Here is a 206,956-nt window from a genome sequence, read left to right as displayed (position 1 = left end):
GTGCAGCTTCAAACATTGTCCAACTCTGATGTTGTTTAGGAATGTGCACTCAGCAGACCTGTTCCCCTCCATTTCCTCAGCTTCCCTTTTCACCCTGTAATAATCAATAGCAGGCGCTGGGCTCTGCTGGCACATTGACAATAGATAGCTCAACATTACATTAGAGATAAGGATTGTCACCAGCCTGTGGGGACTGCCGACTCAAACACACTTCACTCTCCTGCTCGCTTTAGTCACTCTTATCTTATTCTCCTGTCTCCCAGTCCAATGGCTGTCCAGTATCAGTGCTATTTGATGACTCTTTTGCTGTTTAATTGTCCATAGAATTCCCACTTATTTGATAGTAACAGGTAAAAAATGTGACTTCTATCAGACTGTTGATACTTTACAGTGACATGCTGGGGTTTTTCTATATCTCATTTCTATTGGTGGAATGTTCATTAGTAAGCAGTTACCATGGTGACATAATACACACATGAGCAAACTTGGACAAAAAAGTTTTAAAATCGTCTTTAAAACTCAAGAAAAAAATACAAATTAGATTTAAGCACATTTTCAGGAGGGTGTTCATGGTCCTGTAATGCTAGCTAGCTTGTGACTGTAATTTTATTTATTGCTAGTTCTAAGCAAGTCAGCTCTTTCTAGTCCGATTGTGTTAAAATAAAGCTCAGATTAACATTCAACTTGAGTAAGAGAGCTTCTAACAGAGTAGTGCTTCCTCTTAGTTTCACACCCCCAGGGAACACTGATGACATCAGCTGCAGAAGATCAATACAGCATATATAAATATTTTGTCTTTCTATACCAAAATTCACTAGGTCCCAGATTTGGGATTTGCACACTTGAGTCTTATTGATTCCATGGTATTTTCTTTTGGAATATCCAAAATTCCAGAAAAAAATATTTGTGATGCAGTCTGAAAAAAATACAAATAAAAAAAAATAATAAAAAAAATTAAAATGCACCAACACATTTTGGTCTGTCATGACTCTCTCTTCTTTAACCCTCATGCTGGTTTGTCTAATCCTATTTTCATTCCCAAAAGAAGCACATCTTAATTTCCAATGATTTGTCAGTTAATTAAAAGTATTAACATTTTATGTATCTCCAGTTTAAATAATTTACAACCAGCTACAACAATTCAATATTCACATTTCTGAACTCTAGATCGTGCAGCTATTCTTAGCAATATCTGAATAAAACAAAGCCTCTGCTCCCCTATGTGGAGGATGAACATAATAATGCAATTTGTGTTTATATGAAAGTGTATTTTCAACAATACATAAATCATTTTGTGGGTATATCTATCTATCTATCTATCTATCTATATATCTATCTCTATATCTATCTATATATCTATCTATATATATAATATATTATTACATTAGAGATATATAACATATTGTCAGCTTTGGTAAATACGCTCCTAATAGGTGTATGCTGTGCTGCTGTTGTGGCTTGAGTCTCTTCATTTGTATGAATATTTTAGCTCTACAGTGGGTCTTACGTAGATGAATTATGTAACGCAGAGAAGCCAAGAACAGAAGAACCATTTCCACTTCATCGCAGTCTCATGGAGAAATCTCTCTCTCTTTTTTTCATTATGTTGGAAATATAATAAACTACTCCTCACCTTGACACCTCACCACCTCCATATTGATTGAAGTTTAGGATAGGCCTCCAGGGTGTATAGATAAAGCTCATATATTTCACAGTTGCACTCATCCATGGAAAAAAACAGCACTGAAATTTCATCAGCATGATTTTTATTGGTAGCAGCGTTTGATGTCAATTCATATACAGTTGTATTGCATGGAGCATATCAGTCATTCACACTAGGAGTTGAATGCTACAGCTGCATGGAGTTATGAAGAAAGTAAGAGGTGTATACATTTTCCAAAGATTAGTTGTTCAGTTTGTAGTACTTTTGTCAGTAGGAAAATGAAAAAAAACGATGACTCCCTTGTTATTAATCTTACTAGCAAACAAATAAAATATTCTATGCTATGTGAAATGACCTGGGAAGACTTTACAAAGATGTATAGAGACTCTTTGACCAAGCAAAAGACATACTCCTATCATTGCAGTTTTAGATTTCCATGTAGGGTTCAGAAGGAGACACAAGCCTGTTTACATCAAGTCCCAAGCCTGAATATATCAACGTCTCTGTCAGAAAGAGAATACAGCCTTTAAGCATTTACCAAAATAATTATTCACAAAAAATTTATAGAGAAAAAATAAACTCTGGAGTCAAAAAATGTAAAATATTTTCAATCAATCAAAAATATACTATGCTTCTTTTAGTTTGGTACACCTTGACCTGCCTGACCAATGTGGGATGACATCACAAACTTTTTGTGAAATTAACACAAGAGAGTGCAGCCAACTGAACGATACAAGCACCATGTTTCAGATGTTTTAGGAAACAGACTGCTGATCTAGAGTTTGCTTTCCTTTGCAATGCTAATGAATAAGACACTCAAGGGGCCTTGGCAGGGGGCCCACAGCAGCACAGAAAAGCGGGAAGGCCCAAGTACAGTACATATAATAATAATTCCTGTCACATACAGTGCAGTGGTCTCTCAGTGTGTGTGCAGCTTTGTTCAAACATCTGTCACTCCTAGTCCCTGGTACAACCTCAATATGCAGAATCACAAAGGGCAGCTTTCCAGTGCTTTTTTTGAATACTAATCTGACTATATGGTGGTTATAGGACTCATAGGTGCCCATACACTTTGATCTGTTGAGGTATGATTTTTACCTTTTTTACACAATTATAGTTTCACACATTTAAAATAAATCTTTTAAGCTTTTAATAAAATGTATGCAAATAAAAGAATAGCAATGTTAGTAATAAAGATAATATAGCACAAAATAGTTATATTTTAAAAAATACAATATATTAACTTCAATTTTTTTTAAATGTAAGAATAATTTAAGCTTTTAATGTTTAATGTCTCCAGAAACTGTACCTTAAAAACGCCCACACCTTCATTATACCCTGTTCTCTGCAGCTGGGGTTTCCACACAACTGCACTCTTGTTTATGTGGAGTTTTTATGTTTATGACGTTACATCTGGAGGACTCCACAGACAAGGTCTTGAAGGAGCTTGGTCTGTCTTTGGGTGGTTTGGAGGACTTCCTCATGATTAGCTTTTTCTTTGCTGTCATAGTCTGTTACCACTTTGTTTGTGATAAGAGACACTCCCAGGACACGCAGGCCACAGTGACGGGCCACCAGTACCTCAGGGACTGTGCTCATCCCTACGACAAAATATATACATTATTAAATACATTGTTTTAAGTTCTGTTCTATTTTTGCTTTAGGTGGCATAGGCTTAATTAATTATATTCTACTACTAATGTCCATTACACTTTCATATTTCCTATCCAATTCTAATAACTAAAGTGAATATGGATGCATTTACAGTATATTTATACTGTACATGTGGAATATGCAATTGATTCAACACATGGTGTTTAAATTATATTTACCAACAGCATCAGCTCCCAGTGTCTGCATGAATTTGCACTCTGCAATGGTCTCGTATGAGGGACCAGCCACCATGCAGTAAACACCTTCTTGAAGGAAGTGGACTACCCCCATGGCTTCAGCTGTAGACCTCAATTTGAGCCTCAGATCACGATCATAAGCATCTGACATGCAGGGGAATCGCACTCCAAACCTATACGAGGAAAGAAACATGTCATTTCAATACAATTTAATGTCCAATGATTACTATACAATAAAATCTATCAGTGAAATAAAGAGAAACCTTTCATCATTTGGTCCACACAATGGATTTTGTCCTGCAAAGCCTGGCATGTTAATGTGATCCTTAATGATCATAATATCTCCAACCCTGTAGCTGTCGTTGAGTCCTCCTGCTGCATTTGTCACGATCAGGGTTTTCACTCCCAGCAGAGAGAAGACACGCACAGGGTATGACACCTGGAAAAAACAGCAAGTCAACATCACTGCGATGTAAGAAAGGGAAGCCATTTTACTGTTACACTTTCACTTATATTTGGTGTTAGTTTACCTGTGCCATGGCTTTTGTAGTTGAAATGTTTTATACATGTTGTCTTAAAAACAGAGAGCACATGCAGTTTTCCTGGCTCGACATTCTTATTTTTGTATGTCACTGATGGAAATAAAATTACTCATAACATTAAATAATGTTTTTGATTTTAAAATGTTCACAGATTTTATATTATATTTCACAATTACAGTTTACTTTGAGATGCCATTTAGTGTTACACTTTTGTGGTACATTCTTATATGTGTGTTGATGTGATACCTCACGAGTCTGTGTTTAAATTATTAACACATTTTTGTGTAATTTCATTGTCATGTGACTTGTGTATTTATGTGATGCAGGAAGGGTATAAACCACCCGCTGAAACAATAACTCGGTTTTATGATTAAATTAAGTTAGTTGTTCATCTGTAAATATGCATCATAAAAAGAGACAAAGGTCCAAGCTCATGCTCCTGCTCATGACAGCAACACTGTGACATAGCAGGTATAAACCTTGAGCCAATCCCAACAAATCAGGCTTTGTTCTGTATAAAGGAACTTTTGAATCCAAAAGGCAGATCAGTCTGAAGTGGCACTGAATCTGAGGCAAGCAGTGGCATAAAGATCACACAGTTCTCATATAGTCTGTCTGGTTTTACATTTTAGCAGTAAAAAAATAAATAAAACACTAAGCAATGCATATCATTATTTTACAATATCTTTTATAAAGAAGAATTTTATGGAGCTAAATTATTCATGTTTTATTTTTTCAATTTTTCTTGAGTGATGCAGAAAAGAGGGAGCCACTGTCTGTGTGAATGTTCATGTATGTTAGCTCATCCATATTTTTTAATAAAAATATATAGTATGACTCTTACCGTGTGTATGCTGTAGCCCTCATAGAAATGAAATCTTCCCTGCATGCACACACAATCATGTCCCACGAGTCTTCCAAAAACCAGCTTACCAGCATGACCTTGGACTACACAGGTGAGAAAAAGCCATAAGATTAAATAAATATATATAAAAATGTATAGTAATAGTATATAGGGTACTTTTTTCTAACTGGATACACATTTGAGTAAAGGGAGTACTATACCAGTGCTAGTAGGAAATCGAGGGATGTCTTCATATTTGAATGTTACACTGTCCTCCAGTCTGTCAGCCAGACCACCTAAACCAGAGCCACAGATGATGGCCACTACTGGACGTAACTTTGTTTGGCTCAACAACCACTCTGCTGTTTCTTTGTACTCTTCAAAACTAATGAAAGAAAACATTGTTATTATTTAAATTTATCCAAACATGTTTCAATTCTGAGTCTGAACATGGTAAAAAAAAAAAAAAGTTAGATATAGAGCTAGGAAAACTGTGTGTGCACTCTGTTTTTTATTCCAGTATTTATAAGTGACACTTTAATTAGTCTGGATTAGAACAAAAAGTAATCAGACTTGTTTTACCTGTTGTTACCACACATTGCTCTGTGGGGAAGTGGCATTTCTGGCATAGATGTCACTTCTGCTCTTTAGGTCCACAGGTGTCAGTGGTACCAGGACCACCATGTAACAGTAGAATTTAGATAGCAAAATACCGTGGCCAATGAATAACCACAGTCTCAGTTTTAATAGATGATCCTTCAATCCAGGAGGTTTATCAGAAACCCAAAGACACAGTCAACAAAACTGAATACATTTCAGGCAAAATTATCAATAGAAATAGGATAATTTAAAAAAATGATTAGTTGGTTTACAAAAATTTTAGCAATACTAAAGGTGTGTACTATAAGATGTATTTGTTGGTGCAGTAGTTGGCTGTGTACAATAATACGTTACTTTCACTATGTTCAAATGCTTTGTGCTACGCTCTGTTAACATTACATAAGCGAGCCACCTTATGTAAGAGAAGAGGATTTTCCTCCAGAAGGAGGTGAGCTGAAGTGAGTGGCTGTTGCTCGGAGCTGTCCGTGGTACTGCTGAGAACTCAAAGCCCCCTTGACCTGAACATAAAGAGAAGCCTGGCGAGATTGTAAAGTTTTTTTGACTAACAAAAAAACAATGCAGCGCAGGCAGTTTAACTTGCTGCTACAGCTCAAAGGCAAACGTGAATGCGGAAAGACTAGACTAGTCACTTTAAACATGACAAGGTTATTACATAGGGGTAATTAGTTTGTCAACAGATTGACAAGCTAATGTCGGGTAGGCTAGCCAAAGACGCATCACATCAGAATAGTTTGTTAACGTGTAAAGTATTCGTCTGCCATCGATACCCTACATTTTAGGCAACTTTTATGTTCTGCTTTGTTAACGCTAGTTTCATTGACATGATATGATATGATGAGGCTATGGAGCAGCCTTGGAAACCATGAGGCTCAGTTAGCGTTAAATGCCCCTGGCTTCCGAGACTAACGTTAGCATCATCACGTACCTGATGTGAGGGGAGGGCGCGTCCATCTCCAGAGACAAGCGGCACTTGCTGAATGGTCTTCAGTTGAGTTTACCACAGGAGTTACCCGTCCCCAGTTCACACAGGATTAGTGGTTTAGTGGTTTGGTGGTTTCGGGAGAGTCGAGGTTTTACTGCGTGGTGGCGTCACCGCGCGTTGAGCGTGTGGGCGTGGTTTGGGGGTGCCGGTCTCTTTGAAGTGGACAAATCCTATTTTCTAGCAGAACGCACTGCTCAGTCAGCCGTTCTCTGACTCTGATAGCAGGGGAAACATGCTGGAACAGATCGTAGTTAGAGAAACATTAGGTCAAGATGCTTGCTAAAGATACACTTATTTTTATTTATTTATTTTCAGTGTCTGTGTAGACCACAAATGCGACGAAGTTCTGTGTAGACTTTTTGTATCTGAATGATAATAAAGCCTGTCTAAGTCAATAATAAATCTATTTAAGTAAACTACTGATAGATAAATGTCTTTGAGCCTTTCATTTCAAGTATTTTATATTCCCTCTATCTCTATGAGTTTCAGAATGATGAAAACGTAGCTCTATTGTCATAGTGACAAAAATATGACATCTTTTTAAAGGGAAAAAGTCCTTAAAATGTTTATTACTACAGTCCGTTAGCCTAATAGAATAATTGCCTAGGTAATTTTTTTGGTCAGACGTGCTATGCCTAACTTTTCAATGTGTTTGCTAAAAAAAAATGTTTTTCTTGTTTTCCGAAAACGTTCAAATATGACTTAGGCAACTATGCGATAGGCTAACGATTAAGTTGTTGCATATGTTACTGTTTTGTTTGTTTGTTTGTTTGTTTTTGTTTGTTTGTTCGTTTTGAACAATGAGAAATGCGCACATGGCCTCGGTTTTTACCAGTATTATTGGCCCTCGCCCCTAAGTATTGTTCTTCGTCGGTTTCTTCCGCTCTTTTATTATTATTTTTCCTTGCAAACGATTTTCAACATCGACGAAAAGTCCCCAAACCGGGGTCCAGATCGACCGGTCCGGCGAAAAATTCGATAAAACGGGCATCGCGACAATGCCCAAAGCCCCCCCACTCTACAGCGCCCCCTAGAAATTTCAAAATTTTGAGATGAATGGGAGGCTGACACGCATAATTTGTCGTACGGTCACGAAATTCGGAGCAGTGATAGAGCTCAAGGAGACAAACAAAAAAGCCAATCATTGTGCACCCCTATGACGAACAGGAAGTCGGCCATATTGGATCAAAAATTCGGCGCCGTTTTGACTTGGGGGTCTACAAAAAGATTCCAGTCCCCGGGGTTTAGTCCAAATGAGCTCAGATTTGACATGTCACATCTACAGACATAAACTCACAGAAATTTTCAACTTTTTTTGAGATACTCCTTACGGTTCGCCCGTAGCACGCCGGCGAATAACGCCTTCATTTCCTGTTTTTTCGGTGACCTGTCACGGCCACAGGCATTGTCCTAGAGAATTCAAATTCAAATCACAATTGTGTGATCCCGGCCTGAATGTGATGAAATATGAAATTTAATAAAAGTGAACTCTATAGCGCCCCCTAGCATAGACGTGAAACGTCAACATTATCGGATTAGTACCAAATTCGGGACATAAATTCTATGTATGATGACAAGCAAAAAAGTCTATTACGGACATGATGCATTTTCCACTACTGGCCAGCAGGGGCGCAAAGACTCCCCCAAAAATAGTTAAAAAATAATTACACACACAGGCTTAGTCCGATCGTGCTGAAATTTGAATCACTAATGCCTGATCATGGCCTGAATATAATACACTATAAAACATATGAAAAATGAACTCTATAGCGCCCCCTAGCATTGACAAACATCAACATTATCGGATTAGTACCAAATTCGAGGATTAAATTCTAGACATGATTACAAGCAAAAAAGTCTATTATGGACATGATGCATTTTCCACCACTGGCCAGCAGGGGCGCAAAGACTCCCCCCAAAAATAGTTAAAAAATTATTGCAGCCACAGGCTTAGTCTGATCGTGCTGAAATTTGAATAAGAAATGCATGATCACGGCCTGAATATAATACACTATAAAACATATGAAAAGTGAACTCTATAGTGCCCCCTACCCTTGACATGAAACGTCAACATTGTCAGATTAGCCCCAAATTTGGGGATTAAATTCTACGCATGATGACAAGCAAAAAAGCCAATCATTGTGCACCCCTATGACGAACAGGATGTCGGCCATATTGGATCAAACATTCGGCGCCGTTTTGACTTGGGGGTCTACAAAAAGATTCAAGTCCCCGGGGTTTGGTCCAAATGAGCTCAGATTTGACATGTCACATCTACAGACATGAACTCACAGAAGTTGCCAATTTTTTTTTTTGATACTCCTTACGGTTCGCCCGTAGCACGCCGGCGAAAAACGCCTTCATTTCCTGTTTCTTCGGTGACCTGTCACGGCCACAGGCATTGTCCTAGAGAATTCAAATTCAAATCACAATTGTGTGATCCAGACCCGAATGTAATGAAATATGAAATCTAATAAAAGTGAACTCTATAGCGCCCCCTAGCATAGACATGAAACGTCAACATTATCGGATTTGTACCAAATTCGGGACACAAATTCTATGTATGATTACAAGCAAAAAAGTCTATTACAGACATGATGCATTTTCCACTATTGGCCAGCAGGGGCGCAAAGACTCCCCCAAAAAATAGTTAAAAAATTATTACACCCACAGGCTTAGTCCGATTGTGCTGAAATTTGAATCACTAATGCCTGATCATGGCCTGAATATAATACACTATAAAACATATGAAAAATGAACTCTATAGCGCCCCCTAGCATTGACAAACATCAACATTATCGGATTAGTACCAAATTCAAGGATTAAATTCTAGACATGATTACAAGCAAAAAAGTCTATTACGGACATGATGCATTTTCCACCACTGGCCAGCAGGGGCGCAAAAATACTCCCCCAAAAATAGTTAAAAAATGATTACATGCCCATGTTTAATCGGATCGTGCTGAAATTTGAATCACTAATGTGTGATCTCAGCCTGAATATAAAACAGTATAAAACATATTAAAAGTGAACACTATAGCGCCCCCTACCATTGACATGAAATGTCAACATTATCAGATTAGCACCAAATTTGGGGATTAAATTCTACGCATGATTACAAGCAAAAAAGTCAATCATTCTGCACCCCTATGACGAACAGGAAGTCGGCCATATTGGATCAAACATTCGCCGCCGTTTTGACTTGGGGGTCTACAAAAAGATTCAAGTCCCCGGGGTTTGGTCCAAATGAGCTCAAATTTGACATGTCACATCTACAGACATAAACTCACAGAAGTTGCCAAATTTTTTTGGGATACTCCTTACAGTTCGCCCGTAGCACGCCGGCGAAAAACGCCTTCATTTCCTGTTTTTTCGGTGACCTGTCACGGCCACAGGCATTGTCCTAGAGAACTCAAATTCGAAATCACAACTGTGTGAATGTAATGAAATATGAAATTTAATAAAAGTGAACTCTATAGCGCCCCCTAGCATAGACATGAAACATCTACATTATTGGATTTGTACCAAATTCGGGAATAAAATTCTCATGATTACAAGCAAAAAAGTCTATTACGAACATGCTGCATTTTCCACGTTTGGCCAGTAGGGGCGCAATGACTCCTCTGAAACAGGTTCACGGCGCCGATGACATCATACATGTAAAGTTCCATAAAGCCTTGTTACCATGGCAACTCCGGAACTCAAAGCTAAACTTCAAAGCTTTGTGGGCTTTAACTCAAAGCTTTGTTTGGCCTCGGGGAGATTATAAGAGTAGGCAAATCGCAAATCACAAATCGAAAATAACATATCGCTTAACGGAAAAGGCACATTTAGCTGAGCTTGACAGAGCAAATCGTACAAAGATTTCAAACAGTAGACTTCACAGAGGAGACTTTACAGAGTAGATTTCACAGAGTAGGTCGCACTTTTGATCTGCGTAACAGTAAGTACAGCAACACTTACAAAACAACTCAATTATAAAACAAAAATGGCCAGAAATAACAGAGGAAATATACTCTTGACCTTAAACCATGACCTTAAACTATGGTCTGTGGTCTTCGTGTGTGATAAAGAGTAGAGGGGTGTGCAAAAATATTGAAATATCGATATATCGTATCGTTTAATGTGATGACACAGTATCGATATTGTGGGCTGCTCTATCGATATATCACCAAGAGTATTTTTGGTTTATTTTACTAAATGATTTTGTTACAGCTACAGTTTCGTTGTTTGTTTAGTGGAAGGAAACTCGTTTGACATTTTCGCTGTTTTGAGGATTAAAATGTTTGTGTTTCATATGAACTTTGCACAAGAAGTGGTTTAACAAAGATTTTCCATGATTTAGCCTTTATTTTTTACTGAACCGTATCGAATCGAAAGCGCACTGTATCGAGGTTTGTCTCATATCAGTGACTTCTTAACAACACTCGGCCTCAGTCAACAGGGAAACGTGGCTCTTGCCCCGTCTGGGAGTATGACATCATCACATTCTAGAACCTGAAAACCTCCCAGTTCCATCAGGTTCACGGCGCCGATGACATCATACATGTAAAGTTCCATAAAGCCTTGTTACCATGGCAACTCCGGAACTCAAAGCTAAACTTCAAAGCTTTGTGGGCTTTAACTCAAAGCTTTGTTTGGCCTCGGGGAGATTATAAGAGTAGGCAAATCGCAAATCACAAATCGAAAATCACATATCGCTTAACGGAAAAAGCACATTTAGCTGAGCTTGACACAGAGCAAATCGTACAAAGATTTCAAACAGTAGACTTCACAGAGGAGACTTTACAGAGTAGATTTCACAGAGTAGGTCGCACTTTTTATCTGCGTAACAGTAAGTACAGCAGCACTTACAAAACAACCCTACCCTTGACCTTAAACCATGACCTTAAACTAAAGAACTGTGGTCTTCGTGTGATAAAGAGTAGAGGGGTGTGCAAAAATATTGAAATATCGATATATCGTATCGTTTAATGTGATGACACAGTATCGATATTGTGGGCTGCTCTATCGATATATCACCAAGAGTATTTTTGGTTTATTTTACTAAATGATTTTGTTACAAGCTACAGTTTCGTTGTTTGTTTAGTGGAAGGAAACTCGTTTGACATTTTCGCTGTTTTGAGGATTAAAATGTTTGTGTTTCATATGAACTTTGCACAAGAAGTGGTTTAACAAAGATTTTCCATGATTGGCCCTCGCCACTAACAAAGTTAGGGGCGAGGGGTATTGTTTTTCGTCGGTTTCTTACGTTTGTTTGTTTATTATTATTGGCCCTCGCCGCGCCGGGGCGAGGGCCACCATCGCCGCGCGCGGCTTTAATTACCAGTTATATTTTTCTCTTTGTTATTTTAATGTATTGTGACGTGCGACCTACTGTGTTCAAGTAATTTTCCTTGTGGATAAATAAAGTTTGTCTAAGTCTAATTTCGCAAGAAAGAGGTCACAAATAATATTAAAAAGGTCTAAAAGCTTTGTGTAGATATCTTTATGGATTCCAAACATGGCAGAACACTTCTTCAGGCAATAATCACATGCCCGTGATTTTAGTGTTATTATCTCCCTTAACGCCTTATATTGTGTACAAATGATTCAATAAAACACATTTTTCCGATTTCAGACACTCAGAAGCAGCTTGTTTGAAGAAAAGGTGGCCCAGCCGATCAGAGCCGCACCAGTTGTCGCGGCCAATCAGAAAACAGGTTGGTAGACAGTGGTTTGGTTGCCAGGGCAACAAACCACAACTGAGTACAGTTTAGTCGAGTTTATGCGCTATTGAGATGCATGAGTCCCATTACAACCACAATAACCGCGAGAATACGGTAACACTTCTTTTTTTCCCCCCTTTTTCTAACAATGCAATGATTAACACCGTTAGCTAAATATTTACCTGAGTAGTCGTTTTAAAGCGTGAGAGAGTAGTAGGAGGAAGGATCATGATGCTAAATATATTAGCACTAAGTTGGTTAACTAGTTAGCTTACGCCTAAACAATTAGGTTATAATTAACTAATTTATGGAGAATGTAATGAAAATAACGAATCCAAAAGCTATGGGTTTTAACTGGACTCTCTACATTTGTGTTTTTGCAAGTAAAAGCAGCATATAAGGCAAGAAAGATGTCAGCAACAGAGATCCCATCAAAAAACAAGATGATAAAAACAAAAGTGTCTTTAAATCCCAAAATAGTCTTGAAGGATGAAGAGAAAGTTACAAAGGTATCAGCTTCTAACTCACAATGTACTAACTGCACAGCTATATTGCATTGATTAAGTTGTCACTACTTGAACATGTCACTAGTATAGGAGAAGATATTTTACTCTGAACCAACTGGATTTCATCCAGATCTTTGAAATGACCTGTGTCAAATGACAGACTGTTCTAATAATTACTTTGGCTTAGGGTGCACCAAAATCAATATCTGACTGCAGCTTTTTGTTGCGCTGCTGAGCTCACTTCTGCAAATTTTCAGACCCCTGTGTTCTTGATGATGATGATGTGATGATTCTTATGTTATGTGTATGTCTAGCCTGTTATTCCTTTTTTCGTACCACTAACTTGCCATTTATTTATCTTCTAGATGACCCCAACAACTTACTCACAAGAAATGTTACAATCAACTGAGGAGCGCTTGGCCAACACCATGAAGATGACAAACACATCTTTTCATAAAGTAAATATGTTAAAACAATCTCCAATATTAATAATATTGATTTATAATGATAATAGTAATAAATACATTATAAAGTAATTAAAAAGAAAGTGCTTGAGCACACTCATTATTCAAATGTATTCCTCCTGCATAAAGATTATTCAGAGGTCATTATACCGTATCAAAGTTGCTGACTTAGCTGCCACTAAGTGACGGACTGAGGGCAAGTGATACTGTGTGCATGGTGCCTTGAGTTTTAGTTTGAATTGTGTTTACAGTTACCAATATTTCCATTATAAATCAATAAAAACAGTAATTGTGATGCATGTATCTTTTCCTGGATCAGGCACTTTTGCGACCATATCCAGAGAAGCTTGTTTTCCAAAACTTCACCCCAGGAGAGACATACAAGTTGCCTCTGCAGTTTTTTAATAGAGACAAGGTATGTGTTTCTGTTGTATGTTTTTTTTTGTGTTTGTTTTAAGTGAATGGAATAACAATTGTTCATGTATTAAAATAAAATATTTGTGGATACTCATCAGTGTGTTTAAAGGCTGCATGCTGAACAAACGTTTAGGACATGTTGACTAAAAAGGTCAAAAGGGATTGAGGAAGATTTATCTTTGCCATTTCTACAAGACACTGTCTTGAGATGATGAATAAATTATCAGTGGTATATGTACCTGGTTGTGTGCGATTTGCTGATGCAGTCTCTGTTTTGTGAAGGTCTCGAGATATGTTAAGGTGGAGCTACAGGAGTCAGAGTACTTCCATGTAGTTGGCCCAGAGGATACGAGTGGCAAAGTTGCACCTGGATTGTCTGCAAGTTATACAGTTTTATTCACTCCACAGGACAACAAGGTATATTTACTAATTGCAGAAAAAGAAAATAATTGAAATGGGCAATTAACTGAAAATTATTAATTATTTATAAATAGACCAAAATCATTACATTTATGTTTGTTGGTTAATGTTAAGACAACATGCTTATCAAGAGTCATAATTTGAAGGGTCAAAGGCCAAGCATTAGGCTGCACCATAATATCGTTTATCCATATCTCACTGATACTGTAAGAAACTAATCTGAGAAGCAACCTCAAACTGAAATTTAGCATCTCTAATTTGGGGGTAGCCTTATGACATTATCCCAAGTGTGTTTAATGTGTACTGTAGTCAATGCACTACGTTAGACCACATAGAGTAGTAATATGCTGTCTATATGCAGGACTATCAACATCTTCTGGTCTGTGTGACTGAGAGGGAGCGCTTCAGGATCCCAGTTGTTGCCATTGGGCCCCGTGCCATCCTTGACTTTCGAGATCACTTCCTTTTACCTGTCTGCCCCGTGAAAGCAACTACAGAAAAAACTCATCTTGTGCGCAACATTGGAAACAGCAAAGCCAACTTCAAGCTACACACCAAAGAGTCAGTTACAGCTCAATTAAGAAGTCAAAATTAGTAAAGGATTTATGTGTTATTTCTAACATTATTATTTTGCAGCCCTTTCTCTGTGACACCTTCCTCTGGGAGTTTGGCTGTTGGGGAAAGCGTGCAAGTGACTGTAACATTTAGCCCCATGAGTGTCGGTGACCACAGACAGGACCTACTGCTCTATTATCACACTGGTGAGACATACTCTGCTGTCTTAAAACATTTGTGTTGTTTCAAACAGATGAGGGGCAATGACATTAGCATTCTAAAGAAGCATGTATCCAACATTCCTCCAAGGATGCACCTCTGCTGGTGTGCTGAGGAGGGAAGCAGTTGCTGGAATCATAATCAGCTGTGTAGTGGAGGCAATTTGAGTTTGTTGACGTGTGTACAAAGAGGGGTTGGGCTTTTGAACTCTTAACACTTAAAAGAATAAGACAGGACCATATAGGGCCATTACTATCATAGCAACTGTCATTACACTTACATTCTTATTGAGCAATCCCTCACAGTACATAGTAATTAACTCTCAACAAAGTCCTGGTAATTGAATATTCATTTAAATATTATTCAGTGAATGTATGCTTAAGCCTCAGTGGGAGGCACATTTCATGAAGCTGTTGCAACCCATTTTGTTGTCCAACTGGTGCTGATTGGAACTCCTCTGTAAATTTACTGTTGCACTCCACCCTTTTCAAATGACTATTGAGTATAGCTCCTTGATTATTTACATACTAGAGCCCACAATGGTGCATACTACAAACCACCAAACCATTTCTGGTTTACAGTCTCTATCCAATCTTGCATGCGTTTAAAGATTTTGCAGTAAATGTTGAAAAGAAATCAGTAATATGTGCGGTAAAGTAGAAATGGGCTATAAAATAATAGCAAAATGTATCTCAGCTTGACATTTTGTCAATAGCAATAAGAAGATGGTTTAGGGGGAGGCCATCCAGCACAATATTAACTCACATTCTATGGAGCATTCATAGGTTTGGTTGTGCAAATGTTGTAAACTCATTAGCTTGCATGTGGATTATTGGCCATGTTTTATATATATATATATATATATATATATAAAACTCTCAAGCTCCCAGGCCTCTGGTAATAGAAACTATATATATATTTACTTCAAAACAAGCCCCTGCTTAGTTCCACGTGACACTGTAAAAAGAGTGTGCTGAACAGTTGAGCAAGTTAGAACATGGTATGGCGTTAGTGTTTTTTTTTTTATTGCATCTATCAAAGACGAATCTTTCTCTTTTGCGTTTACCGTGTACAGAAGCTCATACACAAAAAATTGACTGCAACCGTAGCCCGTCCTTGCAATTACCCTTCACATCAAAGCGTAATGCTGAGACTTAAGACTTGTACGTATACTCTTGGGGATCAATTAGAGTTTAAAGAACTTGATAAAAGGGGTAGCCATTAGCAGTGGTTGCAGATTTTAGTCAAAATTTGTGTTCTTGTAGTACATGACCTAACAGTTTATGCTTGTCCATTGTCAATAAAGTGTCTTGCTGCTCTATAATACTTTGCAACATGCATCACACCTTTAGAAGTTTGTTTTGATTTCATTTGAAGTGATGTATGGTGTTTGAACAAGAGCTGCTGCTGCCACTAAATTTAGCATCAGTTAGGAAGGATTAAAGACTGATTAATTTAATGACAGGTTTTATAATCACTATAATCTAACCAACTTGTCCCACTTTCAAAGTTCTTTCTAATGCTGAATTGAACACCTCAAGAGAATCCGACTTTTATTAGCAATGCATCACCCTCTTTTAGAGAGCAGAGCAGAAGGAAGCCAGAAATGTGAAAGAATGCTGACTCGATCAGCTGTTATCAGTGCAAAGTCACCTTGCCACACTAAAGTTCTTCTTTTTGGAAAAATAATTTATTGAACTACTTTGGATTCAAATGTATTTCCTAGTTACAGTTTTATGATATTTAATACGCTCCTTGCGTTGAGCCCAAAACCAGATATAGCTTATAGCAGGTTTATGTTTTAGACTATTTCAAATGACAGGTTTTAATGTGACTCCCTGTATGCCCTGCAGTGAGGTACCTTTTTCTCTGCATGTGCGTGATCCAGGGCAGTTTGCAGTGCAGCCATGTAAACAGGAAAGCCTGCTAAAGAAGTGGGACCAGTAGCGAGCAGCCGCATTAAGCATTTATAATGGGAGGGCCAGCTTGGGTCCAGAACACCACTTACAGCCCATCAAGACACTATCATTTTTAATTTAGCACCCCGCCCTCTCTCTCACTCTGTCATGTATGTTTCAGCTTAGCTTGCTGCCAAAGTTCCACTATACTGTTTGCCCTGATGGTGACTTCAGTGGATATGAGATTTACACACCATTTTCCACTAACATGCAACTGAGTCTCAGAAATATAATTGCTGTCATTTGTTCCCTTCTATGCTTTGTTTGTCACATCTTTTTGAGTCCCCCCTCTTCTTTCTTCTGTCACTATATAGAAAGGTAGACAGCTCCACTGGAACTGCTTTGACGGATGAGCACCGTGGGGACTCTAGCACTAGCATTTAAAAACACGAAATACACATAAATAAATACAAGAGGCTACGATCAAAGACAGAAGAGGGGGTTGAAAACATAACTTTGCTGTTTACAGAGAAAACTAATTGCAAAAACACAGAGCCAAGGAAGGGCTGGGTCAGGCACACGGTCATGAGGAAAGTATTAACAATACGCTGCAGCTCTCCCTGTCTGTCAGCCACTGTCATAGCATCCGGATGTGAGCAGATAATTGCTTTTCTTTACTCCCTGTTCCCGCTCGCTCATTTCCTTTCCATCACTCATTGTCGGACTTGGCTATTCTCGCTCTCATCTGTTTGATATGGGCTTTGTAGTCGTTTTTACCAAAGTAAAATAGCAAAACATTGCACCAACCTGCTCTTTTTTTCCCCTCACTTACAATGTAAATCTCAGTGATAATTGTCCCACGGAAATGAGCACCACTGCTTGGTGAATAGTCAGATTTTTACAGTTGTGCATGGTCGGTGTGAATCTTAGAGGTTTACATTTCCTCAGAGAATAGTCTGTTGTGTTTTTTTAATCCGGGCAGGGTCAGTGTGTTGTTGTAGCGTGTTAAGGCAACAAAGCACAATGGGGGAATTTTAGCGCGACCTGAGACTTACATGTTGCCCAGTTGCTCAGTTGTCTCAGGTCCTTATTAATCCCTGGTGTTAAAGCTCAACCACATGGATTAAATGTTATTCTATTCACTTGGTACTAGCAAGGGCATTGGGAATTTGGGTTTAATATGTTGAGTGCAAGTTTTAAGAATCATTTGTATTTGCATTTTACAAGTGAAACCCAGAGATCTGAGGCATTTAGGCAAACTGTAACATTTCCATTTCTGTAATATTTCCATAAATGGGACTTTGTATGTTAAAAGAATCATTACTTATTAGCGTTTTAAAGTGTATTCCAATTGTAAAGTGAATCGGGATCTGTTAGGGTATGGTTTTGCTTCTGTTACAAAGCTCTGATAAAACCTAGACTCACCCCGGAAGCACCCGCAAAACCAGAAATGCATGACCGGATTCATGTTTTGTAAGTTAGATCTATAGTAGCCTCTATGCTATCAAGATGTGTCATAGCACACTGCACAACCTAAAGTACAGCTCCTGCGGAAGAGGCGAGTGTTTTGGCTTAATTACACTATATTTCTTTTTAAACGCTGCCTCTCACATCAGGAAAAAAGACTGTGCAGCATTTGTTCACTGTTCAGTGTTTCATCTTGGCCAAGGAAAGCAACCCCCTTTCATCAATCTGCAGGGCTACGGTCGGCTACACATTTATCACCTGATAGAGTTATTTCAGACTGGTTACAAATCTTATACAAGCTTTACTCAATGTGACCCTGTAATTGTATTATGTGTTTTAATTAAACCTTGGTGAAATATCAGTCAAACTCAACTCCAAATGGAGGGAGGAAAGCCATTGTTTGTAATCGCTTCCACCTCAGGTCCTATACAAATTCCCTGTATTGGCCCATCATCCTATACAAATAGTAATAGTAAGAGTCTTTACCCAAGATATTGCTTTCGTCCCTCTGATTTGAATTTAAACAAACATTCAGCTCATTTACATATGTCTGGCCTCATCGGAAACCTGGCTTTGCATTGCACATGTTTTCGATTAGTTGGTCTGTACCATGACCTAGATCCCCAAAAGATGACATAGTTGCATTAGTGTGTAGACCTTTGTTTGTTCATTGCGATGCAGGACAGTTGCAACGTTCTTTAGGATTGTCAAGTCCTATCTGTCTCAGGAGAATCTTTCCTAGAAGTTCATATTGAAGAATTGAGAATATGTGTCTCTTCTGCCATGATTTTTATTAATTTTTTCTGTCACTTGGTTAGACTAGGTGGCCATTTGTTTTAGATGCCACTCAGACTGGTTATGGAATGTAAATTTGACTTTGCAGCTGATGTCGTCAACATTCCGTGGGGGTGTGAAGCTAACTGAAAACACTACTCTGTTAGAAGCTCTGTTGCTCAAGTTAGACTTAATCTGAGCTTTGTAACACAATCTTAAATCAAAAATAAATAATAAAAAACAGACTTAGTTGGAAGTACAACAGATGAGCTGATTTGTGCTGTTAAACAAGTCTCTCACATTCATCACAGTTTTTCAGTAGCAATGGATTATAGAACACCCCCAGTGTGATGTCTCTGCAGAGTATCAATTCTCTTTTACTGTCTATCATTTCTATAAGCTTGGACACACTAATCACTCACACAGAACTAAACTGAGGTGTCCCGTTAGCTCAACTCATTACCGCATATTTTATTTGTTCTCTATGGATTCAATTATGAACAAACGTCAACAGAATATCAACAGAATATACTTTCTCTTATCTCTTTCTAACATACTTGACTGTCATTTTACCAAAGTGTGCATTTGCATGTGAATTAAAGCAGTTTATTTTTGACAGGTGAAGTTGTTTATATCAGTTTGTTTGGAACTTGTGAAGAATTGATCATCCATCTTGAGACTGACCTGGTTCAGCTGGACAAGACTTACATATCTTTGTCCAGTGTTCAGACAGCATCCCTCAAGAACACCAGCGACATCCCACTGCGGTACTTTTGGACTACACAGCGCAGCCACAGTGAGCAGGAGAAGGACAGGTAGACCTTCATTTATATACATGAATAACTAAGGTAATAAAATACAAACCCCAAGATTATGTCAAAACCCAGTGCAATCTTTAGTCCAAATCTCTTTAAATTTTCTTTTTTTTTAAAAATATATCCAGGTGTAAAACATACATAATTGGGATATGTTTTTCTTGTTCCAATTGGTCATTCCTTTTTTTTTTTGGAAAATCTGAAAAAAATATCAGAAAAACTATATTGCCATTGTCAAGAAATAAGATTCAGAACTAGGTATGGGGTTTGGTATATTATGGTGAACAAATAACTAAGAATAATAATATAATAGACATATGCATACATTATAAAATACAATTACAGTTAAATGACCATAGATCTAAGTTAAACTAGATTGAAAACCAAAGATACTATTTGTAGAATTGCAGTCCTGTTGAAGTCTAAATACCTAATTTAACCTAACTCTAATTCTGACAAACACTGCAACTTGTGTTTGTTTTTGTTGTCTTGTACTGTCAGTTGCTAACTTTTCTCATCTCCCTGACCTCTCTTATCCCGTGTGCTGCATTCTCAGGGGCACCCTGCTCCACCCAAGGGAACAGGAGGAGGGCTTTCAGACTGAGTTCAACCCTGCAGCCATCCATCGCTCTGGGCCTCTGTCCACCACAGCACCAGACCCTGCTGACCTTTCAAATGAAGGTGCCATTATTCTGGAACCAATGGTGTGTATATGTCTTGTTTACAGATTTACCATGTCCTCATTTGCCATCGTCACAGTATCATTACATCATTCTGCCATTTTGTGTTGTTCTTTTTACTTGAACTGACCTGTTGAACTGACCTGTGTGATAAATTTCTGAAAGCTCAAGACTTCATAATCATATTCAAAATGATATTTGTAATAAACTTTGCATTATTTGAAGTGAACAAAACCAAATTTATAAGACACAAGTAAAATAAAACAGCATTTGTCAGATTATAATATTTTCTAACTGAAATGTCTCAAGTTAAAAGACATAAAAAAGTAAATTGTGTGCTCTCTGGAAGAGTACTTCTGTAAATCCATATTTATTAGACAAAACAAGATTGTGACGGTGCCCCCTTTGAGCCCCAGGGCTGTCAGATAATTTTTCACCACTGCCACTGCTAGTGTCTCCTTAGTTCAACTCAATCAACCTCTCAGGGCGTAGAAAGATAAAAGGTGAAAGAAAGAGTCGGCCAATAACAACACAAACTTTAAAAGGACTGCTAAAAAAAGAGTTTACTATTCTGCTCATGCTCCTGTCCACCTAGCTAAGCACTTAAAAAAGGGGAGATCTTGGCCTGGGGTCAGTAGCGATTGGGGCATCTAAAGATGACGTATTATTCTACATTGAATTTCAAGATCTTTGAACATGTTATAATGATTCTTCCACATTATTATTTCACACAAAGTTGTATTTTTACTGATTCATTCAAATCAGCTGCAGTGAAATTCTATTATGAAGAGGCGGGGCCAACAGTAGGGAAACAGTTTTGAACAGGAAGGACCGTTTTCTATGATTAAGTTGTGTTAAATCAGTATTATGGTTTACAATAAAAAAAAAAAAATAAATAAGAATGTGGACATGTTATAGTTTACTACAGAATACCTTCCCAAAACATAATACGGCCTCTTAAAAAAATAACTCAAAGTTATAATAAATATAACTGTTTTTTCCATATTTTTTTAACACTGTTTCCTTAGGCGGGTGAAATATGGCCAAATGTTACAAGGAAGTTCAACATCATCTTCAGACCAACAGCAGCCACTCTTTACCAGCAGACCCTGTACTGTGATATTACAGGTCAGTGAGTGAGTTTTGAGAAGACAAACAGAAATCCTCGTACTTCGATCTTTTTCCGGAATCCCCAGCACCTCGATTTTGGCTGTTTGTTCTTCCAGACGACTCTTCCCCCCTGCTCGAAATCAATAGCGTTCTCATATCAGATCCTCACTCTGAGTTTGGTGCAGAGTCAGACAAAGGTTAACATGTCTGACTCACAAACTTTGTAGGCCTTTAATTGTCTTTTCGAGGCACAATATAAACAAATATTACTTGTAAAATCAAGCTAACTCTACTTGAAGTGTTTTGCAAAAATACGCTTTACTACACAAAACAGTCCAAATGCCTAAAATTAAGTAGTAAAAGGTTGTTGGTAAATTTGCATGTGGCCTTCACTTGTGTCTTCTTAGCCGGATGGACAAATTTACATTAATTTCCATGCTTTCTAAGGCAGACCTGACCTGACGAGTGAGGTCAAAGGCAACCTAACTGGAGAAGTGGGCACACATTTTTACTGTACCAATCTTTTTCTCTCGATGTTATACTATTATATATCTGAGCTCTGAAACATGGCTTTTTAACATGTAATCATTATATTTAAATATACTTTTCTAGGTTGTGAGTCTCCTTTATGCCTAACAATAAAAGGTGAAGGCCTGGGACCAAAGCTCAAACCCAGTTTCAATGTGTTGGACATGGAAAATATATGTATTGGTGACAAAGATTGGTATGAGGTATGCTACAACATGATGCATTTAGAATTTAATTTATTTAATTATTATTTATTAAGACAATATGTGTTGTTTTCTAGGTGACATTAACCAACAAAGGCTTAATTGATGCCCCTTTCAAGATGTCCAGCCCCAACACCACTTTTGGACAGTTTTTTTCCTTTAGTCCAGTTGAAGATGTTGTTCCTCCTGGGGCCTGTCAGACAGTTAAAGTCACCTTCTCCAGTTCAGTTCTTGGAAAATTTTCTGAGGATTTACTCCTTACAGTGAAAGGACAGCCTTATCCTCAAATCTTGAATTTCAGGTAGTATGTTGTAATCTTTGTTTTTTGACACAATGAATAATACATACAAGTTTTCAGTTTTAAAAATCCAATATCAACAAGAAAGAATACCGAAGCACAAATACAGCCCTATTCATATATGCTAGAACCATGAAGCAAGAAGCTAATCAGCTAGTCAACTAAAAACTTAGACAACTGACATTTTTTTCAGATTCACACATGCTATACATTTTGTGATTTCTTTTTCAGGGGTTGTGTCACTGGTCCAACCTTTGACTTTGATGTGACCGAACTAAATTTTGGAGATGTAGTATTTGGTAAGCCTTTTCCTATTTGTTATGATATACAAAAATAGTAAAGCACCCTTCCTCAAAGCTTTTCTGCTAATTCTGTGTTAGTTCCACTTGCATTTATCTTAACATGTTTTTTTCTTTGTTGCAGGGTTTCCTCAAAGTACTATTTGCACACTTTTTAACAGATCATTTGTGCCAATGACATTTTCCCTGCGCGTGCTGGGGGATGGATTAGGCCCTCCCAGTGTGTCTTGTGTCCAACAGGTGAATGACAGATCCAGAAGCCAGTGGCAGGGCTGTACTGCTAAAGACCGTCATGTGAGGCCCAAAGAATTCACTGTCAGTCCTGAGGCCGACTGTGTTTTGGCCATGTCACAAGTCCCCATAAAGGTACATGTACATATGCTAAAAGCCCCATTTTATTATTCATTGATCCTTGGTTAGAATCTGCTATTCACTGGTCCTTCTTTGCTTAGTACTGACATATTTGCTTTACCAAGATAACTTATGAATTATCCGTATTGTAAAGGTGACGCTATGCTCCAATACAATCAAACAATATAAGATGGCTTTGGCTGTAGACGTGGAGGGTGTTGGGAAGAAGATCAGGACTTTACCACTTTATGCAAGGTTTGTTTCACACATAATCACACATAAAGCAACAGAAATAATTATATGAATTGGATCTATTACATCACAATCACAATGTTTTGTACACTAGTCTGTCACAGCTGAACAAAAATAAACCATTGTCTAATTTCTCAGTAACTATAACAAGGCACTGTATTACATAAAGAGTTTGTTTGAAATTGTGTTTGCCTTGAATTTTGCATTGAAGTAGATGTGTGTGGGGGGGGGGGGGTCTGCATTCTTTTATTAGCATCATAAAACATTAGAATGTCATCCTACTGTAACTCTAGACTGGCAATGTTAATCTGACTTCCTCAAGCAATCACTGTCACATAGAATTTATGAATCTTCTATAATGAACAGCCTGCCATTTTGGCAGGCCCTGACTGATATACGTCATTGTGTTAAAAAATAATCTCTCTGTTTGTGTTTTTATGTTTAGGTGTGTTGTGCCTAACCTTGCGGTAGACACTCCACTTCTGGACTACAAAAGTTGTTTCCTCAATCTCCCTTATAAACAGGAAATACATTTAGTTAACACAAGTTCTCTTCCTGCCTGTTATGGTGTTTTAGAACAGGTGAGGACAATTTGTTTAGCCCCATTTAATAATAGCATCTGGTAACTTGCACAGTGCTATTATATTTTGTATGATGTTTTCTGTGTACATTCTAGGAGCTGGAAGAGAATCCATCAATATATTTTGAGAGTCTCATACCCAGAGGTGTCATTTTACCCAACAGCTCAGAGGATATTCCTGTATGTGTCACTGCAAAGGCTGTGGGAAAATTGCATTGCAATATGCGTATCGCTGTGTTTGGCAGTACCCAGCTACCTCTGGTCAGTCACAGAATCGTTTTTAAGCACATGTGCCATACGATATCATGCCATTCTCTAAAATCATATTGATTACCCAATTTCACTCTATCATCCACCTTACACTACAACCATCACATTGTATTTAAATTTGACTGCTTTGAAATGTAGGACCATCCTCTTTGGTTTCTTTTTACCACTACAACAAATACATTTCCAGAAAATACTGCTAATACTTATGCCCTATTTGTGTTTTCTGTAGGATGTTGTGTTGTCCTGTACTGGGCAAGGACCAATTGTTTGTGTTCAAAGTACACATCTTGACTTTGGCAGAATCCCAGTATTGAAAGACATCTCAAAATCATTGCACCTTCTAAACCAGTCACCAATTCCAGCACATTTCTCTGTATGCATGGTAAGTACCAAATATACAGTATATTAAGTGTTTTTTAAATTACATCACAATCAACTTGAATGGACAGATTTGCTTTTGAATTCTAAGAAATACATAGATGAAACAGCTGTCCTGATTGTTGTATAAAGGCATTTGTGTGACCCTGAGGCACATTTGAGGAGTTTCTCCTAGCACTCTCAGCAACAATCAATGCAGATTCTTCTAGAATGATATTACATTGCAATCAATAGGTTGGCAGTGCAGCACACAAATAGACCGGATGAGTAGAGATCATGGGAGCCTTGCAGTTGCTCAGAATTGCTTGCCATAATGTATATGTTTGTTTTAAATAATAATAAGTCATATTAACATAGCAACAAAATGTACTATGCATCATGTTTGACTCAGTGACTCCTGTTTGACTGATCAAACATTTCTACCATTAATGCTTTCACAGCTCAGTTAAAGTGTAGTTTACTGCGGCAGGGATTTAAATTATTTTACTTGCTGCATCAGATCAATGCAAATTAAGCTGGTGAATGAAGCAGGTGTAATGTGATTGAAAATGCTTTTTTCATTCTCCTGGAGGGGGCTACTGCTTCTTCTGTTTCACACCCATCACAATGAGCTGACTCTTATTCTTAAACACATTATGACTTTAAACACAGGGAAAGACAACATACCCATGAACTTCATTTACCAAGAGTTTATTTTCTAGTTATTCATCAGCACCACAATATATAGAGCACTGATTGTAAACATAGCTGCTGCTTGGCCAAATGCATGAAGAGTGAGCACTGTAAAGCTGATGATGAATAACTGCAGATGAATGTTTGATTTATATATTTTTCAAAATATAATCGGAACTCAAAACAGGGACCTTTTGTTACTAAAATTCAAATTCAGGTCTCTGTACTGTTGCATTAATTGCTGAAATTAAAACAATGAACAGGGTGATCTAGCAGTGGTTCCCACACTTTATGTATTTGTGTAACCACTGAGACTTTTCATTACCAGTTGCATTTCCTCTACCCCCTGTGTCTGTGGTTTCATGTTATGCAATAATCAAATAAAGACAAAACGCTCCTTGGGTGTCTCCTAGGTCATTCCATGCACTACCTGGGCTACATGTGCGACAATTTGAAAACCACTGATCTGCAGTATTGAGAGTAGATTATAGGTTTTATCTTTCTGAGAGTAGAAGAGCGGTCAGACTCATAGCACTCTAAACAGTTGATATGATTATGTAGTCATTTGATATACACATTTATCATTGTAAATCTGTCAGTGTATTCTGGCCACAGATCACAATGTGAAGAAAGTACCTCCACTATTGAAATAGTGTTAAGCATCACATTTCAGTCCTCTAAAGTCTGCCTAGACTGTTTATGCCTCTGTTTCCACTCTGTGGGCATGCTGTAGTATACCACAGACACTCTGATTATATTTGCTCCTCCGCAGAGGCAGAGAAAGTCCTTTTGGCATGTGGAGCCCAAAGAGGGGAAGGTGCCAGCCCAGGGCCGGCTGGAGCTCCAGGTCGTGGCTCATCTGAAGGACACGCTTCACTTTGAAGACCAAATGGAAGTGTCTGTCCAGGACGGTGGCTTGCTCACTGTCTCAGTGTGTGGAAGAGGCACTGGCACCACTATTGTCAGTGACAAGGCGTTTGCCCCAAGCCTCGATCTCGGGACACACATTAGGTGAGCTGTTACCGAAAGGAGACCAGTTATTTTTGCGAACATGTGTGATATATTACTCTGCAATACTGAATATTCAACAACTGTAAAAAAAACAAAAACTTTTTTCATCTGTACATCTTCATGGAGAGATACTACTACATAATACACACCATATACCAAATTTTACAGATGAATTATATGCATAAGCTATAAACTATATGCATAATCTATTATTTTAATAACTTGTGCTTTGTAGTCATGGGTTATACCAGTACCACTTCAAGCTGACGAACCTTGGTTTAAGGACCCACCGTATGTATTGGCGGACCGATGGCTTTTTGAATAAAACTCAGAGGGTGAATAAACTTGGGAGTCAAACATCACTTCCCCCCATCTATCCTCCTAAAAAAAAGAACCTCCTCCCCAAGCGGGGGTCCTCAAGGTCTTCGAGGGCCTCTCTCCCGGAGAGGCCAGTGTTTAGCCTAAACCCTGCTCGTGTGGAACTCTTCCCTGGTCATTCAGTGGACATGGTTTTAACAGGATCGTGTAATATTCCCAAGGTGAGAATGACTTTTTTTTTTCATTCAGTGCTAATATCAATGAACAATATTAATATTATGTATTTTTGGTTCTAGGTAGTGCATGAACGTCTAGTGTGCCACAGTGTTGTGGGTAACGCTGGCTCCTGTGACAGCATCATGACTGTAGATGTCACTTGCTGCTTTGTGGCCCCTATGCTCAGTATTTCTCCCAAGAAGTTACATTTCAACTTAAAAAAGGTCTGCAAGACAAAACAAAATAAACACAAAACAAATTGACATGGTACTAAATGTAAATATTTTTTGTATGTTTAAGGTCCCAGGAAAGAGCATCGTACCACAATATAAAAAGCTGCTACTGAAGAATGTTTCCAGTCTCACTTTATTTATAGATCTTCAAACTGTTGAGCCATTCTCCCTGTGTCATGTAGAGGGTTCCCAGGGCTCTGCCACTATGAAGGTACATTTGTCTCACAAATATTAAGTATAATAAGATGTTGAAATTTTTCTGTGGTTTTGGTCTTTTGAAAACTTGTTTTTGATCTTTTTTCTAGATGATGGCTCTAGATGAGGGAAATCACACGGAGCTGTGGGTATGCCTTAATCCTAGCTTTTGTGAGGATCGGGTGTCACGAGTGCTTCATGAGGTAACATTTTTCATAGTATTACTTGATGCTCATTCATTTCACCAGGCATGAGTGCACACGTCAGTACAGCAATGAGCAAGAGAATTCAAAGCTACAATATAATGTAGTTTGCATTCTTAAGATTGTTATTTTTTATTATATGCAATTTGTTTTATTTCTTTCTCTCAAGTTCCTTGAGATAAATTACCAAGGACATCCCCAGCAGGATGTTGTAGAGCTGCATGGAGAGATCCACTTCCCCAATCTGCTCCTTTCAAGCACATCAGTGGATTTTGGTTGTGTGCTTAACTCCACTGAAACTCAGAGAGAAATCACAATAACCAACTGCTCACCTCTGCCTGTGGCGTACCATTGGACATTTCTGGATCAAAAGCCCAGTGACCCTAGGTATGTAAACACAAAATAAAATGGCCTTGTAATTCAATATCAAAATACTTACTTGAGAAAGAAAGCTTCCAGGGGCATGCAAGCAAATTTTCACTTTTGTATGGTAACATCATAAATGCACAATAGACGCGCAAGTAAGGTAGTTTTACTGATATTTCAGAATTGTATGTCGATGAAATTATTTTTTTTCATATTAAGAAAAAATATTATTCAATGTGCAAACATTATATGTTTAATTAATATTGTTGAATAAATAATGACTCCTAAAGCCACCTGCTTTGCTCTTTAAAATCTATCCATGTGAAAGAGCCAGAGCTGATGCGAGTGGTACTGACTAAACAAGTTTCTGAGACAATAACAAAATGGGTCCAGGCCATATATTTAAACTGTCTGCAGGGATAAGTTAGTACAGTAGCTATAGATTTAACCCTCTGAATTGAAAGCCAAATCCATTATAAATGCTCCAGGGAGGACAAATCTACTGATTGTGTACTTTACAGTGCTCCAGTGTGCTTCTTTCAGGACTCTGATCTAGCCACTCTCCTTTGAAAATGGACAGTGGATCCTATAGTAGTTGCTCAGTCCATGGCCTTGAACCAAGTTAATGCTGCAGCTCTACAAGATTTATCACTCCAGTCCACATACCACTATCTTCTCCTTTCACCCATTAGTAGTCCTCCATTTTGCTCTTGTCACCTCTCAAAGTTTAACATTCCCTATTTACCTTTTTCTTTTCCTTTGCGCTCTCTCACTTCTGCTGCTTCTGCTCTGTACTAAGCCTTATCAACCTCCTCTCTTCCTCTCTCCCTCTGCCTGTCACTCTGATTGTGACCTCCCTTAACAGCGCATTTCAGAGGCTATCCCACTAATTAAATGGAGACCTCTCCCGCTTTCTAAAATCTGCGTTTCTTACTGACTAAACCTGTGCTATCGAGCCATGTCCAGCTAATTACATCGCTATCAGTAATTACACCAGGGCCTGTGGAGAAGAGAATTTCAATAGAGCTTACTCCAAACTCTATCCATCTGTTAGGCTGAGTGATAGTGGCAGAACAATGCACTTAAATACCATTGCCTATCGTTCTTCAAGCATCTACAAAAGCTACTCATAATCTGTCTCTTCTGGTGCTTCAGAATGACAAATCACTTCTTGCATTTAGAATTTGAGACTTCAGTCAACCATGCAGTGTGTCTTTAAATATAGTCCACATGCATGAAATATCCAACAACTGTGAGATGTAAAAGGTCCTATATTACACAAACTTGAGTCTTGTGAGCTGTAAGCCATGTTATAATGCTATTACAGCATCATAAACATACCTGAAGTGATGTTTTAGTTCATTCACACGTTTGGGTAATCCTTTATTATTAGTGTGTCTACATCTCCAAAGCTCAAAATGCTCTTTTCCAGCTTGTGATGTCATGAATCTTTTACCTTTTGTTTAGTAGAGATAAATATCAGCGCTAAAATGACCCAAATGATTTTAGTGAAGTTGGATGGAATTCAAAAACACTGTATTACATGACATCACAAGGTGGAACAGAGTGAGAACTAAGCCTAAATATGCAGGAATAGTGTGTTAAACATGTGTGAATGAAACAAAACACAATTTCTGGTATTTTTTTATTTATTTTAATTTTTTTTTTGTGAGGAGGAAACAACATAGATGAGAAAATAACGCAATATGGGTCCTTTAATAAAGCCTTAGGCGAATTAATAGACATTATCCATATTATCCATTTTCCGTGGTCAGTTTGATTGGAGTGATTAAATACACTTGTGTGGTTTGTAGAACAGATTATATTTTAAAGCAAGCAACTCCTTTCAAATTAATTAAATGTAAATCTTCTACAAACTAATTTGCATCAAGGCAAATACACTAACACACTATCTTAATGGTCCAGGTTTAGTGTAGAGTGCGTAGAAGGTGTTGCATAGCAGAAATCAGTTTATACTTATCCTATATTAAATCTTAAATCATCTTTTGCCTGTTCGATTGCACTGTAAATCTTTTAGACACTCTCATTCACACATGCACACACCTCTGTCCTGGCAGTGCAGTGGAGGGAGTTGTTTGCGCTTCAGTAGGTTTTCGATGATTTTCTTGGGAGACTCAATACCGGCGAATGGACAGAATAGATGTGTGCATACTAGAACATCAGAGCAGGCTATTTCTGTTTGGAGATGGGCTCTCGTGGAGTCATCATATGCTGTTGTGCCATCTGTTCCATTGTCGGCTTCAGTGGGTTTAAAATCTCTCTTGAAGGACCCACAATATGAAATGCTTAGTTAACGGTGAACCAACATTATTAACTTTTTCATCAAGGTTCCTAAATGGTTCATATTAATGTCTCAATTAAAAACACATCACATTACTGAAAAGTGTATGATCTGTCAGTAGGCTGGCTAGTTTCTTAACATACCTAATCCTTTGTGCAAGACTAATCGTGCAGTAGTGCCCCCTGCTGGTTGCATTGTTAATATAGATAGCTACGGTGGCTTTTAGAGGAAGTATTTTTAATGCTTTCTTACATGAATGAATGCATATAACGAAGTCAGACACAGTGTCTGTTAAGTGGACTCTCAAACTTGTTCAGGTCAGCTCTGAGATCACTCAATCTCTTTCATTCGCGTCCATGTTTATTCAGCACTTCAATGCAATCTATCCTGACCTGTTTCCTGCCTCTTGCCTATTAAAATTCCTCTTAATTATAGAACACTCTGTTTAATTAACTTGATGGATGCATCCCGTCTGATCCCACAGGGAATGTAAGAGCCAGAAGACTGAGAGAAAATTAGAGTTAGAATCTTGGGGTTGTGGATGCTAAAGATTTTCTACCCCAGTGTGGTTACCATAATGTGCAAATGATATATTCCAAATACAATAGATGGTAACTTCATTTGTAGTTGTAGTTCACTAGTTAATCTGCTCAAAGTTTGTGCCAAGTGCTGAATTGATTGCTTTTTCCTACTGATCTCTCCATTTTAATAGTCCTGGAAAAGAGACAAAAGCGTTCAGATTTTCAGATATTCAATGATGATATAGCAGATATATCAATCAGATATTCAATGAATGTTCAATGATTTGCTTTGTTTCCCATTTTATGAATTGAATTTGAATATGAATTATGAAAAAAAATATTTGGATTCTCTCATTATAGAGAGGTGGAGGAGCTGAGTCTTTCACTGGAGGATATAAAAAAGCATCCGAATGAAGACAGCGAGAACACTCTTTCTTCTGCCTCATTGCTCCAATGTAATCCTGTATCTACAGACAATGAGCAAAGAAGTATTTACTGCCCAGTCAAGGTGGAGGAGGTAGGCAAATACTTAAACAAATTGATGCTTTTCTTTGTCTCCCTCTTCATAAGGCGCACCCAAATATTTACAGGTAAAAGAAAAGGTAAAAGAATGAATGGTTATTAGTAAATTTCCCATAGTGCCCTGTGTTAAACAAGTTAAAAGCAGTCTTTGTAGCATCTACTGTTGTCACGATACTAAAATTTCAAACTTGATTTCGATACTAAGTAATATCCTCAATACTCAATACAGATACAAAACACTTTCTTTAGACAGTAGAAGACAACAGAATGTAACTGAGTGTATAATAGTCTATGGTCTTATATTTTTTGTGATACAGCCCAAGATGATTCTAAAACTCTTTAGGAAAGGTTCATTTCTGTTCTGAGAATGTGACTTTGTTTTAATGTTAATACTTGATTGACTATCTCGTTTCGATACTAGTTTTACTATTGGTTAGTATCTTATTTTCTATACTTTTGACAACCCTAGTAGCACCACTGTATGCTCCATTATTTTGGGTACGAAAAGAAAATTGTGTGTATTAATTTGCCTATTCTATTGAGTATGGTTTTTTTAATCTCTTATCTCTTACTTTCTCTTTATATTTGTTGACAGATGTTTGATGTGCTGCCAATTTATGGTCATCTGCAACCTGGAGAGCAGCAGGTGACCTCCTTCTCTTTCTATGGCCATAATAATGTGAGCAGAGAAGTGGTCGCCCAGTGCCACGTGGAGGATGGGCCTGTGTATGGAGTCACACTTAAAGGGGAAGCCTCACAAGTCTCCTTCTGTCTTGACTACACCTGTGTCAATTTTGGCCAAAAGGTACTCACTACATGAAGCCCTTCACATTGATAGCTGTTTTGGTTTCGGTCTTGTGCTTTATAGGCTACAGGTCACCAAAGAGCCTCTCTGTGTTCTTGTCACATTAATAACCTAAGATATTTGCAAGCAATTTTTGGGAGGGATTGCCACAGATAGTTGGCAGGGTTTTCTTTACATCCGTCACATTTCTCTCATTGGAGGGGGCAGTGAAGCAACTATAGTTTGTGCTTGGATGAGATACAAACTGCCAGCTCCCTGACAAATGCCAATACCACTGCATCACTGCTTCCCCAAATGCATACAGTGTATACAGCACAGATTTACATAAACTGCTTCATAGCACATTTTGTCATAACTAATTTTGATGTTTGTAACATAAACATGACATGATAACAACATAAATCAATTAGCAAATGTACAATATGAACCATACACTGCTATAATGGAAAACAGAACAGATGTGCCTAGTTTTGATTTTTTTTAAATGAAATGTTTACTTCATTATGATTTTGTATTTTCATAACACTCAGCTTTCTGCAAAAAAAAAAAAAATGAGAAAAGGCAAAATCTTCTAATCCTATTCTGAGAAAATGGGATTAACTAGTCCACATTGTTCTGTTATCTCAGTTTCTTGTCCTCACTTTTCCTCTGCCATCTGCTTGCTCATCCGTGTGCGACACACAATATCAGGCCAGACTAATTCGATCCGAATAAACTTGGGGGTCTGATGCGTTTTTGTATCGGACACTGGCCAGCCTGAGTGGGGCTTATGTGTCTGATTGTGAATGATAGAGTGTTTGGACACTCGGTGCAATGTGATTTGTCATATTCAACTTTATCATATTAGAGAAAGCACATCAGCTCTAAATGTCACTGAGCGATTTGTTACCCCTTCTCCGAGCATGTGCTACTACCCCCCCACCACACACACTTTAGGTATACAAGCAGTCTGAAGCAGTTATCATTGATATTCAAAACAGGGACATATTGATTTTTGATTTGGGTGATATCAGCGATTCAGCACAACATGTCTCAAACCTTCCTGTGGCTTCAGCACTCTTCCCTCTTCTGCATTTTTCTCACTCACTTGTTGTGATTTTGCAAAGTTTGAACCAATTTTTAATTTCGGTTTTACACAGACATTCTCTATTTTTCAGCTGTTTGATCATGTTGGAGAAGCTGAAATAATACTGAAGAATACTGGAAAAATGAGTTTTAATTTCAAGATTTGGAGTGTTGATCAAAATGAGAACAACGTTTATGATCCTTCTGAAAAAAAACTGGATATTCATTCAAGTCATAAAAACATAAAACAAAGTGATGAAGACATTGAAGTAATACCTGGTCAGCCACTGGTTCTCCCCTCTGAGGTAAAATCAATTATATAAATAACACTTATTTATTTGTATTGTCAATGTTAACCAACAACATGGTTAAGCAAAAAACAGAATTGTGTTGTTTATTTTTTGGTCTATTGAATCTTGTCAGGGGTACGTTGAAGCTGGCACAGCAACATTCCTGCGTGTACTGTACCTCCCCGGGGTCCCTGAGAAGTTTGAAAAGAGACTTCAGCTGCAGGTAGCCTATTTGCTACCGCAGCAGATCACTGTGATTGGAGAGGGAGTTTTTCCACGGGTCATTCTGAATTTGCCGCGGAACCTTTGTATGACTAATTTCTTAAAATATGATTTATGACTGTTATAGGCATTATAGGCTCTTTGATTATTTCTGGTTGTCAGCAGCACAAGACAGTTACAGCAATCTGATGGAGCAAGCTAAAGAGACTTTGAAAACTAATGGACACTTTGAGGGATTTACCACTGAGAACAGCACCGAGGATGCAACAGAAGCCAGCTATACCCCAACAGTCAGTTATCACAATCATTCATGCTGTATTTACTCATTGTCAGGTTTTTATTGCACCTGATATGATATGTTCTAATTCTTGCTGAATCTCTATGGCTTAGAATGAGGAACTGCTTCAAATGGAAATGGAAAGGATCCTAGTTAAAGAAAATGCTCTATCTGTGACTGGCAGCTTCCTGGAGTTTAAAGAACAGCGAGGGCTCTTGAGAAGGTGGAGCAGACTCACCAAGTAGGTACCAATTTAATATAAGACTGAACAAGATTGTCCAGTCATATTCATAGTACCAACCCAATTTACATAGATTATCAGCTAAAACAAAATACTGCAGTGTTTTTCTGTTTGATCATCATTAGCAAATTGCTAACTAGGATTTGGAAAAAATGCTGTAAGTTCTTTAATACAGTTGGTGTGTGTAAAAATCCTAATGATACAAAGAAGTAATAATTCATCACACATTATATACATAAAATCTTAATCACAGAAAATTGAAAATCCCAGTGCATCCATCAAAACAATTTTTTAACAAAAGCATAACCAAGGTGAATGAGAAAATGCTGTTTTCCTGGTCTGTGTTTTTACTGAATCTTTTCATAATTTTAAATTAATGCCCAAATGCAAAAATGGGCCTTCAGGGTCACTGTTGACCCTGTCACATGTTGGTGTACAAAAATATCTTATTTATTGGAAAAAGAAAGAGTACAGGTAACTCAACAAAATCGTGGCAAATCTTAGTGTTATGTCTAAGCATATATGGACAGTTATTAGAGTTGTTTATTATTGTTTATTATCAATCATTTTGTTGTAATTGCATTTTTCCAGGTGCCTGCTTCCAGAGTATAATTTGGATTTTGGCTCAGTCATCCTTGGCAGAACACCTAGTCAAACTGTGCATATCAGCAACAATGGATCAGTGACTGTCTCATTAACTGCTAATCACAAGGTTTTGGTTGGCACAGGTGAGGCCTGTTAAATTTGTATAAAGCAAAATCAAATATCATACCATCCAAGGGTAATTATTCCTTTGTGTTAAAGGTTTTAGTATTGACTTTGAAAAAGTCAAGAACCTGCCCTGTGGAGAGACACATGTCTTTACTGTTATGTTTGACCCTCAAGAAGCTAAACTTCCCCTGGGAAGTGTGGGTGTTGTCCTGCCAATACAGGTACAGTAGAGGAGGTGTAATCACCATCATCATCATCATTTACTTGTATAGTATAGTTCACCTAGATGTCTCTGTTTACATGTGGACTTCTAGGTAAAGGGTGGTCCCACTGTCCAGGTGCATCTATGTGCTGTGGTAACTAAGCCAGGCATCACAGTTTCAACAGAAAAACTTGAGTTTGAGACTATCCCATGTGGCATGTGCCAGGTAAGATATATGACAATTAAACTGTTCTGATTCTGAAATCAGACAATACAGGGGGAAAAAATCTTTGTAATAAAAAATTGCAAATGTTTCTTTTTACACATGTATTATATGATCTACATGATCCATCCATCAGTATGGACAGTATTTATGACATTAAAGTGATACACTCTAACCTTTCCTCTTAGATGAAGACAGTACAGCTCTTCAATCATGAGTCGGTGCCCTGTCAATGGAGCATAGCTGAGGAGGTGAAGCTGAAGAAGGTATGACCTTATTAGAAATATTCATGCTTAGCCCTGAATGTCACCATCATTCCTTTGTTTTAGGTAAATAAATTCCTTCCTTTCTACAAACGAAAGCAGCTACCTCCTCCAGTGGTGTATGAGATGCTTCCCAACTCTGGGTTGCTGTCTCCTGGTGAAAGGGTCAATGTTCAGGTCACGTTCACTCCATTAGCAGAGGTAGGAATCAACAAGTGTGATAACAAACACTGAAATACTGTACATCAGGGGTGTCAAACATACGGCCCGGGGGCCGTATCCGGCCCACCAAAACCTTTAATCTGGCCCTCAGATGATGTTCTACTAAAATATTTAAATTATATTTTCTATTAAAATATTGGTAATTTTCTGTGCAGCTTAGCATAGCAGCGTCTCCATCGTCTCTGTGCCTCTTTCCTCTCTTAAACGCTATTAAAGGACTATCATTTGACTGTAGACCATGACACCCTCATCAGCGAAATGTCAAAAATGAGATAAGTGGACGCCAAGTGCAGGATTTTCCAAGAAAATTTGACTTATTCCTGTTTATTTGCATACAAGTTAATGTCAAAACATTGTGTAGAAATTGCATTTTTCTTAAAGATTCTGGTTGTTTATAGTATTATTATCATCAATTAAAAAAGATTTCTGTTATAGATTTGCATTTCTCTGCACAAATATTTGAACATATTGCTATTTTTGGGGTATATATGCCATGAGTTTTCTGATCCAATCCCTTTGGGATCAAATTAGGTTGGATACGGCCCCTGAACCAAAATGAGTTTGACACCCCTGCTGTAGATGTTTATTTACATGTTCATGATTTCTATAAATTATTTCTTAGGAGGTTTACAGCAAAAACCTTGTGGTCAGTGTGGCTGAAAGCTACCAGAAAGTGTTGATCACAGCACAGGGTGAGGGTGAAGAGGCACGACTGGACTTCTGCCCACCTGTGCTGCAACTCAGACCTTGTCTGCCTTTTAGCACCGACGTGGAGGCTGAGGTCACAGTCAAAAATTCACGTTCCTTTCCCATTGAGTTTTACTGTCTGGAACTCGACACACAATACCTTGAAGAAGAAAGGGTATGTGTTTTGTAATACTGCATATATGGAGTATTGGAGATGTAATACATATTATTTGTTTGATGTTAACACCGCATTGCACTCTCAGGTTGCAGATGTCAGTAGGGTTATTAATTTTAAGAGTTGTATCTACAACCAGAGAAATCATGCTGTGTTTCAAATTGTTTTGTCCTTACATCTACACTTTTCTGGCGTGCATTACTTTATTCATAATTGGCATTATTATTTTGCAATATGGTTATATCCTCTTTATTCTTTTGTGTAGATATTGCGTTCAGTGCAGGGTTATGATGAGAACAACAGATTGCTGCTCCCTCCAAGGATCCCCGGAGAAGGACTTCCTCATGAACTGCTAGAATTCTACCAGCACTATAACACAACAGAGAATGGTATTACTGGGCAATGTATTTATTATCAATATGATCTGTAAGACAAAATAAAAAACTAAAAGTTAAACTTTGTTTTCTAGCAGACAATGTCCCAAAATGTGATATACAGATGAGGCAACAAGAAACCTTTGAAAATAAAAGACCTCCTACAGCCCTGGAGCAAGCTGAATTCTGTAAGTTCAACCAACCACAAAACTGCCTTATAATTTCCTACTTAATAATATACACTCTAGATATTCCTCTTCATTCTGAGCCTCTGACTCTGCCTGTGCTGTGTGCAGTGCTTTCAGAAATTAACAGAGAGGGCTTACGTAAAGAACTAGGCCAACTGCTCTTGGACCCAGTCTCCAGAGCCATTGCCCGTCACATGGGTATTGACCTGTCTCCAGACAGTCTGGCTGCACTCAACCGCAGGGGCATCGCCATTATTGTGTATGGAGCCCCAAAGACAGGTGAGTTAGTACTTTGTAATATTCATCTATTTTTATCTAAACATACATCCCACAAAATAAAGCATTACATTATTTGATTCCTGGAAAAGAATATACTATTCCATGTCTTCCATAGGTATAAATGGCACAGCAATGTCTCTGGCCCAGTACTATGGAGGGACATTAGTAAGTATTGATGCTGTGGTGACTGAGGCACTGTTAGAAGGGACTTCACGAGCTGCCATCACTGCCAGACAGCTCTTTGATCAGGCTGCTGCAGAGTATGCAAAAACTGTGGGAGAACCATGTAAGTCAAGTACAAACTGGTTTATTTCAGTAAACTCAAAAAGTCCCCTTTACTTATAGTTATAATTGAAAGTTATAAATTGATATGATCTGCAGTGCCTGAAGTCATGGAAAAGACTGCAAGCTCTTCTTCCAATGGAGAACCAACTGACACTGAAGCTACCCAAATCGCTCTTTCCTTGGTATAATTTCAAATACAAACTGAGCAACTCATAACCGATCTTTTAATGTATTTTAACTAACTACAGCAAAACATTATTTATTCTTTAGGGAGGGGACATGGCATCACTCAAAACTCTTCTACCTGAACCTGTGCTAATTGGTATCTTAACTGAAAGATTTCAAGTAAGTTGAAGTGACTGTAACTCTAGTTCCGTACTCATTATAAAAAAAAAAAAGTAAACAATTTTCTGTCTGATTTACTATACATCTGTTGTCCATGTTTTCTAATATCACATCACATGTTTTTTTTCTTTCCATAATTGCTCTGTCTATAGTCAAGTGACTGTCATCGTGGCATAGTGGTCAGCGGATTGAAGTCTGCTTTTGCTGCAACAGTCACACATACACTGCAAGCTGTCCTCAAAGCCCTCAACAACAGGAAACACATCTATGTTGTGAACATGTTTGATTCCTATTTTGCATTGCAGAGCAGAGAGAAAGCACAAAAAGATGCTAAGGGTAATCTTAATACTATTTATTTTAAGCAAAATTGTATTAGCCGGTCACAGTGTATTTTGAGACATTTGCCACCACTTTGTTCTCTCTGTCAGAAGCCCTGCAGCAGGAGATGGCTGAAAATGAAAAACAGTGGCTGCAAGAGTTGGATGAGGATGAGTATGAGGCTTTACCAGAGGAGAAGAAACGCATTATTGAGCAACACAGACAGAGGCTCACAAAAGAACAAATGAAACTACCCAAAGAACAAGAGCGGCAGCGGCAGCAGGAGGACCTGAAACAGCTTAAAGAGGAGGAGCTGAAGAAACATAACAAAAAAGCCCCAAAGAAGGACATCCAGAAGGAGACCCCCAAAAAGAAGTTTCTTGAAGTGAAAGTGGTATGTCTAAGCATTAATGTTAATATTTTTGGGGAGGACTGTCAAGATACCCTTGTTTTTTGATTAATTTGCAGTCCAATGAAAAACTGACTCAGAAGAACCCTAGAGAGAGTGAAGCCAGTGACCTAAACATTTCAAGAGAAGGCCAAAACAACTGTAAGTTTTTCTATGGTTATGAAATACACATTAAAACATTCAGCATGACATATTATTAGTATTATATATGTTGTATGAAATCAGTATTCAAAATCACAAGCATAATTTATTGTTTTCTGTTCTGTTTCTGTTTTTTTTTTAATATAGCACTTAGCAAAGAGGATAATGATTGTCAAATAGAAGAAGCAAAGGCATTAGGAACTGAAACTCCTGCAAATACTGAAAACCTGGACAGACATAAGGTTAAGATTACTTTATATGTAGAAAAATATCCATGCAGTCTTTTTATGTAGTCTGGTTTACCTATTCTTGGCTCTCAATCCCATTACTTTTCTCTCTTAAACTCATTGATATGCCAAAAAACTGTTCTGATCACTGTTTTGTCCCTTTAGTCTGAGGTGAATGAGTTGCAGACTGAGTTCCTTGCATATGAGCAAAGTCAGGTGCAGGTGGAGCACATTCTGCAGCACTGGGACCGTGTCCAGGGAGTCCTGCTGGTGCCAGTCCCTGGAGAAGACATGCCAGGTTCCGAAGAGATAACAACTGAAAAAATAGTAACTTACAAGTTTACTAAAAGTGCTTATAATCAGTACTATATAATATCAGACTAATATCAAAACAATATCTATATTAATTCAGAGCCCAGTTGGAAAAGGCAAGGGGAAGAAAGCCAATTACAAAGGTCCAAAATACAGTCACACTGAAACTGTTGAAGACAAGTTGAGTCCAGTTGATGTCATCCCACACCTTGTTATAAATCTGATGGAAAAAGAAGGCATTTTAACAGAGCTTCTCAGACATGCTCTGCCTTCAGTAGAAGAGGTATCCCAATGTTATGGCCCATTACATCATTTACTTTTTGAAAATACAATTTATGTTGTCTGTTTTATTTTTAGGTCTTGAATGAACTGGGCTTAGGGCCAAGTGGTCCACCTCTCCCCCCTCCTGCTACATTTTCTCTGGTTCCATTTCCCAAAAACAGAACTTTGAGTCAATTAAACAACAAGTGCTTCACATTCCTTGTTCCCTCTGACCAAGATGAGCAAAATGATGAGCGAAAAGATGAGGAGGAGGATTTACCAACTGCATTAAAGGTAAGATTTTGTAAAAGATGGTTATCATAACAACATAATCACATGTGTTCTTTCAATGTGGAAAGCCTAAGGCACCAACTAAAGGGTGGGGCAAAAGCGCCATCAAGGAGACCAGTTCACCAAAAGACAAAGACAAAAAGACCAAAGAGACGCAAGAGGGCAACGGAAAAAACTCAGCAAAAACAAAACCCGCAGCGTCATCTCTCACCTCACTGAGCAATGAAGACCAGCACCAGCTGAATGTTGAGCTGAAACGCAACCAAAGGTACATAAATAGTTAACATGCTATAATGTTAGAGATCATGTCATTCTATTTTGGCTTATTCTGTGTTTAACATTTGTTATGTCCAGTCTGACTAAGTTCCGCTGGACTGTACCTGCTAATGGAGAAATCATCTTGAGGATCTGGTTCTATTCAGAAAGCCCAGGGATTTTTGAACAGAAGTTTAACTTTGAAATGACGGGCACTCAAACTCAGTGGCAGCTTCTCTGTAAAGGAATTTGTTCATATCCTTCCATCAGCAAAGACTATAAGTCAGTGCACATCTTTAAGATTAAACCCATTGTTTTAATTGTACACTTATCAATCAATCACGTATCAGTCAAATTACATTTTACCTTTTTCTCCCAGGACTCTTTTTGTGTACAGTAAAAAGACACAATATGAAGAAACCGATGTCCACAAAACATATATTATTAATCCTGGGTACTTTGAATTTGGACCTTTGATCTGTAGCAAAACAAGAGACGGGTAAAATAGAATTGAATTCTTTCTAATATAGCTAAACCTGTCCAATATTTCATGTATGTATGTTTGTGTGTTTTTGTAGATACAAAGAAAGCAAGTATCCAGATAATACAGAAAAGCTTCTCATCCATAACACATCAGGAATAGAAGCTGAAATTCAGTTCAGCTTCCAAAATGACACCCAGGCAACTACGTATCTGTTAGAACCTCCAGCTATGACTCTGAAACCAAATGAGAAGCAGGTATCAAGAGAATCCCACTAGACTGTTTAGCAGTAAGTAAATAGCCAGGTTATCATATAAATGACATATTAAATATATGTTTTGTTGCTTAGGAATTGATGATATGGGCCTATCCAACTAAAGTGGGACAAATAAAGGATAGCATTGTGTGCCATATTAAAGATAATCCTGAACCTGTACTTATCAACGTTTCTTGTTGGGGAGTTCGGCCAGAGTTAGAGCTTGATACCAAAAGCTTGCCCTTTGACAAGACTGTAATACACAGGTAGAAATATTCTTAATATTACAGTATATATTCTGAAACCATGAGTGAGAAGAAGATTTTATGTGTGCTTGCTTTTGTAGACGTGTCAGCCGCACTGTGAACCTGCACAACAAGACAGCTGTCCCTGTGTCTTGGAAGTTGCAGGGGATAGATGACCTGGGGGATTTATTCAGTGTGCCACAAGATCAGGGCATTGTTCCACCTCGGTCAACTTTTCCTTTAACTTTGCACTTTAGAGCCAAAAAGCCGTTACACATTAAGAAGACCCTTCGCATAGAGGTGAGACTTCTGTAGCTGCTACACCACTATTTGAGTTACTCAAGATTCACTATAGTTGAAGTTCTTGATATTTCTTTTCTTGAATTTAGGTTTCAGATGTGGAGAAAATTTTGGGCATTATTCATACTGAGAATATTTCAGTCTCAGCTGAGGCCTATGATGTATCAATAAATATAGAACCGGGTAAGAAATGTTATCAGTTTCCTGAAAGGGACCATACAGAACTTTTCTTTGTACTGCATATTTAGTTTATTACATTTATACGTATGATAAAATATTTTCTCTTTGCTTTACTTTGTCTTTACCAGGTTGTTTGGATTTTGGAACTATTAAAGTCTTTGATGAAGCCAAGCCAACTCTCAGGATACGAAATCACGGGAAATATGAAATAGCTTATAAGTAAGGCTAACTGTGTGTTGTTATTGTGGTGTACAATACACGAAAATGACGGTATACTAACCTATGTTTTTACAAGGTTTACACTCGAGAAGACCCACCCAAATCAACCAAATCTAGATTCCCTTTTCAGCATTTCACCTCAAAGTGGTAAAGTTATGCCTCATGACAAGTCAGCAACTGTCCAGATAATCTGTAAGCCTAAGACTGAACTCTGCATCAGAGAGCAACCCATACTTCTCTGTCAGGTCAGTTTACACTACTTCATCACCAGTAAATACTCTGATGTTACTAGCACTAATGATTATGTACACTCTTTCTACAGGTTATTGAGCCTAATATTGGAGAAAAAGGGGAAACCATCGTCACTTTAGTAACCAAGGTTTCAGTTCAAGCAGTCTTCTCCAGGTTTGAGAGATCAATTTTGTATCTCACAAATAATTGTATTGTATATCTAGTTAAACTGTTGGATTGGTGCCTCCAGGTTCAAAATCTCACCAGCCTGTGACATTAACTTTGGTCCCCTGGTGTTTGGGAGCAAGAAAACCCAGTGTTTTCTTTTTGAGAACATTGGAGTGTTTGAGACACGCTTTTCAATCCACCGCAAAATCATAAGTTCCCTTGAGCGGTCAGGGTAAGTTGACACATACTGATGTAGTAGTTAATGATGAAAAAACAAACAAACAAACACTTCAAAGGTTTTAATTAAGTATAATGTAGTATTTTTATTATATATATTATAATAGATCTTTTTTATATGGAGATTATACTATTCTATGCTTTAATGACTGGAAATATTTGTTGTTTTTTAATTATTAAGGGTGTGTCTGTATTTTAACTCCTCAATCAGGTTCAATCCTGTTCCTGGTGGCAAAGTGAAACCTGAGGGTATACAAAAAGACATGAGCACAGTACAGGTAAGCCTTCACAGGGACCTCTATGTACTGTTAAAGTTAACAAGAAGCTCATAAGGATCTGTTGTGTACTTAGACCCGGCTGACGATAGGGGTGTTCTCCGTATACCCCTGCACTGCCGTGGTGTTGCCAGGCTGTCAGCAGGTGGTCACTGTTGAATGTAGTGGAGATCAGCTGGGCATCTGTGATCAGGATTTAGCCATAGATATATATGACCGTGATCCCTCGGACCATCCTGATGGCATACCATACAGACTACTGGCTGAAGTATACAAGACAGGTACTTTCAAGTGCAATGTTACAAGACTGAGAAACACATGGTTTAAAATTAATTGTAGTAATTGTATGTTTTTTTCTCTTTTGATTTGGTCAACTATCTGTGTACCTGACTTTTCCTGCATAACTTTTTCAGGCATTTTATTGGAACCAAGCTCTATCTTTGAAGAGCACTTTTTGTGTCAAAACAGCCATCAGCTATCTTCCGAGCAGTTTGCCAATGCTAAGAGCCTTTATGTCACGGAAGAAAACAAGTTCATTTTCAACAAAGTTTTAGTGGGACAAACTGCAAGTGCTCGCTTCAAACTTACAAATAATACCAAAGTCCCTTGCAGTCTCAACGTTGCTATTAGATATATTGGTCCAAAGATGGAGAAGGTAACTTTTTTGTTGATAATATTTGACTATTGTTTCACATTAGATGAATCAGCATGTTTTTATCTCTTAACAGATGCCACTTCATGAGGAGATCTTTCATTTATCTCCTTCAACTCTGTCTATACCTAGTCAGTCACACTGTTTTGCTGAGGTCACCTTCACTCCGCTTGTGATGACGACATACCATGCGGTGCTTGAGGCCTCAATGGATGGAGCCACACAGAGGAACAGGTATTATGTGGTGTTTACTTGTATTTTATCATACAATTAAAAACTTTTGTCATCAGCATGTATTTACTTCTAATTAAGAATGACGCCCACAAATAAAAGCAAGGTGCTGGAGTTTGATATTCTCGGTGAAGGGACTCTGCCTCGTGTGTGTGTGGTTCATCCTCCCCTTAAGAACAGCTCTGGTGACCCACTGCTGCAGTTTAGACGTTCTTTATCGGACAAAGAAAAACACGATCATTTGTGCTGCTAAATGATGGAAATGCCCCAGCTCAAGTAAGATTCAGCCTTATACAAGCAACTGCTTTTCACACAAAGTAAAATATAAACCAGTGTATTTTTAATGAATCTTATTAATGATTTAGGTTCAAATTGATATGCCTGACAAAGATGGAGTGTTTACCCTCAGTACAGCGCCAGGCAACAACTGCAGTTCCATTGGCACTGTAGTACTTAAGAACAACTCTGACCCAGGTATCTGTGCACTTTCGTTGTGTCAGAATTAAACACAATATATTTGTAACCACGTGTTGTCTTTTTAGAGCCCCAGTCTGCGTACAGAGCCATCACCCAACTAAATGTTCAGGAGAAAGCTGAGTTTGAAGTCAGCTTTTGTTCCAAAAAGGTCCAAAAATGTCATACCGAGGTGTACTTAGATGACACCCAATACAACAACATCACAATATTTGTTGCTGGAGAGGCCTACCAAGAAATTGTCTCACTGGAGAACATCAAACAACCTTTAATTGAAACAGATCACATTGTCGATGGTTAGTATGTTGAGAATATGTAAATGATGATAAATAAATAACTTTAACTTTTTTTATTTAAATATCCCCAATTGGCATATAGGAAATTATGAAATTCTGGATTTTGGTGAGTGCTATGTAGATGTGACAAACCAAGAAAGCTTTACTATGGTCAACCACAGCAAAGACAAAGTGCTGCGGTTTGAATGGCCTCCTGCGGGGCCCCAAGTCAGTTTTTCTCCACAGGTAATTTGATTTGAACAAACTAGATTTTTTTTTATTAATTAACTTAACTATTACTTTTTATTAGTTAGCATAACTTTAAAATGGTTGCATAAACATAGAAGGTAATCGTGCTTTTTTCCAGGTTGGCCATCTTCACCCTGGATGCTCAAAAGATGTGGTTGTCTCATTTCACACCAGTCAGCCCTTCAGTCTGAAAAGTAAACCAATGAAATGTAAAGTGACTCAGGTGGTGTTCGAGGAGCCTCTGGAGCAAGTGTTGGACTGGGATGACCGGCAAAAGACACTTCACTCCACGAGTGCTGATAAACCAAACGATAAAGCAGCCTCTGCCGCATCGTCGCCACAACCTGCCAACAAGAAGGTGTGAGCTCTGTTCCTCCATATTCACACAGCCCCTTTACTACAAATGACTCATACACTTTTTATTTTGCAGGGAATAAAGACAGATCCCGAGCCCAGCTGCTCTGTGGTAGATGGCTGGCATTTGGACCTAGAATTGCGCATCAATGCAATTTGTGACTATGCCAAGTTTAGCTGTAGCGCTACCACTATAAACTTTGAAGACACTATGCTTTATCAGACCAGCCTTCAAAAGTAAGTCAGACTAGCTTTATAAATATTAAATTTTGCTGACAAAACCCTTATAAGTCAATGTCAATGTTTTAACAGATTGCAACTATCTAATGAGGGCAATGTGAGCCTGGCATTTTCATGGAAAGTTCAAATGGATCATGACAAAACAGGTTCAGTGACATGATAATCTAAATTTCAAGTTTAAAGGTTTTTAGTTTGGATCTGAAGGATTAAAACTGTGTGGTTATGTATTACCTTTTAGATGAGACCTCTCGTCCGAACTCTGGGTCCTCAAATGTTGTGACGCGTCCTTCCAGTGCAGCTGACAGTATGGTGTCCTTTCTAAGCATTAACCCAGAGCTGGTCCCCTTCACTGTGGAGCCCTGCATAGGGACTATTAAGCCCAGAGCTACACAAGAGTTTAACATCCGCTTTTCTCCCTTGGAAGTGTCGCAATTTGAAGGCATGCTTAAATGCAGGTAAATCTATGTTAACTTATTGGTATTTTATTGTATGTATATATAATATTTATATATTATACTGCATTAATTTGGTTCTAACCTTCCAACATGCTGTATTTTTAACTCTGGGTGTTTTGTGTGTCTTTTCTTCAGTATCCCTAACTTGCAGAAAAAGGACCAGCCTCCCTCTGTTTCAGTGTGCGGTCTCAGCATGATGCCAAATTGCCACTTTGACCTTGAAGACTCAGACTACATCAGTGGAAGACGTCGTAATTCTGAGTTTAGAAGTCCCTTAGACCCTAAGACAAGAGTTGTTGAGTTCGTTGCTGTTGGTTTATCTGCGTCATCTACAAAGTAATTGAAAAAACTACTTTAAAGAACACTGTTTGAAAAGGATAACTGTTTTATCATGCACACTCCCTTTTCAGGCGTTTCTTTGTGTTAAACCCAACAAACAAACCATACTCATTTAAGTGGAGATGTGAGGATTCCAGTGGGTGCTCATTTCGATGTTTGACTCCAAGTGGTATTCTTGAGCCCAAGGAGAAAGCAGAGGTGAAATGAAAAAGCTGTCAATTAAACACTTGACATGTAAAATGTTTACTTGATAACAGTGTGTGTTTGCAGGTTCACTTGGAGTATGTGTCTGAGCAGATGGATGTGGTGGAATCATCATGGAGCTTTGTGATTGACACTCTGTCAGTGTCTGTTCCATTTCTGTTTGTGGGAACCACAAGAGCACCACTTATCTATCTTGATAAAGCTCTGATCAACTTTGGAGATTTACTTGTTGGTATGTGTTCATTTGGATATGCACATCAAGCTACTGGCTTCATAAACGTAATAGATAAATAAATAAACGTAAATAATATGGGCAATCTTAATATGTGGCACTCATAGGAAATAAGGCTGAGCAAACAGTACATTTAGTAAACGGAGAGGAAGAGCCTTTTCACTTCTCAGTGTTGCAGCCATCTCTTCTGTGTGAAGATCAGCTCTCCAGCCTCGTCATGCAGCCCATGAGTGGCTCACTGGGACCAAAAGAAAGGTTACATTTACATTTTCCCAAAGTTTAACTTTTCAGCCTTTTACATACAGTGTTTTACATCTCTCAAACAACTACCCAATAGTTATCTTTTATCACATAGTTTTGTTATGTTCTGTGTGTTGTTAAAATTACATATACATACACCTATGTTTGTGCTGTAGGTGTCCACTGTCTGTATCGTTTGCACCCAATCGCCAAGGCTATATGAGCTTCAGGGTGTTTCTGAAGGTGAAAAGGATGCTAGAGCCACTTGCCCTAACTGTTAAAGCTGACTGTTTTTCCATGGGCATGCTGGTTCTAGTAGAAAACCCAAATGGTGGTTTGAGAGAGCTCAGACCTGACCACATTGAGAGCATCGACTTTGAAAGGGTCAGGAAACTGCTTCACTTGCACAATAACTTCACGTCTACAGTTTCTGCTTAACATTTCTTTGTTTATCACTTTAGGTTGGGATTTCAGAACAATCTTCTTTCCGCTTCCTGGTTTCCAGCCTTGCAAAATGTGAGCTGGACATCACCTTTGACACAGCAGGCCCCAGTAACCTGCTGCAGTATTTAAGAGCTGAGCCAAAGCACGCAACTGTGGAGGTCGACAAGCAGCTGCAATTATCACTTTTCTTTTGTCCTCTGAGTATCTGTAACCTTCAAGATGTTAAACTGAGTATCAAGGTGAGCCAGGTGTATCCAGACTTGCCCTTAAAACTAGTCCAACTTAGCACAAAAAAAGAAAATGAAATAAATAATGAATAATGGTATTGTATCCTGAATCCCGGCAGGTGAAAAATGGAGCAACTTTTAATTTAGACGTTAAAGGCAAAGGCACAGCGCCAAGCTTTGACTTTTCTTTCACTAAACACAATTTTGGAAAGTGCTTCGTACAAAGTCCAGCGATGCTTTCTCCCACACAAACTCTAGTAATCAGAAATAAAGACAAAAGGGACATCAGGTGGGTCCTTGTACTATTAATACTATATTCATTCTACTGCATGGTGTTTTAACATTATTATATTTTGTGTACACAGTGTCCAATGCCAGTTTGCGAACACATCTTATCTGGAGCTTGCCTTCCAACCCACAATTCTGGCTGCAGGTGCAGACTTGAAAATTCCCATCACATTTTCTCCTCAAGAGGCGCGCCGTTACCAGGAAAACCTGGACTTTATCCTCAACAGCTGTGTCACCAAACAAGTGGAGATTCTGGGGCAGGGTATAGAGATCAAGGTGAGGATGAGTAAAGCTGAAGTAGTAGTAGTGTGTGTGTGTGTGTGTGTGTGTGTGTGTGTGTGTGTGTGTGTGGTGGGTGGGTGGGGGGGGGCCCTTATCCAAACATGTAGAGCTGGGAATAATGTGGAAAATAGAAATCTTTAATCAATTACCTTATAGTCCTATCATAATGCTCTCTGTGTATTTCTATATACTTGTACATGTTCCATTCTCTAGCTGGAAGTAAAGGATCCAAAACACAGAAAAATCAACTTTGGATCACTAACACTTGGAAAAAAAGTGAAAAAACGTGTTGTTTTGGTGAACCGCAGCTGTGTCAACCTCTCTTTTTCTCTTCATCTCAACTGTAACACTCCACTTGACCCAAAGGTAGTAAGCGCACGAAGTAATAAGCAATTTCTACACAACAGCACTACTTAAACCTTTGTGTGTTTAGGATTTGTCAGTATTGCCGACTGGACAGCTGAACCTTAAAGCTGGTGAATCATGCTCTGCAGAGATCCAGTTCGCTCCTCAACAACATGTACCAAAGTTTACTGTGGAGCTGCAGGCGGAAACACTGGGCCTGTTACACCCCCTACTGTCCATTCGAGGGTCCTGCCAGGTAGTGTTCATAAAGCAACTCTTTAAAATGTTTATACTGAGCATTTGTCATGTCACAAAGATGTTGGTCATGTTTGTGAAATAATATCGCTAATGCGCTTGTGTCAAACAAACAGGGAGTAGAGGTTCACTTGGATCAAAACCACATTGCATTTGGAGCTATAGTCCAGCATTGTAAAACCAGCAGAAAGATTGTCATGATAAACACTGGTGATATTGGTGGGAAGTAAGTTGTGTTTTCACCTTTTAGTTTCTTAGCTATACTTGTATTTCCTCGCTTTCCTTAAACATTAAAAACCATAAAAAAGTGTTTAAACCATTATTTTGTACCTCCAGTCTCATTTGATTTTCAGTTATGTCAGTGAGCTACTTTCAACATTTTATTGACATTGAAGCTAAACACTAAGCTACTTTTGTTTCCTCCTCACTAGGTTTTTCTGGAAAATGGAGAAATTTCCTCCTTCATTGTCCATTTCTCCTAAGAAAGGTTCTATTGGTCCAAACATGGAAGTTCCCTTTGAACTTGTCTTTGCCCCTGTGCATCTCAGCAGTGACAGCAGGTTTGAGAATCTGCCTTGTGTTGTGGAGGGTCGCAGCGCACCCTTAACCCTTACTGTCACTGGCTCCTGTGTAATGGCCTCTAGCAAAGAGGTAAATACTCCTGTATATAACTCAATTTTATTAAGGTGCATTGTATAACTTTTCTGGTGGGGGGTCCGTCATCTGCTTGTTTTCATGGTTATGTCATTGCTCTGCCTGGAATGTTCCACATAACAGTATGACATTAAACAGCTCTACCTTACATTTATTCAATTACGGATGGTTTTCTTGCTCAAAAATATCTAGAAAAACAAGCATTCTGACCATGAGTGGGGTTGTCTCTCCACAGATCTGATCTGTAAGTTGGTCTCATTTTGGTCCCTATGAAGATAGAAAGGTTTAATACCATACTGTCCTTCCACCAGAAAAGTTACCCGATGCATCTTTAAGCATCCTTTAATAAATATAACTCTAATCAATGTTCTTGAGGGAATGATACATCATGCTTCCTATTAAATAATTACTGGACTTTGCGTCTTGTCTCCAGGTGGTAAATTTTGTTTGCCCAGTGCGTAGCTCACACACCCAGAGCCTGTCTGTGCAGAACCCCACAAACCTGAGCTGTACCATCAGACCCGTGATCGAGGGAGAGCAGTGGACATGTGCACCAGTTATAGTGCTGGAACCTCTTCAGCATAAGATGTTTGAATCACATACAGCCCTCTTACTATGACCATTGAGGGGAACAAGCACCTGGTATATGATTTTCTTTATTCTAGTTATTAGTATGACATCTTGACAAACTTATGTTAATACTAAATCCTTTCTTTAGGGTTCAGTGTTTTTCTCCTTCCCGGATGGGACAGGCCTGCTCTACTCTCTTCAGGGTACAGCTGAGGCTCCTAAGGCTGAGGACACTATTGTGCACGAGCTGCCAGCCAAATGTCACCACACAGAGCTCCTCTCAGTGCACAACTGGCTTATGAAACAACAACGGTAAAACTATTTGTACAGTATATACCATTTCAATGAGCTCAATAGTTCATTGAAATGGTATATACTGTACATTTTGTCTAACTTAATCCATTGGTGCTAACAGTTCGCATATGGTTGAGCCTATACAAGTCTATTTTGAAGCCATTAAATGATTTTCAAAGGAATTTACAGAAGTGACAAAGAATGTTATTTTTTCTTTTCACTTTAGATTCCATGTTCTGTTGGAGTTTATTAAGCCAGAAAGGCCTGATGCTACAGTCTCTTTTAGTGGCCTACATTTCATTGATGTTCCTGCTTTGAGCAATCGTGACTATAAACTGTCCTTTTTCACCTACAAAACTGGTCAATACAACACTAAGGTTCAGTTTCAGACTCTAACTACGTACTTCTTTATGGGAATCGTACTTTTTGCAAATTAGCAATACAACTTGTTCTATGTTTCTTCAGGTGACATTTCGTAATGACATCTCAGGAGAATATCTGTTTTACCTGATCACTTTCAAGGCCACATCTTACCAGGTTCAGTCCACTATAGAGCTGGTGACTACTGTCCGCCAGCCGGTCTCAGCCACAGTGCACATAGAGAACCCCCTCCCCACGAATGTCTATCTCACTACTGAGTGCAAAAGCTCTGAGATCAGTCTGCCAGTCCAGCACACTGTCCCGGGACACTCTAAAGTATGTGTTTATTTTTCTATGTATGATGTGTCTGTGTTAAAATTATTAAAAACAGCTATGTTTTTCAGGATCCTCTAAGCTTTGAATACCTGCCCTTACAAGCTGGGAAGACTACAGCACGGCTAACTCTGAGCAATAATGAATTAGGATATTTTTACTATGATTTGCTCCTTCAAGCTTTGCCTCCACCTTTGGAGAAAACTGTCCACTTTACTGCATCTCTTGGTACCAGTCACTCCGTCAGTGTCAAGTTTACCAACTTTTCTCGCACCAGGGCTGAATACTCTTGCAAGGTATGAATAGTTCAAACCCTCAAGTGTGCATAATGTGCCTATAATAGTAATTGATGACATGCTCTTCCCAATAGACGGATTGCCCAGATTTTCTTGTTGACAAGAGTGTGACTGCAGTGGCGGGATTCCAGGCAGGCTCTGAGGCCAGTGTAGATGTGGTCTTTGAGCCTCACCAGCTGGGAGAAGTGAGAGCTCAGCTGACTCTGTTCTCTGCTGCTGGAGGTGAATACATTTTTCCTCTGCATGGAGTGTGCCAGTCCCCCAAAACACAAGGGCCATTCAGCATCAGTGCAGGACGGGTGTTGTCTATACCTTTCAAAAATGTGTTTTTGCAAAACACTGAGTTTTCTTATCAGGTATGGCACTTTTCACCTGCACAATTGTATGTTATTCATGTAGAATCCATACTGCATAGTTGCATATTATATTTTACTTAATATTTTATCAATATTTTATTTTATCTTTTTTATTCCTATTTTTAGGTAAACAACCCATTATTTACTGTTAAAGGAGCAGAGACAATAAACTCCAAGAGGACACAGAATGTGATGGTGTCCTTTGAGCTTCCTCCTAGAGGTGGTTCTGGGCCATGGTTTGGCAGACTGACCATTTCCAGTCGGCCCTCAGACCCCCACGCCAAGCCCTGCTCCTGGGTCTTCTATCTGAAAGGATACAGACCGGTTTCTTCATAGAAGACAATATGTATACAATATGTATAAGATATATGTACTTCATTTATAAATATGCGTAAACAACACATCTTGTTTTGGTGTTGTTATTGGTGAGTTTTTTATAAGCTGTAAATGCCCACAAATTATTATATCCAAGTATTTAAACTGTCAGATCGAACCTCAAAAAGTGACTTTAATTTGAGAAACATTTCAGTGAATATTATTTCCCTGAGCCTATCAATATTCAATAAAGCCATATCGCCACATGGGGGCGGTATTCTCTAGTTGTAGAAAACCCTGCCCTCGTAGGTGACAGTTGGAGACAGTTGAGTTTGTTGCAGTTTAATAATGCTATTACTTTACACAGTGCAGGAGTGCACGAGGGCATACCCACTGTGCTGTTGGACACATGGTGGCGGAAAGGGCACGGTCACGGGAGTGACTTATTACAAAAGGTTACATCTCCATCTCTCTCTCACTCTACTCTAATGAGCACTTTGACTGACAGTTCTCCTGCTCCAAAATCCTTTGATGTTCTCCTGACACTGAAGGCAACGGGGATACACCACACTGCCGCACCCACTGTCAGCTGTCTTTAGGCTACAGCTCCATTTATCCATAGTGCTTTAATTAGTCCAGACACCGTACAGTGTATCACAACGGCTCTGCCTTTATTTAATGGGAGCATACTGTTAAGCAATAGGTTTACCTCCCATAAGGGAAAAGGACAAAAAGTAGTCTGCCTCCGTAATAATGTCAGATAAATGGACAAAGTTGTTAAATGTGGTATTTAACATTTTGAGAACACCTGTCCCTGATACAGTGTCTCAGACTGGGAAGAAAGAAACCAGTGGGTGTGTTTTGGGGTTGGTGCGATGATGTAAGAAGGAGGCAGGGGCTTCTCTCTCTCCCCCATAGAGCGCAGCATGAGCGCTCCGCGGCAAAAGGATGTGTGAGCAGGCAGCGCGTTACTGTAGGGACGGTGTCCACAAACTGCTTAACAAAGAACAACCCAAACTTCGCGCTCAGGAAAGCCGGGACCAGCCTAAACCCGTAGCCGGTCAGGACAGCGAGTCCGCAACGGCAGCGCAGTCCGGAAACAGCGGCGCTCAGCCCGGTGGAATCGACGGGCTCGTCCGCTGGATAGTCACCAAAATGAGCGACAACAAGAACGCCCCCACCCGGGAGTACGCCGCCAGTAAGGAAGAGGTGGCCGTGGCTCAGGAGCAGTTCTTCGCCCCGGAGCCGCGGAGAGGCATCTCGGTGATTTTAGATGTAAGTAGAGCTGTGCGCACTGGACGGGGCAGTGCGCACTTACGCACAGACCCGGCGAACAACTGTAGACTACTGTAACATCTTTAAAGGTTTCTTCTGTCAGTTTAACACTGTATGCACATTTGTAGTTCATCTTTACGAACCATGAACATCAAAAACAGTTGTAAACACGATTGGAAGGAGTCGCCTTTATTGGCAACTGTACTGAATGCACTAAGAGACGAACTGCACTGCACAGCCCGTCGCTTCTTGTGCGCTCTTTTGGGAGTCGGTCTGTTTTTTGTTTTGTTTTTTTGTGTTTTTTTTTTTGTTTTTTTTTTTTTTTCAGTTTTAAAAATGCTTAATTATTCACGACTTAACTTTGTATCTATAGACCTAATAACTGCCTGGTAAAATGGAAACACTGATTTTTATATTGTGACTTGGTGGAATGGTTAAAGCCGTTACAAATGCGGCTGGAGACTGCCTAAAGCTGCATGGATAAAGTGAAAAGTAGTTCATTTACTTCAGAATGACCATGACCCAGATATTCTGCTTGAGTGATAAGTAAAAAGGGTGCACAAAAATCTCATTATCATTGCAAAAACACCAGAGGGCCATTAGTATCCTACTATCCTATAAAAGACATTGGAACAAACCAGCAAGCGAAAAAGTAGAGCATTTTAAATAATTTTGGTGTGGGTCAGTGTTTAATCGGGCTGTGGTCTATTTTAAACTTAATTTCCTCAGTAAAAATTGGGCTAAACACCAATAAAGAATGTTGTGGCGTTTGTATGAATCCTTCTCCATCAGTGCAGGGTTGAAGGAGCTGCAGTTCACCTCCTCAAAGCTATTCCCAGACCAGCAAGTAGACATTCTCAATTTTCCCTCAGTCTTCCACTATCCCCCTTCCACTTGACGTAAAGACGCTCAAAAGGCAGAAGAGCTGTTCAAACCGCCTCAGTTAGGTCTGTCACAATAATTACTATATCAATTCATTGTTCAAACGAAACTGGAACAAGATTTTCGGGTGTGTGCTTTTCTTTGCACTACTGGGAAGTTTTTTTTGTAAATTTTTGGCTATATGATAAGATTTGAGCAATAAAATGTTGAATTCATAACATCTATGACTCAGATAGAAACAATATAAGTACTTCATTCTGTTATTTATTTATTGTAGCTCATGATTTTTAACAATATTGTACATTTAGGATAGTTTTTTTTTTTTTTTAAATCTGCTCTTGAGTTATTGAGTCAGTAGCATAAAAAAATAAAAATCAGAATTATCTTTTAATGTCTATATTTACTTACAGCTAAATATCAAACTTAAAAATGCAGTGTGACAGGCCTAACCTTAGTTGCTTTGGAGGAGCAGTGACTCTATTCCAAGCTCTCCCCCAAGTGACTGAGCTCTGGACAGCGCTGTCTCCGTAGCCCGCACACTGTGACATAATCTGCTTTTGACTGTCAAAATCCAAGATGTGTCTTTTAAATCATGTCCCAAAGTGTACTGACATATTAATATGATCTAGTGGGACCACAGACAGTATATTATGAGGCATGTGCTTCATCATACACTCATACAGCCGCTGTATTCCTCCAGAGGACACTGTTCCTTCCTGTTCTGAATAGTTATTCTGCCTCTGTTTGGTTGAACATCTGCATAATATCTGCTTTAAATCACCAGGGATTAGACTAATTTTTGTACAGAAAAGAAACATACAGGATAGTTGGTCATGCTTTATAGTCTACCACTTACAGAAACACAACTTCAGCATGCTCTCTCTCTCTCTCTCTCTCTCTCTACTCTCTACTCTCTGTCTCTCTCTCTCTCTCACCTCTCTCTCTTCTCTCTACTCTCTCTCACACACGCTCTACTCTCTCTCTCTCTCTCTCTCTCTCTCTCTCTCTCTCTCTCTCTCTCTCTCTCTCTCTCTCTCTCTCTCTCTCTCTCTCTCTCTCTCTCTCTCTCTCTCTCTCTCTCTCTCTCTCTCTCTCTCTCTCTCTCTCTCTCTACTCTCTCTCTCTCTCTCTCTCTCTCTCTCTCTCTCTCTCTCTCTCTCTCTCTCTCTCTCTCTCTCTCTCTCTCTCTCTCTCTCTCTCTCTCTCTCTCTACTCTCTACTCTCTGTCTCTTCTCTCTCTCTCTCACCTCTCTCTCTTCTCTCTACTCTCTCTCACACACGCTACTCTCTCTCTCTCTCTCTCTCTCTCTCTCTCTCTCTCTCTCTCTACTCTCTACTCTCTCTCTCTTCTCTCTCTCTCTCGCTACTCTCGCTACTCTCTCTCTCTCTCTCTCTCTCTCTCTCTCTCTCTCTCTACTCTCTACTCTCTGTCTTCTCTCTCTCTCTCGCCTCTCTCTCTTTCTCTCTACTCTCTCTCACACACGCTCTACTCTCTCTCTCTCTCTCTCTCTCTCTCTCATGCTCTCTAGTCTCTCTCTCTTCTCTCTCTCTCCTCTCTCTCTTCTCTCTCACTCTCTCTACTCTGTCTCTCTCTCTCTCACACACACATGCTCTAGTCTCTCTCTCTCTCTCTCTCTCTACTCTCTCTCTCTCTCTATTCTCTTCTCTCTCTCGCTCTCACTCTCTCTACTCTCTCTCTCTCTCTCACACACACACACTCTAGTCTCTCTCTCTCTCTTCTCTCTCTCTCTCTCTCTCTCTCTCTCTACTCTCTCTCACACACGCTCTCTCTCTCTCTCTCTCTCTCTCTCTCTCTCTCTCATGCTCTAGTCTCTCTCTCTCTACTCTCTCTCTCTCTCTCTCTCTCTCTCTTCTCTCTTTCTCTCTCTCTCTCTCTCTCTCTCACACATGCTCTAGTCTCTCTCTCTATATATATATATTCTCTTCTCTCTCTCTACTCTCTCTCTTCTCTCTCTCTCTCTCTCTCTCTCTCTCTATTCTCTTCTCTCTCTCTCTCTATCTCTCTCTCTCTCTCTCTCTCTCTCTCTCTCTCTCTCTCTCTCCTCTCTCTCTTCTCTCTCTCTTCTCTCTCACACATGCTCTCTCTTGTCTCTCTCTCTCTCTCTCTCTCTCTCTCTCTCTCTCTCTCTCTCTCTTCTCTCTCTCTCTCTCTACTCTCTCTCTCTCACACACACATGCTCTAGTCTCTCTCTAGTCTCTCTCTCTCTCTACTCTCTTCTCTCTCTCTCTTCTCTCTCTACTCTCTCTCTCTCTCTAGTCTCTCTCTCTCTACTCTCTTCTCTCTCTCTCTTCTCTCTCTACTCTCTCTCTCTCTCTAGTCTCTCTCTCTCTACTCTCTTCTCTCTCTCTCTTTCCCCCTCTACTCTCTCTCTCTCTCTACTCTCTCTCACATGCTCTAGTCTCTCTCTCTCACATGCTCTAGTCTCTCTCTCTACTCTCTCTCTCTACTCTCTCTCTCTCTCTCTCTCTCTCTCTCTCTCTCTCTCTAGCTACTCTCTCTTCTCTCTCTCTACACTCTCTATCTACTCACTCTCTCTCTCTACTCTCTCTCTCTCTCTCTCTTCTCTCTCTCTCTGTACTCTCTCTCTCCATCCCTCTTCTCTCTCCCTCTTTATCATTTTGTGCACAGTTTCTGTTCATTCAAGGCTTTCCCATCTCTCTCTTCAGTCTCTCTTTCTCTCTCTCTCCCTCTATCTTTACCCCCTCTCCCTCCCTCCCTCTCTCTCTGTTGTATCTCCCTTTCTCTCTCTCTCTCTCTCTCTCTCTCCCTCCCTCTTTTTTGTATCTCCCCCTCTCCCTCTCCTTCCTTCTCCATGTCCCTCTACATTGTATCTCCCTCCCTCTGTTGTATCTCCCCCCTCTCCCTCTCTCTCTCTCTTCTGCCCCCCCCCCCCCCCCCCCCCCCCCCTCCCCCCCTCTCGCCCCTCTTCTCGCTCTCTTGTCTCCCTCCCTCTCTCTCTCTCTTCCTCTGTCTCCCTCCCTCTCTTGCTCTCTCTTCTCTCCCCTCTCTCTCCCTCTCTCTCTTCCTCTCACTTTGTGCACGGTCCTTGTTCATTCAAGGCTTTCTCTACATTCCCCCCCCTCTCTCTTTTCCCTCCCCCTCTTTCTCCCTCTCTCCCCCTCTCCTTCTCTCTCCCTCTCTCTACCCCTCCCCTCTCACTCATTCTCTCTCTCATTTTGTGCACGGTCCTTGTTCATTCAAGGCTTTCCCATTTCCCTCTCTCCGTCTCTCTCTCTCTCTCATTCCCTTGTTCATTTAAGGCTTTCCCTGCGTCCCCTCTCGCTCTCGGCCTCTGCTGGTTTCAGACGAGTGTGTTTTGCGTGATTGTGCCCCTGGGTGCTGTAGTGAGGCGGAACAATGTAGCGCAGCATGTCGTTTCAAACTTCTCAGCTGTTAATGATTTTCACTTTGGCCTGCTCCAAATTCACATCCCCAGTTCAAGCCCGCAGCTCTCAAGAGACCGCTGGTTCAAACTCTGTGCTCTGTTTAGTTTAGATATGTGCGCTGGGAGGGCTAGTAAGAAAATGTTGTTTTTCGGTTATAAAAATGCCTACAGGATATTACAAATGTAAACACAAACCGTCTGAATGTAGCTTGACATCAGTGTTATGCCAGATGCCCTTCCTCACACCGTCTTCATTTAACTGTGATTTGGACAAGCACCAAGATTGACTTACATATCCCCCTCATCCTGACTGCAGAATCACGACCATAAAGTTCATTTGCACCTCAAAAGTTAATTATTACTCACACAATATTCAATTACTTATAAAATGACTCATCTCCAACTTATCACCTTTAGAAGACAAAGAACGTGAACTATGGGCCTTTGGGAGGGTTTGTCACAGGGATGACAGACAGTGAGACAGACTGTCCCTCCCTCACTAGACGCTCTGCACATGCTTGTGTTTGGACAGTGAGGAGGAGGCGGATGCCCTGTAATGGGAAGGACATGTTAATTTAACTTTTAGACTCTGCTATGAAGAAAAAAAAAGAAGCAATATCTTCAAATGAAGCTTCTACTTCTGGTGTGTTGTGTTGATGCTTTAGGGATGTATGGGTAATGCTCCATCTGGTGTAGATGAAATATGTAATATTAAAAGAAGTTAAACTCACACAACATCACTTGCAGTCTCTAAAGAATGCCTTTGTAATTTAAAATTATACTAATTCACTTGTGGCATGGATTTGGCTATGGGGTCCAATTTTAGGCCTCTTAGGCATTATCTGCACAGCACTGTGACAGGGACACTGTGAAAAAAAACAAGGTCGAAGTAGGCTATGCATTGTTGCACTGCATATTTGTAAAATGCATTTACAAAATGTGGGTATCTTAAATTATACAAACAAATATAAAGTTGTATAAATAAAAAAATATTTGGATAAAGTACTATCCTTGACCACTAGGGGGCAACAACTCTGTCTATAGATCGTCACTTTGAGCTGTACTCATGGATCTGCCATATTGAAACATTACACGGAAACACTGACCTACAATTCTTTATTATTCTGAATTTATTTTGGGATTCAGTTGTTTGTTCGGTACGAGGTGAAATTCAAAATATATTTTTCCCCTTGAGCGACTTAGTTGGAGCTTTGGTGATACCACTAAATCTGAGAATAGCACTTGAGCTAACAAAACCATTTGCTGTGCTGCTGTGGCGTGTCTAAAGGTGATTAAAGTGAAGTGGAGTGACTGAGTTTGTAGATGACAGTAAACTGCTATGTTTTCATAGTAAACTTCAATGCTTGATCTCAATCTGTTCTAATCTAATTATTTGTGATTCTCTTTACAGATATTCAGAAGAGCTGACAAAGATGGTAAGTGCATTTATTATTACACATACAAGTACATATCATGCAGTATATCCTGTATCCTATGTACTGTGGTGTATAGACTGCTCTGATGGTGTTCAGGACCCTCCTCTGTTCTGTATTTTCTCTATCACTCATGTGTTGATTATAGATTATAGTTTGGATTTCTTTTGTTTTTAACCTCATTGAAACAAACTTTTTCTGTCTACTCTTCAAGATATTCAGTCTGGGCCCCAGTGTTATCTCCCTGAGTTCACAAATACAGACAAATTAGCCCTTCAGAGAAATAGTTGGTTTGTATCAAAACCAACATGACTGTTAGCAGGTAAAAACGAGCAAATCACTAGGTGATTTGAGGTGTTCTGTTTTGTTCTGTATGGCAAATGACCAGTGAGCTTCATCGTGAGCTTGTCATGTGACACTGAAATGAATGAATCTGATAGGATGGCTCTGTCTGAGTTTGGCCTTATACACAGGAGAGGCTGTGCTGACCACACTGGGAGACCTTCTTAGGAAATATAGAGAGAACCAGACTCCTGATATAGCCTCTATTTATCATGTAAAAATAGTAATGCTTATGCAATGTCATGTCCAGTGTTCAGACTACATAACTTCAGTTTTGCTTGGGTCAACAATGTTTTACTTTTTGGTCACAGTTTAAAGTTGTACTGTGTAGTTTTTCTTGTGGGGTTTGACGCTTGCTTCTCCTCATGCAGATTGCCATTGCTTTGCCTGGTGACATGTTTTGCTCCTTTATGTAACATTAATTACAGATGCCTTTGTTGCTTAAATGTGAGCAGGGTCCTCTCCACAGATCTGACTTGTAACTTGGCCTTGTCTTCATGAGTATCAATAGTTTAACGCCATATTGTGTAACATTCCAGCAGTTTAAAGCTTATTTATTATCCCATTGCTGCAACTGATAGTTTGCAGTGACTTCATGCTGTGGGTGGGTGTGACACAATGGACACTTTAGTAAACACATACAAAAAAGTTATAAGATCGTCTGAAAACTTACATTTTAAAATTTACAAAAAGGATTTAAAAAACACATTTTCAGGAGCCTGTGATCAATATGAGCATTCATGGTCCTGTTTAACTGCTTGATTTTTAACAAAAAGGTGAGAATGAGTAACTGAAAAACTCCTGGGACTGTATTTTTATATATGAGAGACTGCTCAAGTCAGCTCACCTGTTGTAGTTCCAACTATGTCAGCTCTTTCTGGTCAGACTTGAGTAACAGAGCTTCAGACAGAGCAGTGCTTTCAGGTAACTTCACACCCCCCGTGAATGTTGATGACATCTGGTGCAAAGTATCAATACCTGCACTGACTGTAGACTGAGACTGTACCTGCAAGCTTCAAACTTACAGTGCAAGTACTTTGAATTGTGATTTCATAGCACTCACTTTTGTTTCTTGATGCAAAAATCCAAGGCCATTTTCTCTCAAAATTGAATCAGATATTCTGCCTCACGTTACAGTTTAGTGCTGTGAGAGGGCTGCATTGATTCAGCTCTGAGGGAAAAAGACTCCAGTATAGTTTGCGGTATGTATTTTAGCATGTTTTTAAAGTTTACCCACAAAAACTAGAAATATTTATAGCCGTTGGCACTCACAAGCCTCCTATGTCTAGTTTCAGTTCTCTTCATATTATCTCCCCTTATTCTTGCTCACTCCTACACTGCACTGTCGACAAAAACTATTTAACTAATGAGAAGGTAGAATTAAAAGCTTTGCCTGTGCCAGATGGATGTTTGCTTCCACTCCAAAATAGAGCTTACCCTGGTTTTTTGAGACTACATAATTTGACTATCAATCAAATTCTTAAATCCGAATTGCCCAAAATCTAATCTTTATGATAGTGCTGTCACAATACTGAAATTTCAACTCTACTTTGGTGCTAAGAAATAGACACGAAACTCAAATCTGATACTCAAATACTCTTTATTTAGGCAGTAGAAAGTCATTTTTAGCATTAAATCGTAGTTCATCCTAGTCCTGCTCTGACTCTTGCTCCAATTCACTTTGTATTGAAAAAAACATCTCCCCTCTTACCCTCTTACCTTAACTGCTGCTATTAGGCTCTTTATTTTGATCTTAAAATCTTCGTATTGAAGCACTCTACATGAACCTGGAGTTTAGGGATGTAACAATAACAGAAACATCGTGATATTGTATCGTCAGAATTCTCACAGTAGTATCATGGACCATCACAATATATTGAATTACATGTCTCTTTGCTTAAATGAAGAGTTATCGTGCAGCAATAGCTAAAAAAAGACAGAGGGAACTACATAGACCATGATCCTTTGTTCCATTTAGACTAGATGTAGAAATAACAGTTCTAAGCACTTTTAAGTTTTAGTTCTTTGGATTAAGTCTTGTTAAGGCATTTAAGAGGAAAAGTAGCACATTAGCCTCCACCAAATATTGCAATAAATATCATACTGTGAAATGTATAACGTGAAAATATCGTACCGAGAGATTTGGATATCGTTACATCCCTAATCGTGAGCCTCCACACCATATTGTGAGCTTTCCCACAATATCACAATAAATATCGTACTGTGAGGTTCATACCATGACAATAAAGTATCGTGAGACTTGAATATCGTTACACCCTGACTGGTGTTTTTATTTCGCTATTTTGTCCACAGTAAATTCCTATTTCTAATATAGATCTCTGCTCCAAATTTGCTCTTATAACTGCTAAGCTTGGTGAGCTTCATTTGACTGGAGCCGAACGCTAACTAATGGTAACTGGTAACTAATGACCACAAGACCAGATCATCTTATTTAAAATCTGTTTCTGAAACTTTTAAAACCTCAAAGTTGTTAAAGCATTTCACCAAATCTTGCGTTGGATATTAGACTCTGACAAACTTTATTGATCCACAAGGAAAATTATTTGGACACAGTAGCTCACACATCACAAAATAACATAATAACAAAGAGAAAACATATATAAATGGTAATAATAAATTCTAAATAAGTAACAAAAAAGTTGGCAAGAGACCGGTGTCAAATAAGGCATAATTATGTAAATGTATATGTAGAAAATAAAATAGAAAAATAAGTAATTAAATAAAATCTCAGCTATGTACAAGAGATATGTACAATTAGTTATCAGCGCACGTAGCTGGTTTGCCTCCACGATGCTTTTGAACTCTTAATATTTGAGTTTTTCTATGGGAAAAATGAATGGAAAATTTACTCAAATGGGAGTGGGCAGGCACTGCAGAGCTTCCTAGTCTCTACACCGCATCAACAATTTCTTCTCTTCCCCATCACCTTTATCAAATATTACCAACTCTCCCTGCTCTACTTGTTCTTCATTGTTTTGCCAACTGTGGTGTAAACTATGAGCAGCCATTTCATTCACTGCTAACTGTAAATAATGACAAAGCTACATATGGGCAAACATACTCAGTCTCCTTTTATAATGCTTTGTTAATTGTAACTGAGCACTTGGACACCTGGAGAGTCTAGACACTGCGTCATTTTACCTCATTCCTCATGTGAGCAGAATTGGCACAAGTTTAGTTGGGAGTCAGTCAGTTTGGCACAACCACACAAACGTAAATCATTTGATCTACTTTAAAAGTGCATGGTGTAACTTTGCTGGTGGAAGGTTTGTCAAGCTTTACTTCATGGTGATGTTATTGCTTTGTCTGGAAAGTTTCACATTTCTACTTTCATGGAGACCAAACCAGACCAAGTTAAAAAATCAGGTCTGTGGAGAGGCAGCCCCACTCACAGTGAAAATGCCTGTTTTATAGCCAGGGGTGTAGTGGGCGTGGTATGTGGGGGTACGCCGTCCACCCATTTCTCCCAGTGTGAGATATAAAAAAATAACAAATATAAAATAGCTACAACTTAAATGTCAAATCAGAGCTATTGGCAACAGTGAAAACAACCTGCATAGGCTCATGATATCTGCAGTACTGTCCTATAGTGACCTGCCACATGAGGGACCAGGACTGAACCAGGACTAAACCAGAACTGAACCAGGTCTGAGTGCCAGGACGGGCCCGGAGCTATGCCTGCATAGACTGTTGGGTGACCACAGGTGAAAGGACCGGTGCAGAGCTCTGCGCCCCACGGGGCTAAACGCAGCCGTCACCCGATCGAACTCTGTGGTGCTCCGCGGGCTCTCTCGCTCTCAAGTCCAAGATTAGTCCTGGTTTACTCTAGGTATAATCCTGGTTTAGTCCTGGTTTAGACCTGGTTTGTCCTGGTTCAGTCTTGGTTCAGTTCTGGTTTAGTCCTGATTTAGTCCTGGTTTAGACCCGGTTTAGTTCTGGTTCAATTCTGGTTTAGTCCTGGTTCAGTTCTTGTTTAGTCCTGGTTTAGTCCTGTTTTAGTCCTGGTTCAGTTCTGGTTTAGTCCTGGTTTAGGTGGCAGGTGGGTAGGATTCATCACATCGATGACGTCACGAGTCACATATCCCCACTTAAAAAATCCCCACTACATCACTGTTTATAGGTATTTTTGAATTGTATAAAACCACCTGTAATTTAATAAATGTACAGCCGTTTAATTTCATATTGTGGAACATTCCAGGCAGAGCAATGACCAGGGTACTCACAGTCCCACAGGGGTCCCACAGAAATCCTGGAAAAGTCATGGAAAGTGAAAATTTCATTTTCCAGGCATGGGAGAGTCATGGAATTTTAGAATCTCTTTCACGTATCTACAGCTTTCTGTTAAGTTATCATTAGAGTGTTATGATTATCTCCAAATGTATGCACCTCTTGTTAAAAAGAGACGGCAATAAATGCACTGACAGTGTTTTGAATGTTAAAAAACTATAATACCAAACTATAAAGTGAGTAGAAAGAGTTAACATTTCATATTTAGCCCTAAAATTATAATCAATTCTACACATGTAGGGTGCCATAAAGTCATGGAAACCTGTGGGAACCCTGAAAGACATTTTCATAGAAACAAGCAGGTGACCCCCAACCAGAAAGTTGCACCTTTAACTAAAGATATTTGTATTTGTAAATGCATAAAATAACCAATTACGCTGCTGACTTTCAGAGACTCACACATCTTAGCCTGAAAGAACAGGATTATAAATGAGAACATTGGAGAGGTTCATGGAGAGGCCAGGTTCAGATTGTGTGGATGCAGTGTGATACGTTTATTAAAAAATGTTTAGCAAAAGGTCTCCGCTAGTCTAAATAATAGAGGGTGTGAAGGTTGAGACAGAATTGAGAGAATGGAGACCTGAAATTCATTCATACCATACTCCATGCAACTGTACAACAACTCACCCTTATGGAAGAGATGACCCTAAGTCGTGTCAATCATCATATCATCTTTCCACAGTTTTCTCTTTATGACCTCTTGTACGTAGCTGAGTTATATTTCTATATTTCTATATTTTATTTTTACTTGTAAACATGTATATAATTTTGCCTTATTTGACACCAGTCTCTTGCTATTTTTGCTACTTATTTAGAATTAGCATTATTTACATTTATATTTTTGCTCTTTGTTATTATAATATATTGATGTGAGCTAAATAATTCTTCTTGTAGATCAATAAAGTTTGTCTAAGTCTAAAATAGAACAAAAGAAAGCGCTGGAGTCACCAATGGTAGTAACCAGAGCAGAGGAACTTAAGTAATTTCCCCAACCAGGCCTTCTCTCACTAGTAACACCCAAGTAGATTTAAACTACATTTTAATTGTGTGTAAACCAGAGCCATTCCTCTAATCACAAACTCAGCCAACTAAAGTGTGAAAGTTTAGGTGTCACCTGGGGCATGCAGTTCTCCTCGGTGCAAAATGAAAACTTTAAGGAGCCCATATAAAGCTCAGCCAAGCGGCACCAAGCAGGCATCAGTGAAGACTATGCAGAGATGGTTATTATGGAGAAAGGCTGTTACTGCTATTTGATGTGAGGAACACAGAGAGGCAGCTAGCACAGAAGAAGAAGGAGCTATTTTTATCTGAATCTCTCTTGGGAGCAGACCAGGGAAGAGCTTTAATGAGTGGGAGAGGGAGTGGAGAGATGCTAACGGCCAGAGCAGCCGATTGTTAAAAAGAGGAGAAGGTGCAGAGAGAGAGAAAGAGAGAGAGATAGAGGGGAGGAACTCGGTGTGTAACAGAACGAGCGGCACAGGCAGAGTGAGAGAATAAAAGCAGTGATTTTGTCTGTGACCCTAGGGCAGTAATTGAGCTTTAATTGGCTCACTTGTGTCTTCATATTCAGAGCAGACAATGCAGGCCTAGCCCCTCTCGCTTCAAGCAGGTGGAGGACCAAGCAGCCACATGGACCCATTACACTTCTATAACTAACGTACAGTTGAGTACAAGTGATGTGGCAGAAGTCAGGTAGGAGGAATAGTTAGTAAAGACACTGACAAGTGATTATAAAAGGGTGCAGGTGATATACATTGGAAATATATTACTACATTTTGGGGTTTGTAACATTGAGCACATTTGTTTTCTGTTCAAATAGATGTAGCTCTCATTAAAGGTGATATGTACCAAATTTTTCGGACTAAGTCGCTCCGGACTATAAGTCGCACCAGCCAAAAAAACATATAAGTCGCACTTTATGGGGGAAATTTATATTATAAAATCAGAGACCAGGAACCAACATTTCATGTTGAAAGGCAAGTTATAGTAATATAACAATAGAACAGAGATCAACAGGCTGTTAAAGTAACATATGAAGAGTTATTCAGATAACTATAGCACAAACAACATAACAGATTTACCAAACTCTCCATCTCACTCCAAATCACTAAATCAGGGGTGCTCACAGTTTTTCAGCATGCGAGCTACTTACAAAATGACCAAGTCATAAAGATCTACCTAATACAAAGCCAAGCAAACTGCACTGAAACACTCTGTCCCCATTTTTTGGACCGTCACCCACAGTTTGAGAACCCCTTCTTTAAGAGAACTTCCTCTGGCACTTTACACAAAACTGTGAAAAAAGTGAAGGAAGATTTTTAAACCTGTATTTTAAAGTTCCAAACTGGAGTTGCATTCTTTTCTGGTTTTGCAGTGATATTTACCAGCCTCTGCACATTTACCAAACCAAACACACATCGTGACAAACACAGATGCATTTGTGCACTTTTTTTAGGCGAACTTCAACCAAATGTGGCAGTAGGTCTGTTCTGTAGATCTGCTCTATGCTGTAGACCTGCTTTGTGCCAACACTGTAACACAAATTTAGACTCGTTTTTGCTTCATGTTTCGTCTTGCTCTTCTAATCAGCCGCACTGTGGAAGGGGCTTGTGTTTGCTGTACACAGGAAGGAGCGAGAGCGTGAAAAGGCGAGGGGCGGCGTGCTGACGTGAGGCAGGTGGACAGGTAGGATGTTTAGGAAGTTTAACCTGCCCTGTGATGCACGCTGGTACACGAGGGCACACGCTGTTGCAGACAAGCCGTGCATAGGGAGCGTGTGTATTTGTGATGTGCCATAAAGTCTCCGCGGGTTTCAAATGAGCACACAGGCTGCACTGAGACGCCCCACACGCTCCTGCACCCCGATACAAGTTTATTGCCAACAGCAGCGGCCGTAATGAAATATGATCGCACTTGTTGAGTGTCAGACCTCGAGTGAGAGACAAGACCAAGTCCAAACGCGATCGAGTCCAAGACGAAACACGGTGATCTACCCACACGACCTTGGCGATCGACTGGTAGATCGTGATCGACGTATTGAGCACCCCTGCACTAAATCCATTGAATTCTTCATCCTCGGTTTCACGTCTGAGCAACTCTGCGACCGCGAGGTAAACGGAGCACTGCTTCCTCTTCTGTGTAGCTGTCATCAGACTCAGCATCAGTTCCAGTTAGAATAATTCCAGCCTTTCTGAATCCCAACAGGATGGTTTCGGTTGTCAGTGAAGTCCATGCTTTGTCAAAATCCAATGACTTCCAGGAAAGTTGCATAGTGCACCCTCCCAGTTCCCATGAAGCTGTGTTCTCCATCCCTGCCTTTCACCAGTCCCTCATAAATTTCTCTCTCACTCCAAACTTTCTTTCTGCTGCTCAATTATTGTTTTCGGCTGAATATTTCACTACTTACAGCAGGTCAGAGGCCCTTTCTGCAGGAGACATAGGCAGTAGAGGATGAAGTGACAGAGGTGCAGAAGTTATAGGCTGTCAGTAGGGATGGGCAGGATTAGTCGATTAATCGATAATTGATCATTAAGAATTTCATCGATTACGTTCATTTTCATCGACAAACCGAATGCAGGTTGCTGTGCGTAGCGTGACCAAACAGGGGTCCATACATGTAGCTCTGCACTCAGAAGGAGCGAGCAAACACAAACAATCGATCAGCCTGCAACGTGCTGAAGCACAAATGCGTATTTAAGGATGACTTGTACAAAAACATTCCATGCTTTCCGTTCCGGTCGGGACAAGTGTGAGGCCATGTGCACAGTGTACAAAGCAGGCAGATATGTTTCGGTGTCCAGTGGAAAAAAGCTCACCAGGACACCGAAAACATGAAAAAGCTTTGCCAGGTGAGAGTCGCGCAATGTCGATGACGAGTCCCCACCTCCCACCCCCCGTATGGTGTCCTGGTTTTGACAAACGCAAATATGGTCACACTAACCTGTATTCCACTGAGCCGTGTACTTCAATCTGACAGAAGTTGACCGCATCAGCGCACAAGCGCTGTTTTTTTTCCTTCGCTTAGTTTATGCAAATTAGTCATGCAGTTTAAGTTTCGTTTCTGTGAGAGTTGCGCAAATCTTATAATCTCAAATAGGCTGATGTGGCTCTAGAGTGGTTACGGTTTATATGTCGTAAAGTTGAATTTATTTATGCAGATTAGTAGTGCAGATATAATAATGATGATACATTTTAATATAAAAAACATTAATGATTAATCGATAATTGATTGTTAATTTTCCCGACGATCGATTAAGAAAATTTAATCGAATGCCCATCCCTAGCTGTCAGTGTGAAAATTTTAATATATAAGTCACACTGGAGTATAAGTTGCGGGATCACACAAACCATGAAAAAAAGTGCGACTTACATTCCGAAAATATATGTTAACTTATTTCTGGTAGACAGTCCACCACCTTCTTTTTTTGCATATATATTGTTTTAGATTGAACAAAATACTCAACAAAATAATAACAATACAAACATTAGCCCATTCATATATTAGACACAGTTACACCCATTTCAAAATGTAAATACCCTCTTCATAATATTGAAATGTCAAGTCCAGTATACATCAAAAAAGGTTCCCAAGTCTTTTTAAAAATATTATCCTTATGATGAAGCCGACATGTCAGGTAATCGAGAGAAACAAAACCAAGAACCATCTTCTGCCGTTGAGTTTTAAAGGGGGTCTGGTCAGATATCCAATTCATTAGTAGACTTTTTCTAACACAAAAAGCCAGCATCTTGTACAGTTTTCTATTATACTTGTCCTTCACAACAGGGTTAATTACACCAAGCAATGGAAATAAAGGACTATTAGTCAAATTTACAGATAGATTTTTTTTTCTTTTTTGACAAGACCAAAAACAGTAAGGGTACCAGTCTTGCTCTTGCACTTCAAACACAATGGTGAAGAGCTAGGTTTAAATTTATTGTGTCGATAAGGGGAGACATGAGCTCTGTGGAGAATCATAAGCTGAGTTGCTTTAACCCTGTTGCAGACTCACAGTGTTTTCACATTACTCCAGATGTTTTCCTACTCATCATCAGTAATTGTACAGCTAAGTTCACTCTCCCAGCGTTCTTTCAGCTGAGACGTGTCTGTAGTACAATACCTCTTAAGGATATTGTAAAATATTTTAATGGAAGCAGTTGATTTTGTGAGGAAGATCTGTCTTTCCGTGTCTGATATTTCTCCAAACACTAGATATGCAGTATCTTTCCTAACAAAATCCCTCACTTGTAAATATTGGTAAAAGTCTTTCCTTGGAATATCATATTTCTCAATCAGCTGACTGAATGACATTAGGTTTTGCCCCTCTAAGAAATCATGCAATTTGGATAGGCCTTTTTGTGCCCAAATTTGAAACCTACCACCACCTTCTTGCCTGCATGCAGATGTTATTGCTTTGCCTGGAGGTTCCACAGTATGGGTAACCTTATCTATCCCCATGGAGACAAGCAGGTGATGCCACTAGGCCAAGTTACAGGGCAGGTCTGTAGAGAGGTGACCCACTCACAATAAGAACACATTCTTTTCAGCAATGAAAATACCCACAAGAAATTGAGTAAAATGGCGTATTGTGGAAGATTCCTGGCAGCAAAATGTGAATCCATTCTCCCAGAATTAATTAATTTTCATTAAATTTTTAAAACTCAATCTCAATAAAGAGCATTTATCAAAATGTCCATGTGTAGGAATTGTATCTTTGTGGCCTTTTCAAATGATGAAAGAGAGAGGCTTAGTCATCAACATATTGTCAATTACTCTGATTAGCTTTTATAGCAAATTGTACTTTTTAGTGAACATGGCAATCTTAATAAGTTAATTTGCCTTTTCCTTCTAAGTGCATTATTTAAGGCCCTTCACATTTGGACATTTGCCAGCAGTTTGACTTGGTAATCCATCACACAAGCTTGCCCAACAATATGCACCAAACACTATTTTCTCTTAGGCCTCATTTTACATTGTCATTTTGATCTGTACTTCTGCTCACTCCTCTGGGTGTTTTAACGGTCACTAATTATCATGAGGAAGTTTGACAAAGACGGAGAGCAGATGGAGTTTGGGGAGCTTTGTTTATTGGCTCTGTCAGGACTCAAGTCATTTTAGAGCCACAGCAAGTAACAGGGTCCAGCTACTGCGTTGATTGCAGCCAGAATGGGCCTATTACAACAACCAGCCTAATGAAGACCCTGCGTGTGCTTTGGTTAGCTGCTACACATTTGCCATTAACAGTGGGTGAGTTTTTCCATCATTGCTTTGTATGCTGCCCTGGTTAAAGGTATATTATGCAAAATTAGCTCTTGTTGTTATCATGTTGTTACCTCACCAAAAATATACCAGGAGTTGTGTTTTGTTTTACTCATACATGTTTAACCCTTTATTATTAGTCTGTCTACAGCTCCAAAGCTCAAATTGCTCTGTCTGTTATCTATATCAGTGGTCCCCAACCTTTTTTGTGCCACAGACCCGGTTTTATATCCCACAATGTTTCACAGACTGGAGGGGGTTGAAGGGGGCTAAATCCTGTTTTAAACCCTGTTTTAGACCTGTTTTTAGACCTGGTTTAGTCCTGGTTTAGTCCTGGTTTAGACCTGGTTTAGACCTAGTTTAGACCTGGTTAACTCCTGGTTTAGACCTGGTTTATTTCTGTTTTAGTCCTGGTGTAGACCTGGTTTAGTTCTGTTTTAGTCCTGACTCCTGGTTAAGTCCTGGTTAAGTCCTGGTTTAGGCCTGGTTTAGACCTGGTTTAGTTCTGTTTTAGAGGCGCAGCCCGCCCTACTTATGGAAGGGTGTACAGGAGGAGGGACGTTCCACGCGACATACGGGAAGGGGGTACAGTCCATGTGCGGTATGGGAGGGGGTGTTCGATATTTCGTGGCCCGTTACGAAATGACCTGCAGCCCGGTACCGGTGCCCAGCCCGAAGGTTGGGGACCCCTGATCTGTATGACAAGATTCAATCCATAGAAGTTTACTTACTAACTTCTATGTAGCATTACAGTTGTTCATTTATTGCAGCTCAGGATTTTTTAACAATATTGTATATAGAATAGTTTTTGTGCTCCCTAAAATGTGTTGTTTAAATCCATTTTGTATTTTTTCTTGAGTTAGCAGATCTTTTTTGGCTGTGTTTGCTCTCATGTGCATTGTGTTTCCATGGTAATTCGTGAACATTCTGCCATACACGTACATTCAGAACACCCCCAGTGTGATCTCACTGCAAAGTATCAATACCCTGTGTGCTGTGACCAAACTATTTGGCCATCCAGCTTAACTTTTTGGTACAAACTCTGTAGCACAAAACATCACGCTGGTCTGACTCTGAGCTGATGCTTTTATTCAAACCAAATCCTCCACAGCGGTCCCTTCCTCACTGCAGAGCGCTCCATGCTCTGATATACATTTGCGCTCCATCTGGTGCATTATTAGCCTGAGTTCAGTGCCAGTATTCCTCTCACTGTCAGACTCTGCAGCCTGACAGTTACTCACAACTGTGTGCTGTGTGTATCTAATTACCTGCAGTCTTTAATCACTGACAACAGCGCTAACAAGCCCCAGAGCGCTGCACATCCAGGGACTCCACCGTCAGGACCAGGACTTCTGGAGTTTCAGACGGAAGGATGAGACTAAGGCCAGGCTTTTATCAGTGTAACTCAAGCAGAACTGATTTTTGAGCAGCACAAGTTTCTATTTTTGGATGCGTTTTTGTTTTGTGAAAGGGCCAATATTACGTTATTTTCTGATCTGTTATCATTTTGTTTCCTCACAAAAAAATATACCTGTGGTTGTGTTTTGTTTCGTTCACACATGTTAAAAACAAATGCATATTTTGGCTGAGATTTGCTCTCCAACAGAAAACACCCTGTGATGTCATGTGGTAATACAGGATGTGATCCTGGGCGGCAGTAGCTCAGTTGGTAGAGCATTTGCGAATTCACTGATCTGAAGGTTGGCGGTTCGATTCCAGCTCTTGACATAAACATCACAGTTTGAGCGGTCAGATCCACTGACCCACAGGTTGGCTGGTGTGATTCCAGCTCCCACAGATGAATGCTGTTGTTGTGTCCTTGGGCAAGACACTTAACCCACCTTGCCCACAGTGTCTGCGTACACTGGTGTATGAATGTGTGTGTGAATGGGTGAGTGGTTCCTTGTTGTAAAGCACTTTGAGTGCCTTGAAGGTGGAAAAGCGCTGTAGAAAAATGTGACCATTTACCACCCACTGTGTTTTTAAACTCCATACACCTTCAATAGAATAATTTGGATACATTCAGTCCTGGAATTGCCAGTCTCTACTGAACAAAAGGTTAAAGGTAGCTGTCAACTTGAAAACTACCACTACATGATATCACAAGGTAGAATAGAGTATTTTGAGCTTTGGGGATGCAACTAGAAAGGATTACTCAAACATGTGTGATTTAAACAAAACACAGCTCAGAGCAGGTATGGTTTTGATGAAGTAACAACATTGTATTATGGGTTAAAACTCACCAGAATCCATTTTGTGTTATATAGGACTTTAAAAATGCATGACACACTTTGTTGTTAGATGTGCAAAACTTGAGGTTGCTGCTACCTGCATCTCGACAAAGATATTGTTGTGCATATTTTGTCTTGAAATTTGCAGTTCTTATCACTATTTTGGTATCCTCAGTATATAAATATGTAAATCAAATTTTAAATGTTAATTTTGTGACAACTCCAGAACAAATATACCAATTCTGTTCTGTAGGTTAGCAGGTGCATTTGTCCCTGAATGTTCCAGTGTTTGACTCACAGGTTTCTGGTTGGTGGTCTTCAGGAGAAAAGGACTAAATAGGATTGAGGATCTGGTGTGGTCTGGATTTGGATCAAAGGGTGAGATTTAAGACTGCCTTTGAGGATTCTCCTGGTTCTGCACATTGGCCTTTATACACTGGCGTTTACAGGACAGCCTTTTATAAAAATTTTCATGCTACGAAAAACGACTTTGATACTTAATCTGTATCAGTTTAACAAAGTTGCAACTTGTGACATGTTTGCACATTATATGTTTTTTGAACTCTTGGATGTGAATGTCAATCTACAAGAAAATGTAATTCATATTAGTTATGTTTTTTGTCCTTTGACATTTGTTACAATGGAACAGTTTTATGAGCCATCACGAGAGTCTGATCAGGGTTGATGTTTTAAGTTGATAGGCTTGGTAGGCTTGTCACGAATATTCATTTTTGGGAGTTCATATTTATCACATTTTCCTTTCACTAGTGGGAAAATTGTGGTTATCTTTATCTACTATAGTCTCTACAATGAGCTTTGAGCTGTAGAAGGTTGAATTATGAACTACTGTGACTCATTATAGATACAAATTAACCAGTTAAGTGCTGCATTCTGTTATTTGTTTATTTATTGCAGTTCATATTTTAATAATAATGTACATTAAGAATACTTTTGGGGGATACTTCTGCTTTATGATTTGGGTTCCTATGTGCCAGCTTAACAACAGTGCTGAGGCTGTTACCCTGTTTATTATATGCTGAGAGAGTTTTGTTTTTGGCTCATGCATGTATGTGTTTATGAAACATAAAGAATAGGAAAGTACATTTTAGTTCTGGATACCCCCCTCAGTTCTCTGCAGAGACTGAACACTGCACCATTACTCTGTAGCTCAGTGCAGAGTGGTGGGGCTTTGGCTCCAGTCGACTTTGGCAGTTTTTCTGAGACCGGGCTGAGCTGCTGCTGGGACTTAGGGCCAGTTGGCATCTTCCTCCTCTCCCATTTCAACTTTTTTAGTTCACGAATCCTCATATACCCGGATAATCCTCCCATACCATATAAGCCATACCAGACTTATTTGTCTGACACGGTAATCCTGTCGTAAAGTGTGCATTTTGTCAGTGATGAAGCCTCAAAATCCTATTCATCTCCACACAAAGCTTCTGAGAGGCGCTTTAAACAATGTCCTCCCCATATATCCAATAGAGGCACTAAGAATGTCTCACCCTGTAACATGCACTCATGCAGCTATCTGCTTGATGATTGTAATGGTATTATATGTTTTTTTTTAGTTAATGACAACAGAATATAACATTTAACAAAATACAATAATTAACATAAAACAAAAACACAAAAACATAAAGGAACAGCAATCCCCCCATTTCCCCCCCGATCACACACACCGACACAAATTTAGTTAAATAAAACAAAAGTAATGTGGTAGTGCAGCATAAACACACCGCTAGGCCCCCTTACATTGATCTATTTTGGACAATTTATAATTGAAATTCCTTCATTCTTAATATTGGTCCCAAAAAATTTAGTCAGACCCTAGTTTTATGTAGAGCAAAGATTTGTATTGCTCAATGATGCGATGAAAAATGAATCACTGTTTTTTACTCATATTCATTAAAGGTCCTATCTTACGCAAAACTGACTCTTGTTACCTCCTCAAAAACATACCTAGAGTTGTGTTCTGTTTCATTCACATGTTTGAGTAATACTTTATTATTAGTCTGTCTACATCTCCAAAGCTGTACATACTCCACCTTGTGATGTCATGAAGCAGTAGTTTTCCAGTTCACAGCTGCCTTGTACTTTCAGATGAGTAGAGATCAGCAATTCCAGGTCTGAAATCATCCAAATGACTCCAGTGAAGGTGTATGGAGTTTAAAAACACAGTTGAGCACTTCTTGTATTACCACGTGACATCACAAGATGCAACAGAGTGTTTTCTGTTTGAGAGAAAAAGTCGAAGAGCTAAATATTCAGGATTTGTGTGTTAAACATGTGTGAATGAAGCAAAACACAACTCCAGGTTTGTTTGATGAGGAAACATGACATAGATCAGAAAATAGCATGATGTGGGTCCTTTAATATTGATCAGTTTCTTTTCAAACCAAAATAAAATTGGTTTTCAGAATTTTGTATATAAAAATAAAAACCATCTAATGTCCTCATCTAAAGTGAACTCTCTGAACTCTCTCAAATCTTTTAAATGTGGAGCATCCATTTCTAATATTCGTGGCACTATACAGCAAAGCAGCATCTCCTTGTACCTCTCTCAATATCCCTGCATCAGTATTGATCAATAACATGTGAATAGACCAAACAGGAAGTAAAGGGCAAGAGAACGAGCGTGTACTGAAGTGAAGAGGCGCTGAGGTGTCTGTGTAATTAGTGAGGCCATATTCCGGCTTTAAAGCAGCGCAGGTGTGAGAAGCAATCATCGATCCACAGATGTGACCTTTCCAACCACTCGCTTACTCAAACAGACACGAAGGCACAAAGGCATCCGAACAAATGAAATCACAAAGCCCCAATCAAATCAGACCGGGGAGTGTTTGTAGTGGGCTAAGAGTGCTGTGTGGAGCGAGAGGTTATGCAAAAGAACAATGCGAGTCAAGGGCAGCCCGAGTAAACTACAGTGTTAAAGCAGAGATCACAGTGGAGACAAGTTGGATTTAATGAGTTAGAGAAAACTTTTGAGAGTTCAAGAGTCAGGTATGGTACAGGTTAGATAGATAAATAGATAGATCATACTTTGTTATCCTGAAGGAAATCCATTAAATTCTATCAGTTTATATTAAAGTGATCAGAACAACAGAAAGTAAGCTGCCCCTTTATACCTTTATATAGGGGTGGGCAATCATTTTTTCCATGGGGCCACATGAGAGACAGAAAATATTGTGAAGGGCCGGGCCAAAACTCAATTCTGCATAATATTAAGTGAATTTCTTTATAAAGAAGCAGTAAATAGCATTGTTTTGGCAAGCTGGTAAGACTGGTAAGAATATATATTATGACTAAGCAATGAAAAAGTGAGGTTGTCTTACAAAAAAATGTCATTTATTCAATCAAATTTAGCAGTCCATTAAATGAGCTGAAATTTCTGAGGGCTAAAGTCATCTGACCTGCTTGTGACAATGGTTCAGCCACGCACACGCCTTCATTTACAGTTTACGTCATTTTGTACATGGATTTAAAAAAAACACCTCTAAAATTAAATATTGCAGCTCTAGTCCATGCATGAGGTAACATCATAAAAAAGTGTTTATTTTGTAGTTCCAAATTAGAAAGGGGCCGGTCAGAGTCAAACAAAGGGCTGTATGTGGCTCAGGAGCTTTACAATGCGCAGGTCTGGTCCCACCAGAAATAGTTCATTTTTAAATCTGACAACCTTTTGGCTGCCCATGGGTGTTCAAAGCATTACTTATTTCTATTTTAGCATTTGAATCCTCACTGACCATGGTATAGGCCTAATACAAGTTAAGTTATCTGATTTAAGCATTAGCATCGATCCTCTCAGTTGCTTTGTGTACAGTAGTCCCTCGTTTATTGCTGGGGTTACTTTCTAAAAATAACCCGCAACAGACGAAATCCGCAAAATAGTCAGATTTATATTTTACAATTATTATATTTGTTTTAAGGCTGTAAACCCCTCATCACACACTTTATACACTTTTCTCAGACAGGACACTTACAACCTTTTTTGCATCCTTCTTAAAACTTATTGCTGCTGTCATGCTTATGTTATTTTCCTCCTCCTTCATGTAATGAACCGAAGCATATTACTGTACTGACATGCAATGAATAGGCTAATACATAAAATTTTGCTCACTTCATTGCAGTTGGTCAAAGCCTTTGAGCACAGAGTTGGATTCAAGAGAAAATTAATAAACGACAATATGGTTATGGAGATTACAGTTAACATGTTATTACCACCATCCAGCTCTACATTACAGTATTAGTTCACAATTATTTTATTGATGGAGCAGCATCCTACGTTGTTTTCTATGTTCTGTCTTTTGTCTATCCAACTCTACAATTTTAAGCAACAACAAGCCAAAATATTTCCCTCTTGTGCAGTAGCTTTGCGGACTTAAGCGTGATTACCAAGATGCCACTCCACAATATGAAAACACCGATTCACTGCACTAATTTGGTGTAAAAAAATGTTCATTAACTTTTTGAAATGTGGTCTGATATGGTCTCAGGGGTGTTTTTGACAGAAATGGCAATTAAAAGATGCTGTGTGCTTTGAGAAGTATTATCCATTATCTCAGCGTGAGGCAGAGACAGCGGAGGAAGTACCTGCTCCAGTGGCGGAGGAGAGTGGGCCCGTACTTCAAACAACCCTGGGAGATTTCCATGGCGATGGGAGCAGATGATTGGCAGAAACAAAGACGTACAAGTGCCTGTTTGTTCTTTTATAAGAGAGAAGGAGGGACAGAGATAGAGAGAAAGAAAGAGAGACAGAGAAAGGAGAGAAATCTAATGAGCAGCGGTTGGGAGCTGCCACTCAGAGTCTGTGTGTATGCAGGGGTCTGTTGTTAAGAGCCTGAACACACCAGGACCACTTAAAGCATGACATTTACATGGCCCATAATTAACACTCGAGCCGTGATGGGCGTGTTCCAGTGTGAGGATGAACAACTTTCATCTGTTTTGTTTTCTTTTTTTGGGCTGTGGAGGATAAAGTACTCCATTTTGATACTTAAGTAAAAGTACAGTTACAGAGGAAAAATGTTGCAAAGTATCACATGAACAAATTTAAAGGTGCATTGCGCAACTTTTCTGGTGGAGGGTCACCTCCTTGTCTACATGGAGATGTTATTGCTTTTCCTGGAATGTTCCATGGTATGACATTAAGCACATCTATCTAGCATTTATTCACTGCAGGTGTTTCTATTGCTTAAAGTACAACAATTCTCTGTGTAAATAGGGTTGCCTCTCCACAGATCTGACCTGTAATGTATCCTATAGTTTCTATAGTCTATAGTCTCCCTTGAGATAGACAGGTATAATCTCTACCGTGGAACATTCTAGACAAAGCACCACCAGAAAAAATGTAAAGGTATTCAAGTCCTTGTTTATAAATATATTTTAAGAGTAAAAAGACAAAGTATTTCACACAGGTTTGTGTTGTTGATTTATTAAAGTGTTAAATTTAGTGATATTGAAAAAATAGAGATTTTGGTCAGCAGTATCAATATGAATCATTTTCTTAATTTTCTTATGAATTTTGTGTATTTATTTTTGTTTGCTGAAAGCCAAAGCTTAAATGTAAACCCGCAGTCTGGATGTTACCATAAACATGGTAAAAGTAACCCCTAAAATCATATGAAAAGTCCCTTTTACTTTTAAGTCTAGTTAAAAAATGCAGTGGAGCAGAAAGTACAGATATACATCTCAAATGTAGTGTAGTACTCACTGTAAAATGTACAGAAAGTACAGATACCTAAAAATTCTACTGAAGTGAAGTTTTTCACTACTTTTACTTTGTCACCTTCCACCACTGTTATTGGGGCATTGCTAAATTGGGTTGATTAGTTGTGTGTTTTGCTTTTCAGAAATTTTAAAAGTTGATGTCCTTCTCTTTTACTCCAAAACTTTCTCGTCTGTAAACATGTTTACTCGACTTCAAATAAACCGGGGCATATGGGAGTGGAGGATTTGCCTGCTCCCAAATGCAAAACTCTATATGGACCAGTATTCTAGATGTTGGCATTTGAGTCTAACCTGTTGCCCATGGTTACAGCATCTCTGGTCCATCCTGTGGGGCTTGCTGTTGCCATGACACCAAACTTCGACCCCTCTGCACTTCCCCCAACTGCACGACTCCCTCCTGACTACACTCGTGACACAGTTTTGCAGTTCTTCACAAGCATTCAAGTTACAGACATACTTCTACTCCATCCTGATATTTTTCAGCTCAGGAACAAATGCTCCTCTCATTTTACCACTGAATAAAGACACATATCTAACTATCTATATATCTATTGTTGAAGTTGGAAGTTTTGATTATATTATACATTTCATAAATTCTGTTAGTATCTTTAAGTCTGTCACACTCCCTAAACATAACAATTATTAGATTTATACATTAAAGCCAAGTTATTGTTTCCTAAAGGCAATAGACAGTCACTTTTGTTAAAATAGTAAAACATAAAATAGCCAAATATTACAATTAAAATTAATTAAAATGATTTTTATATGTAGAATATTTCAGTTTGTGGCAATGTTTTAATATTTATCATGCCTCAAAGTTAGCGTTAGCATTGGGACATAATAGGGTGACCAGATTTTCAGAATAAAAAACTGGGACAGCCCCGGTTATAGTCACATTTTCTTTATGCTTTGGTCATTTTTAAGCAGTTTTTCTATATTTTACCTAAACAAATGCCAGTTTATGCCTCTTTTTACTGTTGACGGGTATCAAATTAGTCAAAAATAGGGACACCTGACATTTCTTGTATAAAACAAATCATTGGTTTTAGATAAATCTACTGGGAGAGGGGACACGGGGCTCAGAACTTGGTCTGTCCCGGGTAAACAGGGACGTCTGGTCACCCTAGACATAAACATTTCTCTTTCTAAACACAGCAGTGTCCTCCACTAAAGTATTAATTTGATTTGTGTACTTTTTTATATGTTGTCAGTGACATCCACCCACAGCTCCCTGTTCACTGCCTGGTCTTTAAATATTTATTTATTTTAGCACGACTCAGCAAAAACCCATAGAGATAAAATTGGACAGGAAGCAGGTTTATGTTTGATATGGATGAGCTCACAGCTGCTCCATGTGGACACAAATGAGTGCTTTACAGGCATGACATTTTCTGCTGCAGCTGAAATGTTGTTCAACATCTGTTTCTCTGTGACTCCATAACAGTGATTTACTAAAATATAGAATGAACAAATGTAGGCACGAACGGGCACTCTGTATGGTGAGATCTCGTCCACATTTACATATTTCTAGCAGCTTCACTGAGGCTTAATTGTCTTGACAGAGTTTAGCCTATGGTCTCATAAAGCAGTTGGATCCTTTTGTTAGGAATGGATAATATCGCCAAAAATTAAGAGATTCTTGGATTATCACACAGGTTGTTTTATTTTTAGCGCCTTTTTCTAGTCTTTCAATTATGTATTATTCTATCTGAAACAGCCATTGTCATATTAATATTTTCTCTGCTGCCTTGTATTGCTTCTCTGGGTTACAGACCAGTGGGCTGTTCTTGTGTAGTGTTTTTCAAATATATTTTTACCCTCTGACATGTGCCAAGCTCTGGCCCACTTTACACAATAGCCTTCTTGAAACATGTCCTGTGGTATTTCTTATGTGGTGTCTGTTTTGTCTGAATCTGAGCCCAGGCTGCTCCTAAAAGCAAAGTCTCTCTAATAATGTCTGCTTTATTTTTATTATGCTGCTCTGGCTGTGGACTGGCTTATGTGAACTTGGTGGACAACTATATTGTAGTCTTAACTTAATCATTGCATTGTCATGAGTATTCTGCAATACATTTGTGTTCATGTAACAAAATAACAAAGAGTCTGTTTTAAAACTGAGGTGGGGGACAGCTAAGAATTCTAGAAATTGCTCTACATACTTGTTGCCAGTATGTAAATATCTCCACAGTATGTATAAGCTTATCTATCTCGCTTTTATTCAGTTCCAGGTGTTTTATTGATAAAAAAGAATACCTGGTGAATCACTTGGTTGCCTGATGGCTTTACCTACATGTAAGTTTAATGCCATACTGTAAAACATCCCAGGCAAAGCAAAAACCTATCCATGGAGTCAAGCAGGTGTAAGACTTTCCACCAGAAAAGTTACCCAGTGCCCCTTTAATCACCTTGCTCCGTTAACACTACAGTTGTATTAGTTCAACTCTGTACATGACCAGAACTGGCTGTGCACAGATGAAGGCTCAGATGAGAGCCACAGGGCAGGTTCACATCAGATTACACTGTCTCCAAATTACAGTGGAGAATTGTGACTTTGAGCTTTCTTTATGGGTCAAAAGTGACACGGCTGTTTCTCATATCTGCAATGATCCGCTCCCATTGGTTTTCAACCGCTCTGGGCACGGCTTCAGTCCCATAGAAATGCAATTAAATTTTTGTCCCTGCTCAAGTCTGTATTTGTCATATCTGATAAGGACATAGCACAGCTTTTGGCTAATTCAGTCAATGCTGCAATTATTTTATTGCTTTGAATTAAACACTGAAATGGAAATTATTGTTCCATGAGCCAAAGATGTTTTTCACCATTCTTAATTATGTGCTGTTGTGAGATGTCTTTTGATATTGACTGCAGCTACAACAACTACATTTTCTGTAGCAAGTCTGGACTGAATGTTGGTCAGTGTGCTTTTTAGTTGCTGAAAATGTCAATATTTAGTGGGCCAAATTTTTCTTGCTGTTGTCATGAAAGTCAATTGTTTAAAAGTAACTTTAAATCATCTACTGCCCTTAAAAACACTTAATGGTGAATGATTCCCTCTGATTCACATTCTAATCTGTTCAGCACATAGAGGAGATATTACACATCTAGTGTCTCATGTGTCTTTAGACCATGGGTCCTTTCATGTGCCCTGGCCTTGGTTTTCCATTCACCCATTTGACCATGACATACCTTTCAGAGGTTCAAAGAAGATTGAGTATGTTAGAGAGTATAAACACACAGTGGACAGCCTTCTTAGCATGCCTGTTAAACTGTCAAACCACAAGAATACTGCGTGACAACATTACCAACAAAAGAGTCCGGCGCTACGAGCGGGATGACCTCATTTAACGCACTGCTGTTCTATTATCCATCATTAAACGCCATCTCGCCACATCAAAGGGACACCTCTGAGTGAATCACTGCTGTAAAAGTAACATATGTGTGTAACTGGAGCCATAAAACACCTTTGTGCAAATGTGGCCTTCCCAACATGATGGAGAGCGAGAGGCTGTCTCAGTGTGTGTGACAGATAACTGAATGTATTATGTGCTAGGACAAAACTCTATTATCTGAAATTACTCATCATTAGAAAAGCCTGCACACACAAGGCCCTACACTGTACACAGGTCTAATAACAGTATTATTATTTAGCTCCAGATGGATGGTGATTACATGTCATTCCACTCTGCTCAGACACAAAATAGATAAAAGAGAGTGATGGTAATCCACACACACAACTGTCACTGGCTCATTAAGACACACTACTTCATGTATAATGTTTATTTGACTCTTGTGCTGCACAGTGACCTGTTGGGAAAGAACACCTCATACATTTAATGAAATATTAATGCACGTTTACATTACTGTCTCTAAGGCAACATTAGCTTACATCATTTCATTGCCTGGTGTTTTGAAGGTATTTGAGTGTTCACTGTCTGAAATGCAGTGATGCTGGTTTGAGAGACAAATCAGACACGTTTACTGACTTCATATCTTCGCATCGCATGCCTATAAATGTTTAAAGGCTTTGTACGCGTTTTTCTGATCTATGTCATAATGTTGTTTCCTCATCACAGTCATACCCGGAGTGGTGTTTAGTTTCATTCACACTTGTTTAACACACAAACCCTGCATATTTAGACAGTTCTTCTCTCAAAACACCTTGTGATTTAATGTGGTAATACAAGAAGTGCTCCACTGTTTTGTTTTTTTTTTTGTTTTTTTTTAACTCCACTTTCACTATAATCATTTGAATGCTTTCAGCCCTGGAACTGTCAATCTCAACTAAACAAAAGGTGAAAGGAGCTGTTAATTTGCACTTTGGAGGAGATGTAGAAAGCTTGATAATACAGGATTACTCAAACAACATGGCTTAAAACTCACCAGTCAGTTTTGCATAATATAGGATGTTTATATTATCTTAGTAAAGATAGACGTGACATATTGGTTGGCCAGTATATCAGGCCCGCATTTGCAATTTTAGTGTATCTCTGTCAGCCTCAAATCTCCAGCACAGGCTGATATTTTGTTTGGCCCAACCAGCTTCCTAAATATGCATGAAAAAATATACGCATAAAGTTTTATTTGAACACTTTAGTCTAAAGAGGGTACTGCAAAAAGTGACTACGCTGCTTTCTACACAGTTTGTAGTAAAACAAGGATGTAGATGAGTTCATATTGGCCCAAAAATATCAGCAGAGAAATATTGTCCATATGTTCCTCTGGTTTCTAAATAATCAGTATCAGTATCCTCTGTGAATATATGCTCAATCTCTAGTTTAAAGCAGTACATTTTTACAAATTCAGGGGCAAAGTGAAAGTAACAGGATCAATATTTTTTGTGGTATATGAGAATATCACCGAGATTTACGAGATGAGGAAATGATGGAAGATCTTTGTACAGAGAACCTTTTGTAGTGACATTTAGAATAGTTTTAGTCCAGCTATCTCATCTCAGAAAACATCTCAGTGCTGATCACATAGATGAGCCTAAAAGCCCTAACCTCTGTATGAATGAGAGAAGATGTGTTTTTGGCAAATGTCAAACTAAAACCACCAAGGCACAAATCAATAGTGATTCAATACCTGAATAATGTGCTTCTTTTCTCAGGTAGAAGACAGATGAAGTCTTATCTAAACAGATGGCTTAAATACAGGCATTAAGTGGACCGTTTGTGGATGTGGATGTATTGGAGATGATTCGATGAGCATGTGCAGATGGTTCTGGAGTGATGGATAAAGAAAAGGGACAGAGAAGACAGCTCTGTTAGAGTGACTTCTGCTCCTCATTTATCATTTAGGTAGAGGTTTTAAGAGAAACATATATCAGTGCTGTAAAGGTTATAGACAGGCTTATAAATGTAGTATAATAATTGTTAGGAATGGGACAAAATTTCCACAAGATTGTGCACAGTTGAGGAAAATTATCTGGTGAGATTTTTTTTTTAATCATATTTTACTTTTGTCTTATATAAATAAAACTTTGCCGAGTAACTCTTTTTGAGAAGCTGTAATACCAAAAAGCAGTGGTACAATGAGAGTAAAACTATAAAATTAAATAAATAAAAAAATGGGAAACCAAAATTGTGAACTCAGTGGCTTAAATCCCAAATCTAATCAAAGGACCTTTCTTCTGTCAAACTGAGTGACATCCTAGCTTTGGCTCTTCTGAACTTTGCTTACTCAGGGGATCTTTTAACTATATTTTAAAACTGTCTCCTTCTTTCTTACCTTTTCTGTTTCTATCTTACACTTTTTATTTATTTACAGAGAGAGTTGTATGCCAATGATAACGGCCAGAACATTACTCAAAATGGGGGTCTTTTAGTTCTGCTTCAAGATTTTATCCATTGATGTAAAAGAAAAATGTCCCCTCCTCTGATTGTATTTTTGTAAATAGTTGGAGGATATCGTTATACTGTAGATAGATATATAGATATAGATATTAGGGATGGGCATTCGATTAAATTATCTTAATCAATCGTCAGGAGAATTAACAATCAATTTTCGATTAATCATTAATGTTTTTATATTTAAATTATCACCATTATTAGTACTATTACTCATCTGCATAAATCAACTCAACTTTACAACATATAAACCAACCACTATAGAGCCACATCAGCCCTGTTTGAGATTATAATGTGTTTACTCCAGCTTTGCGTACATTTGTTTATGTTTTACAGAAACTAAACTTAAAACTGCATGGCTCATTTGCATAAACTAAGTGCTGAAAAATAAAAACAGCTCTGTCCTTGTGGGCTGATGCGGTCAGGTTCTGTCGGACTAAAGGACACAACTGAGAGGGATGTTGATGAAGCCGATGGCGAGTCTGTTCTGTGTGTATATTGTGTTGGAGATGGTTCATATTTTCAGAGATCATACGTGTGAAGATTTAGTGCAGCTCTTTATTTAACATTTCACTCACTTTATGTTGATCACTTTATTTATTTTGGCTACTGTTGTGAAGAAAAGACTGAAAAGTGTTTGTCACTGAGTGGTATACTCAACTTCAGTGTTTGCGCTGTCAGACGCAGCCTCGTCTCCTTACGCATGCCAACCTACATTTGGTTTGTCGATTAAAAATGTGATAGATTAAATTCTTAATGATCAATTATCAATTAATCGACAAATCCTGCCCATCCCTAATAGATATAAATACAGAGATATAGATATAATTGAGGCTCTTTCCCCTTATCTCGTTACTATGACAACAAGCCCTCTTAGAAAGTGATATCCCAAACAGGGTGGAGTTTCTTTAGTAGCAGAAGACATAATAAAAGTGGAGTCCGCTGAAGCGACAGAGGGACAGAGCTGTCAGCAGTCTCCTCTCCACAGGGGGCTGCACGGGCACCGCTCAGCTCGACCAAGGCCTGCTAATTGCTCCTCTTTATTCTGCTGTGAAAATGGGCCGAATACAGTGGTTAGCACAGTGGGTTAGCTGCTGCTTTAGCCCTGCGGTGGTACAGAGAGCTAAAGCAAAGAGGACTTCTGTTCTTGGCATCCACAAAGTATCACTATGAAATTAAGTGACTGAATTATTTCAAAGTGGGACCAATTTTACGGGCTTGGAGAGACACATTTAGAACTACTTTGTGAAAATTGTATGTAATTTATTCCACCAGGTGACTTCATGGGTGGCCTACATGTTTTTATTTCATTTTAACCGGAATTTTACTTTACTATTTCTACATCCGCTCAAAGTTGAGACCTTATTTTAAGATATCCTGCCAGCTATTCCATTACAAAGATACGCAGCAAAATATGGAGGTAATTTTATTGATTTAATGATGTTTTAGAAACTTCCTTCCTTCCTCAGTATTTCTTACACTGTCCAACGGCAACATTTACTGGCAATGGCATCGATAGAGCGTAGAGTATCCCCACCAACCTCTTGTCCAGTGCTTAGTTAGCACTTAGCACTTCATTTCTACAGCAGATAGTTTAGTTTAGTGGTTTAGTGCCTTACGTATATGTGACCCATCGAATACTGTTTCTGTTGATTAAATTACTGCAACTATTAGTTAGTGTATCATTTGTAGATAATTACTCAGATCAGAGGTAGGGACTTGCAAGTCGTGACTTGGACTCGAGTCCGACTTGAGTCACTGTTTTTAGGAGACTTGAGACTTGACTTGATAAAATAGACAAAGACTTGGGACTTGACTTGGACTTGAAGGTCATTGACTTGGTACTTGATTTGGAATTGAGCCCTGTGACTTGGGAAGATTTGATGCTTCTCCTAAAAAAATGTATGTTTTTAGAAAATACTTTTCTCTTTACAGTCGATACGTGAGGTGCTTAATTTTACAGGAACAAACTGGAACATGTCCCTCCCACTTCTCTTTGATACTTTGGATGTAACTGAAATACTGTGAGATGGTATCCTCAAATGTACTACAGTATTATACAGTACAAACAGTAAAACAGAGGGAACTTCATAGAACGCGGTCCTTCTATTTCAGTGCAGACTACATGATAAAATAACTGTTATTAAGCACTTATAATCTTAATTCTTTCTATTCTGACCGTAATAATTGACACTCTTGTCAAGACATTTAAAAAGGAAAAAAAATCACATTTCTACAACTCTTATATAAATATTCATATTCCATGACTTTTTACGTACAATTTAGTTAAAAGTCATATAAATTGCAAAAATCTCGTACTTTTTTGGTTTAAAGACTTGAAATGACCTGAAGCTCAAAGCAGATGACTTGGACTTGACTTGGACTTATAGGCCAGTGACTCGAGAATCGACTTGGACTTGCTTCTCTTTGACGTGGGACTTGACTCGGACTTGAGGTCCGAGACTTACTTGAGACTTGCAAAACAATTACTTGGTCCCACCTCTGACTCAAATAGATTGTTGCATGATGTGGATGATCAGAAATAGCAAAAAAACTCACATGTCACAATTTTGGTAAACTAAAGTTCTCCCTGGATACAGACGCTCACCCTTCACTGTTGACGGTTGGTTTATTGCTCTTTTTTAATGTGATCTTTAAATAATATTATTCTGACCACATTTTGAGTATTCATTTTACCTTTTCATTTCAGTGTTACTAATGAAATTCTGCAGCTAGATTAAAATATGCAAAATTAATTCAGACTCTTTGATGATATGCTTTAATCCACCAGGTCAAGTGAAGTCTCAGGCTTTGGTCTCATCTCAAGTAATGTCCACTTCTGTGTACAAGTATGTACAATGTTTATTTGTATCTCTTTGTGTAAAAGTATCTCTTATTTATAAAACACAGTTGTTGGTTGAGTTAAAATGCACATACACAGATATCAATGACAGCTGGCTTGTACAATGAGACTGTTGAAGTGGAAAAGAAAATATTTCACAAACCACTCAGCAGCGTCTATTCACTCAGAACAACATTGTCAAGGTCCAATCCAATTAAAACTTGTGCCGTCACTTTCTCTGCCACTGAATCAGCTTTGACTTCATTTAGTCATTATGCCTCTCACATTAGAGGAGGCTCACTCATCATTGTTTTCTCCACTTTTACAAAGTATCTGCAAGTCTTACATGTTGTGCTGGCACGGTGTTAAGATTTCAAACTCAATTTCATCACAAAGGAAAAGGATCAATACTTGATACCGAAGTGTTTTTGTTTTGTCAGTGTTGTCACGTGTCTGTATCAAGAAAGACGTGTAAATGTCTATCTACTTGCTAGTTTTGATTCTAGTTTTAATATCAATTAGTGTCTGGGTATCGATTCTTTTTGACAGTTCTACATAAATGTAAGTGTGTTTAAACTGTGGATCTCATGAAACTGGAAGCTTGCTATTGATTGCTCTTGGTTGTGCCACTGGAGTCTTCTGTATTTGACTGCACGGCTATTGATTTCTTAGAGCACTTCAGAAATAAGTGTAGATATATTAAGGTGGTTAAAATGTACTATTTGATACTATCTGAACTAGTATGACCACAAGATCTAATATTGTTTGGAATTGAATATTACATTGTGTTGTCTAAAAAATGTTTGGTATTAAATTTGGTTTTGATGATTCAGCTTTTCCTTTAGTTCAATGTTGAATCTTTTGTATCGTGACGACATCAATGTACTGTGCTAACCTTTGTAAGTGCACTATGCTGTATTTTCTCAGCTTTTCTACTATTTGTTAAAGCCATGGACTTAATTTGGACTACCTGGCTCACACACTGAGCAGCTTTTGAAACTTTTTGTTTTTGAAATTTTTTGTGTTTTGAGCTCAATAGAATTTTAACCAACAAAAAAGTGCAGCATGTGCAGTTCAAAGGACACAAGTAAGGAACTTGTGCAAGAGGCTAACTCAGGAGCTAGCTATGGACATTTGAGATGCCATAGGCTTTTAACACCTTATGTGGCAGAAGATCTTCAGAGGAAATGCTTTGAGAGAACGAACACAAGGGCCTATTGCATTGTGTGACTTTTTGTTTTCCCGTTACTCTCCCTGACCAGTCCTCCTGTTAAACTGCACGGAGACCTTTGACTGAGACATAAAGGCGTCTGAGAAGCGCAGTGTAAATGTTGCTGCAGCAAAACTTGAATTTCCCTCAGGACCAATAAAGTATCTCTCTCTCTCTTTCTCTTATTCTTCGTTGACTCTATCCACACTGTGTTACAATACACTTTTCAAAGCTTAGTGAGCCACCAAGCCTGCAGCCTTGTCCCAGCACTATTCATATCAGTTCCTTAGACGGCTCTTTTATAGATTACAGTTGACTCTAAAGAACAGTGTAATTTCGAGTTACCTTGGGCAAATAGCAGTGGTTGGAGTTATGAAATATCTCTATTAGGACTTAAAGGTACGATGAGACTGCTGAGGTCTGTTCTATCACAATGCTTGTGGCTTCTCTCGTTGTGAATATACTGTACACTCTAATGGGGTGCACAGGGAGCTGGTGGGCTCTGGACTCAGATAACGGGAAGCAGTTAAAATGCTTCATGGTTGCTTTCGAGTAGGGGACCATTATGCAACAAGGCACAAAGACGATTTTCCACACGAGGAACAAGGGAGAGGCACGTTACATCGCTCACATGCAGCAGGCTTCATACACTATGCATGCCAAGGCCCATAGAGAGAGGTGGACTTCATTTGGGCTACGTGTCTCTGAAACTGGGTTAGCTCTGCGTCCATGTGTTGCTGGTTGTTCCACTCTGGGTGTTACATGGTTAATTGGGTCAGTGCTCCATTAAAATCTGTTGTGTTCTTTTGCTGTCAGAAATAGGGGTGAGCAAAAATATGGAAATATCGATATATTGTATCGTTTAATGCGATGATACAGTATTGATATTGTGGGCTGTTGTATAGATATATCACCACGAGTATTTTTTGATATATTTTACTAAATTATTTTGTTACTGTGCTACAGTTTTGATTAAAATGGTTGTGTTTCATATTAACTTTGCATAAGAAGTGGTTTAACATAGACAGGCGTGATTTAGCCATTATTTTTTATTGAACAGTATTGGATCGTTTTGAAATATATCATATTAAATCCAAAGTGCATTGTATCGAGATATGTATCATGGCCTATGTATGGAAGTATGTATCGTATCTGCAACTTCTTAATGATACCCAGCCCTAGCAAGAAATGGATCAAATAAAATGTCAAAATACCTCAAAGTAACAATTGATCAAAGTTCCAGTCAGTGATGGACAGGTTTTTGTTTCCTAGGATCCAGAATTCACTATACACCCTTCTCCAATACTTTATAAAAATGTAAGTCTGGTCTCCTAATTAATGTATAATGTGTAATTGACAGATTGGATTAGTCACTTAGTCAATCATGATCTGTCCTTATCAAAACAAATATGGCTGCTTACGAGGAAAAAATAAAGAAAAATAGGAAAGGGAATGCAAGGGACTGAATGAGTGGAATATTAAACTCTAAATGTGAGTTGTGTTTGATTTTTTTTCAACATTATACATAGAAGTGCCATAAGCTCATTTGTTTCACATGCTTCACTAAAATAAATGAATCTGATTGTACAGAACTGTCTGAATGTAGCTCGAGGCGCGACAGAGAGAGTGATGACAACAAGACTGATATCCCTCTGCTTAGAAAATACAGAGATCCAGGGATGCACCGATCCAGCTTTTTCAGTTCTGATACCGATTTTGATACTATAGCAATCTACCAATATCTGATATCAACCGCTGCCAGTGCAGAGACTGAAAACAGCATTTATTTCCTTAAAATTAAAATAAAATAAGACAAAACTGATCCAAATGTGTTATTTAGCTATTATTTATCTCTTAAGTGCTTACAGAACAACTTTGTATAAATACATTTTCAAACATTATTTGATTTTGTGGGTCATGTTACATCAATTTATATGTCCAACAAGGATATCAACTGAACCGATACTTGGAAGTTGATATCTGATCCAGTACATTTTTCAGGATCGGCACCGATATCCAGTACCAATATCAGATCATTCTGGACATTCCAGGCTTAGGATTTTATGCACAATATTAACACAAAGCAATAACTATATTCTTGTGTAGTTCTGTGTTCCTTTTCTCATGCACTAATACTATAATACTATCATACTGTAATATTAATAGGGTCATCTTAAACAGTTGACGAGACCTGCGTATTTTTATGCAGTGGGAAAACTTGCCTCCCATTGTGAAAAGGTTAAGCCTAGGGAAAATAACATTGTAGAGACAGAGCAGAGAGACTACATGATGAAATCAACATGGACCAGTGGCATCAGCGTGTGAGAATGAGGGCTCAGCAGAGAAGCGGGGCGGTCAAGACTGTTGCAGAGAAGAAATACAACTTGTCAAAGAACTGTGATTTTCAACTTTGATCGGCCTGTTTGATTGCCACTTTGATTTCGTGAACTATATTAGGCCAAATAAATCTCAACAGAAACAACTCAATATTAGAATTTCTACATAACATTATTACTGCACTATGTAACATTTCTAGTGAAGGATCTGCCTGCTGCTTGTCTCCATGGAGATGCTACTGTTTTATCTGGAATGCTCCACAATATTAGCCAGGCTGGCGCCACCTAGTGCCTCTGCTCAATTTCATTTCTCTCCAGTGACTAGGTCAGGAATCGGAATACACTAGACAGTGTGGAAGAACCCCTGAAGTTGTAGACCGGCCAATCAGCAAAGTGCTGTGAAGCCATGACTGGGTCCCCTTTTGTGGAACAGCACAACAGTAAACAAAGCGATCGAGATGGATGTAGAAAAAGCTATACATTCTGTGTTGGCAACAATTCCCGAGATCGAGGATTTAAAGCCAGAACAAAGAGAATGTTTGATGAATTTTATAAAGGGGAAAGACGTTATTGTCCTTCTTCCTAAGGGATTTGGGAAAAGCTTAATATACCAGTTAGCCCCATTAGCAGAGCATTACATACGCCATGACCAAATAGTAGTGATTTAAATAAAAAAAGTACCCGCCTACCATCAAGTGAACAAATCCTAATGCTGCGAGGTCTAATGAATCAGGCTACCACAATATAGCTTTGAACTAACCTGTCTGCCAGTTATTCAGGTATTTTTATTGTTCAAAAGCGCCTTGAAACACGTCCATTCTTACAGTCTGACTTGTAACATGCCCAAAAAGGTGTGATGAAAATAGACAAGTGTAATGTCATACTGTGGAACATTCTGGGCAAAATGTTAAAATTTCATGGAGACAGCAGATGCCAGACCCTCCACTAGAAAAATGATGTAGCACCTCCAGTCCCTTCTACATTCTGTTTGAATACAGAATGGACTGGAAGCGGACAATAGTGCGTGAAAAACCTCTCTCCAAACTGGAGCTGATCCAAACTCCAAAATCCAAAATGCGGAAGACATCTCCTCTCCGAAATTCTCAGAGGCTTTAGAACAAAATATATAACTTATTTTTGTTTGGTGGTGAACTCTGAAAAAATCCACACTGTTTTTCAGTCCTTTATGTTGCTTTTTTACGTGTTAGCAGTCATGTTTTCTTTTCTTTTGACGTGAACAGACTATGCATCTTTCTGATATGCCTGTCAGTCACTCCCTCTGAAATAATGGAGACAGGATACAGCTCCAGATCCACCACTCTTTGTAAGGTTTTGTCAAAGTGTGTGGTTTTGGCTGGCCAGGTAACTATTGTCCCTGAACAGAGATGCCCTCAGAGGAGTACATGGTTTTGGGTGTAGCCTGCATTCTGTTCATTTGTCAGTAGTTTCCAGGCTCTCTCTGCAGCTCTATCCCTCACCCTGCTGCAGCCTGCCACACTCAAGGACAAAGAGTTTGAGGGCAGTGGGATTAATATTTTATATGTAGCTCTGCATCATGTGGTGAGGCAGACACTCAAGCATAACAGCAAAAGCCTACATTAAAGACAGGAGCCCCCTTTGCTTCTCAATGGATGTGGTGCACTTCATATGAAACATTGATGGTTTCAGACAGCATGGCCCTGTTTCCACCAGCTCTTTTCTTCTTCTACTCTACTAAGCACTCTACTACCCCTTTGGAGCGTAATCATTGTCCCTGCTTTACTGGTACATTATTACAGTTCCAGTCAGGCCAGGGTTCTAACCAGGCTAAGCAGCTTCTAAATGGACTGCTGGTGCACGATAACACATTTATTGCCTGACCAGCCAGTCCCTTCTAGATTCTATTCAAATTCAGAAGGGACTGGGACCAGACCATAGAGCGTGAAAAACCTCTGTTCAAAATGGAGACACTAATTTGTTGCACCAATTCCTTAAATGTTTGACGTGAACAGAGTATGCGCCTCTCTTATTGTTTAATCCATCTTTCAATCATGCACAGTGAAATCAGTGAGACAGGATACGGCTCCAATTCCACTTGTCTTTGTAAAGTTTTGTCAAAGCATGTGGTTCTGGCAGGTCAGGTAATAAAAACTATGACAACTACTGTTAAAAAATCATGAGCTGCAATAAATAAACAGCAGAATGAAACACACTTATTTTACATCTATAATGAGTCATAGAAGTTATGGCTCTTGTCATATTGCCCAAAAATAACAAAAAAATTCCCAGATGTGGAAAAAGTACACATGATAAATATTGACCCCAGAAATATATTTCATATATTGATCAAGTTATCATGACAGACCTATTGGTGGTTAATGTTTGGTCAAAGTGCTTAATCTGTGGATTTCTGTGGAAAAGAAGAACTAGAGAAGATACTCCATGCTTTTATTTCCTTGTGGTTAGACTACTGCAATAGTCTCTTTACCTTGAGAAGAGAGAGCTGTAGTAACAAAAAGGAGGGCACCTGTTCTAAAAGGGCTTCACTGGTTCCCTGTTTTGCACCGTGTCCACTTTAAAAATCTTGTTTTGACCTTTCGGGATCTACATGGACCGGCTCTCGTACAGATCTGACCAAATCTTCAGAGCAGAACCCGCTGATGGTCCCTCCTACATGTGTTAAAACTGGAGGAGACTGCTTCTTTAAAGTTGACACCCCTCGACTCTGGAACACACTCCCTCTCTCCCTTTGTTCTTTGGACTCTGTGGGTGTCTTTAAAAAACACCTAAAGACTTACTTCTTTGAGTAAATATTTTAACCTTATTGTTAGTGACTGTGTTTTTGCTGCACACTTCTTTTGATGACAATTTTACTGTGAAGCTGTGACTATATGCCTGTGAAAAGTGCTATATAAATAAAGATTACTCACTTACTATTTGCTGTAGGCATTCTGGATGGATATAGCATCAGATGCAGCAGAGTAATGGAAACAGCAACAGGCCGAGTGTAGTCAAGTACAAAAGACTTAGGAGCCTGTGTGTTTATAATTTTTCAAAGTATTCCATTGGTCCAGTTCAAATTATTTTGAGATTTGGGGCATTTTAGTAACTTTACTGTATTTTCCGGGCTATTAGACGCGCTCTTAAGACTCTAACCCCATCAAAAAACAACCGCGCACCCCACAATCCAGAGCGCCCCATACACAAATCCACTCGGGTGTCCCAGCACGACTTCAGTAAACTACAAAGCCGCACCACCCGCAGAACACGCAAACACGCACGGAGCAGACAGCAACCGCGCAGCGAAACACACCCGCAGCCACACTCATCACTCCACACAGACGAGGAACGGAACGGAGGAACGAACGGAAAAAGCGAGTCCAATGTGCCTTTCTGAGCCACAACTGAACAACTGAGTCACTGCGAACACGACAACAATCCAGCGGTCCCAGACAGCACCCTCCCTACACGCCACAACTGAACAAAGCCGAGAGTCACCGTGAACGCGCCAAACAAAGTCCCACTGACCCATCGAACTGTTGTGTTTCGAAGTCCAGTGCGATTTATTTGTGAAAAAAGTTCGAAAATAGACCATTTAATGATAGTGCGTCTTATAATCCAGAGCGCCTAATAGCCCGTAAAATACGATACTTATGTAATGCAAGTACAGCTTAAACATTTTTAAACTAGGGATGCACTGATCCAGCTTTTTCAGTTCCAGATTTTGATACTATTGTTAAAAACAGCATTTATTTCCTTAAAAAAATAAAGTAAGACAAAACTGATCCAAATGTGCTATGTAGCTGTTACTTATCTCTCAAGTTTTTTTTGTTTTTGTTTTAAGTCTGTAACTATTGGTGCTGATGTCCAATACCAGTAAACATTTGACCCTGTACTGTTATAGAATACAATGCTAAAGAAAGTATTGTGTCTCAACTGCCTCAAAAAATGTAAGAAGCTCACAGCCTCTTTGTGTTTGTGTAATATATTGTGCGTGGTGTGCACTTCCAGAGAGTGAGAGACGGAGGCGGAGACGGCAGGGTCCAGCTGCAGGTCGGTGCCAGTCTGAGCATCGATTTCACACGGACTCGGAAGCTCTGATCACACTGAGCATCTGAGTACATTTTAGACACGTGTGTAAAGAGGATACTACTACAAAATGAGGACAGCATGTTGTAGTACTATCTAGGCCTGTGTGATCTATATTAGGCCAAAAAACTCAAGAGAAACGGCTTGACTGGTTCTGCAAAATATTAGAATCTCTGCATAACAGCATTACTACATATACTGTATTAAAGGTGCGCTATGTAACTTTTCTAGAGAAGGATCTGCCTGCTGCACGTCTCCCTGGAGATGCTACTGTTTTACCTGGAAAGCTCCACAATATAGCTTTTACCAAACCTGTCTGACAGTTACTCAAGTGCTTTTATTGCTCAAAAACAAATAGGAAAATGTGCATTCTTACTGTATGTAATATGCCCCAAAGGTCTGATGAAAATAGTGTAATGCCATACTGTGGAACATTTCAGGCAAATGTCACGCTGTCACAATTAGGCCTTGACTTATTGTTCAGTATATGAAACCTGGAACAATTTTTTTAGGTCATTATTTATCCTGTATACTTTTTCTTTGCACTATTGGGAAATTTATGGTTATTTTTTGGTTTGATAAGATTTGAGCTGTAACTTCTATGACTCATTACAGATACAAACTAAGTACTAAAGTGTTTCATTTTGCTGTTTATTTATTATTTATTACAGCTCATGATTTAAAAAAATAAAAAAATAATAATCAGGAATTGAAGTTATCCATCAACATGCTGCACTTTGTATCCTGGAAAATGTTATAATCTCAGAATGTCTTGAGTTTAGTTTAGGTATTTTTTTAGGTCTTAAAAAAGAAAAGTTGATGTGTACCAGATTTAGCCACTGCTACTTGCCATCTGCAGTTTTTGGGCAGGTGAACACACACTAAAAATACACATTACATTACAACATTAACTTGGCTCATTATTAATATTAGCAGTAAAATACAATAAAATGTCACTATTTCAATGTTATGCTTCCTATGAGCCATACAAATATTACACAACATACAGTATGTTGATAAGACTGACTGTTATCTGTAAATCATGGAAAAGATGAAAACAAAAGTTGAGTTGTACAGATGAAATAAATAAGTACAAAAAATGCCACTTTTTATCGTGAATACAGTACACATTAACTTGACTTATGGTGACACTTGTGATCATCTAAATGTGCTTTTCCAATTTTCTAGTGAAATGAACAGAATGATTCGACCGTCTGATGGTTTGAAAAGAAAATGCTGACTGTTATCGTTTATATCTCAGTATTTGGTAAAATTGTGTTTGTGTTTGCAGATGACGGGAAGCTGTCTCTGGATGAGTTCCAGGCCTTTTTCTCTGACGGCACGCTGAATGAGGAGGAGCTGGAGAAACTGTTTCACACCATCGACTCGGACAACACCAGGTCAGCACTCACACTGCGGAGTGGAGACATATAGTTCTCTGTACTATAGATTATATGGACTGTCTGCAACACGTGACGTTGCATTGTACTGCATGAACTAACTCCAATTATATGTTAGGACTGTACAAACTTGGAAAAGCATGTAATTATTTTTTAAATGTTTTAAAGTAGGGAAGGGTGCTATGCCAAAAATCATATTTTCTATTCTCTATCTTCTATCTATGTTATAATGTTTCTTCCTCATCAAAAACATACCAGGTTGTGTTTTGTTTCATACAAACCCTGCATATTTAGGCTTAGTTCTTCTTTCAAACTGTTCCACCTTGTGATGTCATGTGATAATACAGGAAGTGCTCCACACCTTCACCAGAATCATTTAAATACCAGTACTTTCAGTCCTGGAATTATCAATCCCCAGTAAACAAAAGTTAAAACTTTTTATCTTGAACACTTCCACTACATCACTACGTGGGACAGAGTATTTTGAGCTTTGAAGATGAAGGCAGACTAATAATGCAGGATTAATCAAACATGTGAGAATGAAACAAAATACAACTCCAGGTATGTTTTAGAAGAGGTTAAAGCATTTTAACATGGCTTAAAGTTCAATTTTGTGTAATATAGGACCTTTAAAATGAGATCACGATTTTATTATGATCCATGTAGACTTTGTATATGAATATTACCTGCCTGGAGCTCAAGTCATCACAGAGGCTGACCAGTAGGAGGAGTGGGTGAGGAAAAAAGTCTGTCTTTAAGCCTGTAACTGCAGTAAAGAGAGAATTTCTGAAAACAAAATTGCACATTGTTAAAAGAATTTGATTACAATAGAATTTTTATCGCCATACCGCCCAGCCCTATTTCAAAGTATACATAGTAAACAATCCCTGGTGCATTAACATTTAAAAGAAGACTGAAACATATGAAATACTAATAAACTAAAACAACTCCATGCATTTGTAAAGCCCTAAACTCCAGGTTCAACAAGATTTTTTGATTGCGATATATTGGCCGGCTTTAGTTCTTCATCACATCCACAGAATCGATTATGGAAAAGAGCAGCAGCTGTTTTCCTGCTCACAGCCTCGAGAGCTACTATGCGTCTCCATTATTTGACAGAGTTTGTGCACACTTATTTAAAATGCATGCAATTTATACTGCAGCTGTGAAGGCTCCATCTAAACCAGGGATCTTTATGTGAAGTAGCGACTCCAAGACAAAAGCAACTGGCTCTTTTCGTGTACACACTTTAAAGGGTTGTTTTGTGAGGGCCAATTCAAAACTTTATAATTTTTTATTTATTTATCATTTTATCTCAATGCCAAACAGTCTGGGCTGCCCTCAGTAGATAACGTGGACACCAACAACCCCAATAATCATGAGCCAGTACTGAAATATATTTTTTCACCATTTTTTCATGACATCTGTTTTATGTTAAGAAAAAAATAAATATGTAATAATATACTAGATAGAAAGATAATATTGAAAATACGTCATGCCACTAACACAAAGCAAGATAAATCCCATCAAGAAATGTTTGAATAGACGGCATCATTAAATGTCCCATATTACGCTATTTTCTGATCTGTGTTTCATCATCAAAAACATACAGAGAGTTGTGTTAAGTTTCATTCACACAAGTGAGGTTTTTCTCTTAAAAGGAAAACATTCCTTGTGATGTAAAGTGGTTAAAAAGGAAGTGCTCCACTGTATTTTTAAACTCTATACACATTCACTAGAATCATTTGGATGATTTCAGCCCTGGAATTGCCAATCTCTACTAAACTAGGTAAAAGTTGCTGTTAACTTGGAAACTATCGCCTTGTCCCATCTAAGGTGGAACAGAGCATTTTGAACCTTGGAGACGTAGACAGACTAAAAATACAGACAAACAGAGATAATACAGATGTTTTTGATGGGGTATAAATATAACCTCATCTGTTACCTCATCAAAAACATGGCCTATAGCTCACAAAAGTCTATTTTGTATAATATATGACCATTTAAAAAACCTGAGCTGCAACAAGTAAATATCTGAATGAATGGATAATTAGTCATAGCAGTTATTCATTCTACCCTCTGCTGCTCAAATCTTACATTATTATATAAAAATGGCAAAAAATCTTCTCACCATTGCAAAGAAAATAACCGACAATAAATACTGAGCCCTAAAATATATTTTCCATGCCATTTGTTTTATGTTTTTCTAGTTTGGGAAAAGCTATTAAGATTTAGAAGTGGAGATCAATGGATACCAGGAAAAACAACATTGAGTTTTGATCGTAATAATTGACTTGATTTGACTTAACCCTGCCAGTAAATGTCCTATATAAACATTATTATTATTAAACAGTGATGGGAAGTTGAGCATCAAACTCCTAAACAGGACAATGAGCGCTTCTTCAGGTTCTTGAAAATGTGCTGCGTAATTCTATTTTGTATTTTGTCTTGAGTTTCTTGAGTTTTCAGTCAATCTGAAAACTTTTTTGGTAGTTATTGGTAATGTGTGCAGTGTGTCACTATGGTAACTACTGAACATTTCACTAATAGAAGTACGTAGTAATACACGCCCTGCATGATGCCACAGTATCAGTTGACCCTTAATCAGCTGATCAGAGCTCCCTGATGGAGAGAGGATGGGAGGAAAGGGGTTCTCTACACTTGTGTTTCAGTCATTTAAACCTCCCTCTGAGTCCTGTGGTGATAAAATGAATGGAGCAGAACAAAAGCTGACCTTTATGACTGCAGAAGAGATTGAATTAGGTTCAATATAAATCCTGCGGCGGGCTCAGTCATTATGGAGATCTGTTAGTTAAATCAGTGCGGCAGAACTGCAGCTCTGTCCCATCGCTGTTACACTGTGAAATAAATCTGAATGAATTACAACCCTGGGACCTCTTTAAACTTTCAGTGATGAGATAAAACCTTAGATTCAACACAAAACACTGAGTGAATAATGTCACACAGACAAATATTGATGACCAAATGAAGTGATAAATGATAACGTAGAAACACGGATTTCACTCTGTCCAAATGTACACTAGTGTTAAAGGTCCCATATTATGCAAAATTGACTCTTTTGAGCTTTAAGCTGTGTTATAGTGTTGTTACCTCCTCTGAAACATGCCTTTAGCTGTGTTTTGTTTCATTCACCCATGTTTGAGTAATCCTTTATGATTAGTCTGTTTCCTTCTCCAAAGCTCAAAATGCTCTGTTCTACTTTGTGATGTTATAAAGTGGTAGTTTTCAAGTTAAAAACTACCTTTTATTTTCATTTCAGTAAAGGTTGGCAATTCCAGGGCTGAAATGATCCAAATTATTCAAGTAAAGCTCTATGGAGTTTAAAAACACAATGGAGCACTTCCTGTATTATCACCTGACATCACAAGTTTTTCAATTTCAAAGAAGAATGAAACAAAACAAAATTCCAAGTATGTTTTCAGTAAGGAAAATGTGAAAATAGCGTAATATGGGCCCTTTAAGAACTAAGACTTGCATTAGTCTTTTACACATTAGACTTTTGAAATTTATTGATCCACAATAGAAGTTACTTGGTCAACTAAAAGTCTGACAGGTGAGGAAATGAGCTGAAATTGCAGAAAAGTTGTGTTTTCTGGTTGAGATGAGGCGGTCATTGGTCACGGGGCTGCACTGGAGGCAGGTGGTCCGAACAGAGTAAGTGTGTTCATACATCAGGTTGTGGAGGGCAGTGACAGGGGGTAGGGGTGGGCTCTGGTGAAGGTGGAAGCGTGTGATTGATGAGGAGGACAGGGTCCATCTGAGGCGTGCAGGCAGCTCCCATTTCCTCCTTACACCAGACTGAGGCTCTATCTGTGTTTCTGTCAAACCATCACTTTCATCAGCCCATCCTCCCTCCATCTGCCACTTATCTGTCCCCCAACTCTCCCCACAAACCATCTCATCTAAAGCACTTCAACTTTTCCACTACTTATCTTGGTCTTAAGCTCAAAATCCTTATCTTTGCAGTGAGTGGTAAGAACTTTTGCCTAAATGTCAAACGTGGGTATAATTTAAAAGATGTTGCTACAAAAAGACTTGAATATTTTTACATGCACATTGACATTTGCAACCAGATGTTTCTGTCCTGACAAAAATTTAACTATTGAACTCATTAGTTTATGGCTAAATGTTCACTCTGGCCAAACCTCCTTGCCAAAGCCTGATCCCATCTGATCTCAGAGGCTTAGCAGGGCCAGGCCTGGTTAGTACTTGGATGGAAGACCGCTGGGAATAGCAGGTGCCACAAACTTGTATTACTCCAAAGCAAACTACCGCAACTTTGCTTCTCAAGGGTGGAGTCAGATGACAATTATGACAGTCATAAATTCATAGCAGATTTTAGCAGATGTTAGGGTCCTGTTTACATGAGAATGCTTGTGGGTAAAAACAACAAAATATTTTATCAGAGGTGCCTTTCGTTTAGACGGTGATGGCATTTTTGAGGCTTAAAAACGCAAAAATCTGAAACCACCTTATAGAGTGGAAAAGTGGTTCCATCTACACTGCCCAAGAAGCAAAACTCTGGACAGATTTGCTCACGTCACGTACGCATTTACGTCACATACATACAGTACACAGAAACCTGGCATGCATACCCAATCGAATTCCACACACTTTTCCGTCACCGTATGCACACGTATTTCCTCCTGAAAATGCTTGTCTAAACGTGGAATAAAAAGTGAAGACGTGACACCACTTTTGCGTCTTCTGTTCAGACCGTCACCATAAAAACATAACCTAAGTTAGTTTTTTATGCACCAGTTGAAAAAACAAGCCTCTCCTTTCTCCTTGTTTGCGCTGGATGTACATCTGAATTAAATAGGCTGGTTGTGTAATGGAGGATAATTGGTTGGAAAGCCTGGAGTAAAGTAGTGTTTTTGCTAAACAAATCACTCTCATCCTCGTTTACACATTTCATTGTCCACAGGCATTTTATTGTAACAGCCATTTGTGAATCAGATGAACAGATGGGATCTCTCTCTGTCCCTCAGCCCTCTGGATCCTTTGGCTGCTCAACCACCCTCCACAGTTCCCATTAGCTCTCATTCAAAATTCAAAAACAGGACTATTTTGAAGCTAATATATATAGATCAGATTGGTTCATTGAGGAAAATATGACCTGAATTCTTTTACTATATACCCGGTGTTAGTCTGTTAGTGAATTATGAGCTAGGACTGGGCGATATGACTAAATAAGTGAATACATACATAAAAATAATAATCACATTTTTGATTACGTTTTACATTTGTCTTAAAGGTGCACTATGTATCTTTTCTGGTGGAGAGTCCGCCGTCTGCTTATCTCCATGGTGATGCTATTGCTTGTTCCACAGTATGGCATTAAACAAGCGTATCTTGTATTTAGACGGGCCCACTTTTCCACAGACCTGACCTGTAACTTGGCCTGGTGATGTAGCCTGCTTGTCTCCATGGAGATACTTTAAATAAATAAATTAAATGCCATATTGTAGAACATTCCAGGAAAAAAAAAAAAAAACATCTACATGGAATAAAAAAAAAAAGAATACATGCATAAAAATAGTGATCAGACTTTTTCCCCACATTTGAACACATGTTACATTGTGTTAAAGGAAATAAAATAGCTTTGAATATTCATTTCCTGAGTACAAACAAGATCGACTTTTAATACCACTTGATTAAAAAGAGCTAAGCTGATCATTGACTGAATCTCGAACTTGATTAAAACTAAATTAATTGCGCAGCCCTGTTATGAGCTTATGATTCTGGGCATTTCTAGCTCCTAAGGTGTTACCAACTTTGCTCATGCATCCAGTCTGCATGATCTGTGAATGTTGAGCGGTTGTGATGGTGTGTATCTATATAACAGCATGCAAACAAACTTCTCCTGTGTCTCTGACCCTGCTCCTCTCCACCCCTCTTCTTCTTCTCTTCCCTTCTTCCCATCTCTCTCTCCCTTTGCTGCTCCTCTGCTTTGATGCAATAGTAATGTTGACACCAAGGAACTTTGTGGTAAGTATAACTAAAGCACACTCACAAACAAGCTTCATAGTACATCTCTTCTTATATGGCTTATAAATTCATTGTAGTTTCTTGATTTCAATTCAACCAATGTATGCTATTTGGTGTATGTTTACTTTTACTCAGATAGAATAATGTTCTAACATAAGTTATAGTAATACAGTAGCTCTCACAATTTCACAGCAGATGGCAAAAGGAGAAATTACATTTGTCAGCTGGACAAAAGTTTATTTTGGTCGAATATGTTTCACAGCTCATCCAAGCTGCTTCTGCAGTTTTGGTCAAAATGCTGGTGGACACAGCAGGTGTTGTTTATTAATTTACAAGTTATTAAAGCATTTTCATTTTTGTATTATGAACATCTATAACCACATGTATGTTTTTTATAGTTGTACACTCATGTAAGTTAGTGTTTTTAGCAGGGATGCACCAATCCAGCTTTTTCAGATACCAATATAAACAGTGGCTTTATTTGCCGATATCCAATATCATCTAATACCAGTGCAGAGACGGAAAATGTAATCTATTTCCTTTAAACACAAATGGTGTATGGTGACACATTATCCAAATGTATTTCGTAACTACAGCACGACTTTGTAAGAAATACAAGTTCAATATTATGAGACGTGAGCCTACGTTGTCTAGTAAATCATCTTATTACATCAGTTTATAGACCAAAATGGGATATCTGGGAACCTATATCTTGGAACTGATATCTGATCCATGAAAAAAAAAGCAATATCAGTGCAGATATCCGATATCAGTATCGTATCGGTGCATCCCTAGTTTTTAGTAACAGTAGCATGCGCGTTGCTTTATATGTGTTGCTTTATTGAAAAGAAAGCTCAATATTTCTATTTACATTTACTCTGCATTTTTCAAATATATAACACTCTATAGATAAGTGAATGAGATGTTCTTGTGTGTTCTGTATTTGTGCAGACTATTTTGCCAAGCACATGGGAGAGTATGAGGGGGTCCTGGCCTCACTGGAAACACTCAACCTGTCCATTCTTAAAGCCATGGACTTCACCAAGAAGGTACGCCAACACCAACCTGTATTATCTGAGACGTATTATGCACATGTTCAACTGTTATTACCAGATACATGGACAGTTTTATTGGACTGCAAGAAAAAGCACTACCATAACATTCAGTCAGAAGTTTTAAACTACACCAGTGCTGTCCTCCTAGCCGTCCTAGCAGCTCTGTTACACTATTTGTTATAATGGACAATGGAATACACTCAATAACTCACACAAACTGATATCCTCCTGTCCTTTTTGTGTGTAGAACTATAGCCTACATGACAAGCTGATGATAAATCGTACAGTGCAGTTGTGGATATGAAAGCGCTCATGCCACCCGTTGGTCCAGCTCCAGTAAACTGTGCTAGGACCATATTTGTGCAGTGTGCTATGAATAATGCTATGTCAAGTCAGTCCCTTGTGCTGTGACCAGTGGCTCCTCCGCTCAGCATACACAGCCTGAGCCTCATTCAGCGCCGAGCAGCACCAATGTGTTATCCTACTTTTTGCCTGGTGCTATATATAGCAGCTGGTCCACAGTCGCACCAGTCATACTCCAGCCCTGCCTGTGCTCGTGCTAGAAATGGCAGAAATATCGAAGAATCTCATATATCGCTGTTAGAATTTGAATATCGAGTACAGGAAAACTTTTGCGGGCTAATTTATAAAATAAGAGTATAATGGGATTTTTCTGCACCTTCTTTGGTTAATCTTACAGTTGGTTTATTTGTCTCTATGGAGATGTTATTGCTTTCCCTGAAATATTCCATAGTATAACATTAAACATTTCCATCCAGCATTTATTCATTATGGGTGTTTCCGTTGTTTAAAATACAGTAATTCCTTCTGTGAATAGGAGCGAATCTCCGCAGATCTGAATTGTAATGTAGCGTAGTGCTGTAACCTGCTTCTCTCCTTTGTGATGGATGGGTTTAATTTATACTGTGGAACATTCAAGGTAAAACAATAAAATTTCCATGGAGGCAAGCAGGTAGTGAACCAGCCACCTATAAAGGGCCCATATTATCCTATTTTCTGATCTATGGTGTAATTTTATTTCCACATCAAAAACATACCTTGACTTATGTTTTGTTTCATTCACACAAACCCTGCATATTTAGACTGAGGTCTTCTCTCAAACAAAAAACACTGTTCAGCTTTGTGATGTCATGTGGTAATAAAAACACCTTCACTAGAATAATTTGGATAATTTCAGCCCTGGAATAGCCAATCTGTACTGAACTAAAGATAAAGAGGGTTACTCAAACACGTGTGAATGAGACAAAACATAACTCCAGGTAGATTTTTGATGGGGTAGCAGCATTATAACATGACTTAAAGCTCTCATGAGAGTCAATTTTGCATAATATGGGGCTTGTAAACCAAAAAGAATTGTTCTGAATCACCACTACCAAAACTCCTGAACCTCCAGCCAATCATTAATAAATGCTTGTGCAGGAGGTTCTAAGGATTCTGGAGGCTTTCACATGAGAGATGTTGCATTGTGTTCTCTTTTATGCTGGTTAGAAGCTGGCAATTCAGGTTCATTTGTGATTATAATACCTTTTCAAAATGGTAAGAGCGCAGGGTACGTACAGTTCCTTTAACAAAGACACTTGCAGGCATGCCCTAGCACATGTCTGATGGATTATAATAATATCGTCTGCATATTGTCATCGAGATAATTCCAGAATATATTGAGATTGATTGAGTTTGAGATTCATTTGTGTCACTGCCCTCCCCTGTTGTGCATTTGTGTCTATCTCTGTAGAGCAGCTCTGTCTTTATCTCCCCACCTCGGGCTCGTACCTCTGTAATGAGCAGCTATTGTTTAATCAATCAGCCAAGTGTCCCTCTTGTTCGGCCGCTGTATCTGCCACATCCACTCTTATTCAAGCTGATTTGTGACATTCAGAGTCCCACAAAGTGTCTCATCCTGCCTCTGATGTCAGTATAGCGGATATAGGCAGTGCTGTGTTCATGGGAGACAGGCTTAAGAGGTGAAAAAGTCAATGTGCAGATCTCACACTGCTGACCAGCCACTTATTGACGGAGGGTTTGTGTGTGTGAGCCAAGTTAGAGACACTGTAGGAGTCCGAGTGTGGTATTAAATCGTCAGAGGTGTACATCTGGTGCTGATGTTGCCAATATTTATACGTCACACTGGGGGTGTCGTACATGTATGTGTATTGGCAGAATGTTCACCATTCACCACGAGACACAGTGTACACATTAGCAAATACTTAAAATAAGTTTTAGAAAAAGAAAATTATACAAAAATGGATTTAAACAACATATTTTGCTTGGGTGTTCATGGACTAACTAACAAAAGGTTGGCTCATGTTATTTGAGAGGGATTTGTTTAAAGGGACAGTCCGCAATTTTGGACATAGGACCTCATTTCCTAGTTAACTGGAGTGTTGGAGACGTGTAGAGACACTTTTTTAAAATATTCCATCCAGTCCTTGTATTTGCAGAGGTCACTGTTGCTAGGCTAATGCATGTCAATGGCCATAGTTATCCTGTCACAAAAAACAGTCTTACCCACTCCACAGAGCACTCAACGCAAATCTGTTATTACGCCAGATTGTTGATGTGAATGTCTGTCGATAGAATAATGTTTGAACTAAAACTAATCTTGCATGAATCATCGCATGTTGAGGGACTATTTTCTCAGCAGCAGCAGAATTTTACTTTGCCGGTAAGATAGATGCTAGGTGATATTAGTCCGCCGCTGCCAAGCTTTGTATCAAGAAGTACAACTCGCTGCTGCTCAGACATAAATCCTTCAAATGCAAGGTTTTACTGGTTTTTACATTTACATCGACAGTCTGGTGTAATATTAGATTTGCTTTGGGTGTTTTGTGGAGTGGATAAGACTGTTTTTAGTGGCAGGCTAAGTATGGCCATTGACATGCATTAGCCTAGCACCAGCGACCTCTGCAAATACAAGGACTGGATGGAATATTTTATTAAAAAGTGTCTCTACACGTCTCCAACACTCTGGCTCATGAGGAAATGAGGCCCTATGCCCAAAATTCCACACTGTCCCTTTAACAATACAAAATCAGTTCATCAGTAATTTCAAATAGGTCTGTCCTTTATGGTCAGATTGTGTTAAATTGTGTTAGATAATTGTGATCAGATTAAAGTTTTACAAGCCTCAGACAGAGCATGCCAATAGTTAGCATCACACCCCGAGGGAATGTAAATGGAAAGTATCAATTGTCACTACTTTTACCACTTATAAAAAGCTATAGGAGGCTGTAAGCTGAGTATGAGTAATGAACAGAAATGTCTCATTAAATATGCAACTGCAAGCACTGGCCCTCTCCTGCTCAGTAATCTTCCCTTTTCAAATCAATTGCATTAGTTTAATTTCATAGCTCCTCAACTCGTTTGGAAAAGAGTGATATCAATTTTCCTGTGTAAAAATTAAATAAAAATTAACATTATGGCCTCTTAAAGTTTAACTGTTTGAAACAGTGCAGCTATCATAGACTGTATAAAGACCTGGACTAAGGGAGTATAACATCACCCACAGCGTTTGGCTCTAGTCAAATGAAGCTCACCAAGGCTGGCAATTATAGGGAAGAATTTGAAGCTGAATTCCATATTAGGAAAAGGATTTTGTTTACGGACTACATAATGAAATAAAAACCAGGATCACATAGAGTGGGTTAATATGAACATTTTAAAACCAAAAGTACAAGGCTCACTACTACAGTTACAGAGAGAGGAGTGACAGTTTTTCAGTGTAAAGTCAATTGGAGTCAAAGTTGATGGACGCGGAACTTCCCCATGCTAACTTCCTCTTTAGAACACGGCGTCTAGCAGGTTAACTACTGTATGTTCATTTATATGTACAGTCTGTGGTAGCTATCTAACTTATTAAATAAACCCTTAAAGTGTTCAACATGACATATAGCGCTCTATTAAAGTGCAACTGGGGCTGGTATGTTCACTGTAACAGTAGTGTGTCCTGGGCATGTACACTTGACGGTGGTTGATAGATTGGTTGCGGTGTGCCGTGTCTTAATGGAGCTCTGAACCTTATCGGCTGCTCAGCAAAGCCTCTAAGTGGACAGTTTGAAAACTAATCCCACTGTAAGAATAAGAGCTTAAGCCCCAGCACGCTCTGTGATAGTGGAATAAAACACATGTGGTAAAATACTATCAGCCCTCTCCATAACACCTCACTAATTACTTCCTCTCTTGAGCCACGGCCTTCTCTCTCCATAGGAAGACTTCATTACAAGCGTTATGGCATGATACTTTTCATTTTTCTACTGTTGCCATCAAAACTCGTGAGATGAGAAAGATTTCAACCAAAAGTGGATTGATGGCAAGAGTTACTCTTTAAAGGTCTTATATTACGTAAAATTGACTTTTAAGGCTACATTCAGACTGCAGGGCTTAATGCTCAGTTTGGATTTGTTTGTAAGGTCCTTCACATTTCCAATTAAATCTGACTTGTATGTGATCTCCAGACACCCCAAAAGTGTCCTGCACTTGGAGGGCATAACGAAATCACACGCAGTGTGCATGCTCAGCGTTTATGGAAGTAGCCTCAACGCTGGGCTTGTCTCCCAAAATACAGTCCAGTTCTTTGTAAAAGGGACAGGTTACACGTCCACAGCCGCTTTGTTTGTTTGAGTCTTTAGCCTCCTTGTATTTGGCTCACAAGCTCTTTATTTTTGCTGACACTGGAGCCAGGACCGCCTGTAGCTGTGCTCGGCCATTTCTTTGGCAGTCATTTCAAAAACTGCCCAGTTCTGATAAGACCCCTCCAATTTGGCCTGAATACAGCGATCCCCCCAAATATTAATGAACTCGTTAAACTCGCTTTCCCTCCATTGACTAGACTTCGAGCCTGACGTGTAGTTCGGATGAATACGACCTGGCCTTTCAGATATGTATTGGTTTTAGGACCACATACCGAAGTGGTCTGAGTCGCATTTGAAAAAATCTGATCTGTGTCGTTCAGACTGTAATTAAAAGATCAGATACAAGTCACATAGGGTCAAAAAAATCTTATTTGGGTCACTTCAGGCTGCAGTCTGAATGTAGCCTAAGACATACCTGGAGTTGTGTTTTGCTTCAGTGTTTGAGTAACTCTTTATTCTACATCTCTAACACTCAAAATGCTCTGTTCCACTTTGTAATGTCATGAAGCGGTAGTTTTCAAGTTAACAGTCACTTTTACCTTTAGTTAAGTAGAGATTGGCAATTCCACAGCTGAAATTATCCATATAATTCTAGTGAGGGTATATGGAGTTTAAAAACACAGTAGAGTATTTCATGTATTACCACCTATATTAACATCACAAGGTGGAACAGAGTGTTTTTTGTTTGAGAGAAGAACTCAGCCTAAATCTGCAGGATTTGTGTGTTAAACATGTGAATATAACAAAACACAACTCCAGAAATGTTTTTGATGAAGGCCCATAGTGTAATAGGGGCCCTTTCGCTATATTAGATTAGATTTCATTTTAGTTTAAATGTACAGACTGAGGTTGAAAGCTAAAGGAGGATGCTGCAGATGTGAAAATGGTGTGGGCGGAGCTAGAAGACAGACCGTGATATTAGCTTTAGCAGAGGGTTTTGGCTTTTCAGAGACCAGTGAGAATTGATTAGATCTACACTGAGAGTGGAGGCAGGCGCAGACTGGAGACTGGAGAGCACATTTATACTGTACGCAGGAAATCTTTCTCTTTCCACTAAAGCTTTTTCATTAGAGTCCAAGAGCAGCACAGTGAGAAAATAAATGAGTCTCTCGATTATTCAGCTGAAATTAAAGCCCCAGTCGTGTTGGCTGAGGTGTTAGGGGTAAACCTGCCAACAACTTAGCAATGCACCGAAGGACCTCATGAATAACAGGGCCATCAATATTACTCGGTGGCCAATGTGAGTACTGTTTAAGGGTTGTTTTGGCTGCTCATACAATATTCACTTGTGTCCTTGGGCAAGGCACTTTACAGAATTAGTGAAAAAAAAGTAATATTAGACTTTTTTTTACAGACTTAAAAAATTTTTTATGCTATTTTCTAATCTAAGTTATAATGTTCTGTTTTGTTTCATTCACACGTTTAACAAACAAACCCTGCATATTTAGGAGTTCTTCTTTCAAAGAGAAAACACTCTGTCCACCTTGTGATGTCATGTAGTAATAGAGGAAGTGCTCCACTGTGTTTTTATACTCTATACACAATCATTTGGATCATTTCAGACCTGCAATTGCCAATCTCTGCTGATCTAAAGGTAAAATGTAGCTGTTAACTTGACATCACAAAGTGGGACAGAGAATTTTGAGCTTTGGGGATGTAGACAGACTAATAATAAAGGGTTACTCAAACATGTGGGAATGAAACAAGGAAATAACAACATTAAAACATGACTGAAAGCTCCCAAAAGTCAATTTTGTGTAAAATGGGACCATTAATAAGTATTATTTAGCACAATGTTATTTTTATTTGTCCCAATCTTCCCTCTGTTTGTTCCCGGAGGATTTCCGTTCCCTTCATGCAGTATTCATTACTTTCTGAATCAAAGTATCAATTACCATGAGATATCATTGTCTGCTGTCTTTGGAGAGATATTCTCCAAATGAGTCAATCAAACGTAATTAGTGTGATTAATAAACTCTTGTGACCTTTGACCTCATATCAGAGCGCAGGATTAGAAGTAATTACAGTTTGAGTGGGATGGGAAGTTCTTCTATCTTTGCCCACGCTGTAGCACATTAGGCACTGCAAGCTTATAGAGTTTGAGTTTCTGAACTTCAGTCTGGAAAGTCTTTGGCTGTTGGCTACCTTCTGTTTTCACCAGCAATAGGGAACCAGTGGAGATGCTAACAGTTACTTGCATGATCTAGTTTTTCCCAAGCCAAGGTGAGATTATTTGAAATTCACACACAAAGTATTTCAAAGGGCTTTACAGAATAAGAAATAAAATATATAATCACAATACAAACAAATCTAAACATAACTAATAATGATACAATTAGCATTAAAAGTAAGAGACTATAGTGGCCCCCCATAGTCTAAAAAACACCTGAACTGTACATGCATAACAAAATTAAAAGCTTTGTTGCTAAATGGTTTATCATCGACTTTCAAATAGACTACCCTGGTCTTGTGCCACCATAATCTTAAAGGTGCACCGTGGAACTTTTCTAGTGGAGGGTCCATCAAACGCTCTTCTTCATAGAGATGTTATTGCTTTGTCTGGAATGTTTCATAGTGTGGCATTAAACCTTTCTGTTTTCATCGAGGCCAAACCAGACCAAGTTGCAGGTCAGATCTGTGGAGAGGCGACCCCACTTACAGTCAGAATGCATGTTTCTCTAGGTATTTTTGAGCTATAAATCCATCTGTAATTGAATAAATGTAAGTGTAACGTGGGTGACAAAACCGTGAAGCAATAAAAACTCTCTTTCCTCGCTCTTGCTCTCTCCCTTTACGTCTCTCTGCGTGCGTTCGATCACATGACTGCAAACTCCCAATCAATAATCTATATTAGCGCAACCCCGGAAGCACGGCAGACGCAAGAGACAGACAAATGAACTCATGCTACAGGTATGTTTTTTAACTTCAATTCCTTTTTAACTTTAGCTCTTGCACCCTCCACGTACTTGGCTCTGTGACCAAAACTCATTCAACCACACACTACCACTCCACACGAACACTTGCTCTCTGAACTCATCCTCTGGTCGTATGTGCCGTGTTTACATCTGTGCGTGACGAACTGTGACTACTATTGTTCTGTGCATCCAGATCGATTTTCCTTTTTTTCGGACATTCAACCTGATCGTCTAATCTGTACATATGTAGTATACCTCATTGAACTTTACTATATTGTGAATATTGGGGATTTTCCCCCTAAATGGCCATTCATTCATTCATGTATTGTCTTTTTTGTCTTTTGTCTATTTTAATACATGGTACCAGCAAAGCAGTTCAGTCTCTGCCTCCTCTCTCCCTGAGCCGCACATAGTTATTACACTGCGTTATTAACTTGTAATTACACAGTTATTACATAGTATAAGGTTAATACAGTAGCCTATATCATTTATTGCTATTCTACGCAGCATATTTGCTACATAAGGTAGACTTATTTAATGTCATACTTCCTATTTTACTCAAGATGTTAATGAACGTGCTGCATTGACATGATACCTTTGACACGTTATATTTATTATATTATATTCTAAAAGGAAATGCAAAAAAACAGATGCACATCCACTGGACTAACTTCACAAAAACAAAAGTTCAATGTATTGCTTAAGTAAATATAGATGATAAACTATAATAATGAAACAAATTCATGCCACTGACACAAAAACCCAAGAGCAGAATTGAAGTTATTAATTCAACCTTTTACATCTTAGATCTTATCATATAGTCAAATAATAACTGCAAATTTCCCATTAGTACAAATAAAATGATGAAAACACATGATGAGACCCAAAAATATATTATTCCAGCTTCCATATATTGAATGATACGTCAGTATAGTAATTATCATGAATCTAAAAGGAAATACAAAAATTAGCACATTCCCTGGAATAACTTGTCAATAACACTATCTGACACTTGTTCAGCCTGTGGACTCGGCTCTAGGCATAATGAGCAAATGTCAGCTACACTTCTTTACCAAAAAAAATGAAGACCTTTCTAGAACAAGTCAATTCTCCAGTAAACCTGCTGCCACTCTGCTCCAGCTTATGACAGAGGAGCATCACCTCAAGACTCCTCACCTGGGGAGGCGGGGGGATGTTTCCATAGAGATGGGATACATGGGGACAGCTGTCACGGCAACCGCTGCCAATGTCAGATAACATGAAGACAGCTTGTTAAGATAAGACAGCACCAGGTGAACTTTAGCCAAACTTTTTGCGAAAGGAGAAGCAGAGCCAACCAGGGTAATTACCATGATGTAGCGTTGACTACACCGCCTCTACATCTGTACACCTCTCTTTCTGTGGTATTGCTTTAATTCCACAACATCTCAACGTACATTTTTGCTTATTTTTGGATTAGATCTTGTCAAGATCTTGTATTCCTGATGGGAAAATCTGGACTGGTCGCATGCTCTTAGAAACCCTCATTCCTGAATCCCAATTTGACTTCAGCAATGTATTTTTAGAATATTTGCATGCAAGCAGGGAGGATCAAATCTGTGGAAACTAAATAACTAGGTCATTCAGTCTGCTGATCTCATTTGGGCTCACACAATAACATGCATATTTTTGGTCAGGTGGTGTACCATTCATTTGCCTTAGAGGTGCACTGTGTAACTTCTCTGTTGGAGGGTCCGTCAAATGCTTTTCTCCATGGAGTTGTTATTGCTCTGTCTTGAATGTTTCACAGTGTAATAGTCAATCTTTCTATCTTCATGGAGACTAAACCAGACCAACTTACGGGTCAGATCTGTGGAGAGGTGACCACAATCAGAATGCCTGTTTCTCTAGGTATTTTTGAGCTATTAATCCATCTGTAATTGAATAAATGTAAAGTAGAGCTATTTAATGTCAAGTATGGAACATTTCCAAGCAAAGCAGTAGCATATCCACAGAAACAAGCAGGTAACGCACCCCTCACCCAAAAAGTTACATAGTACACCTTTAAATTTCCATAATCCTGTGAAATAAAATTGTTTTATCTGAAGGTCATATGTGAAATCTTTCCTAGACACATATATATAAGTAAGGTAAATCAAATCAATGTTTCCATCTTACTTATATCCTCCTACGATGATTCTCTATTTAGAAACAGCGAAGAACAAATATCAAACCTACAGGGATCTTTTTTCTCCAAACCCCTCTTCTTTTAAATATTTTTCTTTAGTCTGTGAAAGCTTTTATGATTTCAGACTCAGAAGTGGCTCCAGAAAACCATTTTAATTGGCTCCTGGGCAGGTGGGAAAGGCCCCTCCCAGGAGAAGAGTGTGTGTGTGTGTGAGAGAGAGATAGTGTGTGTGTGTACATATGAGCAGGATTCATTAAACGCGCTGGCTGTCCACATGGCTCTGTGTAAATGCTACGTTTAATGAGCCCCTCTCATTAGTTTTTTTTTTTTTTTTTCAAGCTTTTCTGTCCAGATCCAGATCCACTGACATCTCACATGCCCAGCTCTTGTTAAACCTTTTCACTTGTCAACAAGAGTCTATTCTTGACACCTTATCTGTATCCTCTCTTCCATATGCTGTCTTTTTGTATTTCATGTTATCACAACTTTCAAGGTTTCTGTTCTTTATTTCCGCAAGTCTTTCTTTTTGCAAGCACTGCACTGAAGTCCCTCATGACTTATTTTGGTACTTTGGTAATCCCTAAATCAGTGAGGGCACAGATTTCTGCCAAGGCAATGAGCTCATATTGACTAGATGTGGACTTGTTACTTGGAGTTTGGAGTTTCTTTCTTTCTCTTTTTGCAAATAGTAGAAAGCAGTTACTCTATTTCAGTGTTCCCCATAGATTTTGTTCTGACTGTGGTGGCACAAATAATTTGAGTATAAATGTCACTTAAAGTCTATATTAGATTGTTAAGCAGTCGTTTTGAGCAGTGTAGTTTAAGAAAGTTTATGTTGATGAAATGAGCAACAAAGTCTACATAATTTTTTAATATATTTTTTTAATAGTCCAGTTTGTATTAGAGTATGAGGGGCAACTATATCCTGTATTAAACACTGCTCTTTAAAATGTTCCCAGATAAGGCTTTGGGTCTACTCTAAAATGATTTAATAACAAATAAGCACCAGTTTTATATAGCACTTTTTTGGACCCTCAAAGACACTTCACAGAGCATTTTACATTCACTCCATACCCAGTGGTGGTAAGCTGCTATTGTAGCCACAGCTGCCCTGGGGCAAACTGACGGAAGCGAGGCTGTCAATCTGTGCCATCGGCCCCTCTGACCAGCATCATTCACGCACACACCACTTTCATGCCAGGCAAAGTAGGTAAAGTGTCTTACCTAAGGACACAACAACAGCTTTTACCACGAGCGCCTCACTGTGGTCTTCCATCCAATTACTTACCCGGTCTTGCTTAGCTTCTGAGATCTGATGGGATCAGGCTTTGACAAGCCAATATGGCCACAAATTTCTTGGCCAGTCTTTAAAATATCGATATGTACAGCCAAATAAACCAAAGCTCATTGAAAATATAAGATATTTGGGTGATATATTGACAGAATATGCAAAGAGCAAAACAATATGGAGTTGAAGGGATTTGTATGTATGTATTAATTTTAAAGCTACACTATGTAACTTTTGTGGTGGAAACTTGATGTTATTGCTTTTCCTTGTGTATTCCACACTATGGTTTAAAATGTATTTCAATAAAGAGAAGCAAGTGACAGTACCAGGCCAAGTTACGGATGAGACATGTGTAGGAGTAACTCCACTCACACAATAAGAGAGGTTTTTGAGCAATACGTTGGTAGATAAGCTAATATAATTTTGTGGAACATTTCGGGCAAAGCAATAACATCTCCATGAAGACAAGCATGTGGCAGATACCGGAAAAGTTGCACTGTGCACCTTTAAGGGTGAAAGAGCTGGTAAAAGTTAGCTGCTAAAAGTGTGAAAAGCCACACAAGCTAGAGGGCATTTAGGGGTATGAATGAAGCAGAAGTCAGCCCCAGTGTGGGGAGGAGGTGAGGGAGGTCACAGCTGCAGTCCAAACTCTTTTTCAAGGCTGCCATGGCTGTTTGCTCCTAGTCCTGTTTCTTGTCTATGCCACTGGTTAAAGATTTAATAGTCCTTTTATTTATATATGTATTTTTAAAGGCCCCATGATGTGCACCTCTGACACATATTCTGAACAAATCACCATACACACGAGAGAAAAAAAAGTTTGGTGACAAAAGTCTCGGACTTTAAATAAAGCAGTGATAAAGTTTGCAGTGCCAACAGTTTGCTAATGCAGGCTACTTCTATGACATTTTGGGAGCTTAAGCATGCATGTATAAAAAGATTGCAGTGTCACAAAAATGTCCACAGCCCTGCACACAGCCTTCTTTTGGCTCATGTCCCTTGTACAGTGTGAACAGGCCAGCATATATGACCATCGTGAGCTTTGAATGAGATTCAGTTGCAGAGTGTGAGTTTCAAAATAATTTGGAACGTCTTAAAATCGTACAAAGTTGCACACTGTAAGCCCAACTAAACAGGAAAGAAGCGTTATACCAGGTTACAGCACAAGTGCTAATTTCCACCTGTCGTCCCTGGGCAGGCTGATGTTATAGCTCATAATATAAAAAATGGTTTAACAATCAACAGACCATCATAAAAGCTTTGTAACATTGTCCAGTGAGTTTCATTTGCTCTTCTGATAATTTATGTTATTAGGTTCTTTTTTCAGACCAAGACGTTTTCATGACAGTTTCGATTGCTCACTAGTGGTCTTCCTCAGAGTGGTCACTTAATGTTGCTGGTCAGCTGATTTATACAGGTTTTGGCGCTGTCTCCCTACCGGAGGAGGCAGGATGACAGCGCCATCTGCAGTCCGACTTCCTCGGGACAGTATCCCAGGTGTGTGAGAGTAAAAAAAAAAACTTGTCCCGGTTTATAGTCTTGTGGGCATGTTTCTGTATTTCTGTATTGCCTCTTTAATCCAGCAACGATGACAGGAACAAGTGAAATTGGCCATTTCTGACCACTGTAAAAGACAGAACCACATTATGGATTGGGATGGAGCAAACATCAATGGGACAGAGGAAAACAAACATTGTTGTTGAAGGCCGCTAGTGAGTTGTCGAAACAGGTCAGGTATGAAAAGAAACTCTTGGTCTGCTTTGTAACATTATTTACATTCATTTCTCTCAGCATCAAATAATCCTCCATCATCCAAAAACATCCATCAGTTCATTCACTACAGAACATCACATCCTCCACAAATACACACTCCAGACACACTTCAGTCCACATTATCAGGGCTGGTATGGTTGGAGAGGAGCCATTGTTTCATCAGGCAAATGTACCACAGTTTGTGCGTGTTATCAGCTCTGATGGTAACATATTCCACTGTGAAAAATCTGAGTCCAAATGTTGTCCTTCAGTTTTTCTCAAAGACCTTGTAGATGGTTGGTAGGATGCTAATAGGAGACCAGAAAGTTTTCCACTGACTTTAAAACTGGTTTGACTACTGCTTTTTTCAAGATCATAGGAAAAATATTCTCATTGATGGTCTTTTATTCACCACAATTGCTGGAGCTCATAATAAATACAGTTTTGTCTGGTCATATTCATAACTGGAGGATAAAAATAAGTGAGTGTATTAAGCATGAAAAGGATGATTGTGGTAGATGAGCTGGTGTCTAAAAGGTTGCTGTTGTGGGTTTTCAAGGGGGTAATCGGCGCTCAGGCTTTGAATTGTATACCTGAAAGACAAATGAGATGAAAAGTAGAAAAGAAGGGAGGTCACGAGGTAAATGAGAAAGAAAGTTGGTTGTATAAATTGTGTAGGAACAGGAAGTGAGGTGTGATAATAGTAATTCATATTCATATAATTCATAATGATTTGAATTCACATCTTAGGAACATTTCACCCACTATTTTTAGCACAATCACATACTCTTTTTGAAGTACATAAGGCCGTTCTTCTTTTGCAAAGTAGTCAGCATGTTTTTTTGATTTCACATACTATAGAACAACATTGAGCGTGTTTAAATTTGGTTTCGGTTTATCATCCCTAGTATGCAAAATCAACATTTTAGAGCTTTTAAAATTGTGTTTAAGTATTGATTAGTATTGTAAATATTGTTTAAGTATGTTATAGTTGTTTCCCCTCACCATTTATTCACTGGAACTTGCATTTGGAGTGATTTGTGCATGTCTGAGTCATCTTTAATTGCTTATTTTCAAGACACCACATTGCCGACCAACCGCTGTTTTCACCACCACCATACGCCCATTGCTCTCTACTTACTTTATTCTCCAATTGTATTTTCTTACAATCATGATTCTGTAGCGTTGCATACTCATTTTGGTGTAAATGAAAAAAAAAAAAATTCATCCATCATCGGTGTCGCCTCTTTATTGTGATGAAATTTACGGCGATGTCAGCATTGGACACTGGTTTTCTAACACGGAAATCAGCAGGCTTGTTTCATTCATGAAGCTGTTTTAGATGAATATTGCAATTTAAAATGTGCAAACTATAACATAATGATTATAATTATAGCAGATACAAGCAAAATAGGTCCTCTTTCAAAGGCTAACAAATGACTAGTTAATGACCCGTGCACTTGCCAATTGTTCTTCTATCTCACAGCTCATTTTCTTCATATCAGATTGTCATGTTTCTGCACTTGTGTCACTCCATTAGATGTATGTTTCCATGACGATATGTATGAATATTATAATGTAAGTATTTGTTTGTAGACAGATGTTGTGCTGAGGTTTGTGCTCCCATTCTGTTTGTATTTATCTAAATACTGTCTCCAGAAGCTAATGATGTAACCTGATAAACCAGTGATGGAGTGCTCTGGCAGTGTTTTAAAGGCTTGTGTTGTCAGTTGTGAGTAAATGATGAGGTTAGACAGAGGCCATGAAAAATATGAACACCTTTATGAGTGAAAATCAAAAGGCAGCCACTGTAATACACAGACTGATACATAAATACAGGGTGTTGTCATTTTAAACAACGCTCAGGTGTCCATCAGTTTTCTGTGAAGTTTGTGTTATTTTCCTGACAGCAGCCAGGGCCGTAGCATCAAATTCTAGGTCCTGGGTACAAATTATCTTGGTAGTCCCACACTAATGAAAAATGCCCATTACAGATTTTATAAGGAGCCCCTCCCTGCACTGAGCCCTGGGTAAACAGTACCCTTTATTTGTTTGTGAAATGTCCTATATGAATAAAGCGGATTGGATAGGATAATAGTTTCCAATGTGCACAAATACATACTCATAACAACAATCATAATAATATAGTGATAAGATAAATGCTCAGGTTTAATCATACTAGTCTTAAATTAATAAAACCACCCATCCATTTTCTTACACTTATCCGAGGCCGGGTCGCGGATTAATAAAACCAGTAAAATAAAATAAGAGCAAAATTATAGAATAGCAATAAATAAATTAAATTAATAAAATACATAAAAAATAAAATAAAAGACACAGATGACCACACAACTCACACGGTGTTAAAAACCAGAGAAGAGTGGGTTTTAAGACGAGACTTAAAACATTCCATTGTGGGGGCTGTTCGGACGTGGGGGGGCAGAGTGTTCCAGAGTTTGGGGCTGGTCACACAGAAGGCCCTGGCCCCAAGGTTTTAAGTCTTGTCTTAGGCACCACGAGCTGGAGTTGGCCCTCAGACCTCAAAGTGTGCGCGGGGGTGTAAATTTGGAGGAGGTCTGAGATGTATCGTGGGGCCAGTCCATTCAAAGCTTTAGGAACAAACAATAAACTCTTATGTGCTCTCTTCTTTTGGTTCCTGTTAAAAGTCACACCGCAGATTTTTGGGCTAACTGTAGTCGGTAAAGTGCGTTTTGTGAGATGTCAGAATCAAGTGCATTACAGTAGTCCACTGATCAAAAACATATCTAGAGTTGTGTCGTGCTTCAAACACACATCAAACACAGAAATCCTGCATATTTAGCTGAGTTCTTCACTCAGACAGATAAAATAGGAAGTGCTCCCCTGTGTTTTTAAACTCCATACATTTTCACTCCAACCATTTGGATGATTTCACCCCTGGAATTGCCAATGTCTACCAAACAAAAGCATTTTGAGCTTTGGAGACGAAGACAGACTAATAATAAAGGGTTGTTCAAACATTTTTTAATGAAACAAAACACAACTCCAGGCAATAACATCAATTATGAGTCAATTTTGTGTAACTTTAATTGTATCTGTAACTTATAGTAATGTTGTGTATTGTCCAAAGCAGAGGAAGATAAATGTCAAAATCACTAGAGGAACATTCCACTACAACAAACGGCAATATACTACTGAGCTGATGCCATTCTATGTGTTTGGCGTTACTTTATTGTGGAATAAATACATACTTTAGTTTAACAAATGTGATGTAGTTTGCTGGCATTAGGCAATAGTATTGAATAAGGTGTTGCTGCTGTGTGCTTCTATATCTGTTCGGTGTGTTGAAAAGCCCAGCTGAGATTGCTGTGTTTTGTGCGTGTGAGTGTGAGAGGATCCACACTGCCGTTACTGTCCTGCTAATGGACTGTAGATGTCTCCAGCCGAGGAGCAGCAGGAGGCCAGACTTACACCTCTGCCATTAGAACACACACACACACACACACACAAACACACACAAATACACACGCTTACACACACATACACAATGCCAAGACACAGCAAACACACACAAATATAAAGACACACACAAACACACACATGCACATGCGGTGAACAGAAGGTTTCAAGTCTTTAAGTATGGGATCTTGGAACATCTTTCATTTATTTTGCTCATGCACGAATAAAGTTCAACAAATGTTTTTAGCATGGATTCAAAGACAAATGCCTTGTGAAGGTTTTCTCTCTCCAGGATTCTCCATCTGTCTTCTTTTTTAGTTCAAATTGTCTTCTCTGTAGTGCTTTCCATTGTGTTTGATTTTCGTTTCACTTTCCAAGACATTAGAGTGACACAGGAGGACTCAGAAGAACCATGATACCGTCTGCTCTCATATAATTTCTTGAACACTGCTAAACACTGTTGCTTAGAGACATATTGACTCTCGTTGCTAGGAAACCATTTTAATTGGCTGATGTGTGAAACCGAGGCAGGGTTGTGGGGGTTTCGGCGGTAGCGGGCCAGCAAGGGAGCTAGCTCTGCCGTCACATCAAAGCTTTGTTACGGCGCGGAAAACAAGACTCCCGCCTGCAGTATCTTAGCCGAACCCAGACAGGCCTGCTGCTACTTAAACAACTTTTATTGGTTGCCATGACAAAGTGCATCAAACCAATAAAAAGTAATAAAAGCATCCAAAAATAGCTGACATTGTAGATCCTGTGGAGACTACACCGCGATAAGCTGAAGTATTTGGGAAGAATATCTAGTCTAATAGTAATTTTTCTGACAAGCATGGAAATTATGAGTATTAGATTAGCTGTTTATGTTTTAATAATACAACTCTGTTCATAGATCCAGAAGAATTTACAGGCACATTTCAGAACATGTTTGTACAGTTTTAAACTACAGGGTTAGCAGTTTTTATGCTTCGTAAGAGGGCCATATTATGCTATATTAAACTACAGCTTCATCTCAAGGTGGAGCAGAGCATTTTGTGCTTTGGAGATGTGTGACAGCCTAATAATAAATAATAACTCAAATGTGTGAATGAAACAAAACACAACTCCATGTATGTTTTTGATAAGGTAACAACATTATAACATGGCTAAAGGCCCACAAGAGTCGATTTAGTGTGATGTAGCTCCTGTAAAAAAAATGCAACCTTTATGATTTGCTAATGGTGATTTACATTAAATTTTGATCAATTTTGTACGCCTAGACCTGGCTTAAAAAGGAAGTTCACAAGAAGCAGAGCGTTCCTGCTGGAAATGACGCTGGTACTGTGTGATAGTGACTGTCAGGGTGTCTTAGCGTACCTCACTTCACAGACGCAGCACCCGAGTCAATGTGGTCTGACAGGAGGAGCTACGTCTTATAACCTTTAATTACAAAGTCGTTCAGTAGATCAGAAGCAGGCTGCCACAGTCTGACATCCACAACTTTATACACCTCCTTGGCTTTGGTGTTTTGGTGAAAAACATGACACATGGGACACTTGGTTTGGGATTTTTGCTGATTATTAGTAGATTTATTTAGTATATTTTCAAAACAATCTGTTGTCAAGAATGGTTTGTGGGTAACTTAAAAAACACAAAAACAAAACAAACAAACAAAAAAACTGGAGATTTTGGTGAAAACAGGTGAGTCATTTTTTGCTTGGTATCATTAATATGGTATCTTGGTATCATACTTGAAATAAAACACAATGCAATTTCATAGTTTGAGTTCAGGCCTAAGTTATTTTACTATTAAATACATAATAATGGCTGGATTTCGGCTTTAAGATTCTGTCCCTTTTCTAACAGTACTTTTCACATCCAGCTCAAAGTTATAGAGATTATTAAGGGAATCAATACAAGGCCGTTGCACCCTCCCAGTGCTCAGAGCCTTTTATAGCACCTCAACAGAGCTGACAATACTTGACAACCCTGTAATTGTATTTTTGTTTATGGTTGAAAACGCGTCTTATTCTCATTATTGGATGCACTATCATTACATGCATCAACACCATTGAAAGCAGAGACACCAGTTAATGGCTCAATTTAAAATGCTGTTCACATAAAAAATGGCCCCAATCACAGCCTGGTGTACATGAATACACAGTATTGTCCCACGGATGACTCTGTTCAATAGTGATCAATTCACCTGAATAGGCCATTCATGTAACTCAGTGAATCCTTTATTTTCAGCACAGTGCTATCATCATCATTAGAAAAGCAGTCAATGTTTCTGGGGCTGTAAAAACACAGGACCATTTTTCTCAATTACTCCTCGAGCAACACTCCACCACAACAGTGCTTTCATAAGTGATAATATTTTGTTTCATATCAAATTCAAGTATCTCACAACGACCCAGTGAGAAATATATTAGGTTTGTATTGTTTGTTGAATACTGTTTTTGGTTAAAATTACCATATCACATTAAGACTGACAGTGCTCACATGACATGACTTTTTGAACTCACAAACCTTTATATCCACAAATGAATATGAATAAAATACATATGTTCTCAGCTTTGACGAACAGCATATGGACCACACAGTGACATAAAGCACAGCCCACATGTGCTGGATGTACATGTGTGGAGCCTCCACACAGAACCTTTAATTACAGTTTTGCCTTCTCCGTTGTCTCCAGTATCTCTCAGTGACATGGTCATAGTCATTGCAGCACTCTCCCCTCTGACTGATTGAAGGCACTACACGGGGCGGACTGCGCCTGTCAAACTGATGTACCTGTCACCGTCAGGCCGCCCCTGTCTCCTCGTGAGACTCGGTAGATGGAATAATTTGCCCTAACGAGTTGAACCTCTGTAATCAGTGATTACCACCTACAGCCTCTGTAATCAAGCGCCTTCATCTCATCACAAAGGGCTGGTGTGTGCGTGTGCGTAGGCTGGTGGTAATGAGGAGGTTTTTGTTGTTAACATAGGTGGCTGAAGATGATATGATGAAACAGCGTACATAAAGCTGCTACTCATTTGTTTAGCACTAGACATTTACATGTATTTCCTACATGCAGTACATTAATTATAACGCTCAGTCTAAACATTAAGGTTAATTATAATATAACCTCTATCCACATGTATTCAATTTGCTCCTGAATACCGGAAACAATATACAGTATACTTATGGAAAAAGTAAGCATGTTTGTGCAGAGAACAACATCTAATTAACACTTTGATCTGATTGTGATTAAGAAAATCAAATCATTATTTACCATGTCATAAGCTTTGAACGTATGAAACAAAATACGTTCTATGGAAATTATTTTGCCCCACTTAGTATATTCTAGTATACAGAGTAGGCTTGGCAAAACTATCAAAAAGTCAGATACTAATCCGCAATATAACTAGTATCAAAAGTAGCTACAGTTTAGATTTAAACAATTATCGATACAAATCAGAAATCACATAAATAGGAAAATTTGAACTTTCCTTAATAGTTTTAGAATGATCTTAAAGCTTTTTCAGAATTAACAGAAGACCATATGTTAACATAAAGAATATTTTGTTAACATAAGTATTATTTTGTGTTGAAAATGTAAGTCTGTTGCCTAAAGAAGAGCTTTTTTTTTTTATCATTGTGCTATAGGCGAGTTTCATTGTTGACAAAAGCGCGTGTTGCATGCTGGGAATTATTTTGGTCGGCGGCAAGAAACACAAATTCAACATGACGGACGGAGCGAGAAAGCACGTAAAGGGTATTGATCCCGTTTATTTATCCACTGTAACAGCAGAGGACCAAAGACAATTTGACCAGAAATTGGTCATAAGCATCGATGGAGCCAAATCACCCTTTTCAACCCCTACAAAAGGTGGACAAAGCCATATTTCTGGTCAGAATCGCCAACTTCCTGGCTAAATATTCACCTCAGCGATATCCACAATGACTTGGTTGAAACTCCTGGGCCATTCACAGCAGAAAAGATGAAAGCCTCCAAGAGTCTCGATGCGTTGTTGAACTTGTTGGAGTCCACGGTTTGCTAGGATACGTTTGCTCTGCGAATGTTTGAAAGCCATTTAATTCACCGTTAGCGGTTCTTTTCACTCAGAATACGAAAAAGATATTTTCCTTCTTCCGTGCTTCTATTTGTGCATCTGATAATGCAGCAGGAATTTACCATTATCGGGGATAAATACGCGAGGTTACGCACTGTGTTTGACCGCTATCGTGTTTCTTGCCTCCGACCAAAATATTTCCCAGCATGCAACGTGGACTTTTAATAATGATGTTAGCTGAAACTCGCCTATTAAAATCAGTATTGAATAATAAGCCTTTTCCACTGTTTTGAAATTGAGTTTGGAATTATAACAACATTAATACTGTACCTTATCAGAATTAGTGAGTAAGTGCTGTGATTCTTCTGGTGCTCAGTGACATGTCTGAATTATAGATCACAGCTCTGCGGGCCGAGGTTTTGTTCTGGGCCCTTGGGAACCACTGATGAGTGAGTGATGAGACAGTGGACTCATTCACAATAGAAAGACACAAAAGTGATTGACAGGACAACCCAGCCGCTGTCTCTGGCTCATTTATAATGTCCTGGTCCAATTACTGTCTGCTACACCTCGGCCCATAACAACAGAGCTCACTGTAATTAAAGTCAGTATGGAGAAGCTTTTGGAATATAAAATGCAAATTGGTTTGTTTTATTTGTTATTTTCCAAAGCTAAGTAAAAGTAGTAAAGTAAAGTACTGTACTTAAATATAAATAGCTATCTGTATTAGGGGTGTCAAATTATCGCGTTAATTGCGATTAATTAATTACAGTCATATTTAGCGCGTTATGTTTTTTAATCGCGTTAATCTCATTTTTAATCTCTAACTTTAGTGTTTCTGTATGCAAATTGCTTTATTATAAAACCTGTTTTTATGTGTTGTTGGGACAACAACACACACACACACACAAAAAACACATTTATATATTTTTTTATTTCAGTAATTCCTCTCATTGCCGGAAACCCACACAAAACGCGCGCAGTAAGAGCGATGTAAACATTATGTTAACGCTGGCGGCGTCAGGCACAATGGACGAGGTCGTAGAGCCAGTAGAACAGAGGCAGCAGTGCACAGGTAAAAACACATTCGTGTCTTGGAAATTATTCTCCCGACGTGAAATATAAAAGAAAATAACTAATATAATATCACCTACAACTTAAATGTCACTGGTGAAAACAACCTGCATAACTCATGATGTCTGCACTACTGTCCTATAGTGACCTGCCACATGAGGGGACACGCACACAAACACACAAACACACAAACACACAAACACACACACAAACACACACAAACACACAAACACACACCTTCATCATCGTCATTAACCTGAGAACGCGCGGACCACGTTTCCTTCCGTAGTTACTGCGCGGACACCGACGTGCTCCCGTGAGCCGCGTGTGGATCGTGTTTTCTCGCGTACGCGGCGTAAACCGCGCTTCCTCCTGTGCGCCTCTAAACCAGAACTAACACCAAGACTAAAACCAGGACTAATCCAGTCCAGGACTAAACCAGGTCTAAACCAGGACTAAACCAGGACTAAACCAGAACCAAAACCAGAACTAAAACCAGGTCTAAACCAGGTCTAAACCAGGAATAAACCAGAACTAAAACCAGAATTAAAACCAGGTCTAAACCAGGACTAAACCAGAACTAAAACCAGAACTAAAACCAGGTCTAAACCAGGACTAAACCAGAACTAAAACCAGAACTAAAACCAGGACTAAAACCAGGACTAAACCAGAACTAAACCAGAACTAAAACCAGAACTAAAACCAGGTCTAAACCAGGACTAAACCAGGACCAAACCAGAACTAACACCAGGACTAAAACCAGGATTAATTCATTCCAGGACTAAACTAGGACTAAAGTAGGACTAAAGCAGGTCTAAACCAGGACTAAAACAGGACTAAAACCAGTGATCTCATATATAAAGCATTTCTCTATCAATAATATTTTTAATATGGTTAAGGAAAGACTGGACTTTTTATTGTCTTTAAGTAGACAAAAGTTATTATGTTCAGATTTCCTCGTCTTTGCTGCTTTACAGCAAACAGTTTCTTATTCATGGAGACTTGGGCTCAACAGCCAATTTGGAGAGATTTGTTAAACAATAAATGACTTTATAAAGTCACTTTTTAAAATCTATATCAGTCTTTTGATCTGCCACAATAATGTAATAATGAATTTAAATGAAAATACCTCAAACTTAAGGCTTTTCTCGGCAATTTTTAGGTGAGATTAAAATGAGATTAATTAGATTAATTAATTACAGATCATAATTAATTAATCTCTAAATTTTTTTAATCGCATGACAGCACTAATCTGTATATTACTTATACATATAGAGTTTAAAGTGGTTACATTTTACTTTTACGCTACTATATTTGAGAACAGGCATCTATACTTTCTATTCCACTACATCTTTGAACAGGTGAAGTGAAAGTGAAAAGTGAATTTTTTCATTTTAGTTATAGTAGACTGAGGGGTTTATTTTTTAACAAGTTCATAGTTTGAGCAAACAAAAATATACAAAGAAAAACAGCTAAAAAATAAAAAAACAACTATAAATTCAATTGTTTCTGTTGAACAAAATTCACCACAAATCTGTATAAAAATCACTACATTTGCAGCTTCATTCGAGCTCAAAAATCTGCACGAAATACTTAACATTTTACTGTTTAAGGACAATTTATACAGGTACTTTAATATTTTTGTAGATTTTTTTCATGTGATACTTTTACGTTTACTTGAGTATTTATTTATCTTTTTGCTTCAGTATCTGTACTTTTACTTATGTAACAAAACTGATTACTTCTTCCACCATTGTTGGTTTGTCTTGCAGCAAGTTACCGCAAATGTTTAAAAAATATATATTTTATTTCTGGTACCAGTCGTATGAATGATGTCAATATACCTATTTTAATGAGTGCCAAGACCTTATGGCATAGACTTTTCTGGATTCATATCTGTGCTGACAGTGCTTTCTTCCAATGATAGATTGTATTTAATATGTCTCTGATGCCTTTATCAAAGTTTAAGCAGCTTTGATTATTGCTCTGAAGGGAATTGCTCAACTCAATAAGTTTTTTCTTCCAGTATTGAAATAAATGATGTGTCTGTTTGTAAGTCAGACAGCATGTGCAGTAATTAAACTATTTTCAATATGCCAAATCTCACACAGCACACTCAGATTTAGCCAATAAGACTTCATAATAAATCAACACAACTCCTTATTTTTATATTTCTGCTTATCCCGCCTTGATAATTAACTCAAAGCATGGATGTTATTCATTCAAGTGACTCATCTTGAAGTCTCTTGGAAGAACACTCAAAAATGCCTCAAATCCATCTCATTGTCCTCTACACTTTTAGACTTAGACAAACTTTATTGATCCACAAGAGAACACAAATATCAGAACAATACTTTCTTCTGCAGTGCTGGTTTAGGCCTGTTGTTTTCATAGCACTACTACTTTCTGCTGTTCATTACCACTGCTGGTGTATTTAATTTCCTTACCTTTGTTCTTAGCTTTTTTATTATTACAGTATGATGATAGTTTGGTTAGTTTGGTTGGTCAGTTGGTTGAGCATTTCTCCACTGATTTCGAGGTTCAAATCCAGCTCTCGACATAAACATCTTAGTTGAGCGATAAGATCCACTGACCCACAGGTTTGGTGTTGTGATTCCTGCGTCACCTGCGACCCAGATGAATGCTCTGATTGTGTCCTTGGGCAAGACACTTAAGTAGTAAGTGGTTCCTTGATGTAAAGTGCTTTGAGTGCCTTGAAGGTGGAAAAGCGCTAAATGTGACCAATTACCATTTACCAAGGTTACAAGATATAACAGCTATTCATTGTCCTCACTTGCAAATAGTCCCTATGGTTTTGGTGTAAAAGGTCTGGAGAATGCAAAAGAAAGCTCATTATGTTAAAATAGAAGATGCTGGTCGGATTAAGTTTTTTCTTCTTCCCACTCCTTTTTGGGCATTTGCTGTTGTTGTTTCTATTAATACGACCGCATTGATGTCAATACGGATGATACTATGTTCCATTCTAAAAGAATGTAAAATTAATTGTTGTGGAAAAAATATGTGTCTCTTGATGATACACATAATGAATCCATTTGTGAAGCCTGATGAGTGTTTGGAATACAGGGCCTAGGTTTGCCCTGGCACGAGACCAACAGCCTCTCCTCCAGCAGCATGTCCCTCCCACGTTAGACACCTCTGAGTCTCTCCCCCAGAGCATTTGCGCTCTGAGTATTTAAATAGAAATACAAGTTACATACATATCAAAGCAGAGTGACTTGTTTCACAGATGTGCTGATCAACTTAACATACATTTGAGGACAGCTATGACAATAAAGGGCTTCCTGACAGGTGTGTCTGCTGAACCTGGCTGACTGGTCTGGTTCTCAGGTAGAAATCACATTAATTTACACAAAGACAGATTGAGAGAAATATTTCCACAATATAAATTTCCATCACAGAATAAATAAAATAAAATAAAGGGAAATTATTTATTATTATTATTTACTTCACAGTAGCTCACACATCACAATATATTATAATAACAAAGAGCAAAAATATGAATGGTAATAATGCATCAATTCAAAATAAGTAGCAAAAATGGCTAGTGTTGGGAGTGTGTAAAAGAAAAAAACATTGACGGTTATAATGGAAGTCAATGGGGCCCGTGCGATTGTGCAACCCATGGGAGCCCTTGTCGTTGATTAGGGTGCGGAGCAGAAAGGCTGAGTGCACTGGAACCTTAATTGTCTTGGTGAAGCAATGCGGCGTGACTGGTGACAGTAGAGTCTGACATGAGTGACTGAGTCCACTCTCCTGAGTACATATGTAGTCAATTATCAAGGCCCATTGATGGAGGTCTGCTCATGCGTGGAGGTCGACTAGCTAAAGTTTTCGGTGATGAAAAAATAAAAAGAGAAATATGACACAGCTCCAGCGGTACTGTACTTAAGCATAACATTTTAGGTACTGTATCTGTATCTACTTAAAGTTGAACTATGTTACTTTTTGTTTGGGGGTGTGCCACTTGCTTGTTTTTGCAGTTGTCATAGTTCTGCCTGGAATGTTCCACAGTATGACATTAAACAGCTCGACCCTACATTTATTCAATTACAGGTGATTTTGTAGCTAAAAAATATCCAAAAAACAGGCATTCTGACTGTGAGCCAGGTTGCCTCTCCACAAATCTGACCTGTGACTTGGCCTGGTTTAGTTTCCATGATGATAGAAAGGTTTAATACCATACCGTGAAACATTCCAGATAAAGCATTAACATCTTCATGGAGAAAAGCGTACACAATGCACCTTTAAGTAGATTTTAAAGTAGTATTTTGATTGATTGATTGATTGATTGATTGATAGCATTTATATAGCGCCTTTCAAGATACCCAAAGCGCTTTACAGTTCATTATTCAGTCACTCCACACTCAGTGGTGGTAAGCTACTACTGTAGCCAAAGCTGCCCTGGGGCAGACTGATGGAAGCGAGGCTGCCAATCTGCGCCATCAGCCCCTCCGACCACCACCATCACTCACGCTCACACCACTTTCATACTAGGCAATGTGGGTGAAGTGTCTTGCCTAAGGACACAACGACAGTTTTTTGCCACTGGCGCCCCACTGTGCCCCATTTTGTACTTCACTACATCTGAGAGCAGATATATCTACTTTTTAAACCTCTACATTTTTAACTGAATTGAAAAGTAAAAGTATTTTTTATTATAGTTTGAGACCTGCTGAAAAGGCTGAGGGGGGTTGTTTTGAACAAGTTCTTAGTTTGTGAGAGATACAGGACAACATTCATACCATACTCCATATAACCGTACAACAACTCACCCTTATGTAATAGATATATATATAATTATGCCTTATCTGACACCAGTCTCTTGCTATATTTTTGCTACTTATTTTGCATTTATTATTACCATTTATATTGTTCCTCTTTGTTATTATAATATATTGTGATGTGTGAGCTACTGTGTCCAAATAATTTCCCTGGTGGATCAATAAAGTTTGTCTAAGTCGAGTTCTAAGTCTAAACTCCAATGAGCTGGTCAGTGCTCTGAATAATTAAATGGTGGTGATAAGGTCAGCACTGTAAAAGTATGCAGTGTTTTTGCTCCTTCAGCTCTGGGGTTATGGGACTCCAAAACAAAATGAGGCACAAGACTCCACACAGCCGACTATAGAGAGGAACCGAAATTACCTTTTGCAAAATGGTGTTCTAATGTGATTTGACAATAATATTACTTTCACAGTTATGTTCATTTGATTATGAAACAAATAACATTATGATTTCCCACAATGCCTTTTCCTAGTAACGAGTAACAAGTAGTAAGTATTAAAACACATTATTTGCCCATTGTAAATGATAAGATATATGATATAACATCACTGAATCCCCAAATAAACTTTTTATAGTGGTTGTCTAGGGATGCACTGGTTCAGCTTTTTCAGTTCCAACATAGATACTTGTATTTGCCTATATCCGATACTTACCGATACCATTGCAGGGATGGAAAATGGAACTCATTTCGTTAAAACACAGATAACTTACTACATACATTACTACTACTGTTTTGTAACTGTTATTTATCCTTCACCTCATGACTGAACAGCTTCGTAGAAATAGAAGTTCAGACATTATGAGACTTCCTAGGCCAAAATCAGCTTGTAAATGATCTTATTACATCAAATTAAAGGCCTGACCAGGATATTGGCTTAAAGGTGCACTGCGCAACTTTCTGATGGAGGGTCTGTCAATGGAGATGTTACTGCTTTGCCCAGAATGTTTCACAGTAGCCTGATTCATCAGTCGGTTTCACTTCATGGAAACCGTCTGACTTCACAGCATTAGGATTCATTTGCTCAATGGTAGGCGGGTACTTTTTTTATTTAACCAATTGCTGCTATTTGGTCGTGACGTATGTAATGCACCACTTACAGGGCTAAATTGGTATATTAAGCTTTTCCCAAATCCCATAGGAAGAAGGGCAATAACGTCTTTACCCTTGATAAAATTCATCAAACATTCTCTTTGTTCCAGCTTTAAATTCTTGATCTTGGGAATTGTTGTCAACACAGAATGTATAGTTCTTCACTGATTGGCTGGTGCCTGGACTCCCACTAACAGGGTTCTTGCAAACCGTATAGTGCACAGGTGTCAAACATAAGGCCCGGGGGCCGGATCCGGCCCTCCAAGACCTTTAATGTGGCCCTTTGCTGATTTTCTAATAAAATACTTTAATTATATTTTCTTTTAAAATATTGTATTTTCTGTGGTGCTTAGCATAGCAGCGTCTCCAGTGTCTCTGTACGTGGCCCCTCCCACCAGAGCAGCACAAATGAAGACTTGTCTCTTTCCAAATGCTCTTAAAGGACGATCGTTTTGACTGTCGACCGTGACACCCTCATCAACAAAATGTCAAAAATGAGAAGAGTGGAGCCGAGTGCAGGATTTTCCCCAAAAAACTGACTTATTCCTGTTTACATACAATTTAATGTTAAAACACTGTGTTGAAATAATTTTTTTCTTAAAGTTTCAGGTTGTTCATAAAATTATAATATTTTATAAAAGAAAGAGTTCATCAATTAAAAAAAGATTTCTGTAATAGATTTGTATTTCTCTGCACAAATATTTGAACTTATTATTATTTTTGGGGTTTATATGACATGAGTTTTCTGATCCGGCCCCTTTGGGATCAAAGTAGGTTGGATACAGCCCCCGGAACAAAATGAGTTTGACACCCCTGGTCGAGTGTATTCCAATTCCTGACCTAGTCGCTGGAGAGAAATGAAATTGAGTGGAGGCACTAGGTGGCACCAGTCTGGCTAGTTTCGCAGTATGGTGGTAAACAAATACAGTAGTTGTATTGATTCAATTACAGGTGGTTTTATTTCTCTTAACTACAGTAAAATCATGCATTATTACTGTGAATTATTACTCTTCTCCCCAGATCTGACCTGTAACTTGGCTTTGTCATGTGCCTGCTTGTCTCCGTGGAGATTGTTAAATTAAATGCCATCCTGTGGAACATTCCAGGGAAAAACAATAACATCTACTTAGACTTAGATTTAGACAAACTTTATTGATCCACAAGGGAAATTATTTGGGCACAGTTGCTCACACATCACAATAATATAATAACAAAGAACTACAATGTAAATGATAAAATAAATCTGCATGTTGCCAAAAATGTTACACAGTGCCCCTTTAACCAATATCATTTAACCGTTCCAGCTGATTTTTCAGATTGATCCCGAGTGTCTACAAAGTTACCATTATTACAGTTTTGGCACAATCTGTTTTATTCACATATCCATGTTTGTTTTCTTGGTGTGCACAGACTTCTGTTTTAGACAAGAGGCAGACTTTGACACACTGATGCTGTGACTGATGCTGACAGTGTGCGTCTCCATTGATTTTCCTTTTCTGTTTTGATGCTCTTTAATAAGATCAGCTGGATTGTGTTTCTGTCTCGCCCAAAGCCGCTGAATCTAAACTGTAACAGGATCTCTTTGGGCCTCAGCACTTTGGGCCCTGGCGAGAGTGGCGCTAAACTCAGACTAAAAGGTTTTTAGGGCTTTAGATGCTGTACAAGAGGCGGACATGACGGATGACTGGAGCCCCTGGTGTGGAGGTCTATTTTTGTCTGATATTTTGTGCTGCCTGTTTACCTTGAGAAGCCCTTGAATCACCAGAAGTTGAAAGGAAAATGAAAAGAAGAACAGAGCAGTGCACTTAGGCTGTGGTGCTTTATGATGTTTCAAAGCTCTATAGAAATGTTATGTAACCTTTTTAGTGTTAGTTTATGATCGTGCAGTCTTTCACATGTGCCCTGGGAAACTAATGCCTAAAATATATATGAGCGTTTCCAGTCATGCTTTCTCTTCCTCTGTGTGGACAGGTTTATGAGAAAGGGACCAATGTGGAGCAGTTTGTGACTCGCTTCCTGCTTAAGGAATCGGCCAATCAGATCCAGTCTCTCCTGAGCTCCGTGGAGAGTGCAGTGGACGCTATTGACGAGCAGCACAGCCAATCAGGGTGAGACTCATGTCTTCTTTAAAATGCTCCTCCTTTTATCATGTACCCAGTCTACAATATCTACACTCTGCACGGCATTGATAGCAGAACGAGCATTTCTTTTTAGTTTTTACTTAGATGGGAACTATAGAGTGTTTTTCATGGAATTGTAAGCAATTCCATGTCCTTGAGAATATGAACAAAACAGGTTTTACAATGCCCCACTTTAAATCTTAAAACAGCCTACAGTTGTATTCAAAACTTTTTAAAAAACACTTTAGAGTCACAGAGTTCAGAGACAGATGGAGACATAACCCTGTGTAACAGGCAGGATGTGTGTTCTGTTTTTGGTAAGTCAGAGCTCATAACAGAGAGTCTGCCTCAGATCTGTTCACTCCTGAGGCGATGCCTGAAGGCTGCTCCTGTTATGACGCCTTAAGTGACTTGAATATGCACAAAAATACAGAGGCATTATTAAATGTAAATCAAATACTAAGAGATAGAGTTTTACATCAACATATTTATTTGTTGTGGCTTCCATTAAAAAGCTTTTCTATGAGTGTACATTTTTCATTCTGCTGTTCATTATGTTCCAAGAAGACATGTTATTCTTTTGTCTGCTGTATAGTTATAATCTATGACACCCGTGGATCATAATTTCATATTTTAGACATTCTGCATATATCACCATAAAGCAGTGGGCAATTTTCTTAACAATGGTGTCTTGAATGCAGAAGAATAAAGCTTACTCAGACCTGCATGAAGCACTCTAAATACAACTTTGAATGAATAAATGAAAAGGGAAAACTATTATAACATGGTTCAAAGCTGTTGAAAGTTGATTTTGCAGACAGCACTGTCAGTTTTCCAAAGAGTCATTAATTAAATCAGGCTTTTTCACACAGGACACAAAGGGACTGTCAAAAGCTCCACTCTTCATAACTGTGATCCGTGAAAACACTTGGAGCTTCCTCTTCCTTTGACCTGCTTTAAAACCTCTTTCTCCTCACAGTCACCTACCTGCCAAGGTGAGCCCGCGGGTGCCAGAGAAGCGCCATGACAACGCCGTCCCAGACTACCCTCCCAACAACAGAGTGAGCGCCAAGGAGCCTGTCAGGACCATCAACACTGCATCAGGTAGAAACAAGCATGCAAATATTCAACTGTTTGAAGGTCCTATTACACAAAAAATGACTCTTGTGAGCAGCAAACCATGTTATAGTGTTGTTACATCATCAAAAACATACTTGGAATTCTGTTTTGTTTCATTCACACATGTTTGAGTAATCCTGGATTATTAGGCTGTCAACATCTCCAAAGATCGACATCCTTAGTTCAATCTGCCATGAAGAAGTAGTTACCAAGTTAACAGCTCCTTTTGCCTTATTATAATAAATTCAAAAGAGATTGGCAATTCCAGGGCTGAAATTATCCAACTGATTCTAGTGAGAGTTTATGGAATTTACAAACACAGTGGAGCATTTCCTGTATTACTACATGTGTGAATTAAACAAAACACAACTCCAGGTATGTTGTTGATGTGAAGACAACATTATAAATAACATAGATCAGAAAATACTGTTGACATTGCTTGCTGTACTTCCACCTTTTCACTAAAATGTTTTTGCAGGGATTTTGTGATAGTTTAAACTCTGATCAAGCCTGCACTAGCGTGATGTAACCATACTTCATCCTTACCTAGCAGAAAATAAGCAAACCATTTTGAAGAAGGTGAAAGGAGGAAGTGGCAGAAAATGGCAGGGCATACGGGGAAAGAGCTGAAGAGGCAATTATATAAGCATGAGCCTGTCAGCACTTCACATAATAAATCTTGTACATCAACATTTTGAAAGGATCCAGGGCCATGGGAGTGAAGCGAACACATCTCTGCATCTTCTTAAACTACTTGCTCACTCAAGGTTTGACACTTCAGTGGTTGTCACAGCGCACAACTTTTGGCCAAGGATAAAGGGCAAGAAAACTATAATCAATCTCTTGTGTAAAGCTTTTTCAAGTGTCAGAAAGGAGCCTTCAGTGAGTCATTTGAGGGTCGGGGAGTCACTGTGACCCAGAGAAGCTGTTTAGGTACTTCATAGAGGGTGACGGGTGAATAGATACATTTATACAGTGTGATCTCATGAAGTGTTACCCAAGTATGTAATCTTGCCACTTTAAAGGTCCTATATTATGCAGAATTTACTCTTGTGAGCTTTAAGCCATGTTAGAATGATGTAACCTCCTCAGAAACTTATCCAGGAGTTTCATTTCATTTCATTCACACATGTTTGATTAAATTTATTAATAGTCAGTCTTTCTACAAATGCTCTGTTAGTTTCAACTTAACAGCTACTTTTTTAACCTTTTGTTAACTAGAGATTGACAATTCCAGGTTTGAAATTATCCAAATGATTCTAGCAAAGATGCATGGAGTTTAAAAATACCGTGGAGCGAGGAGTGAGCGAGTGTTTTTCACATGAGAGAAGAACTCAGCCCAGAGTCCTGTACGGGTCCATTTTTGGAGACCCGCACCCACTAGTACCCGCGTAGTACAGCACCAGACCCACCCGTTAACCCGTGATTATATCAAAGTTAAACCTGCACCCGTCCAGACCCATTAACTTTCCACGTGTTACCCGCCCGTGCCCGTGATAAACCACACACAACTTAAAAGCATTCTAACTGAAGCATCCATCAGAATACAAATTGAAAAGTTATGACTTCAGGAATTACAGTCATGAAATTAAATGAAACGAAACGCTTTTTTCAATAGGAATACAAATTCATAGACACGACTCGGCCATCATCACTTCACAGGCATTATTTACTGAGAAGAAGAAACACTGATTGAGATGCCACACTTTTGCGCCGCATGCGCCATGGACTGAACCAAGACTAACCCAGGACTAACCCTAGGACTGATTCCAGAACTGAACTAGGAGGACTAAACCAGGATTGAACTAGGACTAAAACAGAACTAAACCAGAACTGAACCAGGACTCACTGTCCTACGGGCTTGGAGGTGCGCCCGAGCAGACTGTTGTGTGACCGCGGGGGAAACGTCCGGGACGGAGCTTCACGCAGCATGGAGGTAAGCGCAGACGTGCAGCTTGTTCATGCTTTGTGGACACCCTGCTCCTGTGTTCTCTCTCTCTTAAATCCAAGATTAGTCCTGGTGTAGTCCTTGTTTAGTCCTGATTTAGTCCTTACCCGCCCGCATACCAGAGATGCGCGGATGGGCTATTTTTTCATCCGCAACCACGACACAAAACTCATCATCCGCCCGCTATCCATTTTGCACCGAAGGTTTTCAAAACCGCACCCGCCCGCCATCCGCCGATTGATTTTAGATTTTAGAACAATCATACAGCAAACAAACTAAGGAGCCTCGATAAAAATGCAAACTATAGCTCATTCATTCCAAAATTCGCTCAGCGTGTATGTTCGCATTCTTAATTGTCAGAGTCGGCGTCAGAGCACATCTACTGGAGGGGCATGGGTCACCAGCAGGGGGGGCACTGCCATCTGAGAAATATTTTAACGCGGTGGAGTCATACACAGCAGACATGCTATCAAACACGTTTTTCTTTAACAGTATTAGGCTAATTATGTGTTGTTATTATAATCATTATTATATTAAGATTATTATTATTATTAGCTGCAATAGTTGTTGAGGCTGTGTGGTAGACGATAGGCACACAAGACAATAATAAAAGGTTGAGGTTTATTAAAAAACAATAAGTCCTGCCACTGGTTGTAAACATTAAACAACAGCCTCTCGTCAAAAACACCTCTGAACTAGAAATAGCCACGCATCGGACAGCACCAGGGCTGTAGTGAACGTGGTACGCGAGGGTACGCAGTCCAGTCCTGTCCTATAGAGACCTGAGACTTGAGGGACCGGGACTAAACCAGGACTAAACCAGGACCAGTGGCGGCTGATGGTATAATTTTTGGGAGGGGCACCAAGTGCAAAATTATAAATATATATTATGAATAATATATGTATTATATATATAGGCTGTAGTATTATAACAAATACCAGAAACAGACATTTTGGTTAGTATTGGCTGAACAGTATCGATCAGAGCATAATGAAGAGCCAAGTGCAAACAGACCCAACAAAGTCAGTAAAACTACAATAAGAGACATGAACACAGATGCCGCTCCTACAGCACACGACAGAACAACCAGAGTAGCTCCATCGCACCCACCAGCTCATTTACGCACTATTAACTATTAACACTATAACACTCTTTACCTGTGAGGCTCCAAGTTCAGATTTGCCGCAAACTAATGAAAACCAGCCTCTTACCTTCTCCAGAGACTGAAGCAGAAGTGTTTCCTCTATCCACTGTCCCACTGGTTCTGTTTCCAAAAGTCTATTGTCCAATATGAAGAGATGAAACTGGTCCGGGAGCCGAGTGCACAAGATGGTTGTAAAATTAGTCTTAATCCCACTTCCCACTTAAATCTGAAAGTTACGGTCAGTCCATATTAGCACCAGGTAGAATTATGCCTCTGCGCGCTATGCTCAGGTCAAACTTTTACACCCAGAAACGAGCGGGCAAAGGCGGATAGAGCAGCGAGCAACTGCCCTGGCAACGGCGACGGCAGCGAGAGTCCCGACCCGGTGGCGACTGTCCCGAGTCCGGGCATCGACAGTCCCGGGTCCCGGCGGCGGGTCTGTCAGTGTGTCTTTGACTCTGTTCTCGCCATTTCCTGTGTGGAGCTTTAGGCTAAAGTAGCAGCTGCCGCTAATCGTGGAGCTGGACAGTTTGTCCAAATCACACTACACTAAATAAACAGAGACTGTGACGTCATTGATGTCACAGTAAAGTTTGTGCCCTCGGCCCGAAGTGAAATTCGCCAATCAAAATCATTTTAAAATAGTAATAATAACGGCCTGTTGGGGGGTGGGGCACCAGTGGCCGCTAGGGGGGGGCACGGCCCTCAAATGCCCCACCTTGCCGCCGACACAGTTAATTGTCCGTAACAACCCCAAACTTACCTGGTTTTCTTGCGCAGCTAATTAACTGACAGCGTTTTCCGACTAGGCTATTTTTGAACCTTCTTGCCTTCGTGTTGGATGTTGTTACATTCTGAACATTCTGCCATTGCCCGATGTTATTTCAAAGTCATAGCCTCACTCCATCGGTCTTTCTTTAAGTTTTAAATACCCCGAGTGGCAGTCTACGCTATAATGTCTGTGTGTTTTAAAATATATCTGATATCGAAACAAAAAAAAAAAAAGCATAACTAAATAAATATGGCCCTATAGCCACTTACGTGTTGGCAAACAGCTGAAATAAATTAGAAATAATAAAATAAACTGCATATAATATGTGCCTCGTAAACCTTAGGCATCAATAACCCGACACAACCTTAAAGGGATAGTTCAGGATTTTTGACATAAATCTGTATGTCATCCCCGTCATCAGTGTTGTGCATCCACACCGACTTACCCCCGAAAGCGCCCGGTGAGCCGAGATCGTGACCGGTTTTGGTGCTGAGGAAAGTAGTTCGGCAAGTTGTGTGGGGACTGTATACTAAAGCGTTTTTCTTCTCAAAGCAATATTTGTTCAAAAGAGTGATACATTTGCATCACAAAACCATCGTCGCCAAAAAAGTCAGATCTCATAATCGCTTGGCGCTATTTTCTCTCCGTACGTACCACTGCGCGCGGCCGCCAGGTGACAGCCGCGCACCGATCCATCACTTTCTTCAGTTGTTTGGCAGTGTTTACATGCGCAGACCGCCGCCACGCGAGAGAGCTAACGAGAGAGCTAGAGCCATAAGTATATGAGCCTGGTTCACTTTGTTTACTGCTCGGAATGTTAGCGACAACATGTCTGATTATGACACCGACAATAAAGACTTTGCCTTTACCACAAACCCAAGGGGAGATCTTTGTGAACCCGAATATACTGATGCCGAATTTCACCAGATGGAGTTAGAACGAGCAGAGAGAGAGAGAAAGACAGAGAAGTGGTACAAGTTGACGCTGGAGCCGTGAGAGACCGAGTGAGCGACAATCACCATCACGTCATTTATAAACTCGTATATAGCGAACATAGAGCGTACACTGTGACTGAAGTATGGACGACTAACAGAAACATAGAATCATTCACACGTCCACGTAGCTGCTGCCAATAGTGTACGTGACATTTACAATAGTAATAACAGTCGACTTATAAAGTTACTTTTGTTGAAGCTTCACTGGTGATATGACACTGAGTGATTTACTGCACACAGAGTTACAGCTGATTCTTGAGTCTGTTCTCTTGTAAACACAGCGGCACTTCTTCGTTCTTACCTGGTTTAGTTTCCACATTGAAGCCAAAGGCAAGAAGCCAAAGTTTCCTCAGCACAAAGTCCGTGACAGGAAAACAGTGAAATGTGCATGGAGATTCAGCCAGATTTTTGTTGTTACAGCCTGGATAATCAAGAGTTCGCACCATTTTTTAGATATATTCATATGTATCTTATACAAGCTCATATACTTATGGCTCTAGCTCTCTCGTTAGCTCTCTCGCGTGGCGGCGGTCTGCGCATGTAAACACTGCCGAACAACTGAAGAAAGTGATGGATCCGTGCGGCTGTCACCTGGCGGCCGCGCGCAGTGGTACGTACGGAGAGAAAATAGCGCCAAGCGATTATGAGATCTGACTTTTTTTGGCGACGGTGGTTTTGTGATGAAAATGTATCACTCTTTTGAACAAATATTGCTTTGAGAAGAAAAACGCTTTAGTATACAGTCCCCACACAACTTGCCGAACTACTTTCCTCAGCACCAAAACCGGTCACGATCTCGGCTCACCGGGCGCTTTCGGGGGTAAGTCAGTGTTGATGCACAACACTGCTCACGGGGATGACATACAGATTTATGTCAAAAATCCTGAACTATCCCTTTAACCTTCAGAACATAAAAACGAGGTCAAATGGGCTAATTAAGGATATGACGTACACTTCATACTACAAGCATAGACAATGAGACTCGTCTTTTCAGATGTAGGTAACAATACTAACAATAACTTTTTTTTTTTTTTTTTTTTAGTAGTTAAACCGCCACCCGCCCGAATTTAATTAAAATATAATTTTTCGTCACGTCATCCGCCCGACCTGCGGATTAACCGCGGATACCGCGGTTGTAACCGCAATCCGCGCATCTCTACCGCATACCCACCCGTAAAATTCCAGAACTTTAAAACGCGCCTGTTTCAGCAACTATTTGCCCGTACCCACGGGTACCTGACCCGGTGCAGGACTCTGGAGGCATATTATGCAAAAGTTTGTGTTTTAAACATGTTTGAATAAAACAAAACACAACTCTGAGTATGTTTTGATGAGGAAACAACATTATAACATAGATCAGAAATAGTAATATAGGCCCTTTAAATACAGTCATTAAACATAGGCTCATTTTCAAAATTATGCTATTAGTAATCAAGGACTTGCAGAGAAATAGGCTGTTAACTCAAATAAATAGTCAATTTACTTCATTCCCACTGAGAATGAAAACTATCAATGACTGTGATCGTGCATAGGCTTCATCAATAGAAGCTGTAGTGTGGTAATTGTCTCTCTTGTTTCAGCAAGTGTCATGTCTCCCCCAAAGCAGGAATTGAGTTTTTGTCAGGCGAAGAAGCATTGATCCATGGTGTGTGGAGTTCATGGTGCATACATCGATTTGTTGTATTTTCATAAACACAGTGTGACATATGACCTTCAGCACATTCACAGTCAAGTGTTATGTTTGGGAGGAGATAGTGCTCAGTGTGATTTACTGTCTCAGTGCTGATATCAGGTTTGTTTTGTACATTTTGTGTTTCATGGGACGTCTGTCAGTGAAGTGATTTGTGGGCGATGCCTCTGTTTTTGAAGCGCAAAAGACTTCCCAGATCGGTGACAGATACAGGGCTATCCACACTGTAATATAGGACTTTTCATATTTTTTTCATACTACAGAGTGCATTGGATCCTTTCTTGACTGCTGCTCTAGGCCTGTCATGATAATTACTATATCGAGTTCAATACATGACAGATGGAACAATAGTTTTTTGGAGCCAATATTTATCGTGGAGACTTTTTCTTTGTACTAGTGGGAAATTTTTTGTTATTTTTCTGCGATGAGATTTGAGTTGTAGAGGGTTGAATTATGAATATCTTTGACTCATTATAGATCCAAGTTAACTATAAGTGTTGTATTCTGTAATTTATTTATTGCAGTTCATATTTTTTTAAGAATATTATACATTTAGAATAGTTTTTTTGGGGGGGTGGGGGACTTTTAATGCAGTCGGAGTTCCCCAGATTTTTTTGTTTTAATGTCTGTAAGTGAAGTTTTTCCACTGTGATCCTGAGGAGCACGTGACCTGAACTTTGACCCACTGAAGTACTCATCTTCTTCTCTTCATTCTGCTTCATGGTTTGATTTCAGTATTATCATTTATCGTCTATATTTACTTCAGCAATATATCGCACTTCAAAATTTGTTTTTGTGACAGGCCTATTTTACTCACACAATTTAAAATACAGGGCATAGTTGTACCTGCTAACTTGAATACATCACCCTAATGATTATGTGAAGTCTGTGAGAATGTTTCCTCTTGAATAAAGGAACACTATGCTTCATAATGACCCTTAATGTCAAAATAGTCTACACACAAACTGAAAACACAACAGCCTTTAATGTGTGAAATATATCATCACCGTCTCTGCGTTACGGCTCCCCTTCCTGGCCTGGAGTCGAAGAGTGAATCTGCCCCTGGGTTTGTGCTTGGGGCCTCGGTTCAACCGTTTGATAAATGAGGGATGCCATTTTGAGCAGTTAACCGAGCACTTGGATCTGTCTGGAGAGAGCAAACTTTCTTTGTGATTCTCAAATTGGAATAACCTGTTTTCAAACTTGAGTATTAAAGGGCCCATATTACGCTATTTTCTGATTTGAATATAGGACCTTTAACAATCTCTTTAGTTTACACTTTCTTATAAAAGCTTAACAAATATTGATTATGCTGATTCTCCTAGCCTCCCTATTAATGCTAAGGGATTACGAGAATATAGAAATTACATGTATTCAGTATAGTAAAAGCACTTTATTTAACCATACACACCCTCGGCCTATGTGGTATTTTATATATTTAGTAAAACATGAAGTATAGACTTATTATAAATGGTCCAGATGAAAGATTTCCTGAGCAGAGTACTTCCTTTCATGGGGCAGAGACACACTGGCATGTTCTATGTGCTCCTCCTCTTGTTCATTTATTGATCCACCTGTCTCAGAGCAAAGAAACATGAGCTACAGCGTGTCTTCTTTTGGAAACCACTTGGGGTTTCTGTTTAATGATGCTGACCTCTGACCTCAACAGAAAAGCCAAGGATAGAGCAGGATCATACACTGTATATATAAATGGACATAGAAAACCCACCAGCCTCCACGTTTCAAATAGAAAGTGAGCTTGGGGGTGATTCCGGCTCCATTGACTCTGGCTATAATTGACTTTAAATTGAAAACTTCTAACTTCTGTGGTGTTTGGAATAACCAGCTCTACATGATCCTGGTGTTTTTATTTCACTATTTTGTCTTTAAATTAATTCGTAATATGGACCTGGCTCCAAATTTGCTCCTATAACCTATAAATTTGACTGGAGCCGAACACTATAGGTGACGTTACACTTCTTTATCCAGACTATGTTCCCAGCAAAAAATTGAACTGTTGAACTGAAATTAGTTTATGGATAAATGTTCACTCTCTCTTGTGCATCTAAACTTGTATTATTACTCCAAAGCAACACACAATAACATTGCTTCTCAAGGGTGGAGTCATAAAATCATTGCAGATTTTAGTGTTTTAAGCACAAATATTGCTTAAAGGAGTATTGTTTAACTTTTCTGGTGGAGGTTCTGTCAAATGCTTTTCTCCATGGAGGTGTTATTGCTTTGGAATGTTTCACAGTATACAGTAGTACACTTCATGGAGACCAAACCAGACCAAGTTACAGGTCAGATCCGCAGAGAGGCAACCCCACTCACAGTCAGAATGGCTGTTTTTCTAGGTATCTCTTTCACACAACTACAGCGTTCTGTTAAGCTCTTATTAGGCTATTATGATTATTTCTGAACTTATGCACCTTTTTTAAAAGAGATGGCAAAAAATGCACTGACAGTATTTTGAATGTTAAAAAAAGTATAATACCAAACCCTAAGGTGAGTGGAACATTTCATATTTAGCACTAAAAGTGAACTTAATTCTACACATGTAGGTGCTGTAAAGTCATGGAAAATTCACTTTAGGTCATGAAAAAGTCATGGAAATTCTTTAAAAATGTTGTCAGTGAAGAAGAGTGGGAACCCTGTTAATGTCATAGTGTGGGACATTGCAGGCAGAGCAATTACATATCCATAGAAAGAAGCAGGTGACCTTCCACCAGAAAAGTTACACAATGCACCTTTAAGCAAAGCTGGAAAAAATATTTTCCATTCCTATTCCTAATAGAGATCTCTGCTCCAAATACACTCACTACTACACAGACTACAAGTCTCAGTGAGCTTCATTTGACTGGAGCGGAGTGCTAGTCCACTTCTTCAAGTGTGTGAGCAGGACAAAAGGATGAGCTGAGATCACAAAACCACAACACCGGTCTATAATCCTTCATAACACCCAGCCAATACGTGAGCTGCTACAAATGTATTTCCCTTAAGCCTTTGTGACATTTACTCTTCACAAGTAACAGAAGAGAACGCAGTCTGTAGCTTCTGAAAAAGTACCAGCGATATCAAAGAACTCTATACAGTCACTCACCATCTCAGTTTGACAGTTATTCTCCCGTCACTGCAAGTAATGTTTGATTTCCAGGAGTTTTGACTTTCTATATATAGGCCAAGGCGCTCGAATATGAAACAGTCTTTGAAGTCAGAATATGTTTTAGTTTTAACACAGTGAAAACAAGCTATATTTTCTAAATGACTGTAACACTTTATAATAACACCTTTATTAGCTGTAATAAAGCACAAAGAAAGACTTAATTCACTATGAACAAATAGTTTCTTAAGGCTTATGCTTAATTAGTAGTTACCAGTATAAGTTCTTCTGACCTATGCACTTTGTTACTGTCAAATGTCTTAGGAGGTTAATATAAGTCTCAGTACAACAGACAGGTACAGAGGTTGAATTCTTCCATCTTAAACACCTCCACACTCTGAATTGACGCTCTCTCTCTCAGAGGCCAAACTCTGCATTATAACTAACAGCTTTGTTCTGCTGCCATCGCTTTACTGAACAAAGAATAGATTTACTTATTGGATCAAACTTTCTTTTACTGATTTTAGACTTTTAGACTTTTTTATCCCAATACATGTGTGAACTCATATCTTGAACGTGAGATCTGTTTGAGCACTTAATATATATAGTATATATAGTATATATAGTAGCCTGATTCATCAGAGAGTTTCACTTTGTCTGACCTCACAGCAATAGAATTCATTCGGTCAACAGTAGGTGGGTACTTAATCACTGCTATTTGGTCGTGATATTAAGCTTTTCCCAAATCCTGTAGGAAGAAGGGCAATAACGTCTTTCACACTGAAAAAATCCACCAAACATTCTCTTTATTCCAGCGTTGCCAACACAGAATGTATGGCTCTTCGCTGATTGGCTGGTGCACAGACTCGAACCCCTCGAACAAAGGGTTTTTGCGAAACGTCTAGTGTACTGTATTCTGATTCCTAACCTAGTTGCTGGAGAGAAATTAAATTGAGCAGAGGCACTAGGTGGTGCCAGCCTGGCTAGTAATATAGTATATAAAAAGTCTAAATGAATTTCACAACAGATCCAAGTAAAGCAACTTAGAACTTAAATACAAATATTTGCAACGTCTACTGCAGGGGTGTCCAGACTCTTTTCACAGAGGGCCGCATATAGAAACATATTCACAGCGGAGAACCACAGACGATGGTGACAGTGAAACTTTCAAATATTTGCATTTTACACAAGTTTGACAGAGCCACAACACTTCTAAAAAGTCTTAGAACACATTTTTTTAGGTCTGTATCACAATGCAATTAGATGTTATTGAGGCTGCAGCGACAGAAATACTTGAAATACACCTGTTTTGTTTTCTTTGTCCTTTCCAGCCTGTGTTGTCTCTTACTTCAAATTGTGAAACCACAGATTTTGTATACAATCATATTTTATCCCTGACTCCAAGAAAACTTTGTCTGTGCTTCAAAAAATTCCCATTATTCCGAGCAGACACTTTCTAATAATGGCGGTGAAACCTTATGTCACGACTTTGTGTAGACAGATCTAAAAGGATGGGAAAAGTTTGTTAGCGCTGAAATACTGACACTTCTTAAAAGAAGAATCCTCCCTGTCACCGCAGTGGCAATCTGACAGGTCGGTCTAACAAGATTTTCACTTTTTCCCCACCCAAGTCCACTCATCTGTCACCACAGCGACGAGGGGATAAACCTGAGATGGAGCTTTAGAGAAGGAGGATAGGTTTAAGAATACCAACATCCCGGCACTTTAATTTTTCTCCGACAGTTTTAAATATAGTGCATGTGTTCTAATGCTATAACAGATAAGGGATAAGCTATTTAATCAGGCTCAAGATGATCATTTTACACTGAGCTAAAGATCAACAAGCTATCTGCAGCCTGTTCCAAACTCAACAGAGGAGAAAGTCTGCAGAGAGTGGACTGGGGATGCTCTAAATGTCATGCATCTCAGATATCAGTTTAAATTATCTATTTTCTGACTCTGAAAACTCATGCAGATACTGAACAGTGATAGTGACTGTGAAGAATGTAGAGAAATTGAGAGAGTAATTCACTTTAGATGGTTGACAGCTAACTTTATACGTTTTCTGCAAAATTTTGAATATCTTTAGTGTAACAAAATGTAATTCTGTTCTGTTTCCACTATTGCCAACTTTAAACAGCAACCCTTTTAGGTTTAGTGTTGTTTCCAATAAAAAACTCAAAAGAAAATAACGCTGCAAATGTTAGTAATGGGTGCCTGACCATACAGTCCCATCTACATTTCCTTCAAATCCAGGGTCTGGAATTGGACCACAGAGCATTAAAAACCTCTGTCCAAACCTAAGACGATCCAACCACAGCCACTAATTTGTCTCTCAAATGTGGAAATAACTAGTATTCGTAAGTTCTCGTAACATTCAGAAGAAAAAATAATATAAAATATCACTTCTTATACCTGAGATAAGTAATAGTTTGGTGCTTTGATTGTTGATTCTGAGAAAATCCATGCTATTTCTCAGTCCTTAATGTTGTCGTCCACCCCAGTTACATTTTCACACATTACTGTCATGTCAGTCAGCTTAACATTACAACAAAACTTTTCTGTACCATTTATACACTTGCAAAAATGAGAGCAAAAAAAAAAAAGATCAAAAAGGAGTGGAAAGAAGTAAAACTGTCAAACGTATTAAAATAGTATCTGAATAAACTCAAAAACTATAAAATGTGTGTGCACATACAGAGCTCCATTATCCTCAGACTCTGGACTCTGGTCTGTTCAGCGTGGGCATTTCCCATCACTGCAGCTCTTTACTGATATTGAACCAAACACAAGTGGTCTGGGTAATGTCCACAGGACATTAAAATATCATTCTCATTTTGCATTAAACCCACTGCCCGCCCTCTCCACCAGGGGCTAGTGATATTCATCTACTTCTTTGGCAGAAGAATCAATGCTTTGTAGAAGAATATATACCGTACATGCACTAAATATCAGACCTAACTGCTTTCAAATATGTTGGTTTTTTTTTTTCTAGTGAAAGTTTATGGAGTTTAAAAACACAGTGGAGCACTGCAGTGCAGTGGGGTATTACCACATGACATCACAAAAAGGAAGGAGTGTTTTCCATACAAGGGAAGACATTTTTTACTCTGTTAGCATGTCTGCAGCTGGGTGGCTTCATTGATAAAATGTTTACCACTGATCTAGAAGATGGGTCTTTTCTTGATGGAGCTCTTCCAGTGCATTGGTATTGACAGAAAAAATACAACTTCCTTTTGAGACAGAAATCAGGTTATCAGGTATCAAATGGCCACTTAGCCTGATTATAGTCCTAGTAAATCTTGTTAGCTTGTGTTCAATCATAATTACAACACTTTATTTCCAAACTAACAAAAACATTTTCACACCATTTGGCCTGTAACATCTAGACCAGCTCTGACTGCAGAAGTCTCATTTAAATTCAGATAAGTACATTGTAAGACTTACTGTTTACATTTCATAATGACATTGTCCACATGCACGCTCAGCTAGTTATTGATTTGTCAAGGGGAAATTACAACCAGCTTTTAAACATAAACCAGTTAGCACGAAACAAAATAGCTACTTAGTCTGATTATCAGCCTAATCAATCCTGTTAGCTCAGTCTTCAATCACACTTGAAGCAGGTGTTGACCTCCGCACAGGAGAGGGGCTGGTCCCTGTTGTTACTTTAACTGAAAACTACAGACAGGAAGACAACAACAAAAATGCATAAGGCAGAATGTAAAAAAAAGAAAAGAAAAAAAGTTCCTTAAAAATATACTTTTGATTGTGAAAAATATTATGCTTTTTTGGTGTTTAGTTTTGAGCGATAACATAAGTAGATCATTGTTTATGTTTGTTGATTGTTCAGTATTGATGTAAAATGGTTTAACAATAGAAACAACACAAAGGTTCATTGATTTCAAAAGAGCAGAACTGAGAAACTCCCCCTATTCATGGGAATATTTTCATTTACCTTTTTAATTTTTGAATATAGCAACAAGACACTTTTTAACACGTCATGTATGAATAATTGCTAATAAGTACAGGGGAGTGGGTGGAGATGTGGGGCATTCGAGCACTCAAGCTTTGAACGCAGGACAATACAGGAATACACAAATATACATGAAACAATCAAAATAAAACTCAACAAGCTAATGATTATTGAACACCATTATTATTATTAAAGCAGACCTATTCTGCAAAAAACTACTTTTCTGAGCTTTTCAGCCATGTTATAGTTTCCCCTTGTATCAGTGATACACACAGGATTCACTAGCGTTGCATAGTCATTTTGCTACAAATGAAAAAGAATATTCTGCTCGCTAGTGTGATCTGCAGCTATCTATATATCTATAGGATGGGCTGAAAACCTCACCGTTGTGATCATGTTTACAGCAACGTCAGCTCCCATTGGTCACCACAGTTTTCTAACGCAGAAGTCAGCAGAGTTCCACATTAAAAACTTTTATTATGTCATTTTAAATGAATGTTACAATTTAAAATGTCCAAATTATAACATAATGATGCAGGGGTGTCATAGATTACACCTAGCCTGATTCATCAGCCGGTTTCACTTTGTGGAATCTGTATGACCTCGCAGCATTAGAATGCGTTCGCTCGACAGTAGGCGGGTACTTTTTTTTTATTTATAACCAATCGCTGCTATTTGGTCATGACATATGTAAAGTGCTGCTAACTGGTATATTAAGCTTTTCCCAAATCCCGTAGGAAGAAATTCAATAACGTCTTTCCCCTTCATAAAATTCACCAAACATTCGGTTTGTTCTGGCTTTAAATCCTCGGTCTTCCATGGTTTTTACAAACCGTCTACTGTATTGTGATTCCTGACCTAGTCGCTGGAGAGGCACTAGCGGAGGCACTAGGTAGCGCCAGCCTGGCTAGATTATACCTACATAGCAGACACAAGCACAATAGGTCTTTAGAAGATAAAGTTGATTTGACATACTATGTGACCTTTGAATGCACATGTCATTAATCCTGTTTAAATTAGTTTTCCATGACTACAGTGGAAGCACAATATTGATAAATGACTTTTTAACATACATTGTCAGTAATGCCTCTTTAAACCCATCTACCTCTCACCTCCCTCTTCCCCCACTCTGCACCCTCTCCACTGGCTCAAACAGCTCTGACAGCCCAGCCCCTTCATGTCAGGGGCACTTTGTCTCAGGTCGGGACAAGTCGATTGATTAATAGCCCCGAATCCCATTGCACCCACCCACCCCCTGCCCCTCTCTCCCTCCGCTTCGTCCTGTACATGAGTTAATCCTGGTTCCCCCTCACTGCTCACTGAAAAGGCCAGGCTCAAACTTTAGCTTCATTTTCTGCTCCTTTCAATCTGTAGATGTGGGTAGAAATAGGTGAGCTCTCTGTGCAGACTCTAAATCACAAACAGAAAGGAGACGAAGCTTCGTGTAGGAGATGAGTGGGACCAGGAACAAAGGCTAAGAGAAGAAAGATGCTAAAAATATCCACCGGTATGTTTAGGTGGAGGGTCTCGGTCTATAGTGCTGCTGACATGTGAGGTGCAACATTAAAGACTGCACTGATGCGGATTACAGGTTAGCAGGTTTTGTAACACCAGACTGATATTATTTTCAGTGTTGCACAAACATGTATTGCTCTGAAACCTGTTTAAATGTGTTATCTTTGCCTGATTGTGAAAACAAATCATGCTAATTTTGAGTTTGAATGAAGTTACAATGTTATAGGCCCATATTACTCTATATTTACCTCCGCCAAGGAGGTTATGTTTTTGCCGGCGTTTGTCTGTCTGTTTGTTTGTTTGTTTGTTTGTCTGTTAGCAACATAACTCAAAAAGCTATGGACCGATTTTGATGAAATTTTCAGGATTTGTTGGAAATGTGAAAAGGAAGAACTGATTTCATTTTGGGGGTGATCCGGAAGAAATCCTGGATTCTGGATCACTTTGAAATTTTAGTTAACATTGTGGTAAATGGGGCCAAAAATTTTGTTTCTCAATATCTCGGTTAATTATTGACCAAACCCCATGAAATTTGACTCAGGGATGGACAATGGGATCCTCTTTCATATTCCAAAGGCTGATCCACATCTGATCCAGAAGACTGATTTTATCGCAATTTATATAAAAAATGGGGGTAGTCCTTGGCGGAGGTCTGCGCTCTCTGAGTGCTTTTCTAGTTTGATCTGTTATTATGTTGCTTCCTCATCACAAATATACCTGGAGTTGTGTTTCGTTTCATTCACACGTTTAATACACAAACCCTGCATATTTCAGATGTAAATGTGTGAACCCTATTTTTTTTCCCACGTATTTGAGCAAAGTATGTATAATATACTATTGTACAAGTAGCTCTTGAGGTCAAAATATGTCCGCTGCGCTCCATCAAATTATGAAGCGTTTTATTGCCTGATAATGCGCGTTAGCATGCTAGTTTTACTGTGACGGCAAACTTTGCTCTGGTCTCAGAGTTGTGAAAAAAGCAGAGAGTAACTTGGATGCTCAGAATGCATAAAGTAAGTGAGGAATTGGTTTGGACCACTGCAAACCATTTCAAATGAACTAGGTCAGAGTTTCAAGTTTTTGAAAGGTCGTATATTATGCAAAATTGACTCTTGTGAACTTTAAGTCATGTTAGAATGCTGTTACTTCATCAAAAACATACCTGGATTTGTGTTTTGTTTCATTTACACATGTTTTAGTAACCCTTTATTATTAGTCTGTCTAAATCTCTAAAGCTCAAAATGCTCCATTCCACCTTGTGATGTCATGAAGCCATAGTTTTTCATGTTAACATTTACCTCTAATTCAGTAGAGATTGGCAATTCCATGGGTGAAATTATCCAAATGATTCTAAGGAAGGAATATTAAGTTTTAAAACACAGTGGAACTCTTCCTGTATTACCACATGATATCACCAGGTGGAACAAAATATTTTCCGTTTGAGAGAAGAACTCACAAGTGTAAAACATTTGTGAATGAAACAAAACAAAACTCCAGGTTTGTTCTTGATGATGTTGGATCAAAAAAATGGCATAATATGGGCCCTTTAAGATTGTAAAAATCAGGTACAGAGCTTTTAACAAAACCTTTTTTATTAATCCTCCTTTTTTCCTGCACATTTGTTAGATTTTTATATCATGAAACGGCAAGATTCCAATACAGCGAAGAACAAAAACAAATACATTTGACTTCATTTGGCTTCATTTACTGGTTGTTTATTCATGAACCCACATTTAAATCTGGTCTGGGGCAGAGTGAAGAGCCAAATTATGTGAACGCAGAATAAGTCACATCAAGTTTAATTGAGTATAAAGTCAACAGCCCCCATACCCTCGTCCCCGCTCGTCCCTGTGTGCGCCCACTGTGACTTCAAGCCCCTAATTCCTCACACGCTTCTGTAATCGACTGGGACACCTATTTTCTAAGTCCTACCAAATGACTGTCCGGCTTTTATCTAGCCTAGTCACCATGGTTACGAGTTTGGCGGGCGGGTGAGCGAGTGTGTGTGTTTAGGGCAGAGGGAGGGAGCTCCTAATTGACTGGTTGTTAAAGCTTTTAATGAAGAGTGGGCTGAAGCACTCCAATTAGCAGATAGGGAAGGGAGAGGGGGTCAGCGGAGCAAAAAATGTCCAAAAAGTAGGTCTAAAATGAAGAATCGGACCGTATGGAGTGCTTTGAGGAGTTAAATGTCAACTTAAAAAGATGTGTCATGCTTTGTGGACAAAAATATCTAATTAAAAGGCAATCTCAAAGGAATCGGTTCCCAGTGCGACTAAGCTTATGCAGGCCCTGACCAAACAGATGTGGATAAACACACTAATTGCCTACTTTATCACCTGAATTATGCATGCGTGGAATAAGAAATAACAATACACTATCAAGTAAACATACATAATACGATATAGTAAATAGACCTGTTAGAATAATTATTATATCAACTTAAACATATAAAAGCTAAAGCAATATATTTTGGGGCTCAATATTTATCCTTTGTACAATTTATTTGTAAAAGAGGGGAGATTTGGGGTATTTTTTGTTCTAATACAATAAGATTTAAGATGTAAAAGGTTAAATAAGTGTGTTCTGTGGCTAGTTATTGGTTCATTCTGTTATTTATTTATTGAGGTTCAGGCATTTTAATGATTCTGTCAGTTTAAAAATGGTTTACTGGTATTATCTTGCTTTATTGTTAGTGTGTCAGTAGTTTCAATTATCTTTTATGGCAATATTTCTCTGTAGCAATATATGGTGCTTCATAATTTGTTATCGTGACAGGCCTAATAGTAAAATAACTGTCAGTGAAGAAGATTGTAGTAAATAAACTCGCTTGTGATAGACTAAAAAAACTGTCAAAAAAGGTAAGAGGCACTCTGCTGGAAATATTGTGGTTACATGGGACCAATAAAACACAGTCATCCTCACCGTTTTTGAGCCTTGTCCTTGAGGAGCTTCTGTTCTGGACTTTTAGTTTAGAAAAAATAAAAGCTCCTCTCACTCCTTCCTTGTTTTCAGTAAAATTGTGCCTGGAAATCTGCCTGGAATGTTCCACAGTATGAACTTTACTTTAACTTGGTCTGGTTTGGTCTCCATGAAGATAAAAAGGTGTAATGACACTGTGAAACATCCCAGACAAAGCAATAACATCTTCATGAATAAAAGCATTTGACGGACCCTCCAAAAACCTTTAAGATTGGCCAATTACGTATTTCGATATTGGTTCACTGGATGCTTTTATTGCATTCCACCCAGTGCTGCTTTTAAAACCATATTGCTAACAGAGGTGTTCTTTTGTGTGGCAGGAGCAGTGGAGGTGAGGAAAGAAGGTCTGGAGGCTCAGATCAACCGTCTGTCTGAGCTCATCGGACGACTGGAAAACAAGGTGAGAGTCAAACATACAGTGGGCTATTTTAAGTAACTCATTTATTAACAGATTTAAGCATCCCCATCTTGCTCATAACACATACGGACATTTTCACTTCATTGCATTCAGTGGTGGAACATAACAAAAAGTAAAAGTAGTAAAGTAGGCTACTGTACTTAAGTAAAAATTGTAGGTATCTTAAGTACGTTACATACAACATTTGAGAGCAGGTATCTGTACTTTTTACTTCATTACATTTTTGAACTGGACTGAAAAGTAAAGGTATTTTTATTATTGCATGAGACCTGCTGAAAACCTGCAGTATTTTATTTTTTTTTTTCATGAAGGTCGTAATTTGAGCAAACTAATCTATATAAATAAAAGCAGCTAGGAAAATAAATCAATTATTTCTGTTTTCAAAATTCAGTACAAATCGATATCAAAATCACTACACTTGAAGCTTTGTTAGCTTTATTTATTATCCCAAACTCAGGCCAAAACACATTTACTTTTTACTCTTTAAGTACATTTTTAAACAGGTACTTTAATACTTTTACTTAGGTAGATTTTTAAATTTACTTTTACTTGGGTATTTTTGCTTTGGTATCTGTATTTTTACACAAATGTGAGTACTTCTTCCACCACTGATTGCACTGCATTGTCTTCCACATTACACAAGGGCGTACTTCTATCTGGGATGCCATACAGTTTCATGTTGTTGTGAGTATGCAACACCGTAATATTGTGATTTTTGAACATTCAACTTCACAGTTTTGTTGCTCTGCTCTCCAATTATATGACACTATAAATACACACAATGACTTTTCTGACTTATTAATTTGTCAGATCTCTTAAGCTCTTACTGTGTCCACATGGCAGCTGACAGAAGTCTGTTAATCTAGAAACATCCCTCTTAATGTCTCACAGTTTGTCAAAGTTTTAGCCAAAGAACTCTTCAAACTGCCCAAGTAAAAATTATGTTGAGTTTATTTGCACAGTTGGCCTATAAAGTTCCCCTCAGCTCCTCGCAGTTCACACAAATATTCTCATTAATTATGTAATTGTTCTCTATTAGCCTCCATGGAACACAGCATTGATTCTAGTTATTGGTGTAATGTGCTGATGATTTACTGTATGTCAAACTTTCTTTCATACCATCCATAATGCAAGTGTGTTTTCACCTTTTTTTTTTTTTACTATATTTGCCACTTTTAGGTTGAGCCTCAAACAGTAATATTCATCTTAGAGGTACACTGTGTAACTTTTGTGGTTAAGGGTTTGTCACTTGCTTGTGTCCATGGAGATGATATTGCTTTGCCTTGAATATTCCATAGGATGACATTAAACATTTAAAGGGACAGTTCAGAATTTTGGACATAGGGCCTCATTTCCTAGCGAGCCAGAGTGTTGGAGATGTGTGGAGAGACTGTCGATGTAAATGTCTGTGTTGATAGAATAATGTTTGAAATAAAACTAAACTAACCTTGCATCACATGAATCGTCACATGTTGAGGAACTATTTTCTCATATATCAGTCCGCCGCTGCTAAGCTTTCTATCAAGAAGTACTTCTTGATAGAACTTTCTTCTGCTCAGACATAAATCCTTCAAATGCAAGGTTGGTTTTACTTCTAAAATTATTCTATCAACACAGACATTCACACCGACAGTCTGGTGTAATAATAGATTTTCTTCAGGTACTTTGTGGAGTGGTAAGACTGTTTTTAGTGGCAGGCTAACTATGGCCATTGACATGCACTAGGCTAGCACCAGTGACCTCTGCAAATACAAGGACTGGATGGAATATTTAAAAAAGTGTCTCCACACGCCTCCAACACTCTGGCTCACTAGGAAATGAGGCCCTATGTCCAAAATTCTGAACATTAATATAAGTACAGGTGTTTTATTGCTCACAAGTTCAACGAAAAAGCATGCATTCATACTGCAAGCTGGGTATCTCCACAGATCTGACCTGTAATTTGGCCTGGTGTCATTACTTGCCTGTTACCATGGAAATACAGTAGATGTGCTTAATGTCATAGGGTGGAACATACCAGGCAAAGCAATAACATCCCCATGGAGACAAGCAAAAGTTACACAGTCCACCTTTAATGGTTTTGACCATAATCAACAGAAAAGCACTTTTTTGAAATAGTATTATTTTTAGGTCTTGAATAATCGAAGAGCTTATTTTCAGTATTTGTTTATTGTTTTGGTATCAGCGTCAGATCAGTTTTGTGCTTCTTGTATTGGCTGATCTTGGATCAAAACAAAAATCACTGGTACCTCATCACATCAGAGAGACAGCCCATGTTACGTTTTGGAAACCATATCAGAGACATCAGAAGATGGATTACAAATATTTATTGGAAGGAAGACAAGAGACCAAAGATGGGATTTATGAATGTTGTGAGAGGAAATGAAGCACAGAAATGTTTTAAATCAAGATGAATTATTTGCTCTGGTGTCCTGTGAAATAGATTAGCCAAAAGGAAAAGACAGAGACAGACAGAGGCCCCACCTAAGGGCATCATTTGTAGTTCTATGAGATCTATACAAACCTCCTCTACTGCTAGCATTGAGCCTATTTTGTTCATATTTCTCAGCCTGAGCTCTTCTCACATAAATGTGTATGGTCTAATGGATCCCCAGTAGACACTGCTGTCTATGGAGCAGAGGATGGTGCAGTGAGGGGGAAGGGCTGGACCAAAGCTACAATCACATATGGGAGAAATAATAGGATAAGGTGCAGCACTGGCTATAGGCTTGTGTTTAGAAACAATCTTTAGCTATCGCCTCAGGGCTTAATCTAATAGAGCTTTTCCTCAACTGTTTTTCTGCTGAAGGACACATGAGGAGGTCTGCAGATAGAGAAATGCACAGTAATCACCTCACCCATGACCTGTAAAGATAAACTCTGGACACATGGAAGCAAAAAGAATTAAAGGGCCCATATTAAGTTATTTCCTGATCTAGTATGTTAGAATGTTTTTTCCTCATCACAGACAGACCTGGAGTTGTGTTTTGTTTCATTCACATCCTTTCATTCACACAAATCCTGCATATTTAGCCTGAGTTGTTCTTTTGAACTGAAAACACTCTGTTCCACCTTGTCATGTCTTGTGGTAAGTGCTGCTCTGTGTTTTTAAACTCCATACATCTTTGCTAGAATCATTTGGATGATTTCAGCCTTGGAATTTTCCATTTCTAAAACTGCATCATGACATCACAATGTAGCTCACAGCATTTTGAGCTTTGGAGATGTAGGCAGACAAATAACCAGGGTTACAAAAAAAATGTGTAAATGAAACAAAACATAACTCCAGGTATGTTTTTGAGGAGGTAACAACATTCTAACAGCTCACAAAAGTATGATTTATGTAATATACAGGACATTTAAAAAGAAAATAAACTGGGTAATTATGTACCACGCATTTAATCACTACAAGAATATGTTCACTTTTTGCCAATCTACAAAGAACAGAACTAAAGGAATAAAATTAACTAATTAAAATTAAACAGACATAAATGTAACGAATGACAAAATTTATTATTATTTTTTTTACAAATCTATGTTTCTTTTCAACAAAAACAAACTATTCTGCGCTGGGGAATGAGCAGATGTTGATGGTATTTAAAAAAGCAAAATCCTAGGTACTGTCTAACAACTTATCACTCAGTCTTACAAGTGAGTGATTGCCCACCATGACAAAGACCTTGTATAATCTCTGATCAATGTTATAATTAGGGATGCACCAATACCGATACTGGCATTGTGTATCGGTCCAATACTTCTTTAATATACTCCTACTCGTACTCATTAAACATTTGTTGATACCACGCGCCGATACCACTATTACACAACACTACACAACATCACTGGTCACATTCAGGATTGTTGTTCTACCTAACTTCAGTGTCTAGGGGGAGACAAAGACTCAGAAGACATGGCTAGTCATATGCGCAAATAATACTCAATCATGTCATCGTCAGAAGTTTGGAAGTATTTTAGTATTAAGGAGGACGACAGGAGTAAGGATTGTAAATTATGTGGTGCCAAGGTGTCGAGAGGTGGAAGGGAAAACACCTCTTTTAATACGAGCAATTTAGTTCACCAAAGCTAGCACTAGTCGTCAACAGCCAACTTTAACCGAGGTTTTCAAGAAGCGAGAAAAAAGGTAACAACAAAAATAACTGAGGCATTACCCAATACATTGTGCTGGATGACCAGCCACTTTCAGTCAATGATATTGGGTTTCAGCATCTTATAGATGTTCTAGAGCCCAAATACGAGCTGCCCAGTCATCGCTACATCACAGACGTGATGTTGCCTAAAGTGTTCAGTGCTGTGGAAACTCATTTTAGGTCAATGGTACATGACATCGAGTCAATAAGCTTCATGACTGATAGTAGCTAAGTTGGCTGTGCATTACTGCATCAAATTTTGTATTGATCAAAGAGTCAAAATAAAATCTGCAATTCCCTTAATTGCCATTGTATGTTCATGGGGGTGACAGTTAAAGTATTGGTATTGGTACTCAGTATCAGAAAGTATATTTGTATTGGTTTTCAAAAAGTGGTATAAGTGCATGCCTAGTTATAATGTTTCCTCATCACAGACAGACCTAGTCATGTTTCGTTCACACATGTTTAGCACACAAACCCTGCATATTTAGGCAGAGTTCTTCTCTTAAACAGAAAACACTTTGTTCCATCTTGTGATGTCATGTGGGAATAAAGGAAGCGCTCCACTGTGTTTTTAAACTCCATTTACCTTCACTAGATGATTTCAGCCCTGGAATGGGTCAAAAATGAGTAAAAAGATTGAGCTTTGGAGATGTAGATAGACTAATAATAAAGGATTACTCAAACATGTGTGAATGAAACAAAACACAACTATAGGTATGTTTTTGAAGAGGCAGCAACATTATAACATGGCTTAAATCTCAGAAGTGTCCATTTTGTGTAATAAAGGACCTTTAAACCATGAATCAGTGAAGACTTTTGACAATTGTCAGTATCTTTTCTGTTTTCACACATTTAGACCTGGCACACAAAGCTTACATTGATTCCCAGGTGATTTCATTTCTCATTTACTGTTCTCTGCACCTTGTCAGACCATATCTCTTTTTAGTGTTTACTCGGGTCATGAGCCAGTATAGTTTTGTGCACTGAGCCACCAAATACATGTGTTTGATAGAGTTACACTGTGTGTCTGATGAAATACGTGCTCAATTCTGAGGATGAAATTCTATGAAAATTCTATTGGCAATGTTATATGAAAATGTTAAATTATTAGGAATATGAATGTCTGAAAGATAAAACATCTAGTGTCTTGTTATTACATACCAAGATCTTACTACCTGCAAAAACTAGCTCAAAATACCAGTGTTGTGTATCTTAGCATTGTTTTACTAGAAAACTGCCATGATGTTGTCTATGTACCACAGAAAATGTTTCTTTCAATGTGTTTCTGCATCACTAGACTCTGATTGCGCTGCTGTATTTGGTTGTTCCAGTACTGTCAGTTGTAGTCTAATCTTCATAGCCACCAGAATACAGAATACAGGTATTATAAATATTTAGATTTGATGATCTTTCAGGGCAAAATGCACTGTCTGTCTGACATATGGATAGAACACAGTAAATTACAATAAACAGCATGTTAAAAGTACACTATGTAACTTTCCTGGAGGTCTGCTACCTGATTGTCACAATTGAGAAGTTATGGCATTGCCTGGAATGTTCCAGATTATGGCATTAAACATTTGCCTGGCAAGTCCAAAATGATATCTCTCTGTATTTTTTATACAGATTGATATCAGTCTGGTCCCCAGGCTCTCCGCCGAGTCTCAAGCCTGACCATATGTGGTTGTGCAATCACATTAGAGTTTTTTTGTATGTGAAACGAAGGAGCTCATTACAAATAAAATATAATTTATCTGTCCCTGATTGGATAATCCACCTGTTATTCATGCCCATTTGGAAAATGGAAGATTCACAGGTGACCATCATGCATAAATTCAGTTACGTGAAAAAGGATAAATGTGCATTCTTACTGTGAGGTTGGTCATCTGTCCACAGATAAAACTTGTGACTTGGCAGTTGATGTGTGTTCACTTTCAGCTCTTGGAGAGTTTTAGGGTAAAATCAACATTATACTTTTGCTGCTGATTTGAACAGAATTAGTTTCAACAGACTTCACCAAAATTGCATCATCTCCTGTTGAGGCAGTGTCTGGAGCGTCATATAATGCAGCTGTCAGTTATGAAAACAGCGAGGAACATTTAAAGGCAAAAGAACATGAAGAACCTCAGACTCTCAGAGATGATGGCATCATGGTTTTAAAAATGCAATGTAATTTTGTGCTAACAAAATTGTCATAGTCACAATACAAGAGGTCAAACCTCCAAACACTGGTACTGACTGATAAGGTGTATGTATAAAATTTAACTGTGTATTGTCTCGCAAGTTTACATGAGATATTTCTGGTAAGCCAGAGTAAACCACCATTTTGTGATAGGTGAGACTAACTGGTGTGCAGTAGTCTTGACATATATGACTGAATGTGAGTGCCCCGTGGTTTCTGAAAAGTCTGTAAATGTTCAGTAGTTTGTCTCCATTTGGTTTGTACCAGACGAGTGTGAGCCTGAGTCCAGCTGTGCCCATCTGTGTTGCATTAGACTCACATACTTCCTGCGGTGTGGGTCCACTCTGCGTGTGCACTTGTGTGTACTTGTGTGTACTTTTGTGTACCTGTACTTTGTGTAACTGCGTAACTGCTCCTCTTGCCCACTGAGCCAGACCCCAGCCGTTTCTCCATCCTGCTGCTTTGAGTTAAAGTCTCAGTTATCAGAGTCTATTCATACTCGGAGCAGCAGTAAACAGCGATCACATCTCATCAGTCACCATGGAGACAGCAGCAGCCTGCCGACAGCGCCTCATTTATTTATACCTTTACATAACTCACGCTGCACAGGCCACTGGAGAAAACCAGGGAAAAATGACAGATCAGCAACTCCACAGACCTGTGAACTTTGATAGACTCGTCTTTTGTTCACTGACACAGTAAATGTGTATAACCTTTTTGTACTGTTTGCATACAACTACCAAGACGGACTGTCAGCCCCTGAACAGCACACTTTCAAATCAGCCACAATAAAAACTACAAACTGATGAGAGCTACACACATTATGTTGGTGGCTTGCCTTAGTCTTCTCAAACTGCTATCCCAGTAAGTGTGTGCCCTTTGAAACATATGAATGTAATCATATATTGTGCTGCTACAGGCTGTATCCACCAACAGCCAATCGTAAACAGCAGTATATACAATCACTGTAAAGTATGTCATGTCACTATGAATGCAATATGATTTATGACTGAACATAGACAGGTTTAATGTTCTCAGCCTGTAGTGTTGAAGAAGTAGTGAATTTCTTGCAGTTGATGTTATACCAAATAGCCTTTTCTCCTTTTGAACCATTTAACTCCTGTTGTTGTTATCCTGTGTTATGCTGCTTTGAGCTCAAAATTGTCTTTTACAACCCTATCAGGGCTGTAGAATTTGAGGAAAACAATCTTTTCTGGCATTTATTGTGATTGCAAATAGAATTGAGCTTCATGTATAAACAGAAGTATTTTGTTCAGAGTTCAATTTGTAAACAACTTCAGGACCACTAACTTTTGACTGAATTCTGATGATTCCTAAACTTGTTTGTAGAGGGACGGCTACACACAGCAAGATTTTTCTGTAGAAAGACAGGGCATTTTATTATCTAAATTTGTGTGTTTTTGTGGTTTGATAAATGAGTCTCTGTAAATACTTCACAATATATTCAATAGCATCATGCATCTCCTGCTGACAAATGCCATTGTTTTGTTCAGTATTTGGCTCTGCATATATCCTCCAGCCCCCTGCTGCTCCTCTATCCCTCCCTCTGTCTGTGTCTGTGTCTCTGTCTCTGAACTAAGCCTCCTTCTGTCTCTGCCCCTGTCTCTGCCTATAGACTTGTGCACACATGTCTCTGTCTGTACATATATATGCAGTATACTGTATATACTTGTATAGTGGTGTAGTAGTTCTGTTTGTCCTGCTGACTGACTCCGAGCTGCTGTTGTTGTTGCTGTGCTTTTTTCAGACCGTCTGGTTCGATCTGCACCAGAGGCTAACAGACACAGATGCCACGGCCAGCGCAGTGAGTACACCCCCAGTCGAACCTCTCTTTCATTTAAAGGTGCACTTTGTAACTTTTCTGCTGGACGGTCTACCGCCTCCATGGAGATTTTATTTGTTTGCCTGGAATTTGCACCAGTACTGCATTCAACTTCTCCATCTCCATGGAGCCAGTTCACATTTGTATGTTTTCTGAGTATTTTTGAGATGAAATTGCCTGTAATTGAGAAATGTAAGAAAAATGCAGACTGTAGAACATTCTTGGCAAATCAATAACATCTCCATGTTGACATGCCATCCATCAAAAAAGCTACACAGAGCATCTTTAAATCATACAAGTTTAAGTCACATTACAGTTTCCTGTTTATAGTTACCATTTTGGGGACCATTCAAAAGATATTTTCTTTGAGTTGTTAATTGCTATGGTGACAGTCCCAATTTTTCCCCATTAAGAAACCCATGGATTGTAACCAGCATTTTTTTCAAGGGAAGGCTAATTGGTATATGAATCATTGTGTATCGATCCTTGGGTCAAAATCTAGGTAATTAAAAATATTCCATAGTATATATTAGATGTGTTTTATGTTACTTTAAATTGGGTGAAAATAAAAATATAATTAATAACCCCATGCCTCTTGGGCCATGCTGCTATTGGTGTTGTCTGAAAGTGTTTCTGTTTGTTCTTTGTTACCCTTAGTCAAACTTAATAATTATAAATAATAATAAATACTTTGGACTCACAAAACCTCAGCAAGAGAGAAATCAGAGAGGTGCCACTTGTCCTATATTCACAATCTCAGTCTGTAACACTTTAGAGTACATGCATCAGTGGTCTGCAAGGGAGAAATGCCATGGTCACAGTTATGAGACAGTTTAAACATTTTCTCCCTCTGGTAGTACTATACCTAGTGGCAGACTCAGTCCTAACCTTCAGGGGGCCCTTGGCAAATTTGGTTTAGAGGTCGCCACTACTTCAGTGCCACTCGGGATATTGATTATCAACATTCAACAACTTGACACACACCTGTTATCATTTGCTGTATATGTATCTGTATGCCTCGCTCAGATTGCACTCGGCCCAGCTGCAGCTCCACCTGCAGCTTGGACCTTTGAAGGCGGCACGTGTTAGCGATAACTATTCATGTATTAAGGGAAAAGGCTGCGATGGAATTTGGTGTTTGGCAAAAATAGAATTAATAAATCTGAAGCGCCGCACCACCGGACTGCACGACCCGCACTCTGAGCTCCTCTTTTACTTTTAACTTTTAATGATACAAAATACTCACGGCCCCCAGAGCTGCACCGCATGCAGTCTGAGACCAGGTTCAGATCCACAGCAGACAGTGAAGTATTTATTCACCTTATTCTGGAAGTTGCTGTGAGATCTGCCATCATTATTCTGGTTGTATTATTTTGTATGGGGCTGCCGATCTTCACAGCAATTAAGTTCAATACGGATTATAAAGGCGTTTTAAAGCCCCGTTGAGAATCAAATGAACCGAATTTATGTCATATTTAAGATGCAAAACTGTCCCAAATTCTCCATTGACATGAATGGGATTCCCATTTAACCGGAAGTGCCACCATAAACAAAAGTGAGGTTTAGGAGCATTTAGAGACAAAAGTGGGCAGGGCAGAGTAAGGATAGAGGCTGAGAACACCAATAGCCTCATTCGTGGCTCATTCATGGGTCATTCACTTGTCCAGCAAAGACAAAAGAAGCTTCTGTGATTATCAGTGTGTGTTGCTGTGCTCGTGCTGTTGCTCAGGTGTGTTTATGAGTGAGGGAAGAGGTTGAGGGCAGTGTGCTGTATTGTACAAACACATTTAACTAATCAGAAGTGATATTTACAGTGAGGAGCACACCTTGGCCCGTTTCATCATAACTTCTTGTATATTGACAGACAGACATGAATGAAAAAACTATTGGACTCTGAAGGCAGGGCCCCTCAGTTGCGTAGGGGCCCTAGGCAGCTTGCGTAGTCTGTGTGTAAGAAGATCTGGCCTGCCTAGTGTGGTTGTAGTCTTGTAGATGAGAGACTGAAAATAGAAAGTAATAAATAAGGACAAAAGCAATCTATAGGAGATGTATGCTGCAGGGTATACAGAACAATGCAAGTATCTGCCAACTTATGAACACTGGCGTTGAAAACATTTGTTCCAGTTTTTTTCCCCCTACATCACACCACAGAGGGTGTAACGATTGTTCAGCAGGATTAGAAGGTAGCTTGTTTGTATATTTGACCTTTAATTATAACAAACTATCCTTATGGTTTAGTTCATTATCTTGATTACAGCAGCTGGAGATTCGACTTGCAATCAACAATTTACTTTTAGCAAATTGCAGCCAGTATTTATTTTATGAAGATAGTTCCAATTTACTGTCAAGTATATTTAATGACAGCACGGTGCTGTGGAGACACCATAGTTCAGGAATTAAATATAATTTAACCAGAACAATATAGAGCTTAGTATCAGCTTTATGGCGCATTCTACTTCTATGAGGCATTCTTTTGAAAATGCTGCATTTGCCAAAAACAATATATTGACATATTTCATAAGCTTCATTTTCATTTATGAATTCCTGCCCTTGGCTCCCTGGGTTAAGTCAATCCCCCTTCAGAGCACTATCATAAAACAATCAGTGTGCATCCCACTAATGAAGCTACTACACATCATATCAGGTTTGTCGTCATTGTGTACAGCTTGTATCATGTTTTCATATATTTATGGACAATTGTCATGCAGGTACATAGATGATGTAGGCTTGTGGGCTGAGCAATGCACAGAATCTTTAGTCATTTAGAATAGTTTGAGAGCATTTGCCATGCCCTTGTTTCAGTAAGACGAAGGGAAAGATGTTTCAGCCAACTAGTATACAAAAGGGATCAGTGTGCCAGTCCTCAGCCCAGGCAAACAGAGCTCCATTAGCAAGTTTTGTAGCAAAAGAAGTAAATTCTTTCAATTGGACAGAAGTTTTAGAGTGAAGATGTTTCGTTGCTCATCCGAGCAGCTTCTTCAGTTCTGGTCAGATGCTTGGATGAGCGGCCAGTCTTCACTCTTAAACGTTTGTCCAGTTGACAGAATTAAATGTTTCTTTGCTATGGATCATACCTGGATGACTGAAGGATTACACGGACATTGAAAGTTTTGTCCATGCTCTACTGAATAAAAAGTTATTTTTTGTATGAAATAGAAACAGCCTCTAGGGACTATTTGACTTGTATTTGCACTTACATACTAAACTTCTCCTTCCCCTGCTTCTCTGTTGTTTGTTCTTAACCTGCACTTGTTCCCTGTGCCTTTGTGAACTCTGCTCATGGCTGTTTTAGTGCTTTTCTGTGTTCCAAACCAATCATGAGCATTATTGTGGTAATAAGCCTTCAGAGTCTGTGTCCATGACAACTGATAATTCAGAAGTCAGTCTCTCAGCCTCTCGCTGTGGCTGCTGCCTCTTAATGTGCGCCGTAAGTGGCACCACTGCTGTGGGCAAAGTGCAGCAGGTGATGGTTACACTTCATCCTCCAACACAACACCAAAGCATGGAAGAGTCTGTAATCTGCACAGTCTGTAACTGCTCTTCCTGCAGCTGCACACCTAAAGAGGAGAACAGCACTTAGACACTCTTAGAACACTGATGAATGCATAGTAAAGAAGAAAGGGTTTAAGGTCAGTACAACTGAAGTTGTCAGCATATTGGTTTTATGAATAAGAACTTTCTGGGTGGTGAGAATATAAAAAGTCCTGTATTACACAAAATGGACTCTTGAGAGTCATGTTAAAATGTTGTTACCTCACCAAAAACATGTCTGGAGTGTAAAGTTTGTCTCATTCATATGTTTGTTTTTAATGAGGAAACAACATTATAACACAGAACAGAAAATAGTAATATATTTGTGAACTCTAAAAAGGAAGCCCTGTACAGAATAATTGCTGAGTCTTTGTTAAAACTATGGGGAGACTTGCAAATCAATGCACTTAAAGATGCAGTAAAAATTTTTCAGTTTCAAAAACAGTGGCCAGGTGAACTTTGAAACCTTTTCTGCCCTGGACCTTTCCTGGAATACACCGCAAATAATGCCCTCTGTTTTTACCTTGCCCCTGTATGACCTGCACACATTTTTCAGGTATCGGTATCGGTGAGCACTCAGACCAAATCACAGATCTGATCTGATCTCAGCTTTTGTTTACTCTATAGAATTAGCCATGTGCTCAGAGGCTAAGTGTTTTTTTTACAGGCGTCAGTGCTGGTTTTATCCGCTCTGTGCATGGATCTGTTAAAGGCTCTCTAACCTTTTAATTGATTTAGTTTTTGCTCTTGTACAGGTATAATGTATAAAGATGTGTGGCATCACCCACAGTCCATAGCTCCAGTCAAATCTGGATCCAAGCTTCATATTAGGAATAGGAATCTATTAACGGACAAAATGGCAAAATAGAAACACCGGGATCATGTAGAGGGGGATAATACAAACATTTTAAGACCAAAATAACAAGGCTCATTGCAACTGTTACAAAAAGAGTTTCTCGTTGTAAAGTCAATGAGAAACTGAGTGCTTGTGCCATTACAAAATTGACTAGCCTCAGTCTTCTTTACACTATGTGGTATAGTACTGGTATCAGTATCGGCGAGCACCAAGTTTTTTTTTTTTTTTAATGTATTAGAACAACACTAACCTAAACCATGTACAGTATGTGCATGTTGTGTCGGTGCTTTACTGTAGCACCCACTAGAATTATTTATAATGTGGTTTGAAGATAAACACCTTCTAAAGAAAATAATATTAAATTTCCTTTGACCCAGTGTATCTTCTCTTTATAGCATATCTCCGCACTCCTCTGAACATAAGAAGGTCGCTCCCCTATTCACCTTTACATAATTCCCTCTTACCACTCGCTCCATCCATACCTTGACCCCCCAACTCTCCACACATTCCTATATGATTACACCTCTCCGCCCACTGCAAACCAATCATCTTTTTACACTGCACAAAGACGCCTCAGTGACTTGAGCGGCTCACACGGGAGGACCATAATAAGATCACATACAGTGGGAGATAGAGAGCTGCTTTGAAAGTGCAGTTGGGGGTTGAATTACCGGGGCCATTTTGCTTCTGGGGAACACTCTTGGGCAATGAGCAGGCAGCGCAACAATGATTCCAGTCAGCTGAAGTGGGCAAGCCAATCACACACTGCAAGATGTCTCCTGATCCACAGGAAGCACATAGGAAAACACAGACAATAAGAGCAGATGGAGTGGAGGGAGAAGTTAATAACAGAGAGATAATGGAGAATAGAAATGGGGATGGAAGCAGGCTAAAGGCCACAAACGGCTTTGAATATTTCTAATTTTGAAATTCAAAACGGATTTATGACTTCTCTGTACAACAACAAATATCCGTCTGTATTATAGGAGATGCTATATATAATGGGCAGGTTTGGTAAGATAATACTGTTCTCCTGAATGCAGTGTGCTATGAGCTTAGACTGATTATATAAATGGACATAGCTACCCCACCAGCCATCTCATTCCAAATAGGAAGTGTTCATGGGTGCAGGGTCCAGGTTGGTTTCTTTTACTATTTTTTACGTACATAAATTCCTATTTCTAGTATCGACCTACCTCCAAATTAGCTCCTATAACTGTTCTAATTGTGAACTGCATCGCACTCCCTTTGTCCTCTTCTTTATACAGTCTGTGGCTATGAGACAGAGCTGAAAAATAACATTCAAACTTTGTAAGGGTTAAGGTCACTGGGAGTTTAGAATAAAAACTTTTACGCCTCAAAAATGTGTTGCTTCATATCTGTCTTGAGTTAGAACATGGTGAAATATGCCCGAACAGCACTGTGGGATGTTGGCTTGTTATTATAGCATTGTTCAGTTCCAATTTGCGCTCAGCGGTTTGCTGCCTTGACTCTGTGTTTTCTTACGGTAACAGTATCAACAACTAAAACACGTACTTCTCATTGGTAATGCATTTAATGTTTAATGTTCTTTAACGGTTCTGCATAATTGAGGTGATGCGTATAAAGGACCTTACCAACATTATTGTTGTCATAGCTGTGGGTATTGATATTAAGAAAAATTTATTTTAACAACACATTTTCAGGAGCCTGTGATCAATATGAGCTGGAATAACAGAGTTTCAGACAGAGTAGTGCTTCAGTTAGATTCACACCCCCAGGGAACGCTTATTACATGAGCTCCAAAGTATGAATATGGCGATACTGTCTTTTGTATTGTGTTTAAAGATGCACTATGTGGCTTTTGTGGTGGAGGCTCTGTCTTCATGAAAATGCTATTGCTTTGCCTGAACCTGGAATGATACACAGTTTGGCATTTAACTTACCTATATTGTATTTATTCTTCTACATTGTTTTTATTTGCTCAGAAATACATAGAAAAACATGTTTTAACTGAGAACAGGCTTGCCTCTGCACAGATCTGACCAAATATGTTATACAGAGCATCTTTAACATTACACTGATGTCAGCAATCTAGTCTTTGAAAAAGTCTTTCAGCTGCAAATGCCAACTATCTCACTGATATAAATCATAATTTTACCATTTTGTTGTATTATTTATTATAACTGAAGTTAAAGTAGCTACATACATTGGGCACAGGTGGGTGGTCCTGTAGACCCCATGTATAATGCATGAAGCAGTAAGATAAATAGAGGGACAATGCAGGGTTACAGCAGAAAAGGAAGTCCGCAAAAGGCCATTTATAACACTGCCCTTATGAAAAATAAATCAAGTAGTTATAAATATGGATCACACCGTATGAGCAGGTCACGCACTCCACGGAGATCTCCGCTAACACATTTTGAATGAAGCACAAACAGACCAAAGGTGCTGACTCAGATTATGGAGCTGTGGTGAAATATGTGTACAACATATGCACATAAGACGGGGTTCAAGTGTCTAATGCAAAATAAATAAATTACATTAGTTAATCACGTTTATATTCATTGCATTCATTTAGGCATGATGTAGAGATGGCCATGGCTTTTAGACTTAGATTTAGACAAACTTTATTGATCCACCAGGGAAATTATTTGGACACAGTAGCTCACACCGCACAATATATTATAATAATAAAGCACAAAAATATAAATGGTAATAATACATTCTAAATAAGTAGCAAAAATAACAAGAGACTGCTGTCAAATGAGGAGTAATTATATAAATGTATATGTACAATAAAAAATAAAAAATAAATATATAGCTATATAGGAGGAGCTATATATAAGGAGACAACAGTGCAAAGATTAAAAAAAATAAATAAATCACATGTATTTAGAACAAGTTTATAGAGGCATGACATGATTTTTCTACAAAAGCAGAGGATATTTTGTTCTTTGTAGAGGACATCCATCTACATAATTGCAGTCTTTGCAATTTACAGTAATATTTGTGTGAACCCAAATCACAATTTTGATTTGATTGCATTATATTGTAATGTGCAGCCTTATTTAGTTTTATTTCCAATTTTCCACACTTGCACAACTGTACATATGTAAAATAATGAAAAATAATATGTCTACCTTAATAAAATCACATAAAAAAAAAAAAAAGATTAAATTACAGTAAATAGTGACTGACATGACATAATGTGATCTATTAGATAAGGGTGAGTTGTTGTACATGGAGTATGGTTGTCCTGTATCCCTCACTGTTTGAGCAGAGCTGTACAGTAGGAGCCTGTTGGGGAATGAGCTCCTCTGTCCCTCAATAGTCTGGTGCAGTGGGTGAGCAGGAGTGTCCATGATGGAGAGCAGTTTGTTCATTTTTAAAATACATAAAATAAAATGCATATCATAATGTAGGGCTTATGTCAAGTTCATTAGATTTAGTCGTTATCCTTAAAACCTAAGTTTGAGTTTCTGTCATCCATCCATTTTCTTCCACTTATCAGGGGCCAGGTCACGGGGGCAGCAGTTTAAGCAGGGACTCCCAGCCTCCTTCACCCTGGACCCCGGAGTTTCTATCATTACATGCATTACGTGCATTGTGTAACTTTTGTGGTGGAGAGTCTGTCAGATGCTTTTCTCTATGGAGATGTTTTTGCTTTGTCTGAAATGTTTCGCAGAATGGCATTAAATCTTTCTATCATCATGGAGACCAAACCAGACCAACTTACACCTCAGGTCTGTGGAGAGCCTCAGTCAGTTTTCTAGGTATTTTGTAGCTTTAAAATCATGTGTAATTGAATAAATGTAAGGCAGAGCTGTTTAATGTCATACTGTGGAATATTCCAGGCAGAGGAATGACATATCCACAGAAACAAGCAGGTGATGGATCGCCAACCAAAAAGTTCTAAAGTGCACCTTTAAACTAGTGCCCATAGCCATACTGTATATGTGGACTCATATTAAGCCGCTAAATGGTCCATTCTTCTCTCACCTCTCACTTAAATAATTCTACCGTGTCTTTGCTTGAAGAGCTGTGGCCCAAGGCTTGAATGTGTAACAGGATTTAACGATCATACGCTGACATTTAACACCTGAAAAGTAAAGGGTCACCTTCACTGTGCACCATCATTTCCTCCTGAAAAGCTTCAATATTTATCATCATATTTCTGTGTTGATAGCACTGGCTTTGATTTGGCTGCTCGTCTTATTTTACAGCATTAGTTGAGGTGGAACAAGGCCTACTTGAACTTTGAACTGTGTAGTAATCTTATTGTTCAAACCATTTAATACTAAAGTGTTCTTATTGAAGCTTTGACTCTAATCTTAATTGTGGTTCTCTGGAGCATTGAGAATGTCATTACAGCTGAGTGTGTATGTCGGCGTGGCCAGGGCTGCGCTCCAGTGAAGCGGCTGATTCAAAGTCCAAACTGGAGGCAAAAGCTTTACTGTGCACTACTGACCACACACAAGACCAAAACCAGACCTGTTTTAATTAAATAACAATGATCTGTGTAAATGGGAACTGTCACGTTACATTGACAGAACTGAGAGAGAACTTGGGCTTTTTTGCACCTAAATTGTGAATGCATTCTAAATTAGACCTAATCAGTTAATGTGTGAATAGTTTTTGGCAATATCTCTAGTTTGGTTCTGATGTTTGTCTGGTGATCACACCAAATTCAAAGGATTTATGGGGAAGTGCTGTTATAAGATATCCACAATATATTTATTACAATTAATTAATCTGTACCATTACAAGATGAGGTACTGTGAAGAAGAATTTTTATATTTATAGTATGTTATTACTTTGTATATCATCATCGAGATTTTAAAGGTGTACTATGTAACTTTTCTGGTGGAGGGTCCAAAACTTAATCAGGCTGGCACCACCTAGTACCTCCGCTCAATTTAATTTCTTTCCAGCGACAAGGTCAGGAATCGGAATACATTAGATCACTAGATGGTTTGCAAGAACCCTGGAAGTTGTAGACCTCGCACCAGCCAATCAGCGAAGAGCTGTGAAGCCATGATGTCAAACTCAAACGCCTGTCTGGGTCCCTTTTGTGGTACAGCACAACAGTAAACAAAGAGATCAAGATGGATGTAGACGAAGCCATACATTCTGTGTTGGCAACGATTCCTGAGATTCAAAGGATTTAATGGATTTAAAGCCGGAACAAAGAGAATGTCTGGTGAATTTTATCAAGGGGAAAGACGTTATTGCCCTTCTTCCTACGGGATTTGGCGCATTACATATGTTACGACCAAATAGCAGTGATTGGTTAAATAAAAAAGTACCCGCCTACCGTCGAGCGAATCCTAATGCTGCAAGGTCAGACGGTTGCCATGAAGTGAAACCGGCTGATGAATCAGGGTGTCTCGAAACTAGCTTGTGTCTACAGAATTTATTGTAATAAATAATTTCCATGGAGATGGGTAAGTTTATTGTGATGCCAGCAGACTAAGTTACAGGTCAGATCTGTGGGGAACTGAGCTCATTCACAGTAAGATTTCTTGTACTTTTTACCAACAGAAACTCTGAATAAGTGCAGGAGATGTAATGCTTAATGCCAGACCATTAATTCCACTGAAGAAAGTCCTGACCAAGCCCAGTTCAACATCTGGAGGTGGGTCCCCGGGCACTGCACTGCGGCACCTACTACTCCTGACAGGCTGCCCTATAGTGGCACTAAACGATGGGTCTAATGCTGAGGACAAATCTTCCTATAATGTAACTTAATCTTAATCTGTATGGGCACATGCAGGTAGTGGATGACCCCCACCAGAAATGTTACATAGTGCACCTTTAGGAAGAGGCTATCATTTTGTAATAACAAAATGTAGCTGCACCATCTGTAATGATAATGTGTATTATATCGACAGTTACAAGGCTTCAAAGAGGCAGTGTACCTCCTGCTGGCCACAGACTAAAGCGCTTGATCTCACCTTCAACTCCATTTAATAACACCCATGGGCTTGAAAAGTTAATATCACACGCTGTGAGTGTTGTTTTAGTACATGTATTTATACTGTACCTGAATGTTTTATAACTATATAAATTCTGTATGAAATTATAAGAATAAAAAAATTTAACCAGAGCACATTTAAGAGGTCAACTAAATCACTATTTAAAGCATTGTCTCTGTGTGCTTCATATTATTTTCCATTCAAATGTGTATTCATGTGGACCGTGGCTCACTTACTTTTCTCACTTTGAAAGTACACATTTTCAGTGTGCTTAAAAATGCCTCTAAATATTCAGCACTTATGTTTTCAAGTCCTCAAATTCAATAATCAACATTTAGAGTGTGAAATACCACATGCACGTTTATTTAAAGCTACAATACGTAATGATGCTAGTGAGGGGTCTGCTATTCTTATATTCATGTTCTGAAATGTTCAGCAGTGGGGCATTAAACTTATCTATTTTGCCATTATTCAACAGCACATGTTCTATTGCTCAAAAATACCTTGAACAACAGGCACTCTTGCTCTGTGGATCTCTATGGAGTAAAGCAGGGGGCAGACCCTCTATCAAAAAAGTCACAGTGCCCCTTTAAAATTTAAATGGAAAGAGAAATGTGAGGATCAAAGCCCAGTTTGGCCCTGAACACAGACTGTACCGTCAGCTGTTTTGTGTGGCAGCCCATCCACTGGCCCCTAATCGACTGTTGGAGTCAGCAGCAGAGCACTATTTCACTCAAATATAAGGCTCATTGAATCAGGCTGTCAATATAACGAAGAGCTCGCAGACAACAGGACGGACAACCTGTAAAATACTATTGCTTTACAGCACTGGGACTCTCATAAATCTACTGAGGCAGGAGCCAAATGGAGATACACTCAGGGCTGTAGTCAAAGTAGACAGGGACACAATGCTACTTCACAAGGGCCCATTAAAGCAGAATTAGATACTGTAGTCAGGACATCCAGATGTAGTTTTGATGTTTTTATAGAAGCTGATTACCGAATAACTGCCAATATTCTTCCGAAATAATAACAATTAAAGAACTGAAATAAAACAGTGTAATTCAATGGCACATATTATGCTATTTTTTGATCTTTGTTATAATGTTGTTTTCTCATCACAAACAACTGGGAATTGTGTTAAAACAGTCTTTTCCACCTTGTGAGGCCATGTGGTAATACAGGAAGTGCTTCACTGTGTTTTAAACTCCATACACCTTTACTAGAATCATTTAGTCATAACATTTTTATTGAGCCAAAAACAGTTTACAACTCAAATTGTACAGGATCAATAGTGCTAAATGCTTTTTTTGGTATATAAAAGTTAAAATAAAAATGAATAACACAAAATTGAGAACAAACATAACAACAGCCTGCGGAGGTGCTTATATCTGAAGTGAATTTGGAGATGTTTCTCACATAGTTACAGATTGTAAAAATGAAACAATAAGAGGTTACCACACTTTCTTAAATGACATTAGTTTATCCTTTAACAAATATTGTATTCTCTCTAGATGTTTAATATTAGCAAGGCCTTGTGGCCACATTTCACTAGAAACATTTACATAATTTCATCTTTGGAACTAAAGGTAAAAGGTAGCTGTTAATCTGGAAACATCACAAGGTCGAACAGAGCATTTTGAGCTTAGAGGTGTAGGCAGGCTAATAATAAAAAAAATTGTCAGAGATGTGTGAATGAAACAAAACACAACTCCAGTTATGTTTTTGATGGGGAAACAATATTCTAACATGGATTAAAATATACAAGAGTCAGTTTTGCTTTTAATGTGTTCAAATAAACAAAATCAAATAAAAAATCTTGTATTTATTTATAGTCCGATGTGTTGACTATCTATTTTACTTTGTGCTTACAGTGGCCGCTTCTATGGGTCCCTTCATTAAATTTCCATCAGTTGCTGCTGCCTGTTCAAACAAAGCTCAAGTAAACTCCTCTGCGCTCATATCACAGGCTCCACACAGAAGACCCACCCGTCACTCAACACAACAATGATAAAAGAATTACTTGGCAGAAAGACAATCAGGCTTGTTTCCAGCTATTTTTTCATTCATTTAATACATATTTCATGATGGCAGGATGGCCCGTATGCTGGATAACACTGGATAATAACTGCAAAAACAATGGTGAACTTGAATGAATGCCCAATAAAAGGTCCTTTGATGCTGAAACGCCACAGGGAACGTGCAATATTAATGTAGTATGTCAGAAGACTGATAAAAAGATGGAGTAGAGGTGACAGCAGTAAATCAGACCCTGACCTTGGTAATATTTTTTCTGTAATAGATTATCCATATTGCCAGCTGCTGCCATGTGCTTATACTCTCTAAGTGCTAAAAACAATTAAAATTAAGCATGTGTTTTACAAAGTGGCCTTTCCTTCTTTCTAACATGATTCATTGTGGTGCATTGTAGACGCACCTATAAATAGCAGCTCTGTGGTTTATTTCATCAGGAGAAATATGAATGAGCTTGCCCGCAGTCCCCTGGTGCTTAACAACATCAGAAAAGTGTTGCAAGCAGCAGCCGTTCAGCCTAATTTTTCTATTGGCTCCACAACCCGGACTCAGAGATGGGACTTTTAAGGAAAAAAAAGGAAGGAAAGGTACTTTATTGTTCTCTGCATTTGACCAATCCTCAGGAAACGTATCCATAATCTTGAGCTAGGCTTGGCCACTGCCACCTTAATATCACAGTATCAGCACAACACAACCACAAGGCTTTAGGCGCAAATTGGAGTCTCCATGTATTGGGCTTTTTAAATCAGCCCTATTCAGTTGTGTTAGTACTGTAACTCATACATTATTCATAATTTATAATCCATTTATTAAAGGTCATCTATTACACGAAATGGATTCTTGTATGCTTTAAGACATATTATAATGTTACCCCATCAAAAATGTACCTGGAGTTCTGTTTGGTTTCATTCTGCATGAAATGAAGACAGACTAATAATAAAAAAATACTCAAACATGTGTGAATGAAACAAAACACAACTCCAGGGTTACTCACACATCTTTGAGTTTGAGTACATACTCATACCAATATGAGCCTTTTAAAACTGGATAAGCCACTGAATTTTACCTTTTTATTATCCAACCCAAAACCTGATTTGATCCTCACCATCCCCATGTGTGTGTTGCCTCGGGACACCCTTCGGCTGCTTGTGTTTGTCTGAAAAACCGTCCTGTGGGATAACTGCCAAATCAAAACACTGTACTTCACTGTATGACCTCAGGAGGATTTTACAGCGAAACAAAGTACCTACAAGTACTAATGAGATTGCATTGGGCAATCTGTCATTGCTAAAGAAAATGAAAATTGAGCTAAAAGCTAAATAATGTCTCAAACTAAGATGTTATACTGAATTAAGATTTTTTTACAGTAAAAGAAATTTGGATGTTTTAAAGAAGACCTATTGTGTCCGTTATATGGTTATAATCTATGACACCCGTGGATCATTTGGTTATAGTTAACACACTTTAAATCAGAGTATTGATCTAAAACGACAACCAGTCAGCTGACTTTCATGTTCATGAAAAATATGATGCATAATGGAAGCTGACATCGCCGTAAACATTATCAAAAACAAAGAGTCAGCATCTCCTTTCGATAGCTGTATATCACACTAACAAGCAGCGGATTTTCTTTCATTTGTATCAAAATGAATATACTGCAGAATCCTACGTGTATCATCGATTAAGAAAATAAAATTGCAGAGCGAAGTAAGTACAAAGTAGTGGACATATGTCAGTGAAAGTAGGTGATTAAAGCTTGCTCAAACATGCAAGAATCACTCTAAATACAACTTCAGTGAGTAAATGGTGAGATGATGCAAATATATATCACAGTTAAAAGCTCTTAAAAGTCGATTTTGCACAATAGGTCTGCTTTAAGGTGACTGGTGTGCTTTTTTATTGGATTGCCAGTGTTCTGAATGGCTGCACAGATCCATTGGTGTAACATAACCTGTGAGTAAACTCCCCTTAGCCCCACAGTGTGTTCTGTATTCTGTGCAGCTGTTACTGTAACAGGCTGGACACTGTAAGTCATGGTGTGGCCATCTATTACTGCAGCCCAGAGAGAGCTATGCAAATGATCCACTCACCAGAGCAGCACCTGCCTCTGCCGGAGTCTCAATAAGTGAGGCATCCCTTCAGCCCAGAACAACAGACCAAAAGGCCAACAGGAGACAGATAAAGGGAGATTAGCCAGGAAATGTAGCTGTTTTATAAAGGAAGGCATAGCATCCAGTCTGTGTACAGTTTTTTGTAGAAACCTGCATGTGTTTAAATTGGGCAGTGTCTAATAGGGGTGCAACAATTTCTACAAAATGAGACCAGGCACAAGACATTTGAGATTATTCATAATAAAGAAATTGTGTAACCCAGTTCAGAATTAGGTGTGTCTATGTATCTATTGTCATATCTATCTGTTGTTCATTGCAGTACTGCTTTTAAGAACCTTCAAGAGATGCAACTTAGCAGCACTTAACCATGTTTTTGGTTCAATCCAAACATAAACACATGAAAAAAAAATCTCTCAATATAATTTTTCTCACACAATCTTGTAGCAATTTTGTCTTATGAGATCTTGTGGCATAAGATCTTATCCCGTCTCTAGTATCTGTATGTATTATAAGTATTATACGGTAATTTTGTAGTAATTCTTGTAGGGGTTAATGCTATATTGATTGCTTGAAAGTGGCATGTGGTAGCAAAAATATCCCATAAACAGTATTGTGTAAAGTTGTTTTCCATAGAGTTATTTATCATTACTGACCGTCACATGACCTATTCAAGTTTTCAAGGCATGTTTATTGCATTATTAACACGCTTTCTTGACAGCAGAGTTCATGTGCAGAGCACTTGCACATATATTATAATTAGGGATGCATTGATTTAGCTTTTTCTGTTCCGATGCTGATGTCAATACTATGGCTTTAAGTTTGTGTATCACATTAAACACAAACAGCATATGGTAAACAATGATCCATATGTGTTTTGTAACTGTTATTTATCATGTCAGGTACCTACAGAACAGCTTTACGAAAACACAAGTTCAATAGTAGGTGTTTTGAGTCAATATTGTCCAGTAAATCATCACCAAAGTGGGTCACAGACTGAACCGATATCTTGGGGGCCGATATCCGATAATTGCACTGCCCAAAGAAGTAGAAAGTGACATTACTATTAACACAAAATCATGACATGAAACTGAAAAACTGAAGCATATAAAAGTGTGTATTGAAAACGAGAACATGAAGTCTGGAGATGTCAGGCAGCAGAAGAAGTAGGCCAGTGTGGTGCAGAGAGAGAGAGAAGGGAGTCAGATGAAAACCTGTATGTGAGGAACTGGTATTTCCCTGTTCCTATGGCAACGGCACCCCAGTATCACCCCCCCTCTGCCCTGCATCGCTCCATACATTTGCTCAGTGTTACTCCTATTTTCACATCCAGTGGGACAGAGTTAGAGGGATACATTCCACGTGCAGTACAGCGAGGGGAGTGTCCTTGGTCTGTGCGTATGCAGATCATCGCTGAATATTTGATGGTGTAGTCGGTGTGAAGTCTCTGCAGGGGGCTCGGGGGGCTGAATACAGATGTGGGACAGGAGAGAGAAAAGAGAAAAAAAAACTGTAGTGTTACATAAGTTTTCAAATACGCATTCTATTTCACAGGGTTTCTGCTCAGGTCTTGACTTCAAAAGCGCATTGAGGATTTAATCTATTGTTACCGCTACAAAGCAGGTTTTTACATCAGCTTTGGTGGGTTTTTTGAATTTGGTCGCATTTTTCGAATTGTTCAGTAATCAGCCATGGCAGAAATTTGTTTTTCACATTTGTGTCAACAGTGTGAATGCTGAAAGAAAAGGGATGGGACAAGAACTCGTGTCACACTTCGCCTGTGCACACATGAAAAAAAATTATCTCATGAGATTTTTTCCTCCTGAATTTACCTTTGGCTTGGAGAGAAAAAGAGTTAAGAGCTGGTACAATATCAGAAGCTGTAGTTCAAAAAAGCAGTACTACAATGAATACTAGGGGTGTGCAAAAATATTTAAATATTTATATATATCGTATCGTTTAATGTGATGATACAGTATCGATATCATGGGCTGCTGTAGCGATATATTGCCAAGAGTATTTTTTGGTATATTTGACTAAATTATTTTGTTACAGCACTACAGTTTTGTTGCTTGTTCAGAGGAAGGAAAGTTGTTTATGTGACACATTTGACATATTTACTGTATAGGTCTGCACGCGACTGAATTTTCAGTCCCACTCCCGCCCGCACCCGCAAAGAATTGTAATTTTCAGTCCCGCTCCCTCCCACATCTGCAATATTTTGTCCCGCTCCTGCCCGCAAATCCCGCAAGATGGTTAAGTTCGCTTTCTTAGGCTCTATCAAACACGGAGAAGTGGAAAGGAATTGTCTAAAATGTGCACGAGAATAGACCACATACGCACATTTAGGCTGCTTAAAATGTTTTTATTAATGCCATATACAATATCCTATACAAATTATGCATGGTAGGCATACATTCATCCCACTCACCCGCTCCCATGTGAGCAGTGAGTTTTCAAAATGTGTCCTGCACCGCACTGTTTTGTGTCAGTGTAGGGCTCTAATTTACTGTTTTGATGAATAAAATGGGTGTGTTTCATATTAACTTTGCACAAGAAGTGGTTTAACGAAAACTTTTAGTATCACAGCCATGATTGAGCCATTATTTTTTGCTGAACAATATTGAATCAATTTGAAATATATGGTACTGTAATAAAAGTGCACTGTATTGAGATATGTATCGTATTGTGGCCTATGTATCATATCAGCAACTTCTTAATAATACAAAGCCCTAATGACCACCCCAAGTATTACATAAAATAAGTAAAAATAGTAAAGTCAAAATTATGAAATGGATTGCACTACTTATTTATTACAATTTATATCAAAATTTCGTCTGGTCTCGTTTTTGTGGACTCAATCTCACGATCTTGTCTCATGAAAATTGTGTCTCGTCTCTCTCTGGTCTTTTGAAAAGAAAATGTCATTGTGAGTTCTCTGAGTATTGTGAGATTTGAGATTAAACTTGTGAGAGAAAAACTGAAATATGAATAAATATGATCAACTAATCCCACGAATCCCATGCATTTCCAAATTCAAATCCACTTTATCTAAATAGCACATTTTCTAAACAGTTTCCAAAGTGCTGTACTTAGAAAGATAACATTAAAAACAACAATAGAGGTTATAAATGCTCAAAATTAAATAAGATCAAACCCATAAAATAACAATAAATACATCAAGTCAATAAAAAAACAAAAAAACAAAAAAAAAAACATTTGAATACAAATAAATAAAAAACACAGGACCACACATTTCAGAACATGTTTGTAAAGGTCTAAACTACAGGTACAAGATTTTTTGTTCTTTGTAGATTGTGACTCTTAGCATTGAAGCACATTTCCTTTTTGAATTGAAACACCCCCTAGATACACATATTTGCAGATAACATTATAAAAGTGAGTGACAAAGATATTCTAGCTTTCACAGTAATAATGTATATTCAGCTTTAACTCATATATTAGTAAGTCTCTGATAATCTTTACCATTGTATAAAATTACTACATATAAACGAGATCTACAATTTCTGCTTGGTTCTCCTCAAGTATTGCATCTCAAAATAAATGAAAGGTTAGCTCCAACACCATTTGGTAACTGTCAGCTGAATTTTAGGCATTGATTTAAATACTATTAATCAAGACTTCATAATTTTCTTCACACTTGGCTGACTACTGACAGATTGGACAAAATTAAAAGCTGTTTTAATTATCCAAATCATCATAGCTGGAGACCAATAATGGATTGCTCAATGCCATTAAACCATCAGTCTGATGAATAATCCTCCCCCAGAATTATTCCAGTCTTTTAATAATGTTAATGAAGCACCACTAACACATGTGAGGATGGATAGAAGTGCATGCAACTTTTTGAATACATTTTTGTTGTTTGAGCTTAAAGTTCCTATAATGCAAAATGGACTCTTATGAGCTTTAAGACAGGTTATAATGTTGTTTCCTCACAAGGGCATAGGTTTGGTCTCAGCTTTTGGTGGAGACATTATCAGCTAACCCGTTCAAAAACACACGGAGTTTGGGCAGGTCCAAAATAAGTGAGGGGTGGTTTCATTTTTCAGTTTGCAAAATGTATAGTTTGTGTCCATTGCCCTTCTAAGATTATTCTTTACCAGATAACGGCGATGTAGAAGTTTGTAGCAGATTTCCCTTTGCTTGTTGGTGATGAGATATTTGTGAGGTAATGTCCAAACAGTCCAGCTGCTAACAGCGCAAGAGTAGGGCTTTGTTTGGGAGGTGCACTTGTGGCGATAGTCGCTGTTTTTCCGCAGTAACTCATTATAAGGCAAGTTTAATTGAAGATGAAGCCAAGTAAGTTCCTTTTAAAAAGTTTTTCAAAGTTTGCTGTGCAGTGTCTTCACTCACACTTGCTTAAGCCACCATCTTTGGGTGCTGGCAGTGTCCTACTGTTTCCCCAGTTTAGGGTCCTGGCTCCACTAATGACATCACTCTGTTGCAGCCAGTGAAATAGTGATATGGGTAACCCTGTCGTCATATCACTGAATACATCTCAGAATGTCTAATAAACAAAGTGTGAACTAAAACATGTTAAATTAATACTATTGAGTTTGGAAAAATATCAGAATAAATATATATTTTTGTTTATTAAAATAAAATGGCAAATATTTGTACGGACTATTTTGTCTTCCCCCCAAATATTGGTTGTGTCCCCACCATCCCTATGCGAACCTATGCCCTTGTTACCTCATCAAAAACATATCTGGAGTTGTGTTTTGTTTCATTCACACATGTTTAAGTAATCTTTGAATATTATGGTGTCTGCATCGCCAAAGCATTATTAAACGGCTATCCTTTACCTCTAGTTCAGAACAGACTGGCAATTCTAGGGCTGAAATTATCCAAATAATTCTAGCGAAAGTATATAGAGTTTAAAAACACAGTGGAGCACTTATTGTATAACCACATGATATCACCAAGATGGAACAGAATGTTTTCTGTTTGAGAGAAGAATAAAGAAACAAAACTCAACTCCAGTTTTGTTTGTGATGGGGAAACAACGTTATAACATAGATCAGAAAATAACGTAATATGGGCCCTTGAAATTGCAATGACCATGGACTTCACATTGTTTAAGTGTTCTGAATAGTATTGACATTCCAGTAAAACACAGAAGCCAATAATAATACTCTGAATGATGTGCGTTTTTACACCACTCACTTGCCCAATCACAGTTTAAAGGGTTTATATTCTCTCTAAAGGCAGGCGCTGTCTGGTGATTTACAGGCTGTATCCGAGCAACAATACACCATAACGTGTGTTCCTGCTGACACCACACGATTCATTCACAACATGAGCAGATGCTTCAGGCCATCGTTCATCATCGCAGTCTAACACAGAGTGAACAGCGTGAATGTGAATCTGACAGTCACTCTATGGACTCCTCACCAGTCCCATAGGAGTTCTGTTATGTATTTGTTTCTTATGTTTCAGTGATTTTATGTGATTTTAAAAACAGAAAAGATAAGCAAACATGATGGATTTTGGAGGTGACATACACTACTAGTGAAAAGTTTGGACACCATCTCATTGAAAGTTTATTTTTCTTTATTTATATTACTTTCTACTTATACATACAGAAGACATGGGCTATGTATAAAGTAAGATATATGGAATTGTGTAGCAAAGAAAAAAGGTACATCATTTTCAAATTAGTTGCCCTTTGCTTTGTTGAAAAATAATTAGAATTATTTAACTTTTTCTAAATCTAATATGTAGAAAGACTGGCAGTTTAGGTTTAAAAGACACCAGTCAAAAGTTTCGACACCCTTTCCTACAGTGTTTTTTTTTTGGTTTTTTTGGGTTTTGTTTTGTTTTTTACAACAAGGTAGTTATTTACCTTCTTTCCTTTGCCACCTACTGTATTTTTCGGACTATTCGTCATATTCGTTATGTATTAAATTTGTTCACACTGACGGCTGCGAGAGGCTCTAGGCTTGAGTATCAGTATCTGCTACTCCTATTATTTCTATACCTCTGTCACTTCGCTCAACTGCACATGTGTCCTGCAGAAAGGGCCTCTGTCCTTCTGCAAGTAGTGAAATATGCAGCCAAAAATGTTAAACGGGCAGCAGAAAGAAAGTTTGGAGTCAGCGAGAAACTTGTGAGGGATTGGTGGAAAGCGCGGATGGAGAACACAGATTCACAGTAACCGGGCAGGTGTGCCATGCAACTTTCCTGGAAGTCACTGGTTGGATCGACGAAGCCTGGACTTCAGTAACAACTGAAACCATCCTGTTGGGATTCAGAAAGACCGGAATAATTCTAACTGGAACTGATGCTGAGTCTGACGACAGCTACACAGAAGAGGAAGGGGTGCTCCGTTTACCTCCGGAGGTCGCGGAGTTGCTCAGAAGTGACACTGAGGATGAAGAATTCAATCGATTTAGTGATTTGGAGTGAGATGGAGAAATTGGTAAACTTGTTATGTTATGTGTTAATATGTTACGTTAACCTTAGCCTGTTGTTGCCTTTCAAGATTAAATGTCAGTACCTGGTCTCTGATGTTATAATATAAATTTCCCCCAAAAAGTGCGACTTATACTCCAGAAATACTTATAGTCTGAAAAATATGACGGTAATTCCATATGATAAAAAGTGTAGGTATGTGCACATCACTGGTGCCAGGCTACTACAGTGAACATAGAAAATGAGACAAAGTCTGCACTCTTACTCCCAAAGTGCATTTAATTAAGTAGATCTTCCTCAGGTCAAGACTTTATCTCATTTTCTACATAATCCCATGTATCTTATTTCATTTTGATGTCTTCTCTGTGTAGGCTATATACAATGTAGAAAGTAGTGAAAAATAAAGTGGAAAAAAAACATTGATTGAGAGGATGAGTCCAAACTTTTCCTGATAGTGTATATTGTGCAAGTAGCTCTAGTTTCTATATGTTTTATTGTAGTTTGGTGCTTGTCATTTGTTTCTAAGTATTCTTTTAAGGGAATGTGCAGAATAGTACAAGTTACAACAAGAATGACCTCCACTCCACAAACTGTTAGGGCCCATTACTCTCCCTACTCCATTAGTCTCTTCCAACATTTTGCAACTTGACAGCAGTGGCTTCAGTGCAGCGCCTATGGACCCCTTTCCTAATTTTGAGAAAGGATTTTGGCCAGAAATAATTAGCTGGGAGAATATGGTACTGTGCATGTTGAGATTTATTCAGAAACCAGACCACACGCTCAGTAACTCATTCAGACACAGAAAGTCAAATCCAAGAATCTTTTCACTGTGACTAAAATTGTTAACCAATTTGCCATTATTTAATTTTAAAACTGGGAATCTCCATTTGGTGTGTGCAATTAACTTGAAAAGAAACATAATTGGCAAATTCGAAAGTTGCATCGCAAAGTTCCCGAACAACAGAAGAATAGAAATATGGAAACAAAAATCCAGATAAAACACTAAAAAGAGAAACCCATACTATTTTCAGATGTACATTTCCTCATCAAGAACATATGTGGAGTTGTGTTTGTTTCTTTCACACATGTTTAACACACAATCCTGCATATTTAGGTGAAAGTGTGAATGAAACTAAACACAACTCTGGGTTTGTTTGTGAGGAGGTAACAACCTTCTAAAAAATATATATGATTAAAAAAATCATATTGAGTTCAAACATTCATACGATATATTGGTCATCAACATTTCTGAACTCCTCACCCCTTACAGAAGCCCCACCCTCCTGAAGCCCTCTGTAGTTCATAGTGCAGATGTGCTACAGTATCAGGGAGAGTCCCTCTTGTACCTGGCCGGTCTGGGGGGAGCAGATGTAATTGCAGTGATTCGGTCGGGGCGGCAGCGCAGCTAATGGAGTGGCAATGATTAGATTAACAGAGGCTGCTGGCCAATGTGCTGTTTCTAATTGAGTTGGTGTGTTCCTCTGTGTGTCTGTGTCCTCAGGTAGACTGCAGACTCGTAACTGTGCCTCCATGTTGCCTCGTGAGCAGCTTGTACACTTCACTAATGTTTATTACTTCATATATTAAAGGGCCCAAATTACGCAAAGTTGATTCTTGTGAGCTTTAAGCCATGTTATAATGATGTTAACTTTGTTACCTCATCAAAAACATATCTGGAGTTGTGTTCTGTTTCATCCACACATGTTTGAGTAATCCCTTATTAGCACACTGTCTACATCTCCAAAACTCAAAATGCTCTAATCCACCTTGTGAAGTCATGAAGCAGTAGTTTTCATGGTAACAGCCACCTTTTATCTTTAGTTCAGTAGATATGGGCAATAGAGCCCTGCACCCGCAGGACCCAATGCAAAACATTGTGGCACGGGACACATTTTGAAAGCTCATTGTGGGTGCGGGTGGGAGCGGGACTGCACAATGTGGGAGTGGGCAGGTGGGATGATAAACTGCAGTCTCGCAAACTAAATATGAGTGTAGTAAGTAAGTAAGTAAGTGAGTAAGTAAGTAAAATATACAAATTATTAATGTATGCTTATCATACATCATTTATGCTGGATATTTTATTTGTGATTAATAAAAACATTTTAAGCAGCCTAAATTTGCGGACGTGGTCTAATCTTGTATGCATTTTAGACAATTCCTTTCCACTTCTCTGCATTTGATGAAGCTTAAGAAAGCGAATGTCCCAATCTTGTGGGGAGCGGGACAAAATATCGCAGATGCGGGCAGAAGCAGGAATGACAATTACAATTCTTTGCGGGCGGAAGCAGGACTGCACAATGCGGATGGGGGTGGGAGCGGGACTGAAAATTCTGTCTCGCGTAGCCCTCTGCTGGGCAATTCCAGGACTGCAAATTAATCAGAAGATTCTAGTGAAGGTGTATGTAGTATAAAAACACAGCAGAGCAGTTCCTGTATTACCACATGACATCACAAGGTGGAATAGACTTTTTTTTGCTTGAGAGAAGTACTCATGAACACCTATGCACATGCAGCATTTGTGTGTTAAACGTGTGAATGAAAAAAAACACAACTCAAGGTATGTTTGTGATGAGGAAAATAAAGTAATATGGGCTCTTTAAACAAACATGCGCTGGCTTGTTCATCCATGTGCGGCAGAGTGGTTAGCCCCCTGAGAGCAGTTTAAGATAACAGCAGCAGATAAACATGGATGTGAGGAGATAAAATAGTCATTACATGCCATTAAAACCGGCTTTGACAGCTATAAAACATATGAGAGACATGAGCTAGCATAATTCTCCCATAAAGGTTTGCTGCTCAGTGAAAAGTTATGGCTCTTATCATTAAGCAAAAAAATTCAACAGCCAAAAAGCGGCATTGATTGAAATTCCCAGGCCGGTCTTTGGTCTCATCAGTATGGCAGGAGTAAGAGTGTAAGTGGCCAGAGGACTGGAGTGTAGCGGACAAAAGCAGAGGGTGAGGTCAGGTCAAACAAGAGCACACTTCTATTTCTTGGTGCTTATGTCCCCACCCTCAGCTCTGTGTGAAAGATAGAGACGATAGAATGATACAGTGAAAAGCAGTGCTGGAAAAAAGTTCTGAAAATGTGTACTCAAGTAAAACTACAGTTACATGTCCTGCTTACAAGTGCACTGCTGCCAAATTTGTACTTAAATGACCTATATTATGTAATTTTCTGATCTATGTTACAATGTTCCTCATCAAAAACATACTTGGAGTCGTGTTTTGTTTCATTCACACTTGTTTAACACACAACTCCTGCCTCATGATGTCATGTAATACTAGTGAGAGTATTAGTTACTTTTAAGCAAAGTTTTAGAAGCCTTTTCCACAAAATGTGATCAGTCAAACTGTGTAAAACTGAATTTTCTCTTTTTAAAACACTTACCGGTACTTGCTTACTTTCTTACACAACAAAAACTGGATGGTTAAAATATTTCAAAGATGTTTTTAACACAAGTGTTATTTTAACTATTTGAAAGTTAAATGAGGTTTTGTGTTAGGTTTATTTGCCAGAGTTGATATAGTTGAAGTTAATTCAACTTCCATCAGTGTTAATTTGGCATCTCCCACCCACTACTTCAAACTCCCGCTAGAGAAGACCAGTTTGGACCAGTTTTGTATATAACGTCATCTTTTACAATGTTTTAAAGAAAATAAAGGCTTTACATGCACTGAATGTGTGTGTTTTTTACAGTGTATCTTAATTTACACTACTACTTACTACTTACTACTAGTTGCTACTCCCTAAAATGTTAAAATAACTCAAATAAAGTGTTATCTGTTTACACTCAAAACATTAATATAACTCTTGATTTTGGGGTTAAACAGGAACTTTGGTCTAGTGTTACTTAATTAACATTTCCAAAAGTTTTAAATTAACTCTAGAACAGATTGGACTCATATACACCCTGAGAAAATGTTAAAACTGATTTTGTGAGAGTCAATTTCAACAGTCAGTTTTTTGCTGTGTACTGTCTTCCTGTGCTTCTGTTGGCACATAACGGTCTCCAGTGGACCATGTCTTTGGCACTGGTCTCTAGCTACCAGAGCCCACATTTTGTCCAGTCAGAGCAGGTGATGCAGTGCTTTTGTGTTTCCAGGAACAGACAGTGGTAACACAGCCGTGCACTGAGACAATTGGGACTCTACATGATTTACAGTGTAATGAAGCATAATTACAAACTTGAATTATCCTCCTACTAATACAAGTACAGGAAGTTTACTCAGTTACAGTAACACGAGGATTTGTCCAATGAGGTTTATTTGGTATTTGGTGGATATATTTTTTTATAGATTCTGTTTTCAGATCAAGGTTTATTTTGTTTTTATACCTGACAGTTTTGACCGCAACATCATGTGAGGAAGACCGCTGGTGAGCAGTCAAAACGGTCAGGTATCAAAACAAACTAAATCTTGGTCTGAAAAAAGAATCTATTAAAGATAAAATAACTGAAGACCAAATAAACCTCAAATATTGTTGCTGTAACTGTAACTGTAAAAAAAATCTATTAAAAGAAACTGTTTTTGTGATTAGTTACTTTCCTCTCCTGGTAAAAAGTGAACAAGGTTAGTTTAGGGAGAGAAGAAAAAGGGGAAAAAAATGAATGAGAAAACCTGAAAACTGAGCTACCCTCGCTTATTGTGCATTGAAATGTAAACTGTGTGCTTTGTGTCTCCTGTGTAGAGCAGTGAATATCTTCTGGAGTTATCTAGGTCATAGTGGATGAATTTTTAATTGTACTGTAGTGTGGTGCTCATGAAAAACCAAAGATGGGAGGTAATCTGATGTGATCAAACCAGCCCCTCGGTCCAGCTTCAAAATGAGATTTTACGATTCATGATTATAACCAAAGTCCTAGAGCACCTTCTGTAATGTATTTAGATTTTGTCACTTACAGATCACCATTACAGGAGATGGGCAAAAAACTTCAGCTGTTGTAACGTGCACATGGAACAAGAGCCAAAGATCCGTTCATATTTAAGTAGACATGATTTACTGTGACATTTAGAAGAGGATGGACTGGTAATTTTAAATATCTTTTCTATGCTGCTTTGTTTGCTTCTATGTTGCTGCTGCCGAACTTTGCATTTCCTTTGGGATTTATCTAGCTCTCTATCTATTTATTTATCGATCTATCTAGAACTGACACTATATCTTTCGCAATTATTTAACCCTTATTTATAACTCTTCACATTACAGGCACAAAACTTGAAGGTATCATCAGGTGCTTAAACAGATATTACGCTATTTTCTTACTCATGTAATAATTTTCCTCATCACAAACATACCTGGAGTTTAGTTTTTTTTTTCATTCACACATGTTTCTAACACACAAACCCTGCCTCTCAAACTGAAAACACTCTTGTTCCACCTTCGGACGTCATGTGGTAATAGAGGCAGTGCTCCACTGTGTTTTTAAACTCCATACTCTGGAATCAGGACAGGTGTCCTTTTTTTCTCTGGGGGCTACATTATCGCTCCTGCCTCTGATGGGGGCCGTGTAACAGAATTGTATGACCCTGACGAAGCAGATTATATTCTTTGAAAACCACCACACTTTCTTTACATATCAGACAAACTACACGGTCCTTACACTGAACAAAAAATAATTGGTCGTTCACTGTTCTTTGAAAGCTCGGCACTCTCTGTTAACTTTTCGTACTTTAGCACTAGTCATTTTGCTGTCCTTAACTGCACTACAGTACTCTGCGCGTGCGTTGACTGTCACTGTTTTATCTCGAGCTTGTCAGGGGATGAAAATTAAGTCCTGATTTAGGAGATTTCAGCCCTGGAATTGCCAATCTCAGTGGAACAAAAGGTAAAATGTAGCTGTTAACTTGAAAGCTATCACTACTTGTAGACAGATTTCTCAAACGCGTAAATGAAACAAAACACAACTCCGGGTATGTTTTTAATGAGGTAACAACATTCTAACATGTCTTAAAGCTCACAAGAGTTCATTTTGGGTAACTTAGAACCGTTAATAATACTGTGGATCATTCCAAACAAATCAATAACACCCTCATGGAGAAAATAATACATACATAATATACCTTTAAATATCCTGTTGAATATCCAGTGATAACATTTATTTAGTTGTTGTAGGACAAGATGAGAGCCTTATTCCAGCCCTACATACCAGTGCACCTGCCATGGCTTACGCAGGAGCCACATCTGAACTGACCTGTTTCTCTGTGTTCCTCCTCAGTCCTTGCTGCTGATTCGTCAGGAGATGGTGGTCCACCAGAAGAAACTGGGCGATTTCTGTGAGGCGCTGAAGCAGTACCTGAAGAATGTGTCTGCTCAGAGAGACTGCTTCCAGTAAGTCTACACACACTCAGACACACACAGTTGTAGAAATTGATTTTTACATAATAAGTCCAATCATTTACCTTTATTAAAATTGTAGGAAGTGGAACAGGAGTGTCTCTTTGATTTGGCTTTTTGATTCCTCTCATTGATCTTCCCATGTATTATCCACCTAAGACAGAAACTATCATTGATTATTTAAGTTGAGAATTCAGATAAGAGGTCATTTGTGGTCAGAACCAGTCCAACTTTTGTCTTATTTGAGAAGCAAAGTTAAGAAATTATAGAATAATCTCTTCAGTTTGGATATTCTTCTCACAATGATAAAGATACAGTGGCCAGACTCGACTTGAATCAGGGTCGTTCTACTTGCAGAAGTCACTAAAATCATTTATTTAGTACAATACTGAGTACTTGTAGCTGGTGTTAGTACTATAATAAAAGTGGTGATGAAGGACTTAGTTACTTATGTAAAAGTACAGATACAGAGGCAAAAAGTTACTCAAGTGAAAGTATCACATAAAAAAATCTACTTAAGTAAAAGCATTAAAGTACCTGTTTTAAAATGTAGTTAAAAAGTAAATAGTAAAATATTGTGATATCGTATCGTCAAAAGCCTCATAATAATTTCGTGGACTGTCACCATATATCAAACTACAAGTCTCTTTACTTAAATTCATTGTTATCGTGCAGTAGTAGCTAAAAAACAGAGGCAACTACCTTACATAGACCATCATCCTTTGGTGTTGTCAGTGGAGACTTAACATTAACAACACTTTTAAATCTTAATTCTTCATATTACAACAGTACCATTATTAACAGTATCAATGTTTTTTTAAAGAAGTACTAAGTAGCATATTCAGAGTTTTGTTAGCCTCCGAAAAAATATCGCAATAAATATCGTACTGTGAGATGCATATCGTGAAAATATAATATAGTATTGTGAGATGTGGTTATCGTTACAATCCTATAAAAAGTGTTAGATTACAGATTTTATCAACAGTGTCAATACAAATCAGTTTCTTAACTTTCTTATGAATTTTGTGTATTTATTTTTGATTGATGAAAGCCAAAGCTTGAACTTAAACATATCACAGACATGGTAAAAATAAGCCCTGAAATCATAGTAAAAGAGCTTTTTACTTCAGTTCAGTTAAAAATGTAGTGAAGTAGAAAGTACACATACCTGCTCTTAAAGGTAATGAAGTAAAAGTAAGTACCAACTATATAATTTACTTAAGTGGAGTACTTATACCTAAAAATTATTCTTAAAAATAGTACTTTACTAGTTGTACTTTGTTACCTTCCACTACAGTTTAGTGCTGACTGAACAGTTAGTGTTTTGCTTCATACCAGACCATTTCTTTGTTCAAATCAATGTCCCAAGGTTCTAATTTCAGTGACTAAGCTGTTATTTTTCATTACAAGGATAACCAAAATTTGATTCACTTCACGCTTTACTTTCAACATCTTATCTTTCATTAACCACTAAATATTTCATCACTATTTAACCAGTATCTGCAACACTGCTGTAATTCCTCGGGCCTGAGATCCATGAGATTAGAAGTTTTACATATATTACTGATAAAGTCGTACCTGGAGGACAGTGTGGTGTATGCTGAACCTCCTGTGCAGCCCACTCAGAGCCGTGGGCTACTGGGAATCACTCTAATATCCACAGAGCCCCTCCAATCCCCACCTCAATATGTGTATGCACTGTCCACTCCTATATTGTGCAAATGCCCTTGGCTACACCTGCAGCTTCTCTGCACATCCGCCCCCATTACTCTGCACAAAGTTTAATATAGGATGAACCCTCAGATCAGTCTAGTATATGAAAATAATACAGGCGAAAGATGCTTGAACTTTTGGTTATTGCCATATACATGCAAATAAGTCATCTCTGCCTTCTCACATTATAGGTAAAACTAATTTAAAGTGCTTGTCTCTATGGAGATAGGGCAGAGATAGGGCATATATTACCTATTTAGCATATACGTCATTACAGATGTTTTTTATTGATTTTAATATTTAACAAAAACAAAAATAGACAAAAAAAAAAAAAAAAGAATAAAAAAAATTAATAAAAATAAACCCTCCGACGCCCCACCCCTAGCTCCACACTTAACACAAAATTTAAATGTAAATGGTAAATGGTCACATTTTTCCATAGCGCTTTTCCACCTTCAAGGTACTCTTATAACAAGGAACCACTCGCCCATTCACACTCCCCCACACACACATCACATACGCAGACACTGGGGACGAGGTGGGTTAAGTGTCTTACCCAAGGACACAACGACAGCATTCACCTGTGGGAGCTGGAATCACACCAGACAACTTGTGGGTCAGTGGATCTGACCTCTGAACCCATGATGTTTTATGTTTAGAGTGGGATTCCGAACCGCCAATCTTCAGACCAGTGGACAAACACTACCATCTGAGCTAAAGTCAAAAGTCACTCAAATTTGGTTCATTACAGATGTCTGAATTGCTCAAAAGTGCTTTGAAAAACATTAATTTTTATTGAGAGTGGGCAAGCCTCTCCCCAGACCTAATCTGTAACTTGGTCTGGTAGAGTTACCTGCTTGTCTCCATGGAGATAGATATGTTTATTGCCATACAGTGGAACATTCTCGGCTAAGCAATAATGACCAGCAGAGACGTTAAGCACCTGTAAGTAATTCAAGTAAAAAGCCATGATTTATTCATAATAAAATGCATTGAGTTCTGTAAGTGAAATATGCTTTTAAAAGTATTACGTCTGTTATTTTTATCCTACAGGTTTCTGGGATATTCTGCCTCCCCTGCGTCTCTTAGGAAGCAGATAACACATATCCTATGCCAGAATATTAAAAAAAATATATAATGGGAAGAGTTCAAAAGATGATTTTGATTTAAAGGGCCCGTGTTACACTATTTTCTGATCTATGTTATAATGTTGTTTCCTCATCAAAAAAAGGAGTTGTGTTTTGTTTCATTCACCTGCATATTTAGCCTGAACTTTTTACTCAAACAGAAACCAGAAAACACACTGTTCCACTGTTCCACCTTGTGATGTCATGTAGCAATACAGGAAGTGCTCCACTGTGCTTTTAAACACTTTACACCTTCACTAGAATCATTTGGATAATTTAATACCTGGAAATGCCCATCTCTGCTGAACTAAAGATAAAAAGGTAGCTGTCGGAAACTACAGCTACAATCTGTTGGGGAATTTCTTAACACTTAAAGAATAAATCAGAAATAATCAGAGAGAATATTGTAATGTTCCAAGGAGAATGTATTTCTCACTGTGCACAGATATAAAATCTAACCATCCCTACATCTGTCCATGCCAATTCTGCCCCCATAGTCTGAGACAATGCAATAAGAACACAACATTTATACTCAGAGACAGCAGGTTACATAAGATCAACAAACGCTTTCGAGATGTAGACAGACTAACAATAAAGGATTTGTGTGAATGAAACAAAACTCAACTCCAGGTGTTTTTGAGAGTAACAACATCGTAACATGACTTAAAGGTGTATTGTGTAACTTTTCTGGTAGATGGGCCATCACATACCTGCTTTGTCTGGAATGGTATTAAACCTTTCTATCATCATGAAAATCAAACCAGGCCAAGTTACAGGTCAGATCTATGGAGAGGTGACCCTGCTCCATCAGAATGCCTCTTTTTCTCGGTATTTCTGAGCAATAAAACCACCTGTAATTGAATAAATGTAAGTTACACAGTGCAACTTTAAAGCTCACAAGAGTATATTTAGCCTAATATAGGACTTTTAAATACTTGTATACTGGTTGTTGTAGTTTCCACTCTTATAATTTAGTTCAATGAAAAAGTCTTTGGTGTAGCTGCTGATTTGTACTTATAAAATATGCATTATATTATGTAACCGGATCTCTCTTTTCCTCTTACCCTAAATCCAAAAGCACCACACTCATTCTAGAAATATCCATGTTAGTATTTGCATTCAACCTGAAGAAATAATGCCAGTATGGTTTTAATTATTTTAGAGATGACACAAATATAAGTGCATTGGCTCACTGGCTCTCACAGCAGCGGCCAGCCTTCAACAGTAATTTCTGCAGTCGCTAATTACAGCCTTTGTACAGAGACATAAACCCAGTCCTCTTTGACACTATGCCTGGTAATTAACGCAATATAAATATAAATATATGAATTATGCTCACAGCTCCAAAGCACAGTTAATGTCTCCCTGCGTCTCTGGTGATAGCGCACAGCGTCATGCCTCGGTCTTTAATATTTTTATAGCCATCATCTGTATGTGATGTTGACGTGAAGCATTAAACAGAAATACAGCTTGTTTAGCCAATCAAGCACATTAATGAATCATGTTTTCCAGCTCACTGACTATCCCTGAGTGTGCAATATGGCCGCCATAAAACAACGAGAGATCGGGAGACATTAGAGTTCTTGGAGAAGCTGGCAAACATTAGCAGCACGGGTTTGGGGCAGGGCCATATACGGTATAAAGAAGTCCCTGTTTGGCTCCAGACAAATGAAGCTCACGAGGCTCACAGTTATAGGAGCGAATTTGGATCCAGGTCCATATTAGGAATAGGAATTTATTTACAGACGAAATAGCTAAATTAAAACACCAGGATCATGTAGAGTGGATTAAAACGAACAATTTAAGACCAGCTCACTGCAGCAGTTATAGAAAGAGGCAATTTTCCAGTGTGAAGTAAATTGGATCCAGGGTCAGTGGAACAAGAAGTGACCCCGTGAACACTATGCTATGTCCATTTATATATAATAGTCTATGGATACGGCTGTAGTCACATGAGGAAATTCTTGGTTGATAGATTAGTCGACTAAAACGGGGTCGTGCCAAAAGGTTTCAGAACTATTTTGTACCTCTGTGTATCTGACCCACATTGCACTCACATGACTACACCTGCACCGGAGTTCATGCAAAAACAACTTTTTATGCAGAAAATAGAAGTAATGTAGTTATATAAGCAGAGCGAGCTAAATTTGTCTTTTTACACCGAACCCACACACTCACTAACTTGTCCTTTGTTCTCTGGTCCAATATAAATCCTTATAATCTACAATCTGCCAATCAAAAGTTTGGACACACTTTTTCATTTGTTTCTTCTTTATTTCCATGACTATTTGCATTGTAGATTTTTACTGAAGGCATTAAAATTACAAATGGACACTTATGGAATGTAGTAAACAAAACATAAACTCAAAATAGCACTGTCAACGAAGTAAAAGGTGGGTACTTTGAGGAACTGAATGAAATATATATTAAAAAAATGTGTTGAGTTATTTAACTTTTTTCGTTTGCTCTTTTGCTTTGTTACATATATCTTGCGTCATATATTTGATGTCTTCTGTGTGTGTATAAAATGTAGAAAATAGTAAACACAAAGAAAAAAAATTGAAAAAGAGTGTCCAAACTTTTGAACAGTAGTGTAAATAAAAGGATTACCATAGATTACTGATACTAATTTTGTTCTGCTGAGACGCCATCAACTGATTAATCAACTAAATGACTAAAGACTCCCATCAGAATTTGAATTTGTGCACTTTTAGTAAAGTACAAACATACAACCCAAACTTCATGAATCAAGATAAGGTGTTTTAAATGTGTGGAGGTTTATCTTTATGTTGCCATCATTTCCTGTCATCTCCTCAGGTTTGACAAATGATCCTCTGTCATCACATTAACAATCTTCTCTGAAATCTGGATGTGATTAAAGACCTGTGGTTTCCCTGAAGAACTCAGCACAGTCAAGTTCAGTTGTTGAATCTGTTTAGCACGTACTGATGAATGACTACGAGAGAACAACCACTTTACTCTCCCTGTTCATTTAGACATGTTTTATGGCCTATCTAATATGAAGACACTTTCATTGCTGCTGCTTTAACCAGTTGCATTTTCACAACACATTATCTCGTCAAGGCATGGAACGATACTGAGATTTGGAGTTGCGATTATCATGTCCAAAATAATTGCGATTACCGATAATATCACAATAATTATTAAAGTTGCTGACAGTTTCAAAATGTTATATGAGTAATAATAATTTCAGTATTATGAATAGGTTCCATATTTAAAGGTCCTACATTACTCAACATTGATTCTTGTGAGCTTTAAGCCGTGTTATGTTGTTACCTCCTCAAAAACATACGTGCAGGATTCTCAGTCATGGAAATCCCGGAAAAACCATGGAAATTGAAAATGTCATTCACAAGGCCTGGAAATGTCATGAAATTTTGTAAATTCAATTAAAATTTTGGAAAAGTCATGGTATTTCATTGTCTCTTTCACGCAACTACAGCATTCTGTTAAGTTATCATTAGTCTATTATGATTATTTCTGAACGTATGCGCCTTTTGTTTAAAAGAGACAACAATAAATGCATTGACCGTAGGGGTGTAATGATATCCAAGTCTCATGATACGATGTCTTCACAGTATGAACCTCACGATAAAATATTTATTGCGATATGGTGGGAAAACTCACAATTAGGGATGTAACAATATCCATTTATTGTGATATTTTGTGGCTAACACAACTGTTAATATGCTACTTTTTCCTCTTAAAATGCCTTGACACTTCTTAATCCAATGAACTGAGACTTAAAAGTGCTTAGAACATTTCTTCATGTTGTCTACACTGAAACGGAGCAAAGGATCATGGACTATGTAGTTCCCTCTCTGTTTCTTTTTAGCTATTGCTGCATCATAACTCTTAATTAAAGCAAAGAGGCTTGTAATCGATATATTGTGATGGTCCACGATATTATTGTGAGAACTTTGACAATACGATATCATGATATTTTGGACTATTGTTACTTTCCTACTTTTTGAATGTTAAAAAACTATAATACCAAACCATAATATGAGTGGAAAGGTTTAACATTTTATATTTAGCCCTAAAAGTATGCTCAATTTTACACTTGTAGGGTGCCGTAAAGTTTAGGTCATGAAAACGTAATGGAAAAGTTTTGAAATTCTGTCAGTGAAAAAGAGTGACAACCCTGTACTTGGAGTTGTGTTTTGTTTCCTTCACACATGTTTGAGCAACACTTTTTTATTAGTCTTCATCTCCACAAGCTCAAAAAGCTCTGTTATCCAAAGGATTCAAGTGAAGGTGTATGGAGTTTAAAAACACAGTGGAGCACTTTCTGTATTGGTGTTTTCTGTTTGAGGGAAGAACTCAGCCTAAATATGTGAAACGTGTGAATGAAACAAAACACAACTCCAGGTACTGTTTGTTTTTGATGAGGAAACAACATCGTAACATAGCTCTAAAAATAATGTGATGTGGGCCCTTTAAATAGAGAGTATTGTGCCCTCGCTTATTGCCTTCATTCAGTTCTGTAGTGAAAGAGCAGAAGCAGTGGAGCCTTTATCCTCCTATCTCATCCCCTGCTTGTTTGTTTAGCTGTTAGACACTTGGCTGATTTGTTGGTACTTTGCTGCTTCCTTCTCGATCAGTAAAAATAGTAGCGGTACAATGGCTGCTGTAAATAATGCATGACAGTGTGGATGCTCATTAGCTCTCTCTCTCCCCCTTTGAACACACACCTCTCTCGCCCGAGTTAGCTGTTCATTTAATCTCACACAAGACGTGATTGTAGATTGTAATATGTAAAGATTATTATAGCGTATGCGTCCCTTCTCATTATCTGTGAGGCTTTGAGTGGAAATCCAAGCAGCAAGACTTGATTACATCCTCCAGCAGACCTCATACAACTTATTTGTTCTGGAGCCCCATGGATGGCTTTTGGCAGATGGAGCACACTGACTCACTACTGCCCTCTACAGGTCAAAGGACGCACTGCAGGGACAAAATCTGTTCTCAACCGGTCTCATTGTCCAACCAAGTTTAGTTCTTTTCAGGAAAAACTAGTTTGTAATTAACAATCCTCACAAAAAATAAAGCAATAAATTAACATAAATACTTTTTTTTTTTTTTTTTTTTTACATGTATGCTTTAGCCATCACAAAAGGAAAACAGTACTGAACTGTTTTGGTTGAGGGTATGTCACCTGCTTGTCTCCGTGGTGATGTTCTTGCTTTACCTGGAATGCTCCACAGTATTGGCGTCTAAGCGGGTGGTGCCATCAGTCCATGTTACAAGTCAGATCTGTGGAGAGGTGATCTTGTTCACTCTAGGAATGCATGTTTTTCAAGTTCTTAAATTATGCATGTAGTTTCATGTCATCTCCATGGAGACTAGCAGGAGATGAACTCTTGACTAGAAAAGTTACATAGTGCACCTTTAACACATTATGCATAGAGGGAGAGAGAGAGAGAGAAAGAAGAGAGAGAAAGATTAAAGGGGTGAAAGAGAGAGAGAAAAAGAGAGGGGGTGAAAAATAGTGAGAAACAGAGAACATTTAACATCTTATGCACAGAGACTTGTTAGAGAGAAAAAAGAGAGACAGGGAGTGAAAGAGAGAGAAAAAGAGAGTGGATGAAAGAGAGAGAAAAAGAGTGGGTGAAAGAGAGAGAGAGAGAAAGAAAGAGAGACGGGGGTGAAAGAGAGAGAGAGAAAAATAATATTTAACACCTTATGCGGAGATTTTTTAGAGAAAGGGGGGGTGAAAGACGGAGAGAAAATGTGAAGGGGTGAAAAAGAGAGAGAAAAAAGAACATTTAACACCTTATGTACAGATTTTTGAGAGAGAGAAAGAAAAGAGTGAAAGAGAGAAATGAAGAGAGACGGGGTGAAAGAGAGAGTTTTACACACTGCAGAGATTTTTAGAGAGAAAGTAAGAGAAGATGTGAAAGAGAGAATGAAAGAGACGTGGTGAAAGAGAGAAAAAGAGTGAATATTTATCACCTTATGCAGAGATTATTTAGAGAGAGAGAGAAAGAGAAAGAAAAGAGAGGGGGGGGTGAAAGAGAGAGATAGAAAGAGAGATGGCGGTGAAGGAGAGATAGAAAAAGAGAACATTTAATACCTTATGCAGAGATTTTTGAGAGTGAGAGAAAGAAAAGAGAAAGAGAGAGAAGGAAGAGACAGGGTGAAAGAGAGAGAAAAACATTTATTGCCTTATACAGAGATTTTTTAGAGAGAAAAAAAAGAGAGAAAGAGAGACAGGGGTGAAAGAGAGAGAGAAAAAAGGGGTGAAAAGAGAAAGACAGAACACATTTAACACCTTATGCACAGACTTTTTAGAGAGGGAGAGAGAAGCGAGCGAGAGAGAGAGAAAGAAAGTGTGTGAGAGTGTGAGAAAGAAAGAGAGAGAGAGGGGAGGACCTTTAACACTTCATGCACAGACACTTTTTTAGCGAGAGAGACAGAGTGTGTGTGTGTGTGTGTGTGTGTGTGTGAGTGCAATTTTGGTGCAGAACATTTGGGAGCTGAGAGCAGAGCCAAAAGTGCACATTATCTGGTGAGGATCTGAGCAGACGGAGAGATCGTAGGTAGTGGCCAGTCACAGTCCATCCTCACAATCTGCTGAAGCAACGACAGTTAAATCAACCGTCATTTCTCTGAATATAAACTCACCACAGCCGGCTCTGAGTGTTGAGTTAAAACTGAAGGTTGTTTAACTCCCCCTCATGTCTTGTAAAATGTACTATTACTGCAGCTTATTGTGGACATCATCTGTTTAAAGAGTGAACATAGAGCACATCTCTGGAATAAGCTGATAATAATCACCACAGTCCACAGTTGAATCCATGTGTTATTTTATACAGATGGAGGAGAGGCGTATTCAATTATAAAACACAGTAAAGTCAATAGATTTTAAAACAAAGACACAATGTTGTTTCAACTTAAAGGTCCCATATTATGCAAAACTGATTGTTGTGAGCTTTTAGCTGTAGAATGTTGTTACCTCTTCAAAACATGCCCAGAGTTTCATTCACACGTTTGAGTAATCCTTTATTATTACTCTGTCTACATCTCCTAAGCTCAAAATGCTCTCATCCACCTTGTGATGTCATGAAGTGGAAGTTTTTAAAACAGCAGCTACCGTTTACCTTTAGTTTAAGTAGAAATGGCCAATTCTAGAGCTAGTGAAGGTGTATGGTCTTTAAAAACACAGTGGAGCACTTCCTGTATTACTACATGATGTCACAAGGTGCAGCACATCACATGGAGTGTTTTCTGTCAGAAAAGAACTCACTTTAAATATTTGTGGTTTGTGTGTTGAACATGTGTGAAACACAACCCCGGGCATGTTTAAAATGATGAAACAGCATCATGATATAGATCAGAGAATACTGTAGTATGGGCCTTTTAAATTAAACATTGAACTCTAAATCATTCATCTAAGATTGGTCTGATGCTTCTAGTTTATTTTAAATGAACTGCATTTACAGAGGTGTAATAGCTTTAATACCTTGGCAAGATGAAAAATAAATTTCATTTTTATGTTGAAGATGTAACAAATAATTAATTAATTAATACAAACTTTTTTCCCAACTGCTAAAAGTGACTCAAGTGAAACTTTAATTAGCATTGATAAAATAATCCACACTTGTACTTACAGTGCAGATTTTCTTGGTAAAATAAGCTTTTACTTTGCTGCTTTCTGTCTCTTAATGTCATGTCTATAATCGTCTCCATGCGTGTCGCCCAGTACAGAGCTCTAATCCACTCGTGTCCATTCTGTGCCTCCTCAGTGTGACCGCCGTGCGCCTGCCCGACGGTTTATCCTTCGTCGTCTACGAGTTCTGGGACGGAGAGGACGAGTGGAAGAGGTGACACTCACTCTACTGCCATTCACACTGCAGCAAACTAATCCTGGATCTACACTCATTTACTATTTATAGAAGACTATGCCCACTGATGGCAGAAGGACTCTAGATCAGTTATATTGTATTCTTATTATATAATGACTTTCAAGACTTATCAGGGAAGATTTATCAGGGACAATGCACATACAAACATTGATCTACACAAAGACGTGTGTCAGGTTATAACAAAATTGTTCATTTCCACCTTCAGTCCCCGGACAGGCTGATGTCATCAATAGACTACATGTCAATAAAATACAACCTTTATTAATGCATCATTCATCTCAGTCACCACATCCATACATCATTTACATATATACACTTCAGTTCATGCCTTGCAGACCAATATTCATTCACTCCACACTCGGGCTAAATTATTGTTGTAGTCACAGTTGCCCAGGGGCAGACTAACAGAAGTGAGGATGCTAATCTGCGCCAAACTCCGACCAGCACAATTCACTTACAGACCACATTCATACTGAGCACAGTGGGTGAAGTGTCTTGCCTAAGGACACAACAACACTGCTGCCTCACTGTGGCACCTGGTATTAGCGGAGGTCTCCCATCCAAATACTGAACTGTGCAACTGATGTCATCAACATTCTCTGGGGGTGTGATGCTAACTGGAGGCTCTGCTCTGTCTGAGGCTTTATTTTAACACAGTCTGACCATAAAGAGCTGACTGAGAGTTTTTCATTTAGTCACCTTTTTGTTTACAACACCTAAACAGTATTGATCACAGGCTCCTGAAAATGTGTTATTTAAAATTAATTTTGTTTCAGACAATCTTCAAGCTTTTTTGACAGTGTTTGCATGTGTGCATTGTGTCACTATGGTAACGCCTAAGCATTTTACCATTAGAGATACATGTAGAACACCCCCAGCGCAAGTATCGATTAGGTCCAACAGTGCATAGCTTCTGGGATCAGATGAGACTGGGCATTCTAATCACATAGAAAAATATATTATACAGTTCTAGTTAAATAGTTGTGGTTACACTGGATTATATTACATTCTTATTACGTTTTATTACTTTGCAATACTTTCGTCTATAACACTCACTATGGCTACCAATATTATTAAAAGTGTGACTGCGTATACAGTTTTTATTAGTAGTATCATCTAAACAAATATTATATTGACAAATATTGAAACAAATATTGATATTACTCCTGGAGATAAAAGTTAATTTTCTTTTGCCTGGGATCCAGATTATACACTTCTTCAACACTTTGCGAAGATGTGATCAATGAGCTCCTGTGTTTCACGTGTCACTGTAAAAAAGTAAATCTGATTTATTTGGTCTTGAGACGCAGATGAGGGCGTTGGGACCAGACTGACATCAATCTGTATAAAAAATAAAGAGAGACATTATGGATATGCCAGGTAAAGAGCAAAGGGAAGCTAATGTAATCACTTATTGTAAAATTTAAAAATGGTCTAAATTCTTGCGGATTCCAAATAAAAATATGACTGAAACAAATGAGCAGCAGATTCCAGTTTGGTAAATAAATGCTGAGGAGACGATCGCTGCCAAACATTTCATTTCTACAAAACTTTAAAGTGCGGAGCCCCTCCTCCTCCTCCTCAGTCAGCACTTCTGGAGCTGAGCCGGCTGTTTCCGCTGCCATTGTTCTTATTGATTGCTGATCGCCAAATCACCGCACTCACATTTCTTCCATTACTGTCATAAGTCGTGTGCATTTCATTAGCGTTGTCCAGGCAGAGGCTCCGGGGCAGGGCGGGTGGGCTCTGGGGCAGGCGTGTGTTTTGTGTCAGCTGCTCCTGATTTAGTGATGGAGCGCTGTGGCTGCAGAGGCTGATCGGTCTGTCCGCTCCACTGCACTCTCTATTCACTCTCTCTTCACTCCCACATTAATATTTCAGCTCTTACTGTAAAAAGCTACGCTCACAGCACGGCTTCTGTGACTGGGGCTCTGCAGAAGTGCCAAGGAGAAGACACAAAATAGATCCTTTAGTAAATGTTAAAAATGATCTAAAAATGCATTTTGTCTCAATGTTAAAAAACAAAAGTGAAACTTCTAAAACACTGTAGCATCAGCAGTTAAGCAGCAGTTCAGTTTCAGTTATTACCCCACAGAAGTAAAATACCTCCTCTTTATTTAGTAAGGGGCTTCATCAATAAAAATATGTATGTATATATATATATATATATATATATATATATATATATATATATATATATATATATATATATATATATATATCGGTGGTCTTCTGATTAGTGCTGTTATCCATGGGTTTCATAAAGAGGATAAAAAAGCTTCCTTTCCCATAGCCGAAATAATCTTTTGAATGGTGAAATATGGCATTCAGAATTGCACAGAGAATCACCCCCATGAATATAATATGATTTGAGTCTTTACACAGACACATGTTACATTGTTCTCTGTCTCTAGGCACCTTCAGTCTCCTCCGAACAAAGCCTTTCAGCACGTCAAGGTGGACACACTGTGCCAGCCAGAGGCCGTGTCCTCTGTCGCCGTGCCAGGTTAGTCCCATTCACCGTAGATCTACTTTGTTCTGTTATTTTTAAAGGTCCTATATTACGCAATTGACTCTTTTGAACTTTAAGACATGTTATAATGTTGTTTCCTCATCAGAAACATACCGGGAGTTGTATTTTGTTTCATTCACACATATTTGAGTAACCATTTATACATCACCAGGTGGAACAGTGTTTTCTGTTTGAGAGAAGAACTCAGTCTAAATATGAAACAAAACACAACTCCAGGCCTGTTTGTGTTGAGGAAACAATGTTACAACAAAGATCAGTAAATAACGTAACATAGGTCCCATTGTTTCCCAAAGACAGGGTTGCAAGAGATTTTTTTTGGATCACCTTGTCGGTTAAAATGTTAAGACATGTTTTGTATAATTTCTAATCTTTTTGTAATTATTTTATTGACTATTTTGTTCCAATATTGCTGGTTCAAATTGAATGTTGAAAAGAAAAAGAAATGAGCTGCATTTAATGTCCAAATAGGTGACTTATGGATCCTTTTATTGCTGTTTCAATGACAATGTTTTCCATTGTTTAAAATTTGAGTAAAACTAATTGTTCAGAGAGACACGATCACTCAGCCAACAATAAAATATCAGTAATGGTCACATCCACTTTTATTTTGTTATTTATGAATAGTGTCTATTAACTTGGGTCACGAAGGATTATGACTTTTAAAATATGGGTCCCCAGAAAAAAAAAAAAACTTTGGGAAACACTGCCTTAAACTAGAGCAAAACATGTTCAGACTTTTCATATCCAGTTTAAAGCTGGTACTTGACTATTTTTTCTGTTCTTCCAGCCGCCTGGTGCAGTGTGAACAGGGACTAAAAGCATGAAGAAGTGAGCACCACGCCAAGACTATGACCGTCCGAACCCCACAAACCTCATGTGCCCCCCCCTCACCCCCCCTCCTCCTCCTCTTTTACCTTAAGTCTTTTTGTAAGTACATGTTTACACAGTACAAAACGAATGGTGTCAAACGCAGTCAAAAACCAACTAAAAGTACTTTCACAGTGTGCGCGTAGTTTGCCGGCTCCAGACTTTTGAATTATCTCCTGTAATTGTCACTATCTACAGCTTTGAGCCACAGGCAGTCTGTCATGTAGCAAGGTCCCCCCAGCGTAGTTGTTATGTAGCAGTTTCGGTCATTTTTTGTGATAAATACAAGAGTTTACAGGCATAGAAACGCATGCTCTCAAGTTTATTGGACTTAATGTAGCTCTTTTTGGTTCGGCATTATTTTCACATCAGCTATTTTGAAATGATCCCCGCCCATTGCAAAAGGAATAGCTGCCATATTAGCTTGCAATCTCAGGAAGAAATGTTTGACAGTTGCAAAGTTAGCTTCACTAGCAACACACATGCTAATGACAATTCGAAAATAATAGAGACTTAATTTTCTATACCCATCTGAGTTAAAGGGTTTTTCAGTCAAAGGTGCACTATGTAACTTTTTGGTGGTGGGTCTGTCATGGATGTGGCATTGCGCTGCCTGGAATGTCCCAAAGTATGACATTAAACAGCTCTACTTTACATTTATTCAATTACAGGTGGTTTTATGGCTCAAAAATACCTAGAAAAACACGCATTCTGGGTGTGAGTGGGGTCGCCCTCTCGCCCTCTCCACAGATCTGACCTGTAATTTGGTCTGGTTTGGTCTCCATGAAGATAGAAAGGTTTAATACCATACTGTGAAACATTCCAGACAAAGAAATAACATCTAAATGGAGAAAATCCACCAGAAAAGTTACACAATGCACCTTTAACAACACCTTTAGGTCATATTTTATTGTTGCAAATTAATAAAAGGATCAGCGCTGTGTCATAAGTTTAAATAAACATTCATCTGCAACATGTCAATCATGTCTAATAACCCTCAAAACACTAATTTTGCTCTGCAGTTGGGCATAAAAACATTAAAAGACAGTGAGTGATTTTTGACTTAAAGGTGCATTTGTGTAACTTTTCTGGTGGAGGGGTCCGTCTGGAATGTTTCACAGTACGGCATTAAACCTTTCGATGACCAAATCAGGCCAAGTTAGAGGTCAGATCTATGGAGAGGCAGTCAGAAAGCTTGTTTTTCTAGGTATTTTTGAGTTATAAAACCACCTGTAATTGAATAAATGTAACGTAGATCTGTTTAAAGTCTTACTGTGGAAACTTCCAACCTAGAAGCAAGCAGGTGATGAACCCCCTACCAAAAAGTTACATAGTGCACCGTTAACAACTAAACAGTACAAATAATTGCAGAAAATCTGAAATTGTCCATTTAAAGTTCACAAATTTCAGTTTTCATTTTGATTTGGATAAAATAAACGAGTGACTAGATCCTTTATGTAGCTCTATATTTTATGTGTGAATATGGGGTTTTCTGTTGATAGTGTGAGCCATGTTGTAGGATTTAGATAAATATACTTTGCTGCTAAGTCATTGTCAGCAGTTCATCACATGCAGCTAAAGATGATTTTCAGTTTGTATTTTCCTTGTCTTGATTGGCAACGATTATTAGCTGTGAGAGTCTAGTAGAGAGTGTACATAGAAAATGTTGTTCTATGATTATTATATTTGTATTCTTGATATATTTTAGTGCTATGGTGCAGTTTCTTGAGAAGATCATCAAAACTGAATGACATAAATATAAAGCCTTAAACATGAACATGCATAGAGGTGCGTTAATGGGATAGGTAAGGCTGACTCCAGCGAGCTGCTAATAGGCTGTTGGGATCAGAGTACATAAGCCTTGTGTTGCATGGACAAAGTATACTAAATCAGCCAGGAGTTCTGCGATCACCAAGACATATTCACTAATTATATAGAAAACATATGTACACGCTGGGAGCCAATTCATCCTGAACATGTTTACAAGATTAAACTTTAAAAGAGGTTTGTGACAGAGAGAACAAAGAGAAAAAGTATACTAAATCAGCCAGGAGTTCTGTGAACACCAAGACACATTCACTAATTATATAGAAAACATATGTACACAGTGGGAGCCAATTCATCCTGAACATATTTACAAGATTCAACACAAAAGAGGATAATAACAGAGAGAACAGAGGTTTGAAGAGAAAGTCGTTTTCCACCCCAGATCCTGGAACAATGAAGTGTATCAAAACCTGGTATTCACTATAATTTTAATTGACATGATTGCCCTAAAAGGCTCAAATGTTACTGGTGCTTTGTGTAACTTTGGTGGTGGAGGGTTTTCCACTTGCTGTGCCTTGAATGCTCCATAGTATGACATTAAACTTTGGCTATGTTTATATGATGACGGTCTGAACAGAAGATGTAAAAGTGGTGTCGCGTCTTCACTTTTTATGTTTAGACGAGCATTTTCGAGAGGAAATCTGCGTCCACACAGTGACGCAAAAGTGTGTGGAGTTCGATTGAGTATGCATGCCACGCGGCTAGGTGGTGACGCTACGTGGTGATGTATCCGTACGCGATGTGAGCAGATCTGACCAGAGTTTTGCGTCTTGGGCAGTGTAAATGGAAACGCTACGGCGGAGTGGATTCAACTTTTCCACTCTGGAGGGTGGTTTCAGATTTTTGCGTTTTTAAGCCCCAAAAACGCCGTCACTGTCTAAACAAAAGGCACTTCAGATAAAATATTTTGTCATTTTCATGTAAACAGGCCCTTAAATCTTACATTTAATACAGTTACATTTGGTTTTTTTGCTCATAGGTTCAACGAAAAACATGCATTCATACTGTAAACAGGGTAACATCTCTGCAGATCTGACCTGGAACTTGGCTTGGTAACATTACTTGTCTATTACCATGGAAATAGATGTGTTTAACGTCTTACTGCGGAGCATACCAGGCAAAGCAATAACATCGCCATGGAGACAAGCTGGTGGCGGACCTCCCAGGGCAAAAGTTACACAGTGCACTCTTATCGGCTTGTTTTTTAGATTCATGTTCCGCAGTATGGCATTAAACATCTTGCTAGATTGTGCCACCTGTCTGTCTCCATGGAGTTAGATAAGGTTAATGCCACACTGTTGAACATTCCGGGCAAAGCAATAGCATCTCCATGGAGACAACCAGGTGACGGGCCTTCTACGAGAAAAGTTACCCAATGCACCTTTAAGCTAATGTTCTTGAAAATGTAAAGCGAAGGCCAGGTTTGGATGATACAGTAATTATAGTTATAAAATATCTGTTGAGCTTTAAAATGGACCAGAACTAATAAAGGAAAATATCACAGCTGTTTTGCTCGCCTCTACAAACACTAGTACACTACAATACACTAAACCCCATGCTGAGATCCACTTGAAGAAGCCACTGAGCTGGTTTTGAGCGTAATAAAGGTTTTGAAGGTCAATTGTGGAGAATGGGCTTAATGTTTTGATGCTGTTTCGTCACTACTGCTTTAGTATGACATGTTCTCATTGGTGTAAAATGAAGGTCAAATTCAGGTCAAGAACTTCGCAATTCACAGTGTAAATCCTCGGACCCTCGACACAGCACCACCGTACGCCAGCGATCAGTCAGAAAGCACAATGTACAAAAAATGACGGACTGAAGATACAACGATATAGAGTAGATAACTGAGAATAAAGAGGATCTACGGTAGTTCTAATAGTACTGTTAATGACAATGAGCCACATATATACTGTATACTTCTGTATCAATAGACTTTCATGTCATTTTCACGTACATCTACTGTAGTGTTTGAAACTAATGGGGATCCAGCTTCACTGATCCAAGAATTTGAACTGTTGTAAATGAACACGTGCTGCACTCAACTACAAAAACATAGATTAGTATTTAGTCATTTGGGACAGTAACTTGGTGGTTTCAACGATAGTTAGTTCAGCAAAATAAAGAGTCTTGGCAAAAGTGGGGGTTATGCATAATTCACAAAATAAATAGATCAACAGGTGTGTTAAGATAGAAATAAACACACTCTAACTTTTCTTGTGGGGTGTCCACCAACTGCTTGTCTCCATAAATCTGTTATTGTTTTGCTGGTATGTTCCACAGTAAAGCATTAAACTCGTCTGTCTCCGTGAAGATGAACAGAAACAAAAAAAGGCCAAGATATAGGTCAGATCTGTGGAGAGGCATCTCAATGTAACATAAGAATTCCTGTTTTTCATGGTATTTTTAAAGGAAATAAACACCTAAAATTTAATAAATGTCAAGTAAAAAATAAGCAACAGTGGAAATAATCACATCCCCGTGGAGACAAGCAGGTGGTGGACCTTCTACCAGAAAAGTTACACAATGCGACTTTAAGTAATCGATTTGAAAACATGGATTTTGTAGTTAGCCAAGTTGTAAAGCTGTTAATCTAGGGGAGCAGTGGTCCTCCTGAGTGCAGCCCACAGTCTCCTCTCTGTGCATCGTTCTGGTCCAGTCTGGTTCTTGTACAATCATAAGGTGAACTGTCAATGCCAATACTGTTGAAACATTCCTGACTCTGCTTTTTTTCCTCTCTTTCATTATAAAGTGCAGTCTGTGCTTTGTCATACAATGGTTGTGTCTCTTTTCTCTTTCCTCACTTCCTTCTCCTTAGTTGCCCTCCTTGAGTCTCCATTTTTCAGTTGTCAATCAAAAGCGCCATATTAAGTGGTGTCCTGAAGCTCAAAGGAGAGAAGGGAAGGAAACCACAGAGGAGACAAGAGGGAGGGTTCAGGAAATAAAGTAGAATTATGCGTCTCAGTGAGGAGTTTATATTGTTGCTTAAAAGTGCGCTGTGTAACTTTGCTAGTGTAGGGTCCGCCACCTACTTGACTCAGTGTAGTTGTTATTGTTTTTTTCTCAAATACTCTACTGTATGACATTTAATTTAACTATCTCCATGGAGACAAACAGGCCAAACTAAGTTACAGGTCTGATCTGTGGAGAAGCGGACCAGCTCATGGAAATAATGCATGTTTTAATAAATAAAAAACATCTGTAATTGAATGAATACAGGATATATTATTTAATGCCAAATTGTGGAACATTCCAGGCAAAGTGATGCAAATAACGTCACCATGGAGACAAGTAGATGTCCACAGTGCAGCTTCAAGTACAGGGACGGTAGCAAAGCATGTTTGACATTTTACATAATCCTGAATTTGACATTAAATCGAATAACCTGACTTTAATTTAAAAGTGATGGAATAATAATATAAAATAATCTTTAGTATATTCCTATATATTCCTATAGGGTGGTATGTAGGATAAGTTTTGGTTAGAACCAGAGGAAGGAAAGTCTGTCCCATTCACTCTCATCTCGTGTTTTCTCTTCGTTTCTCTCCTCTGCTCCTCTCTTCTCTTCCTCTCTCCTCTGTTCCTCTTTCCTCTGCTCCTCTCTCCTCACTTTGTCTCCTGTGGGCGGGACTTCCTTACCAATTTCCTGCAGAATTGTGGAGAGGAATCAAGGAGAAGGAGGCGAGGAAAGAGAAATAAGATGCAGCCCATGAAAGAGTTCTGCTGTCCAAATGTGGTGAATGAAAAATCCTGACTGAATGCTCTCGCCATAGAAAAAGATGGAGTTCTGTGCGCAGACACCAGGGCCACTTTAGGCAGCATGCTACTGGTGTCCTTATAGGTTTACCTCAAGGTGAATTGTCACTTAAGCCAATCAGGAACTAGCCACTTCATCAACATCATGGCGGTAACTCTTCCTTTCTATGGCTGTTTTTTTTATCCTCCGCGAGTGCATGTCAAACTGAATGTCCAGTAACTTCTTTGCTGTAGTGTTAGGCAATGCTACTCTTCTATGGGTTTTGTGCATTTCTTACCTATTCTTCTTTCTTTTCTAGTATTCCTATGAAG

General features: G+C 38.6%; 3 protein-coding genes across 3 annotated transcripts; 2 read left to right on the top strand and 1 right to left on the bottom strand.

Annotated features, from left to right (window-relative positions):
* Window positions 1-3,022: 3,022 nt before the first annotated feature.
* Window positions 3,023-6,550, bottom strand: pnp6 (purine nucleoside phosphorylase 6). The gene is made up of 6 exons (XM_020935043.2): window positions 6,446-6,550; window positions 5,121-5,284; window positions 4,900-5,003; window positions 3,777-3,952; window positions 3,496-3,686; window positions 3,023-3,264 (listed from the first exon to the last, which is right to left on the bottom strand). The coding sequence occupies exons 1-6, from the start codon at window positions 6,469-6,471 to the stop codon at window positions 3,071-3,073; spliced, it is 855 nt and encodes a 284-aa protein (XP_020790702.2). The 5' UTR covers window positions 6,472-6,550; the 3' UTR covers window positions 3,023-3,070.
* Window positions 6,551-10,577: 4,027 nt separating this feature from the next.
* On the top strand, window positions 10,578-51,898 carry hydin (HYDIN axonemal central pair apparatus protein). The gene is given in 94 exon segments (XM_055155895.1): window positions 10,578-11,336; window positions 12,123-12,204; window positions 12,595-12,719; window positions 13,082-13,174; window positions 13,500-13,595; window positions 13,880-14,014; window positions 14,379-14,578; window positions 14,654-14,778; window positions 19,550-19,745; window positions 20,302-20,449; window positions 21,454-21,553; window positions 22,148-22,266; window positions 22,344-22,567; window positions 22,796-22,863; window positions 22,988-23,229; window positions 23,369-23,469; window positions 23,912-24,047; window positions 24,143-24,307; window positions 24,546-24,698; window positions 26,139-26,377; window positions 26,613-26,916; window positions 26,992-27,135; window positions 27,212-27,355; window positions 27,450-27,542; window positions 27,712-27,929; window positions 31,092-31,248; window positions 31,849-32,058; window positions 33,216-33,428; window positions 33,547-33,721; window positions 33,801-33,925; window positions 34,026-34,153; window positions 34,745-34,881; window positions 34,958-35,085; window positions 35,179-35,292; window positions 35,478-35,555; window positions 35,619-35,753; window positions 36,397-36,636; window positions 36,902-37,025; window positions 37,106-37,198; window positions 37,307-37,477; window positions 37,593-37,763; window positions 37,859-37,944; window positions 38,033-38,107; window positions 38,260-38,443; window positions 38,536-38,819; window positions 38,894-38,975; window positions 39,123-39,217; window positions 39,368-39,529; window positions 39,615-39,797; window positions 39,872-40,069; window positions 40,135-40,334; window positions 40,421-40,603; window positions 40,701-40,820; window positions 40,900-41,059; window positions 41,152-41,324; window positions 41,405-41,603; window positions 41,693-41,786; window positions 41,912-42,002; window positions 42,079-42,247; window positions 42,325-42,407; window positions 42,484-42,633; window positions 42,850-42,916; window positions 42,990-43,194; window positions 43,327-43,568; window positions 43,642-43,799; window positions 43,878-44,011; window positions 44,014-44,072; window positions 44,162-44,270; window positions 44,339-44,566; window positions 44,649-44,791; window positions 44,913-45,152; window positions 45,225-45,385; window positions 45,461-45,563; window positions 45,632-45,843; window positions 45,979-46,179; window positions 46,254-46,380; window positions 46,453-46,618; window positions 46,726-46,873; window positions 47,035-47,242; window positions 47,320-47,541; window positions 47,649-47,818; window positions 47,895-48,093; window positions 48,313-48,465; window positions 48,533-48,700; window positions 48,816-48,925; window positions 49,131-49,350; window positions 49,787-49,946; window positions 49,949-49,995; window positions 50,072-50,235; window positions 50,444-50,594; window positions 50,683-50,913; window positions 50,982-51,206; window positions 51,281-51,562; window positions 51,689-51,898. Coding segments are annotated over 92 exon segments (14,535 nt in total). The 5' UTR covers window positions 10,578-11,336; window positions 12,123-12,204; window positions 12,595-12,620.
* A 927-nt stretch (window positions 51,899-52,825) lies between these two features.
* necab2 (N-terminal EF-hand calcium binding protein 2) lies at window positions 52,826-201,010 on the top strand. Its single transcript, XM_020935321.2, has 13 exons — window positions 52,826-53,152; window positions 58,853-58,877; window positions 95,333-95,441; window positions 101,428-101,453; window positions 102,405-102,502; window positions 131,693-131,829; window positions 132,821-132,945; window positions 151,404-151,483; window positions 159,603-159,659; window positions 186,814-186,926; window positions 197,542-197,619; window positions 200,076-200,167; window positions 200,982-201,010. The coding sequence occupies exons 1-13, from the start codon at window positions 52,826-52,828 to the stop codon at window positions 201,008-201,010; spliced, it is 1,296 nt and encodes a 431-aa protein (XP_020790980.1).
* The last annotated feature ends 5,946 nt before the right edge of the window (window positions 201,011-206,956 follow it).

Source organism: Boleophthalmus pectinirostris, unplaced genomic scaffold, assembly GCF_026225935.1.
Source record: "Boleophthalmus pectinirostris isolate CB_2022bp ecotype Guang Dong unplaced genomic scaffold, ASM2622593v1 HiC_scaffold_2, whole genome shotgun sequence".
NCBI lineage: Eukaryota > Metazoa > Chordata > Actinopteri > Gobiiformes > Gobiidae > Boleophthalmus > Boleophthalmus pectinirostris.
This window is presented reverse-complemented; position numbering and strand designations above follow the sequence as displayed.

Excerpts from the sequence above, each read along its gene's own strand:
- pnp6 (XM_020935043.2), bottom strand. The coding sequence starts at position 6,471 with ATGGACGCGCCCTCCCCTCACATCAG. Across the intron at positions 3,953-4,899 it reads AGGGCTACAGCATACACACG|GTGTCATACCCTGTGCGTGT; the intron begins GTAAGAGTCATA and ends TGTTTTTTCCAG. Across the intron at positions 3,265-3,495 it reads ACTGGGAGCTGATGCTGTTG|GGATGAGCACAGTCCCTGAG; the intron begins GTAAATATAATT and ends ATTTTGTCGTAG.
- necab2 (XM_020935321.2), top strand. The coding sequence starts at position 52,826 with ATGTGTGAGCAGGCAGCGCGTTACTGTAGGGACGGTGTCCACAAACTG. Across the intron at positions 101,454-102,404 it reads TGACACCAAGGAACTTTGTG|ACTATTTTGCCAAGCACATG; the intron begins GTAAGTATAACT and ends GTATTTGTGCAG. Across the intron at positions 200,168-200,981 it reads GTCCTCTGTCGCCGTGCCAG|CCGCCTGGTGCAGTGTGAAC; the intron begins GTTAGTCCCATT and ends CTGTTCTTCCAG.